This window comes from Xiphophorus maculatus, chromosome 8 (assembly GCF_002775205.1).
Source record: "Xiphophorus maculatus strain JP 163 A chromosome 8, X_maculatus-5.0-male, whole genome shotgun sequence".
NCBI lineage: Eukaryota > Metazoa > Chordata > Actinopteri > Cyprinodontiformes > Poeciliidae > Xiphophorus > Xiphophorus maculatus.
In genome coordinates, this window is record NC_036450.1 from 14,483,626 (window position 1) to 14,763,442 (window position 279,817).

The 279,817-nt window shown below is 38.5% G+C and overlaps 14 protein-coding genes across 22 annotated transcripts; 7 read left to right on the plus strand and 7 right to left on the minus strand.

Moving 5' to 3' along the window:
• Positions 1-6,097: 6,097 nt before the first annotated feature.
• LOC102237271 (palmitoyltransferase ZDHHC5-like) lies at positions 6,098-17,943 on the minus strand. The gene is made up of 10 exons (XM_005803763.2): positions 17,529-17,943; positions 11,084-11,205; positions 10,834-10,991; positions 10,338-10,510; positions 10,136-10,238; positions 9,151-9,242; positions 8,918-9,047; positions 8,688-8,802; positions 7,890-8,002; positions 6,098-7,793 (listed from the first exon to the last, which is right to left on the minus strand). Exons 1-10 carry the CDS (start codon positions 17,630-17,632, stop codon positions 6,507-6,509), a joined length of 2,397 nt encoding a protein of 798 aa, XP_005803820.1. The 5' UTR covers positions 17,633-17,943; the 3' UTR covers positions 6,098-6,506.
• Positions 17,944-18,613: 670 nt separating this feature from the next.
• LOC102237536 (rhodopsin-like) lies at positions 18,614-19,994 on the plus strand. The gene has a single exon (XM_005803764.2). The coding sequence runs from the start codon at positions 18,621-18,623 to the stop codon at positions 19,722-19,724; it is 1,104 nt and encodes a 367-aa protein (XP_005803821.1). The 5' UTR covers positions 18,614-18,620; the 3' UTR covers positions 19,725-19,994.
• Positions 19,995-20,986: 992 nt separating this feature from the next.
• Positions 20,987-36,889, minus strand: nup155 (nucleoporin 155). 2 transcript variants are annotated; one of them, XM_023338710.1, is made up of 34 exons: positions 36,752-36,889; positions 36,395-36,585; positions 35,475-35,612; positions 35,278-35,374; positions 35,077-35,147; positions 34,904-34,996; positions 34,424-34,687; positions 34,258-34,331; positions 33,310-33,401; positions 33,122-33,219; positions 32,880-33,047; positions 32,688-32,788; positions 32,008-32,178; positions 31,816-31,926; positions 31,552-31,646; positions 31,375-31,460; positions 30,726-30,867; positions 30,551-30,617; positions 29,615-29,730; positions 27,941-28,044; positions 27,667-27,800; positions 27,356-27,547; positions 26,357-26,495; positions 26,151-26,286; positions 25,915-26,068; positions 25,703-25,807; positions 24,910-25,064; positions 24,672-24,801; positions 24,466-24,579; positions 23,495-23,615; positions 23,295-23,405; positions 22,869-23,005; positions 22,667-22,773; positions 20,987-21,761 (listed from the first exon to the last, which is right to left on the minus strand). In XM_023338710.1, the coding sequence occupies exons 2-34, from the start codon at positions 36,534-36,536 to the stop codon at positions 21,623-21,625; spliced, it is 4,104 nt and encodes a 1,367-aa protein (XP_023194478.1). In that variant the 5' UTR covers positions 36,537-36,585; positions 36,752-36,889; the 3' UTR covers positions 20,987-21,622. The 2 variants fall into 2 exon arrangements, with proteins under 2 accessions (XP_023194478.1, XP_023194477.1); XM_023338709.1 differs by having other exon boundaries at positions 20,991-21,761; positions 36,395-36,562.
• Positions 36,890-37,885: 996 nt separating this feature from the next.
• On the minus strand, positions 37,886-67,699 carry LOC102237791 (nipped-B-like protein B). Of its 4 annotated transcripts, none has more exons than XM_014470494.2 (47): positions 67,599-67,699; positions 66,240-66,389; positions 64,354-64,519; positions 64,020-64,120; positions 63,454-63,547; positions 63,227-63,369; positions 60,258-60,388; positions 60,112-60,169; positions 59,502-60,002; positions 55,885-57,864; positions 54,433-54,558; positions 54,094-54,279; positions 53,692-53,754; positions 53,509-53,598; positions 53,320-53,420; positions 53,137-53,223; positions 52,824-53,055; positions 52,097-52,248; positions 51,909-51,989; positions 51,693-51,793; positions 51,461-51,590; positions 51,283-51,365; positions 50,282-50,414; positions 50,045-50,188; positions 49,863-49,949; positions 48,904-49,118; positions 48,714-48,816; positions 48,524-48,622; positions 47,223-47,369; positions 46,674-46,808; positions 46,483-46,581; positions 46,345-46,398; positions 46,154-46,262; positions 45,925-46,061; positions 44,892-45,032; positions 44,697-44,790; positions 43,713-43,867; positions 43,545-43,635; positions 43,278-43,451; positions 42,468-42,658; positions 42,258-42,365; positions 41,285-41,485; positions 41,026-41,172; positions 39,954-40,318; positions 39,708-39,882; positions 39,396-39,587; positions 37,886-38,593 (listed from the first exon to the last, which is right to left on the minus strand). In XM_014470494.2, the coding sequence occupies exons 2-47, from the start codon at positions 66,301-66,303 to the stop codon at positions 38,243-38,245; spliced, it is 8,517 nt and encodes a 2,838-aa protein (XP_014325980.1). In that variant the 5' UTR covers positions 66,304-66,389; positions 67,599-67,699; the 3' UTR covers positions 37,886-38,242. The 4 variants fall into 4 exon arrangements, with proteins under 4 accessions (XP_014325980.1, XP_023193938.1, XP_023193939.1 ...); XM_023338170.1 differs by lacking the exon at positions 67,599-67,699 and adding an exon at positions 67,322-67,566; XM_023338171.1 differs by lacking the exons at positions 60,112-60,169; positions 60,258-60,388.
• A 2,636-nt stretch (positions 67,700-70,335) lies between these two features.
• Positions 70,336-72,744, plus strand: mlana (melan-A). The gene is made up of 5 exons (XM_005803733.3): positions 70,336-70,443; positions 71,098-71,190; positions 71,338-71,434; positions 71,565-71,672; positions 72,313-72,744. Exons 2-5 carry the CDS (start codon positions 71,102-71,104, stop codon positions 72,379-72,381), a joined length of 363 nt encoding a protein of 120 aa, XP_005803790.1. The 5' UTR covers positions 70,336-70,443; positions 71,098-71,101; the 3' UTR covers positions 72,382-72,744.
• On the minus strand, positions 72,577-84,717 carry kiaa2026 (KIAA2026 ortholog). The gene is made up of 10 exons (XM_014470503.2): positions 84,241-84,717; positions 82,887-83,520; positions 82,529-82,729; positions 80,014-81,578; positions 79,864-79,925; positions 78,822-78,911; positions 78,606-78,721; positions 78,291-78,502; positions 75,998-77,959; positions 72,577-75,081 (listed from the first exon to the last, which is right to left on the minus strand). The coding sequence occupies exons 2-10, from the start codon at positions 83,507-83,509 to the stop codon at positions 73,196-73,198; spliced, it is 6,717 nt and encodes a 2,238-aa protein (XP_014325989.1). The 5' UTR covers positions 83,510-83,520; positions 84,241-84,717; the 3' UTR covers positions 72,577-73,195.
• A 3,347-nt stretch (positions 84,718-88,064) lies between these two features.
• uhrf2 (ubiquitin like with PHD and ring finger domains 2) lies at positions 88,065-123,512 on the plus strand. The gene is made up of 16 exons (XM_005803767.2): positions 88,065-88,430; positions 98,750-99,127; positions 100,307-100,620; positions 111,752-111,970; positions 112,078-112,187; positions 112,748-112,934; positions 114,562-114,685; positions 116,002-116,109; positions 116,191-116,295; positions 116,398-116,504; positions 116,612-116,774; positions 116,903-117,040; positions 117,519-117,792; positions 118,014-118,162; positions 119,210-119,308; positions 119,404-123,512. The coding sequence occupies exons 1-16, from the start codon at positions 88,278-88,280 to the stop codon at positions 119,548-119,550; spliced, it is 2,775 nt and encodes a 924-aa protein (XP_005803824.1). The 5' UTR covers positions 88,065-88,277; the 3' UTR covers positions 119,551-123,512.
• Positions 123,513-124,044: 532 nt separating this feature from the next.
• Positions 124,045-127,136, minus strand: LOC102229495 (ornithine decarboxylase antizyme 2-like). Its single transcript, XM_014470509.2, is given in 6 exon segments — positions 124,045-125,020; positions 125,137-125,222; positions 125,553-125,725; positions 125,871-125,957; positions 125,959-126,010; positions 126,939-127,136. Coding segments are annotated over 6 exon segments (654 nt in total). The 5' UTR covers positions 127,064-127,136; the 3' UTR covers positions 124,045-124,889.
• A 2,973-nt stretch (positions 127,137-130,109) lies between these two features.
• On the plus strand, positions 130,110-148,219 carry ermp1 (endoplasmic reticulum metallopeptidase 1). The gene is made up of 15 exons (XM_005803768.3): positions 130,110-130,449; positions 133,717-134,021; positions 135,876-136,003; positions 136,127-136,232; positions 137,243-137,389; positions 137,502-137,594; positions 139,278-139,490; positions 139,586-139,806; positions 140,457-140,631; positions 141,420-141,610; positions 141,789-141,941; positions 142,059-142,261; positions 142,344-142,459; positions 142,587-142,750; positions 143,998-148,219. The coding sequence occupies exons 1-15, from the start codon at positions 130,172-130,174 to the stop codon at positions 144,172-144,174; spliced, it is 2,670 nt and encodes an 889-aa protein (XP_005803825.3). The 5' UTR covers positions 130,110-130,171; the 3' UTR covers positions 144,175-148,219.
• A 594-nt stretch (positions 148,220-148,813) lies between these two features.
• On the minus strand, positions 148,814-177,290 carry ric1 (RIC1 homolog, RAB6A GEF complex partner 1). Of its 2 annotated transcripts, none has more exons than XM_023338874.1 (27): positions 176,706-177,290; positions 172,093-172,200; positions 165,437-165,516; positions 164,790-164,897; positions 162,975-163,120; positions 162,759-162,895; positions 162,149-162,237; positions 161,188-161,276; positions 159,930-160,074; positions 159,793-159,841; positions 158,801-158,974; positions 158,503-158,709; positions 158,268-158,306; positions 157,054-157,164; positions 156,888-156,977; positions 156,635-156,795; positions 155,708-155,846; positions 155,505-155,621; positions 155,025-155,432; positions 153,770-154,081; positions 153,469-153,627; positions 153,010-153,146; positions 152,634-152,914; positions 152,340-152,552; positions 152,084-152,261; positions 151,795-151,983; positions 148,814-150,930 (listed from the first exon to the last, which is right to left on the minus strand). In XM_023338874.1, the coding sequence occupies exons 1-27, from the start codon at positions 176,844-176,846 to the stop codon at positions 150,615-150,617; spliced, it is 4,323 nt and encodes a 1,440-aa protein (XP_023194642.1). In that variant the 5' UTR covers positions 176,847-177,290; the 3' UTR covers positions 148,814-150,614. The 2 variants fall into 2 exon arrangements, with proteins under 2 accessions (XP_023194642.1, XP_014325986.1); XM_014470500.2 differs by having other exon boundaries at positions 162,149-162,240.
• Positions 177,291-177,843: 553 nt separating this feature from the next.
• Positions 177,844-180,981, plus strand: exosc2 (exosome component 2). The gene is made up of 9 exons (XM_005803734.3): positions 177,844-178,151; positions 178,687-178,788; positions 178,937-178,982; positions 179,307-179,396; positions 179,480-179,545; positions 179,653-179,721; positions 179,971-180,147; positions 180,293-180,421; positions 180,844-180,981. Exons 1-9 carry the CDS (start codon positions 178,030-178,032, stop codon positions 180,922-180,924), a joined length of 882 nt encoding a protein of 293 aa, XP_005803791.1. The 5' UTR covers positions 177,844-178,029; the 3' UTR covers positions 180,925-180,981.
• Positions 180,982-182,529: 1,548 nt separating this feature from the next.
• On the plus strand, positions 182,530-216,526 carry abl1 (ABL proto-oncogene 1, non-receptor tyrosine kinase). Of its 4 annotated transcripts, none has more exons than XM_014470498.2 (12): positions 182,530-183,056; positions 185,889-186,272; positions 206,901-207,065; positions 207,669-207,964; positions 209,877-210,149; positions 210,347-210,431; positions 211,110-211,287; positions 211,691-211,875; positions 212,030-212,182; positions 212,265-212,354; positions 212,454-212,582; positions 213,348-216,526. In XM_014470498.2, exons 2-12 carry the CDS (start codon positions 186,146-186,148, stop codon positions 215,018-215,020), a joined length of 3,354 nt encoding a protein of 1,117 aa, XP_014325984.1. In that variant the 5' UTR covers positions 182,530-183,056; positions 185,889-186,145; the 3' UTR covers positions 215,021-216,526. The 4 variants fall into 4 exon arrangements, with proteins under 4 accessions (XP_014325984.1, XP_023194174.1, XP_023194175.1 ...); XM_023338406.1 differs by having other exon boundaries at positions 206,904-207,065; XM_023338407.1 differs by lacking the exons at positions 182,530-183,056; positions 185,889-186,272 and adding an exon at positions 200,535-201,129.
• A 1,191-nt stretch (positions 216,527-217,717) lies between these two features.
• On the minus strand, positions 217,718-231,572 carry rab14 (RAB14, member RAS oncogene family). Its single transcript, XM_005803738.3, has 8 exons — positions 231,478-231,572; positions 226,261-226,319; positions 225,761-225,814; positions 222,646-222,823; positions 222,090-222,156; positions 220,965-221,052; positions 220,682-220,712; positions 217,718-219,792 (listed from the first exon to the last, which is right to left on the minus strand). Exons 2-8 carry the CDS (start codon positions 226,310-226,312, stop codon positions 219,615-219,617), a joined length of 648 nt encoding a protein of 215 aa, XP_005803795.1. The 5' UTR covers positions 226,313-226,319; positions 231,478-231,572; the 3' UTR covers positions 217,718-219,614.
• Positions 231,573-248,661: 17,089 nt separating this feature from the next.
• ddx54 (DEAD-box helicase 54) lies at positions 248,662-257,196 on the plus strand. The gene is made up of 20 exons (XM_005803739.2): positions 248,662-248,910; positions 250,481-250,607; positions 250,713-250,783; positions 250,866-251,054; positions 251,173-251,222; positions 251,310-251,351; positions 251,444-251,539; positions 252,256-252,377; positions 252,459-252,520; positions 252,969-253,100; positions 253,619-253,829; positions 253,923-254,054; positions 254,143-254,364; positions 254,445-254,518; positions 254,606-254,794; positions 255,792-255,937; positions 256,030-256,143; positions 256,256-256,363; positions 256,470-256,558; positions 256,649-257,196. The coding sequence occupies exons 1-20, from the start codon at positions 248,800-248,802 to the stop codon at positions 256,909-256,911; spliced, it is 2,550 nt and encodes an 849-aa protein (XP_005803796.1). The 5' UTR covers positions 248,662-248,799; the 3' UTR covers positions 256,912-257,196.
• The last annotated feature ends 22,621 nt before the right edge of the window (positions 257,197-279,817 follow it).

Consider the following 279,817-nt stretch of genomic DNA (forward strand, 5'->3'; position numbering starts at 1 on the left):
CTTTACCAAGGTGTTACACTCAAGCTGTTTTTCTCAATGCCCTGTGATGGTCTCGATCAGATGGAACCCACAAAAAGTTTAATTACGATTATTTGTTTGACTTTGGTTAATTTTTAAATCCTGGAAGCTTTGAAACAATCCATTATTAACTATAAATATTAATGTTGACTGGTAACTGTGTTGAATTTTCAATGGTAATTCCATGTTTTATTCAATGAACTGATCTTATCCTTGAAATTGCAACCTGCACCAGTAGCTGGAAATTAGTGTTTTACATCACAGTGGAATAACTGTAGCCTACACCTCTTTGCAAAAACCATTTTAATTCAGATGCATTGGAGGACGTATAAGCATGAATGGCATCTTTAAAGTCTTCTAACTGCATCCTACTTTGATTTGAGCCCAGACTTTGACTAGGACAGCCCCAAAAAAGTTCCACTCTTCTCTCTCCAGGCATTAGAATATCTGAACAAAAACACTGTTGTGGGTCACCAAGATGATTTTTGGCAAATGCGAGACAGGAAAGAGTTAGGGTCTTCCATGCATTCCACGTACTGCGCTAAAAGTAACGCTGGCATCTCCCGTATTTGTATTGATCCCAGGCTGAATGAACAGCAGTTTGTGCTAAAGCTCAGATGTCATAAAAACGGAGAGATGAGTGTCGGTACCACATGTCTACTGGATGGCTCCTGTTCCTTGAGAGGTGAGGCAGCTTGAATCTGACCTAAAGTTAGTGCTCTATTCTTTTTTTTTTTTTCTTAGCCCTGGGAGAACTGATAGCCATCTGAGAGCAAACTTAGATAGAGTTCAGAAATTGGTCATAAAATAACTTTCCTATAAAATCTGTGAGCGCCTAATCATTTCTAGACATCAATAGCCTAGAATTAGCTAATATGAGTTCTCTGTGTTTGTTTCGTTTTTATTATGTCTGTTTGTTAAATTAATCAATAGTAATAAGATATTTTGTGACTGGTAATAAAATGATGTGATTCCCATCCCTCATAAAATTTGAGCTTTTTTAAAAAAAACTATGTACATTTTAAAAATGTTTTCCTTATTTGGACCATTTATTTTGTTGATTGAGAATTAATTATGAGTCCTTAACACAAAAACCTTTTCATTTTGGTTTTAGTGTGTTTGATTGTTGAGAGATTATTCTACAGAATAACTTCTGCAAACTATAGGATAATTAGTTTCCTGTCACTCCAGGGTTTTGCCCAGCAAAGGTATAATCTGTCCAGCTGTCCTGTAAGAATGACTATTTGTCCTCACATTATAAACGACACCACCTGACTGACGTCCTGACTTTCACATTGACTTAATGCTGCTCCCCTTTGGCAGGCTATATAAAACAGCAGTAGCTGCCAGTCCGGGGGTCACCAGAATGCAAAACAAGTTCCCCTAAAGCCACAATGTAATTCTGCCCTTCTCTGGGTTTAGATTTTTTTAAAAATGCTAATTTCTATAAAATATGCCTCAGTCTGCTGGAGCAACAAGGCAGGGTTGCTATTAATCCAAATCTTTCTTGTCAAGTGTCACTGCAGAGAGTGCTTCATCATGTCGAGAGACAGCCCAGAGAGAGGAAATGGAATGCATCAGTGGCAGAGCAGCTGAAAATGACAATCAGCCAGTTCAGCGATGGCTCTGATGATCAGGCATATCAATGAGCTTGAGAGGAAGAGGCTGGGAGAGGCACACCCACAGAGACACACAGGCAGTGGGATGAAAGTAGGTCAGTGTGCAGCATCTGAAGAGAAGTGTGACTTAAAGGCTGATGAGGACGAATGCATCGCATGTCAAGAGGTTAGGTTGAGGCCCATGCGGAGCTCGACATATAGTGTCATTGGACAACAGCACAATTACATTCCAACACTGGCAACTGAAGACACAAAGATTTTATAAACAAAACGCAGAAAAAAATTTTTTATGAACTACAATTTCTTTTTTTTTTACACAGTGCAGCTATTAAATCAAGCACATCACAGAAAACATCACACAAACCCAAATCTGTTGATATGTTTAAAATGTAAACACAAGTTGATTGATTATCTCACACTGTGGGTTGTGAACAAGTCTCAATGTTGGATTCTGTGAAGTAATTATTTCCAACAAGTACATCCTCTACATGTTTTATAATAATAAAAATCAACAGAAATAATGAGCAACGCCAGGAGTCAGTGCATGACTTTCAAAGCAGTGACTATTTAGAGGTTTTAGTTTCCACTTTTCTAAGTTTCTGCAGCATCCAGCTGTGCTGCAGAAACTTATGTGTCACTAATATAAAACTGCAGTAGCTTATAAATAGATAGGTTGAAACTATGCTGCACTAATTTAGACAAACTGGCCACTCAAAACACTTTTACACTAGAGCAACATTCAATCGATTTAGCTAACTTTATTCATATGCCTACAAAACAGCTAAGACAGCTGAGGATTCGGTTTAGTTCCTGTTTTTGTCACATCATGAAGTTGATCTCTAAATACAACACTTGTTTTAAAAAAAATGAAGAAGGAAGAAAGTCTGGCAGTAAGGGCTACAGTCTCCTCATGCATTGTTAAAGCCAGAAGACAGCATGATGTAAAACAGAGAGCTCATCAGACACCACAATCTGCATGGTAAAATGTTGATCAGCCTCTCTAACTCAACAATATGCAATCCCTGTCCTGTCATCATTGTCATTAATATTTTTCCTCTGGCTCTGGAAACTGGGATGGAAGAAGGATGAGGGAGGGGTTGTGGTGTGGGTAACCAAAAAAGCAAAGCAAGTAGGATGAACATTTAAGCACACACTTGTTTTTGCATATTCATATACAGTTCCCATATCAAAAATATTCTGACTAATTGAACTTATTTAGATTTTGTCACATCAAAATCACCAATTACAATGTTTTACTGGGACCTATGTGACAGACCCCTGGAAAATCTGAAAAGTGTGGCATTTGTATTTAGTCCTCTATCCTGTGCCAAACCTTTGTTGTGTCACGTTTCACTACTACATCCGCACATATATTAGTTCAATCAAAGACAGATAACAAAAGATAAACAGGAATAATAATCTATAAAAGGATAAAGACTAAAACATAAATCTAAATCTGAGACAGGAAATCTTTTAAAAGCATAACTCAAGTCCAAAAACCTCAAAACTGAACTGACAAAGAACTTTCTTCCACATGTGTGCTTTCTTCTTGCTGTTGTCACATACTGTGAATTAATTACACGTCTAATTAAGTGGCTCCTTAAGGAAGATGACACCACTGGATGTTATTTAGGAATATAGAGTTGACAAAAATGCAATACACAGTCCCTACATTTCAACATTTAAACAATTTAGAAAATCTTGCATTGTTTTTTCTTTAACTCTAGATGCTTTATATATATGTGTGTGTATGTGTGTGTGTGTGTGGGTGTGTGTGTGTGTGTGTGTGTATGTGTGTGTGTGTTTATTGTCAGGATTTGAGTTTTCTGTGTATTTATTTTGAGTTTTCTGTGTCTCTGAGTCTCCGTGTTGTCCTGTCTTCCCCTTGATTGTTCCCAGGTGTGTCTCGTTTCCGTGATTACCCTTTGTGTATTTTACCCCACCTGTGTTCTTTGTTCCTCGTTGGGTTCTTGTCGTTTTTTCGTGTTCAGTTCTGTCTGGCTGTCGCACTTTGTCCATTCGTTTCCCCAGTTGCTACCCTCATTGAACCCTGGCTTCCGCTCAGCCGTGCTGCCTGGCTGTTTGGACTGTGTTGGATTGTTTTGGATTGTGTTGGATATTCTCACCATTAAAAACCATCATTTCACTTCAACCTGGGTCTGCAGCGTTTACCTCACCGCTTCCATCACACTGTTTCATGACATTTATATAATTACACTCAAGACTTGTTCTCCAAAAAGCATTCCAAAAGCATTTTCTTCTGAGAATTTGATGTACTTATGTCTGTTTACTTAGTTCATTTCAGGGAAACTGCTGATGGGAGTGGGCGCTGTGAAGGCCACTGCATGAATGTTGCTTTCTTTTGGTCTAAGTTTCAGTCGCAGAGCTGCTGAAACCACTCAAAACTCAAGAGCTTCAAAAATGTCTGTCCTTTATTTCTTCCACTCAGTGATGCATTCAATGATGTAACAATAACTGAGTCAAGTTACTTCTCTTTTATCATTGTCTCCTCAGGAAAACAACAAAACTGTGGCATTACAACCCACATCTATCACTGTGTTTTATAGCTCTGAAGCTATCCAACAAAAATCAACGCCATCATCCACCATGACAGGCAGAAACTTCTAAATTATTCTTGATAATTCACTGCTCTTTGATTGTCGAGGAAGTTATTTTCCAGATTAAGGGAATGAAGTCAAAAAGTAAAAAAGGAATTAAAAAGAAAATATATTTTTAATCAACTTGCCTCTGACTGAGAAATGCAAATGCCAGCAGAAAATCAAGGTTTGAAGGTCCGGTTTCTTGAACTTCAGAATAGATTGTTTAATTTTCTCACCTATTTTAATTAAGAAGATTGATGAATTAATGGCAGTACTAGGGAATAGTTTTTAATCCAACGTATAATTTTCTCTTCATTCTCAAAGAGCAAATTTAATCATTTTTTTAGCGGTTGATACATTTTTAAAACTATTCATTTAACGTATATAAAAGTGAAGAGTAATAATATATAAAAGATTATTTAATCTATTTTCAGCAACAGGTTCTTTGTCTATTCGGATTTTCAAAATACCATGATTACAATTTTAAAATTGGATGGTTCATTTAAAAACTGTTAGTGTCTGAAACATTTTCCCAGCTTAGACACAAGAAATGGGAATTGCCAATATCAGTACAAACTGCTTGCGTAGACACTACAAAAAAGGAAAGATTTTATGATTTCCCCTAAAAACAGAATATTTTGTTTCTCTTTGCTTGCTTAGATTACTCTGTTGTCTATCAGCGTGTTGATGTCTGTCTGCAGGATTACAAAACTGCCCACACTTTGAATACGTTTTCAAAGACATATTTGTTATAATTCACAGAAATATACAGGACAAATTGACCCAAAATGATTTATTTTGCAAGTCAAATAAAAGAAATGCAGGCTTCGATCCAGGCTGGTTTTGTTGGATTTATTTTTGTCACAAAAACCAAATGAGTCTGTTCTCAGAAAATAAATGCAGGCTGCAGAGCTTTTTTTTTTTTTTTTTTTTTTGCAGAAGGTTATAAAGTATCTACTGGTCATTCCTATTACTAAAAGGCTCTAAATTATCATAAAATGGGAGGTTTGACATGTCACCACCTAAAACTATACACTAGAGGGCGCCGTTCACAAACTCGGCGCAGAAAATACCATTCAGTGTGAATTGCTGCATTAGAGTAAAATATCTTTCTCCGTCGGATGTTTAAGGTGTCTGTATATCTTTGAAAAAAGATATCTACATGCACTGTAAAATGACATGTCATGTTTTTCCCATTATTTACAATTAAATCCCTCCAGACTTTTCATGTTTTATGGGACTGACAATTAAAAGGATGTCTACATTTGCTGAATGTCAGAGTCTAATGGAAGAGAGAACATTTTAGAGAACAATATGTAGCCTTCTACGAATTTGGCAGACTTTTCCATTTAAATTTTTCTTCCTCAAGCTATTCTCAAAATACTTTGCTGAAATTATGGTCTTCTGACAGAACTGACGTAGCTGAGTCAGACTTTTAGGCTGCCTTTCTCACACTTTTCAGGCTCTGAATTCACATTTTTATGGGTGCAAGATGAGGGGTATATGATAACTGTGCCAAAACACTGACCTTGGCATCCTTAATGTCCTTCCTTACTAGATCATTTTCCATGAGGAAGACCCATTTATGTCCTCAACTCTTGACTATTTTCTGAGGGCATGACTTTAATCTTTGATGATGCCAGTCTGTGTTGGTAGATGACTTGCTTCAGTGTGAATAATAAAAGCTTCTAAAATGTCTGAAAAAATTGTTGTGTGTTTCTGATCAGTGTATGTAAAATTCTGGATTCAACTGCAAATAGATTTATATCAGTTTTCATTTTGGCTTTTGATCACACTTTTCTGTGTGTAAGAAGAATCATCATTCACATTCCCAGAAAACAGCAAAACAGAAATGGAGATTACAAAATAAGTTTATTTGTAGAAATAACTACAAAATGTATATTAAACATTTTTTTAAAGGATATGAGTCAAATTGGATGTTATGGTTTGATGAATTTTCACAATATCAAAAATCAAACAGATAATATTCAATCTGTATCTGGTATTTAGCTCTTCTGTGTTGATTTAGTCACCGGTGCTTCCTGTTTACATATAATTAGGAGGCACAGATATCCTGAGATTCACAGTTTCTTTTCTGTCGCATAGATACTTCCAAGTTCATTCCTGTGTGCATTTTGTTTTCCACACATTCTCCCACATAAGAAAGCCTCAAAAGGCCTCTTATTTACAAAAGATTTTCGAGCTGAGAAAACTAAAACTAACACTGCATAGATGATTCACTCGCACCGTTGAAAACCCGGAATATGTTTTATTTTAGAGCTCCAAGGGTGACGGACTCCTTCCCCTCGGAGGGGAACGGGAGCGAGGAGCGCTTTGCCGTGGCGTAGGAAGTGTACAGGGGCGTGGGATAGGCGCTGGAAGATAAACGTGGCAGAGTGGATGTGGAGGACGATGGACCCTGGGTGTGTCTCTCAGGAGGACAGTAGGCAGGGGACGTAGAGCGTCCTTTGCTTTGCAGGCTGCTGCTGCTGCTCTGTAGCGGTGAGCTGGAGGTTTTTGGACCACGGGTCAGGGATGATGTGGAAGAGCTGGAGAGAGGTGAGGTTCTCATGCCATACCCCAGAATGCCCGTGCTCATCAGGAACTCCCTGGAGCCATAGGCCGGTGGTGTTGGTCCACGGGAACCTGCAGGTCGAATGTTGTCTGGTGGTAGACTTCTCCTGCTGGGGATGTCATAGATCCCAACATCTGGGCCGTAGAGCACCTGCGATCTGGCACTGACGCGGAGCATCCTCTCCCTCTCCTCCTGCTCCCTTCTTTCCTGGATGGAAGCCATGATTGTTTTTGAAAAGTTGTCATAGCGTGCGGCGGCGGACATCGGAAGACTCACATCATGGGGATAGAGATCTCTGAGGTTGTCTTGAAGACCTTGAGAGGTCAAATCTCGTTTTACCAGACAGGGAGGGGGGATGTCTCGTGTAGCTATGCTCTGGGATTGGAGGTCCCTTGTGATAAGTCCATGATAGGCAGGGGAAGAGTCTCTCTGAAGGAAACCTGGTAAAGATGGCGAGGGATCCCTTGAGGTGGACTCTCGTGGTTGCGGAGATTGTCTGGCAACTCCCATAAACACAGGACTGTAGGAGTGAGGAGGCGGACGCTGCACAGCCCCATCAGTACCCAGACCCATAAAATGAGTGTGGTAGCTGACAGGAGGGGCCCCTCTTTGGACCATGAACTGAGGGTCCGAAGGCCTCACAAGGTTATTGTAGGAGGGTTTGCTGTTGCCGCTGCTGCACTGGTTGGTCAACAGACTGGGAGTTGTGATGATCCCAGGGGAGGAATTGGATCCCAGCCCTTCGGGGTTCATCGAAAGAAGCTGGGATTTGCTGCCATTGCGGCTGCTGTGTTTTAAGGTGAGAAAGCGAGAGTTGAGCGTCAGAGAGTTGAGCTGTAGAGAGCTGGAGACTGTCGAGGGCTGGAGGGGAGTTGAGACAGGCACACTGGCCTGATGGCTGCCTCTCGCAGGGCTTCCTCTGGTGTTAGAGCAGAGGTCGGAGCCTTTGTTGATGCCTTGCTGCTCGGATGTCTTCAGCAGCTGAGTATTGAAACATAAGAACACACAGCACTGTTTGTCAGGTACCCAACAAAACATTATAAATTTTCTTTTAAAAAAGAAAAAAAAGAAGGTCACCTGCTCTGGGGGAATGGGTGAGGATCCTCTGGAGATGGCCTCCAGAACCGGACGTAACTGTGGCACAGTCGGAATAGAAACAGGAATGATGGATTTGGTGTGATGTCCCAAATCTGAAAAATAGGTTATTTTGGGATTAATATAATGCACTGGCAATTATAAACAAATATCTACAATAGGAAATTTAATAATGAAACTTTAATACGTAAGATTTAGAGATAAGAGGTGCATCTTATTCTTGTTACAATAGGATCAGACATGGAACCCTCCTCTAAAATTCATTAAAGTTGATTAATTGCAACCTTTAGCAACCTTGTGAACCTTACTATGTGCTAGGACATATATGTTTATTTAAAGGTTTATAACATGTTACACATATGCTTTGTTCAATTTACTAAGTGTTTGTTTTTGAAAAACATAACATGTGTGATGTTATGTTTTTGTAGCACCCTTAAAAAACTACTATATATATATATATATATATATATATATATATATATATATATATATATATATATATATATATATATATATATATATATATATATATATATATATATATATATAAGTCATGTCATAATTTTCTTCTAATTACAAACTTTGCACCACTTTTTACTAGTCTGCTACATATGCCAATCAAACACACTGAGAGAGAAATTTATAAAAGCTCAGCATATATAAGCACGTTTGCAAAGCAAAGCACTGCAAGTCAATAAATGTGGGGGAAAAAAACTATCTGGATAGGTATGTCTTGTTATCAAAGGTTATGCTTCATGTGTGTTTGTAATTCCAGTGCACCATCCAAGACAGCAACTTGGCTTTTCAGCAGACCGCGATCCGGTTTTGGAGGCAGCGGCGGCGGATTTTTCAGCTGTTTGATGTCTGACAGCTCGACAGCTCCAGCTGACGATTGCTGGAGAGAGAAATAAACAAACATAGAGATGTGAGGGATACAGCTCATATCTCTTGACAGCTGAGGTCACAGTCCTTAGACGATGTGCTTGAAATACACATTTACTTGCACATACCTTATTTTGTATTGCTAGGCTCTGGATGCCGTTGTCCCTGATTTTCACCGGCATCTGTCTGTCAACCTCTGGTCTCAGGAACGGAGGCTGCACAAGGATGACTGTTTTTTTGCAGGTCCTTGATGTGTAACTGGTTTCCCCAGACAAAAAAAACAGAAAAACCAAAGATTTAGCAAGTAAGGTATAAGGCAGCTAACAAAGATGCAGATTGAACAGGAAAATATGCTTCTTACTTTGGAGAAATGGGACTGCAGACCAGATACTCCATGTTGCTACAACAGCCTCGTGAAAAAGGATTTATTCCTCCTTGAAACTTGCCAGTTACCTGTGGAAACATATAGAGAGACATTTAGGTGTTGTGCAGTAGTGAACACAAACTGCAAAAGTATTCACAAACTTTAATATTTTCAAGTGCTGTCATGACAACCACGAACCAAATGTATTGGGTTATGATTTAATGCGATAGACAAAATCTGGGAAGTGCATTATTGCAAACCAGAAGAGAGATTATGTTTGGTTTAATTTTCTTTTAACAAATAATAATCCGAAAAGTGTGATTCTGAATCAACTTCTTAGGGTTTGTGACTACCAGCTTATGCATTTAGAAACTGATATTTAGCTGAAGCTCAGACAGATGGGACTGAGAGCATCCGTGAATGCCAATATAATGTAGGATTTTTGTGTGGACTTTGACTAGGCCATTCTAGCATGTGGATATGCTCAGATGTAAACCATGTCATTGCAGTTCCAGCTGCATGACAGGGTTGCTGTTCTGCTGGAAGAAGAACCTCTAAAAATATCTTTGCTGCTTCTCTAAATAATGATCTCTTTGTTCAGTTTAGGTAGATGATTCTGTTTGGCTAGATTTGAAGTTATGACATTCTCATAAGATGAAGGAAACAGTACTCTATGAGTCTTCAAAACCCTTGGATATTGTTTTCTACCTTAAATCGGCTTTAAACTTCATTCCTACTCTGAGAACTTCACAAAAATCTGGATTTCTATTGTGATTAAATCACAGGGGATTCTATGCACTAGTTTAGTGACATTTTTCTGGATGTCAGAGTAAGTTAGGCAGAGGTAGACATTTACTTGCATAAAATTCTGAAAATTGTAAAAATGTGAATCATTTTTCTTCTATTTCAATCTAGCTCATAAAATCCCACTGGACACTCTTACAAGATGAATAATCACGATTTTGTTCTGAAAACCTCTCACTTGTTCGTTAGTGGTCCGACCTCTGGACACCAGGTACAGGTGGAAACCAGTGAGACCCAGGACTGGTATCAGAAATAAGCCTGATATGCTGATCACTACCAAACTGCGACAAAAAATCTTAAGGAAAACTACTTCAAATTCAGATTTTTTTAGACAAGTGTAAGCACTGATAGACCGAACAAGAGGCTTGTCACAAGGATACGTGATGAGGCAATGCAGCTTCCATAAATCGTCCACGTGGTGCAGGACATATACGAGGCCAAAGGTGAACACAGCGATCATGTGAACGGTGAGAGACGAGAGAAAGAGAAAGAAATAGCGGTAGTTTCGTCTCCCGATGCAGTTGTTCACCCATGGACAGTGATGGTCAAAATCCTGAGGAAAGATTCAGAGAATCAGTCATGTTTAATCAAAAAATATTCATTTGGACCTCGTCGAATATCCACTCTACTTTCTAAATATAGCTTGGTATTTCAAATTGTGTTTCCCCGGAAAAAACAAAGGATCCGAGTAAAGGATTTACCTGATTAACAGGATCTCACCCTCTGTCCACCACTCATCCAGCAAAAATCTACTTTACACTGCTGCAATTACTCCTTTTTTTCCTCTGAAGCTCTCTAATTACTTTCTCTAATCCTAATCTGTAGTTCCATGTTTTTTGTTGCTGTCAGAATTGAATGTGTCGAGTGTGCACTCACCTCCACACAGTGATCGCAGACGCTGCAGTGGGAGCATCGAGGAGGTCTGTAGAAGTGGCACGATGCACACCACTTCATCCTCACCTGGACGCCTTTCACGTCCACATTTTTGTACAACGGAGCGCGGAACTCGTCCTCCTTGTCTTCGTCCTCGCCAGCTAAAAAATAATAATAAAAAGGCGCACACACACATAATTCTCTAATCTAATATCTTCCAGGCTGGAAAAGTAACAGGAGTTTGATTACTGACCTACAGGGAGAACCCCGGCATCCATGAAGGTGGCCATGGTGAAGTTGGCAAGCACAAAAAGAAAAAGGACGGCACAGCATGGTGGAACAGCGGGGCAGATGGTCACAGCCAACCACGGGCATCTGAATGTAGACATACACACACGTGCACACACACAGGAAAGAAGAAGAAAACCTGTTTTCTGAACTGGAAATAGGAGTTTCAGTCCCCTTGAGGCTGCAAAATCAAGGCAACAGTAAGGACTTTAGGGGATCATCTCCATCCTATTTATTCTGATGGGAGATGTGGATCACAAAAGTAATTGTTTACAGTGAGAGATAAGCGTGTATTAGCGTGTGTCCACCAGTACCAGCAGCAAGGGATTAAATAAGGAGGTCTCTACAAGCTGCAAGCTAAGACACTGTCTGTCTCAACGAGGGCGACACAGAAAGCGCTGGACAAGACGTTTCATCAGAGATCAATTTGTTTATATTAGGGCTGCAAAATGTTTTCAAAAGAATTAATGGCAACTCGTAGTAAAAACCTGAAATTTCAAATAACATAGACTATAAACATGAAAATACAAATATGGCGTGGGAAAATCTGTTTTGTAGCACAAGCTTGACCAAAACAAACAGTTTCATGCAGGTATTCTCAGCAACGCTGTCTCATAATCAAACACATATTGCGAACTGCAGGGGTGTCATGGCTGCTCCAACTACATGCACTATGCAGATGCACAAGAGGATTTCAAGAACCCTCCACTATTTAGGCCACATTTTTTTATAAAGGATGTTGATGAGGCCCGGAAGGAGGCCATTGCCAGAAGGCAACTGGCAAAAATGCAAAAGCAAGTCTCAAAAGTTTCAGGGAAGATGCTTGATGATTTAGAAGTTGAATTAGAGGATCAATAGATTTAACTTTTGATAGGGTATGGTCAGATAATGAGCTATATTTTACGCAAACAACATGTTTATATCAGTCAGTTAAAGAAGCGAATGTTCAACAAATAACAGTTTTTTTAATTACATTATTTAGCAAAAATGTATTGTTATGGCAAAATAAAATATATATAAATATATAAATGTGTGGATATGATACAGATTGTTTCAATTCACTCCCATTTTCAGCTAAATTCAGTAAATTTCCATAAATCCTAAGGAAAGTTTCAATCAATGGGGAACTGATTGAACTATTAAAGATGGTCTTTGTGTAGAAATAGAAATGATGCTTAATCTTTTCCATCAACCCACTGAGACAGTGAGGGGCAGTTCAACTGGACAAGTGAATGTCTTCAGTGTGAGATTAGAAGGATGTATATAATCAGATTACAGTCATAGACATAGGAAAGAATTGTTAGATTATATAAACAGACTTTAATTAACCTAAATACGCCGGGTTCTCTGTTTGTCATAGCATGAATTTTACTTCTGCTACTTACTAGCTTTGTTTCTCTTCTATTTGAAGCTATTGAAGGAGCTACTTTTTTCTGTAATATAGAAAATAGCATAGATAACTCATGGACCAGGATTTTTGTAGTTGTTTTTTTGTCGACAATGTCAGCATATGGATGCTCACACTGAGCCAGATTCTGCTGGAGGTTTGATTCTATTAAATGTGAGTTATTGTTTCCACTGCATGCTGAGCATGAAGGACTGCTGCAAATTAACATCTTGATGCAATCAACTTTATTCTCTTCCAGGATAAAGAGAGATTATTCTATCAAGTGGAATCTCTTGGATAAAAAAAAAATTCCTAAAAGGAAAAATAACCTAAAAATAAATGACCACAGTGCTTTATAAGTATCAAATTGGGATGTACTTATTTGACTTTGAATCTGTCTATAAAATGATTGGATTTTGCGAAGTGTCTTTAGAGAACATTTGTTGTGAATCTCCACTATATAAATAAACCAAATAGAATTACATTGAGGCAAACTTTCATTGAGAGCTACTTAGTTTGGCATTGTATCATTTAAATCAAGATTATCTTCAGATTGACTTCCCACAATTGACAAGAAATTTGAGCCAAATCAAATAAACTATCAACACAACCACAGTAGCTACATGAAGTAGCAGGTTCAAAACAAAGAAAAAATAATTTGTCCCCATCAATTAAAAAAATTTAATTATACAATCATGTTTTTATTGCTTATCTCTTAAATTATTGCAATTTGCTTTTCCTTGTTTTTAAAATACACCTTAATCTGTCCAAACAGTATAAAGGTCTGCTGGGACACTCCTTACCAGAACCAACAGGATAACACATGTCACTCCTCTACTGCTGTTTCTGCACAGTTACTTTAATATTGTGTTGTTAACCTTTATGGCTTTATAATATCAAGCTCCTAATTACATCTCTGACCTGTTTCAGCTTTACATATCAACTCTGAACCTCATATAAACTAACCAGAGACTCCCGGTAGTTCCTCTGACCCATTTACACCTCAACTCTCCGGCTAGCTTTTATTTCTTGCTTTTTAAGACAGGTTTTCATTCTGTATCTCATTTTATGCGAACAGAAATACTTTTTCACAAAATGAACGCTCTGACCATTTCAATAACCTTTGCGTAGCAAAAAGCGAGGTAGACTCATATGCAGGTTGATGTTTGCGCTTCATCCCAGCGCAGCAGAAATCAAACCCTGCGTGGGGCTTGTTTCAGGCGGTGGGGGGAGGGATCCCTGTTCCCTTATAAAGGAGTGCCGGCTGCTGATGCCATGCCAGCTGCAAACACAGTAATCCCTAGATTATAAATTTTGGATTACAGACAATTTCTACTTGTCCTGTGCATTGTGAACTTCTCACATTAGATACTGAACACAGGGAAAGCATGCAAGGTTCACCGTCCTTTTAATATAGAAGTTTATTTTCTACAAATAATATTGCACATTTTTCTAGCTTTTGCTCAAAACGAGCCTCTCAGAGACACTGTAGATCAATGCCGTTGTGTTCTCCACTTGAGTTAATGACAAATAAACACTTCACATTTTCAATAACCTACAGCTGCAACAAAGCTTTCTCCAATCTTCTTTAAACCACACGCTATCTGAATGTTGTGTTCAAGGACAGCGTTATTCCTTGAACACGAATATAGTTGATTTCTGCTTTTATTATTTTTAATCTAAAAAAAAAGGGAAAAAAATGCCAGATTACAGCGTGGTTGCCTCCATCAGCTGGTCTAAGACCATCTGGAGTGCAGACTAGAGGCAGTTCATTACGCCACTGGACAAGCCCTACCTAATGAAACGGCACGGGCAGAGCTCTAATAAATCACGCCGAACAGTAAGCTGCTCTGCAATCTGCATGCTGGCCTCATCCCCTCATCAGTGGGTCAGTGGCACAGCAGACGCCACAATGTGAGGGCGTACAAGTTGAGAGTCCTAGAGTCCATTTGTGAAAAATAGCAATAGTTGCTGTTTTCAAAGGCAGCATATTCCTTTACACGACTGCAGTGCAATCTCATTTCGCACACTCTGTTTGGGAACCTCAACTGCACTTTTTTAAATTTTGCATTTGGTTAAAAATGTACAAACTATGGAGAAAGAACGTATGAAAAAAAGAGTAGAAATGTGTTGAAGGCTTGATGTGTATCATTTGAGATCAATACAGAAACTGAGCAGAAAGATGTTTTAACTAGAAAACATTCCAAAGTGGGATTTTCTCTAGTCATCTAAAATATTTCACTTTCTCTGATGATCATCTCATTGGTTTAAGAAAGTAGCCGACTACTATAAAAAAAAAAATCTAAAGAAAAAATCTATAAGAATAAAACAAATCACTGCTGATTTTAATCCACTCTGAGGTTTTACAGACTTATATGATTTGTTGTGGCCATTAGCTAATGGAGGTAATATTAGCTATTGCTGGCCAGCTTTATACATTGAATGCAGACATCATAGAGCGCCCCACCATTGGTGCACTAATCCATTATGTACAGAATATGTTTGCATTTGCCATATTGTAATTAGCGATTGTCACAGTTTAATCTGCATTAACTCTCATGAATTCCTTTTTGCTTATATTTTCCTACTTTACAAAGAAAATTTCTATACCTATTCAAACATGTTACAAGATCTCCAAATTTTTTCCATATGTGTGCCCGGTCCAAGCTTAAAAGTGAACCGCACCCAAATGGAAATGGTTTTTCCGAACAAAAGGTAACGTCACAGAGGAACAAAAGCAGGAAATCACACGCTGCTGGATGTTATCAGGCAGAGGAGAACAAAAAAGCCCCGTTGAAGTGAAGCTGAAGGTTGTTCTTTGACTTTCCCAAACCTGCGACATTAAGAAAAAGTATGCTGAAGCCTTACATGCTCACACTACTAAATGCTGAAACAGAACTGCTGACAATAATAGCTGCATGAATATTACAGGGGGGAAAAAAGGGGTAGATTGACTTTTATGTATAATACCCCTACAGGTCTCATTTCTGAAGAAATTCAAGTGTGGCTGGAAGGCTGGAATTATGTTAATGTAGACATTTGGGTTGCAAATGCTCATGTAAATGTACATATTCGCATGAATATTCACACTCTACAGGAAGAACTTCAAGTGCAGTGGATGCACAGGCTTGTGCTGAGTAAAAAAAAACTGCCTTGTATGTGCCTCTGGTTCACAGCAACACAAATAAAAGTCGATCTACTGTAATGAGCTTCCATGTTGTGAATGTCCCACCCTACATGGCTGGATGGATGCATATCTTTGGAGCTCATAGATGCTCAATTATTAAGCAATTTGTTGTTGATTCCAGAATAGTATGGCATCAACTAGAATTTCCAACAATCTGCACATAATATTAATAATATGGCAGGCAAGAGGGTCCTGCAGAGGACAGTGAAGGGAGCTGAGAAGGTCTTTAAAGAGTCTCTACCCTCTGAGTAGGATCTATTTCAGAGCCGCTGCAGAAACAGGACACTGAATTTTGTTGAACTAGACTTCGCAGAGTTCTACCTGAAGATGTTAACATGCTTTGCTGCTGTTACAATCTGTATTTTAAATGATTTAGGCAAAAAAAGAAAAAAAAATCACTTTAAGCAAAAAAAAAAAGACCTATTCCGTTATTTTAGGATTATAGATTATATCTTTATTGGCCTACATATAGAATCTATACCAAATATAAAATAAATAAAACTTGTTGCCTCACTGACAAGCTCAAATGCTAACCCCCATCCCAGGAGAAGCAGATGCATTGCTTCATTCATTCATCTGAAGTGTCCTGGATTTGCTGGTGTAGCACTGACGCTCCAGTTAAGTAGTCTTTTCAATCTCTCACATCAGCAGGTCATTGATTTTTTTTTCTTTCTCTCTCCCTCTCTGTAGAAATTGAGTTCATAGAAGGAGGGTAGTAGTGGTGGGGAGGGTGGGAGTTCTCAGCATTTTCTGGCACAAGTCTGTCTTTAAACCCCCCCCCCCCCCCCCCCCCCCCCAAAAAAAAAAAAAGTCTCAGGCCTCCGGTTTAAGAAATGAAACAAAGCTTTTATAGATACTGGCTGACTTACTGTGTCCACAGATTCAAACAATCCAGACTATGTATATATTTTTTGCCACATATAAATATATGGGCGAATCACATGGCATCTGCCACTGGATTCTAATCCGCTCCCTCCTCCCTCTCAATCTGGTGTCAGACTCCAGTGGAAATGGTGCACGGCTGGAGAATACAGGAGAAACTAGGACAGATCCAGCTCCAGAGGTCAAGGGTCAGTACAGAGGCACAGAGCTGATGATGATGTTAGAAGCCAGTCAAAGTAAGTCAACGTTGGTCCTTAACATAAAACTCTTAAAATGCTGCATAAGACTAACATAACAAAATCAATTACTTAATGTTGTTTTTTGGAGGGGCGGGGGAGGTGTTGGCATTTTCACCAAACATTTAATCCTTTTCTCACAAATCATCAAGAATTAGACAACTTTATTTATCATTTTAAGGCTTTGCATATATTTGACCCATATCTGACACAGTCTTCCCAAGCAGTAGTGTTGTTGATTTCCAGCTGCTAACTTCATTACTGCACATATTAAATGTGCTATAGATGCAAGCCAAATGCACTGATGTTTATCGTAGGTGGCTTATCCCCTCAAATGTGCTTACTGTGAGTCCTCAGGGTGCGCCGGGCAGCCACCCAGACTCCAGTTCAAACTGCCAGCCAACCAGGCCAGATGTTGGGGGTCTGCCATCAAAGTGAAATTAGTAATAAATAAATAAATAAATAAATAAAGCAAGCAACTTTAATAATATTTTTAAGGTTTTATTGCTCAATATAAAAGTCTAAATTTGGGGTAACAGGAATAATGTTTACCCTGAATTTAAGTAGGCTAATAGCCTGAAAGTAGTGATTTTAGGGATTAAAAAGAAAAAAGAAATATGCATTCTGACGTTCAGCTGCATGGTTGAATATACCGTGCGGGGACACACAAAGCACGTCAACAGCACGTTTAGGGCACTTTTCTCTCTGTCGCACTCACGTAAAGACGAAGAACATGGATGTGGAGCCGACCAGGAGGCAGGCGGCCGTGCACACCGGGATGAAGGCGCTGGGCTTCAGCGAGTCGGCGCCGCTGGCGGGCATCCTGTCCTCTCCGCGCTCATCGGGGTCTCACACCGGCCGAAGGAACCGCAAACGGTGGCCTGTTTAGCCCTTCATGGATAGCAGACGGCGTGAAAAGTGAATTCATAGCGTGAGGAGGGGGGGGGGGGAAAGAATTTTAAAAAAAGAAAGAAAGAAAAACAATCTCCGAAAGCATAAGACCCGCAGCTCCGCAGATCGGTCCCGCATCCCCCGTCCCGACTAGTCCAACAGGCTGGCGCACAGATGCGGCTGTACCAGAGGTGGTGCTTCAACTCATGAATGACGTGAAGCGACTCTGACTGAGACCCCCTGCTGTGACCCGATGAACTACTTCACTTTCTATCTATCTATCTATCTATCTATCTATCTATCTATCTATCTATCTATCTATCTATCTATCTATCTATCTATCTATCTATCTATCTATCTATCTAGATAGATAGATCTATCTATCTATCTATCTATCTATCTATCTATCTATCTATCTATCTATCTTAGATAGATAGATAGATAGATAGATAGATAGATAGATAGATAGATAGATAGACAGACAGACAGACAGACAGACAGACAGACAGACAGACAGACAGACAGACAGACAGACAGACAGATAGATAGATAGATAGATAGATAGATAGATAGATAGATTAAAGGGTTATAGTTTTCAAATCTCTCAGATGTCTACAAAATTCATCATCTGGAAATGAACGTGGAACTAGAAATCTACAGAAATGTCTGTCGTACTTTGACAAGCCTGACTGGCTCTTTCCAGGGTCTGTCAATGTAAACACATCAAGATGTGTTTACATTCACTGTGAGATTCTGCCTTCCTCTCTGCTGGGCAACCTGACAGAAAATACTGTTTGGGCTGCAGTTGTTGGGTGGGGCATCTCTGCTCTCTATAAATGCCTGAAGCTTTCTTCAGACTGTACAACCTGTGTGTAAAACCCTCTACATCACTGTAGTTGGTGCCTGATCCAGTGTCAGTATGGATGCAGATAAGTTAATTCAATCCATCGTCAGAATACTCATGTTCATTGCAGGCATCCTGGGAAACAACTTGCTGGTGATAGCCTCTCTTCCCAGAAAGAAATCTGAAATCCGTACCAATGAGATCCTGTTAATCAACCTGGCTGTCTCCAACCTCATTACCAACTACCTGGTGGACATCCCTGTCACCATGGAAGACTTTGCTGGCCGATGGTTCTTGGGACTGAGCTTCTGCGGCATTTTTCACTTCAGTTCTGACCTCTCAGAAACCAGCAGCCTCTTCACCACCCTCATCATCTGCATCTTTTGGCACCAGAAGCTAGTTGGTTCTCTCAAGCGTGGAGGTGCACCTGTGCAGCTGGACAACCTCCATCTGCTGGGGTGTCTACTGGCCGGGAGCTGGACACTGTCCGCCATCTTCAGCATGCCTCGCCTTTTCTTCGTTTCACAGGAGGTGAAAAATGAGAGCCATGAAAACTGCATAGATGTCTTCCCCGATGTGCTTTCCAGAGAAACATATGAGGTCATTTTCTTATCACTGGCTAATGCTTTACCTGTTGCAGGGATCTGGGTTGCAAGTATCCAAATTGTTTTAACTTTGCTCCAACATCGCAAGCGCATACAGAGCGTTTCCTCTCATCGGGTCAAGGTTAAACAAGACAAGTCAGAAAGGTCAGTCAGCAGTGTTTCTGTTCAAGACTCCCATAAAGACCTCAAAGAGTCTTCTTCACCAACTGAGCATGTTTCTTCGTGTCCAAATGGAAAATGTCTGGGTAAAAGTCCACGCAGTTCTCCCTTAGCCAACAAAACAGATTCCAGAGCAGAAGCTCAACCAAACCACTCTGTCTGCCAGTCCAGCCAGATACCCTCTAAGCAGAGTAACAACGCAAGCTCTCAGGTGAGGGCAGCAAAGAGCGTGGTGGCTGTGGCCACTGTGGTGCTCCTCTGTTGGTTGACTCATCTAATTCTGCGCATCAGCAACAGCATGCAGGATTCACCACTGATGATGGAGCTGGCCAGTTACATCGGAGCCGCCTACACCTGCATCATCCCTTATATTTTTCTGCATGGAGTGAAAAAACTTTCTCGTTTGTGTAAATGATAGGAAATGTCAAACGGAAAGTCCGTGATGCTACAGTTAAATTCAAGAATATTCATACACTTGGTAGTGTTAGGTTTAAAGTAATGTTTTAATGTTTACCAAACTGTTTCTTCTGACTAGAAGTAATATTTATACTTTTGATTGACGCAGCTAGTTAACACTGACTGAGGATCTGTGCACAGATCCAGGGTTTTCCAACCTCAAGGACTCAATGAAGCTCTGACCCACACAAATCATCAAAATAGTAGAAACATGCATTTGAGTAGACGTTATCAGAAGGGTTTGTTTGCTGTAATACCACTAATTTCAGATTAAGTATAATAACTGTTAATGTAGATCAAACTGAATTTAAAGTTTTCAAGGGATTAAGGTGGTAGTGTAATGGTTGTTTTAACATTTTTGGCCAACTAATACAATTAAAAACCCTACTATTGATGGATATAACGTGTGATGTGGCTAATTAGTGCATCAGTTTAACATGATCAAATGTTAAATATGAAAACCACTAGATTTATTAAACCTTAATAGATGTTCACCCTTTAGAAGATTATTTTAAAAAAAACATCCCTACTTAACTAGATATGGTAAATAATAAATCAAATGACTTTTCAGACTTCGTATGAATCATGCTATGAGTTTATTGTACCTTTCTGTTAATACTTTCGTACAGAAGGCTACATTTAGTCCTTTGTCATTTCAAGAAAATGCTAGTTGAAAAGCTGAATTTTATATACTGTTAATTGTATTCTGTATATATTGCTACAGGTATTTACGATGGAAGACTTAAAGTCGTAAACAAATCAAATGGCGGTTAGTTTGCATCTTAGTTGCACTCCACGTTAAAGGTGGAAAATAACCTAAAATAATCTCAAGTTTCAGTTCTGCACAAATATTTAATCTCTACTAAACTATTCCAATCTTTTCACCTTACAAGTTTAAAGATTATATCAAAGCTTATATTTAAAAATGTTATAAATCAAACATTGTTTTGACCTCAATTAAACTGTGCAATTTATGTCCACACAGCAACAAAATGAGTTTATTTTCCATGAGAATATAAATTAACTATAATTATCCACTAGAGTTTAGCTAATTGGAGACTGACACTAATTAGCACCTTGTTAGTTATTACAGTAGAAAGTCCTGAGTGAGGTTTCAAATTAAAGATAATTGCATTGCATGACCAGTGTCACATTAAGGAGCAACCTGGTGCCCTTCACATCTAATTACTCCAGCAACTTAAAATAAGGTCACGCTTAAATGAGAATAGATCCACAAAAGTCATGACAAGTTAGATTTTTTTCTAAAAATGTTTTATTAGCCTGCCCAAACTTAGGTCTGATTTTTTTAGTATAGGTGAAATTATGAACAGCACCAACTCAAGAGTCAGAAAAACTCTTATACATAATGGCACGGTTTTAATGTCCAAACAATCATTTTCTGTTAACCCACAGGTTTGCAAGAGAGGTTTTGCAACGATAATGTTAAAGCCAAGGTATGTACATAAATACAAAATAAACTGGTAAAACAGTCAAAACCTTGTGATGTGATGCTTGAATTGACTCTATGTCCCAAAATGAGGCTCAAATTGAGCTAGGTTTTAATATATGCAACAGATTTCATGAGTTTTTAATAAAGACATTATTGAAAGACCCTCCATTTCTAGATATCAAACAGCTATTTGCAAACAATGCAAATTACAAGCAGTCTTTTCAAAACTCCGCACAATATTCAAACTAACAAAAAAAGGTAGGAAATAAGTTATAAAACTTGTCACTTTGCCAGTCTCTCATCATAACAAATGCCAACAAATATGATGCTAGGTCTCTTTGTTTAAGGCCAGCAGAGTACCAGCCAGAGGTCAGCCAATTGTTTATTGATGAAGAATGTAGGTCCTGTCAATGGAGCTTCTCCAGCTTGGCCTGCAGGGACTTGAAGTTGCCGATTATTTGCTGAAGGGCTGAGTTTGGACTTAAAGACTGCAGCTCCACCAGGTATCCGCAGATGTTGTCAAGGCAAACGTTGGTGAATCGGCGCCTGGAAAATATTACACAACGTTAACAGCAGCCTGATGATACAGATTCATCGTCATTGGTTGTCGTACTTTTTTCACAAATCACTGTGGGGCAGTCATTTACTCAATGCTGGCTCAACCACAATATTACAACATATATACATGATGTGGACGGATTTGTGAAAATTCCAATAACAGTTTAAACTTTGCACATCAGAGAGTAGAACTGACTAAACGCACATTTTTTACAGAAAAATGGTCATCATAATGACCAGTTGTTGTTTTTTTTTTATGTCTTTCTTTTCTTATAGTCTGCCATTTTTACACACAATCAATCTGGATTGAGGGAAAAGCAAAATTGTATCTTAAATGAATATTTTCCTGCAAACGTAAAAAGGAACATTGCAACCTTTACCACCCACAACTTAAAAGCCTCAGTCTTTTCTTACATCGCCCACTACAGGCAAGGAGGTGAAGTGACAGTTAGGCCTGTCACAATAATCAATAAATCAATTACTCGCATGACAAATTAAAACAAACTGAATTATTTTCACTGGCATGATTTATTGATTATCTCTTTTCTTCTCTCCTACCAAAAACTGGATGATAAAAGTTTGATGGTTTGGTCTCAACTAGTCCTTTTTTGAAGGACAATTTTGTTTACAAAGACTTCGAAATTCATTTTATTTGTTGTTTTGTTTATTTATTTTTGATATTTAAAATTTCTTCCAGGTCTAGTGTTAAATGTTCATTTGAATTTAACGTTTGCTAATCTTTTAGAATGTGCTCTTGCATTACTATTTTGCCATTACCATTATATGACTAATGGTGTCAAAACAACAGTATTATTGTTTATCGCAATAACTTCAGGAATAATTTATCGTCCAGCAAAATTTGTTATCGCGACAGGCCTAGTGACACTGCTAACCTGTCATATGTTGCCACTCTGCTGGGGTCGTCCACATATCCTGAGAGAAGCACATGGATGCACTCCACCAAATGTAGAGGTTTCCTCAACCGAAGCCAGCAGGGATCCTAGGTAACAACAGATCAAATTATTTATTGAGGAACATTATTTTATCCATTCATGTTCAAAACAAAATCTAAACATCTGAACTGAAGGGAAATACCCGGGATTTGAAGAGCTGATCATAAACCTCCAGAAGCCGTGGCAGCTGTACTCCGATCTCCAGCATCGTAAATGTGACAAATCCCACATCCCAGTTCAGTCGGCAGACTTCCTGCTCCAGAAACTTTACAAGAAACTCTGCAATCATAACACATCATTCCTCGTTAACACGGCACACTCATCGTGTTGGCACCTGGGGAAAAAACTGATTATATCCCAAAACCAAAGACAATCTACCTCGAATTTATGTCTCCACAGACATGACATGTTTGAACAGGCTGCTTGTAAAATGTGGATAATTAAGAGCACGAGCAGCTGTTTGGTTAAACAGACTTGCGCCTCAGGGACATGCTCACTTAAAACATGCAGAAAGGTTGCCTAATTATAATACTAAATTGCAAACAACAATCCTAAAACTGAAACATACCCAGAGGGAAGTATCTAGGTGTTCCAGCGTAAATCTTCCCCAGTGTAACCAGTTTCAGATTGAGGGACCTCATCCTGTCTGCTGGACTCATGGCCACACTGTCGCTCAGCTCTGAAAGACAAAACACCCCAAGAGTAAGGGACATGTGTTGAATAGAAACAAAAGATGAAATATTCCATAGGGTCTTGATTTTAATTCACCTTTCTCCAAGATCTCCTGCCATAGTGAGTGGACCAGTATTTGGTCCGAGTGTCCTGCACAGTGAATTATGGCCAGCTTGCACTCAGACAGTTTATAATGGTCAGCAAATTCTCCGTAGAGCTGTGTGGCAGAAACATATTTTTGAGAATTTTGCATTACCCAAGACTCATACACTTCCCCACAGTAAAATTCAAGCACTTTCCAGGTACGATTTGAAACTTTTCCAGCATCAAACTTTGGAGATAAAACTAATAAAAATGAACTACAAAAACTACATTCTACAGCAGACACAAGGTGAACTAAAATATAGCACAATTTTATGTTTTGAAATGTCTCCATCACATACGACTGGTCCAAGAACAAAACACCAATTTAAAAAAAATTAAAATCCCCCAATTTCAATAACTTTAACATATAAAATAAGACAATCAATAAGTCTTTGAGCTATTAGAAATAATAAATGTTCAATGCACTGAAACTATCCAAATAAACTGTGTTAAGGTAAATGAGCTTCCTGCTAATATTAAATGCTTAAATACAATCTACAAAGAAAGTAACAAAAGCAACAATGAAATGTTCCCACAAAGTTTTCTGGTATTTAGCAAATAGAAATTATTTCTCGCAATTTTAACTGACCTAAAACAAAAAAAAGTTTAAATTAACTTCACACAGCGAGAAAATAAATTTATATGTCTTTTTATTAGGTGTATGAAAATATCTGGCTTCAACTATAGTTTTCCAAGTTTAGGCTTTTAATCAAACATTAGATTGCACTTTATTAGAAAATTGTGACATTATATTAAGCACTTTCAAGGACATTACACAGAAATCAAGCACTATCCAAACAATGAAAACACTTAATTGAAACTCAAGCATTAAAGTTGCTTTAATTCACATGTTTTAATGCATTAAAACATGTGAACCCTGCAATCAACAGTAAAAATCGCATTTCTCTGATGTTTGGAGGTACCTTTGTAATGTCCATAAGCTCAGAGTCCAGTTGTGAGATGGCGTTTTTCACTGAGGGATGACTGGAGTACTGCCTGATCAGGGTTTCCTGGATCTGCAGTTGAATGCGGACAAGCTGGAAGAAAGTGGAAACATGCAAACATTAAAGAAGTGCCTGAAGTAATCTCAGGTTAGCACGCCTCTTGGCTGTCAGTCAGGCTGACGTACCTCCATCTTTTCCTCCAGTTCGTGAAGGAATTCTCCATCAGAAGCCTGAGCAGAGATGCAGGAGGAACTCTTTGCAGACAGGATGGCTCGAGCGATGTACTCTAGACGCTGCTTTAGGGAGATCTCAGTGCTTGAACATCCAAGAGAAAGTAAAAAAAAAATAATAATAATTGTTACAAAAGAACTTGATGTGAAAAAAGAAAATACAGGTAAAACTTTTCTCCTGTTCTGCTCAGACCTGTGCATGTCAGCAAGGCGGGCCAAGACGTGAGCTGCTTTGCCAAAGTTGCGATTTTTCTCGTAGTAGCGCCACAACAGGTCCATGTTGTGAACCTTGCTCTGGTCCTGTTTTATTATATGCATCAGGTGTTCTTCAAGATAAGGAGAATTCACCTGGGAAACAGAAGTCAAAAAAAGTTGAAGATCTATGGGGATTTTAAAAGAATAAATGTTACGAATTCTTGAAATACACAATGTATAAAACAAACCCTTAAGCTGAGATTTAATACGTTTTTACAAATAAAGTTTCATGGCCTCTCTCAGGTCTTTTCCATTTACATTCAATGATTTCAATGCATGTAAATAGAAAATCAACTTGTTTGAATGTTCTGTGTGAAACTGAATGTTGCAGTTCCAGTCAGAAGTTTGCATCAGAATAAATGCTTGTAATTCAGCTTCAGGAGTAGGTAGTTATATATTTGAGCATTTCATCCAGTGTGGATTAGAACTTTTCAATTGTGTGAGCCCAAACTTGCTTAAAAAAGGACAAGAGGATTTATCATTCACAGCTAGCAAATAGTACAATATAGTAGAATGTGAAAAACTTAGAATGAATGAAAAGTGTATGCAATTTTCTGTTTAGATAATATATGAACGTTTTTTTCTCTTCAGAAATCCAGTTCTACCTCATTTTAGCCCTGTAGACTCAAAACAAGTCTGTATGAAAATCCCCTAAAAAAAGTGCATTTTGAGAAAAATGACCCCTGATTCAAAGAGAAACTACTAGTGATGCAGGAACATAGTAGCATTACCTCCAGCAGCTTGTCCGTCAGGTCAGCCTGGATCAGCCAGTTGTACAGGGCGATGTGAAACAGCTCGTCCTGGGACCTCTGGGCCAAGCCGAGCACCTGCTCAAACTACAGGGCAGTGACAGATCCTCATTAGAAATGCAGATCATTTACATAAGGATGAAGGAAAGTGAGCAGCTGACCCCCCTTCCCTTTTTTTTTTTTTTTTAACTCACGTGTGCAGTAGCTTCTTCGTTGCTTAGCATGTTGGGATCGGAGGTCATGACGGGGGGTCCGGGCTGCTTGGGAACGCTGGGCGACTGAGGGGCAGCTTTGCTCTGGTTCACCAGCTCCTGCATGGTGTCTGTGATGCACTTATAACAAGAAAGTCTGGAAAATAAGAGGAAACTAGTTTGTGACGACAGCCAGCCCAGATACAGAGAACTGTAGAGTTGTTTCTTTGTGGTCTTACCTTTCCTGGAAGGCCTGCAGCCCCACCTTGTCCTCCTCAGGCTCTCCATTTTTATAGAAGTGGGGTCCTAGCCTCTGTGGATCCTTTTTGTCTGCTGCTGTGAGGCACAACTCAAGAACTCCTTCGTAGAAACGCACTGAAACAACAAAAAGCATCAGCAAGTCGAATGCTAAAAACAGAAAATGTGGCAGTGAAATCCACAACACCTTGTCTGTACTGGGAGCAAACAAGCGGCAGGTCTGTATGTTGGCTGATCTGTTGGTAGAGCTGCAGAGACTCTCTCAGCGTTCGCTCCTTCTCCACTTTGTTCTGGATTTGCTTCGAGCTCTGCAGCAACTCGTTGGCCTAAGAACAGGAAACTATATGGTCAACAAGACCTCCCAAAAGTCTTTGCAGATTGGATGAAGCAATCAGATTAATCGGGAGGAATTGATTATTGAAATAATCGTCAACTAATTTAGTAATAGATTAATCCTTAATTGGAATATACTGATAAAAAACGGCCATTTGCTGAAAAAACAACAGCAATTAAGCCAAAAATGAACAAAAATATATACATTTAGCAGCTAAGATTAAAAAACATTGTCTGGTAAAATAATCCACCAAAATCTCTTCAAGTGGAATGGTTTTAGCTTCACCTGGTTCAAATTCTGTAAAACAAAATCTCTCAAGAACCTTTTGAGAGATTTTGTCCAATCATTAATCAAGTAATAATAAATAATAACACAGATCAGTCCAACACTGCATTAATGTTAAATCAAGCAGAAAGAGCTGAGCTTTTCACCTGTCGCTGTTTTAAGTATTGTTTTAGTTGCAAATGCAACTAAAACAAATAATGGAAAAATAATGGAAAAACCATTATTTGTACTTTGTTGAAGTAATGCTATTGCATTTTAGGAAATAAAAAGTTTATTTTCTTATTTTAAAAAAAGAGGATGGAATTATTGTTTGCATCTTTTAATGTATTTAGAATATTGTATATAAAAGGCTGAAATGCAAAAACTTTTTTTCCTAATTAATCATCAGAATAATCAATGATTTAAATAATCCCTGGTTGCAGCAATAAAGAGCACACTGTTCAGGTTTTTTCATTATTTAATTATTACACTACTTTAAGTTGATCCATCACTTCAATGAAACACATGGACAACTGTGACTGTAATGCAACATAATATGAAGAAGCATTTGTGATGTGCTGTGCGTACCTTTGAGCAAACGCTGTCATCAGTGCTGTACAGCAGCGGACAGAGGTCTCGGAGGTGATTGCTGATGGCGTCCACGGAGGCGTTGTCTTTAATATAGACATTAATAAGCCCTGTGACCAGAGCTCCAGATAACTCCTTGCCTCTGGTCACTACATCCTTAAAACACGCCCCCTTCATTTGCTCTTGAAACTCCTGTGAATACAAAAATGGCACCAAGCACAAGTGAGGCAGCAGAGCTTTTTAGGGGGGCTCAAAGCAAGGAAATATGAGACATCTGCTTAGAATAGGCAAGTATTTATGCTCACAAGTACCTTTGGCAGCTCAGACATAATGAGGCTGAAGTGATGATCGCAGAGGAGTTTCCAAAGTGCCAGAGTTTGGTAAGAGCGATACACAAGCTGCTGGATCCCCTGCAGAGATGCTTTCTCATAGACCTGAGCCTTAGCTGAAGAACAAAATGGAAATTAATCTTGTTACTAAAGAGTAAACCCATTAGTGTTCAGTGAACAGCGTTGACTACAAAGTAAATACGTCTTTCCTTTGTAGCCTTTATATGAAAAGACAGAGGGAAGTGCTGAAACTCACTGTGATATTTCCTCTGGAGCTCCTGCTGCACTTGCTGGGAGCTGGCTCCGTCAGGGCGCATAAATCCCAGCAGCCTTTGCTGCAGGTTGGCGGGGGAGCTGAAGCTAACGAGGGCCAGAACAGAAGGAAAATCATTCAAGTTTAAAAAGGAAGCAAGAGAGAGACAAAGAGATGGCAAAGTGACATTAAAAAGTGAAGAAAGTTCAGTTTCGAGATCAGAAAGCCCATGTAAATATGCCCAAATATTCTAAATAATTTTTAATAGCTTTGATTGATACAATATTAGGACAAAACAAAAAAATGTGATATTGTTAAATATTGCAATAATGAATCCAATTAGGGTTTCCCCGAACACTCCCGCCACTGTTTTTGAGTTTACCATCTTTGTCATAAAGATATGTAAGATATATTGACCGCATTGCATTTGAAATATAATCTCCTACCAAATATCATATTCAGCAGCGCTTTGCAATGTCAATCATAAACATACTTTGTTGCACAAGAAAAACAATTGTGATCTGAAGAGTTCTCCAGGTATTATTCTCTCCAATTCCAGTGTCTAATGCGAGTGCAGTCGAGGAAAAGCAGTGGAACCAGCATCCTGCAGCTGCTTTTTTAATGCACCCAGTCTGATTGATTCATCTTTCAAATCTTTGAATGTTTTTCTTCTAATTAAAACTCAGATGGGCAGAAATAGTCACCAAAATAATTCTGACAGATATCCTGTATATTTAGTCCAAACTGCCCAGCTCATCTGCCTCCTCAGATGGATTTCTTTTTAAAATCCCATCTGAGGAAGCAGGAGAGCTGGATGCTGAATGTTGCTGCTGATAAGCGCTAATGATGTGCTGGTAACCAGACTCAAGTAGCTAAAATGAAAAAGACCTGCAGCTTTATTCCAGCAAAGCAAACCCTCACTGCAGGGCTTGTTATCATAAAGTTTCTCCACATTTCTCAAGTCCAACCTCCAAACTTTTCCAGACTAAGGTCTACATTTCTCCATGTAGTTTTTATAATATTGGAGACATTTGGATAAATAGCTGCATTTTCTAGACACAACTAATCGATTATGTTGCAATTAATTCTGCTGTTTGGAAAAGAATTATTTCAGACTTTTTATTATGCTGTTTTTACAACCAGACCTATAACACTATAAACTTGATATCTGTATTTAAGCATTGTGTGCCATCATTTTTATTGGCTCTACATTTATTATGTCCTATAAAATAAAGATAAACAAAAATCAATGCAGTATTTCACATTTAAAAAGAAGGTCCAGCTTAAACACAATTTCTCTTAAAACCCAGAAGAATTGTTGCATCAATTTAGGTTCTAATGGGGAACCAAATATTATGAATTTGATTCAAATGTAAATCACAGTAAAAAGCTCAATAAAATTATTATTTTTTTATCCTTTAGATAAGAGAATTGGGATTAAATATCTGGTAACCAAAACTGTGGACATAAATTAGACTTAGATCAAATGTGGGTTTAGCTTTACGTTTTGGTGATTCAATTGAAAAATAATGGATGCATTTTTTTGTATTTACACTAAAGTTGACAAATATAAAAATATAAAGTTACTGTTTACCACTAAATAACAAGTGAAGTAGAGATCAGCTGCCAAAACAAAAACATTGTTCTGATGAAATACTTTCAGGAAAAGTTTCTTACCTTGCAGCACCTAGAGAAGATGGGCTGAGCTGAGAGTTTTTATCAAGGAACTCCTGTAAACCTCTCAGCTGCAGGAGGATGGCCTCAAGCTCAAATGAGTCAACGGTGCTTTCCAACTGTGAGAACAAATTAAAAAAATAAAAATCACACAATTTGGCAGTATATAATGTAATAATGATGAAACAATATAAAGCAGTTAAAAAGACACAATGTTCTAAAAATGAAACATATTAATAATCAAATAGGCTAATTCAGTACAAATGTGCCTTAGAACAGAACCCAATAATTTCCTTTAATCATATTTTGAAATATACTAAAACTGATAGACGCTCCCAAAATCCCAGAGTTGGAAAAACCTCCCCCAGTAAAATTAACAATCTTCCACCTGAAAGTGTATTATGTAGAGGGAGCAGTGTACAAATGTCACACAGTAATTCAGGCATTGGCTCAGATAGCCAATGAGACACTGGAGACGTGATCAAATTCCCTCAAACCTCAGGTTTAACTTCCTCAAATTGAAATCCAGGTTCGTGTCATCAAGACGTGTAAAAGCCAATAACTGTAATGCTAATGGAGGGAACAGTGCCCATGAGAGAAGATCATAGACTTGTACAGAATGTTAAATACTTGCACGATGCCATCAGTAATCTCTATGGCACAATGTCAGATAATTAGTCTTCAGAATAATGGCTGTACATGAACACAATGATGTTGATTAACATATCTGTTAAGTTAAAACTAAAGGTGTGCTTCCAAATTAGGGTCCTTTTCTGAGAACCATGAGTTTTCTGAAGCTATTATTACTGTCTCCACTGTATTTACCAAAGAAAAAAAAAAGGTGGAAAACTACCCCAGAAAAAGGACCTAATAGGGAGGTAGTACGTTTCCATTTACCAGGAACATTGAGATGGAGTTTTAAAATGTTATTGTACTTACAATGCTGACAGTCTGATTTCCGTTGCTCATCATTTTCTCAAAAGCAAGACTCCCATCCCATAGATTTCTGTTAGTGTTGAAGGAGGCATATTTAGAGGTCAACACAGGTAAACATCAGCATTCAGAGCTCTACATAAAATATGCAGGTTTGGATGAGAAAATCATGTAGAATTACCCAAGAATGCGAGCAAAGTAGATGCAAATGCCGTTGTGTTTTCCGGAGAAAATCACCTCAGGACCAGCCGACATCGGAGTGATGGGTGCAGATCCAGACTGCATCGGTGCAAATGGTGTTGTAAACGCAGGAGGCACCACACCTGAAACAGGTAATGAAAATAAATTAAAATAAATAAATTACGTCCTTTCGTAGTGTGAACGGGGTTTTAAATTTTATGACAACAGTTTTATTTTTTTAAACAAAGATAGATCTCCAACTAAGCCTCTCCCAATAAGCAATTAATTAATTGATCACAATATAAATTAAAATAAGATCAAAAATTTCCATTCTGATTAATATTTTTCGAAAGGCAATACGTAACTGATTCGGTTGTGTGTAGTTTTCATTTCCTTCTTATTTATCGTTTTTGGTTGTCATGTTTTATTTATTAAATATCTTCCATTTCCAATTGCTGAGTTCTTTCCAAAATGAAAGTTCATTAGTCTTTGAGAGGGCAAACTTGCATTATTATGCCTTTTTCAATATTTTACTACAAAATGGTCTCAAAACAACATTTTCATTTATTGCATTTATTTCAGGGACGATTTATCACCCAGCAAAATATATTATTGCAACAGATCTATCTCCAACAAATCTTTACACTAACCCGGTGCTGGAGAGCTCATCACAGGCCCAACAGTACTGGGTGTTGCCATGGCAGCAGGAAATCTCATCTGTGCTTCTCCTCCATATCTAATCCCAACACACAAAAGAAAGAACCGTCTTTAGCGTCCACATAATGCGAACAATCATGGCTATGCAAGGGCAAGAATCATTATCTGACCTGAAGAAAGCTCTGGTGGCCCATTGGGAGACCTCTCTGTCACAGGCAGCGTTGGAACAAGCCAGGATGAGTGCTGTGGCACAGGCCTGCTCCTCCTGAATAAAACAAGATAAATATATAGATGTATGATTACGAGATGTCTGAATTTAATAGTTGTAAAACGTTTGCTGATTATAACATGTTGCTTACATCTGTGCATAATGAAGGTTCAAAACAACACATCAAGGTTCTTTAAGCACCAACAGCAGCAGAAAAGCACTTTACCCTGTGCAGCTTGAAGAAGCGCTCAATATCCTCACTTTCTCCTGCAGCGCAGCTGACCAGGAGGTGGCGCAGCTGATCAACCGGACGCAGCTTCTGAAAGATGTGGCTTCCCTGAAAGGTAGAAAGAGTTCAGAAGAAACTCTTAAACTAAGATTAAATTTCAAAGTGATGAAGAGTGACTGCGTTTTTAACCTTTGCAGAAAGAAGGACGAATTTCTGCGCGGGAATGTTGTGCTGTTGGACGACCACAGGTGAATCTGTGATGGGGATATGCTCCTTGTTCAGAGGAGTAAAAATCTTGGGAGGCTTCTCATCGTTAAGGGCACAAAGAGCCCAAGAATGTCCATCAACATTAGACATCATCTGCAATAAAATGTACAAGAAAATATACATATTATATTTAATATGTAATAATATTTGGAGCTTTTCACACTAGATCTCAAATCGCTGTGTTTTCATTTTGGTTTGCTGACATAACATGTAATTAGTGGTTTTTAACAGGAGTCGATTTTAATGCAGATTTTCTTTAATTCAGATGAGTTCTAAAAAGCTCAGGTAGCCCCAAAGGTGCCAATGCATTTTAATTAATATTTATTGGAAGCATTTTTTGTAGCCAACAAATAGCTTCGGTTACATTTATGATATTTTCACACATTTCACCTTAAAAGCAGCAGCTGAATCACTAAAGACCCACAATGAATACATAACATGGTGAGTAAATAACTTCTTAAAAACTGATTGTAAATAAGTGGTTTACCTTTATCCTGGATAAATACAGGTTAAATAAATTATAAATGGAGCTAAAATGTATCCACTACATACAAGTCTCCTTATTTGGATATTCTAATTTCTAATTGTTTGTTATATGCAACCTGAGTTTCCATCAAGGGTTTCTTGAAGGGAAAGGAGTCGTGGTTGATGCACCACAGAATATCACTGTCCTCTGTCTCCGAAGCAGCCAGGAGGAGAACACCTGCAGCATTAGATGTTTAATTTCACATCAACAGCAGTAACAGAAATCAGACAAACATAGCTAAATTTGGGAATCACATTTGGTCTCCAACCTTTGCTGTGCAGAGCTTTGTGGATTTTGGAGGGCTTCTGCAGTGTGGAGGAGGCGGAAAAACCCGGGGGCAGCCGAACATGGATCAACGACAGCAGGCTCGGGCGAACAGCAATGTGCTTCTGGTGCTGAGGTGCAAAAGGCGCGGTAGTGAAGTACAGGCGCACACCTACAAAAAAAACAAAGTCACTACAAACGTCCAAGAAAAAAATAAAGATCGGTCTCCTAACATCAAATCTTTACCTGCATGAGTAACGGCAAGCAAGTGGCAATCCGAGGACTCTGATCTGTCAATGACTGAGATTTGGACGATGGGTTTGAAGACCGAACGATCAATTGTCCTAAAAACAAAGTTGTAAAAAAACAAAGTTGGTCAGAATGTGAGATAACTGATCGACGCAAAAGGAACAAACCTGCACACCCCAACATACCGAGCAATGTTTCCTGCAGCCGCTATGATGGAGCTCTGCGACATTGTCGCTACACGACTCATCCCTTGGCCATCAGCACCCAGATCATACACCTAAAAAAAAGAGAAATATTTTAGCTCATTGCAGAATTTTCACAACCTTTTTGTGAAGATTGTAATCCAAATAACTAAAAGTAATAATCTGGATTCACTTGAACAGTTATTTAACACAACTCTGGAGAAACATTTTATGGTCAATTCCCTCAATGATGAGAGCAATGTTTGGAGTTGTTGAGGAGAGTCTTTCAAACCTAGCAACAGGGTAGCAATTGCAAACAACATGTGGTTTGCTTGCCATTACGTCCCTTTTTAACCTCAAAATGTAAAAGCATTAAGGCCTTCTAACTTCAATCATTTGGAGCTCAACACCAAAATAATTCATTGAAATACCAAAATAAACATTCAGAATCCTGTGGAAAACATCTTTGCTAATAAAGATTTGTATTACTGTGGAAGAGATTTAAAATCCTTTTTAGCACCTAATTTTTAAATAAATGTTCACTTTTTCCACAATTTTATGCCCCTTTCATATAGTTTCATTATCTTTAGACACCCATCTTATTTCCTTTCAGAACAAAATTCTTATTTAAATAAAAAGAACTTCACATCTAAATCTGAAAGAGGTGAGAATATTTTGGGCTTATTTTTAGATGATTGAAACTTGCAGAGTTGGGTGCCCCAGCAGGAAAATAATTACAAACACGCATCAAAACTAGTTTTGAAACAGAATAAGAAGGTCAGCATTAACCCTCCAGAGATCTATTATAAATTAAAACCAATTCTTCTTTTTAAAAATCCCTGAAATTATTTGCCTCAACCTGAAAACAGAACAGCTGAAAAGCCTCTTTCACAGCTCAAAATTCAGGTCTCAAGGGGGTATATAAACTTCTGATCAGAACTGCATTCATACCTGTAGGACGTCTTTCTCAGAGCGGGTGAAGAGCGTGTTGCGAGAGTTATCGATTGCAATCTGCACAATGGGATCTGTGGAGTACAGGGCCAAAAACAGAATCATCAAACAGAAACGTTTGACTGCCAAAATTCATTTCATGTGAAAATGTGTTCCTTCTTCTCACCATCTTCAGAAAAAGAAAACTGGAGCACAGAGGGAATGAGGAAGGACAAAGAGCTTTTGGAGTGGTTAATTTTTCTGCAGCGTTGGCTGAGCCAACCTGCCTCTGCCTGGTAAGCTATCTCATAGAGACAACCGTCCTTTCCTGCCATGAAGATGCGCCCCAGATCCGTAGAGGTGATAGACAGGATGTAGGTGTTGTCTGTCGGGATTGAGAAGAGGGGGTCCGGTAGAAGCTGCATCCCACCAGACATGCTGTCATTTAATGCTGTAAAAGATGCAGACACAAAAATGTTTAATATGTTACCTTGGTTTTATTTACGGTAGTTTGACCAAATCTTAATAAAAATAGGCACCAATATAAAGCTTCTGGCTGCATTTTTTAAAGGTTTAATCCACATGAACCCTGAAGGTATGACTTATACAAGTAACACTCAGAAACATCAAGAAAAATTCAATGATCCAATAAATAGGACAAACTTACCAGCTTGGCTCTTGGGGAAACTCAGTCCAAGGATCACTACATCCACAGATGTGGCTAAAACCAGGAGGTAGTGGATATGTGGCTGTAAAATCCCTGAGAAGACAAAGGAAAAAGATCTCAAACTCAAATAAAAAGGAAAGAAAAATACAGATACAAAAAGTATTTGCCCATACCTTGTTTTGGTCTAACAAGACCCACAGCTAGAATCGTTTCAATTAGGCCATCAAAGTAGGCCACATCTCCCCTATAAATACCACAAGAAAGGAAGAGACAGACATTATAAACCAAGGCTCAAATGGAATTGGTGAGGACCAATAATCTATTTCAGCAGGCTTTGAGAAACCTTTCAAATGACTGCATCTAATAATACCAACCCATCTTCGTAATTCCACATGAAGATATCGTTGTCGATTGTGAGCCACGCTCGCGAGATCTCAGGAAAAACTCCCATCATGCAATTAAATTGCATATCTATAAGACAGTTAAGCTGAAAATCGAAAAGGAGGAAACAAAACATGCTTATCTGGTATGAAATTGCAGGATAACCATTCCTAAATGACTGAAAGGATACGGCTGAACTGCTCCACCAGTTCAGGCGGCAGTGGGACTCTTCTGACTGCGCTGAGTTCTGGGAGGTTTGGTACGCTGAGCAGGCCGGGTCCCTGGAGAGGGTAGTCCATGTCCGACACTCCAGAGATGGACGGCATGTCTGTTAATGAATAAATAAAATTAAGAAATGGCTCAGTCTGTGTATAACTTGATTTCTCAGCTCAAACATAAACAGAGCTGCACAATGTATTGCAAAGGAATGCTTGAACATAATAATAACTGGTTGGATATTATCCTATATGCTAATGTTATTTCTGCTCAGAAGGACACACTGTAAAAGAAGAATCGGGAAAATAGGGTTTATCATAATAAATATGAGGCCAAATACATTATTGAATTGGAGTGTTTATGTGGATGTCACCGAAAATGCCTTCCAAATACAGAATAGCAAATCACTTGCAAGATTGCACAAATTGATTTTGTGGTGACTGCAATTTGCTATGGTGTGCAAAAGGGAGTCTTAAATTTGAATCTACATTTCATGTCTACATGCTAAAATGTTAAGACATTTCATTCGGCTGCCCAGTTGGATCACAAAACTGATTTCATTAAATACACTAACAAAGTACTTGGTACTGAATGTTGCTTCTACAGGATCACACAAATACTTTATGTTTGCATTAATGAATGTATGCGTCAACGATCTCATGTGGAGGGAATTGTTTTCATGTAAGCAAACAAATTACACAGAACCAAACTAATAGTGGAAAAGTCAGACACCCATTTAAGGAGGGATTAACATTTCGAGTGTTTAACTGAGCAAATCATTTAATTTCTAAGAAGTTTAAAAGTAATCCCAATTGGTGTGAAGAGCTGTTTTCACTTGCCAGACCCGCCCATTTCTCCTATCTTCTGATGTTAGGGATAAAAATTCAGATTTACTGTGTGACGGGACGCTGAGCAGCTCGGACAGGTCAGGAAAGCAGCGGTCATCCTGCAGGTGTCTGTCTATCAACCGGGCAGAGTTATCCAGCGCCTCGGCGAGCGCGGCTGCGGGGCTGCTGGCTCCAGCGACGGACGGCATGGCAGGGAAACCCACCGCTGACTAACCTGGGAGTCGAGCAGAGACGTGTCTGAGCAAATTAAAATATTTTATGAGTCAAAATATGCCAATGCTAGCAAGTTAATATAGCGCCGGTTAGCTGTATACTGGAGTTATGCGTGCAGTACGTAGCATACAAGCTAACAATTAGCTAAATGTCAAAAACAGTGTTCTTAAAAGTGAATTAGTTAGTTTACCAGGATGCTAATGTTCCGCGCGGGCCTGACTTTGTTAACTGATGCGTTTTGTTGCGTCTATTGTGCTGCAAATTTAAACAAAAACACCCGGCATACACACACAAGCAACTAACAACCCGCCAACCTCATGCGCGGAAGTTTTCTTCTTTACTTTCTAAATGACTTGCTGTTTGAGATCGAGAAAAGGTGGTGCTGCCACCCAGTGGTCTGAACAATCAGACCATTATTTAATGGTAGTTGGCAAGTAATGTTTTGGTGCATTACCGCCACCTACTGGCATGGAGTGTGAGCAATCATATTGTTCTAAAAGACGTACTATTCTTTACAGTACAGTATTTATAAGAAAATGTACTACATACGTAAGTAAACAATAGGAAACATTTATGTGCTGATAATATTTATCATAGCCAGTAGAGTAGTCCTTTAATTGTTAATAACCTTTTCCTTTATCTCTTCTTAAAAAAATCATAGGATTTTCATTGCTTTTTCACATCTTTTTAACCAGTTTAGGAAACTGTGATTCTGTGTCTCACTCAGGCAAAAAAAGACTTCTGAAATTCATTAATCCACCAATAATGTCTACAAATAACAAACTTGAATCTGTTGTCATTTTGATACTGCGCCTCCCAGAAACACAAACAAGAAGTAGTAAAGATAACAATGTATCACAAACTCAACATAAACACAAATCAGAAAACTTTTTGCACATTCAAATTAGAGCTACCATTAACTATAACCTTAATTTTAAAACTAGTCTTGTTGGTTTTAAAATCCAGCTTTAAAGAAGTCTGATCATATAGACAACAGGAGATAAGTAGCTGAACAAAGCACAGATAAAAAAGAGAGTCCAGGGAGAAAAAATGTCAAAGTATTTCTGCAAAAACTAATGCAGTACGTAACAAGGAATAAGAAAGATCTACCACAGGGGTGGTAGGAAACTTAATTGTTGCCCTGTGCTATAAAACACTAAATCAACTGTATATTAAAACAGTATTAGCACAGATCCTGTACCGCTTTCTCCATAAACAGCTCGTGCCAAAAATAACAGAGATGGTGCTACACCATATTTTTTAATAACAAGACATGAAAATTTGCTGGACTTCACATCAAGTAAATAAATTTATCTGGATCTAGTTATAATTCCAAAAAAACACTTTATTAAGAACATCATCAATACACTAACTTCCAACATTCAGCTTGTTTTTTTTTGTTTTTTTATTACAGAATTATGTTCAGATATAAACATGTTTTTTAGTTAAACTATGATACAGCGGGAGTAAAAATCAAACATCCAAGTTGCTGCACAACAGCGAAGGAACTCCCACACAATGTTTTCACAAACATTTTCTTCTCCGTTTCTCGTGTGTTAACTTAAACATCAGCATTTCAAAAAGATTTCCGCCACCAGAGCCTTAAATCTAAGTGTGAATGTTGTCTCTGAAGGTAACATAGCAGATCCAGAGATGCTTCGAGGGTCGTTCATTTTTGTTATTAACTCTTTGACCCATCCTTGGCCGCGTACAGCGCTCGTAACGTCTGTGCCACTTTGTTCGTGAGCTTCTGTCCGCTCGTCAAGGAGATTTTCTTGTAAATAATGTCCGACTCCTTGATGCTGTCGACCCAAGGCACCTTTTTGCGACCGTCCCGTTTCTTCGCCACAGTCCACGGTCCAGAGTAAGATCCCGTCATCCAGTGTACACTGTAGCCGCTCCTGGTCTTCTGGACGATCTTGGCAATCTGCGGTCTGTCTTTGTATTTGGGGCGGCAGATGGCGACGATGTCCATTAGCTCCACCGTCTGACCCGTGTCATCAGCAGAATCCATGTCTTTTCTTGGTTTCCGCTGTGGATTACATAGAACAATGTTAGTTTAAGCAGGAAGGGGCTCGCATGAATCTAGCAAATAATTTTACAATATTTAACAGTGTTATTGTATTTTCATACATGTTGAAGTTGGGTTTCATGGCTTTCCCAAGATTCAAGACATTACACAACAGCTACATAGTTTTAGGTTAAAGAATGCTCATGAACAGAGTTTACTAAGTTGTAACAATCATAACAAAACAAGCTAGTCATAAGGGAAAAGAATTGCCTCATCATTTAATTCAATTCATTTCAAAAATACTTTATTTATCTCAGATGGAAATTACACCCATCTTCAAAGAGTTGCTGTGTATGTTGACACTGTTGCTAATAGGGTTGTTTGGTAGCAGTCAGTCCTCCAACATATGTGAAGAGGCCTCTGACAGAAGACTATTACTGTATGACAGACTTGTGTCTCAATTTCCATGCAGCAGAGCCAAAAACCTAAACTATTTGAGAATAGTGTCTTTTTTTTAATTGACCCCTATGTTTGATTATTACCAGGATTGTAGCATAAAGAAATTTACCTAAAAAAACATTTCACAACATGAAGCAGGCTAAAGGATGTGAAAAAAACAACAATACATCATACCCTGATGAAAAGGAACCGAGGAACAGATGAGAAACATAATCACTCTATCAGTCTTCAAAGGATTACAAAGAAATTTCCAAGACTTTGCGACTCCAACAAACCACTGTGACAGCCATAATCAAGTCATTGTAGACTGGTAACATAAATCAAAAACTATTTTAATTTAACTTCATGGGATTGTCATTCTTACCGCAGGAGGATCTTCATCCTCACTCTCCTCATCATCTGTCTCTACTGGAGCAGTGTGATTACTGTGGTTGTGATTTTGGGGTTTTGGACCCTTCAGCAGCGAATTGATGGCTTTGTTTCTGGCATTAGCATTTGCTTCGCCCCCATCCTCATCCTCTTCATCACGATCCAAGTGCTCCATCAGCACCTTGAACTATGAGACAAAAATCTGAACCAGTTAGTTCACCAGCCCAAGATGGAGGATATATTTTTTTAGGAATGTTTTCCTCCTACAGATATCGGGAACCAAAATGAGAAAGGAAATTGTGCTTACATCCAAAAACTGTTTGACAATATTCCTCTTAGTTTCATAGCTGAGGTTTCTGTTGGCCACATCACTCCTCAGGTATTCCAGAGTTTGACGAGGGTTGAAATGCACCTTAGATTTCCTGTTCACTGCCTTGTCATAAACTTTGGCAGACTCCGTCGGCGAGTACTTCTGGATTTTGCTGTAACACAAGCGAGATGTCCATAATAAAGCAAAACAAGTTCATAAAGTATCTCTACCAATGCCTCTTACCTGTCTGAGAAGCCATACAGATTCTTTAGGTGTTGTTTGAGCACCAGCAATAGCAGGATCCCCTGTGAAGCACTGGCAAACTCCTGCAGAGGGGTGGTGTTTTCAGGCAGGCGGTCCATCACTGCTTCTTCATCGCCCAGATCTGAGTCAGAGTCACCGCCTCCAGGCTTCTTTCGCTTCCGAACTTCCTCCTCCTCTTCATCGCTACTGCTGCTGCTACTACTGCTGCTGCTGCTGGATGTGCTGCTGCTCTTCTCTTCATCATCGTCCTCATCTGAGCTGTTTTTCCTCTTATGAGAATGCTTCTTTTTTCTCTTCTTTGTCTTTACCTTCTTTTCATGTCTTACAGGCTCTTTCCGTAAACACTGCAAAAGTAAAAACATGCTAACTGGTTTAATATGTAGAGAACTGTGCTTCATCAGAGTTTAAGACTTAATAAACCCAATCATACACTTAGAGCCACTTTTAACATCAAGCAGGAAAATAATAACAACAAGAGAACAGTGCAAACCAGATATTTAGACATGCTTTTTAAAAAGGTGGACTGATCTCCTGTAGTAGTCTGTAATACAGGGGTTCTGAACAAGCCTCTGACTAAAGACACTGTGGTTGCACAACAGTGAAGAGGGTTGTTTGAAATGTTTTTCATGTGGTGAATAATCTCTCTTTGCTCCATCATCTCCAGACTAGTCCCCAGATCAGAACCAGTTTTCTTTATCAGCATGTTGAGACTTTTGAAGTGGCTCTGATGTTGCCACACCAACAGGTGATGGCAGAACATATTTCATTCTCCACAACAGACTTAATCAACATTTGTCTGCACACAAATAACTATATTTCGTATAAGCTGAATTATCAACAAGTCATATTAAAACAGAGATGCAATGCAAGCATTAATCTTGCATTTTATCAAACTGCTCCACATAAAAAAAATCATCCGGAGGAGCAAAACAAGAGTGTTTAAAAAAAGTTGTGGCTGTGTGTTTTGAGCCTCCCTACTGCAAAAAAAGCCGTGCAGCAATAAAAAAAAAAAGTTGCTGTCCCACTCCAAACGATACACAAAAACTCTTACCTCTTTGAAAGACTGGAGTAGGTTGCTGCCAGAGACAGACAGAGTAATGTCTATATGATGCATGATGAAAAGAGGTTCCTCCTGGGTTTGATAAGGGAAGCATGCCAGGTTGTCAGCTATGAACAGCAGCATGTTTACCTCCGTTTTCTGCAGGGAACAAAGAAAATAAGTAACTAAATCAACTTGATGGAACAAACTTTAATTCACTTTTTTTCAAGATATCTGCAATAACAAGTCTACAGAAGGCAAGTTAACTCACAGAGCTGTCATCAAACAGGTTGAGCAGGGAGATGAGGAAAGCTCGTCTGTGTTGTCTGTTCCCACGGACCATAGAGTAGAGATGAGAACAAAGGGCCGAGTCCGAGTCATCGTGTCGGAAACCTCGGACCGCTGCACGTTTCCCTCCATTTATGGCCTGCTGCACCTGATAAGACATCTTCAACCCAGCAACAGCCTTCATCTGTGGAAGCACACATAAAGGTGGATCTTCTTTAGAGATACTGCTTGACACATAACCTTTAGGAATGTTACATTTTTAAGTTTATTTATTTTTATTGTTAACAATAGCTCCAAGAGTTTTCCTCCAAATTGCTACAGGGCATTAATTCCCCTCCCTGCAGTCTGCAGCAGTGCCTGCAAGTCAGCTGAGTTTGGCTCTGGTCCATATCCGCTACTCTGTTTCAAAACAAACCTGGTGGATGGAACATCTGATTTTTCCCTTGTGAGCCGGGTTATAAAGACTTTTCCATGTTTTCAACAACTCTGTAAGGTTTTGTCATCAACAACAGCACCAGACGCTTATGCATGATAAGCTGCATTTTGAGCCAAAAAAAAAGCTACCATGAGATTTTATTTAAAGTTGCTGAAAAGTTACATCTTTTTTCTTCATGTTTACCTCATTAGTTTCCTTTCAATGTGCATAAAGGTTATTTTCAGCTGCATTTAATTATGGAGAAAGTGTGTAGCTAAATGAATTAAATCTAGAAAACGCTAAAGTTACAAAATGGTTGAGTATCTGAGTAGCTCAACCACATGTTGAAACAGAACCCAGTTACCAAATAAAAATTGCAATTAGTTTCAGCAGAGAAACATAATAATAAGAAGAAAAGGTAAAAAGCAATAGAAACAATAAAGTTCCATGTTCTGCCGGGAGCAGGCAAACAGCCAGGCCTTCCATTGGCCGTCCGCTTGCTCCTGTGGGCTCGGAACCATAATAAACAGATGTTACTCACATGTATGAATCCTGAGTATTTCTTGTCAATCTCCACTAGTTGTTGGTCTGCCTTGTTCTTCATGGTTGGTTCTGGATCTGTTCCCATCGCAACCAAGTAGGGGACACACTAGGCAACAGAGAAAAAGAGTTTTATTCCAACACTGTTTGAAAATATAAAGCTAAATAAATCTACGGTGATTTTGTAGGCTTGAAGATACTGTGAACACACCTGTACAGGGTGTATGAGGCCCTGGCTGAGAGTCAGTGTGATGACGTTCAGAGCAAAGTGCCGAACAGTGGACTGTGAGTGGAAGAAGGACTCCAGCACCTGCTTGAGGTAAATCTGCATAATAGAGCTGCTCATGCCTGACGAGATGTCGCCCATCTCCTTAAGATCTTCCTGCTTCGCTTGCTTGTTCCCTGAACAAACATTGGTAACAACAATATGAGATACAAAAGTTTAAAAAAATTCTCACACATAAGCTAAATTGTGCTTAGCTCTACTGTGTCTATCACTTGTAAGAACGAACACCTTTTACAGCTGCAAAAAATTTGGTGTATATCCCACTTTGTTGCCACTCTTATATGAAGGCCAGATTTGTGGGGAGCACAGCTTGTAGTGGAGATGTGGATCTCTAAAGCTCCTCCAGAACCACTTGGCTCCCTAATAAACATTTGAGGCCTTCGCAGAAGTGTTGTACTGTATGTATCAGTCAAGCTAGTTTTTTGCGATTCTATTGCAGAAACTCAGGCTAAATCAACAGAGCCCCGCATTTTTTTATGCTAATGCAAAATTTTTAATTCACTGCAAATTTTCAGCAAAAATTGTCAAGCACATTGGGTTTAATGACCATTAACGCCCTCGTTTAGGTAGCGGTATTTCTTACTTCTACTACAATGCTGCCTCAGCCTTTTTTGATGTCAAGTTATTTATGCTATTGTTTGTGATTGAACAAAAATTTTGCCATTAAGTGTCCAAACTGTTTGGAGTTTGTGGTTGTAGTTTGACAGCACATTGAGCCAGAACTGAGAGACTCACATTCACGGTCGGCCTCTTGCATTCGAGAGTCCTCCTCCTGCAGGTACGTTTGAAGATTTTTGAGCACATGGATCTTCAGATTGACAGCCCTGTTCTCCTCGGACAGCAAGCTGATATAAAGAACCTTCACATCTTGTGCAAACATGAGCTCTGGGTGCATGATGAACTGGAACCCTGCATAGGCAGAAAGAAAGTGTTGATCGCTAGGGTAATTAGGAGGCTACTAAAGACAAGATGAGCAAAAATTTAGATTGTCATATAATTTACCTAGACCAATTATGGCCTTGATCTGCACCTCTTCATCCTCATGGGTGGTGAAATACAGTAGAAGCTCCAAAACCTTGTCTTTTATGATGATCTAAAAGATGGCAGTAAGATCCATCAAAACATTTCTATGACAGCTCCAAGAACACCTTCTAAAGATGTGGTCTTTACCTTGTTAGCTCCCTTGAACTCTTCTTGGTCGAAATCAAAGTGTCGACAAAGAGCCCCCACGGTGAACAGTGAGCGCAGCAGAGTTGGTTTGTTAGCAGCCAGAGTGGAGCTGCTGGGGTCCTCCTGGTGCTGCGTCTTGAGTTTAGCCAGAGCTCCTGTAAAATAAAAAGCATTATTCAATGGAGGTTGTGAAGGTTAAGAACTTTATGGGTAAAGTAGTGAGACATTTAAAAAGTGTAGCACTTTAGCTGTAGGCACAAAAAAGTCAAAATGGTAGCTTTGGGGTAAGTTGAGACTTAGCCTCTCTTACATGTGGGTGATTGATAAGATAGAGCAGACATATAAAACACAGAAATGGTGGAGTACTATCTATGTTAAATAAAAAGTCAAGTTAATGGCAGCAGTGGCTCTTTTAGTGGCTTCATCTAAGAGAGAATAGCTTCTTCAATAATTTTGAGAGTGTTGAACAGTATGTCAGAGTCAAGAGTAAAATTAATAGAAAAAATAAATGTAAGACAATTGTTACAGCTCTGTTACCCTCTCTAGGAAGGTTTCTCAGCTAAACAGAAATGCCAGACCAGATGTAACTTCTACGTTAAGAAAAATCAGAGAGGAAATAATATAAAGTTTGTAATACATGCAAATAATGCATTATTGGAGAGTAGTGGGAGAAAGTAGAAGACATGTAGTTCTACAAGACAGGAGCCAGATAAGTAAAAGATCTGCTTCCAGGTCTTAGAAGAAACTGTAGGAACCAGTTTCGTGGGATACGTTTTCAACTTTTTTTTCCTTGTTTACATAATACCCCATACTCAGCTAGACCAGACAAATAGTGTCTGTGAAAAATAATTGTCAAGCATTTCCACACTTTCTGGATTGGACAGATTGAGCTCTACACTATTAATATTATGTAGGATAAAAAGCTGCAAGTCAGGACAAAAACCAGCACAAAACTAACATGAATCATGATGCATGCAGTCTTACCATAGAAGCGATTGAAACAAGCCCACACAAACTTGTAGTTGTGTGTGACCTTGTTCACAATAGCACCAAGACAGCTCACACAGTGCTGCACAACCTTCGAAGACAAAATATATCAAATTAGCCTGTCGTAAATGTTCATCTTTATGATGTTCTGAGAGGTTTCTGTGAAAACTGTGTGCTGCAAATGGGACTGACCGTCATGCCGTGCTTAATAATGAGCTTCATCAGGTCTCCCTCAATCGTGTTGAGGAAAGACTCACTTGGATTCTCCATCAGAGGAACAACGAGCTCCAGAATCTTGGACACATTGCAAATCACCATGAAGTCATTCTGAGTCTAAAATGAAAGAGTGGAAACACATCAAGTTAGCCACTTGCTTCTGTTTGTGTTTCTACATGGCTGCCACTAGGTGGTGCAATGACACAACAAAATGCATAAGTGTATCTACAGGTAAATTATAATTTAAAGAAAAAAATTATTCCAACAGTTCGACTTATAAATGCTAGAAGTTACTTTTACTATATAGATTCATCACCCAAGATGATGCATTTCAAGCACTTAGATCTTTTCTATTTTACAGGAAATTAGAATATTTCATAAGAGCAAAATATAGGGCTTTTATTACAGAAATATTTTGTTGTGGCCAACACACACAGTCAATGACACCCATAAGAATGATCATCAACTAAAGGTCACCACTGAAGAAGGAGGGTGTTCACAAATTGCTGTGCCTAGGAATTTTAAGGGAAAGTTAAGTGGAAGGAAAAACTGGGAGCTTTGCTTTCATATTCTTGAAAGGATTGTTTGAGACTGTTGTATTTCTTGTGTCAAGCTGCTCCTGAACTAGACACCGCAGGAAAGGCGTCTTACATGAGATAAAGATAAAACAAAGAGGACTGTTGCTCAGTGGTCCTCTGTTTTTTAGATTTAAGTAAAATTTAAATTTGCCCCTCAAAGTATAATCCAAGCAGTGGTGAACCACAGAACGTAACTTGCTTGAGGTCCAGCATGAGGCTTTTTATTGGTCTTATTAATTTTTTTTTTGTTTAGTTTTCTTTAGCTATAACTCATACTAATTAAATATGACTAAAGCAAGCACCTAAAAATGTTGTTCTGTGTCATTAATCTATAAAAGGCATGAGTTTCAGTTTACAAATTTAGTAACAATTCCACTTTGAAATGAGCTTTAAGTAACTTTGGCAAATTAAATAAATAGATTAGTACTTACATTGCATTTAGTGTTCAAGTAGGGCTGCATAGCCATGGCATGTTTAACCATTAGGATAGGCCTGATTTTAGTAACCAGAAAGAGAGTGGTGATGCAAGCTACAACACGACCTGAGTTTATCCCCTTTTCTTCACAGTCTGAGAGGCACACAGAACAGAACGCATTCATTGCAAGTCACATTTTTTTTGGATAAAATACATATTTTATTATTGTATTTACCATACTTTACCTGCAATAGATTCCTCGTACTTTAGTATATGTTCCACTAAATTGTCCACCAGCTGAACACAGGCCTTCTTAGTTGGTTTATATGAAGCATCCTCCTCTGATTTCAGCAGCTAAATAATCACAGTCAGTGATTAGATGTAATGGACGACGAGTAGGAAGCTGTTGATGTTTCAAACAAATTGTAACACTCACATTTTGCAAAAGCTGCTCAAACCAATCGTAGCCTGAATCTTTGCACGCCAACACCTTGAATCAAAACGAAAACGTCACGAGTCAAGAGTGCAACAGCGATATGTTTTCTATTTTGAGGACGAGGAATGTAGTACGGACCACGTCTGTGATGTTCAGGATCTTTCTGTTCATGGCTTCTTCATCGTGACTGGGTGTGGGGGAAAACCAGAGTTTCTGGAATGTCTCATTTACCAGTTTCTGCAAAGATACATAAGCCAAATATCTAAAAAAAAAAAATCCCAAAAGTCCCTTTTGCTAAAATGTACTCAAATATCTTCATAAATGCAAACCTTGATCCCTTCCTCATCATTGACTCTGCGGATCATCCTGACACACATTTCTGTTATCTTGTGGAAATCTGGGAGCTCCAAGCAAATGTCTCTAAGAATCTTAATGACTCTTTTTCTCACACTGATTCCTGTGTCCTGTAAATACGAAATAGATTTTAAATACAAAATTAATATGCTCTGTTTTTAAAAAAAAAAACAACTTTAAAAGTCTAAACAAATGACCTGAAAAAAGTGAATCTATGATACAAAACAAATCATGGTACAAGGATTTGATAAATCACTCCGCACTATTTTTTATTATTGCAGTGACTTCATTTGATCTGCAGGTGGCAGTGTTGGAAAAATATATTTCACCTCAGCTGAACTTTTCCACCTTAAATGAACTTTCTCAACACAGTTTGCAAAAAGTTCTACCCGGGACTCATACATAATGTTTTGTATTTCTCTTCAAAAACCCACAGCAAGGAACCAATAAATCAAATCTTTATAAAATGAGTGAACACAAACACCAAAATGGACTGAAAGCTACAAAGAAATATATTCAGTTACCAGTATCCTCTCAATAAGCATGTCATAGTACTGCTCGATGAGCTCAGGGCGACTGAGTACGAAGCGGCCAAGAAGCTCCACGGCTGCTTCTCGGACACTAGTGGAGTTGTCCATAAGACGACAATGCACCCCACGCTGCATGTCCACCTTATAAATGAATATAATTAGATAGGAAAAAAGCTTAAATTATGAATTTTCATACAATCAACACATCAAGAATCGTTCCAGTGCCCTAGATCCATGATCAAGCACTATGAGAGCAGCTTAAGGTCACTCGCACGCTGAAAGTCTTCACATTTTATTACATGATTACACAGTTACACAAATAAAACACAAAGAAACCCTAAACATGATCATTGAGTTGTGTGCGTAGGTTTTAAGTGATTCAAAATGTATTTTGATTATGGATTCTATGTGCCAAACCTTCTTTTAGTATTTCATGATGATCGTAAACAGATTCTCTGAAGATTTTTCATGGTTTTTCTGTGGACTTTGGTGGTTTTTACCTTCATTTTCAGACCACTTTATTTGTTCAGCGAATTAGCTATAGCCAGTAAATCATTCAGCCATAACAAGACTCCAAAACAAAAACTATAAAACAGTGTTATGTTCATATATATCAGCGGTTCCCAAAGTGTGGGGCGAGCCCTCTAGGGGGGCGCGGTGCCATTGCAGGGGGAGAGCGGGAAGCGGTTTGAATGATTAAATAAATAAAAAAAGACAGTTACACAAAAGTGTTTCACTGTAAAGATGGTTTGTAGTGTGTTTTGTTGCAATCTGAAGTGTGAAATAAACTTCAGTGGAGTTTAAAAACAAAATATGTGTATAGGTTTATGTCTGGTTGAACGATGTGTGTGCCCAGTTGATTCTTTTTTGGGGGGGTATTTTATTGTAACCCATACGTGGGCCCAGAAAATCTTTGTGAACCACTGATATATATCATGCAAAGACCCAAATTTAAAGTGGATCTTTTTGCAGTTTGTCACCAGCCTATTCTGCCTACAGATATAATTTCTATTGTTAAATCTTTGAAAAACACTAAAGAAAGCTTGACAGAGAGAAAATAGTATTTCAGCATCAAAAAGATGGTTCCCCAAAATGAGTGGAAAATAAGCCAAAGTAAAAAAAAAAACGAAAACAATTGAGGTGGCCTACAACATTTGATAAACAGCATGAAGGGTTGCTTTTCTTAATCTGTCTGTGTTAAGCTTTAGACTGAGTAGTATAGGAGAATCTGCAATGTGCACAAATCTAAAACTGACTACTGAAAAGGCATACAGAATACATTTACAGAAACTCACTCTTCCTAGTATGCTTGGATCCACAGCCACCACCTCTGACAAACACTTCATGGCTTTAGTTCTCACTGCAATAGCACTCTCTCCCAGGACCCTCAGAATCTGGAACAAGATTATTTGAAAACAACAGAAAATTTCAAGCAAACAACACAATCTGATATCTCACTCTTAGTATTTAAAACAACCAGCTTACCTGTGATAAATAAATATCAAAGCTTTGCGCAAATGGCCTCATAGAGGCCAGATATCTTACAATCAGACAGGAGTCCTCATAGTCTACTGTGTCAGAGCTTATCCTGCAATAAAAATAATGACAATAAAAAAATGTTTTTATAATAATGGGAGAATTATACATAAATTATCCCAGGTGAAGGAATACTTACTTTACGGAGCTGAAGTTTGATGGCGTTGTCTTGATGATTTTGCGGAGGAATTTTTTCCGTGCCTCAACCGTCTGTACAATCTCCCCGGTTGCGTCACTATCCATGGAATGTCGCCGATACTTTGGATCGTCGTCGTCGTTTTGAGACTTCATAGCTTTTTCAACCTCTACTGTGGTGTCTCTGTACCACTGGGCAATGTAAAATTTCCTTGCAAACTGGATAAAACAAATGCAACGATGTGATCATAATACCGGAGCATTGTAAGGAATAAAAAGTACATGACCAAACAAGAAATCATTGAAAGCAGTGGTAAACATATGCAACTTTACTAAATTGACCTTTCTTAGCAGTAGCATATGCCAAATGCAAATATTTAGAAAAATAAAATCTTTCATTGGATTACATTCATTTATTAGAAATAGAAATAATTCTATTTATATTACAGATGGTACTGTAGCCTACACCTACTTATCTTATTTTCTAGACCAATCAGATCTTCCGAAAGGTCTGACACTTTGTACGTCATTCATTTATTTATTACCTTTGGAATAACCATCCAAAAGACCTGAAAGCAGGTAAAGTGCTAATTCAAAACATATATTTTGGTTTAGCTGTATTTTTTTAATCAATATTTGATGTTATATTATTTGCTTTGCCTGGGTAAAATAATATAAGTCTAAGTAATTTTTTTCATCTGTCATAATTTTTCTTTGTATGCAGTTTTTAGCATCAATTTACATTATATTATGAATTAATTCAAATTGTTATGTTATTATATCTGTCTCTAGGGTCTCTTCATTTAGCGTTAATTTTCTGACTTTTTGTTCTACATTATATTTGTTGAATTTTGTTTAGCATTTCTAAAAGCATTTTTAAACCTGACTGCATAAAAAGTGCCAGATAAAAAAGTCTAATTGAATGTATGATTGTTTGACTGATATGAATACTTAAAAGCTCACCAATAAAGCTGGATCTGCATCAATGTTTTCATCCAGGAAGTTTAGCAAAGCCTTTTGGAGCTGCTGTACCTCATCACTGCCAGGAGTCTGTAAAGAGAAAAATACACCATGAACAGACTGAAGCATTTAAATCAGTTTGTTCGATTGTATTAAACCTGTAATTATCTAATTGTGTATTCCACCTCTTTAAGAATGCGATCGATAGTTCTTTGGTCCATCTTGCAAGAGAGTGAGTCTTTACGCAGGTTTGAGGCTACAGTGCCGAGGTAGTCGAGCGACGCCACCCTGAGGGCCATTTCTGTCTGCTTATTGCTGAACTGGTGAACCTGGAGTGGGAAACACATTAGAAAGGAGACGGAGTGAGGAAAAATTATTTATGCTGCAAGGCAGTAACTTTTGGAGTGACCCCTCCTACTCACCAGCAGTCTGCCCAATAAACTGAGCAGCAGTTCAGCAGCAGGCCACTCGGGCTTGTTGACAGCCGACAGCAGGTCATGAACGAAGTTCTCAAACAGAGGCCTGTAGTCGTCTTCTCCCTGTTTGCTGCCACATCTGACACAAACAGTCTCTCATCACAAGATATTTGTGAACATCAAAGAGTGTTTGGCAAAAGTGTTGATACCTCTTGACACTTAATTTAGTCAATTTACACAATAACAAATGTTAAAGCACTTCACTGTGGTTTTATTTGATAGACAAACATAAAGTAGCAAATAACTTTAGTGGAAAAATGTGATACATGAAATTTTAAAATATTTAAATGATAATCAAAAAAGCATGACGTGTATTTGTATTTCACCCCAGTCAAAGATTTGTAGGAAAACGTTTTGCTCAAGTATAGCGTGTTCAAACTGCAAGTGGCATGTTTTTTATAACTATGACTTGCTTTGTGCCCCTCTCTGTGTAAAAGAAATTAAAATCACATACAGTTTTTCTTTCAATTGAAAAACTCAGAACCTCATAATGTTATTTTATCAGCTAAAATCCTGATAAAATGGTCGTGGCGTAGGGGTTAGCGCGACCCATGTTTGGAGGCCTTGAGTACTCGACGCGGCTGTCGCGGGTTCGATTCCCAGACCCGACAATATTTGCCGCATGTCTTCCTCCCTCTCCTTCCCCCTTTTCTGTCAGCCTACTTTCACATAAGGGACACTAGAGCCCACAAAAGACCCCCTGGAGGGGTAAAAGAAAATGTGTAAGACTTTGTAGCTGTAGTGTAAGATAACAGAATAAGGTTTGAGGGTTATGAATACTTTGGAAAGCTACTGTGTATTAGTACTGAAGCCGTTAGAATGGGGAGAGTTACAACCAACACAAGGGAGCAGAAGTAAAGAGTGTGGCTTGGGGAAGTCCAGTGCAAAGACATGACAACAGGGAGATGTTTTACGTCTCTGGAGAGAAAACAGATATAAAGGCTTACTTCTTGAGAAACACAGAGAGAAAGTTCTGTGCTGTTCTCATGGCAATTTCATAAGAGTTGGTAATGAGGATATCTTTATCCACCTGCGACATAAAACCAAATATGTGAAGCAATTCCTGAATCAAGTTCTTTGTTTCTCAAAAAATGGCAGACAAATCAGTCAATTTTTTGTCGGTACCTTCTTTTTCGGTTCCTCCTCAGTTTCTCTCTCATTCGGAAGATTAACCACACACTGAATAAGTTGAAGAACGAGAGCCGAGACCATCTGGATGTACAACGGGGGTCCACCTGAATCACTGGTGTTTAACCTAAAAATATAGAAATCTTATTATAGGTAGGCTTTCAAAGCGTCACAGAGGCCACTATTTTAATATATTCAGATTTTTATTATCTTTTCTTAAGCCAGGTACCTAAAGTTCCGGAGGCCACGTTTACTGGTGGGAAGTCTAGCAAGAGAGGCGAAAATCTCTTCCAGAATGAGCTGCCTGTGCTTCTCATAGCGAGAGAAAACCTGCAGAAAAGCAGCAATTATTAAATTGAAAATCAACGGCTCACATAGAAAACAAAAACACTAATTTATTGCAGACATATTGCTTAAATCATTTTAACAAAAAGAGTCAACTTACTGCTGTCACTACAGAGATGGCACATAGCTGCAGTTCATTGACATTCTCCACAAAAAAAGGCGTAATTCCGAGGTTCGACACCTAAAACATTGGGGAAATAAAGCAGTCAGGAACAAGAGAGCCAACAAGAAAAAGGTGACATGAGGCCATGATTCAGAGGTGACACAGAGGAAGACGTCAAGTCACACCTGGAGAATTGTGGTGTCAGTGAGCAGCTGGATTTCAAGGAGCTCTGAGATGACGCTGATAATGTCGCAAACCTTGTTGTACAATCCCACCACCACTTTCTGTTTGTGGGCAGAAGATTTTGGTCTCTTGGACTTTGAAGTGTGTGAGGCACCTGGATGACAACAGAAACATTAGGTAAGAGCTGATGTTGGAGGGAAAAAAAACACACTACAATCAACAGTTGGAATATGTGAGGCATTCAGTAGTAACTTATAGCATAAGCGCATGATAATTTAAAACAGGCTTGATAAATTTAACTTGGATTACTGTTTTTCTTCTGCCTGTGACTTCAATTTCAATTTTATTTATTGTTTCAGTTGTTTTGTTTATTTATTTTGGATATTTAAAATGTTTTCCATTTCCAGTATTAAATGTTGTTTAGAAATAATGCCATATCGGAATGGCATTATTATGCCATTCCGATATTATATATAAAAATGGAATCAAAGAACAATGTTATTGTTCATTGCAACAACTTTTAATTTATCATCCAGTAAAATTTGTTATTGTGACAGATCTCAGGGTTCCTACAAATCTTTTATGACCAAATCTCCTACGGTTGTCATCAAAATTATAGTTGTCATTTTAAGTATAACAAGAAAGTTTCACTGGAAATGTTTCAGATTTTTCTGGTAACATTGAGTCAATATATTTCGCAGCTCTAACAAAAAATTTTTCGCTGCTGACCTCCATGGCGATCCGCCCTGTAAGAACGGTCATACTGCGGGTACAAAGTGTTCTGCAGGTGAAACTTGGTGAACTGCAACACCCTCTCAATCACATCCTCTATATAAACAGCCTTTGGCATGTGTGGGGACGTCATTATGTTGAGCGCAGTCAAACAGGCATCTGCAGACTTGATCACCCTCTCCATGATGAGATCCCGCCACAAACGCTCCTCATCCATGGAGTCGTTATCCTAGAAATGGATTATGCAATAAATCATTATGTAAAAAATTACAACGTCTACTGTTTCTGATATAGTATTGATAATACCTACTTGACTCATTAAGGTGGAAAGTGTGACACTGTCCTGAATGTTCTTCTCCAACATATTCAGAATTTTCACAAGTTTACTAGAAGAAAACTACGGAGAAAAAAAAAGACATTTGGCTGTGATGCGTTTTTTTAAAAATAATATCAACATTAGTGTAACCTTGCTACATCAGCAGACTCATTTTACCTTGTTAAAGACGCCCATTGCTTTAATCTTAGTAGAATCACTGCCAAGCTCATTTAATTGCTGCTTTCCAAGCAACAGCTCTTGAGGTATCTCATCATCTTCTGTTTGTGAAAGGAAAAAAAAAATTCTCATTTCCACACTCTAACAAGTACCGGTTAGCTGGAAAACTGTGCAACACTTCAGTCTTACCTTCGGCAGTGAGGTCTACATCCTCAAGGCTCTCAAGAATGTTGTCCACACTGTTTGCAAACCTCTTAAATGCAGAGGAGTCCATCTTTTCTGTAAAATTATTATACATAATTTAGTTAACACACATGTATGATTGTTTCTAAGAAATTCAAAGGACAGTGCGATGAGCAATTAGATTGATACCCTCTGTTGTCATTTTGGAATTGTATGCCATCTTGCTTTTCTGTTTCTTTATTTTTCGGGCAACTGAAGAAGAAAAAAAAGAAAAGGTTTTATATGTGATAGACAGGAGAAAAACAACTCTTGAATATCAGCATTTAATTGACATAGACTGCAGGCAAAACGTAAAAATGTAAATTAAACTGTAAAAACTAGAACCTAAATGAAAGTTATTCCAAACAAAAAGATGAGAAATTCAACTAACTGCAGAAGTGAGGCTTGTTGTGCCTCACTCACTAACACTAGGTATTATGTGCAATAAAAAATGTGTGCATTTAAAGTAAGAAGTTTCCGATTTCATACATTTAGTATGAAGAGGGGGGGATTAAAATAAAGAAAATATCCCAGATGTAAGAAAAGTCTAACCATCATTCAGGCTCGGTGGAGGGGAGTCTCCATCTGAATCATCATTACAGCTCCAATCCCGATGGCGGCCACTTGACCCCCGGCGAGAGTTCTGAAAGCCTCCACTTCGCCGGTGATCCCTAGAACCTTTCTTCTCTTCGAACTTCCATGACTTGTCGTGGTCTTTCTTTTTCCTTTTTCTTGGAGCTGAAACACCAATGGAGACAGAAATTAAAATTAAATCCTTTTCACACTCTCACTTTATTTAAAATGTGCAAAATGTGCCGGCATTCCTGTTCTGTAATTCTTCTCCAGGAATGTTTAAGTAGATGTTGTGAATTTTTTGGATTTAATACTCACACTCATCCTCTAACTCAGACTCCAACTCTTCATCACCGTTGTCTTTTTCATCTGAGCCATCGGAATCTACTTCAGCATATTTGGATCCCTTATTGATCATACTGTGCTTTCGCTTATCTGCTCTCTCTGAAAACATAAAATGGATTAAGTTGTGATCTTGCTGCTTTACTTCTATACTTTCACATTAAATGCTCTAATGACAATAAAAATCATCCACCTAAATTTTGTTCCTTTTCTTTTAATTTGTTGTTAGAAAGGTTAATAAAAAAAAGTTAACGGCCTTAATAAGCACTATGCCAACCTTTATAAACAGAAATCCGACTTGAGGACTATTTGTACAAAAATAAGATTTATTTCTAATATCCAAAACAAAAAACTAAAAGTCAGTAAGTCTCCAGTAGTTCCATCCCATAAATATTAACTGTAATAAATTTTCTGAGTTAATTTAATTAGATAAAATAGTTAATCTGCATATAGGCTGATGAGGTAATGGTGCCATGACAGTAGTCAGTACTTTGTTATAGAAACACAAATTTAAGTCTTTGTAGATGTAAAAAGGATGATTAACAGCTGATAACTTAATTCGATGGGTGCTACATATCAGAAGTTTAATAAGTCTGAGTAAAACCAAAAAGGAGTTTTCAAATGAAGAAAAAAGAAAACAACTATTTTAAGCTCTGTGTGAAAAAATAGTCTGGACTTAATTCTGATAAAACTGCTGTGGCATTTTCTTATACAGGCCATTCATGCTGAAAAATGCCCCAAAGTGACTGAATTACAACAACACTGTGAAGACAAATGGTTCACAGCTGTTGCACTTGTTCATTTTTCCACATGTAAAATCATTTGGAAACTAAATTTTGTAAAGAAAAAGGTTATCATTCACTTAGTTATTTTTTATAACTGATGATCTTAAAAGGCTTAAGTGTGACTAAAAAGCAAAAGAAGGAAAAGCTTTTTTTATTTCAAGTTTCATTTGATAATATTTTTTACATTATGGTAGTGTTTTAGTGTATAGGGTTGTGGTAAACAGCAGAAATGTCAAAAATCTTTGAAATTTTTTACAAAATATTATTTCTTAACATGGAACTGAATAAGTCCACTCATATTAAAGGTTTTAACTTAAAAAAATGATTCTTCTACTTGTAATAAATTATTTATTTTTAGGTCATTTTATGTCATTGAACATATCCTTATATGTTGAAGAGGTTTATAGAAAAAGAAACAGGTGTAAAAAGAACTTTTTAACATGTATGAACACTATATGTAAGTAGTAATTAAAGTAGTAGTAGTTAAACCCAAAGTAAAACTGTTCAGATCTGCCCTCTAACGGGTTTTCCCCGTTTTGAACAGAGACAAAATCAACCACATGTAAAAAATTCTCTGATAAAACTGTCTGCACATTTATCAACATAGAGGTTCCATAGAAGAACAATTAAATATGGCTCCTACCTCTGTCTGATTTGTCAAAAGAGGCCCAGTGTCTGGATCTGGAGCTGTGTGCATTCTTGGTTTCTTTAATGATCCTCTTTACATCTTCAATGCTTAGTCTCTTAACCACAATAACTGGTTTAGTTTTTTTGTTCAAGTTCTTCACCAGTGAAACTCTCTCTAACCGCACCAATGGTTCAGTCCAACCATCTATTAGTTTGCCTTTGAGTCGGAGATCTTTATCTGTTCCCTCTTTTCCATCTCGTTTCAATTTAGGAATCACAAAATTCTTGAGACTTCCAGAATTGCCCCCCAGCAGGAACGGCGGGAACTCACTCATTTTCATCTCACAGGCCTGCCGTTTGTTTGCAGCTTGGTTCATGTTACTATCCCCACTTGCCCGTTGGTCCTTGTTTGGGGTTGTCTGAAGGCTGGAAGACGATGTTCTCTGCCGATCGTTTAGTTCAGCTGATTTTCTGCCTTCATCTTGCTTCAGTTTAGAGTTCTCGGCTTTAGTTTGCTCCTCAAATGAGATTCTGTTGCCATCTCCTTCAGGCAGCGTCTTGTGCTTCTTGTTCTTTTCTCGGTCTCTCTCTCTGTCTCTATCTCTGTTTCTGTCTCTGTCTTTACCTTTGTCTCTTTCTCTGTCTCTCTTGCCATCTTTGTTTTGTTCTTTGCCCACTTCAAAGTTTTCATCTTTGTCTCTATTTCTATTCTTGTCTCTGTCTTTCTCCCGATCTTTGTCTATTTCTCTGGATTTTTCTTTTCCTCCTGTTTTTTCTCTGTCTCTGTTTTTGTCTTTAACCTTGTCTTTTATTCTATCAACATCTTCGTCTCCATCTTTGACCACATCTATGGATTTGTCTCTTCCCCTGACATTTTCTCTATGATTGTCTTTGACTCTCTCTTGGTCTTTGTCTCGTTCTCTAAATTTGTCTCTTTCTCGTTTTTTTTCTTTGTCTCTGATTTTGTCTTTATCTCTAACTTTGTCTTTAACTCTCTCCACATCTTGGTCTTCATCTTTATCCAGGTCTATGGATTTGTCTCTTTCTCTGACTTTTTCTCCATCTTTGTCTCTGTCTCTAAGTTTCTGTTTGAGTTTCTCCAGGTCTTTGTCCTCATCTTTGGCTCTTTCTCTAGATTTGTCTTCTTCTCTGAATTTTTCTCTTTCAATTGGTTCTTCTCCATCTCTAAATTTGTCTCCATCCCTAAGTTTGCTTTTGACTTTGTCCTGGTATTTGTCTTCTTCTCTGGCCACATCTATGGATTTGTCTCTTTCTCTGTTTCTTTCTCTATCTCTGACTTTGTCTTTGTCTCGTTCTCTGGATATTTCTTTATCTCTGAGTTTTTCTTTGTCTCCATCTTTGTCTCTCTGTCTGTCCCTTTCTTTATCCTTGTCTTTATTCTTGCCTTTCTGTTCTTCATGTTTTGAGTTGCGATCCACTTTGCTTGTGGATTTGAGCGTTTCAGGTCTGCTGACTTGGGATCTGTGACTGCTATTGTTCTTTTCCTCTTTGTGTCGAAAGTCTGAATGCCTATCCTGCTTCAGCCTCGTCATTTCCACGTGTCTGTCCTCTGAATGCCCCTTGTCACAATCAAGTTTGCTGTCATGATTGCGCTTTGATTCACGCTGGTTGTTCTGCTTTTGTTTATTGCTTTCTGTATGTCCATCAGAAATATGCATCTGGCAGGTATCGGGAAGCTTTTTGATGATCCCAGGTCTGTTTTCAGTATCTGCACTTGTCTTAAGGCGACGTATGTGATCATCACACAACGGTTGCTGTTCCAAGACAACTACAGGCTGTCCTATTACTCTTCCAGCTTGCTTCAGATCAATACTGACCATCAAGGCAGGTCGACTGGCACCATTACTCGCAGCACTCGACTTCTTGGGTGTCAGTCTGCTGACGTTGCTGCCCCCATGTAAAGATGGGCCTTCATTTGTCTCAACTCCGGGTTCCTGAGGGTACGTGTCTTGTTTCCGTTTTTTTAGTGGCTTGTCTGCAAAGAAAAAATAAAATTATGCAGCCATGCTAAAGTATTCATACTCTTAAACTTTCTCAGATGCTGGCATGTTATGATCACAAACCTTATTTCATATTTTTAAAATGTTATGTGATCTTTTGGGTAGGTCTCTAGAAGCTTTCCAAATTTAAAAACTGAAATTTCAGTCAAATTTTCTTTGCAAAATAATTTCAGCTTAGTCAGACTGGACACACAGCATCTTTTGACATTTTTAAGTACTTCCAAAGACCGATAGTTGGCTGTAAGTCTGGACTTGGACTAGAACTAGGACTAGGTCAGCAACCTTTATAACCCTAAAAGCCAATTTTGCATTTGGTCAGTCTAAAAAAAATTGCTTAGTCACAAAAGCAACATAACTATTCGAAGCAAAAAAGACTTGTTTTCATACCTACTACAGGAAAATTGCTTAGATAAAAATATATAAAAAAAAAAACAGTGAAAACTAATGTTGTTAAAATTACCTTTATATTTTAAAACATTGCTCAATTATTTTTGCAATAAAGTAAAATAATTTGTAGTAAATTAATTTTAGATCAAATTATAAAGTGCCACAATAGAGGGTCTAAAGAACTGAAGAATCCAGACTCCTGGACAAAATCATAATAAAACATAAATATACTGTAGAAAGTAACACTCCCAGACATAAGTCTTCTACAGCCTATAGCATGTCTTCTTCCAGTATTGCCTTGTCTATAACTCCAAACAGCTTCCTATCAACTCTGACCATGTTCCCTGACCAGCAAACAAAAAGTCTCCCCACCCGGGGTGTTCGGGTGATGCGCCATAGAAATCTGTATATAGTCAAAAATAGTTCAATTTATATCTCATCTTCAACCAAATATTCACATGAGAGTTATTTGGCATTCTTTGAATAGTGACTTTTTTTGCCATAATTTAATCAGAGTGTCAAAAGATTCTCCCACCTGAGCAGTTGTTTTCTGCAGCTCCTTTATAGATATCATGGGCTTCTCAGAAATGTCTCTAAATTGAACCGTGGTCTTTAACATGTTTAAAGTTTCAGTTATGTCTATAACATAACCATGGTCTAGACTTGTCCATTACTTTATCGCTGACCTCACTGGGTTTCCTGGTCTCCATGATGTGATATTGCTTTTAGATAAAAGTTTTCTCTAAAAAACCTTAGAGGCTTTCACAGACCTGCTGTATTGACACTGAGATATAACTAGCCACCACTGTGTTTTTTCGGTTACACCAGTTTCATTACTAAAGTGATGTTAGTGCTTGTGAAAATGAGTTTATTGTATTTTTTTTTTACCCCTCCAACAGGTCTTTTGTGGGCTGTAGTGTCCCTTATAAGAAAGTAGGCTGATAGGAAAGGGGGGAAGACATGCGGCAAATATCGTCAGGTCCGGGAGTCGAACCCACGACGGCCGCGTCGAGGATTCAAGGCTTCCAAACATTGGGTCGCGCTATTCCCTACGCCACCACGGCACGCCCAACTTTATTTATTTTATTTTAGGTATGCACTTTTGGTTTTGGTCAGACCTACAATATTTCAATAAAATATGTAGAACTTTGTGCTTGTAACCGGACTAAATGTAAGACAAAATCAAGATATACATCAAAATCAGGCACAAAACAACAATTCTCACCTTTATCTTGGACCTCTTTAGAGCATCGCTCTCTCTCGTTGGCTGAGTCTATCCTTTCAATTTCAGCAAATGCGTCTATCTCAGAGTCATCAAACACAATCCCACTGATAACCCCAGTCTCCTTTGTGATTGGCTGCGCAGCATCTTGTTGATGCTCTTCAACCACTGACTTGTGCGAAAAATCTTGAGGGGAACCTGACGACTGAATATCATTGTTTAAAACAACCGCGTTGTGATCTGAGTCCGTAGGTGAGGTTGGAAGGAGTTCTTCAGAGCGGCCCGTGTCTGGGATCTTCACTCGGGACAGTTTTAAGGTCAATCTGGCAGAGTCCTTAGATGGAGAGCTAACTATGTCATAAAAGACGTTTTTGTCCATGTTCTCATTTTCTTCTTTGTTCCTTTCTCGCTGCTTCTTTTTACGGTCGGCAGTGGTAAGGAGCAGGTCAGGGGCTGTGCCTGCCTCAAGTGGAGGTGACTGCATGATAAGAGGAGGCCTGGGCTCTGCAGGAAGAAAACACAACGTTGCACCACATAATTAACCTTTGCTAGAAAATGTAAACTTGTTTTCAAGTAAATTTTAGAGGAGTTAACCAGAAGCAAGTAAGCATACTTTTTGTTCTCTCTTCAGATAGAGAAAATATGCCAGCTTTTATGGATGAGTAATTTTCCTGCAGAAACACAGGATGTTTATCATTAGTTTTAACCATAGGTATCTGCTTATGTCCAGTACAAAGTAACCCGGATTCCCAGCATTACCTCATTTCCCAGTCTTTGAGCCACGTTTACGTAGTCTTCATCCAAACTGGGTTTGGAGTTACGGTTAGACGAATTACTCGACAGATGCTCAGAGATTTTGTTGTCAAGAATTGTTCTCGCACCACTAACAACTAAAACAGAGAACAAAATACAATTTGCAGTTAATTTTCTTACTTTCCTATAGCCTCATCTACTTACGGGATCATGTACTGTTTATTAGCCATTGCAAGAGAGTCTGTGTTCATTTATTTGCCACTCAAAAGTGTACAACACTTAATGAAGGCAAAGTTTAGTTAAGTAATCATTTGGATATGTGTTAGTTTTTCAAGGATTTCTACTTGGTGCTTTATTAAAGAATGAGATAGACTGCTAAAAGTTGGGTTTCAACCACAAGAACCTTAGACATTTGGAGGGTTCCGCTTCTTTTTAATAAGACCAAGACGTAAAAGTAGTGCAGACACATTTTGCTCTTCATAACAAGCAAGAAAGCAATTTTTGTTCCCAACAGAACTAACGTAAATCTCTTCCGGGATGGACTTTGGACAGTTTCATTTGGTGAACTTCTCGATGTAATCTGGGAAACACCAACTGCATTTGTTGCGTGAACCTGGAAACATCCTGGACTACACTGAACCGCCCATTCTCCTGATATTTACAGTCCTCTATTTCTCCAGTATTGTTAAGTCTACAGAATTAAGCTGATCAAGAGTTTAATAACCTTGAAAGAAATATAACCTTGAAACATGTTATCCAAAAAATAATGCTTTTCAGGAAGGTAAGTGAACTAGTCATTTAACAAAAGGCAGATCTATAAAACTGTTGTTCAGCTGGCAGCTGCCATGGTCACTTTATAATCTGCACAGTATCTTGATTGATAAGGTATCTAAAACATGATCACTCAAGATGAAGTTTAATGTCAGATGTTAACAAGGCAACTTAAATTTGTCTGTTTGTTACTGTGGAGGTTCCTCCCTTGTTTCCCCAGTGTTAGTATTTATTTCAATGTTTTCACACAATACATTTACTGTATAATTTCACTCTTTTTGTGTTTATTGCATTAGGTTGTTTACTATTATGGGTGCACACATTTAGTAAACTCCTTTTGTTTATTTGAATTAACTATTTTGTTTTGCTGAGTTTGAAGGACTGGCTGAGTGAGAGGACTGGTTGAAAGGCAAACCAGGAAGTGGAACAAACCATCAGGCTGCTTGAAGCAGGGGACTTGATGTTAAAGGGCCTGCCTCTCTCTCCATTAATAGCATAACTCCTTAAACAATTTTGGTGTTAGGTTGTTTTGTTTTTATAGTTGTTTTGTAGTCAAAATGTGTTGGTTTGAATTACTTATTTATGTTTATGCATTGTCTGTCTTTGTCTCATTTCCCACCCCTCCTCGTTTGTGTAGGCTAGCCTTTGTGTACAAATTCCCCTGTGTGTTCATTGTGTGAGGTCAGTTTTTGGTTTGCTATCCTGAGTTAGGTATGCCTTAGTTGATTTCTTTTGGGCCCATTTTGTTATATTTTTGAGATTTGCTGTTGAAAGGCTTTAGTTAAGAATTTTTGAAAAATAAATAGAAAATATTTTTTCATATATGCCTTTCTCCTTGTGCCTTACTGGTCGGACCGTAACAGTTACAATAAAATTAATGGCAGGTCCCAATTCAACTTTTGGGAATATTGCATGTTTTTACTATATTATAACAACAACACTCAAAATGTATTTTCTTGTCTTTCTGTCATGAGCAATCATTAGTTGGAGTGACATCACTTTGCATTAGAGCAGTCGCTGTAAATGATACAACTGCTTTATCATGTTAACGCAAAGAAAAAAGCATGACGGTGTGGACATTTTAGCTGTATTAGGCACATATTAGCATATTAGATAGAGATGCAAAATAAATCTTAAACAATTTAAAACATTGGTGTTGGCCGATATTAGTCCATTTTAACATAGTCCGATATATGAAACCGGGCCATTAACAACAAATATATTTATTTCAGTCTTGTTGCCATATGTTTTTGGAGGGCAAGTAGGAGAAACTGGTCATATGATATTTGTTTGGTCATGTGACAGTGATTAGGGGGAGCTTTACTGAAGAGAAGCACTGGTGAAGTTAGTGTCTTTTTCAAGGTGTCAAAAGGGCAGCAACATATACAATTATGCAAATAATATCTGTAAATATCTGTTATCGGCCATTACACCAATATCGAATATCTATTTCGGCTCAAATTTTCATATTAGTGCATCCCTAATTAGCAATTAGACCAGCAATCATTATTAAATCATTATGTTCACTTCCAAGAGATTTTCAAAACACTAATATTTTCAAATCCAGCATGTTCAAATACAGACAAAGGCTTCAAACCATAAAAATAACTTTTCATTATACTCTGTTCAGCCATCCTGTTATCTGCTGAATGTCCTATTCTTTCTCAGACATGTTTTCATGTGCTGCGGAAAATATAGCATATCATTTCAAACAGCTTCGTACAACTCTGTGCCTCCTCTGACTTGATTATTAAATGTGTCACTGAGAGTGAATATAGCTACGTCTTCATCACTTGGTTACAACTTCCACACTGAAAAGTGTTGTTAACTTATGACAAATTCACTGATCAGAAAAAGATACTATTTTTAGCTTCTTAACCGGCAAAGGTTGATGAAACCAAAATTTGTTTTATTTTATTCTCAGACAATTTCTATGGGCATCTTTAGTATCATTAAGAGGTCAAACAATGAAACAGAGTGGCAAGTTGCAGATCATATAAAGTATTTAAATTCTAATACACTGTTCTTTAGCAGAACTATTGCAGGAAGTGACGCATAGCATATTTCTGCAATATGCAATGTGTCACCTAGATTGAACTTCCTGCTTTTACTTACAGCTTAATTGTCTCATAACTGCAGGCCTATGTTAAACTGATCAATGTTAGACACATGTTGCCTTTCTCTTGATAAAATGTTGTACTCACCTTGTTGAGTCTGATGAGAGTAACTGGGTGGATTGTACTGAATGTAGTCTGCAGGACTCTGGGGGGTGTAGGGGCTGGGTATGGGGCTGTTCTGCTGGGGTACAAACTGAGTAGCTGAGCCACACTGTGGGGATGTAAAGCATCTGTGAAAGAGGAAGAGTAATCTTAATGGAAGTAGTGGGGCCTCAGCTCCTTTGTCATCTGATAGGAAGGTGACAAAACTTTACCCAGAGGGGCTTTGCTGATAATTTGATGCTGGACTTCCATGAACTTGGTTCTGAGAAATCTTGTACTGCTGTATTAATGGTTGCTGCAGTACACCTAAAACATAAAAAACATGGGGTTAGGAAAATAAAAGACACAAAATAATTCCTTAGCTAAACTAAAACCATCAATTCAGAAGCTTTACTGGAAACCTGATTTTAAACTATAGTTATGCTGTAAATATTAAGGAGTCTGATTATACTCCACCATTTTTTTTTACTACATTACAACTTCCAGCAACAGCATGTCAATTTGCTATTTTGTTTAGCTAGAAAGGTTCTCTATAACTCTATATACCTCTTTGTTATGTGGTTGTTTCCACACTCTCACATTGGTGCATTTATTGAGAGAGGAAAGATTTTAGAAAATAATTATTCTTAAAGATAGCCCTCAACATCACAATTAGATGAACCCCTAACAATTAGCCAAAAATAAATGTCACCAAAGCGATTTTGTTATTTTCACATTTTTAATTGTTTAGGAAATTTTTATCAATATTTTGTAGTTTTGCTAGCAAAGGTAAGCATACTTTTGTCCCTGAAGATCCTGGGGTTCCTGGTCAGCAATGTTTGAAGAAGTATTGGCATATCACCCTCAGGTTCATCATTTCCCAGGTTGTCCTTCAGCTCTCTGAAAAACAAGCCAAAGAATATGTGTCATTTAAAGGCAGTGACGGTTCCTTAGACCTCACAATTTCTGATTATCATATACCTGAGTTGGTCAGTCTGATAAAGCTGTGTCTTTTATGAGATTGATGAAAATGCTAACAATTGTCAATTAATCCAAAAAACTAACTTATAGCCAGGAAGGCTTGGCAAAGTTTTTAAAATATCTGCTTTAATGCATCTAAAAAAGGTCCTTACATGTGTTCTGTGGAGACCTGGTTAAGGCTATGGGCCAGCTGAGTCACCAGATTCTCGTCTCGACACACCAACAGGCTGCTGACCTCGTCGGAGATCCTTCCATTGTAGAGCAGGCTCTTAGCAGTGGTGGCCGGAAGAGGGGAAGGCAAAGGCAGCTGGTTCAGTACTGCAGGATAAATGTAAGAAAATATAGAGAGAAATCATCAAACAAAGCAGAAAAACTGAAATGATCTCCACTTTGTGCTGAGTACATAGTTCATCCATCCATTTTCTTCCGCTTTATCTGGGGTCGGGTCGCAGGAGTAGCAGCTTCACAAGGGAGGCCCAGACTTCCCTCTCCCCAGCCACTTGTTCCAGCTCTTCCGGGGGACTCCCAAGGCATTCCCAGGCCAGCCAAGAAACATAGTCCCTCCAGCGTGTCCTGAGTCTTCCCCGGGGCCTCCTCCCAGTGGGATGTGCCCAGAATACCTCACCAGGGAGGCGTCCAGGAGGCATCCTGACCAGATGCCCGACCCACTTCAACTGGCTCCTCTCGACGTGAAGGAGCAGCGGCTGTACTCTGAGTCCCTCCCTGATGACCGAGCTTCTCCCCCTATCTCAAAGGGAGAGCCCAGCCACCCCACGGAGAAAACCCATTTCGGCCTCTTGTATCCGCGATCTCGTTCTTTCGGTCATGACCCAAAGCTCATGACCATAGATGAGGGAGGGAACGTAGATCGACCGGTAAATCTAGAGCTTCGCTTTTTGACTCAGCTCTCTCTTCAGCTACATAGTCATCATTAATAAATGTGGTTTTTGGTGACTTTCTTAAATTTTCTTTAAATTGCAGGGCTTCTGCAAGCAATAAATCAATTAATCACATGATAAATTTAAACAAGATCAATAATTTCCATTTGCATGATTTAACATTTTACTTCTTTGTTGTTTCTATTGTTTTGTTTATTTATTTTGTACATTTAAAATGTCTTCCAGTTCCAGTGATAAATGTTGATTAGAATTTAAAGCTTATTGATCGCTGACAATGTGTTCTAGCATTAATATGCCATTATCATTATACCACTTGAAAATGGTCTCAAAACAACAATGTTATCATTTATAGACATAACTTCTGGGACAATTTATCATCCAGCAAAATTAGTTATTGTTACAGGGCTACTATAGACCATTGTTACCATAGACAATTAAGTAATTTCTAGGTCAATTTGAGACTGAAGAGTGCCTGTATTTAACTTACTAGTTAACATTTATTTTTAATTAACAAAGTAGTTAAAAATACTTAACAAAAATCAAGTGAATTAAATATTATGTTGTCAACGTAGGTTGATAGTTTTTTGGCTTTGTCATGCAAGTCAGTTTTTTTTGGTTTTTTTTAATAAAGTGACCAAACTTTTGCAGCAAGCATGAGTTATTGACAGTAGGCTCAGACCAGTTTTGGAAATCTGTGTTTTTTAAGTCAGACCTTCTTAAATTTTCAATCTTCATCTGGACGTAGAAACATTAACAAAAAATATTTTGACTACATCTCGCTTGACATAAAATATTATGACAGTTTCAACAGCAGATGTCTTTTGTGGTTTTGTTAAAAAAGACTGGATGTTGGGTGGTAAAATTCCCTCCGACAGCTTTGTTATTTTAATAAATACCCATTTTACAAAAAGCTTATTGTTAAGAGTAAATCCGAATAAACATCTGCATGTATAAAGAAGCATTTTCCACTAAAATGCACTAAAATCTCAGCAATGAAGCAATGGGCTTCAGTTAGTATTTAGCTTCCTGTACATTTCAGATCTAACATAACTTCCAGCTAATCATTATTGTTGTCTCATCCTAAATATCTGTGGTTAGCATGCGTGTGAACCATTTAGAAGGAACAATGTTGCACTTACAGTCGGTTAGGCTAGCAATTCCAGCAAGAGTAGTGATGGGAACATGAGGCATATCACCATTCATGCTGAAGATGAGGTCAAGAGGTCGTGTCAATGCACAGGCAGCTCAGTGTCACCAATCTCTTCCTAATCGTCACATCTCCAAAAGAGCTGCAAAGACAGAAAGGTGGTAATTGAAAGTCCATACTCTACAAGGGTCAGAAGCCATAAAATGCAACACTGTTCCTTTGATGTCTATTAATAATAGTAATAGTAATACTAGTAATGATAGGATGTGGTTAAATGCTTTACACATATGAAAATTGGGTGAAACTGTATTGTCACTATAAATGCCTGACTTAGGCAAACATATTATACAGGCCCTACAGCAAACCTAGACATGCCCTCCAAAAGGTATTGATTGAAGGTTTATTTAAATATAAGCACATTAATCCCTGAGTCTCTTTGCATCCATAATGACACGCCTCCGGCCACTGTAATTTTTACTTGCCCTGAATCTACCATGCATTTGTTGATAAACCATGAAGATAAGTGAATCTTCCCTGCCAGGAGACGCGAGTAATGATCCAATTAGTGACCAAAAAAAAGTTTGCATAATTCTCCGAGTGTGCGTCCCCAAACCTCCAACCTAAAAACGCTGACTTTTCCGAGTTTCTACTTACATTTTAGGAGCTGAACCCCCCGTCAAACTGTAACCAAAAGCGACAGTGAAAAACCTTTAACCTGTTAGCTAGTTATATCTCATTTTCTTCTTTTGTTGTCGTGTCAAGATTCCCCTGACTGACCGAAACCACAACAGCGACATTAGCTTATTTTAAAACCAAGTGTTAATGTACAATTACTCTGCTCTTATAGTTGTGCCATTTAAGACACAGGTTACAAGGAGAAGAAAACCGAGGAGAGGTTTGAGAAAGTCAGCGAAATCAACTGGCTGTTAGCCGGCTAGCAACAACTGGAGATGTAGCTAATGTATGCTAGCTGGCTAGGAATAGCTCATCGAGTGCGCATCAAAGCCGCTTAGCCGCGGTTTCATTACTATTCTTCGCTATTTTGTCCTACACCGGTTACAATGTGCAACTCACGATTACTACGGCCTTCGTTGACGCATCTCTCGCTCCCAAAGCGGACCTCGGACTTGCCTAAAGGAAGCGTAACCCCGACCCGACGCCAAGGAGGCAGGCAGGGGTACAAAGCAGCAAAGACCCCATCACAAATCAGAATTATACCCCCCTTTGGCCAATTCTGTAATGTTCCCACCCCCTCGCGGCTGTCTGCTGGGTCTGGCACCGCGCAAAACACACAGGAGGGTAAACAATCCGTCTGAAAATAGAATGTTGCTCTCGGATGTAGCTTATTTACCTCTGGATGTGATGAGAAAGAGAAGTGGTTCTGGTGGAGGAGGAGGAGCAGCAGCAGGAGTAGGATGGCAGCTGGAGCTGGAGAGGAGTCTCTAGCTCCCTCTCCGTCCTACTGTTCAAACAGCTCCGTGTAATAGCTGCACGACGACACTGTAACAACCAGAGAGCTGGGATTTATTTTATTTTTTTACCCCCCTCACAATTTATATATCTGATGAGAGAGGAAACGCGGATATCGGATTGAAAGTTTACCTGGGCTTCATGTGTGATCTAAGCAGAGTAAAAGGCATTTAGTTATTTGCGTTTCGTGTCAGGTCCCAGTTTCTGTCCCTCAGGTTGTCACCTTGCATGGTTTTGACAAAGGCTGACAACTTTTATTTTATTTTAAATTTTACTTAGCTTTAAAACATCCAAGATTATGCGGGCCTTGATATCATCTTGAGAAAATAATATTAATACCAAAAACAGAACTTAGGAAGGACAGCATTTTCTAAATAATGTAAGATTTTTTTAAAAAATCAAGATTTTAATATATGAAAGCAACATATTGGTCAATATATTTGCAGATGACACAAATTGTTTATACTATTGCATAACCAGCTCTGTAAAAATACTGAGTCAAAAGTACTGAGAATCTGGCAGTCAGCTCTCTAACCCAAAAATTACATATGCCAGGAGGGGGGAAATAAATTAAATTAACTGTTTTCTAATTACGTGCTTCAAGGAAATAATGAATTTCTTAAGTTAGGTCCAGCCATTAATCCGAGACTTTAATTCTAGGATTTTGTGATTCTCTTAATTTAAAAAGGCGACGAGCTCCCTCTAGTGGTGAAAATCAGCTCTTAGCGTTTTATTTTTTTACTCCTGATTGTTAATCTCTGTCCGTCTGGATTCTTCCTCTGGCAGTGTGTTTGTGAAAAATTATTTGTGCAGTACAGCAGATCAATGGCTCATTCATAATCTAAACATGAAACAAAAGTGTTGATAATTAACTGGCAAGGAAAGACTGTAAACCACTGTTGGTTAAAAGTTTAGATTCAATTTAAATCTGATGCACCCAGAAATTTGCCTAAATAATTTAAACAGATTTATGGATTCACTATAAGATCGTTTCAAATTTCCATAAACAGTTTGATTATTTGTTTCCTGTAAATTCTTTGCCACACCAACATTTCTGGCATATAATCAGTACTCAGACCTTTTCAAGTCTTGCCATGACATTGTGGTCACAGACGTTTTAGTGACTCAAAGACATCTAAACATTTATAGGTGCTCAACAACTGCTGCCCCCTTCACCATGTCTTTACATTTAAGAAGGTCCATTTTTGCTTGGAATTTGCTATCTGCTTTTCCCCAGATTATTTAAATGTTTGCTGAGGTGTCCAAACTGTGATGCATGATCCACCATGCTTCATTTTTGTTAAATATACGCTGATTTTTATGTTTTTTCTTAGATGCCAACATCCCAATCCATCATCCTGAATGTTTTAGATTTTAGACAGTTTGTCTTACTTTTTTGGCAATGGATGTGCTATCTCTTTCTGCCAAAATAGCTACATTTTCACCATGTACTTAAACTACAACTCATCCTATGAGGATGTTATAAATGTCCAAAATGCTTCACATTTCGGACATTTGTAACACTTTTTTTTGATAAGTACTTGTTTCATTGATTAAATTTTGCCCCGAAATTATGTTTCTTCCACTCTGCTTCACCTTTCATAAAGTTCTTTCTGTATTTTTGGAGAAGCTTATGCCTCTAGTTTTTGCAAGATTATTTATATGCTGATTCACATTTCAGACCGGTCATTTCCTAACAATCTGCTAAAACGCAAAATATCGCCTTTCAATCTACACTCCTCACACTTGAAATCACATTCCTCTCCATCCAAGAACTTGACTTTTAATTTTTAGCATACATACATTTAGCACATGCAAATTGTCCCATAATCTGGGTTTGTAATAAATGTGAAGATTCCAAAAGAAACTTCTAAATGTCACTTCATTGCCTAAACTGTATTTAATCACCCTAGATTTATTTATCCTTATTAACACAGATATCTGTTCAGCAGTTAAATCATTATCTCCTGTGTTTGAGAAAACATTGAAACTTTTGGCTAATTTATCTGGCTTTTTCTGATTTAAATGAGCCAGAAGATGTCTGTGCAAATTTAAATGTAAACTACTCCTGGTATGTAAATAATGCATACACAGAGCAGCACTTCAGCAGTGCTTCTCACCCTGAGACCACAGTGTATCTCTTCTCTTGTGAGAAAAACAGTTCTTTTACATGGTCTCCGATCAAATAATCATAAGCTTCACCAAGGCTGTTAAAAGGTTATGTTTTATTTTACTTCACAGAAACCAGTTTTTCTTTCGGAAGTTGGAGAGAAGATCCTGGAAGAAATTATGTAATTCAATGCTTTTATTTTTTTTTAATTTATCATATAATCATAAAGTTAAAGTAGACAGCTTCATTTGTATATTTTGCAAGCTATTATGATATGAAATTATGTAAGTTTAGTGCAGTTCTTAGAGATCTCCAAAACAAACACACACATTATCTCTCACATGAAAAGCCAGCAGCTGACTCTTGAAGTTTCACGAGTGGACAGGAGTGTTGTGCTTAAGGCCATGGGGGTTTCACGGTAATTACTCCGTTTCAATGGGTTTAACCATGAGTTTCTAACCCGTGACGGTCATGAGGAATTTTGTTTGCCCCTGTCTGCTCTCCCACATACTGAGGAAAGGGTTTTGAGGAGTGGAGGAGCACAGAGCTTGGTGGCCACAGTCTGAGGAGGTTCTCCAATCTGAAAGAGTGCAGCCTGGCACCAGGGAATAATCAGGTAGGATTCACATAAAAGTAAATGTAACATAGGACTTGGTGTAAGGTGAAGGATTATACTTAAATATGTTTCAAGAATATTAGAAATAATTGCTTTAATGTGAAGACGATAACTTTGTTTTTAACAGCAACAGGTGTTTAGGACAAAAAAAAAAACAGATTTCATTTGTTAAATTGCTGTTAGAGGTTGTTTGTCCTATTTGTAGTTTTTTTCCCCTCAGTTCATTAAATGTAGCAAGATATGTCAGTTGTTCACAAAAAAAGCCCAGCATACATTGACACAATATTAATAATGCAATATGTGGCAGTGCAACATTTACCATTCCTGTACACTATTTGAAAAACAGACTTATGGTTTGGTTTAAATTAAAATGAACACATAGAAATATTCATAACTGATCAGACTTTCAACTTTTTTATGAAAGCATCGCTTTTTGGCTTATATTTCTGAACATTCTCATCTGAAAGGTTTGTTTTTATTCTGGATAATCTTCATTCAACCAGTATAGTGTGATAATTGGCATGCCTAAATGGTTATTTGAATTCAACATATGGTCTTTTACAAGCATGCAAAAATACAGAAGAATTAGTTCCCTGGTTGGGAAATTAACCTTGACTACTTCTAATTTTGAGGCCGTTTCTGGTTGACTTTCAGCTTGATGTTGTGCAATCGTACAACCGGAATGCCTCGTGGAGACTTCAACATCTACTTTGCCAGCAGACGGAGAGGATATGTCAGAGCTGAGGAGTAAGCAGATTACTTATCTGCAGTTATCTGGTTGTTAAACAGAGTTTAATGAATTATCATCTAGAAATCCTGCAATATATTTTGAGTTGAAAGCTTCAGGGGGAGAGAGAGGATGACTCCAGACTTAAAAAGTATCATCACTTCCAGGGCAGTCGGGATAGGTCTTCTGGTTGTTGTCCTCGCTGGCCTCTTCATTCTAGGCTGCTGGTACCTCAAGAAGAGGAGCGGCTACAAAATACTCAGGGTGAGACCATCTCACTTCACTTAAATCCTCTTTATTAATTTTTTTATTTGTAACTCATTTTATGTTATCCCCAAAGGAGTTTATTACCAATATATTTTATTCTTTGTTTCACCTCAACACTTCAATGCAGAGCACCGGCTCAGGATCTGCAGGTTTTACAGGAGGACAGTACTCAGAGCCAGGAACTTCAGCAGACAACAAAATGGCTCTTGCTGACTTTGGCAGCTTCCGATCAGTGGTAAAGGTTGAATAGTTACATTATATCCTAAATGGTCTCTTTTTTCAAAGAAAAACTCAAAAGACTCAAAGCCCTTCTGAGAACAGTAGAGCATGTAAAGCCGATGCAATGCAGTGGATGCCTGAGGGAGATTATTATGTCACCAGACTAGGCCGAGGTATTAAAAATCTCTCATTCCCAAGGGAAGTGTGCGCACTGGGCAAGCAAGCAGAGGGGACGCCAAGATTGCAACACTTACCATACAGCATCCTCTACATTTATGGGCACCCTGAGTAAGAACATGTAATAAGCTTTGGAAAAAATGCATCTTTTATTTCAGCGTTAATTTTGTGTGATTGTGGCATAGGTGACTATGGGAAAAAACTTGAGATTTCTTACATGGCTGAATAAAAATAATGAAATTAAAGATTGGCTTTTTAGTAACTTTTCTGGAACAAAATCAGCATAATAAAGACCTTCTAACTATCTGAATCAGGGATGTCTAAGAGTGGGGGCCACTTTATGAAAGTCATGTGGACAGTTAAAATTATTTGTTTAGATCATTTTTAAATGTTTACATTATAATGTATTGTAATACATTATCATTTATTATAATTCTCTGCAAATCAGTCTTACCAATGTTTTTCAAACTCTACCCTAGGTTCCTAATGCTCCTCCAGCCTATGAGAAGATTTCTTCCGGACCACTGCCGCCTCCTTATTCCCCCTAAGTGAGAAAGACCAACATCTACAAAGAATCACAAACATGTGAAAACCAAACTCAGAATTGAACTTATTGGACAAAAACATCAAGCATCACTGTCGACGTACTTCATAAATGAATGGCACCTATAGAAAAATACATTGTTTTTCTTGCTTTGTAAAAATCTTCTCATGGATAAAGATGAAACGTATAACCTAGGCTGTTTCAGGAAACAAGGATTGCACAACACTTATTTCTTTTTTTTTTTTGGGACAGTCGCATTGTTTATTTCCATGCAGTAATGTCCACAGCTGTTCAATGAAAATGTACCTAGTAAATATCTTTTAAAAATCTATATGGTAAAAATAAATAAATGTGATTCCAAAACATTTACATGGACTCAAACATATTATATCTATTAGTTCAAATTTCTACAAAAAAAGTAAATGTAGTTTTCAAAACAGTTTCTACTTGAAAAAACAGGACATGACAGATGTAAAAGAATGTAGGCAGTTGTAATTAGTATGAGACAAAGCAACAACAGTAAATCAATTATTACGTCTTAGACAAATGTCTAAAAGGCTGAATAATTTCCCCTACTTTCCACCTTTCCGATTTACTGTAATAACTGGCCAAATGGCACCTCTCAGAGTCCGCAACATTAATGTTTCAGTTTGAACTCCAGGAACTCAACACAATCCACCGTTTTAGTGTGTTAGCAGCAGGCTCATATCATTTAATCGAGTTGTAAAATCTACTTGGTGCTAAATGTGAGAAGGATCAAAGCAGCCATTACTAGAGAACATTCAAAAAGTTGGCTCAGTATTGGTTTGCTGCTTCACTTAGTCTCCGTGATGAGTCTGTAAAGTGGAATCATGTGTTCGTAGTACCCCACCGGAGCTGTTGGGGGCAACCACCAGAGCATCCTGCGCTTTGGGACACACGGTCTTCTCTGGTTGATTTACCTGACACTGGTCAGTGCTCAACACGGCATCATCAGTACTGGTGAGCAGCTTGGATGGTAAATTAGCATGCATACCCAATGATGTCTGCACAGAGTTTGTTCGAAATGCTTGGTTAGTCAATATAACAGGTGGTGTGATGCTGCTTTTTGTCATCAGTGATGTATCTGGTGGAGTTGAAGTCAGAGTGGTGCTAACTGGTGGTGCAGACGCTGCAGATGCCATTTCAAAGGTGCAGATAGTGCTTCCAATTGGCGGAACAGTAGCGATGGGCAGTGCTTGGGTCCTGGTTCCTGTACTTAAGATTGGTGGGACGGCCACTGTTGGCAGTTCTTGTGTCCGAGCACCAGAGAGTGCAGACTGAACAACTGGCAACATTGTTTTGAGTGGCATCTTTCCCGATGCTGCTTGCACTAAACCCTGTGGTTGAGCAGTTGAGGATGTTGCAACTTTAACTGCCGTCTGCTCTGAACATATAACAGATCCGAGAGTTGCTGGTGCATCCACCTGGTGGCCAGAAGGGGAACAATGTAAAGCTGTGGGAAATGGGGTGACAGGGTAATGCAAGGCACCTGTTGATGGGCTGGGTAAACCAGGAAGGGATGACAGAGGTCCTGACAATCTAGACAAGGAGGTGGATATTGTAGATGAAATGTTAGTTGGTGTGGCTGAACCACCAGTGACCCTGATTGTAGTAAGTCCTGATCCAAGGGAAGGAGCAGTAGTTTTAACTGGAGAAGCCAAAATAGGTACACTTGCTAACCTTGGCGGAGAAGAGATCAAAGTGGATGTACATACTGGAGGTAACCCAAAGTTACATCCATGAGCAGGTGAGAGCCTAGGCAGAGCTGATACTACATTTGTTTTACTGGGAATCACTGATGAGCCCAAGCCAGGTGTTCCTGTAAGTCTGAATGGTGTAACATGAGGAGTGCCTGCCAGCAAAGATTGACCAGTGCATGCTACAAATGGAGAACCTACAGTTGCCATGCTGGGCAGCCTGACTGCAGATTGGGGTAAAACTGGCGCTTGAGGACTCACAATAATAGGGCTAGATCCTTTAGGGGGCAAAAACGCCTCAGAGCCAGTAGAGGTGGCACCAGGCACTTGTGGTGCAGAATTAGAGATGAGGAGGACATGACTGCCAGGACCCAAACCCTGGGGAGGGACTATAAAGCATGCGTTATTAAGGACAATTTGTGTGCCGGCCGTAAGGTGCGTCGAAGTGTTGAGGATTATCCTTTGTGTAACTGGGCCAGAAGTGGAGGTTGAAAATGTTGTGGGTGCAGAAGAGAGGAGAGGAAGGGTTTTATTACAGGATGGTGGACCAGCCTCACTCCTGCCACTTTTAATATGCAACGGCTTTTGGTCAAGGAAAGCTGTGCTTGTTTGGGCTGGGTAATTGGTAGTGGTTACCTGAGCTGGACAGCTGCCGGACAGTTTAGATGCAGGGACAAGAAGTTCTTTCCTTTTTATGTTTTCTGCAGGCAGAATGGCAGTAGTAAATGATGGGCAGCATGTTTGTGATATCACAGAAGTGGAAGGGACACCCTGGATTGGCGATACAGCCGAGAAAGAGGTGCGAGTATCAAGGTGGGGGGAACAATTTGCAATGGTAAATAAATTTGTTATTGGGACCAGTCCAGCTGTGGTGGGACTGTATGAACCTGATATTGGGACAGATGAGGCCTTCGAAGGAGAATGAGACAGAGCACAGACAGTCTGCCCGACTGTTGTCGTCTTTCCTAATAAAGGAACTGCAACACCTGGTGAGACAAATTAATGTTAAGAATGTTAGTAGGAGTGTAATTGACATTATTTCCTACAATGTTCAGAGTGAGCTGTTTAATTCAGTATTAAAGCAGTTTTTTTAAACTTTGGCAAAAATTTTATGACCCTTTCAAAAGTTTAGCACATAACTCTTGAAATTAATTCATAATCTTCTCAATCAAACAAACACTTCAACATAATTACACAACTAAAAAGGTTTTGAGTGATTTGTTAAGCTGCTAAAACTTAAAGGATTGACATTTAGACTTTTGATTACAACACTTGACAACGGGTTCTGCTTCTGTTACTGTGGATATGTGTTCAATTTCACAACAGTCCACCTGTGGGCCTAATTAAAATAAATGAACACAGCAGGGCGCCTCTAAGTCTCCCTTGTCAGACTGATAGCCAACCACAAAAGCTGAGATTGCAACTGCGTGCAAGTTGCGGGGAAGGACAGGAACATTTCTGAGTGGGATGGAGAGCACAGTATGTCCACATTTTATTTAACTTCTCTGACAATGCAGCAAAACTTTTTTGTGAAAGAAAATAAAAATGTTGAAAACATCTAAGACTGAACTGTAAATGATTGCAATTACAGCTAATTTTGAAAGCAAGGCTCTGAAAGACTTTTAGAAAATCTCGGCAGATATTTCCACAATAAGTTTAATTTGTTATAAGGAAAATTAAGAAAAACAATAGTGTTGGCTACAGACCTTTAGAACTAAATAATTATTTGTACCCTAAAGATTAGTTTTTAAAGGTCAAATTCTTTTAAATTTGACATATAAAACCAATAATCGCTTTATACATGTTTTTGTCATATCGATTTTTAGAATCAACCAATTACAATCTATGTAAAATAAGACTGTAAATGTGGTTTCAAATGAGGTTTACTTTAAGAGAACCTACCTGGTTGGACGGTACTGTTGCTGGCCTTGGACAATGCCTCTGAGCTGACACAGGCAACAGGCTTGGCTGAACTTATTCCCATTTTTAGAGTTGAACTTGATAAGGGAGCGGTCAGGGCTTGTCCACTCCCAGCTCCCATCATCTGCTTCGATATGGCCTCACTAAAGGTGGTGGATGTTGTCACTGTGGGCTGGCCAACACGTACGACTCTTGAACCGGTGGCCGACTGCGTGGAAGGTTTTGATGAGGATTGGTTTGTAGATACTGAAGAAGTTGAAGTAACTAGGATATATTTAGTAGCCTGGGAGATCTCGTCTGTATTGCTGCGCTTTACACCAGTCTTGCTGATTTGTTCCTGTGCTGGGACTTTGGAAACACCAGACGGGACAACGACTTTGTTTTTCAAAGTTGAAGGCGGAAAAGGAGAACTGCAAGAGGCTGTGTTCACCAGCTGGGAAATCTTGGTTACAACACTAGAAACTGGTGAGATGCAAGAGGCTCGACTTAAAGAAGCAGCAGTGCCTGTTGTCTTGCTTGCAAGCCCTCTGACAGGAGCGCTACTTGTGATCGCAGTTGGTGTAGAAATGGTGGCAGTATCAGGGGCTGTTAATACTGAAGGACAATGCTTCTGGGTTTGGGCCGTAGATGTAGTTGTCCCTCCTGGAACATGAGAGAGAACCGAAGCAGTGCGAGTTGTTGATGTCTTAGACACAAGAAAGGCTTTTAATTGAGGAGATATAGTAATGACAGGACTTGTAGGGAAAGACCCCAGTGAATTCTGCTCGGAAGACGTCTGGACTTTGACAATCCCCGTGTTCCCGCCTCTAGTCGTTACCAATATGGACTGAGAGTCACGGATGCAGACGGTCTTCAGCTCCTGCTTAGGCTCTGTAAATTTAACAGTCTCAGCAGTGGATGCTCTGGTAGCAGCTGTGACAATGGACGGGGTGGGCAGGCCACCTTTTAGTGTGCTGGCTTTAACAGTGCAAACCTGTGCCCCCTTAAGTCTGGCGGAGTTTGGGGTCCTTTGTTGAAGAATGGGGGAAGTGGAGGGTGCAGGTTTCCCCGGTGTCCGTGAATCTGTAAGCGGAGCGACCTGCTGAACAGGGATTTTACCGTCAGGAATGCTGAACCCAGGCACATCTGTTGATATACACACAGGAGTGGTCCCTTTAGAAACAGGAACCTGAAGGGCGTTTGATTGTTGTGGAGTCACACCAGTTGCCTTGGTTTCATTCTTCTGTACAAGATGGCTGAAAGGCAGAAACACCACCTGCTGCATTACCTTCTCTACAGTTTTCTTATCCATAACAGAATGAGCAGGGGGATTGACTGGGCTGCTGCTGCCTTTTTTAACAAGGTGACCCACCCCCTCAGAAACCTTACACACCACTTGGACAGGACCTTTTGGTTCAGTTTGGGGTACTGTGCCCAGTGCCGTTTTAGGAAGACCTCCTGTTAATACAGTCTGTACTGGTGCTTTTGTTGTAGTCTGTTGTGACATCTGGTTATCATTAGAAGGTTGTGCTTTTGATGCTTTTGGATTAGTCAATGCAGACCCTTTCAGCTGCCCATCTACATTGGATAAACCTGGGAAATCTGTTGGTCTTCTCATCAAAGTCACTTTGTTGCCCACACTTTTGGCCAGCAGGGTGGGAATGGGCGTGTAGCCTGGGGGTAGATTACACGTCGGGTTGAGGATGGGAGACGTGGGTGACGCTGACGTATATGGTGATATTCCAGCCGCCCACGTCAAATTGCCTGATTGACTTGTTGATATTAATCCAGATCTCGTTTCTCTTCTCCAATCTGTAGAAGTAACACTGGTGAGAATACCTTGAACTCCTGGCAGAAGAGCAAAACCTTTCTCATTGCTGGCCACAGGGAGTTTAAGGTGGTTTGAAGGTGCACTAGACAGAGTTTTATCTGCAGCAGACTCTGCAGCAGACTCTCTAGCACTTGCTAAGAACACAAAAGAAATTCTATGTTAGAGATAAATTGACAGGTTATCATTCATAAAAAGCAGAATTGCATCTATTTGTGTGAGTGCATGTCATATTACAACCTATGATGCCAAATGAATCGTATTTGCATGCAAACATTTCTGACTGGAACAGTCTGAAAGCCAGTCATCTGTTATAATTGACCAGGCATTATGTGTAATAACAAATTGAGTCTTGTTACACATAACATTCACAGCCCCCTGCTCTCTTGTTAACACCTGCCCACTGTGCAGTAGCATCGTCTCAGACTGAAAAATGTAGGAAAATCCAACATTCTAGTTTTAGTTTACCTCCACTCCAAAGGCCTCTGGGAACAACGTGTTCCTGGTCCTCTTCTTCTAAATCTCTACAATGAATCTTCTCCACGTCTGTTTCTTCGTAACCATAATCATCCTCATCTGACGACGACGAAGATGAGGAGGATGATACACACTCTTCACGTACAAAGTTGTTGTACTCTGGGTGCTTCTTGAAATCATCATATTCCTTCTTTAAACGAAGTCTGAGTGGACGACATAAAACAAACTCATTAAAAACAGCTAAGGTGAAACAATAAAAGATATTACAATTATTCGCAGCCCTTTTAAACTTTGAACACTTCTGACCTGTTTCTTTGGTAGGCCTTAACAAGTTTTGGTTCCCAAGGTAAAAGTTCATTCAGAAGTCTGATTAGAGTGCTATGGAGCTCTTTCACTGCTTCTTTCTTGTAGTACCATCGGCCCTGTTGGTTCACACATGAAGATTTGAAGGCAGACTCACTTATTATTAGTCTACTGATGTGGAGAAAAACTACATTTTTTGACAGAACAGTGGTGACCTACCAGTCTTTTTTTCATGCTCTCCAGTTCGTCGAGCTCATCTTCAGTCTTACTGATCAGCTCTCGCAGTTCATCTAGATTGCTGCACACCAACTTCAGAGGACAAAAAAGACAAACTGATGAGAATTGAAGAAAATGTAGAAATGTTTTAATTTTTTTATGTTACCATTTAGGATTTGAGTTATGGTAAAAGGCCTGTACTTGTATAGTGCTTTATCAAGTACAGCGCACCCTGAAGCGCATCACTACTTTCAGTCATTCACCCATTTACACATTGACCTGGTGAATTATAAATTGTGTTAACTTATAAGACATGACTTTATAGAAATATTTATAGGCATTTTAAACTCAATAGACTTTGCTTTCTGCAATAGATGAACCTGCTTTTCAGTATTATTCAACTTTAAATATTTTCACATTCTGCCACATGACAACTGTAAAACTTTAAAGAATTTTATTGGTATTTTACTGATCACAAGTGAAAGACCAACACAAAGACACCACTGACCTAAATTTAAAAAAAAAAACAACCAACTGTGTTTTATAACTAATCCAACTAGTAAAAGTCAATCTGTGAGCATAAAAACAGCTGATCTGTTCATGTTACATCATGATTCACCAACAATAAACATGGTGGTGGAAGAATCATGCTGTGGGGGTGCTGCAGGGACAGAGTAGCTGGTCAACGTTGACAGGAAGATGGTCACTGCTATCTGTCTGTCTGTCTGTCTGTCTGTCTGTCTATCTATCTATCTAAAATGACAAGTAAAAACAAAAAAGTATTGAAATATGTACAAGGCCGAGAGATATAAAAGACTGTAAGTCTTTTAATGTATCCAATACTATTGCAGTCTTTTAACTGCAACAGTATTTTGGACAAATTGTGAAAGAAAAGCAAATTAGTGTTATTACAAAGACTGACAGAGATACAACTAAATTCTCAAGAGTTTGTCAAAATTTTGTACATCTCCGTGATCATTTTTTTCTATTCTTTCATGAAACTTGAGTGATTTTGTGCAGATGCTTGTGTAAGTGTTGTGACTACCTTGAATGTTGGTGCCGGAGGAGATTCTTCCTTCGCTTTTTTCAAAGAATCAAGGTTTTTTCCTACAAAGAAGTGCAGTAGTGACTGAACTATTGTGGCATCATTTTAGAGTAAAAACAAATGTAAAGCTTAAAACAATAAATCACACACCTGTTTTATATTTTTTCTTCTTGTCCTTCCTCTTGATTGTTGTGGTAACCCTTTGAACTGCAGACTTGGCAGCCTCGCATGGCAGCGGCCCCAAACTGTGCAGATGCTTCTGCTCTCCTTTCACTCCTGGCAGCTGTTCCCTTGTTCGGTTTTTCTTCCGCTTCTTTTTCTTATTCCAGATTTTGTCATCCGCCATCTCCTCCCTTAAGTTTTGAGTCATCTCAGAGGACAAATGAGTTGCTGGTCTGGACTTTCCACAGCAGCGGACGTCCTCCGGAGGTTTAGAGTCACAGAAGTTTCTTTTTAAACAATCCGAACAGGGAGATGTTTGATGTACCCGAGCAGATTTCACCTCCTCCATTTTGACCCCCAGTTTACCTGGAGATGAAGGCGAGCGGCCGGTATAGCTGTGCTCGGCTACGTTCAGGCAGGGATCTGCTGTTTCTGCTTTGATAGTGTGTTCTGAATCATACGAGAAGACCTGCTCCTGCATTGACGATTGCTCATCTGAAATTTCTTCTTTCAAATTCACTTTCACCTCATCGTCATCAACATTTCTACCTTGCGTGAGGAATAACATGTTTGTACATATTTTTACATTTAATTTTGAGTCTTCTCTGGAGTCGCCATCAGTGGACTCTGATTCAGAAACATCCATTCTCGACAACGATTTGAATCCGCCTTTATCCCCATTCTCCTTTTTAAAAACCACAAGTCTCCCTACTGTTTTCTTCCCAGAATCTTCAGATTCACCCGTATCCATTTGGCTGCCATCACAGGCGTCATTTTGATCCGACTCGCTTTTCACTCCGTCCGACCCATCCTCCTCGGTCCCTTGTTTTATTTCAACTCTTCTTACCAGCACAGAAGGGAAAGGAAAGACAGGAGGAGCACTAGGGCTCTGGCAGTAGATCCTCAGGTCGGCACCGCAGAAATGTGGGAAATGTATGTAGGCGTTCTCTTTACTATCGTAGCCCAAAATCGACTCCCTGCATTCATGGATGGGCTGGGCGAGGACAGCATCCTGCACGTCTTTCTGCGTCTCATACACATGGTCGCACAGTCCCTTGAGAAGCCAAACCCGCTGGTAAAAGGGCAACAAATGGAAGGGTTTCTCCTCCAGTGGACTCACCTCCCCCAGGACACTGAAGAACTGATGGCAAAGTCCCAGCTGCTCCGCGCGACGGGGCTGATTATGGTAGGCGCCGACAGCTCGATACCACCCCATGACGCGTTGCCTCAGCTCCGACTCCCAGCGACGGTATGGCAGTGCGGGTCGCCGTTGCAAAGTGGCCCTCCTCTGTGGCGGGGACAGCAAGGAGGACATGACTTTGGACAGGAGCAGGCTGCAGCGTGGCATCAGCAGGCAACGCTCTAGTTCAAAAAACACAATCTCAGGGAGGTTGAGAGCGGTCTGCGCAAGGCAAAGGAAGTGTCCGATGGCGGGCAGCTCCCACAGGGCGCCCACGGTGTGCGGGGAGGCCTGCGACAACAGACTCTGCTCCCACTCTTCCACCTCTTTGGCCGACATTTCTTCCGCTTCTTTCTTCTCAAGCTCACGTTGCCTGGAAACGCAGCAGAGAGAAGCGGTTTATCATTGCATTTACTTCTTCACCGACAGCATTCATATGTCTTTAACTTTTTCACACTTTGTCACTTTACAACCACAAGCTTCCGCATATTCGACTGGCTCTTTATGTGACAGACTGACTCAAAGTGCTGCAGATATGTGAAGTAGAAGGAAATACAGCTTACTTGTGATTTGTTAAAAAATCATTATTGAACAAATAATGATGACCAAAGAACAAATAGGTCATTGATAAAGATGCAGAGAAGTTAAAAGCAGAGTTAGGTTACACAGCCATATCCCAGCTCCAATCCATCACCCAAAAATGCAAAGAATGTGTCGCAACTGCAAATAAACCAAGTCATGGCCGTCCACCTAAACTGGCAGGTCTGGACAGCGTTAGAGATGTAGCTAAGAGGCTCCAGTTAACTCTGGAGGAGATGCAGAGATGCACAGCTCAGGTGGAGGGATTTTATGTCGGGAAGGCAGCTATTTGCTGAGCACAAATTTGGTCTTAATAGAAGCATGGCAAGAAGAAAGTTGGAATACAAGAACAAAATTTTACTCAGTGATGATTGCCATTGAATCTGACCGAGCTCGTCTTATTTTGCAATAAGATTTGCGAAAGTTTCCGTTTGTAGACATGCAAACGGAAAATTGCATGTCATCCAGCACACTTGCAGCTGGAATGCTGCAAGTGTGCATTCCAACTGCACACTTGCAGCTGGAATAGTAATGAAAGGCGGTTCTATTAAGCACAAAGTCAGAGGACTGAATACAGATGAACTTTTCTAATATTTGCAAAAGACTTCTCCAAACCATGAGCTTATCCTTATACTTCATAATTAAGTACTACTTCCTGTTGGTATATCACATTAAGTACCAGCAAAAAACCCCATTGACGTTTATGATTGTAACTTTACAAAATGCAAAAAAAAATCCACTCACCTCTTTTCCTCCTTGACCCTTTGCTGTTCCTCCTGACGTAGTGTCCGCACCATGATAGACTCATGGCCACTGCCAGTAATAGTAGCCAGGTACCGAGAAGCCTGCCTCCTCCGTGTCGAGGTTCCCCCACAGCCTCGTTCCTCCTCTGCACCAAAACGACCTTTAGAGGTCACTGCCAGGGACGTCTTTTCTCGCAGCACTCTGGTGTAGCACATCAAGATAGTATTCTTATATGGGCTTGAAAAATAGTGATCAAATGGTATGTCTGCAGTAGTGTCAACTGAAATTAAACTGTATTTTAGATTTACACTATTTCAAGCAGTTTATTTGGGTTTCTAAGCAACTTTGTTGCCCTTACCTGGAAAGTAATGTAAGCTTCTGCTCCAGCATGATTTCCAGCTTTTGAGCCTGTTTGGATATCCAGTGGTCCACCCCATAGTATCGGTAACAGTTCTCTAACATAAGCCTGAAGTCTGCAACAAACTCTGTTATGTTCTCATACGCCTGGTTTACAAACTTCTCCTCAATGTGACGCAAGCACATCGACTGCCTAAGCTGAGCCTGAACCTGGCCCTGAACCCCTTCTATGCCATGCTGCGCGTCATGGTGGCCAATGGGATGGAGAAACGTGCTGGTTATCCCTTTGTGCTTGTCCAACAAAAAGACTGTGAATATCTTATAGGCTTGCTGAATCTCGTAGTTCATATCATCTTCAAAGCTGTTGCTGTTGGTTGAAATGCAGACTTCAGGCAGTGAGAGGTCACTGCTTGGAAACGCAGACAGGCTATCTTCACCAGGACTGCGAAATGGTACCACAGCCTCTGGTTCCCAGGTGCCGTTAGTGTGTTTTTCTTCAGATCTGGTTATATCTCCGGAGTTACTACTGATCCATTTCATTTGTACAGGCATGTGAGCAGTGGGCTCCAGAGTTGGGGAGTTTTGTTCTGTCACAGTCGGATCTGTCATGTCCTTCTGATCCATGGCACAAACACCTGGGGAGAGTAACACCAATGGGAAACTTTAATTTTCAAAAACACTCCATCTAAATGGAAGCTAGATCTGCAAAGTGTGAAGGTGCAACTCAGAAGATAGGAACAGAAAGAAATATTTATATCAGTGACCCAATTTAAAAAGTGAAATTCACACTTTACATATGGGCAAACTGAGTTATGCATTTCTTTAATCTTTTAATTCTATTCAGACCAATGATAACACAGAATTGAGTTTTAAAAAATATAGAATAAAAACTAGATTCATAATAATAAAGACATAATAAAGACATTATCATGTCTTTATTAGCTAATTATCCAAATCAATAGCTATATATATTGATATAGCTATATACACATACATTTAAGTTTTTAGACATGAATTACTGAAATAGAGGAGCTTCTCAAAGATATACTAATTTACTGTTATGCACTTTAATGAGTCACGCCTTTATATAACTGGAAGCAACTAAATCTGAATCCCTGTCACACAAGTATCCGCATGACTGACTTTATGTCTCCTGCATCTCTTCAAACTTTTCCTTTCCAAGAATTAACAGCTAGTTAGGCTAAAGTTAGCAACAGCGAGTTAGCTAATAAAACAAAGCCAGAGGAAAAGTTTCAAAAATAAATCCACCTTATCATATCTCGCATATGAACGCATGCAAAAGGGGAGCTAAACAATGCGACCAGGGGCAAACTTTGGTTGCTTCAACAACATACCTTGACGTTTTCAGTGGGGCTTCTCTCAAGATAGCTCTTAGCAAGCTTAGCAGCCACGGCAACCCTGCTAGCTAGGTTAGCTGGCTATTGTCTCTCACTTGAGGCCTGCAATTGCTCCGCTCACCATCCATAGTAAATGTTTTTTAAGTACATTTAAGGTCCAGCAGGTAGAAAGTTACACAGCCTTCTCAGTGTCGTCATCGCACGGAATGATGTCAGTGGTAGCAGGGAAAGCTAACGGAGCATTAGCCGAAGTAACAGTAGCTGATTGTGTGATAATACATAACAGTTAATTTTCACCACCTATAGCGCTAATCACATGTTGTCAAATGTACGTCTGCTTAAAAATCTCTGCGCTCACTTTAGACACTGTTTTACAGCAAGTGTCGCGTTCAGAAGCCCTGCCGATTCAGTCTGAATAGTGTAAAACAATACAGAAGCGTCCAGTCCACCAAAGATGCTTTACGTCCACCCGATGCAAATGTGTGCACTCTGACGTAACGATCTCGTTCCTGCGTCACGCAGGTTTGTTTTCATTCTGGAGGAAGCCCAAAAATTTTTTTATTTTATTTTTTTCATACATTTGATAATGATCAGCCGCTTTTAAATGTGTACTTGGAAACTCTAAGAGAAAAAGTAAAATAATAATAATTAAAAAATAAACCAAAAGGCCCTGTGCTCAACTGCTCGTTACTTGTATTGGTTTTGAAGCGGTTTTTAGTTAACAAACAAAAATGCATTTTTATTTAGATTTTCTGCTTCTTTAGGGGTGTATTGTCACTAAAATAAAAATACATAAATGAGGAAAAACACAAATATCATTCAAATTATGTTTTTTTTTTTTCTTAAAATCCGAACTTTATTTTCAACATGATTAGTTTATTCTGCAAATTATTACATTAAAGTAAAAACTTTTATCGGATTCTTTGCCCCAGTTTTCAATTTTAATAAGTAACAGAAAATAAAAGTGTTTTCTCCAACTTACCGCAATGCTCAGTTATGACCGCTAGATGTCGCTTCTCAACATTACAAGTTCCAGTGTGGAACAGAGTAAAAATTCCCCTTTGCCTTACCTCTCAGGTTGCTCATTATGCCATCCTAAATAACATGTTTGATTCTGTTCCTAAAAGGATCGTATTAAACTCAAAATCTAGTAGATAGCTGTTTTGTCTGTGTCTATGAATGACCATGCCATTCTATCTGAAATCTCTGTTCGACTAACAGGAACACTGCTGACTTAATCTAATTTAATGGGTTCATCTCGCACATACTAATGATCTCTGATGAGACACGTTCACCATTATCAGCCAATTATATTCTTGGAAAAAACAGGGGTTATACATGTTCCACGGAAAGAATACATTAGTGTATATATATATATATACACTAATATATATATATATATATATATATATATATATATATATATATATATATATATATATATATATATATATATATATATATATATATATATATATATATATATATATATATATATATATAAGGAAAGGAGCCACAGCTAAATACCTCCAACGAATAAGGCAAGTCCTGAGAAGCCAGCTCAATGGCAAGAACAAAATCCGCGCAATAAACAGCTATGCCCTGCCAGTAATCAGATACCCTGCTGGAATAATTAGCTGGCCAAAGGAGGAGATAAAAGCCACTGATATTAAGACTAGAAAACTACTAACAATGCATGGAGTATTCCATCCCAAATCCAGCACCCTGAGACTGTACACGAGCCGCAAGGAAGGAGGCAGAGGACTAGTGAGTGTGAGAACCACAGTCCAGGACGAAACAACTAAGATCCATAAATACATCAGGGACAAAGCCTCAACAGACAATGTGCTCAGTGAATATCTCAGACAACAGGGAACGGAGGTTGAGGTGCCAGAGATACCATCATGGCAGGACAAGCCCCTACATGGGATGTACCACCAGCAAATAACCCAAGTGGCTGATATCAGTAAATCCTACCAATGGCTGGAAAAAGCTGGACTCAAGGACAGCACAGAGGCCCTCATCCTGGCCGCCCAGGAACAGGCCCTAAACACCAGAGCAATAGAGGCCCAGATATACCACACCAGACAAGACCCAAGGTGTAGGTTGTGCAAGGAGGCCCCTGAGACAGTCCAGCACATAACAGCAGGGTGCAAGATACTGGCAGGGAAAGCGTACATGGAACGACATAACCAAGTTGCAGGCATAGTGTACAGAAACATCTGTGCAGAATATGGACTGGAAACCCCGAGATCAAAGTGGGAAACACCCCCAAAGGTGGCGGAGAACGCCAGAGCTAAGATCCTATGGGACTTCCAGATCCAGACAGACAAAATGGTAATGGCGAACCAACCAGACATTGTCGTAGTGGATAAACAACAGAGGAAAGCCGTTGTGATAGATGTAGCAATACCAAGCGACTGCAACATCAGGAAAAAGGAGCACGAGAAACTAGAGAAATACCAGGGCCTCAGGGAGGAACTGGAGAGGACCTGGAAGGTGAAGACCACAGTGGTGCCTGTGGTCATCGGGGCCCTCGGGGCAGTCACCCCCAAACTGCACCAATGGCTACAACAGATCCCAGGAACAACATCAGACATCTCAGTCCAGAAATGTGCAGTCCTTGGCACAGCCAAGATACTGCGCAGAACCCTCAAGCTCCCAGGCCTCTGGTAGAGGACCCGAGCTCAGAGGATAAGAACCACCCGCGGTGGGTGAGAAGGGAATTTTATATATATATAACCTGTTCGTTTTTTGTATCCATTTGCTTTGCTTATATATTCATGTAAAAGCTCCTATAATTACTTCTGAGGAAAGTTTCTTAACACAGCATATGCTATATCGACTATTAGCTTATGTGAGACATTCAGAAGATCTCCAGTAAGCATTTATGACTCCAGGGGCTCAAAAAATATTTTTGGTTAGAGTTAGTAAAACATGACGAGAAATGAAAAATATTTTTACAAAATTGTCAAAATTTACATTCATTTGAATGTTTGTTTTTTACGTTTGGGAAAATACAAAGAAAAAAAAAACAAACAAAAAAACACTTCATGAATATGAAGTCAGTATGAAAAACAAATTTTTTTTTTCTTCTTACTCCTTATTTTGTTCGTTTTACATGTCCAGAAAAAAATTATGTGAGTCTAGTGCACAGTAATGGGATTGAGTGCTAAGCACAAAAATTTAAAATAAAAAGATGTGAGAAATATATAGATATATATTTTAAATCTCCAGCACAATGCAGAGGTTATGGACTTGTCCTTGTGTGTTGATGACTCTATCTCCACCATGGCTTTCCAAAATTGGAATTGTTGCCCCACCGGGTCATTTTAGAAATCTAAATAAATGAATGAAAATGTTTGTAGTAACACTTTTATAAGTTAACGTCCATAAAAGAGCCATCTTACATGTTTGGATTTTTTGTGATTTCATTGGTTTATTATGAAACAGACTACTAAATGTCTAATAAATAAATAAAAAAGCACCAGAGATTACTGGTGCTATGGTGAACAGGTTGGGCCCCAAATCTCATTCTGCTTCCTGGGCCCCGGCTCTGGCCTGTCTGGAGACTGAATGAAAAACATAAAACAAAGAAGCCACTCTTGAGAAGGATTAAATGTTACTGCAACATGGTGTTCCAATATCATTGTACCAAATAAAACATAGAAACAATTTCATTTTTTTAAAAAAAGGGCTATAAATGTAATATTACGAGGCATCATTGTGTTACAAATCTGTAGCTACTCGTTAGGGCTCAAAGCTCGCTCATATGAAAATAGAGAGCTGTTTCTTTAAAGGCGCCCAGATCTCCGCTTAACGTTACTTCGCGAGATTTGCTTGGCGCCGCGACCTCATGTGAGACACCTCCTGCTTGAGAGCCAGTCCGACGTTACCTCTGCAGAGGAAAACGCAACGGAGCCCCAAAAATGGTTTATTTCCGTCTCATCTGAGCCCAAAAAACACGTTTGTACCAAGAAAGACTTTTTTTTATCCATTGTTTATTCGAGGCCTAGCAGGGGCGCCGCGCAACGATGTGGATCCAGGTTCGCACGATAGACGGGAAGGAGACGCGAACCGTTGAGGATCTTTCTAGACTGACCAAAATTGAGTCTTTACGGCTGAAAATACAGGAGATCTTCAATGTGAGCCCCCAACAGCAGCGCCTCTTCTACCGAGGGAAGCAGGTAAACCCACTTCTGCCTGTCAGCCCCGTCACGCAGCAGCCAGTTTTGACGCTTTGACAGGGGGGGTAGACTTCGGTGGTCCACCTCCCTGTGCTCAAGTCTTTTCGGACCCTGTGCGAGCTTCCTGTTTTGATAGAAATCCGCCAATAGATCTTGCGAAAGATCTCCGAGTGGCATCCTATGGGAAAATTAGGGTTAACATTATCCCTCTGTGCACTTCACAAATGGCGTGGACATGTTTGTTTACATTGCTAGTGCAGAGAAACGGGAACACAGCACTTTGTTTCCACATGTGGCTCCGCGAGTGCACTGCAAACTAGCACATCCGTGAGCCATTTCTAACTGGATAAACGACAGACCTCCAAATACAACCTTAGATTTCTATTTCGCATACATAGCGACGTCACAGTGTTATTTAAACTCCACAGATCCTTTTAGAAAGTCTTCATTATTGTTTAATGGGGTAGATCACCCTGGAGCCCACACGTGCCTTGAAGCAAGTGTATTTGTTTACACCCTAGCGTCACCACCATGCGCACAATGTACACTGTGCACACTCAGTGTGTCTGCATAGTGTAAAGAAACCTGTTCTCATGTGGCAGTACTGTTCCCCCAAGTTGCACTGTCTGTGATGTCTAACAAAGGCGCACTGATGGATCTCTGGCATGTTTTGTTAGACATGTTCTCTACTGAAATCACACATCAAAATAAAGCACCGTATGGGTAACAAATATTATTCAGTGTTTAATAAAGCCATAAATTTAAGCACTGTCACAGTATAAGTGAGCAATTACATGCTATCACTTTATGTTATGCAGAGAAATGTGTATGTTTGTAGAAATGTGCAGTCGGGTCAGCCACACAGTTTTTACTTTATACTTAAGATTCTCTGTGTATTGCATGTGTAATATATTTGGAAGGAACAAAATCATTTAAATAAAGAAAATTTCATAATAACGACAATAACATTTAGGTTTTATATTATTTCTGGTTTTGATTTTTCCCTCTTATAATTGTTCCACAGAAATTTGACTCTGAGACAGCTTTAATTTATTTTCAGTGCCCCCCTACAGAGCCCAGCAGAACAGAAATGTAAAATATCTTTGCAGATTGCATACTACCACTAAGTTTGTCATTTGTGTAAACCAGAAATGTGCGAATAAGCTTATGCGGGGTTAGTGAATGGGGTTTTGCTTTGAGACTGAAGGCCCTTTTTGACATATAGTACAGAATCAGAATGATAAATCTATGACAAAAATCATTTAGTTAAGTGAATGATGCCTGATGAAGATCAGCAATTGATGATAGACATGTTATTTATAGCTGGTGGGACAAATTATTTTGCTTAAAATGTTTGATTTATTTTGATAAAGACAAACTTCAATAGACTGTGTTTGTAAATCTACATATATTTTTTTATTTATGGGTGGTCTCATAGAACCAAGCTTAGAAAAAAATGTGTTTAAAGAATAACTGTATATAGTGTTTAGTTGTTAGTAATAACCTCTAAAGCATATTTACAAAATGGCGGTGTTTACTTTGAACTCACTTGTTTTTTATGAGAAATATTTTTATGTTGGTTCTGCAAAGTCAAAGTTGGTACTTGCTAATACTGATTTTAGCCTATTAAAAATTTTCCCTCAGATCTATAATGCAAAGACATTATAGGTAATTATAGGAACATTATTTTTGAAATGTTATATGAACACTTTATGTTTTTCTAGCTTTCCTGTGAAGGATTATGATTTGTATAAATGTAGAAATGCAGGCCATGCACATCTCTTGTAAGAAAGTTGCCACTGTAAAACTGGGTTTTATAGCATTTTGAAACTAAGACTAGGGAGTTGATGTTTTTTTTTTTTTTAGCTATTGGTGATTAACAGAGTTAGAATCAATAACATAGTAGATAGTGTTACCAAACAATGTAAATGCTTAAGTTGCGAGATTGCCAAAGGACTTTCGTTCATCTTGTGTGTTATCAGTTGAAGTCTTGAGCTCTCTTGCTCTGTCACAGCCTAAATAAATCAGATATTTCATAGAGCATAAAATTTACTTTAAAAATAGCTTTTCACATCATTGGGATTTCTCTAACTTATTTTTTTAACACCAAACACTGAAAATAGCTATTTTAAGTTGTCATCTCTCAATTACAACTACCACACAGAAGAATGTTGTTGCTAATGAGCTTGGTTGTATTAAAGTATACTGCATTCACTAAAAAGATCAGGATTTTGGTCATTGCTTATGGTTGATCAAGACAAAATTGGCCAATTCCTACCACTTTCCGATTTCTTTATGGAAGTGAATTTTTGACCAATACAATAATTTTTTTCAAGACCTCTTTAACAACTTTAATTTTAAAGCCATAGGTCAGAGTTCAATCTTTCATGGTAAGGGTTGACATTACAGTTACCCAAAAATGTCTTTCTGAGAGCAGGTTGTATTAAATATTTTCTTTCTCGAATTGGAAAGCTTTTGACATGCTACTTATATTTGAAGACAATAAAAGTTGTAAGTTCCTTAGACAAGATTAATTCATGCATGTTTGTGTATGTCACTGTGCTTGGCTACCTATGGTGAGCAGCTTTAAAGCAGCATGTTTACTCTTGAGTTCATCTTGTTTTAATGGAGTTGTCTTCCTGTTCGAAGGGAATTGTTGTTTACCACTGCTGCCACATGCTTTCTCAGAATATAGAAGTCTTTATTTCCTGACAAAAGTAGTCCATATCATGTAAAAAAAAAAATAAATAAATAAGAGTGGAAAAGACAAATGCATTCATCACAAAAAACAGTTATTCCAATATGTATGAAAGCTTGAGGTAAATCTTATGTTGCTATATGTTACATTTGACAGAGCTCTTACTATTAAGTTGTTTGACACTTTCAAGACATGAAGTTCCTCTGTAAGGTATAAAATTAAGTAATGCCTCATTTGCATTGAGTTGTTGAGGTTCGGTACACTATTTTATTTGTTTTTATTGCAAAAGAGGTCCATAATGCAACTTACCAATTCCTGAACCCCTTTCAGTTGTAGGTGCATAGGACAATGGTACTACTGGTTAGGGACGAGCTACTGGCATCACACAACACAGCCTTTTGATTGGACGACAGAAAAACATTTAGCCCTGCCTTCCCAGTGAGAGCCCAATGTTCTACTGAATATGGCGGATCATGAAGTAGCGTACTGAACTGCACTGATGTGAGCCGTTCCGCTGAGAGGAAAGGAGGCTCAATTGACATCAAATGATAAGCTGATTTTATTGAATTAGACTATATGGAGCTGAATCCCTGTGACTATACCAATTGTATTGTATTATGAAGAAAAGAATGTATATAAAGAAAATGTAAATTGAACGATGATTCTATAATTGGCTATAAATTGGACCGATTTGTCTTATTTAACTGTATTTACTAAAGGATTTCTCATATTTGCACTATCGATGAACTTAAGTGTAGCTTAAACCTGAACATGATTTTTTGTTCATGCAAATATCTCTACAAACAGATCTGTCTTCTGTTTGCGTCTAAGTTTATTCAGAGTTTTCTCATTGTTCTGACTTGGTGAGTCAGCCAAACATTATAGCCCCGGGAAAGACTGCACTGTATGGTATGCTGATCTCACTTTGCTGATATTCAGTCATATCTTCACCTGTTGATGTATGTCAGGCAGAAGATTTTTGTTCTACGAGAGATTGAGAAGTTGGACCTCGTTGATTCATCAAGATGAGTCAGTTTGGTTTCTGCAAGTTGGAGACTCTCTCCTGCTCAATTAGGAAAATAAATAGCACTTACGGGAGTGATTTCAAATTGTTCCCCTAAAAATAGTTATGTTCAATAAGAAAATGTCTGTTTTGCTTGTAGTTTGTAAGTACTACTCAACTACTTCTATATCAAAGAATTGTGTGCCCTGAAGCGGGTCACAGCGTTAATAAATGATAGGAATATTCATTTGTTAACCTGAAGTTGGTTCTGGTTGTTGTAGTTAACAACACCAGGCCCATCCTGTGTTGTAAATCCCCTACTTCCTTTATTCCAAGTGGAGAGTCTTGATTAGGGGCTTTCCATGTGTTAAGTAATGTATGGAATGAGCTTGTACACTGACATGCACTCTGGTGTCTGAGGTCTGTTAGGATTTAGGCTGTAGCTCGGCAACTCAGTCTAATTCCCTTTTCAAAATGGCGTCTTGTTTTTCCCTCCAGCTCTCTGCTCTCGCTGCCTCATCGCTTCAAAGTCATGCTTGCGTTTCTGTCGTGAGCGTCCTGAGCCAGGAGCCACTCATCTTTGACTTACTGCTTGTGTCTTCCTTTTCATTTTTTAAACTTTACTTTTATTTTTTCATACTCGTCTAGTTTTTTCCTGATCACTACTTGTTGTGCATGTTTCACTTTAAACATTTTTTCACTCGTACTCGCAGCCTCACACACATCTTCCACTGGCCGCGTGGCCTTTCAGCTCAGCGCCCACACACTTTTGCAACAAGCCTGCATATTTGCTAATTTTAAAAAAGCGCCTTGGCTTTCAGTTCAAAGCTCAGCACATGGCGTCCGTGTGATTTATCTAAAACACTGTAGTCCACTTTTCCCCCTTCTAAAGCAATTACTTATTGCATGTTAAGATAGTTGGATTTTTTCCAACAGCTGCCTGTTTGCTCGGCTGCTCTCTTTCAGACAGACAATTTCTCTAACCTAGATATTGTTGCAATTTGATTATACATGGATCGATGTTGTTGTGGCTCCTCATTTGAGTTATTGCTGTATTGCAAAGTTAGCTGCAGCAACTCTTTCACTCAGTCCACACCCTTCTCTTATAGATAGATAGACTGGACAAAGGGTAGAAAACAATGGAAAGTCTTGAACCCCTGACGGTAACTGCAGGCTTTCTACCAGTTTTAAATATGGTTGCAGTTTGGCCACTCCCTAGCATGCGTGTTAGTCAAAGGTCCCCACATTATCTACCAATTTATGTAAAAGCAGTGATCAGATTTAGTGACATTTTCATGCTTCACTCAGATTAAAAAGAACTTTTCAAATGCATGGCTCAGTTTCTTACTCTTAGGTCGATGAGAGAAGCTAAAGCTGTAAATGGGGTTGCTTAGTAATATGATTGCCACTGATTATTAGTCATTGATAAAACCATATGATAATAAACTAACATTAATTACTTATTATTTAGGGTTTTTTTCCTCATTAGGATATTTGGAATAATAATGTTTAAGAACACAAGGAAAATTGGGTCTGTTTGAATGTGGTTCTCAAACCGGTTGAAATACTTGATTAAAATCTTCGAATCTTTGTAGAAAACTAAAATTTATGCTCAAACTAACACACTAGGTTTATAAAAAATAAAAATGGCTGAAGAAGTAAATCAAGTGGTGGATTTTTCTTTGAGATCAAATGACTGAGGGTAGAATGAATGATAAAAAAACCCCCTAAGCCGAAGGCTAGCACTGAGCAGGCACACAGGCACCCCCCACACCCCCTCTCCCGTCATTGTTTTTGGTAATATGACCTATTTTGCTCAACTCTTCAACAGAAATGTGGGGCGGAGTCCAGAAGTAACCGTACAGAAGTTTGTTTGCAGCGTCTTCCTTCTCATTCACAAGTGTCGATTCTGCTTTTCTTTCACACCTGAAAAGCTGTCGGAGGCTAATATTTTTACCATCCAGACAAAAGGTCATTTGAGGCGGCATGTCATCACAATGATTAATGAATAATAGTGGAAATATTTACCCTGATAAGATGCAGACTACAAAAAAATTTGCTGCGTCACTGATTTAATATGGAAAAGCCAGAACAGTTCAGTTTTCGAACAGTGCTCAAAGTTTAGTCTGTTACTAAATCTTTTTACATTTTGTCATACCACAACCACAAACATTGTAGTGTTTATATGCCGTAGACCAGGGGTGGGCACTCCTGGTCCTCGAGGGCCGGTGTCCTGCAACTTTTAGATGCATCTCTACTTCAACACACCTGAGTCAAATAATGAGGTCGTTAACAGGACTCTGGAGAACTTGACTGCACTTAGGAGGAGATTCAGCTGTTGGATTCAGGTGTGTTGGACCAGGGAGACATCTAAGAGTTGCAGGACACCGGCCCTCGAGGACCAGGAGTGCCCACCCCTGCCGTAGACCAACACTGAGTAGTGCACACTTGAGACGAATATGTTTTACAAATAGAGTGGGGGTTATCGGCCTCGGCTTCCCCACTGAGCTGCTACTTAGTAGAACTGCATCTGAGTTACAGCTGCATGTCTGAATTTGCTTTGCACATGTAGAGTCGGAAGTTTTTGCCAATTTGCAAAGCAGCTCAGTCTCACTCGGTCTGGATCCAGTGTAGCTCTGGTTATATGGTTGATCATCCATGCAAGTGTCAAGACTTTCCTCCAGGATTGCCTTGTATTTAGCTCCATCCATCCTTTCTAAGAAAATCATCCTCACCGCATAATGCTGCCACCACCATCAGTATGGCGTGTTCAGGGTGCTAGTTCTATGCTACACATGACATTTTGTAAATGCAATGTTATTATGTCTCATCTGACCATTGCTTCTTCTTCAACATGTCCTAAAGCAGAATTTCTTATGATTTTCTTATGTTTTCCCTGTTCTTTTGTTCATTATATAGTACAGTAAATAATAGTTGTCACTAGACCTGCACCGATTAATCATATTCATTGTGATAAATCGATTATTGAAATAATCATCAACTAATATAATAATCGATTAATTGTTATCTGGTCTACAGAGATTCAAAAAAGAATATTTGTGCAAAAACAACAGTAATTAATCCAAAGCTGTACTATATAAATTATATACATTTTACATTAGAGATAAAAACATGACGTGGGATAGATTTAGCTTCACCTGGTTCAAATTCACTAAAGGCATGCTGTATTATTGCAGGTAAGAGATTACATTGTTAATTTTCTTTCTTAAAAAGGAATTAATTATTTGGTTATCTGTATCATTAATGTAATGTCTAAAAAATATGGAAAAATCTGCACAGTATGACAATTTTTTAAATGTGATAATCAATAGAACAATCGATTACTAAGTTAATCATTAATTGCAGTTCTAATTGTCACATTTGAGTACCCTGTTGGCTAGTCAGATAACCACGGCACGTAAAGTCACATATTGATGAATGTTGTTGTAACAAGACAAAGGTGAAAATATTCCAACTGGTTTGAATCGTTTTATACCCACTTTCTTTGGATCTTGCTTTGCTGGGTGTTTTGTCTGTTTCGACCTGTGAAAATTCAGCAGGAGTGTTCAGATTCTGAGGAAGTGTTGATTCAGCTTGACTTTCAAGTGGAATTTTTGCTCAGACACCTCCAGCATGTCGAGTCTGCCGATACACGAGAGGCATCATGCTTTATAAATTAAGTTGCAAATGAGGGTGAAATTGCCACGTTTCTGGCTGCAGCAACATTCTGTTTCAATATGCATGATTTCTCCTAACATGTTTTATCCTTTTTAGTTTGTTGTTCTTTGTTTCGAGGCTCATTCCGAAGAGGCTGAAGTCAAAAACACCTTGCAGCAGGAGTCTGATCACGCTGCTGGAAATGAAGAGCGCGTGCAAAAAAAGAAAAAAGCCCAGAAAACAGCCAAGCCATTTGTGTTTGGTGCAGTGCAATTCTGCTGTGTGCTGTTCTGAAATTCTGTCTGTGCGAGTCTCTATTCCGAATAACATGAACTCATCAACGGCGAGCCAGTCTCTCTGCAGCAGGTTCTGCCAGCAGGCTCATTATCTGCTCAGGATGCTCCCAGTTTGTTTTGTTTACCTTTCTTCTCTTAAAGCTTACACCGAAAAACAATGGCGTCACTACACCAAAATCTGAGGTTAGACAAAGTCAGAGCCAGACAAAAGAAAGCTGAGGCAGACCACCATGCAAAGGACAGATAGGTGCAAGTGTTTGGCTCTGTTTGCACGGCTGCTCCTCTGATCTAAATTTCATGAGGCTATTAAAAACCGAGAAGGATGGGGGAAATCGTGCTTTCCTCCTACACCTCCAACCTCTCCCTTCCCCATTGTCAAACAACGAAGAAGAGCGTTGGGGAGAGTGAGTGAGGGTGGCGGCCATGCTTCTCTCCCCAGCACAATGGCTTTATCGGGGGTAAAATGAATTGCTGATATGTGCAATGAGTTGAGGTTTCCATTCTACGCTACATTCTAAAAGCAGTGGCCGTATTAAACAGCACAGCTAACAGTAAATCCTCTGGATCCTCCCTGAAAGGGTCATGTTGATGGTGATTGTGTTGGTGGGTTCTGGATTGCAAATACTCAGACTTAAAGTGGGGTGGCGGATGAAGCTGTGTGTGTGTGTGTGTATGTGTGATTGTGAATGTGGGGTGCTCTCTTTCGGTCGTCATAGCAACCAAGTCATTTCTGTCCCCCAGCTACACATCCTATCACTGTAATTCATGCGTACATATCTCTTATTTATTTATTTTTTGCTCGCAGAAAGAACCCATAGACTGCAGCAGCGATCTGGCGCCTGTTTCCGTGGGACAGTTCAGATAAACACAAACAGGGCAGCAGCAGAGCCGTTGGTCGTAAAAAGCGCCGCGTTTTCCTTCACGCTGCGCAGACTTTGGTTTATTCTGTCGTATAATCTCTACCTGAGCGTTGGCCAACAGTTTTTCGAACACAACAGAACAGATGTTAATTTAGACTTGTGATAAACATGCCTAAATGGCACCAGTGCACGCACACAAAGGCATGTGTATCTTAATCTTTTCTACTTGACATAGTGGCGTAGTATTTCCCCTGTTTATGGACATGTTCTCCCATTTTGTGTTTATAATCACTTTACGTTCAGTTGAGAGGCTATAATCAAATTGTTTTGCTTTTAAATTATGAAGCATGTGAAAATGACCCATTTCTGCTTGAAGTGACATTATCTATTTGTGTATGTATTTATTCTTGCAATTTCCCTCTTGTGTGTTTGGGGCTCTTTGTTTTGAGGCTGATTGTGAGGAGAGTGAAGTAAAAACACGTTGCAGCGGGAGCCTGATCTCGCTGCTGGAAATGAAGTCACTGTGGAGAGTGCATGGGGAAAAAAAAAAAAAAAAAAAATCAGCCAAGCCGTTGCTTCATGTTCAAAAATCCAACGCTGAGTTCTAGATAAGCCCAAAAGTCTGGAACACTTTGTGAAGAGTGTAATAATAATAATTGCAGAATGTAAACACATACTGTTTAGCCAACCTGATTATTTTTATGCCTTTCTTTACATATATGGTTAAACAAAATAAATTAACTAAAATAAAACTGCAACAAGACAGTATAACATAATATTAAATACCCACAGTTGCAATACACATAAACCTGGTATTGAAACCAGCACAGTCTTCCTAAGCTAAGGGCTCTATGAGATTGATGTGTTTTTCTAATCTTTGTTTTACAGTTTGATATTTTTACCAAGCTAAGAAAATTCAACAACATAAGTCTCTAATTGTATTGTTAATATAAATAAAAAATCAACAGTGCTACACAATGTAACAAATTCCAGTTATCAGTATCAGTTTATACTGTTTTAGAAAAAATTCTTGAGGAAAGTTTGGTCTGTTGTGTTACCAGAAGACATTTTTCTACCTCCACTACTTTTGGGAATGGCTTTCCCGCTTGTCATTACCATTATTCTAAATATGCATTTATGTTTAGAATGCTTGAGGTTTTCTTTCATTTTTCCAAAACAAACATTTTAAGCTTAACTTCTCCCTTCAATGCATTCCATGTTTTCTTGTAGGATTCCCCTGAAAGCAATGATTACAGGGTAGTCCCCACAAAAAACTGAAAATTATTAGGTTTACATTCACTGCATAGTCTCCAAAAATAATAATTTAGAATTTTTTACTGCGCTGGAATTACAAAATATCTAGATTCACATTTGAACAAAATTCTCCTTAAGATATGGAGCAGATTGTTCTCCTCTGCTGTTTACACCGTCATTATCATCAACAGCCTCTTTCTCTGACTTTGCTTTTATGTACGCTGCCAGGTGCTTTTAATGTTTGGTTTCATAAATAGCCTTGTGGTTAGTCTGAGGGTAATTGTCAACACATGAGGGTTAATTTGTTAAAGCAAGGGGTTTATTGGGATTTGAGCCCATTAGCTTAAGGATGTTTGACACATGTAAAAGAAATGTTATGCATATATTTGCAGCATTTTACCATAAATACTACAAGGACACCACCCTTTTTTTAATTTTTTTTTAGCTCTAATAGAATCAGTGCTTATTTAGTAAAAACAGCATTTACATTGTTGTATCATATTGGTGTCTTTTCATAAATTACTATGACTTTTTCTTTTGCTCTTGTTTAGATGGAAGATGGTCTGACGCTTTTTGACTACAACGTGGGTCTCAATGACATCGTCCAGCTGCTGATTCGGTCTCAGACCGACCCCCCGGACAGTCCTGCCACCAAGGACGCCTCAGGTGTTGCAAGTAGCTCAGCTCCTCTGCCTGACTCGAAGCCTGAAAACCTCCGAGCTCCGGTCTCCTCCACAGATATGGAGACCTCATCCGACACGGACAATAAGAACGAAAGCGACCGTGCCACTGTAAATGAAACCACCAAGCCAGAAACCGTCGCTGCTAGTACCAAAAATGGGTTCAGGTCCTCCAGTCCAGCACAGGACACTCAGCCACCCACATCCAGCCGGAGCACGTTAGTCAACCCAGGGATTGGCTTGTACAAGGTGAGTTAGCTCATAAAAATAATAAAAGTGAATAGTTTTGGAATCTTGAATTTATTCTGTTAGAATCTAAGAATAATGTATCAATTTCAAAAAGTTAAAAATAAACGGTACATTTTTGAAGTTACTGTCTTTGGTTTCTTGGCGCTAAATTATTTATTTATAGTGGCAGAATATTCCTTTATGGGCCTCCATTATGTTCTACCAAACTACATTTGCTGATTGAGTCTTTCATTGCCTTTCATTGGTTGCATCTTAGTGTTAACGTTGAACTGAAGGCAGTGATGTTGACATTCTCATCCAGCCTAGTAAAGAGACTGCGGGCTCATCCATGTGCTGAATCTGAAGACCAATTGGAAACAGCATCTTCCATAGATGTCAATTTCTCACACTTAAAAAAAGAGAACTTCACAGATAGTGGGATTTTAAGATAGTTCATGAAATTTGTGCAAGCTTAACTTAAATCAAGAAGTATTTTATTGTATCGTTGGATATCTGAAACCAGTTGACTGTAACATACATGGCAAATGTTAACCCAAGATTCCTAGTTTTCATAATGTTGGGGATTAAAGTATCAAAATTATTAGTGAAGATGTGAAAGTCAAAAGATGTAATTTAAAGAATAATACTATCCTTTAAAATGTTCAGCTGTAAAAGTTTATATCTGCCAATAAGAATCTAAGCAATATTTTAGCTATGATTTTGAACTTTCCATCTGTCGTAGAAGATGCTGGATTTGGAAATACTGGCAGCCTTTCTCTCTCTTTTAATTTCCAAGTTAACGTTTGGTTAAACAGTCTCTTGGGAAAATACAGAGAGACTGTTGTTTTCAATTTCTAATACTATTGCATAAGAAGTGTAAGGCTGTTTAAAATGTCAGCTTGTCTTTGCTTCAAATGAAAGTGAAACCTTGTTATAGAACAACTACTACTCTGTCACACACAGTGTGACTTTGCCTCTACTTCTAATATTGCTGAGGAAATTTGAGGTGTTAAAACTAAGAAAAAGGGAAGCATAGTGTTATGACTGATTTTATATTTGTCTCAAAAATATGGTTTTGGTTGTACACTATTAACCGTTTTTATTGAGTGCTAAAAGTAGGTTAATATTTGTAAAATTTAACAGCGCATGCCTTGGACATCAGTCAAGACCAGTCATTTTTGCGTTTTTTTCCTCTTTTAGATTAACGAGTTGGTGGACTGTAGGGATGTAAGCATCGGTGCCTGGTTTGAGGCCTGCATTGAAAATGTGACACTTTCACCCAAAGGACAAATAACACCCACTAAGGGAAAGGTGGGCCGGCCCCCTAAAAGGACAAACGGGAAGCTGGAGGCTGAGCAGGCACAGGCCCATGGACAAGGTCAAACCACGGACAATAACAGGAATAACTCTGTGTTAAACTCTGAAAGTAACGGAGCCTCCACCTCTCAGAAAGACTCTACCACAGAAACCAAGGAGAAAGAAGAGGACATAGCTTACCACATTAAATATGAAGAGTAAGTAATCGCTTAATATACTTCTGCTCTGTAGAAGTAACATTCTTTCTTTTGTGACATTTTTGGGCATTACTTAACTGCTGGTTGGCTAATTTCTAGCAAATATACATTTTGGACCAAACATTGAATTTGTAATGTTAGAAACCCTTTGTTAAAGCTGTTCTTATGTATAATTTTACGGAGTCAGTAATATCAAGTTCTTTTACTTTTGGTTGATTAATGATTTGCAGTCCTTTAGTTAACATGCCATCACTGCCTTATCTTTTGCATTAAATAATTCCAGATACATTGTTCCTATTTACAGCCAGGAAAAAGTGTAGGATACTTTCCTTAACTAACTGACCAGCAGTGCACAGCCAACGTGTTGGGGAAAGGGGAGGGCTCTGTATCTTCGTAGGGTTAGAGAAAACTCCTGTTACTGCTGCACTTTCTCGGTCATCTTTAAAAAGGACAGAGAGGAAGTGTGTGATGGAAAAGTATTGCGGTTTTCAAAATGTGGCTTGTTCTTAAGCAGAGATTGTTAGTCAGAAGTAGCAAATACAAAGGAAATACTTAAAGAATATTCAAATTAACAACATTAGGCATGTATTTGGATGTGATTGTACAAATTTATTAATTTGGGTACCTAATTGCTGGTAGCTGTGTAATCCTATTAACTGACAGCAGCACAAATCTTTTATTTATTTATTTTTTTTAAGATTTGTCCAGGTAACTTTAATGGTGTCACATGATGGGTGTTTGTTCAATGTATCCCAGGATAATTTGCGTTCAGATTTCAAAACTGAAAGTAGTTTAGGATATACCTAAATGCATCTTTAGTCTGTTGATTCCTATGTTTACCATTTTTCAAACAGAATGTCAGGGAGGACCTTGGGCATCGACTTTGTTGTCCTTAAAAGAATTGGAGTTAATTTGCTTGGATTATTAGAGTAATTTTCCATTTGAAAGACCCTTTTGTAAATTTCTTGTTGATGTCTTGATATGAGACGGTACATGTTTCCAAATACTAAGAGTTTTGTTCCTGAGTTGCCTAGTGTAATCTGGCCGTTTTTTTTTAAATTTTTTATTTTTTTACTAATTTTGGAGTAATGGCTTCTTCTCCTCTGAATGACTGTTCAGACCAGAACAGGAAGTTAGCAAATTCTAGAAATTAGCAAATTGAAACAATTTTGGTAATCTTAGCTGATTAAAAACAGGAAAAGTTGAATCTGATGTAAATTAAGTGTGTGTCTTTTTATACAGTGCATGTAAGTGTCTGGTTTCTACATTGTGTAAATTGCTTTGGCCTTTGTGGAAGACAGAATTGGTAACGACGGCTCAAGTGGAATTGCAGGTAGATGTTATTTTTCCTGCCGGCCTGAAGGATGGAGAACATGGGTTTGTGTTGTTGATGCTGCAATAATTTGAACTCTCTCGCATTCCCCTTTTCCAGCGACTTCATTCAGAAGCCGATGTTTCCATGGAAACCCCTAGTTCTCAGGAGCATTACTTCTTCTCTTGCCTCCTTCAGCTTTGTCTGTAATTGTTGTGAACATGAGACCAGTGAGACGTTGCCTCCTCGCTCTCTCTGACTGTCTGGGGCGCGAATGTGTTTCTGCCAGAGGTTATTATTCCATAGTAATTATATTATGGGTAGTTTGCCCATCACTTGTTGTAGATTCTTTTTTAATGTAGACTTAATTTTCCATTGAGTTTGTTGTTGTACTTATTAGCATTTGGACAGAAGTGGTCCTTCGGAAACGATCCTCAAATCCAAGCCATTTTGAATTCCGAGCTTTATTATTAGAATGTATTCATTTCTTTTATTTTAGCTGTATCGGTGTAAAATTTGCTCAAAATTTGGTATTTTTATTTTGTAATAGGTCAATGGGGACAAGTGTATCAAAGAAAGCTAATAGAGAACAAAGGTCCAAAACCCAAACATCCCTAAATGTCACAGTTTCTTATTGCAGTTAGTCATGGGACAAATTTGAAGAAGCAATAAGTAAACGCTAATTATTTAATAACTCTCAGCTTGCGGTTTAGTAGCAGCTTTCTACGCTTTTTCTTTCTCAGGGTATATGCTTATCTTTTTTTTACGGGGTTTTTTCCATCACTTCGATCGCTTGAGAGAGGAAAAATATGGAGGGTGGGTGAAACTGCACCATCTTCTCACACCATAGCACTTTTTGCACCACTCTAACACCTGCCTGCATTGTCTGAGAGCAACAAACCAAAGCTTTGAGAGCAACAAACCAAAGCTTCCCGATGAACCTCCATTTTTTGGCAGCATTTCCACATAATATAACGAGTCACAAATTCATGTTGGGAGAATCTGTTTTCTGCTGTGCCTAAGAACTGATGAGCCGTGTGTGTTGTGTGCATGCAGCCTTTAAATGTTTTGGCATGGTTAGATTTTTTGTCTGAACTAGACTCCTTGTAAAGAGAGTAATGGAAACAAATGTGAAAAATGAGAATTTATTTTGGTTATGTTGTGCAATTTCTCTCAAACGTTTCCAAATATTTAGGATTTTGAAACCACACCCCTCTGTGTAGAAACTAGCACATAATTGTGAAATTAAAGAAAATGATAGATGTTTTTCAAAGTCTTTTTCAGAAGAAAAAAATTAAAATCCGGTGTGCTTTTATATTTTGCCCTGTTGATTAAATATTTATAGAAAACTATTTACTACAGTTACAGCAACAGGTTCTCTGGAGGTTGTTAGCCGCCTTTGCATGTCTGGAAACTAACATTTTGTTCATTATTCTTTGTAAAATAGTTAAAACCCAGACTGGATAGAGAGCATCAGTGAAAAGCAGTGCAAGAGTATGCTTTGATCTTAACCATCCTGTTGCATCATTTTGTACTTACACCTCTGGGAGAGAGAACATATTTCCCTGTTTTTACTTATATGCATTTAGCTTTACGTTGTGCTCCCTGCAGGGTTTGCTGCAAACTGCAAACGAGATTTCTTCTTTTGGCTTTCTGTTAAATATTCTTTTTGCAGAGTTTGCATGAAGCCCAGATTTATTGAGTGCAGAAGTTATAGTCGCCTGACGGATGGATTCACCTGTCTGTGTTGTGAATCTCTGCTGCTACTCTTGGCCTCTTGAGCCTCTTGGCTGGATATTATTTTAAGAACTTACTCTGCTTTAAACTTTATCCTCGACCCCTCTGGTTCCTTGTTCTCCGTGTTTGTTCACCCTGTAAATGAATGGTGTTATCCAAACAAAACCTGCCTTGCCCAAATGTTCTTGAACAAACTTTTGAGGCCTTCAGAGAACAGCTGTATTTATACCAAGACTGATTACACACATGCAGCGACTCTTAGCCACTCAGGTGATTATTGGTTGCAGTGAATTTTATTCAGGGTTATTGGAATAAAAGGGGCTTATTAAAAGCAAATTCATAATAAACAATTCAAGATTTAAGTACCCTGCTGTGAACAACGTTAAAGCTCGGCAGTGCTGCTGCTTTTTGTGATAATTTGCCAACACAGCATTCAAATTTTCTAACAGACTGAGAAGAGAGTGAAAACTCGCTGGCCTTTGGATAAAATCAAATGTTTACTTATTTTTGTTTTTTTATTGGAAATGCAGCACATTATATGTAATTGCATTGAACAGCCATAGGAGTGGATGTGCTTAGAAAGCATGAATTAGTTTATACCACCAACATGCTTGCAGACTCAAGTCAGAACGGAAGAATAAAACGCTGACTTTCTTCATTTTTTCTTTGTGTTTGTCTTCTCAAGAGATATACCAGATGTCCGTTTGGCTCTTAAATGTAAACACATGGGAATGTTTTGAAATATTAAGCTGATTACAATGCTGAAATTTAGCTCCCCCCTGACACAAAACCTGCATGGAGGATTTATATTTAAAGTTTTATTGTTTTGCAAGGGGCCAAACTTCTAGTCAAGTGTTACATGCTTACAGTATCAGTGTGCGTTATATTGCAATTGCAGAGAACCACCTGTGTGCAATATTTATTCATCAGCTGAATTTTAAGTTTCATCCACTGACCCCATATTTTGCAGGTCAGATGGACTTTCATTGCCCAAACCTGACATAGATTTTAATGACTGAGATCTTACAACTCAAAGAAAGTTCAACACATTGTTATGAATTAAATAAAGAAAAGAAAGACAAGAATACAGAAAATGTCGGTTAATGATAGCTGATATTGTCATTGCAACATTTTGGTACTTTTCAGCAAAAATATCTGGGGGAAAAAAACTTGGATTAATGAGGCAGTTTAGGTGTGTAAAATGTGTTGGAGGGTAATTTTAATACCATCACTTTCCTGTTGCAACAAGTCATCTTGGGGAACAGTCAATCCTAAAGCTGTGCACTTCATATGAGAGCTTGTAATCTGTTGAGGCTAAATGTGGTTTTAAAGTAAGGATCTGTTGAATGAAGATGCTTATATCACCTTAACGGGTTCTTGATTTCAATCAACAAGTATCTACAATAACGAGACTGGTGAGTGTGTAGAGTGAACATTTATTTAAGAGTTTCACTGAGAAAGCAGGTTTTTGTTGCATCATTAGTACTTTATTAGTTTATTTTAACTAACATTTCTCTTCCTGGGCTTCCTCTCGGATCCCTTTTTGTAGGATTTATTTGTTGCAACATATTCAGCATAAGAATATATGGTAGCAAAAATGTTGCTTTGAGATTATGAATTTAACATCTTTTTTTTAGCATTATCTTGCAAGAACATTCATTGCCTTCTGCTATGACTGCTTAAAATGTGTGTAATAAATATATTCATCCAATATAATTAGCTTAGTGCATCTGTATTTCTCTGTTTAAAGACCAAGAATGGTTTATTGCTCATTTTAGCCAAATGAAAGTATTGTTGTGGCTGCAACATACCACTTGCATGGAATGCACTTGAGAGCAACAATCGGAGAGCAGCCCTCCACCCTTTAGCCCTGGGCTGCACTCTAGTTCCTGTGAATATCTGCCAAACTGTTTGGCAGGAGCTGCCTTAACCAAAATGACAGTTTTCTTCTCCCCGTGCTATTTGCTGGTCTGAACAGAAGTGCTTTTCCATGATTTTTGGAATTTATTAGAAAGCTTTTCGAATGTTCGTCTGAAGCCACCGTGTCTGAGTGTTAGATTACCTTGAACCGTGCGAGAAGCTCCCGGATACATGAGTCAGGACGATCGAGTTGTTGATTTCTTTGTGCAGCCAAACATTTGTACCCATGTGGGTTTTCTATCCTGGAAATTTGTTGAAAATAGATCCTTCAGGGAACCAGTGTTTGCCCTCCAGATAGTATGCTGCCTCTCGTCAGAACCTCTCTATCCTCTTCAGTATCGGCACTCTCAAAGTGTGAAGGTCATGTGGGACAGGAGCTGTAGAGGCGAGTTACATAACCTTTAGAAAGTCTACCTTGCTGTATAGTTTTAGCTGGAAATATTTTTTTTCTAAGTGGTAAAACAGAATTTAAATTATAATTATTACGTACATTAAATTAATATTATTTGCATTAATACAAACTCTAATAAAGAATACGTAATTTTATTACAAGATGTAGAATTACCTAAAACATAATAGTTAGACCCATAAAATGTATAAATGTTGATGCATTGTGTGATCATGTAAGCCTATTATCTTTATAGTACTGTTTTTATTTGACCGCCATGCAGTGCTTTGCTACATTTAATCTTTTCTATTGAGGTGACTCTGTGGTGATTTTTCTATTTACTAAATTTATTTTTTAATTTAATGTCCACAAAAAATAACTTTACAGAAATTTAACTCCAAAGGTTTTGCAGAAGGCCTTTATCCTGACATTACAGAGCTAAAATAGAGTTCTACTGAAGATGATCCCCAGATTGCAAAATCGCAAACGGCTGTCAAATCTTAGAAACAGCTTATTATTAATGCATGTTTGAGTATACTGGACACCAGCTTGTATCTGAAGCATTGATGCTCCTTGGTAGAGCAGGTTCAGAAAGAGTCAGTGCCGTGCCTTGGAGCATCAGACACTGCCGATGTGAGTCAATGGAAAACAATGTGGATGTACTTTGGACAAATCCCTGATGCTACAGATGTGGGTTGCCTTAAAATGTACTGAGCCAAAAATAAGCCTGAATGACATTTTTTTAAACAAGCCCAATTGATTTGTGTAAGGTTATGTTGCCATGTTTTGTAATCTTTGCTCTCTCTGCCACTGAGAATTAAATCCTGGAGTCCAGCTGACGAACCCACGTATAAATTTAGAGGTTAATTTGGCAGGAACCTCAATCAGTCAGACGTTAACCTTCCTGGTTTTGTGTTCAGATATTGTCTGTTTTATTGCAGTGGTTTGGTAACATACCAAGTTGACTCATCTGGAGTCCATTCTTCTTCTTTTTTTTCTCTCTCTCTCTCCAAAACTCTCCTCTGGAAATATGTCCAGTAAAAGAAAACTTTACATTTAAATTTGATGAAGTTTTAATCAGCTAATAACACTGTATGTTCGTTCTCAATTTCCCTCAGAATGTCTCCTTAAGACATTGCTAAATTTCATGCTTTTATTTTTTCTATGTTATGTTTTTGCCTGTTAAATCCTTAAAATAGATCAGAATAATTTTTTAGTTTGGTGGTCACTGATTCTTTTGATTCAACTCCACTCAATTAAATTTCCCCTTTGGGATCAATAAAGTATTTTCAAATTTGAATGAAACTCAATGATTAAGAAAAAAATTGTTTTCAAATTTGAATATAAATTCAAGACGTTGTATAGATATAATAGTTTTGGCTATGAATTAATTTAGCATTTATAGCTCATTCCTGGGTTAGAGCTTGTGTGCCATTAAGCTCAGGCTCTTGTCCTCCTGCTGTGTTGCTCTCTGTTGTCCCTCTGTTCATGCTGAGTACAATTGTGCTTCAAAGTGGATAAAGTGGATGTCTGTGTTTTTGTTTTTTTTTGCCCGTTTAATTTTTTCATGTGTCTGTGTGTGTTTGTGTGTCTGCTTTCAACCTAACCCACTTCTCTAAAAACCATGTTAATCCTTTAGCCCTAAAAAAGCAAATCCGTTCCCCGGCCTCCACTTTCCGGGAGCACGCTCTTTCTAAAACTCTTCTTCAGTGTTTGCTGGTAATCATTAGTCAGTTTAAAGCTGCTTGAAAAAAGTCTCTTCGGCGAGAGGGGCATACCTTATGACCACAATGTCATTATATTCTGGAAAGTAATTATTTTACCAGAGCTGAATGGGTTGATTTGGTATCACTGCAGACTGCAGATAAACAATATTTAGAGACAGACTATATTTGTCCACATATGCAGACTTCTTGCGTCTTTTAAGTTAGTGCAGAAACTTTCATTGTCAACATATTGTTTATGTTGGCAATGAAGCAATCTTTCAGTTTGTGGCTAACTTGGACCACATTCTTTAATTTTATTGATATAACACCCTTCACTGTCAGCACCTCCTGTTAAACATGCAAAGGAAGATACGTCTTTGTACGTTTTATTAAAGTCGATTGTTTTAATCTGCAAATTATTACTTCCTGTTTATGAAAAAAGATAGAGGAGTCCCTCAAAATGGGAAACACATGAGAACATGCCACTAAAGCAAGGCTCATGTGTGTTGGTATTTGCAGGTCATAAAAAAGGTGACCTTTCTAAGCTTTGGCAGACACACGTTTATGGCAGAGAACAAACCCATAGAGGAGATTGATAGTTCAGAGAAATTAAGTTCAGGAAGCCATAATGGAAACATGACTGTGAAATTAATTTCTCTTCAGCACTGCTTATGAGTCTGATGTGAACCCAAAAATTAACATTTGGATGCTCATTACTAAGTATGTTGGACAATCTGTAATGCTGTGCGCCTTCTTCATTTCTGAAGAGCCCGGGAATCTTTAATGGCATAATTCTTTTTCTTTTTTAAAGGTTTTATAGGCTTTAGTGGCCTTTATTTGAGTGATCAAATAGGAAAGTGGGCAATGAGAGAGGGGGAAGACATTTGACATGTGGCAACTCGAACCTGTGACAGCCATGTCGAGGACTGGCTGCTCCACCACAATACATATTTTTGAAGCGCCACAGTATTTCAAATAAAAATCAGGACGCTTCTCCCAGAATACGAAATATGTTGCATTCTTGGGTCATTCAGTGGGATAATAATAATATGTATGCTCAATTTAACCCAGAAATGATTAACCAGACACTAAATAAAACTTCCTCCATGACCATGTCACACCTAATGCAGCATAAGACGGGACCCAGGTTTCTGAATGATGGGGAGAGGTTGTTCACAGAGGAGTGGTCAGATCTTTCTCTGCATGCCCCAACTGTATAATAGTGCAAGAGGCGATTAAGTGCAGTTCTGTTGGCAAAGGCAGGGTTGCACAAAGAATTAACAGCAGGGGTGGCAGGGTGTTAGTTGGTAACACTAAGAAGCCAAGCTGACTCTGCTGAAAGCAATAAGCTCCACAGCAGCCTTCTCCCCGCTCCCCAAGTCTGTAAAGTTTATGTGAACTCATAATGCACAACATAACGGCGCTCTCTATCCAGCTAAGTGTGATCAAAATGTTTCAGAACCGCCATCTGACAGAAGCAGTGAATCTGCGTGGGTGTTTTACTCAGTCCTTCCACAACTGTGTGTTTGATTATGTTGGCTGTTGGTCATCTTTAGCCACATCACCTTTACTGCTGTCTGAAACATTTCCCAGAAACAGAGTTCAAGTTGTATAGTCAGTGACTCAAGCTCAGTCATATCCTGCTGGCAAGAACAAAGCACAATATAGCTGTACAGTTGGCAGAGCTGTTGTGAAATCCTTTGGATTTTTTTTTCGCCTTCTGCTACAGTATGTGATTTAAAAATCAAACAACAATTCAGCTATGTTTCCTTAAGTGCCGTTAACTCTGCCACCTAAAATGACCTTCTCTGTCCTGAATGTGTAAAATCTATTAATTTAAAGGAGAAAATAATTCGTATAAAGTAATAGACCATGGTGTCTGCTGGGTCTTTAAAAGTCATAAAATGTCTTAAATGTAATAATTTACATTTTTTTAAAGATTAACTTTTCAGAAGAGGTGCACTGCAGTGGTGTGAAAATATGTCATCTTAGCAATTTCTCCAGTTTTTGCTTTTATTGTCATAAATCTATTTTTACTACCATACAGATAATCTGAGTAAATACAAAATGCAGTTTTTCCAATCATGATTTAATTTACTAAGTGAATGCAAAAAATAATTGCCCCTCAAAGATCTTAGAGGGAATGAATTTCTGACGTTGCGTGTTTGACTGATGATGCTCTTTTGTTAAAATCCTGGCTTAGTTTAGCACCAGATGTAACAGGAGGCACATTTAGGAGGTTCCTCACTGCTTCATATTTTATCTATTGGTAGATAATGGCTCTCATTGTGGTCAGTGACTTTTTCTCCTGAATTCCTTTAGATTGTGGCTTGATTTGTTGCTCTTTGAAAGGGCTGTACAATATCCTTTTGTATTTATTTATTTATTCATTTATTTTACCTTAGGTTAACAATGAACAAATTTATTCACTGTGGGACAATAAAGGATATTTACGTTCTATTCTTTTCTCTGTCCCTGATACATTTCTCTTTTTACCATTATGCCCTTACCTGACCCACTCTACATTAACTTTAAAATCTCATAATAAGTATTTCTGCAGCTCTATCTTTATTTATTTTTTATTATTTTTTGCCTACTTTATGTTGCCAGGCAGATTCTGTATACATGATTTTTATATTCTGCAGCTCAGACAATCAGGCCTGTGTGGCTACTGATATTAAACCAAAACATATGTAGTAAATTATTATTTGAAAACTACTTTTTATGTTTACTCGGGCTATATTTGTCCAATATTAAAATTTTCTTAATATGAAACATAAAAACTGAGATTTACATTTCAGATGGTAAGGTTTTAGGTATTTTTAAAAATTTATTTAAATCCTAATGCTCTTTAAAATGTCTCACAAAGTCATAAATTGAACTCATTGAAATGAGCAGAAACAGTACCAGACACATGCATTTTTTTGATAGATAGATGTAACTGAAGCGCTTTTTGACAACATTTAGGGCTATTCAAGTCACTAGGGTGCCATGTGTTTGAGTTAATGGTATAATATAATCGTATATGTCTTCTTTTTCAAATCCACACCTACTAGAGACAGCTTTCATTCTTAAGACCTTGAATGCGACTCTGCAGACTAGCGTGGGCTTGCATGGTCCTCCAGAGGACGGTTCATATCTCTTATCTCTGTCGTTAATTTCATGCTTTACACTGTCAAACAGAAGCTGTTCACGTCCGTTTGTTTCTGCCTTGTGCTGTGCTTTGTTGCCCTGAGCCATTAAGACAACATGAAGCGCTCTGTGATTACTGTCTTTTCTCTCTGGCTGTTGCTAGTAGTTACTGCTGCAACTACATTTAGGCAGGGTCAGGGATAAAGCTGCTGCAAAATGCACATTGTTATATTTCATAGAGCCCATTTTAGCTTAATTTGCTTAAAATATTGACTTTATATGTCATTTTATTGAATTCTGTCAGAAGCTACTGTATGTCAATGGTCACCAGGGTTGGACTTACAAGCATGTGGACACCTGGGCTAGAGCCATTTTTGGTTCCCTATCCCTAAACTATAATTCTTTTATTAATACAAATTATAGTACATTAATAGGTATTCAACAAGTATGAACTGATATATGGTAGGTTTAATATGTCACTGAGCCCAGGGGCTCCCTAACCTCTCAGCCTTTGACCCCCAAAGTAATAGTGCCAAAGCCTGGCGACCCCCAAAAAATACATATTATTATTTCCCTCTATTTAGTTAACAATTATTATATAGAGTAGTGAAATAATTAGACATATTTTTAAATATTTTTTTTAATAAAAACAATGAAATTTCATATTACTGTACATTATTTAGTGACACATTTAATGATACACTTATTTATTTATTTCATTAATTTTGCCCTAATCACTAATAGTGATGTGTATGGTCACATCACTATGATGTGTATGGTCACATCACTATGATTCTGAAAATTATTATATGACTCCCCTTGTCAATAGCTCCATGTCATTCCCAAAGAAATTGACTATAACAGCTTAATTTTCAAATACTTGTTGATATTCATGAAAATTCCAAAATATGAAACTGTACCTCCACTGTTTCGCAGCTATCCAGAGAACGGTGTCGTAGAGATGCGCTCCGTAGACGTAAGGCCCCGTGCCAGGACCCTGCTGCGGTGGGACCAGCTCCAGGTGGGGCTGCAGGTGATGGTCAACTACAACATGGAGACCCCAGATGAAAGAGGTTTCTGGTACGATGCAGAGATAGTGGCCATAAATCAAACCTCTCGCACCAATAAGGAGCTCCGAGTTAATATTCTCCTGGGGTGAGCGTCTCGCATCCTGAGATAGATTGCTTTGATTTTAGCTGGATTGCATTTTGCTCTGTTATGTTTCCATTTATCTACCTTGGCTGTTGTGTCTTCCCCTACAGCGGTCCTGAAGATGTGATCGGAGATTGTAAAGTTCAGTTTTTAGATGAAATCTACCAGGTGGAGAAACCTGGAGCTCGTCCCCTCTCAAGCGCAGACGGACAGTTTAAACGTATGAACTAGTCTTTCAATAGCATTCACGCTCTTCGAACTTTTCCGCTGTTCTGTCAGGTATAACCACAAACTTGAAGGTATCTTGTTGGGATTGGTGGTGTGTAATTGTGAGGTGGATGAACCAAATTATATATTTGGTAAGGTTTCCTATAAGAAAAAACTTTTTAAGTGTTGCATGCATTTGTATTCAACCCCCATGAGTCAATACTTTACTTACATTTATGCCAAAACTTTTTTTTTTTGCAAAATAGCTCAGGATGTGTCAGATTGGATGAAGAGCATCTGTAAGCACTGATTTTGAGTTATTTTTGTGACCGTCTGAGTATAGGGGCGTGGATGCATTTGATGTTTTTGGAACTACATGTGTAAAAAAAGAAAACCATGTATTTTACTTCCACTTCACAATTACGTGTTGTGTCAAATACATTGAGGCTTGTGGTTGTAATGGGACACAATATATAAAAGCTCGACTCTTGCATAATACGTTAGCAAACGCTGTGTTTATCACTGGTGCTAAATATGTGAAAATGGGTGATTTCATCTTGTTTGTGACTCAAGGGAAGAGCGGACCCGAGTGCAAGCACTGCAAGGCCGACCCCGACGCAGAGTGTCGCTTCTGCTCCTGCTGCGTGTGCGGCGGGAAGCAGGACGCTCACATGCAGCTGCTGTGTGATGAGTGCAACATGGCGTTCCACATCTACTGCCTCAACCCTCCGCTGGCCACCATCCCAGATGACGAGGACTGGTGAGAGAGCGACGGAGAGCGGCTCAACATTTAGCTACAAGTTTGCGCCACTTCAGTCATTTCACTGATTAAATGGAGTTTATGGGCTGAAGTGTACTTACACAGTAATTCAAAGGTGGTTGATGGTAAAATCAATTTTAAATAATTGGGTAATGCACCTGCAGGTTGCAGTTAATTTCATACATTGAATTTCTGCAAAATGTAATTGAGAGTACAACAGAATGTCTGTTTTGCCATTTGTTGTAAGTAAAAAAGCATAAATAGAAATAATTATGGAAATACCACTTTAGCTCCAGATTATGGAGGATGTTTTTCTGGCTTTGGTACAAGGCTTTAATAGAGAAAAACCAAAAGAAAGACTCAAAATAGAAATAGAAACAATTAAATATGCTTAAAATAATTTTGTTTTTATTGAGTTTGACCAAAAAGGGATTTGCAGTTAATATATAAAAGATGAACGAATTTTAGCTGCTCTGTCGTTTGTTACTTAAGATGAGTTTGGAGAAATTCCTAAAATTCCAGTTTTATCACCCCAGTATCTTCCCTACGTCTGTTCATTTTTAAGTTTTATACTTAAATAATTCTCTTTTACACGAGGCAGTGACCTCGTCGATGTATATACACAACAACTGATATATCTCTGCATATTTATTGGTGCCTTTATTAGCTGTTCATATGTTTTTCTTATTTTTTTTTCTCTTAATTTTGAATTAGCTTTTTTTTTTTTTTTTTTTACGTAGGCTTGCATTAACTGTCCTATAAACAAGTCCAGCTTTTTTACATCTCACATAGATACATTTCTGAATTTCTGTGTCTGTCCCAGAACATCAGTAACAGCGCCCGCCACAAACATTATCCTTCATGCTAAGGATCTATGCAAAATTATTAAATAAATAGTTTTTATTAAGGCTTTACGTCTGTCCTTTGAACAGTGAGTTTTGAATGGAGATATATTTTTAACCTCTGCTACCATCTTCACCTCTCGTGACGAGTTAAACTTAAGTCCTCACACAATCTTGTTCGTCACACATCCTGTTGTTTTGAATGAATAATAAGCAGTCTGAATGTAGATCTAAGCAATTTAGGGGAAGTAGCTATTTATCATCTAACATAGATATCATCAACACACACAACTTTAATTGATTGTTCTCTTATCTTTCCTCTTCTTAAGAGTGTGTAAGAGTAATGAAACACTGATTTTTATTGCCCAGCAAAACAGGAAGTGGTGGACTAATTTGGATTTCTTAGACACTCTGAGGAAAATACATATTTGAAGTGTGAATTACAGCAATGCTTTAGTGACATTTATTGTAAAAGAATTGTTACAGTTTACAATAATTGTGACACAGATGATTTTCTTACATATTTGTTCCTTAATGTGAGATTTATACTCTGCTGAATACTTCTTTTTTTTTCATCAAGATTTCCTTGACTTTCTGCTATTGATATTAAAAATTCATTCATTTTAAGAGTCTATATACATCTTTATTAGAGAAAAGGAGGCTACACAGTATATATAATTTATTGCTAAGGGGTTAAGAAGCTACTCTATTGACCTTTTGAACTCATAACATACCTGTGAAGCATTGAAGATGGAGCAGGAAGTGATTTTCTTTTATTCTGCCAGGTACTGCCCAACCTGTAAAAATGACACCAGCGAAGTTGTTAAGGCAGGAGAGAAACTCAAAGCCAGCAAGAAGAAAGCCAAAATGCCTTCGGCCACCACTGAGAGTCAAAGGGACTGGGGAAAGGTAAGACCTTAGGGCACCAAGAGGGGAGCAAGATACTGGTGGACTGATAGCTGCTCTGTTAGCCTCAAGAAAGGTCTGAACATTCACCTCACTATTAACTATAGTGTGGAGTTTTTTTCTAAAAAAAAAAGCAGACTCAAACCACCAGACACATTTTGTAGGATTCCAGAAAACTTGGACAATTATGGAATTTGCTTTTAATTATGGGGGGAAAAACTGAGTACGGAAGTTTAGGTTCCCAGAAGCTATAGGTGTGAACGCAGATCTGGTTCAGATGCCAAACTTAAGAACAGCTGCTCTCCCAAATCAGAACCAAATATCTGCATTGTAGTGTTTTTTGATTTGTGCAAAATCCAAAATATGAAACCCCGCAAAATAATCATTCTGTGCTCACATAAATTCTACAAAAGCAGAGCTGGAAATTTATTTTCATATTCAAAAAGGATAGATCATTATCACCTGCAAAAGGGTCATATGTTTTTAAAACTTAATGTTCAGAATGCTAGTGGAATATTAGATAAATATGTTGCCATTATATGTTAGAATTACAGAGTTACAGATTATTTGAATATTTACGAAATAAAATTTTTAAAAAAACAAATTGACTTGTTAACATCCCGTCTTATCAGACTTAATGTGCTAGAGGACCAAGTTGGAAATGTACATTTATCAAATAACGGATTACCCTTAATTGAGGAAGTAGAAAAATGAATGTTGAATTGTCATTTTATCTAATTTTTCAAAGAGATCATCTGTTACATGAAATCCTCCCAAACTCTTCTCATGTATTAATTCTGACATGAAAACGCCGTCTCCCCAACGCTCCTCTCCATGGTGTAATGTGAACAATGCCATTAGGCGCAACTTAGCCATTTTCCTGGAACAGCCAATGGAAAATAACTCCCTTCTTTACCAGAATGTGTGTTTTTTTTTTTTTTTCTATGTTTGCTAATTGAAACCAGCTCGCCTTATGCACTCGGGTACATTTAAGTGCGCTGAGTCACACAGTGTTCATACTTGACTTTAAAACTTTAGCGTCTCTATAACTCTTAAAATAAACCACTTTTATTTTATTGTTGTCGTACTTTAAAACTCATTTGTAGCAGCTAAATCTGAAGGCAAACCTTCTAAAACTCAGATTTTTTCTTAAACCTTTAAATAAATAGCTTTCCCTTAATGTGATGTTGCCACTTAGGCGCACTTAATCACCCTGTTGTAAGGGAACTTTTGAGGTGCAATGTGAAAAAAACAAAACAAAAAACATTGTTTTACTATTTGATTATGTTGAAAAGCACTTTTTATTGGTATAATTGCAGGGTATGGCCTGCGTGGGGCGCACTAAAGAATGCACAATTGTTCCCTCAAATCACTACGGACCTATTCCTGGCATTCCTGTGGGAACCACCTGGAAATTCAGAGTGCAGGTTGGCTTTTTTAAAAGCTGCAAATAAGAAAAACAAAGCCGTTGTAATTTTTTCACCCTTCACGTCTGCTTCGTTCCTCAGGTGAGCGAGGCAGGCGTTCACAGGCCGCACGTCGGCGGCATCCACGGCCGCAGCAACGACGGCTCCTATTCGCTGGTGTTAGCTGGGGGCTTTGAGGACGAAGTGGTGGGTTTCACTGTCGCTGCTGCTCTGTTCAGCCGCATGGGAACCACAGTGAAATCTCATTGGCTCCATTTTCAATGGTGTGTGTGTGATCATCTGTGGTAGGACCGGGGAGACGAGTTCACCTACACTGGCAGTGGGGGTCGCGACCTCTCAGGAAACAAACGAATTGGAGAGCACAGTTTTGACCAGACGCTGACTCACATGAATAGGTACAGCACCAAAATATGACTGCTAATATGTATTATACTCTTAATAACTTTCTATGGAGATTTGATTAAACATTCCCCTTCCATTTGTTTACTTGACTAATTTCCAGGGCGTTGGCCTTAAACTGTGATGCGCCACTGAATGACAAAGATGGAGCCGAGTCCAGAAACTGGCGAGCTGGAAAACCGGTGAGAGTGGTACGCAGCTCTAAAGGTAGACGCATCAGCAAATACGCTCCAGAAGAAGGAAACCGCTATGATGGTATTTACAAGGTATGTTGTGGAATCGTGCCTTAAAAATGATGTGACGTTGCTGCTAAGGCTCTAGTGTGTGTAGTTTAATTACAAATGCCGTCAAATACCCCTATGGGTTTAAAGTGTGCTATTGCGGTGGTCTGTAGGTGGTAAAGTACTGGCCAGAGATCGGAAAGTGTGGCTATTTGGTGTGGCGGTATCTCCTGAGACGAGATGATCTGGAGCCGGCTCCATGGACCCCTGAAGGACTGGAGAGGATAAAGAAACTGGGCCTTTCGGTTCAGGTGAGACTGCTGCTTATGCAGTGCATGAGGTTAAATGGACAGGCAACTTCAGATTTCTGATTTTAAAAAGTTAATAGACTTAAAGTAAATATTTTTTGCCGTGCTAAAATTTATAGATCATCAAACAAATTTATATATCAGACAAAAATAAACAGAATAAATACATAATAGTAATTTTTAAATCAAGAGAATGGCTATTCAAGCCAACCTGGGCTTGAACAACCCAGGTTCATTAATTTACAGTTATTTCAGGTTTGGGGTGAACATACTTTTCCACATAAAACCAGGTTGTTTTGGATAGGGGTTTTTTCCCCTCAATAAATGAAATCATCATTTGAAAACATGGTTATTTTCTTATGTAGAGCAAAAATTTGTTTGATGAGCAGAAATATTTAAATATGACCAAAAACAGATGAAGGCTGTAAGCAGCACAGAACAAACAGAAAACAAACATTCTCCTAAATATCTTTTCCTCCAGTACCCACCAGGCTATTTGGCAGCCATGGCTAACAAAACAAAGAAGGAGGCTTGCGCTAGGCCTGGTCGTGGCGGTCGCGGTAAGCACTATCCTGGAAGGGGGAGGCCACGGAGACGCAAGATTAAAACGAAAGAGGAGTTGGAGGAGGAGGAGGAGGGTTTGGAGGAGGAGGAAGCGGAGGAGGGGGAAGAGCAGGGGGATGAGCCTCCAGAAGCCCAGATGCAAGAGGACGCACCACAAAGTAACGGAGATCAGAAGACAACCGGAGAAACTGGTGGGTGCTTTTACAGATGTTGCTCAAAGCAGGTCAGAAAAGGTGGACAGGTGAGCGAGAGCAGCGTGATCACTGAAAACCTCTTCTAGATGCCTCTTTAATATCTTTACTAACCTCCATATTTACAGTTACACTCTGCTTTCATTGTTTTATTTCAGTATTAAGTGTTTTGCTCTGCAAAATTAGCTTCTGCTTCTTAAATATTGCGCTGTTTTTACCAGAATCCTCACCAGAAACCGAGCCTCCGCCTAAACGTGTTAAGATAGAGGAGACCTTCCAGCTGACTGAGCAGCAACAGCAGCTGATCCAGGATGACACCACCAACAAGAAGCTCTGGGATGAAGCCATGGAGCACATTAAAGAGGGACCGGTATAACTACCAAATACATTTTAACGTTATTTGTTTCGGGAGCCAGAGCTGGCATCACCTCGTATGTTTGAGCGAGAGCAGTCGGTGTTACACAGCTCAGCATTACTGTAATATCTAAAAACAAAGACATGGTTAAATGAGGATTAAGGTTGGCATATAATCTTTCTTTAGTGTCTTACTGGTTACAATGATTGAATATGAGTATAAAAACTTCTTAACTTAGCACAAAATTAAGAGAAAATTTGCACTGAGCAGGTTTTTCTCTTTCTTTCCCTTCTAAAGGGTGCCACAGTTGTAAGAAAAACACAGAAGCCAGAAAAATGTGCCAATTCCCCTCTGCCAATGCCAAAAGCTTTTGGTGGAGGCAGCATGATGATGCGGGGCAGCATGCTCAAACGCACAGGAGAAGTGCTGTCCCACAGCTGTGTTTGACCAAGTAGTGACCAGCAGGAGGAGGATGTACCAGGCTGTTGTGGTTGTGTACATTTCTTTCACAACTGCGGCCTCAGTTTGTTAACGAATAACTTGTTAAATTGCCATTGTTTAAGTGTTATTTAATGATTATTTACTCTTCAAACTTAAATCATCCAGCCAAACAAAGAACATCAAGAAGCAGAATGGGCAAAGAGGGTTTAGCAAGTGCTTCATGGTTGCAACCCACATACCCAACTCTGCTTTTCAGCTCACAAATGCATTGTCTTTGCAAATGTGGCACCACTTAAGGGAAAATAAACAGGCCCACTATAAAAGTTTTATTGCTAAAAACCATTGTTGCAACAAAAGAAAATAATAAAATTTCCTTACTTGACGTGCTTAGTAAATGAATAGGAAGCTCTTCATCAGCCAGAGAAAGTAAAGGAGAAGGAAAGTCATTGTCATGTTTTTGGGTTGGAACCTTAAAGGTTTGGGAAAACCTCAGTTCATCTCTCAAACTATTTGAAAGTGTTTCCTTTATTTTATCTGGCCATTTTTTCTTCCTAAGATTTGTATCTGATGCTCTAACAATATTTGAGATGTAAACCTGAATACATTTTATTTCCACGAAAGAATTTCCTGCGAAAGCTGGAGCAGATCTTCATGTGCGTCTGCTGCCAGGAGCTGGCCTTCCAGCCCATCACCACCGTCTGCTCACACAACGTCTGTAAGGTATACACCCTGTGCACCTTTACTAGACGTTGTTTGTACGTAACTTCTGCAAAAATCCAGCTCCCCATTCTCATCCTGGCCTCTTGTGTCCTCAGACTTGTCTGCAGCGGTCGTTTCGGGCAGCAGTGTACACCTGCCCCGCCTGCCGCCACGACCTGGGCAAAGACTATGTCATGAACCAAAACAAGAAGCTGCAGATTCTGCTCGACCAGTTCTTTCCCGGCTACAGCAAGGGCCGATGAGATCCAATTTACACGTATGGATAGAATACATGCACATAAAGCATCCGTTCTGCGCACCCTCGTATACTGTCATATACTTAGAAGCTCCACTTTGAAACGCGTTGCACTCACATAATGTACTTACCCACGGGCAATTGTATTTTGCATTTACAGCCATCTTATGTATACAATCATTTACACACAAACCACCTCAGTTAGAAACTGACCTCATCTGCTGAACTTGGATCGTCTCCATTTGCATCACCAGCCTGAAAAATTCAGACAGAGGACATTGCCTCACCTCGCTACTCCAGCCACAAGACGTGGGCACAAAAACAAACGCACAAAAAGCCCTCTCACCCACAGACCTATCAAGGTCTTTTCTCCTTTGCAGTTTTTTTTCTTCTTCTATGTTGCCCGCTGGCTCTGTTAATAAGCAGTACATTGTTTGGGTGCACATTCATGCTTGAAACGTTTAAATTCCTGCCAACCTGCTTGCATTTTACGTACCATGTATGCAGTTTTACACAAACGCGCAGAGGCAATTGAAAGGACTCTCTCCCTTGCCAGGTGGTGGTTTATGGTGCTAGAGAAGGGCAAGTCTGCGTGAGAGATTCTCAAAACAAGGAGTTTTACACACTATTTTATAAAAATGAAGCACTATATTAGTGACTCGGGCTGTAGGCTTGTTTCTAGGCTAGTCTGGTGCATTTTCCTGCATCATGTTTGGTGCTCGTGTCACTTGGAATCGTCTAATTTCTTTCTATTGAACTAACAGGAATAAATGAAGCTTCACCAAGGTCATGGGAGAAGAAAACGTAAATAAAGAGCTGTTTCTACTTTTCTTTTACTAAATGTAAAAGTACAGACCTATCAGAGTGGTAAAGATTCCACTCTAAATGAAATGGAGCAGGCATTTCTTGGCCATCAGAAGAATACCCTTTGGTATTTCTTTTCATTTACCGCTCTGATGCTTAGTTTTTTTTTTTTCTCGCAGTGGCATCTTGAGAGGCCAGCCTGTGTTTGTCCTTGATGTTACCAGGTAACCACTTTCAAGTCAGACCGTTTTCATAGCTATTTTGATCAAAATGTTCACAGCAAATATTTCTCTGCTGTTCTTCGACGTGTTGCAATAACTGTCTACTGGAGAGCTTTTGGCTTCTGAAAAGTAGCTTCATAAGTAGTCGCACAGCCATATGTGGATACGTTTGTCACATTCCAGCCAGAAAATCGTGCGTCTCAGATTGTGGGAATTGACAGTTTTACAAAGGCAGCACATTCCTACTCCCTGTACTATCTTTGTGGGGTAACCCACTGCAAGTGGCTCAGGCAGCCTGCTGAAGCCCCCACCCCCACCCCCACCCACCTCACTTACTGTGACAAAGAAGTGCATGTTTGACCCGTTGGACACCTTTACCATTAATACCTGAAAGAGGGAGAGATGGGTTAGTATTGTAAGCTTTGTCAGTGTTAGCCATGGTCCAGTTCCTGGTATGAAGATATGCCCCACTTTTAAAATCATTTGGTTAGTTGTCTATTATTTTGCAGCACCGCACACACTGCCTAATAGCTGGCTGAAGGAAAGCTTATACACATCCTATCTTACAAGAAAGAAACATTTAGTCTTTTAAAAATATTTGCATCTGTTACGCCGCTGACTGCAGGCTAGCTACCCCAGGAGATAGACCAATTAACTACACCAAAAAAAGAAAAGAAAAAGGGTATAATATGACTTAATTTCTTCCAATTTGGAACAGTTATTCCTACTGTGATATTAATGTGATCTATAACAGACTTTAGCAAAAACATTTAGAAAAATAAACACTAATTTAGGTATAAGAGACAATTTTAGGTGGTTAATGAGTCGCGCTATCTGCAGAGTTTGCCAGTCAGCTCTTCTGCTTAACAAATATGCGATACCTAGCTGCCAAAAGCAATAAAAAAAACCCACATACTTAGTGAGCTATTTAATTTCCACAACTTATTTACCCTTGTATGAATTTGCCTCCTTTCATCTAGCTTTCACCAGTGCGTAGCAACCGCTTCGCTACGTGCTTTGTACAGCTGCAATGTCTGCAATGTCACCCTGGCTTGTTTTTTCACATAAAATTACATCGACTTTAAACTCTAGGAATGATGCGACAAAAGTCCAGCATATGTCTAAGCATTTTTTTTCCCTAATTATAACAGAATAAACCTAAAACAGGTGGATACTGCGTGTTAGACTTTAGGCAAAGTGAGAACAGTAAACAGGATGTCAGACCAAAGAGAAGAGCGGCTCCATCACAGCACTGAAGTGGTCATTAACCTTTTAGATGATCTAAAATGAGCCGATCAGAAATGCAGTTCTGTGGCCTTAAATATTATACAATATACTAATTTTAGTGACTACATCCCAACAGAATTCATTGCAAAACTGCATGAGTTCTGTCACGAAAAATACCTAAAACAGAAAGCTCTCTGCTGCTGATTATTTCATTATGTCATGCATTTTTTTTGCTGACATTGCAAAAGAAAAAAATATTAGTATAAATATTACTCAAGAATTACAAATGCAAAACTATTTTAAAATACATAACTGTTAGATAAACTCAATAGGAGGCAGAACATATTTTTTTTGTACTGCTAGTGTACAGACTAAAAATGATTTATAACTAGAAAATGATTTTTTTAAAATATGTTTTATGTGCACAGATCCTAGAAAAATGTGTTGCCCAAAATAATAACTTTGCATCGTATGTCCATTGGCTTCCAAATAAATACAAAAAAGGTATAAACTAAGCTCACACTGTCCGAAATTAAGCTTAACTATAAATGCATTTAAAAACTAATAATTAATTCTTAACTCATTTTAATTGCTGTAAGAATACAGCTGCAGTATATTGTAAAGATCTTAAAGTAGATTCTTTTTCACTTTTAATTTTTTTATCCTTTTAGGTCACATTGACTTAGACATTTTTCAAAGTTTTATAACCCAAAGCGTGTAACTCTTACATGTTTAAATTCTGTCGTCGTCATCTTTGCCCACTGTATCGAGTCATCAAATATTACTAGGTGTCTTTTTTATATAGATTAGAACATTTGAACGTAATTGGTTGTTCTGTTGTAACTGAGATTTGTGCCTGCTTGTATGGTACTTGAAAATGTCCCAGGTTGGCAGGTTTAATGGGAACCAAATCAAATGTGATGGAGAGCAGAGGCAGAGTTTCTGCACCGATCCGTAACGTGGACAGAGGTCACCTGCAGTGCCGCAGTTCAGATAATATACCAGATCAGTTTTTTGTTTTTTTTTATGTTTGGGGAAAACGTAGCCCATGTTTAATAGCCAGCGCATAAGTCTTTGTGAGGCTGAATTAACGACACTTTTGTTCATTAAGCCTTCACGCACACACTTCTGTTGATATGCAAGTCAGCGACCGGTTGTTCATCAGCAGGCTGTTTGTTTATGGTGATGTCCTCGTTTCTGTTCAGTCATTCAGGATTTTTTTTTTTTTATGAGTAACATGCAAGTACAAATGCTACTACAGTCTTTAAAGCTCAATGTGATGTGCATTATCTTGAGATTATTTTTTTTCCTGCATTGACTGGCTAGCTAACAGCCCTCCTTTCTCTCTGCTGTGACCTTTGCCCCTTTTCTGCTCTCCGTGAACTTATAGTACTAACTTCTAGACGTCTTGTGGACGCTTGGCTTCAGTGCTGTGTTTTTTTTTTTTGTTTTTTTTTTATTGCACTCTATTAAAAAATTTTTGAGCAATCACATTTAGGTTTTCTAGAATGCTTATTGTTATCTCTGTCCATACTCTGATTTTCTACTTTTTTTCTTTTTTAGTTGCTTATGTTGTTTTAATCAGTTTTGTTGGCAGCCTCAAATATTTGCAGCACATGCCAATCTGAAAAGTTTCATTGCTTCATATTGTGATCTGAAATTTTATACATGTCATAATACTTGATATGTACCAATTAAATATTTGGATTCCAGAAAATGTCTTGTTTTTTTTTTACAGATTTTATAACTTTTAAGAACACTCAAGCTCCCGAGGAACACTAAATAGTAAAAATATTAGTTTGCTAATTGAAACCTAAACAAAATATATCGATTTATAGGAATCACCAGGTGGACCAACCGGAGGAAGAATTTGTCCAAAAAAAGGTCTTGGTATAATTGCAAAATTTAAGCAAGAAGTCAAGAAACCATTACTTATGGAGTGAGTATATTCACAATTTTTGGTGAAGATTTGCAATAATCCACATGTATAGAGAATACAATTTTTTGCAATAGTCAGAAAATGTTTACATCCCCATTTTAGGAACCACAAAGTAATGTAAATATGCTCATCTTAAAATCTGATGTTTTTCTTAATCTTCTGCAGCCCTCTAGTGGCGAAACAAAGTATATCAAGCTTACCATTTGAATACCAATTATAGTACAACTTTGTTTGATTTATATTATTAAATTGGTCCTCTGTTAGAGTGGCTGTATAGCAAACAATGGAATTAATCAAAATGCACAAGAGAAATGCTTTCATTGTTTTATTATCACAGAAGCACAACAGGTACCACTATGCAGGAGATACTCAATATCATGAAAAGAGTTAAAGGAATGCTAATGCCAGAAGAGAAACTATTCCAGTAACACCACAGCATTTTATCTCCAACCTTCAAAACAAAATTCTACAATATTGTCCGATACATGTGGCAGAAGGGGGGAAGAAGGGAGCCAAAAGCCATTTGGATTATTTACTTCTGTTTCACCAAGTACCGTCAGTCATTAAATCAATTGTATATTGAATACACATGCATTGGCTTTCACTTGTTTTAATCCACATCTAGAATAAAGTGTTTAACTATCCAGCTAGAAAGTACTAGTTACTGGGGCTGATTAATACAAAGGATATTACTGTGACAAAAGAAAGCTGGTCCCGCTGATGAGTTTATTCAATCTGGAGAGAAAATATTTAGAAAATTTAAATAAACAATTTAGCCAATCCTAACAAGAAAACTGGAGTACCCGAGTGTAAACCTGATGACCTTTTTTTTGTTGTACATTCAAGAAATGAAAAAAGAAAAAAAAAAATCCACCTTAAAATCTGTCAGAATAAAATGAGTTGACAAGCTATTAAAACTGCAAAGAATTTTAAGAGGACAAAAATCTTTATGAAGATTAACTTACATATATTGATGCTGGAAACCAAAAATACACAGCTTACACATTCCCTTAATCACAAATAAGTGAGTACTTTTATACAGAAAGCTACAGCTCAGGATTCAACACAAAACAGCTATGCATGTAAATAAAGCTGGAACTGTAAGATAATGGGAGCACGAAAACGTATCAGTGGGAAGAGAAGATGTCTGGAGGACTACTCATCGTCTGAGGAGTCCCTGTCGAAAGTATAGGCCATGAAGAAAACGTCGGGTCGAGGAGGGACGAGGGCATGGCCCGGTTTCACAATCTCAAAGCCCAGGAAACTGAAGGTACGCACCAGTTTAGCTGTAAAAACAAGTCAGGGACGGCACGTTAACATTCAGAGCTAATGGCAGTGACCTACATCGGTTCAAATTGAATCATTTGAACACAAAGAGGTGAATTGTTCAAATGAGACTCACCACGATCATCTCTGTTCTTGTAAAAGCAGACAAACACGCTAAGAACTTTCAGATGTTCTTCAGCATACTCCAGGAGAGCCGCAAAACTAAGAGGAAAAGAAATGTAGATTAGAAAAGAGATCAAATGAGGTTTTTTCAGCCTAACAATGCAAAATAATCAACATTTTGTGAGAAGTTAAAATCAAACTGCACACTGACATTTAATTACGCTTTTGAATTTATAGATATGAAAGCAAAAGAGAGAACCACCATAAATGTAACCATCACAATAATACCGTCGGTTTTTGAGATTGTCAGACATCAATTGGTATTGTTGTAAAAATAAATTAAATTCTTAACACTACAAGACTTATTTTATGGTAACGATAAATGCCCATCACTGAAGACCAGCTTCAAGGCTCCAGCTTTGTTCTCACCTCTCTTTGCTGCCTTCTGGAAGCGGGTCAAGAGGTACCTCCACATAGAGTGCACTGCTGCTCAGGACAGCATCCCACTGTATCGTCTTTGTGGCTGTGGGACGGCTTTGGAAGTGGAGTATCCTCGGGCGACCATTCCCTGCAGGCTCTTCTGTTACTGTCAATTTCCGATCCTGAAATTAAATAAGGTTTGTGAGAAGAGCTACAAGTAACATGAAATTAATGCAAAAAGAGAGTCCAAGGACAAACTAATGTGTTCAAAGATATGAGCACATCCATTATTCTTGCAAATGTAGCTTTTTTTTGTTGTCGACTTACTGAGTAGAGCGGCCGAGCTGAAGGAGCGTGATCCCGTGTGCCATTCCCTCGCCCACCTGGGATCTTCAGGGGTGGGAGAGGGGCATCAGGAGCACCACAGAGGCCCTGGGCCGCGGGTACTACTACAGTGCAGGGACAAGCTGCCGTAGAGAGAAGGAGGAGAATAAGTCAAATGCTCAAGGCTGCTTTTTACAATATAAAACAGGAATGATTGCTCCTGCATTGCTTAAAACTAAAATTACTATACGACAACTCAACCTCCCTTCCCCCCTATGACATTGTAGTACTGTAAACACATGTGTAAATCGACATAATAAATTAGGAGACTTTATTTATAGATATTATGAAGCATAACGTGTTCTGGCAACCGTTCCGCTGTGACTGATCACGTTGCTGGAAAAATCAATCAGTTGTGTAATAACTGACCAAACCGTAAGACAGAAAAAAAGATCGCTATTTTACTTCCAGGAACCGACAGCTCTTTTTTTTTTTAGAAATAATCTAATTAATTTCATTGTTCAGTCAGACCTTACAAATAAACAGGCCATCTAGGACGCTTAATTAAATACATGACGCTAGTGAAGTTATTGGCCGCCAACTACGTCAATTGGAGTTGTGAAATACAAGACATTGTTAGTGTGTAGCTTCGGTTTAAATTCACTGCGCAATACTACTGCCGTTCTTTGAATACAGAAATAACACCAAAAGAAAGGCGTCACTTTACGGGTTGACGAGCTGTGGCTCATCAGTTAGCTTGCTGGCGCACATCGCTATCGTGACGCAACATTGTTCGGCGTCCATAGCCACCTTTAAAACCGTTCAAGTTGAATGTCGACGCGCAAAAAAAGCAATGTATAGTCAAAAAAAAATTTTTATTATAACAACCTCAAAACCGAAACAACCAAGAGGGATGTTAGTGATTAATAATACATGTACTTTTAGGTACCATACGGTTAATTGCCGTTACTTCCGTTTTTTCTGTTCTCGCTAGCTCTGCTGCCTAGCCACCCCTCCCCCACAGGACTGTTAGCACTTAGCTAAGCGAGCAACGTTTTCATGTTTACTTACTTCCCAATCATGTCACAGATACCGCTACTTAAATTCGCCATGGTAGTAAAGGGCAGCTGTTTTCCTTCTTTCTCGCGAGCAAAGCAATGACTGTTTAGGATCCGCTGGAGGTTGGATTTTACCATCCGGCCTCGGATAGAGACACGACTGGCTGACTGCTCTCTGCTATGCTAGGCAGGGTAATGATCGACCAGAGAGACTGGCAGTGGTTTTAAGGAAGACGAAAGAGGACCGAGTCAAGGTGGATATGACGACACAACACTGCTTCCGTTTACCTTCAAAATATTTTCAAAATATCTGAAGTAGTTATCCTTTTGTTTTATGATCAAATTGTAGGAAAACACGAAAGAAGGAAATTAAAACACAGAATATTGTGCAAAAGTTCTTATTTTTAACGTATTGTCTGTTTTAGTTTCCTCTTTGGTTAAAAAGATAAAGATCATTTCAATGTAATGTACTGTACACATTATGTTTACTTCACAATGTAATGATTTTTACATTGTGAAGTAAATATAAAAAACATTTACTTCACAAATGTTTTTTTTTTACAAATGATGTCAAGTGAACATCATTTGTAGAATAGCACAGAAACATCCTTTACTGTCCCTTAATTTAGGTGTATCAGCAGCAAAGTATATTAACAAAACTTAGGAACATGAAAAGACAAAACATGAGAACAATCGACTGTACAGAAAGATAACATTTTCATCAGAAAAATTATATTTTAATTTTAAGTGTGTACAATTTCTGCATGTAATTTCACGGACTGTTTACAGTAAGTAAAAGAAATAAAAACTGCAAATAAATAACAGCAGGGAGGTAAAATATTCACTGAGTTTCTAGGGAAAAGTGACAGTTATAAAGTCTTAAAACTGCTGGAACACCTGCAATAACAGCACTTATATTAATTTTAAAACAATAATAGTCCAAGTATATACCTTTTTTTGCTGAGAACTGGTGACTGGTTACTTTAAATTTAGATTTAATTTACTATACAGATATCAAAGTATTTTAGATAATCTATGTTAGTGGTTTTGGTAACAACATTCAGACTTTGTGAAATAATTAGTTACATGCTGTTCAAAAATTTCAATGATAATTGCCTCACCATCTTAGATGAAGCTAATATTCCGAGTTAGATATTTAAGGAGCCTTTTTATACGTAGTGGTCAATTGCCTACTGACTAAAAAATTATCATACTATTTTAGTATGACCTTAAAGCAGGATGTGTAATTTAATTTTGTTTACTACACGACTAAAAGTCATATTTAAATGAGAGGGGAAAAAACTTAGCTTTGCATAATATGCTTTTTGATGGATGTATTTGTCCTTTTCACTTGTTGTTTTATTTGTTTATTTTTTTAACGAAATAAAAAAAAACGTTTGTAATTATTTAACCAGAAATTTTTATTTTGAAAGAGGAAGTAGAGTACGTAGATACAACTCTAAATTTATATATATAAAAACACTGATCCGCTAGCTGCTACTAGCATGCTAACTCAAAGGTCGGCACGTAAAGCTTACTTTACGTGACTAAGTGCCCATAAGAATACAGTTTTGCCCCGAACTGTTTCCAAAAGTACTAAAGAAATCGTAAAGAAAACACCCAATATCATAAATACCGTTACTGTATATTGTTGTCGTATTTACAACAAATTCTTTATGTTTATGAGGTTAGCTTTGTTAACCAGAGGGCGTTAAAAAAGAAAAATTATCTAAAAGTGACAAGGACATTTTATTTAATAATAAAAGTTGATCCCTTGCACACACGTCAGTCTGTAATTTAATTTTGGATTAAGTTGGTCAGTAATTGTAGGACCATTTACTTTGCCCTTAATTTTGTGATTACTGAAAACTTAATTGTGTAGAATTAAATCCGCACAGCATGAGCCTACCACCACCACTATGCTTCATAGTGAATAAGCTAATGAGCCATATTGGTTCGGACACATATGGACAGCTACCATATGAACATGGTAGCTGTCTTACACACACATACCGGTGTATTTTGGAAACCTACGTTTTCCCCCATCTGTCTTTTTTATTTTGTTGTCCAAAATACCACATTAACTAGTATTTTGGTATTTTGGACAGTGCAACAGTGTTTTACTCCAGCCTGTTTGTTAAGTGGGTTTTGTCATTTTATACAGATTTGTTTTTTTGATTAATTATTACTGACCATTATTGTGTTTTATCTTCCATTGTGAAATAATCAATGTTTTAAATTCAGTTTTTTTTTTTCTTTTTAAGCTTTATTTTTTTGTGTGTCCTTTGTGCAGCCTGTGTGGTCATCCACAAGACCAAGAGGAATTGTAACTTTTAAATCTTACCCCTTTACTCCTTACGTCAGTTTTTCTTTTTTCCCATGACTGCAATTTATTAGTGGTAACTCTGCAAATCTTGTGGTTACATTATGCAACAAACTGCAAAGCACTGTAAATTCCCACTGGCTTATGTCATAAAATCAAACTCCTTGTCTGTTCACAATTTGTCACTTTACAAAAACAAACTTCAATCTTTTTTATTGATATTTAGAATTGAACAAAGTAGCTCATATCTGTGACATATAAATGTATTTTTTCATTCTTTCAAACAAAATTCTGAAAATATAATTTGGATTCCTATGGATATTTGTCTCATTTTACATTGTTACCTTTAATTGTAGTGTACTTTAACCAAATTGCTTTTACAATTCAACTCATTTGCAAACAGAGCCCATTTGCACATAAATGGATCTCAGAATAAGCACCGCTTTCCTGAGAAGGCCTCGGAAGTTTGTTAGAAAACAACAAACGTAGACAAAAAACTTTAACATGAAGATCAAGGAACAAAGCAGAAAGGTCAGGGATAAAGTTGCAAACGTTAAAAGCAGAGTTAGGTTTTAAGATATTATATGACAAACTTTGAAGAGGTCAAAATTGTCTCACCAAATTTGTGGTGGAAAACTAACTAACATACCTTCCCCAAGTGTTTTTTATGTTTACACAGAACACCAAGTATCGATTTTACGTTGAAGTGAGATTTCTAATATCTTAACATTTGCCAGAACTTGATAGTGTTTAGTCTTTTATTGTTATCTCCCGTACAGAAGGAGTAGTGTACTAGTTGCCTCTTTTTGACGCGCATTCGTGCGCCGCCCTCCCCCTCCGTTCGATTTGTCCCACACTGCGATCCGTCGGTCGTCCGAGCGAAACCGCTTCGGTGCGCTGCAGATGAACGGCTGGTTGAGAAAATGGAAAGCGACACGGCCGTCCGGAGAATAAAACCCCCCGGGACTCCGCGCTACGGCGCGGAGGACGGAGATGGAGCCTGTGGCCGGAACTGCGGGGATAACGGCTACAGCGGCGACCCGAAGAGAAAGCCCGAAGTGAGGCTGCTCTTACTGCGGGAAGGACTGGCGGCTGCGCTGCTCTCTGGGTTTGTTTTGCTGCTGTGGGGACTCGTTCATCTGTCGCTGCAGCAGCTTGTCATCGGGAAGCCGAGCGGAGAGTTTAACGCGGAGAGAGCAAGGTGTGTTTGCTGCTTAGTCCAGGTCATATTAATGTTTAAATAAAGTTAACATTTCCTCTTGTCCGAGTTAAAAGACCCACCTCAGAAAGTGTTGCTGATCCTCTCTTCCGGGCCCACCTTTACCTTATAGCTGCAGAGGGGAGGACAGGTGTTTACAGGGTAAAAGGGCTTCAGACGGGGTAGAAAAATGATGAAACAACCTTTTACCTTAATCTGTCACATATATAACCAAAGATTGGTCATATAAGCAGGAAGTATCTTTGCAGCAAGTTATAGGAGGGAAATATAATAGGTGGCGTTGCAAATCATTGCTAAACATCAAATATTTAGCAACTGCAAAAGTCATAATCTTCACAGCTTATTTAATTAATAGTAAACAGTATAACCTAAATGTGAACACACATAAAGCCGTGCAAAGGTGTCCATATCATTTTATCTTGCAATACACCCGAAAATCTAATATGTTTATTGTATTTTATTGGTATCATGACATAGGCAATAAACCAACAAAGAGTAGTGCATAATTTTGAAATAAGAAAAAATGATGCATGTAAGAATTACAACACTTTTGGCTATTATTGGTATTATTACAAACAAAATCTGGAGAGTGTTTCATGCATTCGTGTCTACCCCTCCCACTTTATTGTATTGCCCCTGGATAAATTGTGGCGCAACCAACTGCATTCCAGGGTAACATGGAATGCAGTTTTTTGTAAATGCAAAAGACAAATGTCTGTCTGGCTGTTCTTTAATTGTCAGTATAAGTACAGCTGTTGTGTGTGGATCTTTGTTGGAGAATAGACGAAAGACAAAGGAACACAAATGATAGTTCAGGGGTAAAGATGTCGAAATGTTTAAAGTAGGGCTAGGTGGCAAAACAGTATCCCCCCAAAAAAACTTTGAACATTTTGAAAATCACTTTTAATCGGAAATCGGAAGAGTTTGTCACAACTATGTAACTCTGGAGGCTCAATTTCACCGCTTTAGATGAGGAAATATTTTGACAAGACATTTATTTTTCTGAAAAATCTGGGTTTATGGCAAAGGAAAAAAAGCAATTGAATAAAGAGAACGGCAGTAAATCCTGTTTGAATGTCTCCACAAGCCTCGTAGGAGACGCAGCAAATGTGGACAAAGGTTATGCAGGGAAGAAAGTAACACTGAACACACTTCCCCTGATCACCAGCATGATGCCATGGTGGTGGCAACATGCTGTGTGGATGATTTACTGCGGCAGGTACAGGAAATCTTATCAAACTTGACAGAAGACGGATGGAGCTGAGAACAGGGCATTCCTTAAAGAGAACATTGACTTCAGGAGAATTGCAACTGCAGTGACTTGAAGCAGGACAAACACAGCCAGAGCTACAATTGAAGAGTTCAGAATAAAACAGATTTATGTGGCAGAAGAATCCATTCAAAGTCCAGACTGAAATCCCTTTTTTAAAAAAAAGTCATCTGCTGTAAGACCTGAAAATTATATTCACAGATGCTCTTTACATAATCTGACTGCTATTTTGTAGATATGCAAACTTGGAAGAGACATGCGCTGAAAGATTTGCTGCTGCACTGAATTTTGTTTCTACAGAGGGAGACCTGAATACAAATGTAGCTCTGTTTCCTTTTCATTCCGCTCCATAATGAAGTACTACTCTGTTAGTAGTAGTAATAGTACAGCAAACCCTAATAAGTTATGCTGAAGTTTGTGGTTCTAGTGTAGGACTGCAGCTAATGATTACTATATATTATATTCTTCTGATGATTAATTGATTAATCAGATCAAAAGCACTCTACAAATTTTTCATTTAACCACCTAAGACTTTTTATGCAACATTAGAAATATATTAAATGATGCAAAAAAAAAAGTTCCTGTTTTAACTAAGAATATAAAAATTTTATTGCCTGAAATACAACAGCATAGCACTCTTTTAGTGACCTTTAGTGACTTTAGGGTGAAGCTAAAACTATTCCACTTGAGGAGTTTTGGCTGAAACATATTTGCAGACTAAGGTGTTATGTTAAATGCAAAGTGTATATATATTTTGTGCAGTTTTGGCTTAATTACTGCTAATGATTTTTTTTTTTTTTGTAAATTGCCTATTTTGAGTCATTTTATTCCAGTTAACAATTAAGCGATCATTTTGGTAATTGATTCATCGTGATTAATCATTTCAGTTAAAGGGTTGTGAATACTTTTGTAAAGCACTGCGGGTCCTATCTGAATGTTTCAGCTGTTGGTTTTTGTTTCAGTTCAACAAAACAGGCAGGCTGCGTAAAACCATGTTAAGCATCTCGCTTATTAAAAGCAGCTGCGACATTTTTCAGATTAAAAGATCAGAGTGCCTCTCTGTGCAGTTTTTTAGTCCCCATTTAGAAGGGGTGGGGGGCTGCAGGGATTATGGCACAAAATCTGAGGTCAGCAGGGCTGGAGTTGAGCTTTTAAAATGTGCTGGGCAGAAGAATTTGCCATCATTTAGCTGCTCACTGCATAAATTAGTGCTGCATGTGAAGTGATTTAGAGCTATGAGCTTCTTTGTCTGCAATCTGGAAGTCCCAGTTTATATAATTCGGACTGTTAAAATGCTGCAGAGCACATAGCAGCAACTGTAACATCAACTTCTGACACTTTGTTTATAGAAGGCGATGAAATATGGCATTTCACTTCCCACGGTTTGATGAGGGAGGTTTATTTGTAGGTGCAGCAAATTACCTTGCTTGTATCTGGGAGGATTTGTACCGGTGTGGGCAGAGTCTGACAGAGCCATAATTATTTGTTTAGGCAAAAATATAAGTAGAAACATCAAGTTTTCCATTTTCTTGTACGTATGAACATTTTAGCGTTACTTTTTGGCTTGTTTATATTGAAATAAGTCTTACCATAATCAGCGTGAAGCAAATCGGGATGTAGCTCAGGTAATCGTTTTTTAACTTTAATTTCAAAACCAGTTGTTTTTATGATGGGAGCCTCTGTTTCATAGTTTATCATGGAGATGAACACAAATCAGTTAACTGTTCTGTTCATAGCGAGTGATGAGATCCTTCCACAGTTTCTAGGATGTTTTTTCTGTCGTAATGCACAATGTTGAGTCAGACACAGCTTGAATTAAAAGGTTTGCTTCTGGTCGTTTATTTTGCAAACACACATAAACAATAGAGGCAGACTTGCTGAAAAGTCTGCCTCTATTTCAGCAAGCTGAGCAGTAGTTTGACCTTTCATGCCTGATGGTGACCTCTCTCTTTTCTTCTCTTGTTCCTCTTTTATTTTAGGCGACACTTGGAGCAGATCACCGGCGTCGGCCCTCGGCCCGTCGGCAGCCAGGAGAACGAGGTCCTGACGGTGGGCTACCTATTGGAGCAGATAGAGGACATCCGGGCGAGGACGGCAGCGGGGCCTCACCAGGTCACCGTGGACGTCCAGCGCCCCACCGGTTCCTTCTCCATTGACTTTCTAGGAGGCTTCACGAGTTTCTACGACCGCGTCACCAACATCGCAGTGAAGCTCGAGCCCAAACGTGGAGCCCAGCACCTCATGCTCGCCAACTGTCACTTTGACACCGTGGCCAACAGCCCAGGTACAAACTCATTAGCTGGTCTGTTTTCTTTCCAAAACTGATGGGAAACGCACATTGGCACAATCAGACATGCATCAAAAAATACACGTCTTTTACTTTCTGTTAAACGCTTGACAGGTGCGGTCCCTGCCGATCCCTTTAAAACCTGATCTATTGAGAACCGTCGGGGTGTAAAAAACTTTAGCTCAGTAATCCGTCCTGTCTCAGCGCACTTCTACGTTCCGAGACTAATGTGTGATTAAAAATGTCCGTTGATTAACGAGACACACCTAAAGATTAAGGAGGGTATTTCAGAAGTTGTCCTATGCCGTCCTCTTAAATAGGGATGGGAATGAGTGGTTGAACAAAAATTTCAGAAATTATTAGTATTTTATTTTTTCATTTTTATTTAAATATCTAAACTGATAAAAACATGAATAAACCTCACATATCCAAATATTTATTTGTCTCTATTTATGTATTTTTATGCTTGTTGCTGTAACTGATAATTAATTGCATAACTGCATAATAACTTAAGACAAGCTTGATACTTTGTATTTGAATGATTGATTGTTTTTCTTGTCTCTCTCCCTCTTTCTGCCAAAAACCGGTTGACAAAGGGCTTCAGTCTGGCACATTAGTTTCAATTAGCCCCTTTTTTGAAGCCGGTATTGTGTACAGAGATTCAGTATCCATTTTATTTGTTGTTTCAGTTGTTTGCTTATTTTGGATATCTAAAATGTCTCCCAGTTTCAGTTTCAGCTTTCTGTGCTACAATAAAAGCCTCCAAACTAACCTCTGTGTTTATGTGTTAGCACTGAGCTACAGCTGCATATACCTTATGCCAAAGCACTTTTGGTATGCATCTATTAGCTTTTTACTGAAAAAGGCCAAATACTACTAGGACAGATTATTTATAGTTATGGAGACTCAATGCATGGGATGAAAAAAATCATCTTCCAATTCTGCTGAAGATAGACACTGCAGTCTCCTCTCCACTAACCCCCTTGACACTCGAAGGATAAGCAGGTAGAGACGATGGAGGTTCATCTAATCAGAAAACCTTACTCCTTTTTCTGAGTGTGGAGAGAAATCGAGGTGTTACCAGGCAAGAAGTCTGCAGTATTTTTCCCTCCACACCCTCTGAGCAAGTTGAAGAAACAATAGTTTCTTAGATCAACACAACTTCAGTGGTGGGGGGAAAAAAATACGTGCAATAGGTGTGGGCCAGAAAAATAAATATACATCAGGAGCACACAGTCCACAAAATCTGATACCCTGGGATTTCTAATAATAATAAAGATGAACAAAGAGCCAGTGCACGCACGTGAACTGTCTACTACACTGTTTTATGTATCTGTGTAGTAGAGAGCAGAGCTTCTCTGGAATGAGGAGCAATAAATTAGTGGCAGAAAGCAGGACAGACATTCAGTTAACCAGCTTCACCCTGCCCCCACCTCCTAACACACAGATTCACTCTAGAAAGCTGGAGCACATGATGCATCGGATCTTTACTTCACTTTTTTTCCCCCTTTTATTTCTTAACTTTTGTTCCTTACCGTTTGTCGGTCTAATCTGTCTGAATCACACGCTCTTGTCACATGCTGCTTCACTTTCTTCCTGCTCTGATTCCTTTGTTTCCTGATGACGATACACACTGTAGGTTTTAGCTGAACTTGTTCTGGCCATGTCTTTGTCCCGCGCGTCTCAGTTATCACCTCCCATCCTTGTTGTCTGTCGTAAAACAAGTTATTTGCATGATATACAGTTGCATCCCATTTTTTTATGAAGGGCTTCCTGCATTTGTTTTCTAGTATAAACATTTGCCTAGTTGTTTTTGTTCCTGCAGTACATGAGCTCATCTTTTCATTTCAGGTGCCAGTGATGATGCGGTGAGCTGCGCTGTGATGCTGGAAGTCCTCCACTCTCTGGCCAACCAGTCCACTCCTCTCCACCACGGCGTTGTCTTCCTCTTCAATGGAGCCGAGGAAAATGTCCTGCAGGTGAAATGATCAACACGAGTGGCAAAACTTGGCACTAACTCTAAGCCATTTGGCCGTGTTTTGTCTTTCTTGTCTCAGTTATCTCTATCTTTCCCTCTTGTAAATTATTTTTTTTAATCTCAGGCCAGTCATGGTTTTATTACCCAGCATCCCTGGGCCAAACAAGTTCGTGCTTTCATTAACTTGGAGGCTGCAGGCGTTGGCGGCAAGGAAGTTGTTTTCCAGACAGGTATGGAAAGATTTATACTTAAGAAACTGATGATTTTCTTCCAATTTATGACGTGTTTAAAATATACACGCATGTACAGTATTTGTGCTGCTCTTTCTTTATTCTAACATTTCAAAATGTTTTCTTTTCTCTGATCTTTTCCATATTGTGTCCCTTTAGAGCTGCAAGCCTTAATGTATTTTATAAAGGTTTTATTTTAAAAAATATGAGGAAGCACATACATTTATGGTATATAAAAAAAAAGCCCACTTTCCCCTGACACCTTTAAATGAAATCCAGTGGAACCAGTCACCTTCAGGAGTCACCTAGTCTATGAAGAGTAAACCTGTGTGTAATTTAATCTCAGTGTAAATCTATCTGTTCTGTGAACCCCAGAGGTTTGCTGGAGAAAATAATGAACAAACGGCATCATGAAGAACGAGGAACGCAGCAGATTGACCAGAGAGAAAGTTGTACAAAAGTTTGGAACTGAACATCACCCTGAATGCATCACGGCGGTGGCAGGATTATGCCGTTTGACTTTTCTTTAGCAGAGTCACGGATGAAATTACACACAGGTGAACCCTATTCACTAATTAGGTGACTCTGAAAGCTGTTGATGGTAATGGGCTTAATTTTGCACAAATGTGCCAGAAATGTTAAAAAATTGTGTATAGTTTTCCTTGAACTTCCTTCTCATCCATATTTCATTTTCATATATGAAAAAGTTCAGGTTTGTGAATACTCTTCCCAGGCGCCATTATGATTTAAACTCATTTGCAGTAAGTCGGCCACATGTTTAGTTATTCAAGGTCTAAAATGATGAGAAAGCAAAGGGAAAAGGGAACAACAAAGATTTTGGTTTAATGTTTAATAGGTAATATTTATGTTTTTAAAAGAAATTATGTAAATTTAAAGTAAATTTAAATTTATTATAATTTTTGCCATATTAGAGTAGCAAAGTGGAGCCCCAATAATTGACGCAATAAAAACAGACGATCTTGGGTTTCTTGCATTGTTATCACCGTCAGGGCCTGAGAACCCGTGGCTCGTCCAGGCTTACGTTCATGCAGCCAAACACCCCTTCGCCTCGGTGGTCGGACAGGAGGTCTTTCAGAGCGGTGTCATTCCCTCTGACACAGACTTCCGCATTTATAGGGACTTCGGAAACATCCCAGGTAAGACCAGCCACAGTGCAGAACTAGATGATCTGTGAAGTCAATGAAAGCTCTTACATTTTCAAACGCACCAGTTGGATTCGTTGATTTTTATCCTTTTTTTTCCTTACAGGCATCGATCTTGCGTTCATTGAAAACGGTTTTATCTATCACACCAAATACGACACGGCCAACAGAATACTGACAGACTCCATCCAGAGAGCCGGTATGGATCTGATTTCACCTCTATCCATCCAAAAATATAACCAATAATATGTTCTCAGGCTAGTGGATTTGGTGGGCTTAAAGCTGTTTATAATGACGAATCACTCCAGCTCATATGTGCTGCCCCTGACTTCTGATGTCTTCCTCTGAGAACCTAAAAGATACAAACCTCATTTACTTTGTGCTTCTGTGCTGCTGACTTGTTCGGCTTTTACTTAGCAGAAAATGCAGCCAGTCAGCACTAACGACCGAAGAAGTTTGGCATCCATCCTATCTCTCTCAACAACCACTGGGCATCTTCCTCCTCTTCCTCCACACAACAGCTCAACTTGAAAGGCATAAATTATTGGAGAGAGGAAAGTAAGATTTCAGAGAGAGCAGGCGTGTATTTTTAGTGTGTGAAGGAGCAAGAGCTCTAGAATGTGAAGGGTTAGGACGATGCACCGCTAGCGTGTGGTTTTTTTTTTTAAACAAGGAGGCAGACAAAGTGAAAAGCTGGAAGTGCTTTTATGTTCTGTAGTTGTTGTTAAAATGGATCTGTGTTTCTTCTAATGCATTTCTGCAGAAGCATGTTTAACTGATTAAAATGAACATTCTCGAAGATGTAGTTATTTTTGTAATCTCGGCTATTTACTCTGAGAATGAGAAGCTGTGGCTGCAGGTACACAGAGAAAGAGCTAAAGGAACAAGAAAATGTTGTAGTCTCAGTTGTTGACTACAGCGAGCCTACCAGGCAGAAGAACAATGCAGCTTTGTTTCAAATGCGTGGTTGTCGACTTCGAGGCAGTGCAGGATAACGGAAACCATTACAAGTATCAAACAAACGCGCACACACACACCCCTACACACTTCTTCGTGATGTAACCAGAAGTCTGTGCTAAACTGTGTGGCTTTCTGTTGTCTCATAAATCAGCTGATGTGCTGCCATTGCGCAATATAATCAACGCCGCATGCGTTTTCACCCTCCTGCGCCGACTCGTTTTCTCCATTTATTTTTTTAGGTAAATCTGAGGAATTTTAAAACCTATATGTGAGAAAGTGTTTTTTGTTTTTTTTTCAGAATTAATCTAGTATGTGGATATGAAGCTGTGTTTTACAGAGAATATTCAGGAAAGTTGCAGGATTGTGGCAGCGTTGTTTGTAGATGGCCAAGTTGGTTTGATTTACATTGAACGTTTTAATGTATTCATCCTTTATAACTTTATACATAATTATTAATTACAAAGCAACCTTTAATTTGATAAAAAGTTTAACTTTCTAGGAGGTGCAACAATTTGAACAGAAGATTCAGAGTTTATGGTTTCATTTCTACTGGAATGACATTGTGGAAATAATCAAGGGGAACTTGGTTAGTCATTAAGGTCTTAGGATCAAATCAACACAGGGATGATTAACAAGAAACATGAAAACCTCTTTAATGGGTTTCTCTGATTTCAGACCTCCTATTTGGAGTAAAGAGGAGAGAAATCTAAACTACAATCTAGATCGTTTTTTTTGTGTTTGTTAATTTACCTGGACCAAATGCAGTGAACACGACTTCACATCTACGCTATAAAGTAGATGTTCTGCTCAGCTTTCTACCGAAAACTAATTTGCCTCTTTCTCAAAAATAACATGCATGGACTTCTACACTATCTGTTTGGATTGTGAGCTGACTACTTTTGTACGCTCCTCCTGCTTCTAGGTGACAACATCTTGGCTGTTTTGAAGCACCTGGTAACGTCAGAGAAGCTGGCGGACTCCTCAGAGTATCGCCATGGGAACATGGTGTTTTTTGACCTGCTGGGGGTGATTGCCGTTGCCTATCCAGCTCGCGTTGGCACCATCATCAACTACATGGTTGCTGCAGCCACCTTCCTGTATTTAGCCAAGAAGGCGTCTCTGCCCGGCAATCGAGGCAGGTCTAGTTATCTCTTGTGGAAGAAACGTTCTGTCATTCCCTTGACCAGTTTGTGTTTCTCTTCTTATGATATTTTTCTAAATCTCTTTAAGGTGGGCGTTATGTTCGGGACCTGGCCTGTGCCACGGGTGTAGCGGTGCTGGGCTGGTTCGTCACTCTGCTGTTGGTGCTCATTGTTGCTCTTCTGATCACTCTGCTGGGACGCTCCATGTTTTGGTACACTCACTTTTATGCTGCCATCTGCCTGTATGGAGCTGCAGCCACCGGGAAAATGATTCTCATCCACACACTGGCCAAAAACCTATACTACGGAGTGAGTTTTCAGATAGCTTTATGTTTTCTTTTTTTAAAGGCATTAAAATTGGGTGAACAGGCAGAAACAAAACCAAATGTGCAGTGGAGTCTTGATATGGTTCATAAATGAGAAAGAAATAAAAAAATCATTATATAATTAGAAAAAAACCCAATAAATAAATACATAATAACTCTTAGTTTTACATTACTGATTATAATAAAGCAATGATACTATTACTGCTAATAATGATAATAATAAAGTAATAGCAATATTAGCAATATGATGAATATTACCAATCATTTATAACTCACTGAAAAGCTACTTAAATATTCCTGTTCAGCTCAGATCAGTTTGAAACGTCTCTCTTTTGATTCTTACACCTTAGTTACAATTCTTTCCTGCAATGTTCCATCCATCACTTGCTTCTCTTGTAAATCTTCTCGGCGAAGTTGAGGAGGATTGAGTGAGGAGGGTTCTGAGCGTGCCGAGCGATGAGTTTCTGCAGCCAGTAACTCTCTTAAGTTTAAAAAAAACTTAGAGTTTTCTAAGTGGCAGTGAAGGAAACATTCTGAACCAAAACTGCCTGCATATTTTTCCAACCTCTCAGGTGTGAATTGGTACATCAGAGCTGAGCACCGTGTGGTTGTGTGTGTGTGTGTCTCACTCAGGGCGTCCGTCTGGTGGAGCTGGGCGATCTGTATTTTGATGTGAGCTTGCTGCTCTGGTGCTGCAGCCTGGTGTGGCTCACCCAGCGGGGTCTGTGTTCAGCCTATGTTCCCATGCTGATGGTGGCCTTCCCCCTGGTCACCAGGCTTCTGCTGACAACGGAATTTAAACACAGAGGTAAACATTTGCAACTCATTTCGGTGATATTTAAGAACAAAACTTCTCATACTCTGGCAGATTTGGACGTGAATTATGGCCTGCAGTCAACACACAGCTTGTCAGCTGTAGTTTTAAAACAGTGTCACCTTAAGAAGAGTGATAGGTATCGCTAACTTAGTTTAGACAAATTTACCAGAATTTGTCTTGTAATTGAAAAGTGTAGTAGCCATCTTTCAACTGCTTAACCAGTGGTGCACAGCAACATGTAGGGGAGGGATAGTGCCATGTGTTTCTTTGTCACTCCAGATATTGTGTGGATTGTTCTTTGATTTGATTAAAAACAGTTAAAAGCTCTTAAATGACCGTCTCAGCTCCCTCACTGCCTTCTGCAGGACCTTCTGCATTGCAGCATTTCAGTGGCCATTATTTTGAAAAAAATTTGACTACAGTCCTATTTGACTTAATGTCACATTAGGACTTAGAGTATAATGCCACAAAACAATACATATCCTAGATTTTTTTTCAATCTTGCAATGTTTTTTTTAAACATTTTGTCAACACTTTAGTCAAGTTTATGTGGCATTTATGCCACATAAATGCATAAATGCCACATAGGGTGTTGCAGAGGGATGTTGTTCATATGAATGGTGCCAGAACTTGTCTTGAAAAAAAAATTAAGCAAACTGAGATGTAGTTTTTTATTAAGGTCTACAGAAACAACTGAGATGAAAAAAATCAGCCTGGTTTTTGGATGTAGACATTAAAAGGCAGCTGAACTTCCTCACAAACAGCCTTTCGTCCTCCAGGAGCATCACTGAAGTACAGCGGCCTGTATCTTTTGGGCCTGGCGCTTCCCTATCTCCACTTCATGTTCCTCATCTGGGTGGTGTTTGAGATTTTCACCCCCATCATGGGCCGCAGCGGCACAGAAATCCCCCCTGAGGTGGTGATGGCCTCTTTGGTCACTTTGGCAATCGTTTTCCTCTCCTCTTACTTTGTAAGTATTCATTCAGAAATCCAGAATGTTTAACTGAAGAATCTGTTTTATCTTTCAAACAGAAAATCTTAAATTTCTACTTACTTTGCTTTAAATAAGCCCTCGTTTTTTAAAATGATTTTTAGAAGATTGTGGTGAATGTTGGCTTTACTTTACTGCACATATTTTCTTTTTTCAGCTGCATTTTGTCTATTTGGTGAGGAGCACTAAGTGGATCCTGGCAGCTCTGGGCTCATTGTTCGTTGTTATGTTCCTTTTGGTGTCCGCCGGCCTCTTCTTTCCTTACTCCGGGAATCCAAACAGCCCCCGGCCAAAGAGGATATTCCTGCAGGTTCTAAAGTCACAAAGCAAATTTGTTTACAGATTATATTTAAAAAAAACTGCCAGGACAAATTTTATTTGCACGATAAAACTCTCCACCCCTGATTGCAACTCCGTCTCTCTGCAGCATACGACTCGGACCTTCCACAACCTGCAGGGCCAGGTGGAGAGCAGAGACTCTGGCATCTGGATCAACAGCTTCGACTTCACCGCAGTTCAGCACATCACTCCTCAGATCCCCGAGATCAACGACAGCATCCGAACCCGCTGCCGAGAGGACCGGCCCTTCTGCGGTTACCCCTGGTTCCTGCCTGTGAAGTTCCTCAGCAGGTCAGAGCGACAGACTTGACCGCACACCGCTTGTTTCCGTGTCCTCGGCTTGACTCCACAGAAAGCTTTGGTGTGTTTGCAGGAAGAACTGGTACCTTCCCGCCCCGGAAGTGTCTCCTGGTTCTCCGGTGGATTTCAGCCTTATGTCCAAGGAGGAGACGAGCTGGGGAACTGTCAAGATGACTTTCAGTGTCAAAGGTAAAAAGCACATTAGAGTGAAGAACTGAACTAGAGAAGGTGTTAACAAAATATTTAGTAATTTCTTTGGAAATTTGTGAGCATTTTAGGTGAGAGTGTGCCCTTTGGTCCCTTATGTCTCACTCAGGGCCCAGCCACATGTCTCTGTATCTGATGCCTCACAGAGGAGCCAGTCTGTCCACCTGGTCTCTCGGTGACGGGACGCCTCAGTTTGACCTGAACGGAGAATACTTTGTCTTCTATTCCCACGGCCTCGATGCCGCTAAATGGACCTTTTGGTTTGAAATACAGGTACCGTCTATGACAAACTATTCCTCCATTTTGTTTTAGCACGTCATTAGAAAGCCCTGAAGGTTTGACTTCAAATATCAGCTACATATGTCTTGATGGGAAGTTTTTTGGCAACATTTGGTTCACACTTTCTTACCAGTTGGTGGCGGTAATGCTCTATTAAGCTGAATGTTGCCTGATGTTGAAAGGAATTATCAAAAGCAACTTAACACTGTGGTAAAAAGAAATGAGTTGTATCAATTTTCTCACCCAAGTCTGAGTCAGAAGACCTAAAGATCTCCCCTTTCAGATTAGTAATATGATCTCAGTACGGTAATTTGTTAACTACTTTTAATGTGTTACATGTTTGACAGTCGGATGTTCTACTTTCTGTCAGAGAACGCTCTTACTGTTTAAGTTCTGGACATTTCTGGATTTCTACCAAGCATGTCTTAAGGCCTCAGTTAGCAAAGTCTGTGGGGGATTAGCTCATGCTGAAAAATGTGTGTAAATACATAGATTTATTGTCACATGAAAGTCTTTAAAGGGGACTTGTTATGCAAAATTCACATTTTGCATTTTTTTGCTTCTAAAAACAGGCAGAGCGCTTTCATAAAACATACAGCAGTTTTTGGCAATGAGTTAACATTTTTTGGTGTCTGGAAAAGGAGCCATTTTAAAAACCTTATTAATGTGATGTCACAAATCAGCAGGCACTGCCCCTCACATAGCAACCCAAGCAAAGCCCAGCCCGTTACCTAGCAGCCTAGCAAATGAAGCTCCATGACGTTTGGTCAGCTGGTTTTACCACTTTGTACAATGGCTGCTGGAAAAAACAAGTGCTTTATTGATGACTTACAATCCAGAAACCAACCAGTTGCTGCAGTCTTGTTGGTTGTGCAGGAGGCTCTACATCTGCTTGTCAAAGATTGTTTTCAGCCTTTTTTATATGTAAATGTAAACGTTGAGTCGGGGGGCGTGGCCAACTGCAGCTTATTTGAATTTAAAGTGACTTTCATCCTGAAAGGAGCTCAAAACAGGAAGAAACAAGCAGACTGAAATCTCATTATTAAAGACGGATTTTGTGCAAAAAGATGTGATGGAGATAGAGTTATCTTAGCCTGTTCAAGGCATCATAATAGGTTATCTTTAAGTACAAAAAGAGAATAAAGAGCAAGCAGCTCAGTGTAATGATGAAGCTGTAGGTTTGCGTTCGGTTCCTGCCTCCATACCAGCGCCGTGAGACTCATAATTTTATTTTTTGTCAGCCCCCCACAGAACCAGATCCAGCCGGCCCTGAGGGGATGATCTCCGTTGCCATATCGACGCACTATTTCTTCGGCGAAGACCGACGGACTGCTCAGCTGGAGGAAATGCTCCGGAAGTTTCCCATCTGGGCTTTCCCCTCATCCTGGGTCAGTACCTACGACATGTACCGGTACTGAGGACATCGCTACTGAAACAGAGGAGCGGCGACGGCCCACTGAGACAGCTCAGAGAACGAATCTGCTGCCTTTTACACTAATACCCGCGCTGCGTGCCGCCCTGCCTGAGAGAGAGACCTCCATCACTGTGTCGGCGGGCTGAGCGGCTGACTGAACAGCATCGGCGCTCAGGCCACCACAAGCCTCGTGCTCTTTACTGGGTTAGTGAAACAAAGGAGTCTTAATTTTGATTTTTCTTCTTTCTTTTTTTTTGTACTCAGCTGTTCCTTTGATTTCCACACTCTCACTCTTCTTCCCTCACGTTTCGTCCCTCTCACACGCAAGCGCTGATTCACATCGCATGTGTAAGCCGCTCTGTTTACCAGCAAACCTCCCGGGCTGCCGTCACACTAAACGTGCCTCTGGATCGGCTGCAGATGTCTGTACTGTCCTGACGGGGAGACGCAAACCTGCTCTCATGTCAGCTTCTTTTTATTAAATGAAAAAAACAAAAGGAGTTAATCGTGCACTCCATCAAATATATGTTGCAAATCCCGACGACTAACCATGAAACTGCTTATTGTTCCTTCCTGTCCTGCAGATTTAAAGCAAACAGCATCCACAGGTTTAAATGAGAAATGTTAATATCTGCTCAAGCTTTTAAAAGGCGTGCAGCAAAATCATAAAGAACTGACCGAAGTGTCAGTGTTTCTAAAGGTTCACTTGAAAAGATATTCAGATGATGGATTTAACAGAGGAAGAAAGAAATGAAGAGAATCCCTTCTTTGTTTTTATTTTCTTTTAAAATGTGCTCCTGGAGTCTTTCAGTAACAAAGCTCTCCTGTTCTGTTCCACACCAAAGTGATGCTTATTAACATTTCATCTTGCTTTAACGTTACTTTTCTTAAATCTGATTAGCCTTCATGGGGTCTGCAGCAGTTCCAGTGACTTTCTTTTCCTTAACTGGATTTGTTTTGCGCCACTTGGTTGTTCTGTTGTCTCTTTCTGGCTCCAAATGAATCTAAGCAACGAGGAAGTTATGCATATTAGTTATAATCTAATTAAGTTCTTTAATAGAACGGCGAAAGTTTAGTGAGCTTCATACAAATTTGCACATTTAATTAGGAAACACTACAGCAAAAACATTCTTTGTTTTAATTTCATTTCCTTTGCTCCTCACGTTAGTGGACTGCTATTTTACCATAATTTGTTCACTAATTTTAGATTTGATGGATTGCAACTTTTAATAAGTAGCTCCACAGTTATTCAAGGTAAAAAAATCATTACTTAAAATTTTTATGTGGCAGATTTTTCACTTTGTATATTCCTGAAATTAAGAAATTAAATTATATTCCTTTTTAATTTTATCTTTCTAAAAATGGCCGTATATTTTATGGAACACATATAATTCAGCGTAATTGTTAGGATCTGATGCATTTTGTTAAAATCCACAAATATTATATGACTTGTCATAGAGAATAAAGAGCTTCTCTATGACAATATTATATGACTTGTCATATAATATTTGACATTTCTTTGTCATGCAGATTCATTTTTTTTGCCGAGAAAGATTTACAGGATGTTTGTTGGCTTGTTTCAGCTCCTCATCGAAAATGACCGTAAACATTCATATGCAAATCTTAAATCCTGTTGTTAATTTGAAATAACCTGCTGTGACCTGACCATAATTAAACTTTAGAGGACATAAGGCGTGTGTGAATGTAAACCAAAAATTCACTGGTGCTGCTAAAGGAAGCCTGTACGATGTTTTTGTTTAAGTTGTTTCTGTTTTATCTAATTGTGGAGGATCATCTGTCTGAACAACAACCCAGCTATTAACAGCCGCTTTAACCTTGAGACACAGTGATCAACACCGTTAGTTATTAAACCTGTTCTACATTGAATGTTAATATTTAGCTGGTGATTTTGTAGAGTTATAAACTAAATGATCTGAATCTCATCAAGTCCTGCATTCATAGAGATCATGCACTGATCTGTTGCCTCCACCTTTGGTGTGATTGAGGTGGATTCGAGATGAAACTTTGGGAAATGTGATTTATTTTTGTTCATTTAGCTACTTTCATGCAGAATAGATGGCAGGACAGAAGGAGGCCTTAAGTTTTCTGCTTTCAAAGGATGCACAGAAAGTTTTAGAGATTCTAGTTGGTCTGCAAATGTTGGAGATTAAAATCTCTCCCCTAAGTTCATGTTGAAGTTGTTTTGCCTGCAACACATGGCATTCTGCAGCAGATTGAGTTTATTCTATTATTTGAGGAATGGAAACAACAAATTAATAAATTTTGATGGTTTATAGAAACATAATGAGATAAAAGTTTTACCCAGCTGCTCTGGAACAGTTAAAGCTCTGTTCTTCCCCTCATCATAACAAAGTCCTGAAACATACTAACAAACTTACCTAAATTCATTATCAGTATTTCAGTTTTTTTGTTTTAATGATTTCATGAATTTTGGAGTCATATTTTTCTTGCTGTGGCCTGATAGCACAACATAATTATTCTGTTAATTCCAAAAACAGGAAGTGGGTGCACAAGCTTGGGTTTATTTTGAGGCTTTTTTTAAGGATTGGATACACCCTACTAATATTTGGACAAATCTCTTGTGTTTTACCACTATCATTTGGCTCAATTCTGTCTGCATTCTTGACTACTATTCTTGGCTGAAATAGGTAAAGTGTACAATTTCCTGGCTTTTAAGTAAATCCGTTGTCACCAGGAATCGCTGCACATCCATTCCAGAAGCATTGATGTAAGTTTGGGATGATTTTCCAGCTGCAACATGGAGCTGTGCCCATTTTTCAGTGATCTAACCCAAACTGTCCTCTTCAGATGAAGGGGAATTGGCTAAAAGAAAGTGGAAGCTTCTGGAACGCCATTGTCAATGTCTAAAGTTTAAACAAGTTGAACATTAGCATAGAAAAAGACAAGAAAGATCCTGCTTCAAAGGCTCCTTTCTTTGCACCATTCTGCCATGATGCTGCCACCACCATAATCCTCAACACACGTTGAAACTGATTTCATGCCCCACATAGGTAGAGGTAATCCTGTTTTAAATGACATTCGCTATTTCATATGAGAAGAGTATTGAGAAGACATTCAAACATTAGTTGTATGTTGTGTAATCGGGTCACTTTGTGGGAAAAACAAACTAAAATAGACAATTAAAATACCCAAATGAGGTTGATTTGTCAACGTTGGGGTTATCCTCTGATCAGTCGGAAACAGCTTCTGATATTTGACGTCTTGGGTAACATTACAACTTTCTCCTTGTGACCATCTATTGTGTTAAAATTAGACGCCAGATGTGATGTAGGTGGACTTAAACGGCAAACATCTACTAATTTAGTTAATAGTTTAAGTCCATATGCAGTATTAAAGAAAAAATACTGAAAGTAAATATTTTTCTAGACCTAGTTGAGATTTGAAAGCATAAACAAACTGTTAAATAAATCATTCCTTTATTTTCTGTGAACATATTCAGAGGTCCAGAGTATTTCAAGGTGTTTTGATATTAAATACGAGAATGTTAGACATGAAAGTTGTGACATTTCCTCCTCCTGTGCTGCTGATGCTCCCACTGTTTGACCACAGCTGCTCACAAGCCTTGTGCAAGACGAATGAAAAGGTTTCCTTGAGAAATTGAACTTTGAAAATTTGAGCCGATGAGGTAATAAAACTGACCAAGCACTGAGTCTGTGTGTGTTGTATTCTGCACAACCTCACACTTGGATGTAGCTTTATTGTCATCGTTGAGAAATCAACTGTACTCACTGAAATGTCTTAATGTCACTGATTTCAAGACTTTTTTTTGTTACCTAAATTGTTCGCTCATGTTTGTTTTTTTTAATGTTCTGAACGTTAACAGGAAGATGGGTCATTTTCATCACCAATAAGACAAATGTTAGTCTTATCAGTCAGCGGTGATGTTGTTTTGTGGGACTGATCTGGTTAACTGGGTTTCTATCTGTTGAGAAGATGAGATTTTACAATATGCAAAATGGTTGAACTAAAGTAGCACTTGTACAGAAATTAAAATGCTTCTAACTTTGTCTGCTTGTGTTTTTATTTTAGTATCGTGGCTGGTAGTGAAAAGGTTCCGGGTTAAAGTGCCCTGCGTGGCGTCTGCATGTCCCTGAAAAACGTAGAAATGTATAATGCGTGACCTTCAGCAGCTTAGGCATTGCAATGTGTTTGAAATGTTGGGTTTTATCCATACAACAGACTGACCATCAGGATCTTGTTTTTTTAAGCCACAAAACACAATAAAAAATATCAAGGGATTAATTTTACTACTTGCTATGTAGAGAATTATAAATTCTGGTCATATTTGGGCTGGTGCAGTAGTTCTGCCTTATGCTAAACTCCAAGTCAGAACAGAGTTTAATTATTTGTGGGACCCAAATATAAGACATTAATATGTTGAGACTCTTACTACAAATGCAGAAAGAAACCTGGAAATTTCAATTTGGAATTTGCTATGAAAAGATCTTTAGGGATCCAGGTCTCTATTTTTACACATTTAGAGAATGAAGAGCAATGTTCAATGTTCCCTAAAAGTTCCCTATTTTCTTGGTCACGTATCCAAGTAGAACAAATCAAGTTCGAATGACAAAATGTTGAGTCGAGTTCAACAAGGCAAAATATTCATTTTAAAAATAATTTATTGGTCTGTATGTACACGGAAATAAAACATAGTAGAAAACTGAACAATGAGTAGAAAAGACAAAATGTACAAGAGAGTCGTCTTTACACTGCATTCAGGTTGTCTGCTGCCCCCAGAGGCGAAATATCCCTCAGAGCAAACAGGCAATACTTTTAAACTGTACACAGCAGGGAGGAAGCCACGGCCGACTGCCCACCCCGTCACCCTGCAGCGAAGGGAAAAAAAACAAACATAAAACTTCTGCAATATTCATTTCCGTAGGAAACCGTCTTGGATTCTGTCAGCATCAGTTTCGAGTGGTGTTGGTTCAGGTGAATGGGTTCGAGGTTCGGTTCCCTCTGCATATTGACTGTCGAGTTTCAACTGAAGGCCTCTGGACGTTGGAGTCTTTGGTTCGTCGAGTTTGACTGTTTTCAAGTGTGATAAAGGTCGCAGCGTAGTTTGGCTGTGGAGGTTGGGGCCCGCTGGGACTGGATTCACATTCACCGCGACACTTTTTTCTGTTCTGAGACGGGATTTCTGACAATGGGAGATTTCTGAAACAAACCGCCTTGAGAGCCGACGATTTCAACACAAGCAAACCTACAGACTGTTTTGGTCTACGATAAAGAGAAAACACAGGAGGTGGAGAACGTAAAAACATAAAGCTTAAGTAACATTTCAAACGCATTGCACATTATAATACTGCCGAAACCCTTTTAGTGCCTGTGATTGACAGCCAACGCACCAGTCTGATTATTTAAGCTCATTCTCAGTCATAAAAACAAACCTCCACTCTGCTATAATGCCAATAAATAAACAGCAATAATGAGGACTAATACGATAAAATCAGTTCCAAGTGATCGCAGCCGCCCGTCATGTTAATACGTAATGAACACGGGGAGAGCAGCAAACTCACTGCACCGCTGGAGAGGACGAGTCAGATCAGTTCCCTTTAGTTTACACTGATGCCTCACTGTTAACACTGCAGAGGAGGGATTTACCACAAACTGATAGAAACAGAGAAAGCAAAGCAGCTTTAAGAGCATATTAGTGACTGGATGAATTGGTATTATTATTATTATTAAAAACTAATTTGGGTTCTGCTTTATGCCCAATTTGCTTATATGAAAGTTTGAGAAAACAGCCGATAGAGTTCAGGGAGGTCAGGATTCTGGTACCTTTAACAGGACAACGCTGATTCCCTTCTGAGACAATACTACACACCAGAGCTATGCAGAACTCAGTGTTTTTCACAGGGGAAACTCCAGAGTGATAGTTGTTAGAAAAATAATCTCGCTGGTCCAGTTATTTAAAAAGGTATGAAAATATCCTAAAACGATGAGGTATGGAAGGATGAAACTCCTCGTGCTGCAGGCTCAGACAAATCTCATGGTTTCTGAGCAAAGCTTTGTTCTGCAGTCTGCTAAATAATGTAGCATGATGCTCAAACTCTTTGAATTTACTGGAATTAAAGAAGAAAAAAGAAGCCTGGTGCTTTTCTGTGCTGCCCTGCAGCTTCCAAACACCTCCAGAAGGAGTAAAAACTAACATAGCTGACCTTTTTCCACACAGCACATTTTGGTGAAATGCTAGAGAATGTCAGAGCCAGCTGGTAGCTCAGTACACCTTGAATAAAAGGGCGGATTTAAAGATAGAATAATACTGACTGAAGTATGAACCTGGAGGGAGAGGAACTTTCTGTACGCAGACATGCTGATGCAAAATCTAATTCCAGTCAGCAGCTGCTGCTTCCTCAGTCTAAAATTCACAGGTTGGAGTCCCAGGATGGGTCCTGGCGTTCAGGACAAGGTGCAGTCATAGTTTCCCTCCTCCTCTCTCTGCTCCTCCGTTTGTTCAGGCGGAGAGTCTTCAGGCGGAGGGCGTGAAAAGACTCCGGCGGGTTCAAGCGCGGGCAGCGCCAGGCCGAGCGGAGCCGCCCCCCCTCTGCTGTCCTCGGGCCGAGGGGCAGCGACTCCGCCCGGGCCTTCAGAGGCGGCCAGCTTGCAGCTTTGGTTGGCGGGCTGGAACGCCTCGGGCTGCACCTGCTCCACCGTCGAGTCCAGCAGCTGCTGCAGCTGCGGCTGGATCAGGTTGAGAAACGGTCTGTACCCCAGGCTGGAGAGTGGAGAGCGACGGGTTAGTGAGAGAAAACAGGAACGGGATACCTACAGGTTTCAGCAAGTCAAATTTAATGCTTTTTAATGCCACCTTGAATGAAATTTAAGACAGAAAGAGCTATAAATACAGGGGATGATCAGGGAACTTACTACAATATAATCAAACATAAGAAGAACTGTGAATCTAGCTTTGAGGCAATAATAGAGGAAAAAAATCTAGTTAGCTAGCTAACAAGGATGTATTAGCATCTCAAGTCACAGAAGGCAATGAAGGTGTCAGAGTGTGACTCGAAGCTTTGCCTGACGAGAAAAAGAAAATACATGAAATAATCCTACCATAAAAAAAACTAAGACCTGTGATTAACATATTTACAGGGATTCAATACCCTCTCTAGTTTGATTATGTACATTTTAAGTTTAATTTTAATTAATTCTTTTACTACAGGTTTTTACAGGAACCATGGATTTTGTTTGAACTTGTCCAAAGAAAGACACCATGTTTTTCTAAACTGAACTGGCAAAGCTGGCTGCAAAATTAGGAGTGCAAGGAACTTTAACTTTGATAATTAAATTTGTTGCTATTATCTCTATTAACTTATTTATAATTAATATTAGCACTTCTTGGAATAAATTCCCAGAAAATACTAATATAAATAGGTTATTACAGAATAGTATAACATTATTAAATACAGCGCTAACTCTATATGAAGCCTAGCAAATATAACTTTTCTTCCTCTTTACAATTATACCCTCATTTGTGTAAAACTCCTCAAAATACTCTGAAGTTTGTAGTTGTGATGTGTCAAAATGTGAAATATGTAACAGACTAAATCTGCGAGGCGCAGCCGCTGTATGAACACACCAGTCAGTGGAGGCCCAGGCATCAACGGCCAACAAGCCGTTTCGGAGGCTCTGTGAAGTCTCTGGAGGAACCTCTGGGCTGTCCAGGAAGCTGATCACCTGCTTGATGACGTTTGCGTCCCGCAAGATCAGACCAATCACAACACACCACTCCAAACAGCCCGCCTCCATGAACACGTGGAGGAGGTACCTAAGGGACAGGCGTGAAAACAAAGCTTCTGGTTTAAATCCCATAAATGTTTCAACTAGAAACTAAAAATAAAACTGAGATAAAAATCTGAACTTCTCACCTGAGCTGCACCTGAGACTTGTGCGGGCCTTTGTTGGCCAACTCCATGGAGATGTGCTCCAGTTCGGCCTGACTCAAGCTCAAAGTGGAGGAGTTCTCATCGACCATGGTCCAGTCGCCGTCCACCACTGAGCTGGTCTCTGTGAGGTCTGTAGCCGAGCCGACGCTGTACTCCTCCACTGAACGCAGAGACAGACATGAACAGTCAGTGCCTGAGGTTTTTTGTTTTTTTTAAAGCAGGCTGAAAAGATTTTTACCTTTGTTAGTTAGCAGCGACAGGAAGGCGTCATGCGTCTGCGGTGAGTTTTGGTTGGAGTGAGCAGACGAGGCTGTGTCCATGTCTTTGGTGCTCTGCTCGAGCCCGTCCATCCAGGTGTGGTTGGCGGTCGCGGTGGAAGGCGGGGCTGTGTCCATGTCGCTGTTCAGCAGACTGTCTGCAGACTGAGACTTCAGCAGCTGCGTGCTCAGCACTTTGAGGAACGAGGAAAAAACAAAAACCATCAACAGGAGCAAGAGGAAGTTAAATGTAGCTAAATTTCCTGTCTGCTCACTGCTGCGACAGCGTTCGTTCTTCAGAGGGGAGCTCAGGCTGCCCACGGGGATGACGGGGAAGGGCCACAGAAAATCTTTGTGGAGCTTCTTCAGAGCCGAAACGAAGTCTTCGACCCGCGCCACGCGGTTTCTCTCGCGGCACAACCAGCCGATGAGCTCGAAGCCCAGCTGGGCAGAGAAGCACCCGAGGTCACGGAGACGCACCTGCTCCAGGAGGTGGCGGGCGTGACGCCACAGCATCATGTCGATGTACATGTTCTCTGCACACTCCACGTCCCGACTGAGAGCAGACACCACAGACACTCACTGAAGTGACAACAACTGGATGGTAAAGGTGAACATCTGCTACTAAGCTAACCCAGACTGGGTCCGTACCCTTTAGCAGACGATCCACTGGGCATGCTGAAGGTCTTCTGCAGGTTGAACTTTCCTGTAGTGATGGAATCTGCAGACTGAGACAAGCTGATGCTGCGATTTCTGAAGAACTCAAAGCCGCCGGTTGAGCTGGGTTCCTGAAGAAACAATCATGCCGTCTACTTTATTTCCACGTTCATCTTTATAAAAATATGATTCAGTAAGGAGAAGGGAAGATTTTCACATGAGTTATGAATTTGAACCACAAGTTATCAGAATATTTTATCTGGGTTCGTACAGTTTTCCCACAGTAAAATTCAAGCATTTAAGGATTTATTTCCAGGACCGTTTTATGTTTTCAGATGTACATCATCCAAAATTTTGGTAAAAACAACAAGAACAAAAAAATCCCCCAACAACAATAAAAAAACAGTACGATTAAAGAAAACAACAACATTGTATCTAATTAAATTCTCTGACCTGAGTTGATGGCGTTGGGGGCGGAGACTCCATCTCTCCTGAGCCAATGGCTTTGAGGAACCGGATCATGTGCCGACACAGGTCCCACTTGCCTTGCTCCAGAGCCGTGTTGAAGAGAAGAGTGGCGTGCTGCCGGCTCACGGCTGGAACCTCCATGTTCTGGAGGTGACAAGAGAGCAAACATAAAAAAAAAAAAGTTCTATTTCATCCCTAAGATCCGGGATTCGCAGAACTGTGATTACATACGTAACTTTCGTTTTAGGCTAAATGGGATTGGTTTTGTTGTTTTCCTCTTTCTTACCTGCAAGATGATCAGGTAGGAAGCTGCTGTGTCCAGATCCTGAGCCATGAGGCATTCCTCAAACAGGTCTTTGGGGTTTCCCACGGCTGCAAACAGGTAGTTCCACAGAGCGTATTCGGTCTTCCGGGCACAGTGGACGATGGTCTGAAGGAAGAGGGGGAACTCCGTAATGAACTTGGCCACGGTGGGAAGCAGAGGGTCGGGAATGGGCTCCCGTGAGGTTGCCTCTTCTTCCAGCACCACGTGAACCATCAGCTCCAGGACGTGAGGGAAGTAGGGGAGGGCGGCACATGACTGAGCCAGCATCAAAGCCTAGGAGTTGAGGGGGGGAAATAAAATGTTAAAAATTAGTCCTATATTGAAATTTTCCTAACCTGGTAAAAACCACAACCTTATTCAGCACTTTGTTTCATACAGGCATATGCAAGCTTGTTGTATTGGTGGGCATTCATTGTATTGTTCATCCTTCATCGAGATAAATTTCTTATCATAATACGAATTTCGATTGATCCTTGTCACAATATATTTCAATCAAAGATGTTTAAAATCCTCCAAAACTGTCTGTATTGTCGGGACTGATTATTTTTCTACCTTCTCCATTGTTTGTTTAACGAGCGCATGAATAAATTTGAAAATATGATTAAATACAGTTACTATGTGCAGTTTAGTGACACAAATCACACTTCTTTATGTGACTGGTGTCCTAAAGAACTATAATACAAATGATATATTTTCAAGAGCAGTATATGTGTGTATTGGGCTGTAGTTGCGGTGTCATGTACTCACAGCCATACAGTTACCTAAAAAAATTAAGTAATAAAAAGGTCTTACTTAACTATATCCACATCACCTACCCCTAGTTCGACACTGTGAAGCTTACCGGAAATTCCCTGCACTGTAAATAACCATCCCTACCTGCAAAGAAAGACGTGTTAAGCCGAATGAGGCAGCTATTAATTTAATATTTGGGAGCCAGTACAGACTGAACGACTTCGTTCACTTCTTCCATTGCTATTGCTAAAAGTACAGTCAGACTACACTTCAATAACGGCGAAGAAAATCAATGTCATTGTTCACAACTTCTCCTTCTGTTCACTAGAGAAATTCTACTAGAGAAATCCAAGTCAATGGGAGAAAACCCAGATGGAGATGTGAAATGAGACTTGAATTGAGTGAATTTGCGTAGGAAGGCAATAGTCAGGCTAGAGTTTTCCCATAAAGCGGTCCAATCAGAATCAAGTAAAAACAAACAAACCTGTTCGCCCAGGTTGCGAACCAGTAGCTGCCTCAGGATGTGGTGGAGGTATATCTGGGAGGTTCTCTCTACTGTGCAGTAAGGAAACAGCGCCTCCAGTGGCTCAGAGGACCCCTGCAGTCCGTCGTACAGTACGGTCTCGTTGGTCGCCCCCAGCACCAGGGCGTCCTCAAACAGCACCGCCAGTGGATAGATGTTGATGTGGAAGGGCAGCATTATGCGTCTGGAGAGGAACGAGTGCGGCTTCCGGTGGTCCCTGGGGAACAGCGGCAGCCAAACTTTCATTCCCGCCTCCCCACAGGACAACCAAAGGGCCTCCAGCAGGTGGCGCTTCTTCTTGTTGGACCGACAGGTGGTCCACACGTTCTCCACGCACTGAGCCAGCACCACCGGGGGACAGAATGGTAGCTACAGGACAAAATGAAAAACAGTTAGGATTGTACTCAGTGAAAATATAAACAGAAAGAAGTTTATACTCACCAGCTTCTTGTTGACTGCAGGCGTCTCTTTGTCTCGTACCTGTGGTCCCGATCGGTCCCTCTGCAGCATGATTAACTGGCCAGCCAGATTCAACATGATGCTTTCTGCCATGCAGGCCTGACATGGAAACACACACAAACACACAGGTTATCATACCTCTGGTCCCAGCTCAGTGAGCGTGGGTTTTAATGTGTCGTTGTTACCTGCTGCGGTGCTTTCAAAGAGATGCCAGTCTCTGTCCGCACCGATGTGAGAGTGACCGAGACCACGAGAGCTGGATGAGGGATGTAGCGAGACATGGACACCTCCTGCAGCAGCTCCACGCTAACAGATGGAGTTGGACTGGAAGAAGAAAAACACATATTGAAAGTTATGAGGGGTGTTTTTGAAAAATACTTACATTTAGTCATTTTTAAACAAAAAAGAAAGCAACAATAAAAATATTATGCAATGGTTGATACTGATGCTGGTTTTCCTCAAGATTCTACAACGGGTTCTTTCCCACATTGATTTAACTTGGCAGTATAGAGATAAAATCTGCTGTGATTTGATTGATAAGATAATGCTTAACACACAACCTTTTTTCCTTGAAATTTCTATTTATGTGGCTTTTAGAGTCTAGAGGGCAACATAAGCTATGGTGGGCCAGAGTTTTACATGATAGACCGTAGTGATAATGTTACTTAATAAAAAAATGCAACAATAAAAAAAAACCCAAGAGATTTCAAAAACCGAAATAAAGTGCTAAATATCTTCATAAAAAACAGCAGTCAAGAAATAAACATCTGTAATTATTTTTTTCACCAGAGGGTGGAGGCAAAGTCTCAGTAGAAAAGGTTAAACATAAGCATTTTAGCCAGATGAAAAGGCATAGTAATCATGCGATCTGGTTTTACATCAAATGTTCTTACTGCAGCTCCTTCAGTTATATCACAGGAAGGGATTGATCAGACATTTTAGACCAAAAAGAGAGATTGGTGCACAAATGGCCAAAAAACAAAGGAGTATCGATTTAAAAATAGACATTTTAGTTTCGGCACATCAGGAACATTTTGTTCAGAAAATGATTCAACCATAAAGAAATTTGATGAGATTATGACTAAAAGAAGATGAAGTTCAGAGAGTAATACCTGTCATTCCTCTTCTCGATGCTATAGAGGCAGATTGAGCAGTCGGCTCTGAACAGGATGACCATATCTCTGAAGACGTTGAGCAGCAGCGTGTCAGAGTGGAGCTTGGTAACCGAGGCAAAGGCGTTGTCCAGGTTTGATGATCGCTGATAGAGCCTCAACTAGATAGATGAATCAGTCAACATAATGAGACAAAAAGAACTTCAGACACAGAAGTGAAGAGAAATAATGAGGCCAATTCTGCCACTGTCACCTGCTCTTGCTGGTCTGTGAAATTGTAGCATGCCACCACAACAAAGTCTTTCCACCAGGCAAGACCTCCTGTCACAGTCATGTTCTGCTCCTGCAAACAAACAGTTATTTTCATCTCACCTCACAAGTTTTATTTATTATACAAAATGGGATGAGTGTCTGCTTACCTGAGTGATGTTCCCAAACAGCTTCCATTTCCTCGTGAATAAGGAGTAGTGTGCAAAGCCCCGCCTGCCTGCGACAGCCATGCATTGTCCTGCTGTGTCTATGGCTGCAAACTGCAGACACACAAACACACAACAGTAGAACGTTATAAAGTGTGGGAAAAATTAGGGATGCACCGATTTCAGTTTTCTGGCTGATCGCAGATTATCAATCTTTAAAAAGTCCGACCTGCCGATTCCGATTTTGGCCGATTATTATTATTTTTTGTCTGAAATATTGCTAAATACAGCAAGAAAGTTGTTGAGTTGACAACAGTGGAGTGACTATGCCCTGCAAATGTCAGTAAACTCTCTCTCACAGCAAAGCAATAAAAGACAGTGGTTGCAGAGGTAGATAAGATTAACTTCAAAGGCACGTATCAGCCAAAAACCAATATTGGGGCAGATTTATTGATGAACCTCCCTAGAAGAAATGCTATAAAACATTTTAAATTTATCTTATTGGGACTATATAACAGAACAACACAAAAAACCACAAATGTGCTTCTCAAATTTTTTCTGCATGCCACACAATTTTATTCAGCTTCTCTCCCAGGTTTGAAGACACAGAGATTTTATCCCACATCATTCTTTCCAAAATAGATATATATTTTTTCATATCTTAGTGTGTAATACTCTGCACATAATACTGGTATCTGTTGCAAGATTGTAATGATAACTGTTCTCCTTCAATGCAATCACTTTTAAAGTTGATAAAACACTGTAAAGAGATTTAATTAAGAGAATATTTCAAGTTGACACACTGCTGTGTAAATGCACTGCAAGAGCAATAAATCATACTGAAATCTATCTTATCAAAAAATTAATGACCCTGTCAAACAAATTAAATGGATATTGTTTAACTGTGTTCCAGGAAGCTAATGAAGAAAGAATACATCTAACTCCACCAAGGAGGATCATGGAATAAAAAGGATCAACATCCTGAAATCATAAAGTCAGATTTTAAAGTAATATAAAAATCTAAAGGTGCACATTGGTTGACTTCTAATATTTATATTTTTCCTTCAGCAATGTTTACTGAACCGTTTCACAGCCAACATGAAATGGAAACAAATTATTCCTGTTCTAGTTTAAGGGACTTTTGAAATCAACTGCACACATTTCTGTTATCTGGAATGGATGGAAAAGCAAACACACACAAACACACACTCACTCACCCGTATTGGCCAGTTGCTCTCAAGGTATGTGCTGTGAATCTAAAGAAGAAACAAAAAGACAGTGAACTAAACTTCATACTGAGTGGAGCTAATTTAAAACTGCTGCTGGTGAGGCAGGAAAACACTAATTACATTCGGTTGGAAAGAACATAATATAACACAATCTAATCTTATGTTTCAGAACAATTACACATGTTTGCTTGGATCCTGCTTGCTGGTACATTCATACACTCACCTGGACCACATGCCAGTGCTTGTGTCCCAGTAAAGTGCTGAGTCCCTGAGAAAGAGAGGAGTCTGGGTTGGGTGGGTGATGCAGCGGGCTGCCGTCCCGTGGGTGCAAGTTTGTGTGTGCGTCAGAGGTGCTGTGGATTTGTGTGGGGTCCCCACAGGTCAGGTAGAGGCGGTCTTCTCCGTGGAGTAACACCTGCTCCTGGTTACTCTGTACGGTCAACGAAGGAGCAAAGAAAGCATGAATGTTTAATCTGACCGTGTGTTTGTGTGAAGGCGCTGTGGACAGGTTCTGCTCTCACCGTGCAGGGGTTGACTGTGAGCGCGCTCTTAATAAAGTGGAACTGCAGTATCCCAGCCTGTAGAGAAGGGTGAGGAGGAGAAATCATCTCCACATCCTGCTCTTCATCCTCCTGCTTTCTCCTCTCCTGTCTGCTTGGGATCACCCACAGGTGGTAGCCTTCTGCTCCCCAGCTCTGGTGAACAGGACATTATCCATGTTAGCAACCCAGAGAGGAAAAAAAAACCTTACCAAGCAAAAGAAGTGATTATGTCAGACTGTCATGTAAACTAAATATTATTAAGACTTCCTTATTTTCTTTTGAACGTTGCCTGCTTTGACTACTGCTGAGTCAAAACTTTGCAGAATCACATGTTGCTGCAATTACAGCTTCGAGTTTTTTTTTTACTGGGAGAGGTTTATAAATATTGTCTGAATATGAATTTTTAAATTGTAAAACAAGTGTATTTTAGTGCGCCTTCAGAAAATAGCGCATTAAAGTACATTAAAGTTTTTAGATGTAAAAAAAATTGGGGAAAAAAATGTAGTAAAGACTCAACCTGAGAGGTAGATCATCCTTCAGTTCATCATCTACTGTATGGCAAGGTTTTGGTTAATTGTTCTTTTGGAATAACCTTGTTTGTGCTGTTCTATGCCACTGAACTAGAAATTAAATACACAAAAAGTATTAAAAATAATCAAAACTAAAACTCTGAAAGAAGTATAGATCTAAATCACTTTGGATGAACTGAAATTCCCAGCTGTTTAAGAAGACAACAAGGAGAAATGACAGACAACTGCAGATTTTTGCACTGTACTATATTTTTACATAATCACCTACTGATATATCCACAGTTATATCTAAAAATGTTTCTCGGGATCTGAGCTACCTTTGCTTTCTTGTGAGCTACCTTTGCTCACAAGAAAATAATTCACTACCCATAGCATTACTCAGATGTAAAAATAAATTGCATTTCATTTTTAGAAAAAAGCAGCATGTAGAGAGTCACATACCATAGAGCTTATTTTAAGTGGGTCCTTCTTGGTGCCATCAGAATGATGCCTGAGGATATAATAAACAAAAAATGCAAAGATATGAAAACTTTCACCAAAAAAACTCAAAACAAAGCAGAACTCTGCGTCCAACTCACGCAAAGTCCTCTCCCAAAGTGCAGATGAGATGCGCTCCGAAGACACTCCACAACGACAGACCGCCACACTCCCAGGTTACCATGACAACACTGTAGTCAGGTGACCAGCAAATTAGCTTGACGCCGCCAGTCTTGTTATAGATGTCTAAATGTCAAAAAGATTCAGAAAATGTATTTGCAGGATTACTGTAAAAAAGCTACAGTGAAGCATTCTCAGTATTTCCATCTCATTTATTTTTGTTTGCTATTTCATATTTATCTGTTATTGTATCAAGAAACTTGAAATGTGTTAATTAGCCACTCGAATTTGGAACATTTACAAGGAACATCAAAACAAATTAATGAAATCTGAAGCAGGAGCTCACCAAAGTGTTTTGAAGATAATATGTACAATTTGTTTTAGCATAAACTCTTGAATAAGAAAGATAAGGATATCATGGACATTTGAGTAAAAAGTATCCAACTCTTTGGAGTTTATCTTCTTACATCTTTCTTATCTTTTCTATCTGGAAGCAAACCATAAAGCTCAGTGCTGAGGCAGGCTTACATTCTGCATTCATCATCTGATTTTTGATTAATCTAAAGGCCAAAATTAGATCATTTGAAATCCCCCAAAATGACAGCTTGTCATATCTTTATTTCACAAATATTACAAAAATAGGAAAATCAAGACCTTATTTGAAATTTAAACTGAACAAAGTTGAAAATCGTTGGGTTAAAAATCCAGAAGTAAGAGCATCTAAAGGACAAAACAAGCAGAACATACTTTTTTTTTACTATTATGCCTTCAAGCAGAGTTTGAACTGACTTTACATGAGACAGAGAGAGAAGCTTCTGTGAAAGTATCTTTGGTTGTAGTTTGATGCAATTTACAGGTTTAGGCTGCAGGATTCTGGGCAACCTGTGTTGCTGAATCATCTGGCTCTGCTGTGTCCAAAATTCATCTGTGCACTTTGATCAGAAACATTTCAGGAGTGGCTACATTTCTACCCTCCGTCAAAGCCCTATACTCTGACACATGTAAACAAGATGCAAAGAAAAGTGGCATCACATCGAGCTTGAAAAGACAAGTGAAAAGGTTTTTAACAGAATAACATATGGAGATTAGCCCAGAAAGAGATTAGCCCACCAGGGGGAGCTGTGTCTTTACACTGGATATAAAGCATCTGACATACTGTAATTTTAAAATGACATGTACAGATGCATTTGTTAAGGGTAAAAAGCAGATGAGATGTAATGGACAGTGCAAGAATGATACCTGGGTAGTGTTTTGGTGTGAGCTCCAGTTTGTGGGACAGCTGCATCGATCCTGTCGTCGTGTCGATCATATAGACCAACACTGAACCGCTGCAACATAGGACAGAAAACTAATTTTAATCAGATAACGTGTTGTGACACAAAAAGATCAAAATGAGTCTGCAAATTACTGAACACACACTTTCGTCCACAACAACTAAGACAAAACCTGTTTCTCTCCTCCGAAACTCTCCTGCTGCTTCAGATCAGATAAAAAAAAAATCACCTGATTTAATCACCATTTAACTGGGATTAACCGTGTTTTTTCGAACGATTTTTTCTGCTTGTTGCTATTCCGTATAGTTTTTGAGTAGATCAGTTGCCGCTGCACTTGGAGGTACTGTGGGGAAAATAAAAACTTTGCATGTAGCTGGAAGGAGTTTGTGTGCACCATCAAAATGATAATACCATAATCAAGAGAGTAACTCAAAAGCCAAAAAAGGTCCAACAAACAAAGAAAAAAAATCAAAGACAGTTGCCGGCGAAAGTCGAATTCATCAACAATAAATTCGTCGATAAATCCGTTCAGCTTTCAAATTGGCTTGAATAACGTTTTTGTATACAGCAGTGTATTTTTCGAGTATTTTTTCACTTTCTTATCTTTTTTTACTTTAAGAAAGAATGTGTGGAGTTTAATGCAATGCAACACAATACGAAGTGTGTTATTCCCAAAAACTCGTAAAAAGACGTCTGGTACGAAATGGCAAGGAGAGAAATTCCTGCCAGTCCAACAGATTTCACAATCCACGAGGACATCCCGACAAGCACACACGAGGTAGCCTCGACAAACACAAACCGACAAATTTTCGCAGTGGACACACACCGCAAGGACAACAATCTCACTGTAACACACAAATGTAAGTAAACACACCCAGCTCTGCACCAATGAAAACACAGACAGAGTGCGAGACAGTAGCACAGACCTGGCGCAGCCAAAAGTCATCAGCCTGTACTTGTTGTTGACAGCCACACAGGTGCCGTCCGTCACGTCTGCTGCCCAGACTCCCTGCAGCTGCTGGACACACACAAGAAAAACTCAGAAAATACAGAAGAAAAAAATGTTATTGAAAAAGAAATCTGGATTCAGCTTTGGAAGCATAGATATCATGCTTAATGTAGAGACTTTTCCCATTAACAGTGAATCCCTGGCTAAGTTTTATAGAACAAAGTACACTGATCAGAACTATGGAAAGTGTAATTATTTTAGAGCTGCACAGCTTGTGTTTGAGCACAGTTTTTAACATCAGCAGCATGAGCAGTCGGTTTGTGGTGACAGAGACGTGAACCTGAGGGGGATTTAAGTAGTAGCTCATCGGATCAGGCAGCGGAGGCGGTTACAAGCAAATCTACATGAAGGCAGGAGCTGGAATAGATTTAGCAGCCATATCATGCTGTTTTAAAGAAAGCATTGGGATGGCACTACACTGCCTAACAGAAAATAAGCCTCTGTTTGGTGAGACAAGCGATGAAAGCATAAAGAGGGAATTGTTTTGATGGCATTAGAAAGTGATCTTTGTGAGCGAAGGGCCTTACATCTGCTGTGATTGAGCTGCTCAGCGGCGTGATAAAGCCCAGGCGGCCATCGCTGAGAACCACAGCGAAGCCGTCCAGGGTCAAACAGTACTCCATGCTACGGATGTAGACCCCCTCCAGGTCCAGAGAGGGACCACCTACACACACAAATACGCAACACATTTAAGAGTCTGAAATAAAATGCTGCTGTGATGTTTTTAAAATTGTTTCTCCAACCTCGAGCGGACTGCAGGTCTAATGAAAAGGGGATTGTAGTGAGGCAGATGGCCTTGCGTCCATTGCTGCCGAGGCCGTCCCAGTGCAGGACGTGGAGATATCCGTCTGCCGTACAAACCAGCAAATCCTCCTGCAGAGTGTGAAGACTGAGGAGACACAAAAGAGGAGAAATTCGCTTTTTATATAAAATAAAGAACAGCAGCAGACAAGTCGGTAACAAGAAGAAATGGGGTAAAAACAGTGAGTCATTCATCATCCAGCTGTATCCCGACAGTTTTACCGACCAGCTGTGATGTAGCTGCCACTGCCTCGTCTCACTGTCCTCTAAGACACACGGGAACAAACAAGCCTGTGTTTGTCCCTGTGGGGCACAGTGTTGTCTGTAAAAAGACTGAGAGGGTAGACTCAACACAACTGGGAGAAAGACGGACGGAGACAGCGGGGAAATGACGAGAACTAAAGAGTACAGGCGCTGCGGACTGATTGTGGAGGAGGCAAAGTTTTTTCACTGCAGCTTCGCAGCGGGAGACACCCACTCATCTCCTGTACAATCAAGCTGTGCCTGTGAAATGCCAAAGCAGAGCTCTCATTCAGATGACTGCCCTATAATCTTCGTCAAGTGGAAGAGATTTGGGAGAGGAGAGACGGAATGGAAAACTGACAAAGGGGGAAGCTTATTGTCAATCAGCAAAGAAAAGAGAAAATATATAACAGAGAAAAAGGTTTTATTTGATATAATTGTTTTGCTTTAATGACATGTTTTTAAATGTATGTATGTAGACTTGAGAATGACAGGAAAATAATGTTTTTTCAAAAACAACTTTGGAATCCTGCATGTAAAATTAGAACTTCAAAAATTTGAAGTTTAATAATTCATTTGTTGATATGTTTTCTATTAAATGACTAATATAAATTCAAAGTATGTTTTACTAGAAATAGAGTAATTTTAATTATAGTCAACCATTTTCAATTATCCTATATTTGTTTTAAGTTCCTGCAGAACAAATTTCCTCTGCAATCAGTTGTAAAATGAATTTGGTGAGCTGGATTATTATTTTAATTTGAATAACTGTATGTTAAAAAATAAAGCAATGTAACATTTTCTTTTCACGTTGCAATTAGGTGCTAAAATCTCTCCAAAAATATATATATAGACATAATGACAAAATATGAAAAAATATGAATACCTTTGCAAGGCACAGAAGAAAACAATTTTGAAATGAACCCTTTTTAAAAACAGAAATAAAAAATTGTCATGTTGCAAGTAGACAAAATATCATCAAGTTTGAAGACAACATAAAAATGAAAAGCAGATTCATCAGGAACCTTGACAAGCTATCAGCCTCATGTCAGCAGACAACAAAACAAACTGCTTAGCTTGAAATCTTGTCAGAAAATATGCATCCTTGTTGAATCAATTATAGTCCTGACAATATTACCCATCAATCACTCTGCTCACTTAGTTCCCAACCATTGGTTCATTTTCTCAGAAGATTTCTGTAGATGCAAAGTAATTGTAGAAACTTCTCAAGGTCTATTCCAGGCCTCCAATAGAGGGGAGAATCACAATGTGAAGCTAAATGCCTCTCATTAATCTGAATTTAGGTCAATAACCATTGATAAACTGATAGAGGGGAAACGTGAATGCAGAATTCAACATGCATATATCCAGTAATTTAAAGAATTCACTTGAATTAAAGAGTTAATCTTATTTGTGAGCTCCAGTGTATTTTCTTTATGTTTCTTCAAATAGCATGTCTGTAGTCTCAGGCAGACAACAAAAAATCCAGACAGTGATTCAAAGAAAGTGTCTACCTGGTGATAGGAGCCTCCAGGTCCACAGGCTTCTTCATCTCCAAAGAAAGAGCAGGGGCACATTGCTCCTCTTTATAACCTGGAGTCACTTTCACACGAGGGCTTCCTCTGTGGAAACATAAACAAGTTGTCAAATTAACCTTCCTGAAAACTCAACTGTAGAAACTCCACAATGAACTTGTTTTCAACCTTTGTATCTAACCAGGATGGGGGTGATATGTTCCAACATGCCCAGTTTATCAAGGCATGCTGTCGAAGAAAGCGGCACACACAAACCATACACAATAAACTGCATAACAGCTACATAAAATATGCATGGAAATAGGAAAGAAAGGAAACAAGGGCGAAAACACACATATTCCCTTACAAATAATAATTTGCAGCATTTTGCACACTCTCTCGAGCAATTAGCTTAAAATAATTAACCTTTTCTAAAAACAAACAAAAAAAACAACTAAAATATGGCACCAATTTTGGTGGTGTAAAATAACCTGAAAAAAGGTTAAATTTACTAAGTAACCTATTTAGCATTCATTGTCTTCAAACAGAACAAACAAAAAGACATAAAATGTACAGGAGTTGTTGAATTGCTCTGGACAGCAGAAGAACATTCATATAAATCTACTGTGAATGTGTGCATCACTTACTTTGGATAGACAGGCTCGTAGAGATACTTTTCCTCTCCTCCACCCAACACATCAAACAGGAGGATGTAGCCATTGGCAGTCTGAAAACAAAGGCAGAAAGACAGGAATTGTTTTTCCATTAAAACCCTTTTCAAAAGGTGGCACAAAAGTTTTTTGATTTGTTGAACAGAAGTTCGAAAGCCATCTACAGTAAAAACTACATCTAATGATTCACACAGTTGGCCAGTGATGAGGTTTTAATCCCTTTCAAGGCTAATTCAGCTCTAACTAAAAACTGTTTAACTGTATTTTTAAATTTTTGTAGAATGTCACAAGATAAGAAGGGGGATATTAATCATTCATATTAAAGATTTCTGACACAAAAAAGTCATTTTGTCAGTTTAATCGTTTAATCCTAGCAGGGGTGCCCAACGTCGGTCCTCGAGGGCCGGCATCCTGCATGTTTTAGTTCTCTCCCTGGTTTAACGCACCTGGATCAAATGATGGCTCGTTAGAAGGCCTAAGAACAACACTGACTTGCTGAAAAGGTTGTTGGTACAACCAGGGAGAGAACTAAAATGTGCAGGATGCCGGCCCTCGAGGACCGACGTTGGGCACCCCTGGTAATGGTTACATAACATAGTGTTACCTTTGGCTTTTGGCTGCAGTGTGAGGGATTATGCATTGTTCACACATGAAAACTATTCCTGCAACTGGCCAGCTCCTCCTTTCTAGTGTTATCTGATCTTATGACCAAATAACAAAGATGATGCAACTGAAGAGGTGTTACTTCAACTGATTTTAAGAACAAATCGCTAATCATTGTGAGCAACTAGAGGAACAAATGGTAAGAAGCATAAATATGCCAAAAAAAACCACAGGCTTATTATATATTTAAAGGTCAGCAGATCAACATCAATTGCAGAATATTTAATTATTTGGCATTTCTTCACCAATAAAGAAAGATGTTTCGACCGCCAGAGTTTTCTTTGACGTGTGAATTGCAGATTCCAATATGAAGACATAAACTTACCTGAGAAAATGTTTAATTTCAACATTTAAATAACATATTTTATCTCAATTTAAGCATAAAAAGACATACACAGACAAACAGCTGAACTTTTCACCTTGCCCTGACTAATCATCTTCACACAGCAAGACGGGTAGAAAGAAATATTTCTAATGCTTTTTGTTATAGCTCTTCAAGAGAAATCCAATTCACCTCAAGTAAAAGCATTACAAAAGATGAATATAGTAAAAAAAAACACATAGCCAGTAATAAGGCACTTGGATATCAAAGAAAATAACGCGCATTGTTGTGATGGCAGGTTACAAAAAGTGGGAATAAGTAAATAAGGAAGTAGAAACATAAAAATCTCTTGGAGAACACTAGTTAGAACCAGAACGTTTGCTCATTTTGTCCATTAGTTGCTGAATTAGAGCATCACTAACACTTTATACTTAATGCAACATAACATAACAATGCAAATCTGCCAGAACTAAATCACTTAAATCTATCAATTATCTTCATAACAATTAACAAATATTCCTGCTGATTTAAATGCTTTAACGGCCATTAGTGAAATACAAAAGTAAAACTGTCAGCATTTCAACATCCACTGGAGAAACTCCCTAGTCATGATGGAGAAACAGCAAGGATACAGACACACATTGCTGTCAAGGAAACTTCAGAACCAGAGCCTGTTGACTGTAACATGAAACGAAACTTGATCTGCAGTCCCTCTTCAGCGAAAATGTGCCAAGACTTTGCAATGTCTGTACATAGAAACGAGCTCTGTCACATCTGAATAAAAAGGAGTTTAATCAAGACAAACAAAGGGGGTTACTTGAGGTTTGCTAAATATTTTTGAAAGTTATGGAGTGCCACAAACTTAATAAAAAATAATTGTGAAAGGCAATGCTTTCAATTTCAAAAGCTATAAGAAAAATTAATTGAATACATACAAGTTTAATGTCAAGACATTGGACCAAATTTAATGATTTTTTAAACTGAAAAAAAAAATCCACTAGTCATCACAAAAGGTTTTAAACTACATCAACAAAAACCAATTAAGATAAGATTAAGTGTCTGTGAAACATTAAAAAAGAAATGAAAAAAAGAACCCTACCTGTTTGATCAAACAGCTAAAATATACATGACCAAAATCTGATAAACCCTTTTCAATAAAGTTGAGGAGACTCAATAGTTTTTTTTCTGATAACACTTGGTGGCAAGGGTTAGCATTCCTGACATGTATGATTTAATATTCTTAACTTAACCCTTCTAGACTTAATGCTGTGTCTGAAATAAACAACATCAAAGGTTTGACCTCATGCTAAAGTTGGAAAAACATAAAATGAAAGAAAAAAGCTGACTTCAGGCAAACCAAGAGAAAGACTTGGGAAGACCTTGTAGAGAAACTGAGAAGTCAGCAGAATACTATACAGTGTGATGCTGTATCGAAGCCTCTCTCTTAGACGTGTCTATACTCGTCCCAGAGGTGCAACAACACACACACACACACAAAAGCTTACAGGCAGCTGCTACTCTTCTCAAAACTGGGAAGACAACAAAGCAGCCGCACTCCTTCAGCTGCAACAGAGCATCATTTAAATCCATGTAAACTTCGTCGTAGCTGCAAAACAGAAGCCTCTGGTATGAAGCGAATCAAGTTAAACAGTTCAAAAGCAGAGCACAGATGTGAGACGCGTATCTGACAAGAGTAGGACTGAGAGCACCCTGAAAGCACACAGCTGTCAGGTGTGCTAACCAAGAAGTCTAAACACATTCTTCCATCACCGCTAAAGAGTACAGTCAGGTTACTCTTATCACTGCTGCTGAAAAGGCCAGCTGTATTTATGGCCGAGCTAATGCATTGTTATTGTGCTGCATCATGGACGTTCGGGCCAGAGATCAGAACCTGTGGGCCGCTGCAGAAAGATATTGACACTACAATTAGAAATCAGCCTACTATTTCTAAACCGTCTATTGTTCCTCAGAATATTGCTGAATAATGGAGAATTAAAACTGCTTCCTTTTTTCCCCACAATGTAATGCATATATGAATGCACACTATGTATGTACAGGAGAAAACTTGCAGAGAGATCCTGGCAGATTATACTTTACTGAGCAGAGCCTTATGAGAGTCTAAAAACAGAGAGGAAATATTTTGGCCTCGGAATGATCCCAAAGAAGACGGAAGAAAAGTTCAGTGGTGAGAAGTATTTCCTGTATTTCAAGATGTTTTTTTCTTTAAAGTTCCTTGAGTTATTTTTCTAAAATCTTTAACTTCATTCAGTCACTTGGCTAAACATAGATGCTGGCCATAGTTATAAAGGGCGATTACGTTAGCGTTGGGGTCTGTAGGGTGTGTGAGCAGCCTTAACATCTGGAAAACAGCTGTTTTTTTCAGAGTGAGGACAACTGTCTCGGTGAGCCCGACTTTACTTAACTCTCTCTCTCTATAACAACAATAAAAATCTTGATGTGAGAAGTTGTCGGTTTTTGAAAATAACGGGGGAAGGTATTTGCACATCAATGTACCTATGAACTTAAACAGACTCCAGAAAAATGAAAGAAAAAAAACCAACAACTCTGATGTTCAAATCCATTTGTTAAACGATAAGACAGCATATGATGGATAGGAAACATTTCAGTGCATTGCTCAGCAGAGCAGCTACAGCCTATTTGGCAGTTTCCTCAATTCTTACATTACACACATTTTTAATCAAAGCAAGTACTTTGATGAGAGCCTGTTGAGTGCAAAAAAAATATCTAAAATGAATACATGATCGTGCTTTATTCACAGCCAAGATAAATCTATCACAGTCATACAAACTCCGCCCCTTAAGCCTTGAGGAAATAGACAAAACTACGGTAATATTCTGGAGACAAGCGGCTAAGCAGGAAACTGTCCTTAATCTGGGAGTAAACACTTAAGGATAAAAACTAAGTAGAATTAGGTGGTAGCTAGTAAACATAACTAGCTGCATAACTAGCTATGAGTACAGCTATGAGTACCATAGTTACCACTTAGTTATTTTATGTAGGTAATATTTTTATGAAGTACTGCTACTCATAAAGTATTCTTAAAAATCAGGTAATAAGTGAATTAAAAAATTCAGTAAAGAAAAAGATCAAAGATATGTTTTGAAATTTTTTTCTTTATGACTTTCAACATGTTAAATAAACTCATTTATGCAGTGAAGGCAAAAAGAAATATGTAAAAAGGAGAGAGTAATAATTTATGAGGGAAGTTGCTGAGCTCAGTTTGAGCAATATTGCAAACTACAGACACACGTCATCAGCTCTCAGCATTTTAAAGTCTGAATCAGTATCTGAAGAAAGCGCTGAAGAACAAAAACACATGCTCACAATAAACAGCTTTGCTGTCTTTAATCCATGGTCTTATTGCACCTTGCGTTGCGCACCAATAAGTCACCCACATCCCACGCTTCTGCTATGTTACATTAAAACAACAGCTTTGATCAGTAGAAACATGCAAAGTCCAGCCGACAGACCTGGTGGTTTGAGATTGTTCTCCAAGATGCTTCAGACACAGCTGATGCAGAATTTAACTAAAGATGAGCAACATGTTCTCTACAAACAATGCAACCCGTCCATTATAAAGTAGTAACTCTGCTCAAGGTGAGGACTAGCTCTTACTGGCTCTTCTATGCACTACATAGCGTCGGTGTTAGACATACCTGAATAACAAGCAGCATAATAAGTAAAAAGAAACTGAAATTTTCAATTTCAGGTCATCTGAATAAAGTAAAAACAGAAAAATGAGTTATTGTTGAAAAAATCTAATTCCAGCCTCCAGCGCTGTCTGACTCCCACTGGGTTTTACTAGATAAACTAACACAGGAGCTCAGATTGTAAATTGTTGTTTTAAAATGGACTCACCTCTAGAAGTAAAGTTTTCCAGTAAGGGTTTTTTAACAACTAATTTCTATATATTTTTAATGCATATTAATAAAGAAAGCAATTAGCTATTTTTTTTTACTATCAAATGTAACACTCATATTTATCATTTTATGAAAATCAAACTGATTTCTGATATTTATAGTTTACTCTGAGGCTAACTACAACCATGAAACCACTGAAACGTCAGAAACAGTCAAACCTAAGCTGTGTTTGCAAAGGTCAGGATGTGAACACTGTAGAGATTAAATCCAGATATTTTAACTTCTTCACCTACTCCCTGCTGCCTTGAGACCAGGCGAGAATGGGAAAGAGTGTGAGTAACTTCTTTTCCAGACACATTTGCTGCATTCCTTCATGTATATTTTCAGCTCACAATAGGAGGTAAAAACAAAAAGCAAGAGCAGAGAGAAGAGGAAACAGACCGACTTGAACAAGGCAGAAGCTTATCAAGCTTTTTGTCTTCCTCTATTTTATTGACTCATTTTGAAACAAACAGATTTTTCATTTGTACAATCATGTTCTGTTGCTATAATATTAGATTAGATGTTACAAAAAATACTTTCAAACTAAAAACCCAAATGATCTTGAATGCTCCCACACTGCTGGCCTTTCGCCTTTCTCTGTTTTAAAACCTGACAGACAAAATGGCATCAAGGATATTAGGTGTTGTTTTGGGACAAACAATGCTGTAACCACACCTTCTGTCCTTGACGTTGTTGCTAGCAAAGGCCTGCTCGCTACTTCAATGGTCACAAAAGTGTGGGTGTAAAAAGAAAAGAAAAAAATAGATGATGCATCCCAACATTAAAGAGAATACCCCCCCATCTGTTTTATCTGATAAGTAATAAATCAGCTCAGGATTAAAGATGGCTTTAAAAATAGCCTCAACGTCAATAAAATTACCTAAAGTTACTCCTACCTTTGGATCCAACTGAAAATGAAAGCCATGTGATGGACTACAATGCAATACCTTTGTTTGAACTGTTTCACTTTGAGTAGACTCAATCAAAACCAGAAAGTGTAGTGATAAGCAGAGGACAAAGTATTGAGATTATGCAAATACGGTTCAGTAAAGGCATTCAAACATCGCAATATGATTTTACTATTTTGGTTAGAGACTTATTGGTTGTTACTGCCTGCATTTTGACTGTTTTTGTAATGTTACTGTGAACCATTTTCTGTGCAGCATTTGTCCAAAGACTACTGGCTCTCTACTACTACCTAAGGGGGATTCTTTCTAAATCTCATTATTGACCTGAAAGCTAAAACACACAGAGTAACCAGTCAATCTGGTCATGAAGGATTAGGAATATTGGTGGAGAGAGAGCAGAAACCAAAAAGACAGCAGATAAGTGGAGACAAGACAATAGGGAGTCATTTGGTGTTAAACCAGCTCACAAAGGCAAATAGCTGGGCTGCTATTTTTGTTTAATGTAGGCTCAAGCCTGTATGGAAGTTCATGTTAAGTTTTTCCACCAATATATAGCAGTCTGTGAGTGGGTGTTCAACTTGTGTTTTTTAAAACAACCACAAACTCAAAGTCTGGCAAGAACTTTGACAGTCCTCATCATTTAACAGGCTGCTATTATGCAGGGGAAAAAACACAGTTTGATCTGAAGAAAATGCCAATAAAGCTAAGTTTGCAGTAAGTTTACAAAAGCAAATTACCAACAGGATATTAGAAAAGGGTAAAGCCTAATCAATGAAACTAAACATGAGAACGGATGAAATGTCACAGCGTACTTACCGCCACAGCTACCATGGAGTCGTCTGGCTTCCATTCTGCTTTCTGGTAAAAGCCAAACTGGGCCGCTGCCTTCGCAGACTCAATGTAGCTGACTATCAAAACACTGGGCTGTGTGTGAAGAAAAGAGACATGGAAAAGAAAATGAGTACTTTCAGAACACAAGGAAACACAGAAAACTAAATGCCTCATGATGTCAAACTTTTCAGCCTCCATTCAACTTAAGAGCAACAAAAGGTTATAGTTTTTTGTGTTTAGTCATTTTGGTTAAGTTTAAAAACATAGTTCTTGGTTAAGGATAATTAGTGATTTTAAAATGCAGTGTTTGGGGTTGTGTTAGGGTGGGACTTCTCACTCCAGCAGAGAAAGAGTATATTTAAGAAAGCACCAGGAACACTAAAATAAAAAACATCATAACTTAGATTAACTTTTTTTTTTTAACATCATTGCTTGTATAGATTAACTTTTAAAATACCATGTTGAAGTAAGTAAACACCAGAAGGCTAAGATTTAAATCATTACTCAAATAAGCTAGGACGTTTTTAGTATTATGGGCATTGTAAAATGTAAAAGATGCCAATAAATAAGTCACTCACTCTGTATTAAAACTGTTCTACTTTGTTCTTCATAATTTGAAAGTCGCAGATTGTGGCAAATTTGGAAAACCTGTTTTCAGTGTGAATGAAAGCTTGACCCCACTGTGCTTTTCGTACTGAACACATACATTTCTAAACCACCTCAACACAACAGTACCACCACAGGTATCACATCTGCACTAGGATATTTCATGACAATCCACTGTAAATTTTAAAGGTTTCTGTGCCTCCACCATGAGTTTTAGCTTTCCTGTGGAGGAGGAAACAATCAGAAATTTTATCTGCTCATCAACAGTATGAGAGGATTTCTTGTAAAACTGTAGCACACCACAGAGCAAGCCATTTGGCTTAATTTTACCCCAGCAAAGTTTTTTTTTTTTTGCTCTGAAGCTCAATTTTATTTTATAGGTCAAGTTGCGATTATTGTAATTTTATAAACCCCATAAACGGCTCATACAAATTATTTTCCTAGACATTGTAAAAAATGCATTTTTTATTTGAACTGCAGCTTGAAGAATTTCCAAATTCCACAGTCACACAGCAAATTGAATTTGTACAATTTGGACTTGTGGACACTTCCCCATGGCTGTCCATGTTCATGAGAACCGAGTAAGTCACATGATTTTATGGGAAACAAATGTAGAATAGACATGATTACATTTTTGTTTAAATAAAAGGATGTTTATTAAGCTAATGCTTACGCCACATGATAGAGAGAAAATAGTAAATACACACCTTATTGTACCTTTACCTTGTCAGAAGCAGTGTGTTGTCACATATTATTTACAAATGTTCAACTTTAACTATTAGGTTCTTAGATACAGAAGAAGCTGCTAAAAAAATGAAACCTGGTAGAACTTTAAGGCCCAAAACCACAATCTCTTGTTTTGTTTTATTCTTTTACTTGCTGATTCTGAGAGCTATGCACCCTGCTGAGAAGTTATTGCAGCTTCATGATCAGAAGTGGGAAAAATACCTTAATCACACTTTTTATAAAAGTAGTTGGCCTTTTGATGAAAAGGTGAGAAATTGTTCTTTTAGTCACCATAAAAAGACCAAGTACTGCAGAAAAGCACAAACACCTACAAGTGTGTCAGGTCATGGAATAGGAAAAATGTGTCCATGTGTAATTTTAGATGCAGGGATTCTTAGTCAATGTAATTAGAGGAGATGGTTTAACTCTTTCTTCCCTATGGTGTTTGTTTCATATAATTAAAATTTAATAATGTCACTGGCATCAACAGAAACCTTTGTCTTCTTTAGAGCTCCTAATGCGCAAACCACAGTGAGGCTCAGCACTAAAGGATCATAACACAATAAATCTACTGGACTCTTATTTTTGTTCCTGTTCAAAATAGTTTCCTTGAAAATGATTAAAGCTTTTCTTAATTTATTTTTGTAAAATTGAAACTGTAGTTTTTTCACAGTAAATTAGCATCATTCAGTTCTGAATAAATTTACTCCATCAATTCATACTACCATAACATACCTACAAGTTTGTTGTTTCATATCTTCCTACTTCTATTTAGAACTTGTAATAAAAACATTCCATACCTACGTTAAGCCACAGTCTGTGAGTTTGTTTCTTTGCAGAATAGTATTTTATTGCACTGAGAAGAAAAAAACTATTTCATTCTATAGTTTTCTAAAATTTTGCAATTCATCCTTGATTCCATTCATTACAATTCTGATCCTCATTTAGCGCCAGATGATTTTCAAGAAATACAACCGATTATGACTCGATCAAACCAAAACGACTATGACTGACTGACCACACAATGCAGGGAGTAGAGTAGGACATTAACAGAGGACAAAAGGAAGTAAGAACACTAGGAAAGAATAGTAGGAAGGACACAAGGAGGGAGAAGTAAGCAAATGAGATAGAAAAGAACAAAAAGAAGGAAGGAAAACATTTAGAAATACAAATATGTTCTATATTCTTATTTCCATTTGCAGGACAACATTTCAAATAAAAAAGTAACTGCTGAACTACTATAAACAACATACTTAACATGCTTTGTTTTCGTTTTATCATTTCCTATGTCGCATCAGCAAGACTGAAACATGCAGTCACTGTTGGTTAACAAAATAATTGCCCTCAGTCTGTGCTTTGAAAATATCCAGAACCACACATACTTATGTGTCTGTGTGACAGAATAGAAAACATTTATCAATTTGCTGCTCTACTTCACAAACGACTGCACTGCACCTCAGCTGAGATGAGCTGCCCGATTTCAGACTGCGGCTGAAGACACATGAAACTAAAGAGAGAAAAGATCCTGAATAACAGTTCAGAGAGCATACAAATTTCTGAGTCCATCTTGCTTTAATGCTGCAGACAGAAAGGGAAGGGAAGCAAGACATGCTCTAAATCCTGGGTGTGTCTCAGGAAGTTAACAGTTACCCCTTATCCATTGTTACTGCATCTTAATAATATACAAAAGATCTGGAAAACAGACTGCTATAAACAATGTGATAGGTTATTGGGTCAAATAACTTCCTTTAAATGAAGGTTTTAGTAAACATCAGTGATGTGCTTCAATATATAAATTTGACTTTAAATAAGTTGTACAACTTAGCTGTTCTCTGAGCATAAAGAAACTAAAATAATACTGATGTTAAATATTACTGTTGCAGAACTGCAGAACCCAGTTAAACAGCACATTTTTTTAAAGTTAAGTTTAGGGGCCTTTATAGAACATTTATTTTGATAGGAAAGTGGGTGAAGAAAAAAGAAGATATGCAGACAGCAGCCAGGGACCAGGAATCACTCCCAGTACTGTAGCCTCTGCACATGGTGCGTCTATGCTACCATTTGAACCAACCAGCTCCCCAAACAGTACTAAGCTTAATACTAAGCAGGAATTAAGAGTGAGAAATTGAAATTAATGCAAATCTCAGCAAGTCAAAAAGCTTCCAACACCTGTTTCAGGCAAGAAACACATATATTGTGAGGTAAAAGTAAAAACTAATGTGTTTTCATCAAATACTGTTTGGCACAAGGACTAACGTGCAATATTTTTTGTTTTGATCCAACTTCCATGATTTTTTTAGCTGTTTTGTTTTGTATATCTTTTCAATATACCTAGAAGTTTATTTTATAGTCCTTTTAAACAAAAAAAGGCCAACCACAAACTGAGTATGCAAATCAGTCTGTGGTTAGGAGGATTAAATACAGGCTAATGGTTACCATGCAGCATTATGTGATGTCCCTGCTCAAAAGCACATTAACGAATTAGTGAATGAATGACTGATTTCCTTTTTTTTCTTTTTTGCCACAAATTGTATGTGTAGTTTTTCCGCCTAAATTAAATAACCTATATGTTGTAAAGTCAAAGACAAAAACACTGGTATGATGTTGGACGAGCTATCTTGTATAAACACCTTTACATCCTCATTTTGATTCATCTGACCTGTTGAGCCACAGTTATTACTAACTATAACAGTAAAATCTAATGTTTTTTGTTCCAAATATTTTGTCTACAAAACCCAACTGAAGGATGAGATGAGCACAAAGGTATTACATCTTTGAATAGTAGACTATTACACATTCTGGATGGATATTACTGTAAACTATGAATTTTAAAAACAGGCTCTTACGAATAAGTAATTGGACCTCTGACAACTGGATGAGAGACAGCACAGTAGAACCATCACTCTACACAGGTGTGCGGATATACGGCACTCTCAAATGACGCAAAACAACGTCACTTGTCATCTCAGTGGTGAGTGTACAGGTGTAACCATATGCCAACACATCACGGTAAAAGAAATCTCACCAACCCATGCCTCACTTCTGTAATCTAAATTACCTAGGTTTAAAAAAAAAAAAGTTCTCATAGATATACCCACATTACAGCCATAATATAAAGAAAATAAGCGGCTTCCAAATAACGAAGCAGCTTAAATAGTCTGTCGAATGTTTCTTAAAGTGAAACTAGCACTGCTGGCATTGTTGTTATCTGGTCAGCTGAGTTTTTGAACATGACTGACACCGGGCAGCAGCTTCACTCAACTTACCCGAGAGAACCAGACGCTGAGCTGCGTCTCTGACAGCAAGGCGAAGTAAAGCCTCTGGGAGCTGGGCTGGATGTGAAAGGGCTCCTCGGCACTCCTCAGCGGACAAAGCAGCCTCCGGGGCCAGCCGGTTAGAAAATACATGACGGCTGAAACTCCCTCCTCAACTGCAACAGTGCGGAGATCCTCCTTAAATAGTTTTTAATCTCGATGACACATTAGCGGCCGTTTTCGTCAGATTAAAAACTTTGGAAGATTCCAGCCTTTGGCACTGCGCAGGTTATCGGTACGCAGATGCCATAAAGATAGATTCAAGCAGCCAGTGAAGCTACGCGGCTAACTTGAAGCTACTGAGCGGTCCAAGGGAACCCAGAGTTCCCGAAAACAAAAGCAAAAAGAACCGCTGCGTCTCTACTTAGCGTCCAACTGTGAGATGCAAGCATCAAACGGGTCGACTAACTTTCGCTCCCAGTGTCGTATCAATTATTTCGGTGTTTTGACCAGAGGTGTCTGTTCACGGCTAAGAGTCCAGTCTTCACTCCACTCTGCCTCACCGTCGCCATTTTTACAAGCGTCTATCCGACTTAACGCTGATTGGGCGAGACCGAAGAGTTTGCGTGGTGTTGAAATGTGACGTCAGCTTTGTGTTACGTGAGAAATGCTGCGAGGAAGACAAAATGGCTCGACGCTGACATCTGGCGGCGAAACAAAGTACCTGCAGAAACAAGAAAAGAAAAAGTAAATGTTTCTTTTCAATTTCTTAACAAGTCTAAGAAACACACAACAAATATGTCGGAAATTAAAATGTACAATTAAACAAAATTGGAGAAAGCTATAAACCTGCTAGTAAAATACCTGCTGTAAACAAAAAACAAAATTCCCACTCCAAAAGTTTACCATCCACAGCATCCAGTTTCTTTCTTTCTTTCTTTCTTTCTTTCTTTCTTTCTTTCTTTCTTTCTTTCTTTCTTTCTTTCTTTCTTTCTTTCTTTCTTTCTTTCTTTCTTTCTTTCTTTCTTTCATGGATGGAGGTGGAATATTGCAATAATAATCCAAAAATAATATATGGAGAGTAAAAGGGTTGAGTTCCACTCCTTACCTAAAGGCGGCGATGGCACATGGTTTAGTAGAAGCACTCGGAAATGAAACAGTTATTTGCTTAGCATGGTTCACTCATAGAACAAGTCATTTTAAGCTTACCAAAGTTTGTTTGGACTTTAGAGCTAATATAGTATGTTGTATTTTAAATAATTCAATATTTGTCTTAAGTCTGCCGCGGTGAAACATCCAGCTGAAGTTCAGGAGCTAAAGAAAGAAAGAGAGCAACATGGCTGTGGACATGAGATTACCGACTGTTAAAAACTCTATGTCTCTTTCACATTCTGCTGCTGACCGAAAAGACCTGGTTGTCCCCGGAGATGTTATCACTTCAGACACTGGGTTCATGAGGTACGTAACGAGTAAAACAGTAAAGGATCCAAAAACAAGTTTTTGGATCCTTTTTGTCATCTCCCAAAATGATAATGAAAAAGTTAATTTTCCTTAACATCCTTGGAAAAGCCTGGTGTCCCCATTTCAGATAAACATTACAGAATCTTATTATGAGTGCTTTTCCTGGTGTATTTTGCATTTTGTTGGACTTCGCTGGAGATCTCCTGACATTTACATTGTTTTATGAGGAGGATAATCAAAAAAAAAGTAACATTGTTATTTGATTAACAACAATTAATAAATCAATTAATAATCTTTAAACTTCAGCCTCAAATACTGAATAAATCCTAGATGTTTTTGTGAGGATGGAACAGCAAGTAGCAAAATCACAAACTTAGAGTTTGGAGCAAATCGATTTCTGCTGTAGATTCACAGATGGTAATATACACAGACGTAGAAATGATATTACTAAATCCAATTACATATTTTCAGACAAAGTCCGCATTGTTTGTGGCTTTTTGACTCCATATTGACAGTTCTCATTTTCCTCCAGGGGTCACGGTACATATGTTGACGAAGACAAGCTGACAGCATCAGTGGCTGGAGAGGTGCAGAGGGTGGACAAACTAATATGTGTCAGACCTCTTAAGACGAGGTGAGTCACTGAACTTTGAACACCTGGTGCTTCTAATAACTATGATAATTCGTATGTGCTGCTATTACTTAGTTTTATATCTTGTTGTGTTTTCCGGAAAATTCTGCAAATGGATTTGAATTATATTGATTTTTTTTTAATGTTGCAGATTTAATGGTGAAGTTGGAGATGTTGTAGTGGGTAGAATTACAGAGGTGAGAATCTATTTTTACTCCTTGCACTGTACAAAGAAAATGGAACTCCAAATGTAAAAAAATAAATAAATAAATTAGTTAACTTGTTAACATGTAATCGAACTAAGTTTGTCAGACTTAATTTATTTATGTTTGTTTAACATGACAACTTAATAAACTCAATATGTCTACTTGGATAAACTTAATTTGATTACTTCTAATAAATCAACTCAATTTTCTTAAATTGGATCACCTGTTTTCTTTTTTTTTGGAGTAGAAATAACATTTGTGTAATTGTTCTTCTTTCTCAAAAACTGTTGGTCCTCCATTTGTGGTAAAATGTAGGTTCAGCAGAAGCGTTGGAAGGTGGAGACCAACTCCAGACTAGATTCTGTCCTTTTGTTGTCATCTGTCAACCTGCCGGGAGGAGAACTGGTGAGATTATCGAAATGACTTTGATTTTGTTTAGTCATTTTTGTGTTACAGTATTTTCTGAAGTGTTTGATTTCACCTTTTAGAGGAGAAGATCAGCAGAAGATGAGCTCACCATGAGAGAATACCTTCAAGAGGGCGATCTCATCAGCGTAGGGCATCATTAGCCTTTTATTGCCTCTGACTTATATCTTACCGTATTTACCGTTTCCAAGAATAATGAGCATTTTTACAGTTTCCTGTAATTTTTTTTTTTTAGGCAGAAGTGCAGTCTGTTTTCTCAGATGGAGCCCTGTCACTTCACACTCGTAGTTTAAAGTATGGAAAAGTAAGTTTTAGTACGCTACAATTATTTCATGGAGGTTTTCTTCTTTCTATGTTGTATTGTGATAATATGCTAAGTGATGACCAGTTTACCACCTAAATGCAATTCTAAGAGGTTATTTTTACATTTCTTATCTTTATCATTAAAAGTTGTTTTTTTTGTGTGTTAAAATTAATTAAAGATCACTTTGCATTGCTTTCAAATTTTTAGTTGGCATTTTACCTCAGGATCTGTTTGTCCTCTTTCTCTCAGTTGGGTCAAGGAGTGCTGGTGCAGCTTTCCCCATCTCTGATCAAGAGGCAGAAAACGCATTTCCACAACCTACCCTGTGGTGCATCCATCATCTTGGGGAATAATGGATTTGTATGGCTGTATCCCACGCCGGGACAACAAGAAGAGGAAGCTGGCGGCTTCTACACCAGTCTGGAGGTACTGGTGTAAAAGAACCCACAAACACCAATCTGGAGAAAAGCACTGAGAGACCCCAGCTCTAATTATTTTCAAATATAACCACAAGTGAACTGTGCTTAACTGAGGTTGTTTTTGTGTGTGTGTCCTGTCTCTGTCCTCTCAGCCTGTGAGCCTTTCAGATCGAGAGGTGATTTCACGGCTTAGAAACTGCCTACTGGCTTTGGCGGCTCATAAAATGCTTTTGTATGACACAAGTGTTCTCTATTGCTACGAGTCGTCTCTGCAGCACCAGGTAGGAATCACAAGGTGTTCTGCAGAAGTCCAAAATGTACTCTATAAAGAAGAAACAAAGTTGTATTAAACAAATTGAATGTGAGGCAATTGTGCTGAAATGTCTGCACAATTGAATTGAAACATTTTTTTTCTAACATCTTGTCAGAAGATGGGTCTATTATGCATGGTACAGTTACAACTATAATTTATTTGTTAAAGTATTTAAATGACAGTTTTTTTCCTTACTTTTTTTTTTTCAAATACAAGCCTAAACATCTTGAAGTGCCATTGCACATGAGGGTTTTTTTGGGGCGGGGAGGGTTGTTTATGATTTTCCCTTCATAGCAGAATTATTGAAATATTTGAGCTGTTTGCTTTTATATAAAGATTAGTGTAAATTGCTTATTCTCAATAAAAGCTTCTTTTATCTATTCGCTGCAGGTCAAGGACGTCTTAAAACCAGAAGTGATGGAGGAGATTGTAATGTTGACACAACAGAAGCTGTTGGAACACGAGAGTTAAGAAGGCACAAAGTATCTAACCAAAATTAAAATAAACTCTGTCTAATAGAACCACTTACATGGCTTAGATGGCTTTTATTGTTTTGTATTTGATAAAACTCATAGCTAGTGTTGCGAAAAACTGATAAAAACAAATTGGTAAGTTATTAGAAGACATCAGTTGACATCTTTTGATACACAAAGCAATTTTATTGTTTGATTAAATTCTGTAATTTCTATTTTCTCTGGATTCTGTGTGGTCTGTTGTGTGGAACCTCAAAGATGAAAAAATGTACAGAAGTTTTTATGGGCAAACATCTCACATCAGCTAAAGGACATATTGTACATCCTTTTTTAAAGACTTCACTGCTAAAGTATTGCTGAACTTCTTTCCCCCTTTTTTATATACTTACCTGTCTTTTTTATGTTCAGTTTAGCCCAAAATTATTCATACACATCTGCCAGATTTAGATTTTGAATTTTCATTCAACCAAGATCTTTGTTTCTGATAGAAAATGAGACGGGCATCTCTCAGAAGATAACAATCTTCAAAGAGAATCAGCTTTAACAATATTTATCTGCTTCTATTTATGGTTCATCAGAATGTTAAATTATTAGTGCAATAATCATTGGAAGAATCATCAATTAAAAAAGAAGGAAACCATGTATGAAATGCAACATTTGACTTAGTAGGAGCAGTGGTGTTGACTGTATTCTCACTAAAATTATATTAAGGTATCAGACATTACCTGCTGCTAATGTCACTCCAACAGGTAGGGTTTTTTATTATCATGTTACCTTGCAAGTTGCTCCGAATCACTTGACTAAAATTAAGTTATCTTGTAGTAAACCTTCCAGCAACTGAAGGAAGATAGTTTGTGATTTCAAAACTTCAATTAAATACTATAACTCATTAAAGTATCCCAGAGAGTAATTGCACATGGTAATGGTGAGGATGGAAAGGGTCTCTGGTAGTGGTCAGTCTAGCACCAATCTCAAAGAAACCTCTGACTGAAGACTTGCTGTTTGACAGTCTCATGACACTATGAGCTGCTTGTATATGCAGCTCAATATTCGAGTAGCAGAGCTATTTCACAGTAAAGCCCTGGACAATCCCATCAGTTTTTGGCAAGCACCACTAATCCACCTCACTTGCTTTTGCTGTTTCTCTTCAAATCTATATTTGGCCGTGTGGTTAGAAAGTCAGGCAAAGGGATGTTGGAATTGAGGATATAATTTTTGCCCATTATTATTGATGAAACAAATTGTTTGAACTTCCTCCTTTTCTTCAGTCCTGCTCTGAAGCAGGACTTTCAACTCTGAGATTTGGGCCATAGTTCAGGTATTTTTTTGAGATGCTCATCAGTGGCTTCTGTATCAGAGTTCTAACTGAAATCAGTTGTTGAGCTCTAACTGCATCTAACCAGTATCAAAGTTCAAATTATTTCGAGGTGGAGTTCTAATTGTAACAAAATATGTTCATGTCTATGTCCTATTGACTGTAACTAATTAGTCTTCCTAGGTTTGTATCTGAGCAGTTTGTGAAGCCCCTTCAGCTCCAAAGCACTGTCCCACGCACGAACGTCACGTCACACGTTGCACCACCCACATTTTTCTGTAAACCACCTTGCGTATGGAAGTATGGCGGCCTCGGCGAAACAACTGCTCCTCGGCCAAAGTTTACTGCTCCGGTTTTGACGTGAAAGCGATGAATAAGTACGCAAACAGAGCAGGCGGTATCGACGAGCTCGGTTGCTGTGAGCATTGGACAGGGCTTGCGGAAGGAGTCGCTGTTATTTGGCCGGCGGACTTCACTGAACTTCCCTTCGCCTCCTTGATTGAAGCGTCTCCACTCCGGGTATCAGACGGGGAGAAGCTCCATGAGACGGGAAAAGTGGACACGGAAGTTGGAAACTAAGTCATTGCGCTGACTTTGGAAAGTCCAGTCGTAATGTGGGAATGTATGGTGCCAAGGCACATTTGTTGAGATGTTTTAGCGCACTTGTCCGAAATTGTTTTTTGTCGGGAAGCAGCGAGAACCAACTGTTGACTGCTCGACGTGCATTTAGGGTCTGCGCGCTGCATACCACCAGCAGACGTTGGTTAGCTTTCATGGCTCCGGCTAACCAACAGTTTCACTGTTTCTCTGACCACGTAAGTTGTCATACGTATGTATCTTACCTTTGTTGACGTTTTAGAGGCAAAATAAGTTGTTTCCAAGTGGTAGAAAAATATTTTAATTTACCAATGTTGCCAGTTGCTGATGATTAACTGTTTATTGCGAGCGGAAAGCTGAGTTAAAGGTACTCCAAATCTACGTGTTGCGCTTGAATTATCAAGGGTGTAGTGTAGAAAAACGTTTAACCGTTTTATAAAATATGAAAATCAGAATTTAAAGATGTAGATATATTTCAAAAATTATTATGCATACAGCAATATTTTTTCCTTTGAAAAATAACTCAAACTGATTGATTTTCAGACGTGCTATTCATTAAGTGTTCAGTTTATCTACTACATTTAGGATGCAATCTAAACCTTTTGCCATCAATAGCTGTTTGAGTTACTAATTTAAAAAATTGCAGACATGTTCATAAGACTCTACAGGTTTTCAAAAAAAGTACCATGTCCTGTTAATAATTTTTAGGTTTATTATGGTCTTTGACTCATAGACAACAGGGGAATACAGTAAAATAGAGATGCACCTAAGAGGCTTTCTCTTCCCAAAATCAATTTCCTCAGCCCTGGAAGGCCCAGGAAAACAATTCAAATTAATTAGATTTTAAGTGATTCAGATGATTTAATTTTTTTAGTCAAAAAAAAAAAAAAAAACATGAGAAGGAATACATGTAGGGAATATGGAGATTTGCTTTGACAAAACTCTTAATTGATTATGTTTTCAAACACCCTAACAGATAGTATGACAGGTATTATCTGTTTGCTGTCAAAACAATATTTATTTATCAAAGCATGCTAAATGTAGCTGGCATATGGAAAAAATATATATATATATTTTAAATGACAGTTTTATTTTTGGTGTGTTTGACAATCTTTGTATTGCCACTTTTAGCATTATTGTAATAAGTGCAACAAAATGTTCTGAATAGATTTTTTTCCCCACATAGTTTTTCTGTAGTTAATGCAAATTGGACTGAAGTAGTAGCAGTTTTGAAGCTCAGTAGTTTTGAACCTTTATCTGAATTAATCGCCTATTACACTCACTAAATGCTAAGTGCATGCTATTGGTTAAAGCATTTTATAGGAGTGCACTGATTTATCTGCCGGCCAATTTATCAGCGCCAATTTCCTTAATTTTGGGAGATCGGTGATCGGCCAATTCTTACATGTGAAGCCGATTTTATCCACCGATTTTATCTACCTCAGCAAAGGTTTAAAAATCAACCACTGTCCTCTTCTGCTGTCCCGTAAGAAAGGTTTGGCTGATTTAAGGTGTAGAAGACTGGCCAACCAGGTCATGTCTGCACTTTGTAGTCAATAGTCGCCCCAATGTTGCAAAGTCAGCAGCCAAAATTGGAATCAGCAGGTCAGACTTTTTAAAGATATGTAATCAAATATCAGCCAGAAAACTGCAATCGGTGCACCGCTAGCATTTTAAGATTGTAAATATTAGACTTCTTTATTTTTTAAGGAATGGGAAAGAAAAAAAAAATTTTTTTTCCAGTTTTTACCCAGGTGAGCACCAACCACCGATTGCAATTTTGATAAGTGCATCTAGAATGAGATACATTTTTTTGTAATACAAAAATATTTAAGAACCAAGAAAAAAATGATATGTCAACATTCTGTTGTTGTTCTGTGAGCCCTATGTTTAATTTTCTTCTGTTGGGAAGTCTTGGTTTTGTGTTTAACCTTCAAACAAAACACCCCTGGTTATAGTGAAGTTTTTATTTTATTATTTTTTTAGAAGATAGTATTTCTTTAAATGCAACTCGCTTTGGAAAAGCTGGAATCTTATGGATAATTTGGAGAAAAGGATGACAAATTCAAAGGGGAAAATATAATTGTTGACCAAGACAGTAACAGACTTAGTAAAGGCTTGGTGTTGTGATGTGGGAAGCATTTTGATGACATAGTATAAGTTCACAAATCACAAAAAATCAATACACACTGCAAGTGTTGCCTTTATTATATGGTAAATATGTCGGGACAAGTCCATCAGAATCGCACTATCTGTGTGTATTGTCCCTTTTTGCAGGCACCACTCCTTAAATTCATTATCACATTATTTTGAACTGCCATGTTGAGAAAATCTTTCTCAGTTTTTGAAACACCAAATGTGAATAATTTTATCTCCCCTCCTTTAACAATAACAATTTGTACAATTATTGTTTAGTGCACTCTTTAAGTTGGAGACAGTTTTGTATTTGCAATTTTGGCCTTATTTAAGTTTGCAGAGGCATTTTAACAATACCAAAACACACTGGAGTTATAAAAAATTGCAATTTCCAAATGGCAAAAATGTTCCATTATGGCGTTCCCAAAGTAAGGTCCTTTTATGAGATGCCAGGGAAATAATTGCAGTGACATGAGTTGTCCCCAGCTGTATTCATCACAAAGTATTTCCCAGTTGTTGCTGTGCACTGCCAGTAACTGGGTTGAAAGATGATTTCTACACTTTTATCATGCTTGCTGACAAGACCAATGTGGCTACTGGAAATATTTTTGGTTGTTAAAAACACAGACATTCAAGGTGAAGAAGTTAAAGGAGAAATATATTTCACTCTCCGTGAGGTTACTGGGTTTCAAAACTACACCTGGGAAGCTATCAGCTGGTGTACACAGTAAAAAATCTATTTAATATGGTCATACAATTTTGTTCTAAAGTAATCAAAGTTAGCATAGCAACAGTATCTCATACCTAATCTTTAGAAGTTACTGTTTCTGGATCAGTTATTCAGATGGACCAGATTCATGTTATTGATATCTGTATTGAATTGTAAATGCACTTATTTATTTATTTTTTTTCAGATTCCACCTGAAATGGCTTGTTTTGTCTTGTGAAGTGAGGATGCTCCACTAATGTGTGACACGCGGAGTCATACTGGTGTAACTTTGATCTGCTCAGGTGACCTGAATCACCCGTTCTCTCAGAAGGGACGTTCTGAGGTAGGGAACGGGTCTCCTGTGTCCCCCTGATTCTCTCCCTGTCTGGTACCCAACTGTGGAACGGGGAACAACTGATAACAGCTTGGATAGTCCCGGCTGCAGCCTGGCACCCTGCCCTTATGGGGCAGCAGCCGGGGAAATTTGTAGGGGACCAGAGGAGACCCAGTTTGCCAGCTTTCATCAAGGGGGGAAAGAGAGACTCATCACGCCATGTGAGCCAGCCATGGAATGTTTTCGATAGACACGGTAAGATCAGAACTCTTTCATAAAGTATAAAGAAATAAATTATTTTCAAACAAAACAGAATGATTGCTTCATTAGTGTTGTGCATCATATTTACACAGATCTACAAACACATACTGAAATTATGTTCTGTCCCCTGCTTTCATATTATAGTTTCATCAAGCTGAAGCTGAACAGTGACAAAATAAATACTGTCAATGATGACAGTTAGACCTGTTCATTTGTGATGTTTTTCCCCAAGTTAAAATTAACCACAGGATGCACACAAGAATATAAATTTCCCCATATTTTTAGTTGAAATTGTTCAAAATTAACACAATAGATTATTGAATCTGTTATTCTTTCACATTACATTTGTAGATTGTTTCAAATGTCATCAACATGTTGCAACAAATTTTGGCAGGGGGATGTAGACCGTAAAACTTGTCAGAGCGGTCTAGGGCTATTATGTCATGACTTGTGGGGCGCATACTTTGTGCAACACTGAAACAAGAGCACTGTAATTGCACAGTCTAAAACTCAGGTATTTTAAATATTTTGGATTATATTTTGATCTTTACATTGAAAGTGTATGTTATAGTTATATACTCTACACTTTGCAACATATTTGATTTAAAAAGCGGGATAGAGTCCAAATAGGACTCTTTAGCATTAAATTAATTGATAAATGACTTAATAACATGCGTGTCCAAACCTTCTTTTCTTCAGGAACCCTACTTAAATCTACAATGACAGCCCACCTCCTTCCTATTCACTACCATATTTCTGCTCTCCACTTTCAGTCAATTTATCAATTGAAATTGATAAATCGATATTGAAATATCGATTTATATGAACAGAAAGTGTTTTCACGATATATCCGTTTCATAAACTGGACAAATTATCCCCATGGTTGTAAATCTATTTATCCAGAAATTAGTTGTTGGGATTTCTGCAGAAATAAATGAAAGGCTCTTGTATTTTTTTTAACCATCTAAAAAGGGTATAGAGAAAAAATAATGGAAAACACTGCCTGCTTACAATAGTGTTCTCATTAACCATTAAAAACTTGTTTTTTTTCCAAGAACATCTTAATGATGAAAAAACAGGACTTAATTTTCCCACTGAGGTTGGTGGAAGTCTGTATGAAGAGTTCAAGGTCTACCTTAGTGTTTACTTTGTCGTATGCATTAATACATAATGTAATTTGAATTTTTTTCTTTTAACTTACCTTTCTAATTCAGTTTAATTGTAAAACTTCATAATGATGCAGTGATAAACAATTACATATATCTGTTTGTAATGCTGTTTGAAGAAACAGAAATGTAGCAATTTGCAAAGTTAAGTTTATGTCCTACTAAACTAAACTAGTAAAGTGCCAAAAATGGTGCCAAAAAACATTTTAGGCCATCTTAGATTTTCATCTCATAATTTTCTGTTGCACCTAATTTGAAGCATGATGTGCAACAACATTAACTTCTCTATTTGAGACATGCTGGCCCTGAACAGCGTGCAGTTATGTGGAGTAATCTGAGGAGTAATTTATAGAGCATCACAAACAGGTTTTCCAATGTTAACAGGGGATTTGGGAAGGGGTTTACCACCATCAATCACTGCATAGACAAAATGTATGCATATTTTTTCAATTGAGAGAGTCTGAAGGACAAATAGGCATTTCATCATGTATGATTCAGGTCTGGCAGCAACATATTACCAACAAGTACAGTTCTGGAGTGGATTTGCTATGCTTAAAAAACCCCTTTTATGCTAATTGTCAGTGATGACAGCTTGTTCTTGTATCCACAGAGATATAAAATTTGAATATGCCAACAAAATGAATAGTCAGACATTCAAAAACGATGCTGCCTTATTTGAGATTGATTTCGTTTAGTCAGATGAGGGAAAAAGTGTTTTGGAATCTGGAAAAGAAATCTGAAAAATCTTTTATCCTGTTGAAATACTTAAACTTTTAAGCCACTTATACCCTTCAGTCAGCAAATTACATTTCATTATTTTAAATTCCAGTAACTCTCCTCTTCTGGGAAAATACACCCTTTAGCTATTGTGGTAGGTAGGTTCTGAAATGATTCAAATCCAGCTGCAAAACTACTCCACAGAATCCAGTCTCATTATTTATTAAAACAAAGATGAACTACGCTCAGAAAACAATAGAATTTAAAGTGGCTGTGCTTTATTTTTACACGTTTGGCTTGAGATAATATGAACTGTCTTACACACATTTTACACACCCTACACCCTATTCTAGTGGAAAGTACTAGGCTCTGTAATAAGTACAAATTTACAAGTTTAATATTTCTAAATATCTACTTTGTACGCAAAGATGGCAATGTTTGGAATGATAAACTGCTTGTTAAAATAAATTTACAGCTTGTGTTGGTATAAACATCCTCTGTAAAAAAGCATTAGCCATTCAAAGCTATCTTTATATATTCATAAAAAGCATCGGACAGTGATTGCCTTTGTAAGAAAACTCTACCCACTGACTCAAAAGTCTTGTTTAACGCAGAGGGGGACATGTCAAGGAAGGTCAGAAAAGCAGAGTGAAATCTTTTGTTGGTTAAAAAGGTCGGATTTTGCAAAGGGTCAGCAACAGGGCATATTTGTTTTCCCTTTCTGCCCCCTTTCCCTTGTGATGAGCAGGTTAGGCCATAAGAGGGGATGTGAGTCACAGTGCAGGAGCAGGGCAGCAACAACAGCTTTATGTTTTTTTTTCTCTCCCTCTTGGTGAGCTTAAGCTCGTTAAAAGTGGGATAACCAGCTGCCTTGCTCCTTCCCAGCAGGCAGGTTCAGACCTCTGCATGCAACTGCCTGGGAGAGAGACACAGGCAGTAAAGAGGCAAGCAAAGACCTGTCTGTTCTTTGGCTTCATTGTGTACTGTACAGCGGATTGGTGACATTTTACTGGCTAGTTAGTACCGATTGTAATGTTTGAAAATGGTTGTGATGCGCCTAGAATATTTTTAGCTGACTTTAATGTTTTGTTTAAAAAAAACAGTATGTAAAAACATACAAACTGAAGTACCATGGAATAAGTTAAAAGCAGAGATATCTTACCATTTTTTTCCAGACATGCCAGATTCATCTGATTACTTTTTTATTATAAATGCTTACTGGGTAGTTAGAAATCATTTTTTCTAGTTGGTGTCTATAGTTAAAATGCATTGCAAAAGTATCCGTGCCACTTTGAACTTAAACTTTAGATTGCTATCACAATTTCAATGCAAGTTGAAGTAGGTATCCTCTCTATCCTAACTAATTATTTTATACACTTATACTTCAAATGGGTTGATGTACTTTGAAACTGTTTCATACAACAGTTTTTATTGTGATGTAGATCAGTAGCCACTAACAGGAGGAATCTTAAGTTCTTTTTACTCCCTTTTAGCATTCCTGTCCTTTTTGGCAGGTGTGCCTTACGTTCTGGTAATGGCTGCTGATTGTGTCATAGAGGCCCTATTTATTAAGCATCCCCATAACCGAGCATTATGTCACAGTTTGGTTCATTTAAGTAGATAAATTCAAGCTATGTTTCTTTTGTGGCACTAGAACATTTTAGTGATCCCTTATTTATAACTAAAATATGTATGTTGTATTTATTAACTTTTATTTTGCCATCAAGAGTAATTAAATGCATATTTGTTGTTTACCTCCAGCTCCCCAGACATACAGTATATAAACAACCAAATCGAGAAATTCTTTCATACTGTTAGCTTTTGCTATGATTTTATATTGAAGTAACATATTTCTGAGGAAAAAGGTGCCAGGCTAGCTGGCCAGACTAGTTGGGTGACAGGAAATGCATAGGCCATTGACATGCCTTTGCTTGCTCGGTAAGGGCACACCAGGGCTTCTTTTCTTCCCCGTGAACTTCAGCCGAGACCTTTCTAATTGCATGTCTGACTTCTGGGCTAGCAAACTTCTTAGATGATTAGAAGCAAGATGGAAAGAAAACACACCAAGGTAACTGTAGAAGTACACGACATTCATCTGATGCAGATGAGCATAGTGCACGAATGAAGCAATCATGTTGGTGTTTCTGAAGGAGACTAAGCGTTCTGTCACGGAAGAGCTGTTATCTGCTGAGAAACTGGTTCAGCGTCCCTTAGATGTTGTTTCCAGGAAGCATAACATTCATGTCTTAAACATTCACCTACCTCTGCATTAGCTACACCTGTTCAATTGTTGATGCAAATGAATAATCAGGCAATCATCTGGACTCTACTGATTTTGAACTGGTGATCTATTAGGACTTCCACACCCAAACCTTGCTTGGATTTACAGAGACTGGTCTGAAAAGATGGAACTATCATGGGGATTGACAAGTGTCTGGACAAACTTACCTTATTAAGATCAGAGGAGACTAAGGCAGAGTGGTTTGAGATAATAGACAGGCAACATTAGCTTGTTACAATGAAGGTGTGTAGAATATTATCTCTGAATGCACAATATGTAAACCATGTAGTAGATGGGCTGCAGAAGAATATGAGCTAACAACGTGAACCAACTACACCAGTCTAAGGCTACAGTTCAAATAGAGTCACCAAAATAGGTTAATAAGAGATTGAGAAAATTTGACCTGAGTGAGTCTCAATTTTAACTTGGGCACTTGCATGGCAGACCTAGAATTTGGCAGGGACCCATCCTGCTTCATGTGATTCAGGAGTTCAGATTGTGGTGGTGTAACGGTCTAATAGAAATTTTCTTGGCACACTTTAGGCCACTTGGATACCTGTTGAGCATATTTTATTCAGCACAGCTAAGAGCTGTTGCTGACATGGCATGATCTGATCTCGAAGTGTACTAAGGTACTACGTTTTCAATTCTAAAACCGTAAAAACTTTCTTTTTAAATTCCTTTTAGTATGAAGTAATAACATGCTTTATTGTTTCCAAATCATGCTACCAAGCGGTTCACTATCTCTCTATACTTAACTTCTTGATCATCTCTGATAAACCAGCCAACTGCAGAGTCATCTGAGTATTTCCACAAATAGCAGGAGTCTGTTTTGTACTGGAAGTCTGAGGTGTACCGAGTGAAAAGGAGTGGTGATAATGATACTGTGGTATTTTCACTAAAAGTTGTCATAGTGTTACTCTCATATCAACAAATGCCTGTTGTGGACTGTGTCTGTTCCTTTATAACTGTCATTTGATTGCTACTTACAAGCAGGATAATGCAGGACATAAGAAATCTCAAATCATCTAAAACTAATATCTTAATGATGACATTGAATTTACTTCTATTCACATTACAATTCAGGTAAATAAAGCATTAAATGGGGTATTTAATGTCCAACCGACCAATCTGCAGGAATTTTTAATACCCTTTTGAATTTAAGCTGTAAAGAATTAAAACAGTTTTGAAGGCAAAATGGATTATGTCCCAGTACCAGCACACTATACCTGATAAAACCATGATGGTATATACAGATGTGTGTATTTGTTGATGAGGACTAAAAACATTTGACGATTCCTTTATTGTTAATCTTTGGAAGAGGAAATCTCTGTAATTGTTGGTTACATAAAAAGAAATCTGGGTGCCAGGTGTGTATTTGTGTCAGTAGATGCTGTCTGTGTGTTGGGCTAACCATATTATTTTTGGTCAGTAAATGTATTTTTTTGTTTTTACTGAAAGTAGAGGAATCCTTGGAATATTAGAGACCAAAATCTCTTCGTATGATTCTTCCTTGTTGTGCGTGTGTGTGTTTGTACGGCACACATTGACACACAACCACAGAGCAGCTCTTAGTAATATTCATTGATACCAGCTGTTAGGCCTCTGGTGGCTTGTCCCTTGACCTGGTTGGCTATGTCTCCAAATTTGAGTGCAACATTAGACAAAACTTTAATGAAATACTCAGGTGATGTCCCTGTCACATAACTAATTTATTTGCTAATTAAAACACATATGAAAATCCTGTAATAATCAAAGTTTTTGTTTTATCTGTGCTAATTTTTATTTAGCACAGATTTAAGGCTCACCAACTTGACTAATAATGATGGTGCTAGAATATGTGGCATTGTTAGGACTGATTGTTCAGTGATGTGTGAGCGTTGCTGCAGAGGCCTTTTCTGTCTGGAACACACGATTGTCTCTGGCCAGATGACACATCACTTCCCATCAGTGTTTTTTCCTCTCATCAAGTCTTGGCCATGTGGAAAACAAATTTCCCTTTATTGTCACACTAATTAATGACCAGCCTCAACAGTTTAGTGAAGAAAAGCAAGGGAGTTAGTTGCTTCACCATATCACATCCTGCAATCTGTATTTACTAATCTCTTGTGCTGGTCGATAAAAGTTGTTGATTAATGAAACCAAACAGTATTTAAGAAGAGCTCTGAGAATTTATCTGAAATGAATAAACATAAGGGGTATTATTATGATAGTGAGACTTGTTTTTAAAAAAAATATTTATGGGAAGTGACCATTCTGAGATCTTTATGTATTAATGGTTTGTTTTGGATTTTAACAAATAAATAAATTTGAACCCCTTGTAGTCGCAATCAAGACAAGAATATGTTTACATGTAATGTTTGTCTGTCATTTAAAGGTTATCCAGGCTGTTTCCAAGTCCTTTTTGAAATCATAAGCAGACATATAAAACTGTAGCTGTGTGATGATGTTGCCACAGCACAGTTTGTTTTGGAGTTTTTATTGTCCTGCTCTAGTGTGACACCCAGTGGTTTTCTGGAGTTGTTCTGCTCTCCTTTGGTAAGATTTACTAATCCCTGCAATCTATTTTAGTTTTTTGTACATTTTCCAATCTTTATTTTGAAAAGGTTCGCTTTTCCTGCATGGAAAAGCAAACTTTTCCAAGCAGGAAAGCAAACTTTTCCAAGCAGGCCCATTTTTCAACTTTAACTATGCCACCAAAGTCGCATGCCTCTGATAAATTATAGCTTTGTTGTTTTTTTTATTTCAACACTAGCATTCATTCAGCATGAAAAACGTTTCTCGGCTTGTTGTTTGCATTCTGCCAAAGTCTTAATATTGTCACCTGTATTCTTTCCATTGTAGCATGCAAAATTCCTCAGCAGGGAAAATAAGGCCAATTGTGTAACCCTGAGCTCTGCTCAGTATGACCACATTCTTCTTGGGTTCCTGCCAAAACATTTCTCTTGAGCCTATCCGCTATGCTTCCAAGAGAATCACATGTTTGTATCTGGTCTCTTGCATCAAAGGTGGGTTGAGTAATATTGCCTATTATGCTCAGAGACAAGTAGTGAGAGTTAAACATTAGGGCAAGCTGCAACAGTAAGGAGAAATATGCAATCCTCTGTGCATTCCCCTCTCAAATAACTGGTGCGGTTTCCCTCATTCCCTCGTTCTTTTCTCTCTGTTTTAATTATTGGATCTCTTTTGTAATTGTTCCATGTTTTTGAAAAGTGCAAAACGATCTTATTGGTGTTTTTCTTTTTTCTTCAGATAGTTGCAAAGATTAATCACCTTCAGCCTCTTTACAGAAGAAACCCTGACCTATCTGATTTAGCATTTATGACCTAATTAAGATTTAAATTTAACTGGTAAAGACCTTGTCTTGTATGGTCCCTTAAAATACACCTGCCATGTTTTTTGTATGTGTGTGTTTTGTATGTATGTTTGCATGGTTTTTTACATATATGTTTTAATGTACAACACTTTGACTACTCTAGAGGTTTTTTAAGTATGATATTGAAATGCATGGATGTGCCATAACTTTCTTCAATAGAACAGAAACAATACAGAAGAAATTATCTTTGGACCTAAAGAGGAATGATCTAGAGTCAGTACATAGCTTCAGATGTACATCTAGAAACTAGTGATCAGGCCCAAAATCTGGAGGTAGTGATGGACATAGACCTGAACCTCCAAAGACACATAAAGCCATTACAAATTCAGCCTTCTATCACTTAGGAATATTTCCAGGATTAAGGGAATAATGTCCCAGAATTATCCAGAGAAACTGCAACAGTGTTTTCGTAAGTCTACCTAAAAAATAGACAGCTGGAGCAGATCAGACAATGGAGTACATCACCCAGTTTTAAAGTCATTACAGTGGCTTCCCGTAGCTTGGATAATAGACTTTAAAATGCTTTTGTTAATTTATAAATTACTAAATGTCTTAGCACCAAATACATTAAAGTCCTGTTGTTGTATCAACCTTCTAGACCTCTCAAGTCTTCTAGTTCAAGTCTACTCTGGATCCCTAGAATCAAAACCACAGAGAAGAGAACACAGAGAAGCAACATTCAGTTTTTATGCTCCTCTAATCTGGAACAAATTTCCAGAGAACTGCAAAGCAGCCGATACACTGAATTCCTTTAAATCAAGACTAAAATACCTTTTGGAGCTAGTGTCGATGTTATTGACTAAGAAAATTAGGAACACATTTAGTCAATTTTTGTAATTGTGTTAACTAAAAAAAACAAAGTACAAATAAAGATAACTATAAGTAAAATTATTGATGTTTTTGTCAATGAATAAGAATAAATTAATGCTTGGAGGAAAATATATCTGTCTATTTGTTCATTGTCCATACATAGGGGCATTTACTCCTGCTAAATTCTCACTATGGAGAAAACAGAGTGGTGATGGGAGTATTTTTGGTAAATACCTGCAGAAATGACAACTTAAAGAGACACCAGGAAGCAGGCTGTCGAGTAGGGCTAGCTATGCTTCAGTTCTGTGTCCTAAATTACGTGAGACTTTTACAAGACTGGAATGATTGGATGATTTACTGTAGTGTTAATGTTGTGATCTGTCAGAAGCTCTTCTGTCTGTTGAGCAGCATAAAACTGATCTAAGTGTTGATCCAAACTGTTTTCCCAGCACAACAGACCATGACCTTCTTTGGTAACTAATACTGATTTTCTGTCAGCTTCTTGCACTTCAGCTGACAGTGTTATTGGTAGCAATGATGTAACCTTTTAGTAGCTTCACTGCTTGATGTTACAGTGGTTATCTCCCCCCCCCACCCACCCACCCACAAAAATGACCTTAGCTAATGTGTATAAAAAAGTAACTTAAATATTCAAGAATTGTATTATATGGTAAAAATTTTCCTCTTATCAGTCACAGAAAACTGACATCAAAATGGACTGACTACAAATAAGTCTCTCTGTGTGTTGGACTGACTACAAATAAGTCTCTCTGTGTGTTGAAGACGACGATTTTGTTTTTATATAAAACAAATTTGAGGAATGTCACTTTGGCATTTCATCACAGTTTCAATCCCTGATGGAGTTAAGGATCTTTTTCTTTTAACAAATCTGTAAATTTGATCTGGAATATTTCACAGTAACCATTTTACTTACAGGAAAAATGGTAAAGATTTTTTATAAACATTTATTCTTCAGGTATAGCATGACTGGTGGCAATGATAAACATGCACTTGATTAACCAAAATCGGATTATTTTATTTTTCTTATTAAGGATATTATTCAGGATTTTTTTTTTGTTAAACAGTTAATCTATGTTGTATACAATGTAACGCCCGCACCTACAAGAGACGTTCATTACTTAAGTATAAGAAGAATTTTTCTTAAAGATGTGGAAGGCCCTAAAAAAGTAGTCCTTTGTGATTTATAGTTCACTAAATTTGTAAACTTAATTGACTAAAACTAAACCTAAAACCAAAATGTCCACAGGTGACTGAAATGCAATTAATACTTAAATTACATTTAGTTAGACAGATTTTAAACCAGTGTTTAAAATTAACACTGGTTGAAACTTGTATAGCTGCCATAGATTTTTTTTTTTTATCCATTCTGAAGCTCAGTTATGGCATCATTGTAGTCTGAAAGCAACATAACTTATATTTCTCTCCAATTTGCTTTAACCTGCATATCCACACACAAAATTCACATTTGCATGCTCAGAGAGTTCCTCCAAGTGAAGTTAGGAATGCAGTCTGAGAATCTGTTGCCACCTGGTCCCATACACACACACGCCCCCACACACATCCCACCCCCCACACACACATGCACGTGAACACTTGTGCAGGAAAAAAAAACTTCCCCTACTGCCTTTCCTTGCTCCATGCCCAAGCAGGCCGCTGCAGCTCCGGACACAGCTGTTGTTTTCTCTACAGACAACCTGTTACCTCAGACGCCAGAAAGACAGGGCTGGGATCAGCTCAGTGTTGCTGTCTTGTGCAGAAAACATTTCTCATCTTACTTACTGACAGACGATTAAGTTGGATATGATTTAAAATTTGGACACTTTTTTTTTGCTAAAAATGTTGAGATATCACTGCTTGTGAAGTTTTCTCCTTTAAATGGTTTCATTTCAGTGCACATTGTTTGGCCTTTGCTTTACTTATTTTTCCTTGCCAGCTTAAATTTGACTTTATTGGTGTTCTGTCCTGTTTCTTGGTTTTGCATTAAACTCCTCTTCATAGCGCTGTAAGAGGATAAGATTGGGGCTGTAAAGCTAGCTGCATCTGGATCCACTTAGACGCTGAGAGAAGCCTGAGCAGTTTCACCACTGCAGTTCAACAGTGTCTCATAGCAGAGTCTCTCCTCTGTGTATCTATTGCTGTTTTTACTCAGGCGGGTATTGAGATGAACGGGGTCTTTCCCCAGGCATCTAGATAACAATTCCAAAGCATTTACAGTTGATAGTAGTGCTGGCTTTTTATGCTGTTAAGTCACAGAAGTAAGCCCAGAATGACTACAATGACAACAATGAAAATTCAATTCTGTAAAACAATTCTAGATTTATTTCATTTTATTTTATTATATTTTATTTTTTTCAGTTTTATCAGACTGTTGTTTTTGGAATTAAGCAAAGGGTTTTGCTGTTTTTACTTGTGGTTGAAATTTATGAGTGCCATTTATGAAAGTTTAGCTTGCTCTGTGCCAACCCATTAACTGGGAAGTTGCATCAAAATGGCATCCAAAAGCCTTGGAAGGTTAACTCAAATGTAACTGCCTCTGAACTACTTCATCATAAAATCTGTAAAATAATTACTTTTACTTCTGAGGAGTTTTGGCTACAAACGGTGTCAGCAGTGTGACTATTACCAGAAGCTAATGCAGATTTTAAACCTTGAACTAGAGCAATGATCAGTTCATTCTTGAGTGTCCACTCCTCCCTGTGGACTAAACTAAGTGGCAAATTATACGGAAATCTAAGTCCCCCAGTTTCATCTGCTGGTCTGCATGCCTCATACACTCTGGCTGCATTCAGCAGAGGGCTCAGAGTAAACAGCCACATGTGCAAACACACATCCACGCATTCAGAATACCTGCTTCCTGAGTGTCTCTTTTTCTCTTTTCTTTCCACCTGACTAATTCTGATTGCTTTAAATGTTAAGTGGAGTTAAGACAAAGAAATTCTTGGTTATGTACATTGAACAAAATGTATTAGAAACAGCTTTTTGTACCCTCCCCCTTTCTTTTTTCAAACTCTGTAATTAGATAGCTTGTTGGTTTAAGTGCATATATGACTCCTCTTCCACATAATAGATGAACAAGATTTATAGCTAGTGTTGGCTGGCCCCATTTTACCACTGTCAGTGTGATTATGGTTATATCCTAGTGTGCCAAGTCTAATATATGATTAGCAGTAAAGGTTGAAGTAAGAAAACGGCAGTATACTGGTTTTTCATCAAGGTTTGGAGAAAAGAATTGTGTATCCAGAAAGAGTGAGAAACAAAGCACCAGCAACCATCTCGTGGGTGGATGTACGTCAGCTAACTGTTAACATATTAGTCCACAGTATAAAACGCGAGCTATTCTGCTATGAGCTCATTTCCAAACAATGTGCTTCGTGCCTCTCCATCTGCAACCTTTTTTCCTCTTGCCTCCATTTTTACAGCCCCTCTTCTCTTGCCCTCATCCTCTCATCTTCCCCAACACTATGTGGCTGCGGTAAGTTAATCTGCCTTCCTCAGAGCTCTAGGAAGCCTGCATTTCTTTATAATTGGTGTTTTGGGGTGGTGCATGAGAAGTAGGCAAATGTTTGTCATACCAACACTGCATTGATGATGTGGGTAGGGAGTGTGGGGGGCATCTAGTGCCAAATGATTTGAGGTTCAGCACACAGGGTTTAAAAGTCAGACTAATGCCATGTTGATGGATTTCTGATTGCTGATGTGACAGACATAAACATCCATTATAATCATATCGAGGATATTATTGTGTGTTGTATTAACTGTTAACTCCACAGATTTAATGGCTTCTTAAAAGATTTCTGCACTCGTGGGGTATTGTATTCAGTGATTTTGTTCTTTCTGTGCAGCTTTTAGGTGACTTTAAGAGCAGAAACTCTTTTATCCAAACATCCAGATTCTTCTTGTCATCTTTGACTTGTTTTCTGTGTTTGAGTAGGTAGTCATTACACTGATTACACAATTATTATTTGATATTTTGCCTTAAAAACTAATTTTATTGTTATAAAATTATTGTGGAACTGCCCTTTTCCATTTTAGATTTGCAGTTAGCCTTATTAATACTTCTAACATTACTCGAACGGGATTCACTGTGTTCCATTGATAGAGCTTTACCTTCAATTTAAAATTTTCAGAATGCTGCTGTCATTTCCATTCCAGATGCCCCATGGCAAAGGTTAAAAGCTTGAAATGTTGTCTTATTGTCTGATGAAAGTCTTGTACTTTCTGGTTCTCTTACAGCTTTAACGAACTAAATGGGTAGAAAAAAATGGTTACATTTTAAAGTGTTTCATACATCTCTTTGGTATGATTTATTTGTGCACCTCAAATGCTCAAAACAACTGAGTCTTCTTTTCCTGAGAAACACCTGCACACCGAAGTTTGTTATTTGTATCATAAGCTGGTATTGAATAGAGCCTTACTGATTTAACCTCCTGAGACCCGGGCTTTTATTTGATGTGCATTTTTTATGTCTCCTTACTATTTGGGATTAGTATGACCTAATTTTAGTTGAAATTAAATTTTAGCTTTCTATGTGCTCTTGAACTATGTCAAAACCAATGCCCTCATATGAGGACAATGGGTCTGTTTTTGCATATACATTTCTCCTTGTCATTTGGGATCATAAGGACCCAATTGGCCTAAAAATGAAATTTCAGCTTTCTACAATAAGTGGTTATCTCAAAACCCAATGTCCTCAGACGAGGACATTGGGTCTATCTGTGTGACGATAAGACCATTCAATCAATGTTATTATTTACATCTGTGTTTACAAAAATGTAATGTCCTCATATGAGGATGCAGGGTCTCAGGAGGTTAAAGATGATAAGATTTTTAAAAGTTTTCAACCAGCTGGTCAGTGCTGATCACCAGCCAGGGTCGATTTTACAATATATTCCTCCTTTAAAGATAAAACTCACCAGTTAAATCAAATTTACTGCTTCAGTACATTAGCATCATTAAGTATGGGAAGTTTGCATCTACAAATTTCACAACAATTGCATTCTGTAATATTTTCAGATAATTGCTGAAAATTATCTGAATTGACACAAAAATTTTAAAACAAAAGCAATCTAAATCAAACTGCATAGAGTTCTTTTAACCTCTTTAGCTTATTGCTACAACAATACATCATGATTCTTATCATTTTCTTTCAATAACTAATTATATGATAATTGTCCATCCCTTGAGGAATTGAGAGGCAGAGGTCTAGGAGTATGTAAATATTCACATAGCCTACTACTAGACCATTAGTATCCAACATGTGCTCAATGTTGTGCGGTCCATATGTAGGTTTTTGTTCTCTTTACCTATGGTCTCTCCAGTAACACAATTCTACACATGTTGATGCATATAATGCAATGATACTGTTTTCATTTTGATGAATTCAGATGTTCTTTCTTGTTCCCTTTTGACATGAAAGTATGGAAAAAATGATCTAGTTAGGTGACAAATGAAACCCATGAAAAACTGATAATTGTTGCGCTTTCAGCTGAGAGCTTTAGTTCTGCCTTCAATGGCCCAGTCCTGTTTCCAGAAATGATTTCTTAACCTGTAAACATTTCAGAGTGGAGAAACAGGGGGAAAAACCATGATTGAGGACAGAGAATGGTAGAAAGACAGAGAGGGGGAAGGGGCTGAAAAGTTGGAGGAGGAGCATCTTTTAATCATTTTGACTTCAAAAGGAGGAGAAAGAAGACTAAAGAAGAATTGTGCAGTTTAAGCTATTTAGGTGTTTGGTGAATTAGTCGTCTGGAGCTTTTACTTTAAAGCTGACATGATGTTTGGATGCTGGTGAGGTGTTGGGAATCTTTTAACTGCGTGTGTGTATGTGTGTGGTAGCGGTTTCTCCCTCCTACTTTTGGAGGTGGGAGGGCTTAGCTGATGTCATTGAGTGCAGCAGGCAGAGCTTGAAAGAGGCCCTTTGTTGGCTGCTGTAGCACGAGTGGTCCCTGTGCTTCGGATACACGCTCACACAGGGGACAGGAGAGGGGAATGGCAACGTCCACCCTACGCTAATGCCAACTCTGCCGTTACTTCTACACACCTACCAACTCTCTGGACTCAACCTGCTCCTCTGGATTTCTGTTTTGTCTCTTAAAAGTAGATGTAGCTAAAAGTCCTAAAGTTAACAAGGGAGGGAAAAAAAAAGAGAAAAAAGATGGAGACGCTCAGAAGAAAAAGTTGGTAGGCTTTGCCGGACAGCTGCTCTTTCGGGTTTTCAAAAGGAAAGGAAAGACAAGAAGGATATACAGCAGCTGGAAGGAACCGACAAAAGGAAATCTCTTCGCATTTTAGCTTGATCTTTTCTTTTTTGGGACAAATGTAGATAGAAACTTTTGAGTGACATCTGATTTGATCAAGCAACTATAATTTCGCCAGGAAAGTGGAGAAAAAAGCAGATGAAAATGTTGGAGATATGCCTGAAATTGGTGGGGTGTAAATCTAAGAAGGGCCTCTCGTCATCCTCCAGCTGCTACTTAGAAGGTAAGAACACTTCATGGCCACTATGGCATTGTCTTTTCGCTCGGGCCTATCGTTAACAATTTACTTTGTAAAAAAGCAGCTGTTTAAGTAAAGAAACATGTCAAAACATTGGAGGAAAATTAGGAATAGTGAGTAAAGAAAAAAAGAGGAGGTTTTGAGACGTTAAGTCTTACCGTGATTTCTGAACTTTGGAAACTAAAGAACGGGGAGGGTAAGTAGAGAGAAAGCACAGGGGAGGAGGAGGGAGGCCAGACACTCTGGCTGGCTAGAGAGGAAAAAAATGTGAAAAAAAGACAGCAAAAAGAATACAAGGAAATCTGACTCCTGGCCATGTCCCACTTAACTCTTGTTTAGGAGGGGAGGGGGAATCTAATCTCAGTGTGCACTTTTCACTTCTTTGCTGTTCTTTATTACTTCATTAGGGTTTCAGTGTGCCTATAAAAATTTAGAAAGACATCGTGATATAATGGTTTTAATTTTGTGCATAGTTGAAGTCCATGCGATTTTCATAATGACAGGGACTGAGTCTTAAATAAGAGAGTAGGAACAAAAAGTTCTCAATGTTTCAATTTGGAGCAGAAACAATTAGCAAACACCTGGAAGAACTGCACATTTGCTGAACTTGTCAAACTACTTCTTATTCCAACACTCCTAAGAATGGATGTAAACGGCATAAAGGAGAAGCACTGTTGTGATGATGTGCTGTAGGCGGAGTTTAGGAAAGAGCAGAACATTCCTGAAGAGACAAAGGCCAAATTTCAAGGTGTCAAACGGGAAGTCAAATTTCTTTTGACTAGCACCACCTACTTTACACCAGGGCCCACTCATCCAAATTAGGAGGGATTGAACCACCAGATTTATCGGTGATTGAGGAACCAGAGACTCGGCCAGTATTGATAAACTTTCCTGGAACTGTGAACAAGGAAAATGGCACTGCTTTTCTTCAAGTTGGTATAACGACTTTAAATGATTTGTGTATATGGTAGGAAAGGAAAAAAAAATTTTCCTTTTTTTTAAAAAAATTCTGCAGACATTTTTCTGGAGTTTCTGAGGGCAGAAGTTGCGCTAGACTTTTTCTGTGTATGTCATTCGACAGACGGCGTTAAAAAGAAAATCCAGGCAATCTGTTTTTACTTGTCACTTTTTAAATGGCGTATTGAATGAACACTTTTAAACAGGATCCCCCTTGTGCTCTCGCTAGTGTAAAATCACATTTTTAAGGGTTTTGATGTTGATTTGCAGGCTTACTCTGCGCTCTGTTGCTGCACCATAACCTGGAATTACAAGCGCCACTTAAGACAGATTTTAAATCCGGGAACATTTATCCATTTGAAGCAATCAGAAGTCGGCATTACACTCTGAACTGTGGGGACGTGGGAGGAAATCCAGCAGGATGCACTCCCTGCACCAGACACACTGAAAAGTATTGTGTCCAAATTTCTCTCACTCAAGTTGCAGTAGGAGCATCAGTGAAGGCAGATGACGTGAGAGAGCAATAGAGGGAAAAATATTAGTTTTGGAAGTTGAGAACTAGAGTATTTTATGACACCTCTCATCCCTTTTACCACTTGATTTTTTTTATGCAATCTCTCATTTCGAACGTATGCTTCTTGGAGCACTTCTGGGGTTGACGGTGGAGCAGAGCCATGGAGTGGAAATTAGGGTAATCACTGCTCAAGCAGCGAACAGCGCAGGGGCAGCGCAGCAGAAACGCATGCATTGTAAATAATTCTTCAACTGACTATCAGCTCTTGCAGAATAAGATGCATTTAGTTCATTATCCAGGTCAGAAAATATTATCAGATGGGATTTTTTTTTTTGTTGGTTGAATTAGCTACCTCTGCAATGTCTTCTGTGCATAAAATAGAAAATGTCTGCACCAAGTGATCAGGTATGTCTAATCAATCAAAATGATAAATCTTTTGAAACAAAAGTGGACCTTACAAATAGACTTGATCTTGATATTAATTTTGGACCACATCGCCCAGTCCTAAATGAAACATCTGAGATTTTATTCCAGCTTTAGTGCCAATAAGTGGTAGTGTCATATTGTGGGGTTGTTAGTGTTGTTGGAGGGACTGGTGCACTTCAACAGGAAGGAAGAACTTCATATGGAATGATTAAGGCAATATTTGAAGAGCCAGCCCAGACTTTGTCAGCCAGGAACCTGAAGCTTGGGCACAAATCTGCCTGTCCAGTGATCTGTGACCCTAAGCATACCAGCAAGTGACTTATGTAGTTGTCTAAGGATAACATAGACAGTGTTTTGGGGTGGTAATCACAAATCCCACATCTCAATGCCATGTTGGCAAAGCTGATTAGGTGTCAGTGAACACGGTGGTCTACAAGCTCTACTTGATCAGTGCCATCTGGAGAAAATTGACCAACTCTATCTAGTGGAAGGATACCCAAAGTGTTTGATCCAAGTCGCAGTTTTTAAGATTGTTCTGCCAAATACCAAGGAAATAAATAAAAACTTCTTAATTTGAACAAAGTAAATAAAATCTTTTATTCCACTTGAACTTATTCTACAAAGACTTGTTTGATTATTCTAAGGGAAAAGTAATTTTTTAGTATGCAAGCATATGGTATTTCGGTATATTTTAAATATGAAATAAAATCAAAAGTAAGTTACCAATGTAGGACCCACCAGGTTGACTGTCGATTTTTAAGATTAAAGTTTTAGATCTTTTTCACCCTGTTCTCTTCCCTCACTCTTACTGTACAGTCATTGCTCTGAAGGTTTTACAAGCCTCACACTCGTTTAATCATTTTGACGGTCATCTCAGAAATGAAGCCAATTCATGCTGTAATTTTCCCTCTTCGCAGCTTCGCAGAGCTTTAGTCTGATCAAGAATTATTCTCATTCATTTTCCTTCTTGGTTCCCCTATGGATTTCATTTGTCACCTGATTTTTCTTTTTCATGTGTGTTTTATTTGGGCTAGAATGCATCAGTGTGCTTTTTTTTCCTCCTTGCATGAAGAGCTGCAATAATTGAGGCCTTTCAAGTGCATGTGTGTGGCTATTGCTGCTCACACTTAATGACCTGGCTAGGCTTTCAGTAGGTTAGTCATCCTTAATTTCAGATCCACATCTTTTTTTACTGGTTACTTATTTTCACGCAGCACCGATGCTGGTCTCATCTGTTTGTAATTTTATTATACTTTCTTGAATGTACCACTGAGTTAAAATGCCATCTCATATGTTGAAAATGATTATTTTAAGCAAATATTACCCAGCTTTTACCTTTAGAGACATGTTTTAATGTATTGATTAGGACTTTCTGACCTTTATTTGTCTATAACTGGGTATTGTTCCTCCAGCATCCACCAAGACCCAAAAATATGGCGTTTTCAGAGTCTGGATCAAATATATAGTCTTTACCTTGAAGCAAAACGGCATGTTATGATCTAAAAAGAACCTCATAATGGGTCTAGACTGCTGAGTCTAAATCTTTCCTTTTGTCTTCCAAAACAGGAATTCCTGCAACTTGTCAACAAAGTCATGTGATAAACTGTTTGGCTCTTCACTCTCCCAGAGTTGTGCAATACTTCGGTGTCTGCTTATTGTTTGAGATCTTGAAATCCATGCTATGTCCATTGGTAGTCGATTTATGCAGTTCAAACTTGACCTTAGATCTTGACGTTCAGGTAGCCAGGTCCTTGGATGCTTATAGAGTCATATTTAACTTTAATCTCATTCATGCAACTCCTCTATTATGCCTTTTTATCAAACATTTTGCAGAATCTTCCGTCAACCCTCTGCTTTAAATTGCAGGAGCTTTATCAAGATACATGTTCGTGCCATGTCTTGACTAATGTCGAGTCATGCAATAACGAGTATTAATCAAGAACCTTAGGTTATTAATAAGGGTTGGAAATGTAATAAGAAAACAAAAGTGGCAGTTGTTACACATTCAAAGTCTTGTGTGATCTAGATCAGCTGATTGTACTCAAAATACATATGCAACATCCTGAAGTGGCTTGGCCATTACATACTTTAATTTGACCACTAAAATTTAGTTTTTCAGACAGAAACGAATCCCTCTTGCTCTGACTTCTGTAATTGGGAAGGAATTATAATATCACTCTGTGGAGTTCTGCTTGAATGCCATTATGTGGTATTGTGGTTGTTCTTTTAGCCTAATTTGAAATATTTCCCTTTGCAGTTAAAATCAATGTTTCAATCACTTATGTCGGATCACAGATGTTTGATTTTGGAGGTACAACCTTCAAAGACATCAGGGTTTCTGTAAAAGTCTTTTATTGATTCATCTTCATTTTAGGCCTTGAAACATCTCAAATGTCCATATTTTTGAACATATTTCTTATATTTATTTGCATCTTAAAATGCTGTCATTTCCATTGCCCTTTTTATTTAATTTGACAGAAATGTCCTAGTACCAATTATTTGCTTTTGTAATTTTGCTTTGACAAAACTTATAAGGCTCATGATCCAAAGCTGCAATTTGGCCTTTTCCACAAATCGACAAAAGAAATCTGTTTATGAAAACAAAATCAAAACTGTTACCTTCCCTACTGTTCCTTCAGGAGTGTTTGTATTGTAAATCTGGCTTGGAAAATGAACTTTTTTTAATACTTATCATAATGTCTGTAGTGAACTGATTGCAGAACTCTACTACAGAAATCCTGTCTTACACTATGATCCTGATGCTGTCAGGGTCATGTTCAAAATGAACACCAGTTTGGTAAAAAAAAAAAAAAAAAACTTTCTTTTTCACATTTGTGACCAACAACTTTGCATTTTCACATTTATCCAGCAGTTTTACCACTCTAACATGACTGTATTTGACTCTTTATGCTGAACGTAACTTTGAACTGAAGTAAATTCTCTGTTAGGCAATGCTCATCCACTTCACAAAGATCCTGAAAGCACTTCTGGGAGTATTATTCTCATGGGCAGAAGTGAGTTTTCTGTCTACAGATAATTAAAAATGAGATTGGTCTGTTAAAAAAAAATTACATGTTGCAGAGACATGAAAAATGACAAGGGCTGGTTTAATCCCACAAGAAGCATCTCAGCTGGAGATTTTCTTGGAAGTCATCTCTGAACACTTAAGGGAAGCTAAAACTGATGTAGAAAAGATTAAAGAGCACAATAAAGAAGTATTTTCAAGGCATGATCCCAAAGAGTTTACATTGAGCATGGCTTACTACAGGGTTTCCTAAGCTTTTCCATGCAACAAGCCCCCCAAACAGCTACAAAATGTGTGAAGAAACATAGACTTTTATGGTGTTGTTCTCTCACTTGTATTAACTCTTCAATAATTGTTACATTCCTTTAACATAAATGCTGCTTCATACCTTCTTCTTTTAGATGGCTATACATTTTTTTTGCAGTAGGGCTGCTGGATGTCTGTCTTGTCAGAAACTTGCCCATGTCACTTTTGCTATGCTAGCCTGACGAACAAACCAGCCTGGTAAATTTGACTAGCAGCCAATCAGAAATGTGAACACGGCCAGTAACAATTTACCGTAATAAGTTATTTCACCTTTTATAATAATTGAAAAACAGATTTTTTTTTTTCAAATTTCTTTTTTTTTTTTTTGCATTTTTTTGTTCTCATTTCCCTATAAATTTAAGACCTGCAAGGGTCCTCTGGTGGCACCCCAAGGGACCACAATCCTGCACTCTGAAAAATACTGGCTGTCTAGATGCTACTTTTCCCTAGTTTCTACATGTATTTCTGATATTTGTAAATATTTTCACCAACCTGTGTTTTTTTTTTTGTTTGTTTTGTTTTTCCCAGAAGCTCTCCAGAGACCAGACTTTGAGGGTCAGGGTCTGTCTGAAGCGGCTCGCTGGAACTCCAAAGAGAACCTGTTGGCAGGGCCTAGCGAGAATGACCCCAATTTGTTTGTTGCACTCTATGATTTCGTAGCAAGTGGTGACAACACACTAAGCATCACTAAAGGTGAGAGAATGTTTTTAAATTTATTTTTATTGAAAATCAAATTTCCATATATAGCAAATGAGTAACACAGTCTGGAAAAGTATGGGTTTTGTCCTCACGTCATCCTTCCTAGTAAGGTTTGACTTTATCATAATGCAGAATATTATCTGTCTAATGGCTTTAAATGGTGGGAGAAGCCAGTCGCATTGTAGAAACTGGGTCTGTAGAGTTGTGACTACATCTGGGAATCGCCTTATTTGTGTCCCTTCTATTATTCTCTTTGTTCTCAATTCACTTCCTGAAAATGTTCAGACATATATGGGCTTTTTTCCACTGAGCCTTCTGTAAAACAATGCTACAGATGGATTACACAGACAAATGCAGGAAGGAAGGAGGGACTGTAGCCCCTTGAGTAAACAAGAAAATGTCTGCACTGTTCTTGAGCAATAATGCTGATAATGCAATCATTTTATTTTGATAATGAAATGCTGAAGCTGGTAGCCTTCCTTCTTTCCTTCCGGGTTTTTTTCAGCATGTCTACTATTATCTAAGAAAACTGTAAACATGGCTAAAGTTGACATTCTCTAAACATTTTGGTTCATCTTACTCTTTTTGATTGAACAGGGGAGAAGTTGCGTGTGCTGGGTTACAACCACAATGGTGAGTGGTGCGAGGCTCAGACCAAGAATGGCCAGGGTTGGGTGCCATCCAACTACATCACTCCAGTCAACAGCCTGGAGAAGCACAGCTGGTACCACGGACCCGTGTCACGCAATGCTGCCGAGTACCTGCTCAGCTCGGGCATCAACGGAAGCTTCCTGGTCCGGGAGAGCGAGAGCAGCCCGGGACAGAGGTCCATTTCCCTGCGGTATGAGGGGAGAGTCTACCATTACAGGATTAACACTGCGTCAGATGGCAAGGTGGGAACCACTGGAAACGCACATTCTATAAAATTTACTTCCAGTTAAAGTTTTAAATCCAATCATTCTCAAAAATACCTCAGAGTGACAGAAATAAAGCAAAGAGTGGGCCAACATTCCTACACAATGATGGAAAAAGATTCAAAGGCAGTTTTTTGTAATGGCTTGATGGTAGCTATTGATACCTAGGGTGGCACAACCTGTTCTTAGGTTTTGGAAGGTTTTCACTTTTTGACATTAGAGCCATGTTGGTTTGGATAGTTTTTTCCACCTTTCATAAAGGAAATCATAAATTTGCTCTTTGTGTTTACTCAGGTTACCTTTTTCTTTTGAAAAAAAGAATATATTTGTTATTGCTTAAATACATTTTTACAACACTATATGGCATAACGTCTTTAATTCAGTTAATGACATTCATTTGAAGTATTCTTACTGAACCATTAATGGTGTCCTATCTGTCCTGTTGCATTGTTGCCCTTTTCCCCTAGTACTAGTCAGAAAAACTCAAGCAGAAAATTATAAAAGGAAGGGCTTTTACTTGTCAGTTCTGAGTAGCAACAGCATTGCAGATCTTTTTACCCTGATTTAGTTTCTACAAAGGAAGGATTTAGCAGCATCCTGCTTGCACAATCTTATGTTCTACCAGTCCTTCTTGTACTTAGTAAATATGCAAGGCTTCCGAAAGAGCCTACAACTATATTTAAAAGATTACTACCTCATTGAGAGAATTTTATTTAATGCTCTTAGAGAGAACTATTTACCTAGAAATCACATGGTGACCTGAGTCTATTCTTAACTAGTCCTTATTGGTGATTGTTGGGCCAGTCGAAAACATAAAACGCCTTTTTATATATATATATATATAGGCAGTGAAAAACTTTGATAAGCTTCTGGAAACAAAACAATTTTCAATGTTGGCGAAGAACAGGAACCTCTGATTTAGTAGATAATAGATAAAATTTCTATCCTTTGTTCAACATGTTTGATTAGGAAATGTAAGTTGCTTGAAAATTCCACAGGACATTTTTTTTTAACATAAAACTGTCTATGGAGGGGCATGTGGGTAAAGACTCGCTAAAATTCTTGGTGTGAGATTTCCTCAAGAACTCCCATCATTTTTGCGTGTGTCACCTTCCTGTCTGTGATGAAGCGAGGTGAAACAGCTTCAAGAACTCCAGTTATGACAAGAATGCCTCTGACCGCGACCATGCTTCGTGTAATAAGCACCAAACGCACGAGGCCCGACTTGGGTTCTGACCCCCATGCTGAGACATGCTTTATGCAGACAGATGCAGCAGAGTATGTACGCTCACACATGAAAAATGCAAATCCACAAACACAGACCGAGAAAAGCAGACGCGTACACAAGGTTCCCCATTCTCATGTGGTTTTCCATCTCCCCTCTGAGCTGGAAGTCAGAAATCTGGTATGATGGACTTCCCTAGTAACTGAAGATTGCATCAACAGCTCTGAGACAGCCTCTGTATTTTTGCCAGTTAAATGTTTTTTATTCTTTCCTCTGTATTCCCTTAATTTATGCACTCAAGGCTATTAACATAAAGTAATGCACAAGGAAACTATTTTTAGTATTATGCAACAGTGGAATAATGGAAAAGTCTGTCTACTGAGCCTTGACCAACACACTTCTGTCCACCAACTTCCTGATGAATGCCTTGCTTGGGACACACCAAGATCATAACTTTTCCAGATATAACCGTTTCCAGCAATAGCTTAGCTTAATGTTTCCACACAATGTATTTTAGCATTGGTCGTTTTTATTAAAATGTTAAAATGTTGCACCTAACTTTAGTTTCTAAAATATTTTTTGTTAAATGTACAAGAAATTAGTTCTCTTTTTTTTAGCGTAATAAGTGAACATTCACTCAGATGTAAAAACTCTGTCCTCCCCCAGCTCTACGTGTCGTCGGAAAGCCGTTTCACCACGTTGGCGGAGCTGGTGCACCACCACTCCACCGTGCAGGACGGCCTCATCACCACGCTACATTACCCTGCACCGAAACGCAACAAGCCCACCATCTATGGAGTTTCTCCCAACTACGACAAGTGGGAAATGGAGCGCACTGACATCACCATGAAGCACAAACTGGGAGGGGGCCAGTATGGCGAGGTGTATGAAGGTGTCTGGAAGAAGTACAACCTCACTGTGGCTGTCAAGACACTTAAGGTTAGGTGAAACAAATCCTTCTTATGCAAGCTTGTGAAAACATTTTAACTCCAGCATAATATATTAGGAGTGTGGCAGATATAATTCCTTGATCAGGCTGAATAGTGCTGCCCTCTGCTGCCACAGAGACGCAACTGCACTTTAGTCCTAACTTTTTTTTTTTTGCCACTTCTTCCTTTATGGAAACAACTTTGTAGGAGGACACAATGGAGGTGGAGGAGTTTCTCAAGGAGGCTGCAGTTATGAAAGAGATTAAACACCCCAACCTGGTGCAGCTTTTAGGTATGTTTAAAAATCAGTTAACTAGTTTTTAAATTAGATTTAAATGTGACAGGTCAACACAAAGTAGTGGACAGTTGTGAAGTGGAAGGGATTTTATTTAACAGACTGGTATATGTTTGTATTTAACCCTCGTAATACTCTGTTAAATAAAGTAAAATCCAGTGCAACCAAGTCATTTTTAAATTTGCTATTTAATTGCTGAGTATCAGTTTAACTTTTAGCTGTTTGGGGAAGACCCTGAGAATATCTGTCACCTCTCTCTTCCAAGGAGGCCTTAGGAAGGAATCAGAATTAATTAACACACAGAAACATTATCTAAATGTAACTACAAGGCTACATGATACAACGAATATTTGATAATACTAGTAATACAATTTACCCAACAGGTTGGCTAGAGAATATTAGTGAACAAAACACATCTTGGAGATGGATAAAGAGAAGCAGCCAGAGGCTCTTTGTAACTCTGGAGTAGCTGCAGAAATTCACAGCTCAGGTGGGAGAGTCTGTCCATGTGACGGCTGTTATTGCACACCACAAATTTGGCGATAAATCTTAGTTTTCCACAAGCGGTACAGAGATGTGTTTCCCAGCCAGGAAAACATAGCACTGCTAAACCAATAATTAATTGCTGGTTGAAATGTTAAGCTTCATCCAGTGTTTTGATTTTTCTACTTGTAGGTGTGTGCACACGTGAGCCACCATTTTACATCATCACAGAGTTCATGACGCACGGCAACCTCCTGGATTATCTGAGGGAGTGCAACAAGGAGGAGGTCAACGCCGTGGTACTGCTGTACATGGCCACACAAATTTCATCTGCCATGGAGTACCTGGAGAAAAAAAACTTTATACACAGGTGACTATATTACATTTGAGTGTCATGCATTTATCATATACTTTGATGTAAACAAAAGAAAAACATTTATAATGTTAAGTATTAAATAATTTTCCTTGTTCTTGTGCAGTTCTTTAACTCTCAATGCATCACAGAGAAGTCATTGTTATTGTTCTGGCATGCAAAGCATGATTTATGCTTTTTATGTTTGCAAACTACAATTCAATTCTGGAGCCTGTCAGGACTCGGCTTATGACTCAATACTGCTCCAAAAATTGAAATCCAGCACCACAGCAGAAGAGAGTAGAGAGTGCTGCTTTCAGCTTTTCATTTTATAGTTGTAATCATTTAGGTTTAGGATTACTTTTATTTCATTTTCTTAAAGTCACAAAGCTCTCTATTCCTCCTGGGTTCTGTCCTGCAGGGACTTGGCTGCCCGGAACTGTTTGGTCGGGGAGAACCACCTGGTGAAGGTCGCAGACTTCGGCTTGAGCAGATTAATGACTGGAGATACATATACGGCTCACGCCGGTGCCAAGTTCCCCATCAAGTGGACTGCTCCAGAGAGTCTGGCCTATAACACATTCTCCATAAAGTCTGACGTCTGGGGTAAGTTTACGCTCTCTTGAACAGCAGTGGAATTTACTGCTACTGTTTAAATTTATTAGACTGAACCATAGCAAATTTCCACTGTGGACTTTTTAAAGACACTTTTTTTATTTTACCCAAGACGAAACTAACTGCTTAGTTTTTATTTTGTTAGCATTTGGGGTGCTGCTGTGGGAGATCGCCACCTATGGCATGTCTCCTTACCCCGGCATTGACTTGTCCCAGGTCTATGAGCTGCTGCAAAGAGACTATCGCATGGAACGACCAGAAGGCTGTCCAGAGAAGGTCTATGAACTTATGAGAGCCTGTGAGTGCTGCAAGATCTGTCTGCAAACTGATGAAAAAGTCTTTTGTTCTTTTCAGCTTTATTTACACTTCCTTCCTCTCAGGTTGGAGGTGGAACCCCTCTGAGCGTCCATCTTTTGCTGAAACACATCAAGCCTTCGAAACCATGTTTCAGGAATCTAGCATCTCTGACGGTCAGTCTTGCTTCCCTCATCATCTAAAGCACATCTGTTATTGTTGTTTCCCCCGAAGTGTAACTCTTCATGTTTTGTCAACTCTTTGCCAAATAATAGAAGTTGAAAAGGAATTAGGGAAGAAGGGGAAGAAGACAACATTAGGCTCCCTCCAGCAGGCTCCAGAGCTCCCAACCAAAACCAGGACGCTCCATAAGAACATGGAGAACCGAAACAGAGACAGTCCAGGTGGGATACATTCACAATGTATTGCGCCCTTCCAGCTTGTTCATTATATGTAATGAACAACAAAGATTGTTTAAGTAAATAGCAGTTAAAATTAACCGTAAAATGAAAATAAGTCAAAATTTTACATCCAGATGTCCACAATTGTTTAATTTAGAAAACTTAAAATGATCAATATTAATAATATGAACTTGTATTTTTTTCAAATGTTGAACTTCTAAGACTTATTCTATTTGCAATACAATAAATGTCATTGCATTGTAAATGTACACTTTTCTGAAATAATTAATTGTTTTGTCTTTCAGCCCATCAAAGTATGGCTAAACTTTATTTTAAATCCTTGTAGAAGTATTGACACACCTTTTTCAGTTTGTCACTTCATAGCCTCTACTTTTAATATATTTGTTTAAGCACCACAGATAGGCATAAGTGAGGAAGTAAACTGATGGGTAAAATATTAACTCCCATTAGCTGAGCTCATGGGGAAAAAAACAACTTTTTGCACAACCACCAGGGCTCAATTTATGGATGCTGAATCCATGAACAGGCCAGATGTTTATTGGTAAAACATTTTGAGTAGCATCCTTCCATCTTTTGCCCCTTACAGCTAACAATTATACACTATGTGTTGGTCTGTCACATAAGATCCCAATAAAATGCAGTAAAGAATATTTAATGTCCCAATGTAAAGAGGTTTAGGGGAACAAAGACTTTGGTGAGGCACAATATGTCACCAACCTTACACTGACCTATTGTGCTGTTCCTTAGACCCTGTGGAACCTGAGGTGCCTGTATCATCGCCAATGCTCCCCAGGAAAGAGCGCCCTCTGCTGGACAATAACCTAAATGAAGATGACCGCTTAATCCCCAAAGATAACAAGACCCGTAATAGTTTTCTCAGCCGCATCAAGATCAAGAAAAAGAACGCACCAGCTCCGCCCAAACGAAGCTCCTCTTTCACCAGGACAGACATTTCCTTTGAGAGGAGGGTAGCGACTCCTGATCCCCGAGACGGTGACAACTTCAACAATGGTACATCGTTGTCTCTGAATGACACCACACATGGTGTTGAATCCTCAAAGTTCTTGGGAGGTAATAACAATGGGGCAGGAGGCATCAACAGTGGGACTCCCAACTACCCAGGGTCTCTGTACCCCCGTAAAAAGGGTCCCCCTTCATTGCCAAGCCCCGGTAGCAAGGCGGCTACAACGCCACCCAGTGAAGAGGAAGGGGTGTCTAATTCAAATCGCTTCCTCTGGTCGTCTGTCATGTCAAACGGCCGAGATGGCACAGAGTGGAAGTCTGTGACACTCCCCCGAGATCTGGGCCAGCGCCACTTCGACTCCAGCACTTTGGGAGGGAAGCCGGCTCTGCCACGGAAGAGGACCAACGAGCAGAAAGGAGAGAGTGCCCGTCGAATGGGCACCCTGACCCCCCCGCCACGTCTTAACACATCATCGGATGTTTGTCCTGCCTTCCTGGGTAAAGATAATGATTCCAGTTCTGGTTCCAGTCCGCAAGCATCAACACCCAAAGTGGTGAAGAGACCAGGCTTAGCAGGTCAGGAAAACTCCAAGACCAGCGCTCTCCAGGCAGAACTAAAAGCTAATGTGCTCCCTACTCTGGGAGCAGCAGGAGAGGAGTGCAGGGCTCGCAGGAACAAGCATGCTGTGGAGCCTGCATCTTTAAGGGAGAGAAACAAGATGCATAAACCCAAGCCGGCTCCACCTCCACCACCCACTGGTCCCAAATCAGGCAAAATCCCACGAAGCCCCACTCAAGAATCCCCCATATCCTCGCCCTCATCTTCGCCCTCAGACATCAAATCTAAGGGCCTTCCTTTCATTTCAGACCCTCACCATACAACTGCTGCTAGTGACCAAGCCCGCTCAGCCTTCACTGAGGGACCCAAAAAGGGGCCTTTGGGCTCTAAACCTCCAGCGATAAAGGCTTCTGCATCTGCCACCTCTGTGACCACTTCTTCCTCCTGCCAGACCCAGGGTGGTCCATCGTCCACAGTCGCCTCCTCTGCGGATCAGAACTTATCTGCTTTCACCCCTATTGCCAAAACCCGATCGTCCCTCCGCAAGACCACACCCCGCCAAGGCAGCGAGCGCACGCCCAATTCGGCGGTGACACGCGAGATGGTCCTGGAGGGAGCCGAGCTGCTGCGTGCCGCCATCTCCCGCATGTCAGAGCAGACAGGCAGCCACAGTGGCGTGCTGGAGGCCGGGAAGAACCTGTCCAAGTACTGCATGAGCTACGTTGACTCCATCCAGCAGATGAACAAGTTCGCCTTTCGAGAGGCCATCAACAACCTTGAGACTAGAATGCGTGAGCTTCAGATCTGTCCCTCCACCACAGGGGGTGCTAACGCGCAGCAGGACTTTACCAAGCTGCTGTCCTCTGTTAAAGAGATCAGTGACATTGTTCAGAGGTAGCGCTGTAAAAAGCACCAAGATGGGAAACTGATATGAATTTTGACACATGACCCTCTGAGAGCTGTTGGGTGGAATGTGATTGAGAGGAGCCGTGTGGGCTGACACTACAGTTTTCTCCCACTTACTGACTCTTGTGGTTGCCTCAGTGGACTCAAAGGAAACAGTAACTTTGTATGCACATTGTCATCTTAGCCTTAATTAGGCTGTGGATCAATTCTACATCAATCATCTTTGAAATAATCATGTTTTACATATTTAATTTTTTTTGCCGCCCCCCCCCCCCCCCCCTTTCTGTCTCTTGACATTATTATAAAAAGGCCTCTGATATTTTTTTATCATCTTTAGTGTTGTGATGTTGCTATGACAATTAATGAAATCCAAACTTGCCTTGGAAAATATTTCCAGTTGTTTTTCTGTTGTCAGCGCAAAAAATTCAGAGAAAACCTGCGTAGATTGACTTTGTTCTACACTTTTTACTTGTTTGATCAGTCGTCATTGATTGGTTGTGTGCTGAAAGATGAGATTGTGTTGCTGATGTTTTGTATTGGTGCTTTTTGCAGTATTTTGCAGCCATTTGTGCCATAAAATAACAATGTGGAGAGAATGACCCTCGTCTCTTTTTGCTTCTCCCACCACTCCCATAACATTTAGTTCTAGTGAAGTCGTGTTATTGGTTAAAGCATGTTTGTATGGCTTTGGCTGAGTTCTGCCTTGTGCTTGAGAGTGGCTGTGTTTGTGTTTATTGGATATAAATGTTTGCAGCACCAAAAAAAAAAACAAATTTTTGGATTTGGGTTAATGATCTGCATCCCAGTGAATTTTTATTTTTATTTTTTTACATTTATTCTCAGACTAAACCTGTTATTTTTAAATTTATATGTATAAGGAGTTTTGATGCAATTTTTTCCTCTCTGTGCCAGTGAAAATAGCCATTAGTAGCAGCCTGGCCTTGCCGCAGCATGCTGTTAGTTAACAGACCAACTCGGTGTTTCCCCGGCAGGCCTCTGTTCCTGACACGCGAGCGATTGTTGCAGAGGGCCTCCACCACCACAAAAAATAAACACCCCCTTGGGAAACACTGGACTAAAATTTTAACGCGTCTGTCAATTGCTGTTTCAAAATGACTGAAAGAGGGGGGGGGGCCATTACAGACACTAACGTGAGACTCCACCATAATGTTTTTTTTCCCCCTTTATCTGAATCCCTCGAACATTTTCAGTATTTGTGCTGTAATCTTCTCATCCTCTGTGCCCTGCCTGACTGCGAAACCTTTGGACAAAGGTCACTGCTGCCAGCCTTGACTTCAATGGTACTGTTGTTGCTTTTGTTAATTCCTCTTCTGTACCGAACATACCACTACTCTACTTTTGTGTCTAAGCCTCAATCACCAAATTTTGTAAACAAAGTTTGTCCGTATTTGTAAATGTTTCTTTCTCTCTAACCTGGGTGCAATTTATTATTTTTTGTTTTGTTGCAGTAAAATACAAAAGCTACTTGAAATATAAATCTGGGTGTGACTGTTTTTATGGCTTCCTTTACCGAGTGAAAATAGCTTGATTTAAGAATGTTCCTGCACAGCCAGAGGGAGATTGGAATTTAATATTTTCCAGGTTTAGAAAAAGAAACTTTTTGACTTTCCTATATTTACAGAGCTCTCTATCCATTATTCTGTTCCTCAATCCATCTGTCATTTCAGGTTAATTCAGCCACTATCAGTTATTTATTCAGTCTTTTTATTTTATTTTTTGCAGATTCAGAACTTAAAGCCTGCTCACTAGAGTCTCCAGCTACAATTCTTATTTAGGAGCTAGTATCCCGCAACTTTTACTTTCTTCCCCTGTGCAACACATCTGAATCAAATGAATGGCTCGTTACCAGGGATTTTCCGAATTTGATGGCATGGTCAGGAGGTAATTTAACAATTTGATGCAGGGGCGCACCTAAAAGTTCCTAGATAACATCTCTTGAGGACTGGACTTGGTTATCTCTGCTCTAGAAAAAAACGTTGACACAAAAGAAGGTGCTATAACAACCCAGACAGAAACTGACGATAGTCAGCGCTGGACTTTAAAGGGATTGTATGTGAAATCGACTTGTTTGAGCATCATATCAAGTTATTTCCTCGTCAAAAACATACCCGGATGTTTGAGAAATCCTTGAATCTTCCATGGCAGCCAGCGCCGTCTTTCATGCAGCTCCTCCTCGGGGGGTGTAATCTCCCAGCATCCGCCTCACAGAACATCGATCCCCCACTCAGCTAGCAGCAGAAACAATGAGCAAACACCTGGTAGAATTGCTCATCTGTGGAGTTTGATATATTAACTGTTTCTCAGTTCAACAGGCCAAAGAATGATGTAAAAGACTTAGCGGAGAGGTTGTTGTGAGATGCCAAAGGAGTGTTGAAGCTTTTTATTTTTCGGAAGAGACAGTGGCCCAATTTCAAAATGCAAAGTCAAATTTTGAGTCGTTTTTGATATGTAGAGTATTTTTTATAACTGGAGGTCATGATACTGCCCCTTTAATTTAGCCAAGCCTACATCTTAAAAAGGACACACACAGAAAGTCAGGTTATGTATAATTTATTTTTTTCTGACTAGAGTATTTTGTCATTAAAATCAAAATGTCAACATTTTAAAATCATATACACGCAAAGAACGCATTTTAATGTTAGCACAGCTTCTTAAAAATTTATACATATTTACTTGTTTTTATTTTTTTGTTTTTTTTCCTTTTTACTTGTGGACAGACAAAGCAGGAAGTGGTCACTCAAACTGTAAAGAGGTGGAAGGCAGGGAGAGGGAGAAAGGAAGCCCGCCCCACCCACGATGAAGAACCAATCCCTGCTCCCCAAAATAGTTAAGACAGTGACGCTCCCTGCATCCAGCAGGGAGCAGCCTTGATGGGGTGAAAAAATAAAGCCGACTATGAACACAAACACGCCCCCGTTCTCTAATCTATACAGAAATGATGCAAAATTGCTGACATAAATACAACCTGCAGACTTCAAACCAGTTTCTCTCCCCCTCGTTATATCGGCTAACTCGGTAGTGTGCAGATGGGCTGGTTAATGGGAGAAGGGGGCTTGTCCGGGTCTGTCCTTTACATACATTTATTAATAGAAACTATGTTACAGAATTTCCCCAAGCATGAATTACAGGCAACCCACTAGCACAGCAACTGTACAGATCTTGGCAGAGCCACCAGATAAATTTCTGAAACCAAAGTACAGTAGCAAGGTCATCACCAGCAGTTAAGAAGCAAGATATATATACAGCTGTTCAGTCAGGGGACTGCTATGTTACAGAGAAGATGTACTTGAAGGAAATAAACATTTTGTTTTACAACTTCATGTTTCGAGTGGGGACGCATGCTGCTTTGTGTTGGTTACATGAGGCAGACCAACAAGTCTCCAGATAAATCAGCTCTTCAGTGCAGCTTTAGGAGAAAAACAAAAAAAGACCCAAATAATTGTGATTTAATGAGTGTCGAATGTAATGGTGATCCTAAAAGAGAAATTTTATTCAATCAGGGTAGCGTGAAGAGCAAGTGCATCAAAAAAGAAGAACTGCTATAATAAGGCAACAATGACAAAACAAATGCTGGTAAAGATGTGTTGACATGATAGTGAGGGGAGTTTTGGGGGATGGATGCATGAGGGCGGCGCTGAAGAAGAAAGTGATGGAAATTGTGATTAAGTGATGTCTGAGTTTAAAAAGAAAGAAAAAGACATCCATCCAGCCAATTGTAATTCATTCCAGCTGGAAAACACCAACATCCTTGCAAGATTTCAAAAGATAGTAATAAGAAGGTAATTCCTAACATTTATTGTGGCCATTTCTTTTTTTTCTATGAGTTTCCTTTATTGCATCTCTCGTGAGTTACTGAAAAAAATTACTTCTCTGCCAAGCAGAGGGAAAGAAACAAAAGCTCAACTACTCACTCCGTCTGGAGCTACCCGTGTGGCCGCTTAATAAATTACTTTCTGACCTCCTGCCCTCGCTCAAATTAAACATCTCTTATCTGCATGATGTGGTGAAAAGAATCATAAATTTGAAGAGTTTGGGAATATCATTCAGATTCAATTTAAACAAAACTGATAAGTGGCGCGTCAAACTTCTGCAGTGTGTATATTTCATATATATATGTATATCTATAAAACCAAACATAAAAAACAGTCTTGCTTTATTATCGATTGAACATTGAGTCTATCTAAAGTGTCAGTGACCAGTAACTCGTGGTGCCACCTACAAATCCTACTGATGGGAGGGAGGACGACTGAGGGGGGAGCAGAACAGCGGCGTTATGGGCAGAAATACACGGACAGTTTTAGGACGAGTGAGACGGCAACAAAGAGAGACAGGCAAAAGGAGGAGGGAGAGATGTAGTCCACACAGCCCAGCTCGGTCTGGAGTTAAGTCGATGTTCGCCCTGCCTTTCCTCCACAGCCCTGCTCTCACGCAGCTCCTGGTGCAGTGAGGGATGAAGGCGTCGGAATGGATGGAGGGGTTACTCAAGGGAGACCGGGCAGAACGGATAAAGAAGAAGGGAGGAACGCGGGGGGAGCGGTGGGGACAGGGGGGCTTTTGCTTGGTCATTAGCAGCCGCAACCTTCCCTCTGGGGCTGGGGTTCACTGGTTAGCCGACCGCCCTGAGGCGCCGAGGGCTTGTGCTGCACCCCTGACTCGGCGGCGTTCAGGTCCAGGCTGCCATCTTGGATATTCTGGTAGATTTTCTTAGCGGCTTCAAGGAAGGCGTCCTCGACGTTTTCACCTCTGGAGAGAAAAGGTACAGTTATATGAAGCCGAAAAGGCAAAATGTGGAAAAAGGTAAAGTTCGTACAGGGTCTTGCAAAAGTATTCCTACATTTTGTCACATTACAACCACAAACAGTTTCATATGATCCACCAGAACCAGGAAAGGAGCGCATCGTTGTGAAGTGGAAGGAAAAAGATGCATGGTTTAATATTTCTCCTGCCTGATTGCTGTGAAAGAACTGGAAAACTCATACCACAAAAAATAGAAGGTACTTTGGTCAGATGAGACCAGATTTTTACTTTTTGACTTACTGATGGATAACTAGCACGTAACACACAATCTCCATGGAAAAACATGGTGGTGGTGGCATCATGCTCTGGTCAGAGGTTGGGGAGGTAAAGATGGATGAGAGCTTAAAGCAATTCTGACTGAATATGTTTTTGGTGCTGCTTAAAACTTGAGACTGCGGTTGACCTTCATCAGAATGGTTTAGAATAAAGCAAACTCATAGGATGGAATGGTCCAGTCAAAGTTCAAATGATCCAAATAAAATAGGAAAGATGTTCATTGTTTATATATGTAAAGTTAGAAAAGATAGGAAAATATGAAATCGCAATATTGTCATTACTGCGATGACAGTAATTTAATTTGAAATTAAGATGAGAATTGTAATTAGTTATATAACAAACACAAGCCACACTTTTCAGGTTTTTAATTAGCTATAAAGGTCAAAATGTATGTATGCATACCGTTTTCTCCTCTCTTCCAAATCACATACTATCTCATTTATATCATATAATATCTCAATAACACACTGAAGTTTGAGGCTGTAATGTAACAAAAGGGCTGTGAACATTTTTGCAAGGTAAAATGTTGCAGTAGCTGAAACTTTAAGGTGGTTCTTACGTTTTTGCACTGGCTTCCAGAAACAATAAACCTGAGAAACAGAAAGAAGGAATCATTAAAATGTATTACCAAATTCACTTAACTCCTTACTCATCCCATCTTTAATAGAGCATATTTATCCTTTTTTTTTTTCCTCTATTGAAACCTCAGATTATGGTCTGACATGAAAGTTAGTCATAACAGTGAAACGGAAAAGAAAAACCACTTTCAGGCTTTAAATTGGAACATTTTCTTGAGAAATTTGCGCGTTGATTCACGCGTGTCCAGGTGACGTCTGGCTCACCGTTCTCCTCAGCAAACTGCTTCGCCTCCTCATACGTGACGTCCCTCTGGGCCTCCAGGTCAGCTTTGTTTCCTATGAGAATGATGACCTGGTGACACAGGAAGAGGAGGAGTGAGACGATCTCCTGCACGCTCGTTTCTGTCAGGGACAAATCTGACGCAGTGTGAGCTGATAAAACTGAAGAACATGCAGGAAAGCTGGACTTCCCTTATCTATGAAGAGAAGGTCAGAGGCAACCCCGGGGAAGGCATAGGGGCAGGTTGCCTAGCAGCCGCATCATCATAAGACCTCTAATGTACCGATCTCATATTTATCTCTAGAAATACCGACTTTATGGAGAAACTACATGATTCTGAGGCAGAATTTAGACGCTGCTTAAAATAATTAAAACTTAACATATTAGGATTATTGTTCTACAGCATGAAGTTTATTATGAAGCTCTTAAACATTCACAGTAAGAGTAGTGTTAAGAGCCCCCTTATGGTCTCTAAAAGTAATTTCAGTGGAAAAATACATTAAAAGTAATAAATTAAAAAGAAATGTGTACGCAACCCACTGCCAATGCATTTCACGTCAAGTGTGTGTCATGTCTAAACTGATTCTGATCTGCTTTATATGCAAAACAAAAAAAAACAACCTTAAAGACATATCTTGTAAAAACCTTTTAAGTGGAATAATTAGCTGTAAATTCCGTTTGAAATAATTAATAGTAATAACTTATGTCCATTTAGTGGCATTAAAGTGTACTTTAATGGCAGGAAGTGTGTGACGTTCCGTTAAGTTCGGATGAAACACCAGATGCATTTCAAGGAGCCTGAAATAGAAGTGGCCTGTTGCACAAGCACAGACTTCTCTGATGGAGAAGTCTGTGATGATTTAGAGTTAATCAAATTTACCAAGAAGATCTAGTTAAGAAACCAGGCCTGTGCTTTTCCAGTAAAACTGAAAGAAAACAAAATAGTAGAGGAAGAGAAGATGGAGTAACTAAGAGAAAAAACCTGGTTACAAATGATAATATATGCATATATATTATTATTTGTAACCAGGATGAAGAGATATTTTAAATTTGCATTACTATATGCAATAACACAGTGTAACGGAGTGTAAATATGTCTGTATGCTTACAGTATTGGGGTTGGTGAGGTTTCTGGCGTCAGTAAGCCAGCTGCTCAGGTGGTTGTAAGTGCTTCTCCTGCAGGACAACAACATGGACAGGGGTGAAAAGGTTTGAGGTTATCACTACATGTGAAAGGATTAAATGGGTTCGTCAGAAGTAGTATAATCCAACGCTCATTTCTTAAACCTCTATCGTTTTCTTTCAAACAGACAATGCTTTCTAAACTGGAGGCACACCATGTGAGGGAAAACATGATAATATCAAGTCTCTGCGAGGCACACCCTTTGATAACAGGAAATGAACATTTGTAAAGCAGCAGCAACATTTTGTGCTGAATATTTTTCCCCTTGGAGGACACTTACAGATTTTCCTCCAGTTTACAAATGCACTGCTGCAAACCTACCGTCAAACAGCTGAGGAAAGACCGTCCAACACTAATCCTCTCCAGCACTCCATCTTCCTCAAACATGCACGTTATGTGCAAATGCATAATGCAAACTTTTTTTTTTTTTTTTACGTCAGAATCATGCAGCAACTGGAATGAAAAGAGAACCGGCAGCCTACCTGGTAATGTCGTAGACCATAAGTGCCCCTGCAGCCCCGCGGTAGTAGGAGCGGGTGACGGCCCTGAAGCGCTCCTGACCTGCTGTGTCCCAAATCTGCAGCTTGATTTTCTGTCCGCTCACCTCGATTATCCTCGTCCCAAACTCCACGCCGATTGTATGAGGGCAGTCTGCCATAACTGGACAACAAGAAAGAAGACTTTAGTGAGATCATTTATACGGTGGCCGACAGGTGCAAATGCGCAGCAAAAGAGAAAACATGCAAACAAAAAAGAAGACACCCTCGAATGAAATGCAGCAAATAAAAAGAGAGACGCAAACACCCCCGAATGAAATGCAGCAAATAAAAAGAGAGACGCAAACACCCCCGAATGAAATGCAGCAAACAAAAAGTGTTGAAAACGGAAGTGCTCCAGACCACTAGGGGGAGTCAAAGAAAATAGTATTCATTTCTATGGGACCAGATGCAAGATTCAGAGAAAGAAATTTGAAAGACAGTAAAGGTATCTCTCTGAATCTTGCATCTGGAAAGTGTGATTATTGTGAGAAGTCTGAAACAATAGAGCATGTTATTTTAGAGTGTTGTAAGTATGAAGAAGAGAGAAGATGCATGCTGAGAGAGTGTGTAGGTATTAAAGAAAGGTTTAATTTAATAGAATTTTTGAGGAGAGATTTCGGGAGTAGACATATTCAAATAATTATTCGGTATCTTAAAAAAACAAAGCTATTTCATAGGATATGAGTAGAGCAAGTTGGGTGTGAATGTGTAAAGAATATCAAAGAGGGGTATATAAAGTTATAAGCAAGTTGGATAATATAAGCAGGTGTGTATGTGTGGGGGTATGTTTAATCAGGAGTTAATGGAGGGAAAAGGTAGAAAGTGAAAGTTTATAGACCATCTCGAACCACACTCCATACTGGTAAGTGGCGGTAATGCTACTGTAAGTTTGTTGCCAACCGCCAATAAATACCAAGAAGAAGAAGAAGAAGAATCTTGCATCTGGTCCCATAGAAATGAATACTATTTTCTTTGACTCCCCCTAGTGGTCTGGAGCACTTCCGTTTTCAACACTTTTTGTTTGCTGCATTTCATTCGGGGGTGTCTTCTTTTTTGTTTGCATGTTTTCTCTTTTGCTGCGCATTTGCACCTGTCGGCCACCGTACATTTATATATTTTTTTTGAATAATCGCATGCAACTGTTTACTGTTCTTTGCTAATCCTCGTACATCGTCATCCTCTTTTTTGGGGGGGAGGGGTTATTCACATTATAAGCAAAATTAGGAGGGTATAAGTAAGTTTAACTAAACTTATAAATCCTAAATAAATTGAAAGAATTTCAGAATTTTGTCCTGCCCTTATTAGCCTAACTCAATTTTATATTTCAATTGCTCTACAGATAGTAGCCAAGCTATACATTTATCCATAGAACTGGATTAACCATATAATCGACCATATAAACTACAAGCATGTCTTAGAGACATAAAAAAACAAGATGTTGGTTTTCCTTCTTTTAAATTCACACAAACTGGTTTTTCTCTGGATAGATGTAACTAGACCCCAACTAGATGTACAGTAGCTGTTAGGGTAGAAGACAGAGATGCCAGTTATCAAGAACAAACTCTGGGTTTCTGTCTTTATTTAGTTTTAGGACCAGACTTAAATATGTTATTTTACTCTAGAGTGGCTTTGATTATGAAGAGCCACTCCAGTAATACTGCTGGAGCACATGCTGACTGCCATGTTAGTGCACTGCTTTTCTTTCATTACTTATGTGGCTTTTTTTTTTTTTTCAAGAATGATGATATTAACCACAGTCACACTCAGTAAATTAGAATACACATTCTAATGAGGTTCATTTGTCAGATTAAAAGTACCTTTCGGAAAGACTAAACACAATTTTAATTAAGGTTGCATTTTTGTATTAAAATGTTTCTTATTAGTCTGATGTAATATTTTAATTTAAAATATGTTTTCATTATGTCTCTGTGTAATTACTCTATGTATTGTGTTTCGCTTAGTGATAAAATTTATTAAATAAATTGACTTTTGAAAAATATTCTAATTTACTGGAAGGGTGTGTATACATGGCAAGCTTCGGTGAATAATACGGTTTTTAAAAAGTTATTTTTCTACCAAGTCATTCCTATTAGTATAAAATCCTTAAAATGAGATGCCAGGAAAAGTCAGAGTCACCAGAATTTTCTCAAGCTGTTTTAAGTTTGCCGTGATGCTCTACTTAAAAGCTCTCCTCATGAGGCACAAGGCCTGTTGCTCCAACACTTTTTTCCCTTGGAAGAAACACGGCAGCAGTTTGGAAGTGAAATGTTAGGTTGTTTTGAAATGGCAGTTTTAAAGCCACGAGCAGCAAGTCTGCTGAGACTGCAGGGTCTATTGTAATAAAGTATTAATTGTTCGCAGTCCTCCTAACACCTAATAAATCATCCACAGCCACATGAAAACGTATGATGTAATCAGAGGAAACTTTTCTCTGATTGGCATTTCATGATCTGAATCTGACTGTGCACGACCGAATGGGCTCTTCTGCATTTGAACATGAATCGAACCTTTTTATCCATTTAGCAAAATGACGTTTGATGCTTTTTTTCTTGTAAATTGTATAGAATGAAGGTAAACATACATTTTTGCATTTTAACTGAATTCATCTGTAAACTGGTAGCAGTTGCATCGAGGATTTAAGCTGTTCGAAAAGTACAAGCCAAAAAAATAAATAAAAAAACTGGTTGAACTTTGCTTCAAATGACTGAACGTTTTCTAAAAAAAATTTAAAATAAACAAAATCTACCTCGTGTGTGTGTGTGTGGATTCATCCAGGATGTGATTATAGACATGAATAAGAAACACTGCATCTGGCTTTTTAATAGTGGCACTAAACACAACTGAGCTGAATGGCAATGGGAGGCTGCAGCTGGCTCATACACCGGAGAAGAGACTCTCACTGTTGAGCTACAATTCATCTGCTCTGCAGCCGACATCCGCTGGCATAAAAAGAAATCTAAAGAGGTTTAGGCACTACAGATATATCTGGCAACCTTGCAAGCACCAAGGTGCACACAAAGACACATGGAGGAGTTAAAAAAATCAGAGCAGTACTTACATTTCTTTTCTGTGAACTGGTGAAGCAAACAGGACTTTCCTACCCCCATGTCCCCTATTGAGAGAGAGACTCAGGTCAACCAAGGAAACAGAGGAGCAATAATTTTCTTTTCAAGCTTGCAGTGTTGACCCCCATACAACAGCAACGCTTTACATTTTATGGACTAATGGGACACAGGCCGTCATACAAAAAAAAGGGAGAGATGTTTATGAATGTCATGTTTTTTTTTTATGAATGCGAGGCTTATTTTCCCATAAATTGTACATTTCTACACTCATCTGGTTTCTGCTTCCAACTGTAATGGCCAAGTACTTAACCAACAGTTCAATAAATGAAAACAAAGTAGTGGTAGAAACACTAATGTTGATGTTGTGCATTTTAAAGTAAAAGGCTTATAATTTGAGCAGTAAAAGGAATAAAGACATTTATTAAATGGAAGTATGAAGAATAAAAAAAAGCAGACAATTTAAGCAAGGTTCATGGGTCTGATGGTCACTTACCAATAATGATGTATTTGAAAATGTAGGAGTAGTTATATGGTGCAGTGGCCATGGTGGCTCTGGAATGAAAACAGAGGTGTTTTCAGCAAATCAGCAAATATGACATAAACAGAAGAACTGGGCTTTAGCTGCTAACATCAGATTTGAAGAAGGCCATAATATTTATTGATGTAAAAATAAGTGCTTAAACAGAGATTGAATGATTTTCGTTCAGCACATTTTCAGAAAAACTCAACCCTGAGTATGCCGAGTATGTCAGCCTTATGAATAATAATAGATACCAGCTTTAAAGCCATATTGATAATATTGCAATTGTGATATGTCTCTATTTTTTCTTGTCCTCTCATTCTCATCTGTCCCGCCTTCACTCCGTGACCTTTGGCATTTTGAGCAAAGTCATTTGTGTCCGGTGTGAACATCTGCTGCTCTGAAACTCTGCCCAACTGGATAAATATCACATCAACATGTAAAATGCAAACTGGTAACACTTGAGAAATATTATACAACAATTTGGGAAACCAAAACATTCCTTTGCACAATGAATATTAAAAGCACAACAATGTATACGCAGTATATTGTGTAGAATTAATACAGAGTAGGGATGAAAAGGTTTTAATGCCATGCATGCAATGCCATGCAATTTCTTAGATTCTCAAAAACATTTTTGAGGCCGTTACATTGTTTATAGTACTATTTTTTTGATAACCCTTATCAAGTTGTTTACAAATATCATGATGAAAAAATGTTTTAGTCGTTATATCCCCAAGAAAAATTAAAACTAACCTGTTTATATTATTGAAAATAATCCTTAACTGTGAATTTACTGGATATCATGGCACTTAATTTTAATATTTGTCTTTGTGTTTTATTATTTAAAAATAGCTAATAATACTAGCTACTTAATAGCTAATAGTAATATGAACACAGATATATTCCTAAGGTTATTCTGACCAACAGCTTATCACTTTGGACTTACCAGTGTGCAAAATTTAACAAAATTCAACTCAGTTAATTTCTGAAGGAATCTAAAAAAAACAACAACCATAAAACACCTAAAAAATCTGAACAGTCTTTTACCCTGAATTGAAAAAACAGTGACATCATAGCTATTGAAATGCCACAGCATGGTGATAAAACACTGAAATAAAGGTGGACTAAACAGAACCTCTTTCTTTCCTCTAATCACACAAGAACACATTCACTATTATAGGTATAACTATAAATAAAAGCTCTGACACTGTCCATCTGCTGTCTACACGTAATTATCCTTGAAAGATCTTCCCCCGTTTACTGGTCAACACTATCGCTATAGCGCTACTAATCTATCAGTTTTCATTTTCATCTTAAAGTCACAGCGTGTCAACAACACATGGATAGAAAAGCATTTAGGTTTACTCAAAACCTTATTTTTAAGATGAAAGTGTGTCTGAACTTGCTTTCTTTTCCCCACAACAAAGCGCCAGGGATCCTCCTCACAACCTACCGACTCATGCTGACTGAATTAGTGGTTTGTTAGGGCTTTGTGGCTCTCAGATTCTCATTTTAGATTAATAAGCTTTCACTGGGAGTGGCAATCTAACTCATAACAGAGCAGGCTGCCACCAACTCCGGTGAGCTTATCGTCACAATTTACCGACAGTGTGAGCTAGACATGGTGCAAACAAAGTCAAAAATAATCGTTCGGTGGTAATTTCATTTTATTAAGTGAGAAAAACAATCACTATAAGAGGCAGGAAAATTCAGTTGAGTTTTAACATCAAATTCACTCATTATATGAAACCATTTCCAGACATTTAGGCTCTTTTTATGCTGAAAATACTTCCAGACTTTGCGGAAAAGCACCATTTTTCCACAGACGCTTGCTTTCCTCGCCCTTGCTCAAAGTTAGTGTGCCTGAAGGCCGCGCTTTTCAGCAAGTGAAGGTTCAAACTAATTGGTGCTGCAGTTCTTTGCAGCTGACATCACTGTGCCACATCACAACCCAGAACTGTCTGGCATACTCGCTCAAACTTCGACACCTGCAGCAAAGTGGCCATGTTTGACTGGCTGAGCCACTGCTGACACAACTGCAAAAAAATGTGGATGGGCTGAGATAAGATAAGCACAGAAGAAAAATGACACACGCGACAAGAGAACAGATAAAGGCTTATACTAAACTGGAAGCAAACGGACATGGCTACAAATGATAACGTGAAAATTTTCCAACAAAATAAATTTTGGAATGGTTTACACTGGTTTGTTTTGAAAAACTTAAACACTTTGGCTCAGATTTAAAATAAACTAACTTGATTATCTCATAACCGGATATTATACAAGTGCAGGTTTTCCTCTATTACAACACACCTACAACATGATCAAACCTGTGTCTATCAGTCAAGTCATTCTTCTTTATTTGTTGCTTCCAAGAAGCCAAAATTGCATTTTCAAATGATCTTGAACAACAGTTCCTCAGGCTTTGGATTTTTTCTTGGAAAGCAATGTTTCACCCATATCCCACTCCAGTTACCTCACAGTGGTAGAAAAATGTTTTTTTTTTAAATCATTTATAAAAAGTGAAAAAGCACAAACTTTTAATTACATATAAACATCTTGTGATGCTCAAGTACAATCTGTGTTTCTGCTAATGGCTCACACTGAAAGCCCTCCACGGACTGCAACCTGACCTGCTTTTCATCACCGACACTACTGGCTAAAAAGAACCAGTAGTGGTTTAGGACGACATAAAGTAACTATTTATATATGCATCATCTGTTGCTTAGGTACATTCAACACAAATTTGATATTATAATAAAGAACGCAGTTAGTTTTACTAAGCTACATATGTTCACAAGGACTCTAGAACTTTATCCTATTCATCAGAGTTAATTTTATCATGCCAGTTGCTGATATAACATCATTATGGGAAAAGGGAAGTTTATTAAATAAATGGCTCGTGTCCCAGACATTGAAAATTCTGTATCCAAATTTTGAGGTGATATGGACCATGAACCAGTCACACTGTAGTGCTTTTAATATCCCAGCAGAGTGCTTTAAGTCTTTGACTGAATTTCATCACGTGGCCCTCATGTGCTCTCCTCATCCCAAGTGTGATAGGGAGATAATCTCTTAGAGTGCATATTCCCAGCAAGAGTAAAAACTAGATTTGTGGTTAAAAAAAAAGCAACAATAAAAAAAAAAAAAAAAAAACACAAGAAAGGATGAATATTCATCAAGATGTAGAAAAGTCAAGGCCGTGTGATTAGAATGCAGCTTCAGCACTTTTCATATTCCTCTAAAACATTCAAGTCTCTTTCTAGTGAAGAAGTTCAACTGCCTCTACTGAGCTCACATCCTTTTTAGTACTTGGTTTGTTTAACTTGTGATGATTCATCAGGAAACATATAAAAGAAATCAAGGGTTGCTATAAGGGATGAGCAATATGGAATCAAGTTTTAATCGCAATATTAGAGTTTGTTGCAATGACGACACAAGACTAGAGAACTTGAAGAATTTTTTTTTCTCTTTAAATTCTTAGCATTATTTTAGTGCACTATTAATAAAAAAAAAGGATTTTACAAAAAAAAAATCTAATCTGTTGAAGTATTTTATCTTACAGGACCTTAACTTTATTTTAGGTTTAAATACAAAATTACCCTAGATGTCAAACCACAGAAGGCAAAGTTGTAAAAAAACATAATTTACTTAATGCAATATTCTGCAGTTTGGTTAAACTCGGTTGCTGTAAATGTGCTTTGAATACACTTGATTCAATATACCATAATGAGTAGTTCCCAAGAAAAACAGTCGACTGACTCCAAACTCCCAGAGTAGGTCTTACAGTCTATTGTTTATGTCATTATAGCGACCCTTTCCTGTTTATTTTACCAAGCTGCTGCTGCAAAAAAAGTATGCAATTACAATTACGTATGCAATATCTTAATATAAATCACCACATTTATTTTTAATGGAAACAACGAATGCTTTAGGATTAGAAAAATTGTGGTATGCAAGTTATGTAGCTAGTACTTCTACTTGACATACAGGGCCCCTTGATGAAATCCTGGGACTCCAAGCCCTAATGAAAACTTGCAGTATGGTGTTAAAACTCCGGATATATTAAATAACGATGTCGTGTTAACAAACAATAAATTGTGTGATCGCAGTAGTTTCAGTGATTTACGCACAGATCACTGAAATGATGCAGCATTTTAAAGCATGGTAAACAAAGCTATTCCACTGGGAAAAAAGACTGTCTGCACAATAGTTTATTTTGTTAAAAAATATATACTTTCATACATAAGCTCTTTTATTTTGTTGAAAACAAAACCAAAAGAGGTGGCTAATACACGAAAGGCTACGAATTAGCAGTGGACTGTGTATAATGCTGCTCTATTGATCCATTTTCACTCCTTTGTAAATACACAAAAATCACAAACACCGAATCCAGAACTGAACATGTGGGGTAATAGATGTAAATGTTTCAATGTGACACATTCAACCGTGAAAATGTCAGGTTAGCTTAACATTAGCTTGAAAACCGGCAAAAAAACAGCCGTGGGTTTACAAGTTTACTTCTTTATTGAGGCATAAAAAGACAAAAACACCTGCAAGCAAACAGGGAAGGAAATACAGCCATACATTGACGTAAAAAAACAACACAAATGGTCGAATCTGATCAAAATTACAGCTCTAGATGAGGTGTTTTGAAAGCGAAGTTTGCATTAGCTCTAGCTTATAACCTAGCTGACGTCAATGTGTGTTTCTCGAAAACAAACGCTACAAAAACAAGACGGAACGCACTCGCCACCATTTTCACGCTTCAAGGCAATTTCTTACTGTGTGAGAATATCGAAAGCCACAAACAAATCTGGGACCAGCTTTATTTTCTGCATATACCAAACAGGCTAACGTCGGCTAGCGTTAGCTTTAGCAGGCTGATTTGTCAGCTAATAGACGCGTTGCAAATTTATCTTGTGATCCTAAAACAGACAAGTTATACCCCACACGAGAGATGATTTTCCACACTAATAACTAGACAAGAGTCCACATATTAAATAAATGAAACGACCATTCTCTTAACAAACTCCGTTAGCTTTCCACTTAGTTGTATCCTGGCAAACACAGCTAATGCTACCCAATTTCTACAGATCACTGAGTTAAACATGTGTGACTCCGTGTTTATTCAACATATTACCATTGTAAAGTTGCATTTAAATAATCCTCATTGTCTGTCCTTACCAGGAATTAAATCTTTAGGCGTTTTGGAGCTGTTCAGAAGAGGTTTGCAGGTTATCCTGGCTCAAGATGGCTGCTCACGGCACAGGGTTTCCTCAGCTCTATACAATGGGTTTCTGGGACAAAGAACCTCGTATGCGGCGATTTGCTGTTTAGGCACTATCAGTAGGAGTGAGAATGGACGAGATAACCTAAACGTTATATTGTAATACCTCTGGAGATAACATTAAGTCAATATAGAAAACACAGTAAGAGCTTTTATTAATGCAAATAAAAAAAAATAATAATTTTTAGCTTTATTGTCTATGGCCTTATATGTGTGTTGTGAAGTCACTGCTGCATATTTTCTGCAAAAGCAGCTTTACACTTTCTCCACACACACCAATAATGAATAATAATATGATAATCTGCACACGTAAGGATGTGATTTGAAATTTGGAAGATAATTGCAACTGTTTCTTTAAATGTTGTAAATTGCAAGTTCAGGCCTTCATGGACTGGACTTTTTGTCACGGACCACCACCAGATGCTTGACTGCACTGAGATCTGGAAAATTTGAAGATCTATGTCTCCCTGTGATGGACAGGCGACCTATCCAAATTGTACCCCACATCTCGCATGATGACCACTGGAAATAGGTGACACCCACGATCATTGCCCAAAGGATCACTGATTTCTCCTCCGGCATGCTTCTGATTGGACTTAACAGGTCAACCTTTGTTTGTGCATCTGTGAGCCTATCGTATTCTTCTTTCTTTGGACCATTTTTGACAGATATGCCAGGAACATCCCACAAAAGATGTTCCAGGTAAGACAAATTTCAGATATGTTCTGGCAGTAAGGCATTATTGTGCCATATGGTTTTGTATTGTACTGTTTCATACTAAGCCTTTCTGTTACTCCTAAGACTTTGAGGTCAAGAACCTTCCTGTAACTTTTACATCTCTATTCTGAACTCCATTTGGATGATTGAGCACCTAACCGCATCTCTGAAGCTGAGCTCATTTAATTTCCCCCATCTGTATCTAAATCTTATTCTTTTGGTCAAGATCCATGTCTCATTAACATATTTAAGGGAATGTAGAGAGTAAAAAGTTAAATTTAGACCCTAACTTTTATGGATTGATTTGGAGCATTGCCAACATTACTGTAGGAGAACCCTACAAATCTCGCTCCATTTGTTCCATCTTACCATCATTCCTAAACAAAGACGTCAAGATCCTTGATCCCCTGTGTTTGAGGTAGAGATTGATCTCCTAAACTCAGAGAGTAACTTGTTGTTTTCAAGTTAATAAGCATGGCCACAGACTTACGCATTTGACTTATCTGGATTTGATGTAATTGCTTATCTTGCCACAAAGAATAAAGGAAGCGTCAAATCACCTTTCTTTTGAAAAATATGAAACATTTATTGATGTAATTCACAATATTACATGCTTTCACTAACATATATTTCACAGAAGACTTACATAAAGTTTGCTTCCCACCAGCTGGCCTGCAGTGCTGTAACATAAACTGAAAAAAATATATATTTTAATGTGTAAAGTAAATAGCCCGTAACATTAAAAGACCAGACCAAACATATGTTTGATCTTGAAAAAATATAGCAAACTCCTTAAAACAGAAAAAGATAGGCCTTCATGTAGAAGTAAGACTTTGTAAAGCTGAAATCAGCATTGCCATGGGTAATTTTTTATGGGTCATTTATGTTTTTCGTTGTTTATTTTCAGGTTATGTTTTTTTAATTAATTATTTATGGGTTATTTAAATGTTTTATGGGTTAATGATGTGTATCCAGCACCAGTCCTCAAGGGCCAAGGTCCTACCAGTTTTAGATATGTCTCTGCTCCAACACAGCTGATTCAAATGGTCCAATTTCCTCCTGTGCATTTCAAAGTTCTGCACATGCCTGCTAATCATCATCATTTGATTCAGATGTGCTGGACCAGGAAGAGAACTAAAACATGCAGGATACCAGCCTTTGGACACAAATGGGCTAAATCTTCTTTTTACTGAACAGACAGTAAAACTCCAACATAAATGTTCTAGAAAATGACATACTTGACGCTACATATAAATAGGTGTAAGTGCACAAGAAGATCTCTGATGGGTGGAAGATGTTAAATAATTATTTTCCTCAAACATGTTTATGGGTTATTCTCTCTGTGATTCATAGTCCAAGTCAACAACGTGACAGAACCTATCTCTAAGAGCTGCTTTCAAGCAACACCACACTGAATAACACGCTCATTGAGCCTGTGAGATGCACAATCCAGTGATGCTTGTCCCGATTCTAGTTTCTCATCACCACCATATCCTCAGTAGCAGGACACCCAGTGCACAGACATAGTGGAGTGTGCTCGGATGCCACAGCGGGGTGCTGTTGCACAGGTCGGAGTCGCAGCAGTGAATTCTCACCCCCGGCAGCTCTTGTTGCTGACAGTGTCTGGATGTCGCACAGCCACTGGTCAGGGCGATACCCAGAGCCGCTGCAGGGACAGAATAGGGTGGCGGGGGGAAGGAGAGTCAGTCAGTCAGCCAGTCAGTCAGATAAGAGAGATGAGCTGGTGTTTGTCTCAGCAGGAAAAAAAAGCATAACTAAGCACCAAATGCTGCAAGTGGATAATGAGGAAAACACTTCCACATCTTAAGAATACAGAGGAGAGTAAAAGACAGCACTTTGACAAGCTTATTTTGTGCAATAAAAACAAACAGCCATTTTGTACAGCGTAATATATAACTGCTATGTTTATATGACTGCCCTGTGTCTAAACGTAGCACTTAGCCTTCTCCAATTTAACTTTGTTTTTCTTTACAAGGGTAGAGCATACAGATACAGGGATATTTAACCACTCCTCTCTGCACATAATTTTTCCTCTTTTCATTTGCAGTTTTTCTAATTTTCTGTTATGTTTTGTATGATTTCTACACATAATCATGCATAATGTTTTTTTAAATCAGCATGATTCTAAATAAATATTATGCATGAGTACATGTAGTTAATTTATTTGATCAAACTCATTTCTTTTTGAGAAATACACAGTATTCTTCAGAATAAGGATTGCGCCATTTTTAAAAACAAATTCCTCCTTTATATGTATTGTCCGTCAATATGAAAATGATTATCTTCTCTGAACTTCAGCTAAGCATACTTGTTTTGGAGGTTGATAGTACAGCTCATCTTAGCATAGTAATATTTTTCATTTTATTAATCACATAAGAATTCACCCAACATTTTTTCAAGGGTTTTGTTGACTCTACTGGTTTTTATTTAGCAGTTGTTTTACAGGAAAGTGGGGTGTGAGAGAAGGAATACATGCAGCAAAAGTCCAGGACTCAAACCTGTAAGGCATACATGGTTGGCACTTAATCCTGTGCCATCGCTGTGCCCAATTTACCCAACATTTCATTATTTCAATGTGTGCTGAGCTTTGAGTTAGAGTCAAACTCATTTTGCAGTAGAGAAGGAGACTGAAGATGTTATGGATTAGGGAGAAATGTCTTGGCTCTTCAAACAAAAGAGACCAGAAATGTAAGACTCTTTTATGGAAGTTTGCCAGCATCTGTTTGATTTGGATTTGACAGGGTCACATGAAGATTAAATGGACTGACTGGCCACAGATTACTGCCAAGACATTGGTACACAATTTTGAGTAAGAGCTTTTCATACAGTGCACCACATGCAGTTTTTGCCTGTGCACGCTGATTCTCTTAGCAACTGGAAAACCGCGCCACATCAGCCCTTTCAACATGAGCAGATTTCTTGAGATGTCAAGGAGAGAAACAGCTGGGCTGCCCACGCTTCCGTGGATCTGCTCCATCATCGTCCTTGCCTTGAATGTCCGCATCCTTCATTTGACTTAACATCAAACATTGAATGACTTAGAATTTATTCAGCAGAGCACATCAAAGTTACATAACTATCCCATGTGCAGGGAAATAGAATATTCAAATCTGCCAGACAAGAAACATTTACATGATTGTATGATTTAAAAATGATTATGTATTATATCCAGTGGTACATCAGAGTGAATTAAAACAGAAGTAAAAAAAAAAAGTGAATAACATTTGTTCACTGAGGTAAAAGATGAGGAGAGTAAAAAAACTTCACTCACTGCTTTCTGTCTTAATGCAGAAACGGTGTTTGAAGCCATTGTGTGAGTGGGTGCAGGTGATGACCTCTGGGTTAGAGCAGCCCAAGTCCACATACCTCTGACCATGGATAATGTTGCAGCCATAGCACTGCAGACCCTGAACTGCAAAGATGAACAAAGACAAATTAATTTGTTCAGTCCAACTTGAATGTAATGAATTGGAGTCTTCATTGGAGGAAAAATGTACAGCCTGTGATGATTAGTTAAGATGAGAACTAAAAGGTGAATGTTTTAGCAGCACACTTATAAAACTTTGTTTTATTTAGACAAAAAAATGAAAATTTGAAAAAAAATTTTGTCTGACACACAGCATAACCAAAATAGCAGATGTTTGATGTCTGAATAACAGAATTTCAATAAATGGAGCAGTAAGTTAGCAGATTAGAACTCATCAAATACCTTACCAAAGTATTCACACCCTTACACTCTCTCTCCTATTAAAATCACAAAGCTATATGTGTTTGATTTGGATTTTGTGTGTAAGATCAACACAAAATAGACTTTAATTAAGTGGAAGAAAAGCAAAAATGTGTCACAAATAAAATGTATGATATGTGTTGAAATTTCCTTGTTAAAGTCCAGACCTAAATCCAAGTAAGAATCTCTGGAAAGACTTTAAACCTGATGTTCAAAGATGCTTTGCATACAATTTGAGTTTGAGCGATCCAGCAAAGAAGAATGGGCAAAAATGTTAGTCTCTACAGGAAAACCTTGACTTGAGTCAGGGCACATGAGTATAAACACGTACCATGTGTGTGTGCGCGCACGCTCACACACATTGTGTATGAATATGTAGGAAAGTAGGAGTCTGAGGTGTACAGGTGGATGGTTATCACAAATATATTTAATAGTGATAAATTTGTTTGTAAAAGGTTTGTTTAAGTGTTCATTTTGAATGTTTTGTTTTTATTTTAACTGTCCTTCAGAAAATAGCAAAATATACTACTGAATGAATTGAAAACGATGTTTTGTATTTGTGTGTCTTAGAACTGCTAACGGTGACTGGCTCAATAATGCATTTATTGAATTTTTTTTAACATAACCCTTAATCTTCATTATTTGTTAAATATGTGAAATGTTTACCTTTGTAACTATTTCTGCCAATATGTAGTAGTAGCAGTAAGACAAAACAGCGAGCCATTTAGACAAATGTTTGAAATATTTGAAACTAAAATTTCTTACATTGATAATGGCCAAAGAGGCTTGCATATGTATTTTTTTTCTGTTTGTTTATTTATTTGTCAGGGCTCATGATCAAGTGATTAAACTCATGTGATGAGAGATCAATTGCACCAGATAAGGCCTCTGGCCAATTTCCTATGTGGTTTCTGTGAGTGTTAATCAAAATACATCTAGACCATGTGTACATGCTGATATGTCAATAAAATGATTTTAAACCTTAGGTTGAGAAAGTTGAATTTTCTAAAAAAAAATGCCTTTAAAGAGGCATGATAAATTGATAAAATAGCACTGTACATTGTACATCTACAAGAGGAAATAGTACTGATGTGAACCGGTCACAGGGAGCTGAGGCATACATATACATATACATATACATATATATATATATTTTTAAATATTCTTTTCCAAAGATAATTTTAGCTTCTGATTTTTGCTGTGCAATTGTTTCACTTCCCAAATGTTTAACTCCCTTAAGAAAGTGAAGCTAAGCCTAACCATAACAAATCCATCAGGGCTTAAAGGGATTGGCTGAGAGTTCAGCCCGCTCACACACCTGTGGTTGCCCTCCAAAAGCCTACCCATTTAAGATGGAAGATCAGCTTTGGCTGAAACCAATCCTCCCCCTTTATCTGTGCAGGCCGTTGGACTCAGTGAGAGTGCAGAGCGTCAGGCTACAGCCTCTTGCCGCCTCTGCTCTGCTAAATAGCCCACCAAAAGCTCTGATGGAGCTTTCAGGAGCGAACTAATCCCAGGCAAATGCTCTTATAAAAATCACGTTAGAAATCTGCTGGAATCAATGTAAAGCCTTGCAGAGACACAGAGCACATGCCAGTCTGTAGGGGAATGTGTCACAATTCCCCTGCTAGTGCTAGCAAAAGATATAATAAATCATATTACTTTAACATAAAGAACATATTCAGTAAAAAATGTTGAAATTGTAATTTATTTCTTCCAGACAACCTGATTGAACAGTATATTCTCTGTGCTTTAATATACAGCATTCATGAAACATTGAAAGGCTGCCTGCTATGAGCATTTTGTCAACATAATGAGGCTACATTAAAAAGACAGTCAGCTCCCTTGGTACAGCACAGTTTATTATGAGCTCACAATGAGCCTTCTTGCAGTATGCATTAAAAATGTTGATTATCTCTGAGTCTGTTGTGACCTAAATTTGGTTTTACTCATTATTAGCATCATGGGCATGCATATTATCTCAAAAATGAGACCACTATTTTCTGGGTACATGCTTTGTACATTAAAAAAGAAAATCAAGAGGACTGTTAAAAAGAAAAGGAAAGGCTTTTGAACCCTGTCCTGGCAGCTCAGGTGAGAAGTATGGTGAATCAGGTTGCCTCAATCCCTCTTTGATTTTTTGTCATATTTTTCATTTGCTTTTATAACAATTGAGTTCATGTTCTGCCCAATCTGTGTTTATTATTCACCTTCCCTCAGTCAGTTTGCTTCGCTTCTCAGCTGCTTCCCGTTGTCCTGATTGTCCTCTGCCTCCACTCTCCCTTAATTGTTCCCCTTTGTCCTTGATTAGTTCTTCTTGTTTGCTTTGTCCTTTCTACATCTCCTCATTACATGATATTGTATTCCAATTACCTGGGAGATGGGAACTAGGAGCTGGATTTGATGTCGAGGTAGCACTGTTCTAGTTAAGAAGTTGGAATTTCAACATGGCTACGCCTATAGACATTGTTTGCAATAGCACTTACAGAGAGCTTTACCTTCCGTAAGCAAACTCTTTTAATTTGTTCAGATTAAAGTTGCAGATACTATGTGTGACATTGATTTTAAACGCACTCTCACATGTGTGTCTTATAAAATAATTTTTTGCACCATATCTGTCTACTGCTGATGCAGGAGCGGCCATATTGAAATGCAAATTCAGCCTTACAAGTCGCAACTGGGAAACTACTCCCAGTTTCCCAGTGAGAATTTTGACTTCGGGAGACGTTCCAGTTTATTCTTCTGACTGGAAAGTTTGAATTTCCCTGTTTAAAGCACAACTGGAACGTAGCATTATTCTACGTGGGTTTGAAAACATTTTTCAAAATTCAACTTCAAAACTACTTTATTAATTCCAAATGGAAATGAATTAACCGTGAACATGCTTTGGCAGTAAAGGAGGTGAAGTGGCACATTGGAGTCCAACAAAGTGGCTTATGTTACAAATAAGGCCTCAACAACCACACACTCAAGAAAACCAAGTTTGTTCTGTGTATTGGTTGTCACCACAATAAAGAAAGGCTTTACATAGACATGGAGTTTAAAGATTTGAAAAATGAAAAACAAATCTCATCTTAAGAATGAGAGCTTATCAATAACATTTAGAAATTCCCATTTACTTTCAAATAACTAATAAATTAATTGCATTACTTAATTATGTCCTTCTTGGTTAAAGTAAATCTGCAAACAGGTTTACAGAAAACAAATTCTTTGGAAATGAGATTGATTGAAATCAAACATGCAACGTGTTAATGAAGTTGCTTGCATCACTGTCTGCCATCATTGATGCTGCCAGATCAATAAGTCAAACATCAAACAGCCAGCACAAATGATCCATGGAGCTTCCTTTGAGTTAGGACTAGATCTGTTATGTGACACAAATGAGAAACGGTTCCAAATAAAGCAACCCAATATTTCAGTATGGAACAATTCAAACTATTTCCTTTGCCGAATACCATTTTAAATGAAAATTACAGTCAAACGTCCTTAGGTCAATTGCTACTGCTCTGTAGGGAAATTTACTTTGCCTCTTGTATGGATACGTAAATACATTACGTATTGCTGGCAGACAATTTGAGCATTTGGTCATTTACAGGTGGAAGAAACTAATTCTATTGCAATGAGCTTTAAACATAACTATTCATACAGCAATATATTCTGCATGTTTTTTGTGGTTTCATTTTGTTAGTATTTTATTCTTGATATCTTACAGCTCTTTAAAGTTGACATCTACACTACCGCTTAATAACAGAAGTGATATTATGATATTATTTACAAAAAAAAGCTGCAGCAAATGTCTGTCTGTGATATAATTATGCCCTTTGGCACACGCACACACACACACACACACACACATGCACCCCCGCCCCCACACACACACAAATGCAGAATCCACAACAAAATACATCCCACTCACCTTGTGCCAAACAGAGCATCCAAACCAAAATAAATCCAAGTCCATACACTAACCAGGTGTGCAAAGTCATGGATGCAGCACAGGAGCGAGGGTCAGTTGTCCGTGCTGAAAGAGTCAGAGATTTTTCTCTGCTCACATCTAATTTCCCAATAAACCAGATGCAGAGAAAAAAATCTCGCAGAGATCCCACTTGCCTGAACCCTGAGAAGCCCGAGTCTGCCTCCTACTCTGCCTCGGTGAAGCTTGCACTCTGAATGAGAGATCTGATTGTGAGACTCCAGTGAGAGGGGGAGCCAACCAGCCAGCCAGCCAGTCAGCTCAGCTCAACAGCCAGTCAGGCAAAGAGAAGAGGAGGAGGAAGAAGATGGTTTGAGTGAAGAAACTAAATAAATAAATGTCTTCATGAGCGGTGTCCTCAAATCCTGGGAGGGACAGAATGTTGTTAGAACATCTCCTCTCTCACATCTCATGACAGAAAAAAACGAAAACACACATGGGATCGTCATCATAGAGATGAAAACAAACAATAAAGTGTGATCCTTTTCCAGCTGGGACATAGAAATCAATGAGGCCTTAATCCTGATTGACAATCCATCGCTTCTAATAATAGCCTGATCACAATGTGTTAAAAGCCCAGGGGCTAAATGGGATGGGACACCACAGGTTCAGCCTCTGAGAGTATGGAAGTGTGTGCATGCTTGTGCCTCAGAGTGGGAGCAATGCCAAAGCACGACCAAACACACCAACACACACACATGTTGCAAATAGGGCAGGTTATCTGTGCCTGGTGTATCACTACACACTCGCACAGGGGAGAAAATTCTATCTAATCAAGAATTAAAGACTAAATCCTTTCTTAGAGACTGTAATGCCAGAGGATAAGGCAGGCTTTGTGATAAGCCCTCATTCCCTCCCCACCCCAAGCAACATATGGTCCGACATGATAGATGGCTGCCATTGACTGCTATCATTCCTATTAAGACATATTTACAGCAGCTTGTTCGGATTTCTGCGCATTACAATGGAACGTGGGGGAATTAAAAATTAACTACAGCTCTTTAACAAGGCACACAATGTGAAATTATGCCGCACTGCATCTTTTCATAACGACGAACACACACTTAGTATTTGGAAATGTGTGCAGCTGTGTGTAATTTGTTTCTCCTCTTATTTCTGAGTCATTGTTTGTGCGACTGTGTGGGAAGTAAAAGAGGTCAGTCTTTGCCAAGATTCAACCTTCTATGTGCCTCTCATACATTTCCTTGAAAGAATTCACAGGATAATAAATGTATTTCTTATTTGAGAAAGATTTTTAAATGTTTAAGTTATAGACTTTGAGTTTACCATTTTTGTGATTGTGCTTTTCCTTTTTCTAAAAGAGCAAATTATAGTGAAGGATAATGAAAACACAGCTGGACAAAAAGTAGTTCTGACAAAATCATTACTGAATCAAACATTGGTCTAGTAACAATAATTACAGTAATTGCTGAATTAAATGAAATGCTCACAAATGATTTTCTTGCTTATTTAATAAATGAGGCCAGAAAGTCCTTTACAAGACATGGTCAAAACTTTTGCAGGTTCTCACTTATAAAGAAACCCAAAAAGAGATAATAAGCTGGCTTTCTAATGTGTTTTTTGCACTGGTGGTCTTTACTCATTAGTAGGTTGGCAGGAAAAAGGGCAGTTAATGCAGAAGAAGAAGAAAATCACTTCAGACACTTTCATACAGGTCTCCTTCTCCTGCCAGGTCTTTGTTGAGGGAGGTGAAATACAGAACATATTCAAATATCGGTCAGTCTTAAACCAAAACCTTCAGGTTTCTTCCAGAAAGCTGAAAATTAGGAGGCATTTTCTGAATCACAGTGAGTGAAAAAAGTAGGCTAGTCTTTTTTTGTATATACACAAGCTTTATGTTGTCTGAAATTTCATGGTTTTGTGTGTGGGAGGTTTTTCAAGCTCTGACGAGAGGCTACTCCTGACTCCAGCGCATTATGGAGCTTCTCTTATTCCATTGGATACTAATAGTTCCTACTTGTTTTCCCTGTAAGTCTTTTTTTTTTGGTTATCTCATTTTTGTTTGTTTTTGCTTCAAATTTTAGGCAAGGCCAAGTGAAAACATCCTCTTTAGTCATTGTCTATGTTGAATTAAACACTTGAAGGAGTTTTATTTCCATCCAGCTTGTCATAACAGGGAATCGTATGTTTTCCATCAAATGGCTTGGATAAACTCTCCCATTTACCAGCAGGTGATATTTGTATCTTAGGATCCCCTTATTGTTATTATTCAACAAATGGTGGAAAAGGTCTAATATTTCACCTGCTTAGGCTCATTCAGAAACAAAGCTCACTATTTAAGATTTAGCTTTGTTCTGAGAAGTAATGAATCTGTAATGGGGAGTTTCTCTTAACACTAACCCAGCTGAACTGAGAGCTGTGAAGCATAAAAGAGCAGCTCTAGTGAAAGTCCCAATGCTGATGCGCGCATCCCGCTTTTGTCTCAACCTTTTTCCTCTTTGCCGTGTTCCAGGCCTCATTCATTTCTGCTGAGCCTTTGAGTGATAAAACCATGACATGAGGAGTGAGAGAAGGATCGACTTGGAGGGGAGAAAGGAGGTCCAGCAGTACCGCATTGATGAAAGCAAACCTCCCCCAAGCTGCTCCCGACTTAACTTAGGATACACAAAAGCTGCTTTAAATACCCTTGAAGTCACTGCCACCGGCTAGTTTGGAGTGACAGTGACAAAAATAGGGAGGGCTGCAGGGCTCTAAATACTTGATGAAATTGCAATTAAGACACCAGAAGAGGAACTGAGCCTGCAGCAAGCGGTGGCCAAAAAGAAACAACATAAATGTAAGAAGGGAATGCATGAAAAGTTAATTCAGCACCATGGATTTTAATTCTGGGCATCTGTCACTGCGCATAACCCTGCCCTAAAAGTACAGGAGAGATGAAACTGAAATTTGTCATTAGGTCTGCCCAGCAGGGTCTCTGCAGCATTAATGAGCAGTAATCTGGCTGTACAACATGGAAAAATATTCTTATGGCTACATCTGCCAACAACTGCATCAGCTACAAGGTCTAAAGCCACTGAAGTTTGAAATTACTATCCCTCCACTATTGGTGTGGAAGAAGAAATAATCAGGGGTCCCTTTCGCACGCCTCTAGGGACATTTATTTCTCATGTCCAGTGATTATCACCCTAATGCTGGAACTAGCTGTAAGATTAACTACCCAAGCCCTAAAGCAGAAGTGCCTTTTAGCTCTCAGAATTTCAAGTAATTGAAAGTTTGACCCAATGTATGTGCGTCTGCAGTTTTACACTAAAAGAGAGAGCAAAGCCGGATACTACTTATACAGCAAAGGAGACGACTAACTGAAAGGGCTTAGGCTTTGCCACAGAAAAGTAAGCACTTTTGAATTTTTCTTTATTGCTCTAAAAGCCATCTCCTATGATTTTTCTGCATGAATTATATATACCTTTGTGCCACCGCTTGAACTCTCCAATGAACACCCTTGCAACTTGCCTTTGCAAGACCAAATATAATGTATTTTCTTGATTTGTATTAAATAATGATGAAAGCTCATACTGCTAGGGAAGTCTTCCTTGGATTTGTTGATTTCTTCTTTTTTTGTCATTCAGTTCTTTGAATGACTGTTATGTCCATCAACCAACCAGTTTTCAACACCAAATGAATTTTCAAAGCAATTTCTATGAATTTACTTATACAAAAAGCAGTTGAAGCCTTATAATGTGAAATATTGCTGAAGACAAAAATGTCTTCTATAGGGAAAATAACATGACACAAGGCCAAATAACCAAGTACAAAATGTCTTTTGCAAATTAAAATTCAATTTTTTGTGCAAGAACTAAGCTCACTGAAACTCCACAACTGTCTGTTTAAATCTCAGGTGTCCAAAGCGCAATTATTTTGATGTTCTAATTCCGAGATTAAAGGCCTTTTTCTAATCTGAGGAGAAAGTTTAGAAAGGGGTTTTGTAAAAACTAATGTTTTTACAAGACCCCAGAGACTCCACTAATATTCATTTAAGAATCCACTTGGGACGTCTGAGCAAAAGCTGATTTGTTGGGTCAGATATGGGCTGAAGGTAGGAAAGTCTACCTATCCTTGCATAAAGAACTTCACAGATCGATGCTGTGCACACATAATACTCAATGCAGAGAAGTCCCAGCTAGAATTTAAACCCTACTGAATATTGGTACAAGGAAACACCGCTAACCACAGATCTGGCAGGTCCGGAGTTGGCAGTTTGTGGTTCTTTAGTTCCTGCAGAGTAATTTCTATGTACCTTAGTCAATAATAAAATAAATATCATTTGAGTTTGACCATAAAAGCAAACAAATTTCATACTGTAGGTATTTTGTAACACTTTCTTTTTTCAAATGATCATTTAGGTTTTAGTCAAGTTAGGCAAAGATGGCTGTTTTGATTGCTCTATTTAAATAAAGTAAGGAGGTTGCCTTTATGATTTCATGTTCACGTTCAGCTCTAGGTGTAAAATTGTACCATTTTAATGGACACAAAATGGTACAATAATTGGCCGAGAATGTCTGGAAATCATTATTAGAATTAGCAATAGAAAGAAGTTTTGAAAAGATGCTTTTGTTTGGGCTTAAATGAGGGTTCAGTTTGTCTAAATGACACAAATTATATGGCAGGAAAGCCGATCTGGAGTTGAAAGGGTCAAAGTGTATGGGGAGATTCATGCCCCATATGCCATGTCGTTTCATCCAGACTTTTTTGCAGAAATATGGAAAATTATAATTCTCTCATTAAAAATGTTAACATTTTTCTGATATGGTGAGTATATTACACTTTAAAATCCGGTTCTTGTGAAGCTTCCCCTTAAATAAGCTACCAGATCTGGCTACTGCATTAACATAATACCATTATGAGACCTCTTGAGCATGCAGACACTGCCAGAACATTGGATCTTAGTGTTCTTTAGTCCAATCAGCGACCAAACGGTTTGTGTGTGTCCCTTCTTTCTCCCTGCCCTGGAGCCTGAAGGTAACCCTCAGGGCCCTCCCTCCATCTGCTGCTGTCACTGACTGATCCATCCGCAGTGCAAAGCCGTCCCAGTGAACTCAAAGACAACGCCTTGCCTGCCCTTAGTCTTATTTTGCTCAGCAGTTTATTTTTACAGCTGGATAATACAGACATGTTTGAGCATTTGATGTAATGTAACATCTCCAGATTCATTCACAGTCATTTCCTCAATATGCAATCATTTTTATAGGATTCAACTCCAGCGCCGACACATCCTCACAAACAGCCTTTCAACACAGTTTGAAGGGTTGTTGAGATTAATGTGCCTTTCGGATGTACAGTGGACTGTCATGGAAAATTAACACTGAATTTAAAGGGTTTCTGGAGGGACTGCCTGACTTGTTACTGTTCATCAGTCATGATACTAATTTGATGTATGGACTCTTTTTAAAATGCCATCTCAACGCTGTGCTAGCTTTTTAAACAGTGAAAAATAAATAATAATAAAATGACTTACACCGAGAGGATGGAAAAACATTTAACTGCTACCACGATTTAAAAGATTATTATTTTTTTACAACCATCAGCTCAATCTATTAATTTAAGCACTCCTATCAATCTCCCGGGCTTAGAGAGGCAGCATCTGCCAAGCTGGACCACTTTCTGAACTCTCCAAAAAGAGTTGAGTTGACATCTGTTACTAATCATTTGATTCTGTATCCATTTAGACACTAATACTCAGTAAATTGGTGTATTTGTATATAAACTCAGCACATGTTTTAGATAAAACAGCTTACAAGACAGATTTTTTTATTGTTTAGGTCAATACTCTCTTAAATTCTTACATTGACCTATCTAAAAGTCTACCTATCCTTGATAAAATGCCAAAGTTTTATGATGCAAAACAAATCAAACCCTGATGAACCACATTAAAATTTTCTCCACTGATAATTTGACATAGATTATTATTCAACTTCAACTACGTGACTTGGCAAGTCATGATTTGATAATGTCTATGGTGGTTTAGTGTAGAAAGAGAATTTATTCTAGCATGAACTTTTTAAAACACTTCATCGTCACCATTAGAGAGTAAATTACTTATCACATTATGACTCATTCATCTGAGTGGTAAAGGTGCAATTTGGTGTGTATGTAATTTACAATGAACAGTGCTACCTTAACTTCTCAAGCAATAAAAATACCAGTTCAAAAACATATCCCATAGTTAGATTCAATCTCTTAATCAAGCATGAAAAAGCTCTGCCCAAAAAAGAGCAAAAATCTTAACGCAACACAATCTTCTCATGTTTTCGATTATTGTTGCCTTTCATGCATGTTTGGACCAAATGTCCTTGAAATATAATCAAATTAAAAATACTGAAATCAATAACACCTGTTCTTTATGTTTCATATGTATTCGTACACTCTATTCAATAAATGATTGAGATCTCAAGGGCTTTCTGATTTGTACGTGGGTGTTACTGAGAGAGTAAGAGACTGTTGATATTCTGTTCAACGTTTCATTACATGAATAAAAGAGAAAAAGGATTGTGAAAAAGTGAAAAAAAGGAAAAGGAAAAATAGAAAAGAACAAAAAACAGAACAAGAAGAAAAGAGAGAAATAAAAAAAAATGAAGAAAAAAGAGAAATGAAAATATGCTATTTTACATTATACACTTAGAGTTTTGCCCCAAACACAGAGTTAAGACTTCAAAGAAATGACTGAAGCGGTTCACTTGAAGTTGAACCAGTGATTAAGACAGGCCAGACCTAGTTTAAGAAACTGAAACTTGAGTTCATGCCCGGAACTGTGGAAACTGAACTGGGAGTACATCGGTTCCACCATCTGGCTTTTTTTTCTTCTTAAGACGCCTTACTGAAACAACGAACCTCCCTTTGCAGCCACATCTTAATCTCTTTTTTTAATCCCTTACATTACCTATAAGGACAACACTAACAGCTGGCTGCTCCACTTTCCTTATAGCATACCCTGCAGGCCTTCCAGTTTCTGAACCGGTCTATTTTTTACTCACCCTGCCAGACTGTAAGAGAGTGTATAAATGCATTTAGCTTCAAGCTGTTACCATGGTGTTGTCTTATTTATTGTACATCAGCCTGCTGGCATCAGGCAGCAGAGCACACATTTTGGCTGCTATAAACATCTGTTATCATCCTGACAACAAATCTTTACTCAGAGATTTGAAAAAGTTAGCTTCTAGTGTTTAAAACCAACTTAAAAAAAATAAAGTGCAAACTTTGTTTTAAGTCACTGAAACAACACAGAACATTTGCAAGCACTAATTAATTAAATGCAATTCAGTGCTCACATTTTATTTTTACTTCAATTTTTATACACTTTACCAATGCAGCAGCTAATCATGCATCCTCATTAATTTCCACATGATTACATTTTTTTCAAAAAATAGACAATGGGACTAAAACACGTTTTCAGAATAAAACAACATGTTACTGAAGTGTCCGTTTTATGCTGCAGGCTTGCTCAAGCTGCAAAAATAAGAAAAATAAATGCAACGCTTCAGATTTGATCCCCATGCAGCTTGCAGTCTGATTGGGTATTTTCAGTCACAGCTGTCCGTTTAATATTTGGGACTGAAAGATTTCTTTTTTAACACAGAACAATGTATTTTGCATCAACAGCAGCTCGGTTGGGGGATTATAAAATACTGTTTTATTCAAATGTCTGTACTTTTCTCACAGTCTTTTGTGATATTAAAGTATAAGTATTATTTTATATCAGGAAAGTTCTTAAGCTCAGAGACACTAATCTTGGTTTTAACAAGAAATCCTGCACATTTTTTTCTGTGCAGAAAATCTGTAACTTACTTAAAAGTGATCTGCACTAACTTTCTACAACTTTTTTGGATAATTTAGTAAGAAAAAGGCAGCTTTGAAGTCGGCCAATAATGACCAATAACACTGCCATCAATATTGAATTTCTTTAGTACAGACGTTACCTCAGCATGTTTAAGATAAGTTGCCAATAAATGTAGCCAACTCATCCAGTGTAATTGATGGAAAAGAAGTAAATGACTCCAAGCACTGAGGACTATCCATATCAGGAAGGGAAATCAGATTTTAAGGCCATTACCTTATTAAAAAAATGAAAAATGTGTTGCAGCCATCATCAGAAAAGTTACCCAGAATGCTGAGGTGGAGGCGACATAATACCCTTGATAGTGTCAAATACTTTAGAGTTTTTCTTGCTACAGAAATGAGATTACCAAAATTAGAGGACCTAACCTCTAATTTCACTGCCTCATAATAAGAGAAAATAAGCTGGAAGTACTCACAATGGACAAACCTGTGGACTTCCACCATCTTTTGCTTTTTGACAGGAACATATAGGGCCTTGAACCTGACCATTTAACAAAGGTAAAGAAAAAAATAACAGAGCCATAACTAGTTTTCTAAAGAGTAAGGTTGAGAATGGCAAGGCAGTGTTCATTGAAAGACTTAACCCCTCATCACTAGCGCAATTTATAAAACTGAAAAGAGAAGGGAACTTAAAAATAACAGAATCACCAATAAAGCACCTGCACTTAATACAAACTTGAATAAACGCCTGTGACAAACAGAAGCGGACTCTGACCACCTTCCGCTGATTTGAACGGCGCTTAATCCTCCGTGGCAGTAGGTGGCGACGTCGAGCTTCAAGCGACGGCAAAAGCAGAGGAAAGCTTTTACTTCCCCACGTGTTCAACGTATCTACTAGGAGTGACATGGTGTAGGGAGAAGAAATAAGCTGTTTTTTTGTAATCTGTTCATACATTTAAAACCCGACTGTAGAGACATCAAGGTGGCAAGATGGCTCAGAGAAAGAAGAAGCTGACGAAGAAAAAAAGACATAACAGGGAGCAGGAGGTTGACTCTGATGGAGACTTTCAGCTGGCTGCTGAAATTAAAGACGATGATTCTGTAAGTCACAAGAGTTTTGAACCACTTTTCCTAGAAAAATAATCAACATGTTTTCTACATCTAAATGTATTCGTCGGTTCGCTAGTGGCAGCATGGGCGGCTGTCTGTGCAGATAGAAGTATATCTCAGTGGTAGAGCATTTGACTGTTGATTAAGAGGTCTCCGATTCAAATCCGTTTGCCCCCTTTGTATAGTTTTGGTTAGTTTTACTACAAACAATTGATTATTATCATTAAATTACCACATGTAGGCTTGTTTACCGTTTCAATGTCCAATTACGCCACTGTTGTCCTGAAGCGATGCCCGCGTTGACCAAACAGTGACACATTGTTTTAGCCACTATAACCTCCTTGCAAACAACATTATACTCGATCGCCTGCAGAGAACGGTAAAATACAAAGCAGTTACTTTACTTGACATTACATTGACTCTTTATATTCACCAAAACATGGCAGCAAATGCCCTTTTCCCTCAGGTGACTAAAATAGTAGTGCTTGAATCCGCAGTCTTACAAAAATATTCACACCCCTTAGACTTTTTCCACACTCCAGTCACAAACTTCAAAGTATTTCATTGGGAAATACAAATGTCAATTTGTAATCTGCCTCGGTTAGTCTATTCACATTGAATGTTAATTTTTTTGACTGACTTTCTGACTTCTATGTCTCTACCAGTTTTAGACATTTAGAGACATAAATGCTTGTCTATTCTTCTTTCATATTTGAGGGAAAAGTGTAAGTGATTGTAAATTTATGTTTAAGGCTTCCTGAACATATTGAGATTTAGATCTGGGTCACTTTAGCATATGAGTGTGTTTTGACCTAAACAGTCATTGGAGCATCAGTGTGTGCAGTACTGACAGTTACAAAGAACAGCTTGGACAAAATATTTAAAAGGATACAAACTTTCAATTATCAAGACGTTCATCCGTTGCATTGATGTTGCAGTTAGATGGACTAAAGTTACCCTTAATGTCCATGTTTGTTTCACATCCTTAGTGGATGAGACTGTTTTACTTTGTGTTGATTAATCACATGAAATCCCAATAAAATCCGTGCAAATATGAGGTCATGCTGTGACAAAAATGTCTTAGGTGTCCCTAGTAGGGATGCTTCAATCAGGTGTTTTGCTGCCGATTCCGATACTGATCATCCATGAGGCTGATCTTTGCCGATCATCTGGATTGGCTGTTAATTTTTCGCTTTAGGTATAAATTCTACTATGTGATCTGGCAAAATAAAAAAAATGATCTGGTAATAAATTCACCTAATTTAGACATAAAACATGTAAAATACTTACAGGCACAATACAGCAGCTATTCAGTCAAAATGACAACTAACAACCTGCAATCAGTAAAATAATATTTAACAGTAAGGTTGTATGTACCCTAAATTATACTTGAGTCAAATAATAATTATTATAATAATAATAATTTCACGGAAATAGGCTGATAATGATCGGTGGCCGATCGATCGGCGCACCTCTTGTCCTTACTATAACAACCATGCTGTTCCTTATAATTCAGTGTTATCAACTAGTGATGGACATGTTGTCTTGCTGATGCTAACAGCCAGGGAGGAAACTGCCACGCTTCCCTGTGGCGTCAGATTGCACATCTGATGTTGAGCCCGACACCAGGGAACTCGTCCGAGCCCAAAACAAGAAGAAGAAAAAGTCTGGAGGGTTTCAGTCCATGGGTGAGCTGCTTTTCACTGCTTTATGGCATGTTATTTATTGACTTTTTAAATCTGATTTTTCTTGATCTACAGTCAGTAGTTTCATAACTTTATATGTAATTCCAGGTCTCAGCTTTCCTGTTTATAAGGGTGTCATGAAGAAGGGTTACAAAGTCCCTACTCCAATTCAGAGGAAGGTATGTCAGTCTAATCTTTGGATCATGTTGTGAAATAGTTGTGACATTCTTGGCGTTACATTTCTTCTTTTCCCCTCATCAGACCATTCCTGTGATTCTGGATGGGAAGGATGTGGTTGCCATGGCAAGGACAGGCAGCGGGAAGACGGCTGCTTTTCTGGTGCCCATGTTTGAGAAACTGAAGGCCCCTCAAGCCCAAACAGGAGCCCGAGCTCTCATCCTGACCCCCACCAGAGAATTGGCCCTCCAGACCATGAAGTTCACAAAAGAGGTCTGTTTGGCATGTATTCAGGTTTTCAAGATGGCTGCTGTGTTTTTATTCTTTTGGTTTGAAACATGTTAAATGTTAATTAATGTTGAGTAAAGTTTCTTCTGATTTTGTTATATAGCTGGGTAAATTCACACGCTTGAAGACTGCTTTAATTCTTGGTGGAGACAGGTTTGTAACTCCTCTTTTGTATTATTTTTGTTGTTGTTTTGTTGTCTCTTTAAATGTGTGGTAACAGTAAATATCCCCCGTTTCCAGCATGGAGGATCAGTTCGCCGCGCTTCATGAAAACCCAGACATGTACGTTTTTCAATTTAGCATCATCCTTCAAATGGTTTTACCCATATGCATGTTAAGAAAGTAAAGATCTGAGATCTGCTGTCTTCCTACAGAATTATTGGCACCCCTGGACGTCTCATGCACGTCATCACAGACATGAACCTGAAGCTGCACGGTGTGGAGTATGTGGTGTTTGATGAGGCTGACAGGTAAATCACAGTTCCTTTCAAAGGTATTCACACACGAGTAGCTTTGTTTCACTTTATCATAGAACAAACACAACATTCATTGTTTTTACTTGTAATTTTATGTGATAGTCCAATAAGAATCAGTAATTATGAAGTGGATGGTAAATGAAACATAGCTTTTCAAAAGGCATGTTTATTTATTTATTCATATTTATTTTTATTTTATCAAAATAAAAAAATAAAATATTTTTACTTTGATATTTTTTCTACCAGATTTGCAAATCTAGAGACTGAACCTTTTGTCTTTACTTTGACTAGACCATTCTAGCACATGATCAAACACAGGGGTGTCCATTTATAGCCCGTGGAAGGATTTTGTGCAAATTTAATACACAAGCTTCACTGGTTAATTCACATAAACGTAAAAAAAAAAATTTAATGGTCAAATTTGTACTGATTCTAGTCCTTATATAAAATGATAAAGCAAATTAAAATCTTACGAAAATCAAGACGGACGATGAATGACATTTTAATTTAAAGTGAAGGATTGGTTAATGAAGATCAAGACATTTTCTACAAAATTTCATCTTTGAAAAGGCATTTATTTCTCTCTAGTGCAGAAAATTCACTCCTTAAATCCACTTCTAGTCAACTTGTGGGTCTTGAAGCTACGCGTGAAATCTTTTGCAGTGAAAAGATTTGACTTTTTTTTGTCTTCCCCCGCTCCCTCCTCTCAGGCTGTTTGAAATGGGTTTTGCCGATCAGCTTCAGGAGATCATCCGCAGGCTTCCAGACACCAGACAGACCCTCCTGTTCTCCGCCACTCTGCCCAAACTCTTGGTGGAGTTTGCCAGAGCCGGTGAGATCAGCTGTTTCGCTCTTTCGTGACTTGCCATCAAATGTTTAATTTGGTTTGGACTGAATCAACTTCTGTCTCCAGGGCTGACAGAACCTGTGCTGATTCGCCTGGATGTTGATGCAAAACTCAGTGACCAGATTAAGGTAAGTTAGAGACTGAATATATGACCCGTTTTCTGCAGTAGCTCTTCTTTCCATATGTTGGGGTAGTCATCAGTGAATTTTTGTTTGGATGTGTGGCAGAAATTTTGTTGATTTAAATCAACAGCGGATCAATCAGCAGAAGAAGCTATTGTTTACAATCAGATAAATAATATTTATATGCTTTTGTCTCATTATAAAACATTAATGTTTTAAAAGCTTGCGTTAGTTTGTCCCTTTGACGTTATGCATCCACAATCCTAACGTGGATTCATGAACCTTCTCTCATTTTGTCATCTGACATTGAAATAACTAAATTTTTGTTTAGTTTCACCCAAATTTCTAAAGACGTCAATGAAAATGGTTTTAATCACCCTGCCAAGTTTCATTAATTTCAGTGAAATTAATGTCCAGCTCTCCTCAAATGTTTTCTGATCATGTCGTCCATCAGCTGTCGTTCTTCCACTTGCGTGTGGATGACAAGCCGGCGCTGCTGCTGCACCTCCTGAGGAATGTGGCAAAGCCTCAGGAGCAGACGGTGGTCTTTGCTGCCACCAAGCATCATGTGGAGTACCTGAATGAGGTGAGATTCACCACCAGACCAACTCTGTGTTTGCTCTTTCATAAATTTATTCTATAGTGTTTTTTTTTTGTTTGTTTTCCAGCAAGATACAAGAGCTTGTTTTAAGTTAATAATTCCATAATATTGATGAAAAAGTCCTAGTTATAAGTGAAATAATCTGCCAGTGGAATGTGGTATTTTTCCCATATAATAAGTTAAAATGTCTTTTTTTCACTGGCAGATTATTTTACTCATAACTTGTCTTATTTCAAGTGTATTATGATATTTGCATTAGGAACTAAATCAAAAATGCTTTGTTAGATTTCACTTTTTAAAAATCTTTATTTTATTTCCCCCCCATCGCTCCATCCGTTCCTCAATTTTCCTCATACATCCTTCTATCTGTCCATCCCTTTTTCTGTTTCCATCCATAGAAGGAAAAATTCCAAATTAAAAATGTGTAAGAACCCTGTTGAACGAGGAAAAAAAAAATCTTTTTGAATACTGTAAAGTAAAAAGTGCTTCCATGTGTCCTGCAGCTGTTGTCTTCAGAAGGCATCGAGTGCGCCTACATCTACAGCGCCCTCGACCAGACTGCCAGGAAGATCAACATCGGGAAGTTTGTGCACCGGAAAGCCATGGTGCTTATTGTCACTGATGTAGCAGCTCGTGGTATAGACATCCCCCTGCTGGACAATGTCATCAATTACAACTTTCCGTCCAAAGCAAAACTCTTCTTGCACAGAGTCGGTTGGTGCTTCATTCTTTGACCTCATATATTTGTTTTCCTCACTTATTATTGGAGCTCAGGAGACTGAAGTACCGTTTGTCTTATCCAATCAGGCCGTGTGGGACGTGCGGGACGCAGTGGTACAGCGTACAGCATGGTGTGTCCAGATGAAATGCCGTATGTCTATGATCTCCACCTGTTCCTTGGAAGGCCTGTTCAGTTTGCGACAGCTGACCACACACAGGGTAAACGTTGTAGACGGCCTTTTGGCTCTTGTCGTGATTAAAAACTGTTTGAGGTTTAATTTTTCTGTTTTTATTCATTTTTTTCCAGATTCAGACGGTGTGTTTGGAAGAGTCCCTCAGAGCATCTTGGATGACGAAGGCTCCCATCTGATCACGGCTCATGAAAACTCCCTGGACCTGCAGAACCTGCATCGCGTCTCAGAGAATGCCTACAAGCAGTACCTGAAGTCCAGACCGAACCCGTCGGCAGAGTCAATCAGGCGGGTGAAAAGCACCGATGTGTCCAGCATGGCCGTACATCCGTTACTCGGTCAGTTTGAGGAAGGAGCTTTTTAAAAATGGGCTCACAGCACATCATGGCCGACGTTTAATTTTAAATGCCTTTTCTAGGTTCTGGTTTGGAGAAAAATGAGCTGGAGCGCCTTCAGTTGGTCGACGCAATTAAGAGCTATAAGTCCAAATCAGTGAGTTCACGGATGGTTCCCCTTAAAGCTGGAATTTGCTGTGAACCAAAGTCTTTAAATACTGTTTTATTTGTCCTTTTCATTTAGACTATTTTTGAAATCAACTCTAACAGTAAGACGCCTGCAAGTGAGGTGATGCGGAAGAAACGGTCAAAGGACAAGCAGGTGGTGGACAAGTTCAACAAGCAGAGAGAGAACGTGGCGGCGGGAAGCAGGCTGCGGCAGTCGGCTCCCCCCAGGGCCACTGCTGGTGATAACGAGGAGGAAGATCTGCAGGTAATCAATACAGATCAACTGACCCTTAGTAACAAAGTAAACTTCATATGTTAAAAGTCAATTTAGCAACTAAATTAAGTATTTGTGAGCAAATTCTGAACTAGAGTATCAGAACTTAAAAGATATCTGTGTGTGTATGAGAATAGTAAATGTGCCCGATTCTCTTTATTCATTGGTTTAAGCAGATACGTGTCTATAACTAAACAGAGACAGCCAGATCTGCCTCAGTTTAACCTGCTTTCGAGACACTCTCTGGGTTGAAGAGCCTGAAGACTTACAATCTAAATCAGGGCTACTTACATAAAAATCTTAAAGGGTAAAAAATAAGGTTTTCAATGAGTCAAAATAAGTGGCTCGTGGACCCTGGGCCTCCTATTGAAGGCCACTTATCTAAATTATCACAAAGAAATTGTAAATATTAAATATTAATTTCACAACTAGGAAATCCAAGAATACTTATAAAAAGCTCTGGAAGATCTGATGAGATAGGATTAGTGCACTGTCTTGAAAAGTCCAGAAAAGTTTGCGAATTGCTGGTATCATTTTCCAGGTCTGAATAAATATGCAAAACAACAGAGTATTGATAAATGCTCGAGTTTCCAGGCTTTATTCCACTTCATACATTTCCCCAAAAATGACTCTTTTCACATCAAGTCACTCCAAAATGATGTAATTAGTTTAAGACTTGCCACATCATGAATTCATTTTGACATTTTACCCATTAAAATTTTAGTTTTTGATTCCTGAATAAAAACCACTCAAAGCTAAAAGCACACAGGAATCAATATTTGGATTCAAGACAACTGGAACTTCAGTTCAGACAAGTTTAAGTAGATTAGGGAAATTGATAGGTCAGTAAAAAAATAGATAATCATGGGATGTTTTTCACTTTGGGTTAGACATACTAAAAAAAAATTACAGCTGGGTTTTTATCTCAACTATCATAGCCAGCATTTTGTGGTAGATTTGTACATGCAACTCTCAATGTCTCCACCAGGGGGTGTTCTCAGAGGTGCTCGGAGTTAAGAGAAGGAACGTGCAGGAAGATGCAGAACGCCTAAAGAGCAAGAAAAGCAGGGAAACGGGCAAAGAGGAGGAGTATTACATCCCTTACCGACCTAAAGACTTCAACTCTGAGAGAGGGTGAGGAGAGGACACAGGTTTTCTTTTTATTTATCTACAATTACCGCAAAATGTTTTGTATTTAAACTAGTGTTGTGATGTTCTGTTACCAGATTAAGCCTCGGTGGAGAAGGCAGTCATTTTGAACAGCAGGCCTCCTCAGCTGTCCTCGACCTCATGGGAGACGAGGGCGACCAGTTAAACCAGCACAAAAAAATTATGAGATGGTGATTTAAACTCATCGACACTCTAAAATGAAACCTTAATGCCTCCTTTTCTAAATGTCTCTCATTTCAATATTTGACACTGTATTTAATGTTTCTTTTTTTAAACCCACAGGGACCGAAAGAGGAAGCGTTTTGTGAAAGAGTCAGGAAAGGAGGAGCAAAACAAGAAGATCAGAACCGAGAGCGGACAGATTGTGCACAACAAGAAACGGAAAAACTTGTATCCTTTTACCACAGTTTCCATTTGTGAGCGTGTTGTCTCTGTTCTGACCTTCCATCTTTTCAGCTGTATTATTGTGATGCTGTGTCACTTGACAACCTGTCAGCTACGAGGAATGGAAGAAGAAATATAAAGTCGAGGATGCAGGATCTGGTTCAGATGGAGAAACGGGTGGAAGGAAGAGATCTGCAGGAGGTACGACACATCCCCCTTTCCTATTTGAAGTGATGCCAATGTTATCTGACAGTAGAAAGAAAAAGTTGCACTCTTTATTTTGTTTTGCAGGTCGTGGCCGGGGCCGGCGAGGAGCCAGCTCCCACAGCCCCGCGGCTCCCCAGGTGACGGCAGGCGGGCGCAGGATCCGATCTGAGCTGAGATCCAGCTCACAGATCCTGAAGCACCGCAAGCTGAAGCAGAAGCAGCAGTTCCTGCAGGGCGGCGGCATGAAGAAAATCCGCAGCAAGAACAAACAGTGGGTGGGAGAGATGAAGAAGTCGGGCTTCGGACGTGGAGGCCAGAAGAAGGGCAAGATGAGGAAGAGGCTGTGAGAGAGAGACGACTGCAGAGGGCTGACTGCACCACGAGGGGCTTAATGAGGAGTTCCATGAATCTCCATGTTTTTATAGTTGTCATGGTGAATTTTGTGACCCTGAGCTACAGGACAATCTGGCGTGATGAAAACCTTGTGGACTGCGAAGGTTTATGCATCACCATACACACAGCTTCCTGACTCCAGAGAGGGATGATCCAATCAGATGGACTATATTCCTCTAAAACTTGGCTGAAACTGTATGTTTTGATTTTAATAGCTAAATACATTGAAAGAGACATAATCCTGTGTCTTGTCTTCATTAGAAATGTGTAAGAAGAGACGTCTTGGCTTTCCTCTTGGATGTGTTGCATCTCTAAAAGTCCGTCTGGAATAAGCTAATGGAGATTTGTAAACATGGTTCCTATGCAGACTTGAGTAAGGAATTAGATTTCATAATCTTTCTAGCCTGGTCAAATATGAGGGGAAAAAAATGTTTGTATATATATATATATATGTATATATATATATATATGGATAAATACATTAAAAAAAAAACTTATTTCTGAAAGAATGACAAATACAATGGCACTAGTTACGGTATATCTATCTGTCTATATATATATATATATATATATGTTGTGGTTGTGTATCTAAAACTGGAATGCACTTTCCTGTGATTAGGGTTTTTTTCTTCTTGCTTATAAATGTTCATGAGACAGTACCTTTATAGCAAATAAACTGCATTTCATATATAGATAAATAAAAACGTAGCATCCTCATTTTGACTCTGGAGGGGAAAAACTTAGTGCAAACTAATCCTCACTTGTTTACAACCAACAGAAGCAAACAGACCTCAAAATATCTGGGATCAGCTCCAGCAGGGGTGAAGGACAGTATGTTGTCCAGATATCAGTTAATCCTTGTGCAGTGATAGCAAGACTCTGTAAGGCTTTACTTAATATCCCGTCTTCTGTGAAACCGCCGCCCCCTCCTCTGTTATGTACCTGATTATCCCTCTCCCTGTCCTGGGCACTCTCCAGTGGTTCGGGTGCCCTGCAGGCATCAGGAACGACAGCTTTATCTTCGCTTAGGGTTCCCAGGACTGACACAGCATCCACTTGAGATATGACAAAGAGCCTGAGAATGAGAACACAGCTGCTTGCAAAATGGCTGACCAGAGCGCCTGTGGCAGGTTGGAAAAAGAGCTGTTGCACAACTTTTAAAATGTGCAAAAAAAAAAAAATCCTAGAAGCAATCAATGAATGCTAGGTAACTGTAGAAGTAGCCATCTTTGATGTTTTAGGTTTCACTTTCTGACATTTCTGATGATTTATGCAGCATTCTTACAGTTTTGAGTCTACTTACACTATGTCTATGATTCAACACTGTAAAGTGACTGGATTAGCAAAGGTCCTGCAGGATAAAATGAGTGTGCAAACCAAAAGGTTTTATAGGTTCTGAATTATTCAGGAATGGAGCTGTAGAGCATTGGCACATTTTCATAAAAACTGGCAAAAATAAAATAACTTGACTTTACAATGTTAAATGAAACCTGCGTTCAAATTTTTACAGGAACTGTTCCAAGTTAACCGTTTACATATATGCAAACACAGTGCTGAGATTTTTCCCACAGTTATCACATTAATCTTAATCCATTATCAAAGCAATTGTCTGTTTGCAGATATGTGTTTCATTTTCTTTCCCGAGAAGCCATCGCTGCAGTCTGGCTGTCCTCCCTTCTTCGTATGCTCCCACCAATGATAAGATTGCCAGGCTATCGCTTTCAAGGCAGAAGAGCACTTGAAGAATGACAGAGGCAACACGAATGACATCTGCCGCTCCACTGTCCGCATTTTTGCATGAACATTCAAAGGGCATTTAAAAGTATTTAATTTTTCACAAATATTACAATATGACAAGTTTTAAGTTTGAAGTATGCTGTAAAATAATATTTGCCTCCTTGAAGATGTTACTAGTTTGAAAGTTTGAGATAAATTCTTACTATCGAAGATTACCTGAGTAAATACAAAATGAAGTTTTAAAGTGATGATTTCATTTTTTTTTTTATGTCCACCAGTCCAGTTCAAAGTGAAAACGTTTGAAGTTAAATCTAATTACTGGGTGTGCCAACCCTGTAATGAAAAATACTTAAATATAACAGGGAGTAGGCTAAAATACCTCAAAAACAACACAGCAGGCCCTGAGCGAAAGAATTTCAAGAACACATGAGAAACAATTATACAGCTCTGGAAAAAATTAAGAGACCACTGCATCGAGCCCAATTGAAAACCTCATGGTTAATCCACCAAATATTGATTTCTGAACTCTTCCTAAGTTAAAATATTAGTGTTGTTGTTTCTAAATGAATATGAACGTTTTTTGGGGTTTTTTTTGTTGCAATATTTGAGGTCTGAAAGCACTGCATCTTTTTTTGTTGTTTTGACCATTTCTCATTTTCTGCAAATAAATACTACATTTTTGCTTGAAACTTCAGAGATATGTTGTCAGAAATTCATAGAATAAAAAGAACATTCTATGTTAGAATGTTCTTAATTAATGTTCATTTTACTCTAACATGCCTATAGAAAGTAAAATTAGAGAAACTGATATCTTAATTTATTCCAGAAATATATATATACAAAAATTAGAAGTATGTGTCAGTCACCCATGAAAAAAACACCAAGGCCTGTCTTGCATTTAACTAAAGATTTGATAATTTCCAACACTTTAAGTAAAATATTTTGTGAACTGGCAAGACACCAGTAGACCTTTCCAAAGGTGTGAATCACATTACATCTGGTGTTAAAAAAATATGTTTTTCTGGACCTAAATGACTTGCTGTTTTTGCTGGGACCATACATTTTGCTCTTAGCCAGAAAATCCTGAAGGAGAATGTCCAGCCATCAATTTGTGACCTTAACCTCAACCGCACTTGATCCGAACTACGGGAGGAAGTCATTTTGTTTTTGTGAATGGGTTGACAAAAACAAAATGAAAAATTTTAGAATGTCCTGGTCATTAGGACCTGTGCCGAATTGAGATGCTATGACATGCCATTCATTCTTGAAAACCCTCCAGTTTTAATTCGGCAAAGAAAAAGGGGTCAAAATTCAATCACGGCAATGCAACAGAGTCATTCAGTTAAAGCTTGTTGGCATTTGTTGCTGCTAAGGGTGGCACAAGCTGTTTATGAGTGTAGGGAATGTGTAATTTTTCACTTAGCTCTTTTTTTTATATTAAAAGTGAAGTAGTTGCTTTAAAAATATGTTGTTTGTACACAGGTTATTTTTATATAATATTAAAATTCACCTCATGATCTAAAACATCTGTGTTTGTTTTTGGCCCCTTGTTTTCCAGGGGACCCTTAACTGCATCTTTGCTTGTTTATGTCTTGGGCCGGCTCTGCCGACAGCAGAGAATTAAATCTATTATCCACTCCCCTATTACTATTGGATTTTATAGAAATCTGTGTGGTGCCCTTTTAGAATGGGTGGAGCTGGATATTGTTGGGTCAGAAACTGGTTAGTTGGGTTTACTGTCAAATTATAGAGCTGTGGCTTTGTTTAAAAAAAAAAAAAAGAGTTCGTGAACAACCTACCATGCAAACGCTCAAAGAGAACCCTGAATTTAGCTCAATCAAAAAGGAAAAAAGTTTGTAGTTGTTCCAGGAGGGTTGTGCCAGAAACTCCCAATTAGAAAGCAGAAATGACTGTAAAGGTTATGTTGGCTGTTACAAAGGTACGGTGAGGTTAAAATGGAACCACATAGAGAATGTGAGCAAACCAATTTGAATTCATAAATCTGAGCCTGAGCTGATGAGGTGTGATCAGATGAAGTTCAGAAATCACGATGAATAAACCTCTTATGATCAAAAACTTTAAATGTCAGGCTTTGGACTGCATAACAAACCCAAATGTTCTCCACTCTAATTGTGAGAGAACTATGTATCATCAGTTATTGGTTTAATATATTTGGTTCTTCTGCTGTTGAGAAGAAGATGATACAAATTTTAATGTCAATAACTTTGTGATAACTTCAGGTTATTTAGATTACCGTACTATGATATAAAAGCGATCTTATTTGATTCCTTAAAGAAATCTTTTGGCTATGATCTACTGCGCCTGTCAAGCTGTAAATCTGAACACACCATATAAGAAATGAAAATTCACTTCAGCAAGGACTATTTGGTCTAATACAAGCAGTGATGTGTGCCATGAAGGGAAACCCTACCAGCACCCAAAATTGATCTGTTTTGCTCCCCTTTTTACCCCAGTAATCTTCCCGCACAATCCTGTTTTGTGTCTTTCTGACCACAAATCCTGTTCCATGCAGTCCAAGTAGAACAATTACTGCAAATACAAACAAGTGCATTGAGTTAAAGCTACTTAAAATGAACAACATGAACCTACGGAGGAACTCTAAACACCGCCAATAAGCCTACGACATACAAAAATGTATTTATTTTTTTCAACAACAGAGAGGATTAATTTTTACGAATGAGTGAGGCTACACAGGTTAGGGCTGTGAGTTGCACTGAGAGGGAAAACATGTTGGCATGCACATCAGTCCAAGGGTTTAGGATCAGAGGGGGTTATTTTTGGGATGCTCGGTCAGAAAGCCCTTATAAAGAGGTCTTCTCCTGGTGAATGGAAAGTGGGTTATCAGCTCCACTGTCGCTTCTCAATGGGGCCAACTCGTTTGCATCTAGTCAACACCTTCCACGTTTCCCTCTCAGACACAGAAGTCACTCTATATCTCCCTAAAGTGTCACATGGTCTTCACCTGTTCTGGTTATTCACTCTTAAATATAGAAAAATAAACAACTTATATTTTCACCAACTTTAAGCTTCTCTTTACCGTTAGCCATTGTACAATTCACAGTGACTGTGACAAAAGACAGAGCCGTATTTCTCTAATCTCCTTACAGTTGGTTGTGCATGATATAAGTGCATTCTTGATTAGGGGCTACTTCGTCTGTTTCAGACTAATAATACATTCTCATTCTTTTTCTGCAACTTATTTCTGGTTGCTTGTCGAAGGAATGATCAAACCCCCACTCTCTTTTCAGCTTGAGAGAGATGTCTCTCTCCTTGTGGCTACTCACTTCATTTATCTTGCCCAGCATCAGAGAAACCCTGAAAATCAAAAATAATCACTGAACTCCAATGCATTAGTAGAACTTAAGACTAAAATGATACAGAATCCTTAAGAAAATGGCCACTCCAAATAAATATTAATTTGAAATGCCCAGGACATTAATTTAGTAAGAGGAGATTTATGCAAAGCCAAAAATGCACTTCACCAGTATTGCATCTCACCAAATAAATATAACAAAGAATAAATGATTAACAAAAAAAAGAAGATGTCTATCATGTTGATTATATATTCTGTTCTGAAAAGCAATTTGTATTTGAGAACTAGTAGTATAAATATTTACAATTATTATTTTGATGTAGCTTTGTTAACTTCAGATTTATAGGTAAAATGATTTTATCCATCTTTAAACTCAGTTGAATACACTTGTCACCAAAAGGGGGCAGTATAGTCACTGTCTAAAGTCTGACAGAGTGGCCTCCAAGTCAGTCAGTCAGGTTATACAGGCCTGCCATCATGGGTTAAACCCTGACTGTTTCAGAATGAGATTTAAAAAACAACATATTTTTAAGAGTAAACTCTTGTCTGGAGACTAAACGCTAGTGTTAATCTTCAGGAATCACTTTCTAAAAAGCTTTAGCAAAATTCTCAAAGTTATTCGGGATCATTTTGACCTTGCTAGGTGTCGTAAGCATCTGGCATTTTTGGTAGTTTTAACAAAGGCAGGTTTGGAGTGTGTTAGTCTGTTAAACTAAGAGTTTTGATTTGCTTAGGAGAATTTTTGCATTTCCTTTCTTTTCTTCCTGCTTTTGCCTTTTCCACCACACCAGATCCCCGATAGCATGCGAGGTCCTGCCCACCGTCACAGCACGGCGCCAAGAGGGTAAGGCTCTCATGTCAGTGTGTGTTTGTGCATATGTGTGTGTGCAGCAGCAAATTTGGAGGGCAAGGACCCCGGATATGTTGTGGAAGTGTGCAGTGGACAGGGGCCAGACAGGACGTGACCTTCTGAGGGAAGCTCAGTCAGCCTCATAGGCTAAGTTGCCATCAATCAGATCTGATTGTCCCGCCTTCAGTGTACCACTTCAAATTCACTGGAGGATTAAATATATGAGCCTGTCTTTGCATTGCGTTTTTAATGTAAATTTCCATCTGATAAACTGGATTAAACAGCATGATAAACAGCATCAAGAAGAGTTGTAGTTATTATAAATGGATACAAAAAAACACTTATGATAAATTGTAAAGCAATTCAATCAATAAAGTTGTTGTAATAGTTTCCGTCTTCAATTAACATGTTATTTTCATAAATTTTCAGGAAAGAATAATGAAGAAATGCATAAAATGACAGATACTGACAAGTAGTTCAACATTTTTGTTTGTAATGATAAACAAGCAATGAAACGAGGAAAGATTTGTGTTAAGCGCACCGAACTGACTAGCAGCAGCACTGAATATATGAGTAGAAATTGGTCAAGTTTAACACCCAAACGAGCATTAAGATCATTTTGATTATCTAGTTTATTAAAGAAGAAAAAACTCAAAACAAAAAGCGGGACTAAGAATTGTTGGTGGTTAAGCGTTTCCCTGCCACCTCAGATGTTTCACTTTAGCATAAGCATTGTGACCACAATACTTAAAGCATAATCCAGACTTTTGATAAGCTGTTTTAACCAAGTGGAATATAAATCTTTTCCATCTAAGCCACAGCTCGGACATAGCCTTGGTGCTAAATTCAAACTTGCTAGCAATTGCTAAATCTGGTTTGTTATAGCAACTTCTCACAACTAGATACAAACTTATATATTTGCTCCAACACAGACACTTTCTGAACCAATTGTTTTTTGTTTTTTTTTAAACTTTTACTAAGATGACATAATTGTTCACAATATAACCCATCAACCCTACTTCTGCTAGAAACCGTGGACGATTGAGAATACTTGATCTAAATGTTTAGAAAAGATTTAATACAGAAACAAATTAGCTAATATTGTTATAACTGAATGATTAAAGAATATTAAAGTTACAAATTAATATAACAGTTGTTAATGCAAATGTCTATAATTTTAAAGGATCATTTTCAAAACATTGTCCTAAATCCCTTTGCCTAGAGCACCTACAAATGTAATTGACCTGCACATTTTGTTTCTAGCACTTAATTTGCAGTTTAATTACAGACTGCAACTTTGTTGAGTGCCTGTTGACCATACGTTCTTCTAGTGTTTTACCGGGACCACTTTCATCACTCTCAGCCCTTTGCAGCTCCAGATCAAAGCAGTTAATTTTTCCTCCTCTGCATGCTGACCTGAGTCGAACCTGCTCCTCGGACAAATGACCAACAGGTCAGGATCTCAGTTCCGCTCAGAGTAGGGGCCAAGGGCCTGAGACTGACCTTGCAGAAAAGGCAGAAAGCTGTTACAAGGCTATTACTTTTGGACAAAGCAGCTCTTCTAATGTGGAGGGTTAAATTTTTTAGTTTACAATTAAATGTTTTTTGTGGTAAATGCCAATGCCATCTACATAAAAGTTCAATTTAGTTGCGTGTATATTAAGGCAAATCTCACCATTTAGTCACCAACTTCAATTTGCAATTTTTAAAATATATTCTTTATAGTCAAAATAATTTTAAACACCACCTGACAATGCAACTCTGATTTAAAGCAGGCAAACAGGCTTGAGATGTAGGAAGAAGATAAGAGTTCTTCAGCGTACGAACATTTTGGTGTTTTCCGTGTCTTGGGAAAAAAAAAGCCCAAAGGTGCTAATTAACAGGCCTGTCAGTGGTTCCTTGAAGTGAAGTGAACTTGCCGATAACCGGAGTGGCTGATGGAGGAAACTTGACGGGCACTCGAGCCATCTGGAACTTGTTCTCCTAAAACGCCAAGCTGTGGCACAAAACATGGCACTGATGGTGAAAACCGAAGCACAGGTACGGATGGACAATATGACTTTAATGTGTAATTCCTAATACCATTGTATTGGGAAGTTTTGAAGATAAGCAGGTAAAACGTCTAACTTTCTGCATTTACTGGAATTAAAAAACAAATTCTTTAGAATAAGATGAAGACAAATTTGCTCCTTCGTTTACAGTGGTGCGGCTCTGCTGTAAACCAGGCAATCTTGTGTGTCCGGAGGGTCTTTGTAGCTCATCTCATGCAGGTAATCAACCATCATTCTTTCATGAGGCTGTGAGTGTTCAGGAGAGACGCTGGAGCTCCCCCGCTGCTTCTGCCAGCAATACATCCTGCTACACGTTAGGAAACATGACAACTGCACTCCCTCCCAGTTCAGCGCACCTGAAGACACGCCTCTGTCTCATGACATGATGGGTCACATCTCCTGCTGCTACGCTGCACTCGAAGAAGTATAGATACCAGATTTCTGCATAGTTACGCCTTGTAATATTGAAATTAAGAAATAAAAAATCTAACCTTTATTTTGAGACTTTTTAAAGAGTGGGAAAATCCCACTTACACAATTAATTGTGTTTAAATAGTGACAAACATTTTTTATTAAAACGCAAATGGAGTTAGTTTAGAATTTATGACTTACATTTAAAAATTGACCTATATCTAAAATTTTTTACTTCATAATTAATGGCTTTCTTTTTTTGGGGGGGTTATGCCCAATCCTCTAGGCCACTCCTCAAGATGGGAAAGACAAGGCAGGATGTGACTCAGATAAGACAGTGAGTGTTAATCTTTATAAGTAAGAAAATGGCTATTTATAAAACACCAAAGACTATTTTCAGAAATCACTTTTTATCAGTCCGTCCCCAAATCAAGCAAAGAAATTATACGCAAAATCTCAATGCATGTGTAGAATTCATGTACACAGACAGACAGGTGGATGTTATTTGTTGAGGTATAATTACACATTTTCTTATAGAACATTGTTTTCTATTGTCGAAGAAATGCTCAAACATTTTACTTTCAAAATTATAGAAATCACAACTTTCTGACAACAAATTTAAAGGAATCATATATTTAAAAAAGCTTTAGATTGATGCATATTGCATGTAAATGAGAGTATAAACTGCAATTTAGTGACCCTCATTTTTCTTGATCTTCAGTGAGGAACAGTAATTCTTCCTCTTCTGTGCTTTATAAGCAAATGCAGGCTGAGAGCAGTGACTTTCTGTATTAGTGATTAGAGCTTTTAACTCTTTCTAAAGATGATTTAATCCCACAGTTTTATATATATATATGACTACAGTGTCAAAGCAAACCATACAGTAAAAAGCACAAGTCTGCTTGATGGTGTACTGGGCAGCAAGTTGCAGCTCAAACACCTGCTGAAGTGTGAAAGCTTCGTCACACAGGCAGAAGATCGAAGGGAAGTGATGCTCTACTTTTTGCTGTGTGTGTTCTTTTTAGTATTCTAGGACTTTTTGTTTTGACTATAGTAATTTATGGAATTAGTCTCTCTGCTAAAACTAAACAAACAAACAAAAGTTTGAGAAACACCTTTCAAACCCTTTGATTCAGCTGCCCATCATTTTCTTGCATTCCACTCATAAACTTCAATGTATTTTACTGGATTTCAAACACAACAGTTCCTCACCGTGAACTGAATGGATACTGATGCACAAATGTGAAACAGGCTTGCATTTATACTCAATTCTTTTTTTTTTTGCCAAACACCCCATACATATATCTTCATATATTCCTATATTTTTCTCCAGAAATAGTCTGAATTGGAGTCAAGATGGGGGAAGGTAAATGTAGGGAAGTTTTGGAAGAAAGATGGAGGATGAAAAAGACATAAGACTGTTATGAAACTTCACCATACAACAGAATAACATCCCTCGGTATACAGCCACAGAAATAATGAAGTAGTTTAGGTCAAAGTATATAAATTTGTAAGAATTGCCCAGTCAAAACTGAAGTTTAAATTCATTTAAACAGTGTGAATATGACAAGACTTGAAAACCTACAAATTGATGTTCACAGATACTTTCCCTCCAATCAAATTTAAAATGAACTATTCTGCAAAGAAGAAAGGGCAAAAACTGGTAGGAATATATCCCATATGACTGTAATCATCTGTAATTGTGGTGACAAACTGTTCTAACAATTAAAAGGAAAAACATTCCAAAAATGTTTGCTTGTAAAACCATTTGAAAACCATTTATCATTTTGCTTCTTTGTGATTGTCAAAAAATAAAATCACAATAAAACACAGTCAAGTTTGCCGTTGACAAAGTACAAATAATAACACATTAATAATGTATTAATAACACATACTTACTGTACATTTGTGAAATAAAATGTCAGATGATTGCTTATTTGAGACGTTTAGGCTATTTTTTTCATGTGGTTTGCGGTTTACAAGACTGTATAAAACTTAGGCAACCTCCTTTCAGTTTCTAATAAGTAGTAAAAAAATATAGTTAATTTAATATACAAGATTGTGCCTTAAACTGATATCAACTCGGAAAGGTAAATCTCTTGATAAATCACCTGCTGTTTTCTGAGCTTGCTGTGCTCTTGATAACTCAAGTTATCCCCCTGCTCCCATATATCTTTATAATTAAGTGTAGGCGTGCACTAACGTGTGTGTGTGTGTGTGTGTAGGGGTGTGTGCATGCACATATCATTTGCGTGCCTGCGTCCGTGAGACACGGTATTATCAGTGTGGTTCACTGGTTCAGCAGAAACGGTTGAAATGATATCCAGAGCTCAGACATCAAACACATGAGGCCGGTTGAGTTATGGTGCATCGATCGAGCGCAAGAACAAAGGGGAGCAATGGTTAACGGGATGGAAATGAGAGAAGAAAGAGATAGATGAGGCAGACAGAAGACAAGCAGTCCGAGGTCTGCAGTGAATTCTGCTTGGGGTCTTAGGCTCTGGGGTTTATGTCAGTCAGGAACTGCAGGAAAAGTTGCTCCCTTGAGAACGAGAATAAAAAGAAAGAGAGGAAGAGCGAGAGGGCGATGCAAGCGGGTGTGTGGGGCACTAAGGGTCTAGATGATAGGTGACATTAACCAGCTCCCCTCTTGGCTCGGCTGTCAATTCCTCGCTTTCTCTTCTTGCAGCGACGAAACTCAGCAAAAGTGTGTTTTTGATCTTTCTTTTAAAACAATAGCCTACTGTCAGGTGGTGCTTTGGACTGTGCATGGACGTCAATTTTCTGTTTACGTCTGTTTTTCTAAGCCGTTACAATGGTACATGTGCACATGTCTGGATGGTGATGAATAACCAGACCCTCCTTGGTTATCTTCACTTCCTTTAGAGTTTCAAGTGAGAGCCAGATGTAGCTATTTATCTTAATCTTTCCTCTCATTCCGCCTTGATATAGTTGGAGGCCATTTCTCTTTTCATTACATTATCAAGCATTAGAAGGACATGTTGTCATGAGAAAATAATCAACATCTGTTGAGCATTGTCATCGTTGTAGATGTAAAGAGCAGAAAAACAAATATTGCAACAAAAGCTGAAATAATCAGGGCGCAGGAGAACAGAATATGTAAAACCCCCATGTACACATAAAAAATGTATTTCTTGTAGTCAAATTGATGCTAATGCATTTGAGATGTAATTGGATAAAAGCTTTTTGAGACAAAGTGTTGGATGAGGGGAAGTGGGACTCCTCACACTTGTGTAAACACCATCTAAGTGATGTACATTACATATTTATTAAAACAGTCCTTACCAGTTTAAGTAATCATTTTATTCACTCTTTTGTATTTATTGAAAACTGGTTAAAAATTCAGGACAGACAAATATGGAAAACACCAAAATGTAGTGATTATGTTTAAACCCCCCGCATTAGACCAAAGTAGTCAACAAACTGCCACAAACCTCACATCCAGGAAGAAGCCATTAATTTATCTCCTGCACCACATACTGACAGCGCGTGCGCCTACGTGCTTTTGCGTGCAATTAACAGATTTTAGATGGTGTCATCCTCAGGCGATGACAGACCATGAGCTATGGAGCTTCTGTGACGAGGAGCACGCCTCAGATACAAGCACCACTTCAAATATGTCAACATTTTCAGGGTCGCAAATGACGATGTGAACCGCACTGTAGTTAAAAAGAAGGCGAGCGTCGAAGCCGCTCGAGTGAGCCGTGTCAGTGGGCGATTTGGAAGAGAGGGAGCCGACGCACTGCTGTGAAGAGAAATGATTCATATCTTGTCTGAGCAACTGGGTTTTACTCTAACCCTGCTTCTGCACATTTAGTTTTAGATTCATGAAAACATATGAATTTAGAGGAATAAGGATTTAAATGTGTTCAAGAAATTAAGGAAATAAACAGTGGGAACGTTTTAAAAGAATCATCCCTTTCATTTAGAGAACCTGGTGAAAGCAAGTACATCCCTGAACCTTTTCCAGTTTTTCAAAATACAACATTTGAAGAAACACAAAAATCTGTCCATGGAAATTTATGCATGTTTTTTACAAATTATGTACAAATAATCTGAAAAGTAGTGCATGTAATTGAATACAAATTCAATCCAGAGTAAATACTACAAACCTTTTGGGACTTAGATTTAGATTTTGTTGGGGCTGTCTAACATCTGAATATGATTTAATATTTAGCACTCCATTGTAGCTGTGGTTGTGTGTTTAGTGTCGCTGTCCTACTGAAAGGTGAACAAGTGTCCTAATTTCAAGTTTTCTGCAGCCTCTCACACATTTTCTTCCAGGATTGCTCTGTTTTTAGATCCATCCATCTTCTGTCCACTGCGACCAGCTTCCCTGTCCCTACTGAACAAAGCATCTTAACAGCATTATGCTGCTACTACCAAATTTCATTGTGAGGGGGGTAAATTCAGAGTGAAGTGTTTTGTTAGTTTTCCTCTACACAGCAGTTTTCATGTAGGTCACCATGCCTGACCCTTCTTCCACAACTTAACTGTATAGCTCCTGTATAGCTTTAAATCTTGTCATTCTGCAATGTGGACCAGGGTTGTGGAGAACAGAATGACCAGTTGTCCTTTTCTCCCAACTGAGCTGTGGATCTCTGAGGTTCCTCCAGAGTGACAGTAGCCTTTTTGGCTACTTCTCTGATTAATGCTCTCCTTTCCCCTGCCTGTCTGTTTAGGAGGGTCACTAGGTTTACAGGTGTGCCTAACGCTTTCTACTGTCAAAATTACGGATTACAGTGTTCTCTATGACATGTTCCTGATCTTCTTTAAACTTCTCCACGATTTTGTCCCTGGTCTGTCTCCTGTGTCTCTTGATCTTCATCATCTTGTTTTGTTCACTAACAAACTTCTTATGCTTTCACAGAGCAGCTGTGTTTATACTTAACGTACTAATAGGGTTTCTTCTAGAATCATTGTTTAGACTCAATTTTATTTAGAGGTTTCAATGGAAAGGGGGTGGAATTTGATTGCGTTCTACACGACATTTTTAAAAGAAAAGAAAGTAAATTTTTTTTTTTAGCTTTGCAAACATCCATTTTTTTTGTGTTTGTCTGTCAGATAAAATACCCTCAAATGCTTTGATATTGGATGGCAAAATGGCAAAAATGTTCAGAGGGTGTTAATACATTTGCCAGGCACTGCATCTGTTTTTCCAAAGTGGTGCCAAAATATAAATATTCAAAAAACATTTTATGGTGTTTTCATACAGCATTAATAAGCCACATGAGTTTTTTTTTTTTTTTTTAAATAGTGTAGTTTGAGTCCAGAAGGTATGTGTTCATTGCATGCATACTGAGCAAAAAAAAAAAATCACATGGCTTCTCTTTATGCGTCTCTCAGTGTGGCTTCCTTCACTGAGGTGCAGCAATGGATAATAAACAGGTCTCTCAGGTTGGATTTTATAGTTTTTCCAGACTTGTAAGTTCAGAAAAGAAGTGCATTAGTTCTTTCCTTCCTGATTCATTTCATTGGCTGTTTCCATGAACATACCTTTGTTATGGGCACGGTCGGTCAGGGTGCTTTAAATGGCTGTGTCAATACCAGAGACGGAAATCTGGTGGCTGCATGCGAGGTCCAACACTGCACAAAGTGTTCAACAGCCTGAGCTACAGCTTTGGGAAAGCATTTCTTTTTTTCTTGGTCTGTTCAGGTATATAATATTTTGTTAGATGCAGCCACAAACACAGCTTGTTAGTCTTGTGCTCCATAAACAATATTTTGTAGAAACGCACCTATTTAGGGCAGTGCAATATAAACTATACTTTAATCAAACTATCCCATTTTATGTAAATGAACAACCAAGTTGTGTGCTCTTTTAATTATGCATGTAGCACTCATTATCACATGACGTGCAGCATGAATAGTTTTAGCTGCATGCGTGAATTGATTCAGACAATTAATTACAGTTGGAGACATTTTCTCACATGTCCAATGCGTTACTATGGACATAATATGTCAGCATATTTTGTAATATATTTAGAGTTAGCTACTCTCTAATATATTTAGAGTTGTTGTTAATTGCAGTTGAGGACAAATCAATTTCAGTGAAATCAACCATCCACATCCTGACCCAGTCCGTTGTGTAGAGGACAGAGATTGAACGGTGGCGACTGGAAGAAGAAAGAGGGAGGAATGGAGGGAGAGAGGGAGGGCCTGCGAGCGAATTCTTGTCCAAACATTCTGCATGCGGATTTGTATTCATTGCACCCCTGCTGCTATTGATATCATTACGCAGGGTGCTCATGCTGCGAGGAGGGGGCAGGGACTTGCAACGGGGAGGTCATGGAGCCGCAGGCCCTAACGAGAAGTGACACTGGCTCCAGGTCGGCCAAGCATCCACCGGATTTCAATGGGAGCCGCTCTTTCCCAGTCAGCGCATTAGATCAAAGATCATTACCTGCTAATCAAAACACATGAATGTATGGACTTTCTTTCTTTTCTTCTGATCTCAGTGCTAAGGAGCTATATAGATGGAAGAGACAGCACTAGTAGCTCGTCTAGATGGGCGCCCACCCTGACTCGTTGAAAACAGACAGATAACCATCGATACATTCATCACTCTCTGTTTTGAATTCAGCTGCTTACTATTTAAATAAATACTGCATTCCCAATTCACATTTAGCATTAATGAAAGTGAGCGCAGTATGCTCTAAAACATGCTTGCATATGAACATTTACAAAATATGTAAATATAATACCTCTCCTAGTCAATAGTTGTGTTCTAAAACAGGTTTCTTGCAAAGACTCCACTGTTTTAGTTCCATCCATCTTCAAATGTGACCGGCTTCCCTGTCGCTGCTGACAAAAAAAATACATGCATCGTTTTGGTACCACAGTCATGCTTCAAAGTGGTGATGGTGATTAAATGTTCTAATGTGTTAAATTTCCTCCATGCACACATTGTTTTGCATGAAGGCCAAAATGTTAATTTAACTTTTTCATGTGGTGTTCCTTTATCTGTCTCACAAACCTCTGAGGCCCTCCCTGAACATCAATCAATCAATCAATCAATCAATCAATCAATCAATCAATCAATCAATCAATCAATCAATCAATCAATCAATCAATCAATCAATCAATCAATCAATCAATCAATCAATCAAGTTTATTTGTATAGCATATTGCAGCATCAAGGCGGCTCAAGATTACAAAGTTATAAAGAAAACACTACAGTCAACAACTGAACAAACATTACATTTTGATGAGTGCCATTACCAAAATCATGCAGATCAAATATGTTGGTCAATGTTTCATTTGTTATGGTTCAAAAGCACATCTGAACAGGTGAGTTTTTAGTGTTGATGTAAAGGAATTCGGTGTTTCAGCTGCTCTGCAGTTTTCTGGAGGTTTGTTCCTGATTTGTGTTGTATAGGAGATGAATGCTGCTTCTCCATGTTTGGTTCTGGTTCTCGGGAACTGGTTTGTATAGAAATGAAGTCGCACATTGTAGGACTCAATTTACTAAGTAGGTTTCCTCTTAAGGGAAGTGGTTGGAACTTTCTGAAATGTTTTTGAAAAGAGTTGATCATTTTCTTCCATTTCACTATTACTTACCAACAATAAAGTACATAGAGGTTTATGATTGAAATGGGCCAAAATGGAGCAAAATTAGAGCAGCATAAGTACTTTTGCCGCACAAGTCTCAAGTATGTATGAGTGCATTGTCCACTTAGATCTCATAGGGAGCATAGTAGAATTGAGGGATGGCAGAAATGTGTCGCCTCTGAGTAAAAGCCTGAGTCTTCAAATGTCAAATCCGCTTGGACAACATGGGACAGGACAGGAGCAAGGGGGATCACAGAGAGAGAGGGGTTGGGACGGGGGGCAGAGGAGGATATTCTTATTCTGTACTAAAGGCTCCATGGCCCATTAATCGTTTGTTTGAGTTTCCGCCCTAGCGAGCATGTCATGTCTCCATTAGAGCGGGTTTGTTGCTTCTCTGTCTGCCTCTTGGCAGCAGGGGGCTCTCACACATCTCATTTGGCCCTGCTCTGCTGTCTGGTGCCTGGCAGACTGATCTCAGTCTGTGTGTGTGAGCTCATATGCACGTTTGGGCAGCTTAGATCGGACAAATGTACATAAGGGAAATGTATGTCTTAGGACTACTTGTCCTTTTGATATAAACTTTACAGTACAAGGTACCAATTACAATGTGAGCTATTGCAATAAACCTGATGATTATTGTCAACTTTTTAACACTCACTATTGCAGTTCATGGAGTTTTCACCAATAAAAATCTATTCATAACGAACAACTAACAGTCTTTGGTTTGCAAAAGCAAAGACTATACATCTTTCTAAACTTACATTTTAATGACATTTCAGGTTATTGTTTCTATTTGAAATAATGTTTTAATGGCTTTGTTTTGGGTCAATAGGATAAGCAAAACGTTCAGCATTTATAGATGGCAAGTTTAAATGTTTTCTTGTTGTTTCTTTTTGTACGAATATTCCTTGTAAAACTCAGCAATACAACATTCCAGCATGTCTGCCGGCTTACTTATGCTGGGCTTTCTGGTGAAGGAGCTGACCCATACTGCCTCAGCCTATCTTGATGTTAGTTTGACCATTGACCTGAGACTATGCTGTAGACATCAGCCTGCTGACCTGTCAGACGGGCCCCTTTATTCCCGTGACCCACGGAGCCTTCCCCTTTAAGCTGAAATATGGCTGCCAAGCCTACAGAAGCCAGCCAATTAGGAAGTGGAAAGAAATCAGAGTGGTACAATGAGCCGAGACTAATAGAGTCCTCTTTATCTGCCGCCTGCCCGTCTGCCTGCTACCATACTGCCTGCCAAGGCTCCTTTTGCCAATCCGATGTCCGTATCTCTGAGTCGCTGAAAAACTCTTGGTTGGATATGTTCCTGGAAACTGGTTTAAAGTACCCACCATTAAAGCATGAACACAATCAAGCAACTTGAACATAACAGCAGTCTTGAGGGATTAAAACAGATGATATGTAATGCATCAAATGCACTTTGTGTGCAAAACATAAAAAATAAAAAGTTTTAAGTTTTCAATCAACATCTGAGGCTGTTTAAGTGTTAGAGATATATTGATTTGTATTCTTGGATGCAGGGAAACTTTGCCATGGAAATGTTTTCAATTAGAAACACATTTTTGTTGGAAAACATTGGCATATGTTTGTTGAAGTAATTGTTTCTCAGATCAAACCATGCGGAAAGGAGTGTTTACTGTTGGATAAGTTTTTATTTAGAGGTAGAGACATAAGCCAGTGCTCACATTTATTATCAGAAATCTAATTCAGAAAACCTGTGCTTCTCACATGTCCACTTCAAAGGTTTTTCGGTTTGTTTTCCTTTCGGACAATCACCATCCAAGGGCCTTAAAGTAGATTATCTTTTAAAATCAAAAAGTCAGAAACCTGCTCTGTAGTGCAGAGGGTGATTCTTGTTTCATCTGCCAATTTCTGTTTGGTTTTTGAGGTTGGCAAATAGATTAAAAGTCTACTAAATATGGACTCATCGTAAGTCCAGACAAAACAAACAACAAAACCCACTAATATGCATTTTAAATTGTCTTAAAAGCATTACCATTTAAAGTTCAAAGCAATTTTAACAAGTGTAACTTACAAGTGCAGAATACCTCCCATCCAATAAAGTACATGAAACATGTATCATAGAATTTCATTACACATAGTGATATATTCCAAGCCCTTATTTATTTTTTGTCATTTTGCTAATTGCAAAAAACCCCAAACTAAGTGTCTCAGCAAATTTTTATTTTGTAAAGAAGCTCAATATGAAAAACTCATGGTGTAAACCTAATCAGCTAATTAACTCAAAAGGTTTCCAAAGCCCATAAATGGTCTCTCAGTCTTGTTGACTTGGCTACACAATCCTAAGGAAAACAAAGACTGTTCAGAAGAAAGCCATTGATCCCACCGTAAAGAGGGTAAGTCACAAAATGTAATTGCAAAAGACGCTGGTTTGATACAGCGTGCTGTATCCAAGCATATTCATAGGAAGTTAAGTGGAAGGAAAGATGCACCAGCCACAGGAATAGCAGGAGCTTTGTGAAAGGATTGTCAAGCAAAATCCATTCAGGTTGAGACTGAAGTCACACATTAAGAGTTTCCTTCTCCTGACAGGTTGATTTCATTTACCAGGCCACACTGCCAAAAGTATGAAAAGCATGAAAAGCATGAAAAGCATGGTTCCATGGCCATGAAGTTAATAGGTTGGACTCTTTAAGGCAAAGGAAAACAACCAGGAAGACAAAACTTTTACGCCAAAAAGCATCAATTTAAAAGTGGAGTTTCAAATATCTGCTACTGATTTATATATAATTTTCTTTAAATAAATGTCTGCAACTTTGGAAACAGTTTCAAATCAAATTGTTAGTGCTATTGTAAATGTATAATGTTGCATGCCATCCATGCATCTTGTGATGTGTTCAGGAAAAGAAAACTTCTGTTGTTTTCTACTTTGAAACCTTCGTTTTAAATACAACAAACTTTTCCTGAAGTCACGCTATCTTTCATGCTTTGTTACTTTTATTTGTACACGACAAACTCTACGCAAGTGTTTGCATTCTTAAGCAATTCAGGGATGCAGAAGCAAAGAGCAAAGCCAAGTATGTTTCAATTTAGAAAACAAGGAAAGCCATCTCATGGGGTGCATCTTCAAATGATTTACTGCACATTTGAATTGCTTGTTCAGCACTGAAGCACTCTTTTTTTTTGAATCCCAAAGGAGAATGGAAGAGTGCCACCAAAGCCAACGAATAAACCAGGGGCAAAATCAATAGCTCAGTAGAGTGGAACTATTGTAAAACGTTAGCAGCAATTTCTCACCTTGTTTTTCTGAAACCCAGCTAATGCCCCCCTTTCCTCTGGTCTGTCCTGGACTGATCTGTCCCTTGCATCTGGTCATGGTTGTTACCTTTTGGACCTTTCACAAAGTCAGCTGTAACAATAAAACTTTAGTTGTGTATCAAAGCCATTCTTATCTAGTGTTTCAGACTTAAATTTACTGCAAATGCAAAACTGTCACTGCACAAAACAGAAGAAAACTAAATTTTTTGGAGAAATAAAAATGTAGATGTCTTCAAATATTTTCCTCTGCTGCCACCAAAAATATCTTCTTTTTAGCATATCAATTAATATAAAATATGAATTGAAATTTTGCTGGCAATGATGATCAGACCTTAATCCAAACCTCAAATTTTATTCTAAATCTATCCAAATGTTTCTCGTATCAAGAGACAAAAGCAATGATCACTTTCACGTTAGAAACACTTATCCTGCTGTTGCCCTTATGTTTCCTAAGATGCATCACATGTAAGTGGCTACATACACATACAGCCATCAGTATGAGTGTATTTCAGATGTCAGATAAAAGTGTCACACTGATGAGAAGCAGCCTTAGTTATTTTTACCTCAGGATCCACTTCTCTCCATTGACTAAGATAATAAAGATAGACTCAAGCAAAGATTACCAGAAAAAGCTGCAGGTCCCCTACATTTTTAATGGCCTTCAATGAACAGAAGGTACTTTGGTAAGCACTAAGTGTTATGGTTTGTACACAGATCTCTCTGCTAAGGCACAAACAGCACTTTGCACCATTTCTTTTTGCACTTATCCTTTTACATGACTATTGTCAGATTGAGGTTATGTCGCAAATGTTAGTTTAGGGAATTTTGAAGAAAAACCTTCATTACAAAACAAGAAGCCTTTGCATTATGTATATTATTGCTAAGTGTAATTATAACTATCAATGCCTGTTTGCATAAACAGAAAACTCATAACAACTATGAATTAAATGGTGGCATGTGGGAGGTTTTCATAAGTCTTTGTGTGTATATTGGTAACTTGAAAATAAAAGTACAGGAAGTAGTTTATTTTGAAAAATATTATCCAAGTGGTTGTGTTGTAGGGTATAATACTCATTTTATCTTGTTAATATTAGATCTAATTGTTTTGGTTATCTGCATTAATTTAGTTTGGTTTGGGGTGTGTAAGAAAGAAATGGGATTTAACTGTCAGGAGAATGACATGTGGATGTATGTGCGAATTTGTATGTATTTAGTTTATATTGCTTTAATGTGATGTGCAAGAGTGTTTGGCTAACTAACTTAGCTCTGTTGCTAACGGCAGTAGACTTCATGATTTGATTTGTTTAAATTGGAATAATAACTTGTGATTTTTTGTGAAGTAGTACAAGCAATGTACTGTTTTTCATCATTTTGGTTGGAAATATTTCTTTGTACCATAAAGACATTACTTAAATAATTCAGAGTGAAATGTTTAAATATTGTTAAATAACTGTAATGTGAAATACTTGATTTTGTCTAAAAAAATATAGTATAAATGACTTGCAGTTAGAAAGGTTGAGAATTGTATGAAAAGAGATTTCTGTGTTCTGCTTCTCTACACTCAATACAAGAGTAAGTGAAAGCGCACTGATTTCATCTTTCACATTTGTCCTTTTATAAGGGCTATCAGTTGCATCAAGCATGAGTACAAAACAATAGCGTAAATATCACAGCGACCCTTGAATGACAGGATGATGATTATATTACATATACATCAATTTGCATGGTATGATTAAGCACAATCATGGTCAAAAGAAAGGACTCTCTCTTTAATTTCTAGGGGTTTATATATTTTGATCTTCTGTGTGGCTTGTGGTGTGCTCAGTTAAAAACCCAACTGTATCATTGTGTAAAACTATGGAGGAGATATATCTGTTATTTTGTGGGTTTTACAGCATGATAGTGTTCCAAAATGTATGGCCAGATGAATACAGAAATGGTTTATCAGACATAAAATGCACCTTCTTCCTATGCCATTGCAGCAGGAACAGGTTCCCTAAACACAAATACTTTGACATGACAAGAGTTGGATGATTTATTAGGAATAAAAGCTTATGAAAGTCAAACATTATTTTAGTTTAACAGACTTTGCACTGAGATGATGTCATTTGATTTAAAAAAAAACAAACAAACTGTGAATAGGAAATAAAAATTGAGCTTTCTTAGCCCTTTAATTGTGGCAGATCTTGAACTCTCCACTCCACTCTCCTACTCTGCACATTCTCACAGCTTTTTTTCCTTTGTCGGAGTGGCCCATGTTTCAGCACCTCAACTCAACAGCAGATTTAACAGCAAGATGAAGGGTCATGAGGGAAAGTGGGCCTTGAAGGACCGTACCGCTTAACCTTGACCTTGGGACTGCATTTCTCTAAATGTTTGTGTGTCCAGCTACAGCTGCTCTGCTCGCCACTTCAGAGAATGTTTACATTTCAGGAGAAGTCTTTATCTCCCCTCAGGCCTAGGATCCCTTTGTGTGAGTTTACACAGTTAGGACACACACACACACATGCACCCCCTCACACGACATGACTCAGAGCAAAAGTCCCATACACTGAGTTAGGGCTGAGTGCTGTCATATACTCACCCATCAAAGCTACAATGTGGGTTTGTTGCTCCAAACACTATAGAAGCAGCTCCTATCTGAATAGGAATGAAATAAAATGAAATAAAAGATTTAAGTATGTCATAAATGAAAATTATTGATATTTTAGATGTGATAAAATTTACTTGGATTATTTATCTTGGTCGGAATATTTTTTGCGCACATGCACAGCATAATTGGTATAGGGAGCTTAATTACAACAGTTTTACTGTTGTATATAGGCCAGTTCAGGATAGTGTCAATGATGTAACCTTTTGGGAGAGAATCTATACATATACATATATATAATGTGCACTCTACTTCATAGGGGTCACATAGGTGATTTCTTGTGAAAAAAACAACAACACATAAGTGCTTGTGAGTGTCTGTCATGCAATTTCTCTGGAAACCAATCAATCCTGGACATCATCTCCATTTGTAGGGCAATTGAAAAAAATGCCCTATTAATCTCAGTGGCAGGCAGAGGCGCCTGCTACCACCGGGGTTGCCCACTCTCCTTACAATGGACATGCAAATAAATAGAGGAGTCATTAGAAAAAATAAAGTTAAAGGAACAGTTCTGAAATGCTCATGTTGTACTAAATCAGATGATGCCCTGTGCAAACAACAATGTTTAGAAATTGCCTCTACATGGAAGATGGTTTTCATTGACTTTTTTAGGTTGACTAAACAACACTGGTAAACAGGTGGGACTTTTATAGCTGCATCAGTCATGTGTGAACGAAGAAGAAGCAAATACTACAAATAGAAGGTATGATTTTGAATTTCATTTATTTATTAACTTATGTGTCATGTATAGTCTTCCAATCTATTGATTTCTATGTGAGAGAAATGGCTGAGCATTATTCCTATCTGTCAAGTAAGCAGACATCACTGATTCATTTTACAAAAAATACCTTAAGTGAGTTGTTTTTATTTCACTCTTTACAATGAAAAACATGTGAAAATGGTTTTAAAACTCTTTACCCCAGCAGATGTCTGTCTGTTGTCCCATCAGTGAGGGTAGCTATTT

Excerpts from the sequence above, each read along its gene's own strand:
- LOC102237271 (XM_005803763.2), bottom strand. The coding sequence starts at position 17,632 with ATGCCCGCCAGCGGCGCCGACTCGCTGAAGCCCAGCGCCTTCATCCCG. Across the intron at positions 11,206-17,528 it reads TCCATGTTCTTCGTCTTTAC|ATGCCCGTGGTTGGCTGTGA; the intron begins GTGAGTGCGACA and ends GTCTACATTCAG. Across the intron at positions 8,003-8,687 it reads CCAAGTTGCTGTCTTGGATG|ATTTGGGACATCACACCAAA; the intron begins GTGCACTGGAAT and ends CCTATTTTTCAG.
- LOC102237536 (XM_005803764.2), top strand. The coding sequence starts at position 18,621 with ATGGATGCAGATAAGTTAATTCAATCCATCGTCAGAATACTCATGTTC.
- nup155 (XM_023338710.1), bottom strand. The coding sequence starts at position 36,536 with ATGCCGTCCGTCGCTGGAGCCAGCAGCCCCGCAGCCGCGCTCGCCGAG. Across the intron at positions 29,731-30,550 it reads GAAATCAGACTGTCAGCATT|TTGGAAAGCACCGTTGACTC; the intron begins GTAAGTACAATA and ends TTGTTCTCACAG. Across the intron at positions 26,069-26,150 it reads CTGCAGGCCTTCCAGGAAAG|ACTTTCTTGTTATAAGTGCA; the intron begins GTAAGACCACAA and ends CTTATTTTCCAG.
- LOC102237791 (XM_014470494.2), bottom strand. The coding sequence starts at position 66,303 with ATGAATGGTGATATGCCTCATGTTCCCATCACTACTCTTGCTGGAATT. Across the intron at positions 54,559-55,884 it reads TTTTGACAAATCAGACAGAG|AGAGAGCAGATAAGCGAAAG; the intron begins GTAGGAGCCATA and ends TTATGTTTTCAG. Across the intron at positions 39,883-39,953 it reads CTGTATGGCTTCTCAGACAG|CAAAATCCAGAAGTACTCGC; the intron begins GTAAGAGGCATT and ends CTTGTGTTACAG.
- mlana (XM_005803733.3), top strand. The coding sequence starts at position 71,102 with ATGTTGTGCAATCGTACAACCGGAATGCCTCGTGGAGACTTCAACATC. Across the intron at positions 71,191-71,337 it reads GGATATGTCAGAGCTGAGGA|GGCAGTCGGGATAGGTCTTC; the intron begins GTAAGCAGATTA and ends CATCACTTCCAG. Across the intron at positions 71,435-71,564 it reads GCGGCTACAAAATACTCAGG|AGCACCGGCTCAGGATCTGC; the intron begins GTGAGACCATCT and ends ACTTCAATGCAG.
- kiaa2026 (XM_014470503.2), bottom strand. The coding sequence starts at position 83,509 with ATGGATCAGAAGGACATGACAGATCCGACTGTGACAGAACAAAACTCC. Across the intron at positions 81,579-82,528 it reads AGGGTCAAGGAGGAAAAGAG|GCAACGTGAGCTTGAGAAGA; the intron begins GTGAGTGGATTT and ends CTGCGTTTCCAG. Across the intron at positions 79,926-80,013 it reads GAAGAAAAAATATAAAACAG|GAAAAAACCTTGATTCTTTG; the intron begins GTGTGTGATTTA and ends ACTTCTTTGTAG.
- uhrf2 (XM_005803767.2), top strand. The coding sequence starts at position 88,278 with ATGTGGATCCAGGTTCGCACGATAGACGGGAAGGAGACGCGAACCGTT. Across the intron at positions 111,971-112,077 it reads CGAGTTAATATTCTCCTGGG|CGGTCCTGAAGATGTGATCG; the intron begins GTGAGCGTCTCG and ends CTTCCCCTACAG. Across the intron at positions 116,296-116,397 it reads GGGGCTTTGAGGACGAAGTG|GACCGGGGAGACGAGTTCAC; the intron begins GTGGGTTTCACT and ends CATCTGTGGTAG.
- ermp1 (XM_005803768.3), top strand. The coding sequence starts at position 130,172 with ATGGAAAGCGACACGGCCGTCCGGAGAATAAAACCCCCCGGGACTCCG. Across the intron at positions 139,491-139,585 it reads GTCTCTGCCCGGCAATCGAG|GTGGGCGTTATGTTCGGGAC; the intron begins GCAGGTCTAGTT and ends AATCTCTTTAAG. Across the intron at positions 142,460-142,586 it reads GATGACTTTCAGTGTCAAAG|GGCCCAGCCACATGTCTCTG; the intron begins GTAAAAAGCACA and ends TGTCTCACTCAG.
- ric1 (XM_014470500.2), bottom strand. The coding sequence starts at position 176,846 with ATGTATTTTCTAACCGGCTGGCCCCGGAGGCTGCTTTGTCCGCTGAGG. Across the intron at positions 159,842-159,929 it reads ACTTTGGGAGAGGACTTTGC|GCATCATTCTGATGGCACCA; the intron begins GTGAGTTGGACG and ends TTATATCCTCAG. Across the intron at positions 156,796-156,887 it reads TCACAGACCAGCAAGAGCAG|TTGAGGCTCTATCAGCGATC; the intron begins GTGACAGTGGCA and ends TCATCTATCTAG.
- exosc2 (XM_005803734.3), top strand. The coding sequence starts at position 178,030 with ATGGCTGTGGACATGAGATTACCGACTGTTAAAAACTCTATGTCTCTT. Across the intron at positions 178,983-179,306 it reads TAGTGGGTAGAATTACAGAG|GTTCAGCAGAAGCGTTGGAA; the intron begins GTGAGAATCTAT and ends GGTAAAATGTAG. Across the intron at positions 180,148-180,292 it reads GCTTCTACACCAGTCTGGAG|CCTGTGAGCCTTTCAGATCG; the intron begins GTACTGGTGTAA and ends CTGTCCTCTCAG.
- abl1 (XM_014470498.2), top strand. The coding sequence starts at position 186,146 with ATGGGGCAGCAGCCGGGGAAATTTGTAGGGGACCAGAGGAGACCCAGT. Across the intron at positions 207,066-207,668 it reads CACACTAAGCATCACTAAAG|GGGAGAAGTTGCGTGTGCTG; the intron begins GTGAGAGAATGT and ends TTGATTGAACAG. Across the intron at positions 211,876-212,029 it reads CATAAAGTCTGACGTCTGGG|CATTTGGGGTGCTGCTGTGG; the intron begins GTAAGTTTACGC and ends TTATTTTGTTAG.
- rab14 (XM_005803738.3), bottom strand. The coding sequence starts at position 226,312 with ATGGCCACTGCACCATATAACTACTCCTACATTTTCAAATACATCATT. Across the intron at positions 225,815-226,260 it reads TTTCAAATACATCATTATTG|GGGACATGGGGGTAGGAAAG; the intron begins GTAAGTGACCAT and ends CTCTCTCAATAG. Across the intron at positions 222,824-225,760 it reads CCAGTTCACAGAAAAGAAAT|TTATGGCAGACTGCCCTCAT; the intron begins GTAAGTACTGCT and ends CTTGTTGTCCAG.
- ddx54 (XM_005803739.2), top strand. The coding sequence starts at position 248,800 with ATGGCTCAGAGAAAGAAGAAGCTGACGAAGAAAAAAAGACATAACAGG. Across the intron at positions 251,223-251,309 it reads TTAATTCTTGGTGGAGACAG|CATGGAGGATCAGTTCGCCG; the intron begins GTTTGTAACTCC and ends CCCCGTTTCCAG. Across the intron at positions 251,540-252,255 it reads GTGTTTGATGAGGCTGACAG|GCTGTTTGAAATGGGTTTTG; the intron begins GTAAATCACAGT and ends CCCTCCTCTCAG.